A 270,857-nucleotide genomic window follows, 5' to 3' on the forward strand; every position below is an offset into this window, starting at 1 on the left:
AATAAATTATGTAATGTACATTCAGCACCAAATAGGCAGTGATAACACTGATAACTGAAGGCATACTACACATACAATGCAACACACCATTTATTTTTATATCTGGCCACTATTGGACGTCACTTCTTATTTGATACTAGCTGTACCATGTCTTTTTATTGTATATTATTTAGTTAGTCAACAAACATCTACTTAAAATTAAAAATAAAACAATGATTATTGGCACAAATAGTTTATTTTCGCAACTATCATCACCATTGTTTCAATTAGTTATGCAGTAAATATAATATTTATTTCATATTATGTTTTTACATAATAGGATAGATTTTATAATCATAATTCATAACTCAACATAAAATTTTAAAACATTTCTTTTTTTGTGATAAGTCTTTGCAATATCTCTAAGAGTTATTAACCTTTTTTGAATTATTTCAAGAAAACTAAACACTAATTGGAAATTGACAATTTTATTTAACTAAAAAGAATAGATATCACTGTAACCAAAGACAACATTCTATATGATATATATGCACAAAATTATAAATTTTCTATAATTCTGTGCATGTTATATCAATAAACATATAAATATTCTTATTTAAAAAAACGGCGTAAATGTTTGAAGGTGCCTAGAAAAAATAAAATCATAAAGCCTGACCAGTAATATATGATCACGCGCCATATTGCGAATTTTTTCATACTAAACTGAACTGTCACCCTATACATGAGAATAAAAGCGCCCCCTTGACAATGATCATATATTTCTGGTCGGGCTTTACCTACATCATGGTTTTGTGTTAAATGTACAAAATATTAAAATTAGTTTCTTCACAAGAAATAACAAAAATACTTCTTGGAAATAAATTTAGTTACATATAATTTTCCTAAGACGATGCGATTTGACGCTATTTCAAAAGTCTTATTTACAGTAATATACAAATAAATTTTCAAAGTCCACTGCGACACGTAAACTCTAAATACAATATTGGCGTTTTAAAAATTCTATAACTAGCAACATTCAGGGCAATCAACGCCCTGCCCGTGAAATGGAAAAGCAAATGCTTCTGTATAATTATTTCAATAATATTTTATTATGTTAATTTAATGGCAGATTCTAATAGATGTATTTCAATTCCTTATCGTTATTTTTTTTAATTAAAACTAACATTTGTTATGGAAAAAACGGAATGATTAATAAAAGGACAATTTCTTACTAAAATAGTAAAATAATAATTCAATTCATAATTAGATGGGTATTTGTTATTCTTATGAACTTAGAATAAATTAGAATACGTTTACACACTCAAATGTGCATTGAACTAAATCTTTAAACAATAAAATCTTAAGATATCATTTTTTGCAATACTTAAGTGTCTATATACAATATGTTTCATTTATTTTCAATCTACTTTATATTTCATGTTTTGTCTATTCCCATATCTAAGTATAGAGCATAATATTAATCATTAGAGAGAGAAATGCATAAGACTTCAAATATCACTAGATGACTCACATCCAATAGAATTTGTAAGTAATTTAATTATTACAAATAAAATTTGGTCCAACATTGTAATAATAACATTGGATTGCAGTTGTTTATCGGTTAGTAACATATGTAGGCACTATTTTCTGAAAATTATGAAAAAGTGAGACCCAGCTTAAATTTTGTAGGGTTTGTAATAGTGGTTCTAGCCATTAGTTTCACAAAAACCCAGAAATTAAAAGACAATGTCTTAGTATGTGTTAGGAATGTGATTTGTGGGTCATACATAAATATAAAAAAGTTGTCGCTCCTGTGGGCAATAGTTGAAAACAATTGTACATATAGGTAATTAGTAGTTTTATCAGACAATAAACAAGGTGTACCCCTATGTGGGTTTAATTAAAAAAATAATCTTTATAGGACCATTGTGATAGATGTAAATCTGCGTATTTTTTCTGTATGACCCTTTTATTTCTTGCAAATAGAAATATGGAGGAAGGAGCGCTTTTGGGTGGAATTTAAATTTCGAATGGAAGGTCGCGACCTTCTTATATAACTCGTTGACATGTGTAGGTATTCTGCTTGTCCTAAACTACGGTACCCAAACATGGTCGCTCACCGAGAGCCAGATAGCTAAATTCAATGATTGCCATGAAGCAATGGAGTGCAGCATTCTAGATGCCACGGGGATGCATCGCATCCGGAACACTACTCTGCGCTCCAAAATACGCATAGCTGACGTAGGAGAGAAGACTGCCAGGCTGAAGTGAGAATGGGCCAGCCACGTCTGCAGCATGCATCTGGATAGGTGAGCTAGTATAGAGGATACCGCAAAATAACCGCGGATGGGACAGACCCAAATGGAGATGGCGGGATAACATTGATGCCTTCCTCAGTAACTTGCCAGAAAAAGTACATCAACGGGAGTCGTGAAGGTCAAGGGGAAAGCCAGCAGTGAGACATTTTAATAGGCTAAGTAAAAGAAAGTTTTCTAATCTATTTGTCAAAATCATTTTGTTTATCGCCATCTTACTTTCGCTTAAATTTTTTAATATTTTTTTTATTAAAAATAAATATATGGGTAGAAAAGTCATGGTAATCAGTATCAGCATAAATTGAGAACAATAATTATGATTACATGCTTTTAAGACGCCATATAATTTCTAGGATTGGACAATTAAATTTCAAGTATATATGACCGTTAACTTTATTCATCGTGTTATTCATGGGCAAAAGATATTAACCAGAAAACTAGTCGTTATTTCTGTAGGAGTAGCGGCTATACTAATACATATTAAACAATAATGTGTGAGTGAGGATCTCTTGCAAAACTCCACGTAATAATTAACACATTATTTTAAGTACAATAACACACAAAACTAACCAAATAAGACTAAGGGCACAGTAATGGACTCAATGTGTTCTAAATATTGCTCATAGGTATTCTTATTATATTATATCAACTCTACTGAACACTTTGACCGCTTTGATTTGAATCACACAGTGTGATTCACACTGACAGTTTAAACAAGCAAACACCACAAACTTGTGAAAAGCTGGGCTAGTGATAAATAGGTCAAATTGATATAGTAATTTGTAAAGAGAAAATCTAAACTAAAATCTAGGGTGCAAGTCTAGGAAGAAAGTGTATTAATTCTTATAAACTATCTACTAAAATATAGTTGGCAGTTTTGATTTCGTTATTTCGAACTTATATTAACGTAATTGTAAGATGATATATCTAAATGGCACATTATATTTCAGTACAAGTAATAGTATACTGAACTTCCACGAAGTATCTAAATACATTATAGAGAATAAATGAAGTTGACATTTGTGTGGGCATTTTGAACGAAAACATGATATATATAATTATATTTCACAAATAAAAAACAAAAGTAGTTGAGACTAGGAAAAAGGACAATTTAAATGTTTGTACGGCTTTAACTTAAAACTAGGAACAATAAATTTTTCGTATAAGACATACCTATATAAATAACTCGTAGTTATTTAATATTATAAATCCTTTCTATTACATTTCAAGTAAGAGTTTAACCTGAAAGAACGTTTAAGACATATCTACATAACACTATTTATCTAATCAATTAAACTTTCTAACTTGAAGAGTTATTGATTAGATCATGCTTATGCCATGAAAATATAATAACGTGTATATTTATTTTATAAATGAAAATATCTACCATTCACTAGGCTATAGAATAAAGCACTTTGAATCGTCTGGTCACAGCTATAATGTAATATACTTACACTACATACACAATTATTCTTCATTAGAATTAAATTTAAACGTATATATTTCTACTAAATGCTTAAATTGATTTTCTGGACGTTAACTTCTTTACCGAGTACCCTATTTAGATTGTTTGAGGCGGATCAAAAAGTAAGAGGCAATAACGATAAAATAAGGCAGCCTCTAACTTGATAGTCATATCAAGACACTGAAATGAACACCGATTGTCTAACGCCTGCCAGATAGGTCCGCATCAAACAATTTAAAAAGGCACTAACATAACAACTTAGATCGTTCTCTTTCCGCACCCAATGCTTTCACGCAAAGTGATCCAACCAGAATGAGAATTCATCAAACATACGCCTTTCAGATGTATTTCAAAAGTTCACGTGTAGCTCCTTCATCCTGGATCTTGTTTTGGATCTAAGTTCGCCCGTCTTTCTTGCAATGCTGCTAGCAGTGCCTCTCTCACTTCTCTTTCCGAACTTCGCCATAATCTAATGAGTTCTTCTTCCGACAATTGTGAAAGCTCTGATCTTCCTCCGGTCGGAGACACTCTAGGGTATGGTGGCGCTGGAGGCACGTCTTGTTCTTCAGATACTAAAATTTCTACGCTAGCTCGCGAACGCGGTCCGTCAGAGCTTAAATACCTTTCTGATTTTTCTGATACATCTTGATACGACCTTGTAGATGATCCCTCGGCACGTCGTACCATTGGTGATGGTGTTCGCAACCGGGTATTTATATCAGGAGGAGAACTAGTCAAGCAGCTGACGTCACGACTTAGTCTTCTTCCTATATTAAGACTTGTCCGCTCATAAATTGATCCTGAATCAGACCCTAGGACCGAATCAGTGCTGAATCTCCTCACATTAAGTCCGGCCAAACTGCACCTTTTTCGTCTTCCTCGTGGAGAGCGAAGCTGTCGAGGAGATCGACCCGGTCGAGGCGAGCGAGAGGGTACTTCAGGTGAAGGGGAGAGGAACTTTGACTCCGTCAATTCTTCAGAAACTTCAGAGGTTTCTACAGCCACGTGCTCCTTTATAGAATCCAATGACTGATCACGTCCTTGTTGAACCCTGCGAATATTATGAAAAATATTAACAGAGAAATAAACTTAGTGAAGCCAATTGGGTTTTTGATGTTGAATCCTACACACCTTCGAATTTCTTGAATCATTTCAAAAAACTGCGCTTTACTCCGTCTTCTTCTACGCTGTTCGTGTTCCTTCTGAAACAAATGTGCTTCCTGATGTAATCTAGAAATAACAGATTAATCTAAAAACATAATTGAATAAATTATTACCCTTTTAACACTTTTCTGGAAAAGCGACGTAAAGTGCCCCTGCCGTATAGTGTTTACTAGTTCTCGCGCGGCGTGATGTGGCGACACAAGTTCTACACAGTTAATAAATCTGTAGAGTTTCTGTAAAGAAAAGAAAATATTTAAGATTTAGAAATGACTAAAATGACATAAGTTTTAATATTAAGACTTTATTTCAGAATTAGGATTTCTTACTAAGTTACAACATATGTAGTACGTTTTGAAAGGACAATTTTATCAGCTTTAAATATTAAGTAAGTTGATAAAATGGGATGTATAAACAATCAAATTATTAAAAAAATGAACCATTGTTGCAATAAATTGCAACAGTACTGGAGTCCAACAATAACTAATTCATTTTGTAAAGCAATTCAATACAGTACGACTTATACGACCCGTCTTTGCTCTTTACTGTAATTTTAATTCACTGTTTTGTCTATTAGAATAAACTAAAGCAATCCACGTTCCCCGTTCGCAACAGTTCTCTATAATCATGAATTCATGATATCGGAATATTAAAGGCAATGCAGACACAAAGTAATTCAAGGAGATTATGCCCCGTCTGAAGTGCTCGTTCAGTGTTAAAAGCCGCGATGAACTCGTCCGCGCGTAATCCAACCAGGCAGGCTACTGCAAACATCAAAATTCAAAAATAGTCTATACGCGTCCATGTTACTCGAATAATGCAGGAGCGATAGAGATGGATATATACTTTTTTCGAAGCTACATTTTCGCAGTAACCGTACAGATCTCACAAGCAACAAATTTTGGTTTCACATAGTACTGGCCCACGATTGTGCCCGCGTTCCCTTTGTTTCCAATCCTAGACTGAACCTTCATACAATTTGCATTGCTCGCCTATCACATGCCGTATTTACAGACACGACTGACTTCTGAGGTGTGGTTTGAATCTACGAGGGCGGTTTGAGAAATCAGTGACTTTATGTAAAACAAAAATCATTTTAACATATAAACTTTTTAATTACAATTCTGAACTCTTTGGTAGCTGGCAGTTTTTTTTAAAAGGCGGGGCAATAAAAAAGTTATTGAGGCATATGTCAAATACGATCGGAAAATTGTTGGAAAATGGAGAAAAGCGAATTTCGTGTGTTAATTAAACATTACTTTTTACGTGGAAAAACTATTAAAGAAACTGTTTAAAAAAATATTGTGGGGAATCTGCTCCATCTCATGGAATGGTACATAAGTGGTTTCCAGAATTTCGTTCTGGACGTACCACTACCAATGACGCATAAGGCTCTGGAAGGCCGATTGAAGTGACCACTGATGATGTCGTGAATAAAGTTCACGATATTGTTTTGGATGACCGTCGAGTGAAAATTCGTGAGATAGCTGAGACTGTACACATTTCATCTGAACGAGTTTTTCATATCTTGTATAATATTTTAAATATGAAAAAGCTTTCCGCAAGATGGGTGCCGCGTTTGCTGATAGCCGATCAAAAACGACTTCGTGAAACAAGTTCAATGCTTAGCCCAATTTAAGCGTAATCCTAATGAATTTTTACGTCGATTTGTGACGGTCAGTGATCGGAACTATGGGAATAAAACTTTAACAAAACTTATCAAGCGGACGTAAAAAGAGTGCTTATAGCCTTAAAAATATTCGAATATCTATGAATGTAAATATTTTGTGGGCTGTATGCACTATTTTATGTCCGCTTAAGAAGTTTTGTTGAAGTTTTACTCCCATAGTTCCGATCACTTGTGACGGTAGATAAATAAATAAATAAACATTATAGGACATTATTACACAAATTGACTAAGTCCCACAGTAAGGCTCAATAAGGCTTGTGTTGTGGGTACTTAGACAACGATATATATATATATAATATATAAATACTTAAATACATAGAAAACACCCATGACTCAGAACCAAATATTCATGGTCATCACACAAATAAATGCCTTTACCAGGATTTGAACCCGGGACCATCAGCTTCATAGGCAGGGTCACTACCCACTAGGCCAAACCGGTCGCCGGTAGATGAAACATGGATCCACCATTATACGCCAGAGACGAAAAATCAGTCAAAACAGTGGAGTTCTGCTAACGAACGGGCCCCAAAGAAAGCGAAGACCGTTAATTCGGCAGGAAAGGTAATGGCCACTATTTTTTGGGACAGCCAAGGGGTTATTTATATAGATTATTTAGAGAAAGGTAAAACAATAAATGGCCCTTATTATGCTACTTTGTTGGAAAGATTTAAGGCAGAAGTTGTGAAAAAACGGCCACATCTGGCAAAGAAGAAAATCCTTTTCCACCACGACAATGCTCCTGCACACTCGTCAGCAGTCGCAACAGCCAAATTAGTAGAATTGCGTTACGAAATACTGCCCCACCCACCTTATTCTCCAGATTTGGCCCCATGTGATTTCTTTATTCCCAAACATGAAGAAAGGGCTCGGTGGGAAAAGATTTTCATCAAATGAGGAAGTCATAGCTAAAAATGAAGCATATTTTTCAGGGTTTGACAAAAAATATTTTTTGGAGGGGTTGAAAAAACTGGAACATCGTTGGATGAAGTGTATGGAGTTGAAAGGAGATTATGTAGAGAAATAAAACTAAAAAAGGTGAAAAAGTTTTTTTTTTTGCAAAAAGTCACTGACTTATCAAACCACCCTTACTTGGTTATGCAAATTACGTACAAGTTTAATATTTGTGAATCGGTTAACAATGAGCGGGATATAGCGTGAATCAATAGGTATAAAATATAACGAATCGAATCAAACATTACAAGTACCTATAAATAAAGTAAGCACGTAGGTACGATTGTAATGAATTACCTATCTTTCTAATTAATTTGTATTTAGTATTTAAGGTTATTATTGTACTTTGTTCATAAGGTTTTTTGTGGCAATAAATATTTTCTCATTCTCATTCTCTCATTCTTTATTATGTCTTTATAACGCGTCCCTCGTGGCCACTCTAAAAGCTCTGCGGGCCAGAATCAAACTAAACTTCTTTTTTTGTAGCTTCGTTACACAATTTCGCTTATAGAGATAATAAGACTTTAAATATCTAAGATACCTACAGAACTACACGTTTAGACTTTTTAAATATTATCTAGTGCTCTTCAAGAGTAATTCCTTATGCCGCAACATAAATTAATTCAACGGAACGTAACTGAACTTCCCTCAATCGGATTAAACTGAGCGAGTCGAAATAAATCCTTTCCTCAGAGAATTCTTCCTGGCTGAAAAACCATGTTCCCAATTCTACAAATAGCGCTATTCGATTGGACTGATACCTCGACAGGGAATAATGTACAATTAAGCGTTGTCCCTTTAACGGTCAGACAAGTATCAGAAATATATACGGAAAATTGAACCCAGTTATTTTGAAATGAGGTTTAAAATCATTGTTATAGGTTGCTTTTGCTTGAAGTTTGTCCGTTAAAGGGTAGTAACTTATTATGACAAAGTAACTTTCGGACAATTATGTCACAGAATTTATCTAATACTTCATTTTATGTCAATCGTTTATTTGTAAGAATAGTCTTCAATGAAACCTTTTAATTCGATCTTTTACAATGTAACTCTTACCTGACTGAAAAACATAACATTTCGGCTCCTCCAAACAGCATCTTTTGGTTGATGTCGCAAAACAGGCAACGTGTATTTATAGAATAAGTGTTCCAGAATCAATATGAGGAAGCCAACAATCATCCCCACGAGGAGCAGGAGGAACACGCCCGCCACAGCCGCTACACCTACAAATGGATATTACTGGTTATTTAGGGCGGACAAATATTTAGTAAGCTGTTGTTTGTTTATACTAATTATATTAGAAATGTAAATAAAAGGGTTCGTATTTGAAGTCTTTCACATCCCAGATACTAAAATCAGATCCCTTTGTTTGACATAATTATTAAAAGTCAAAATGTAGTGATTGTCAGATTATCAATAGGCATAATTCTGAAACCGTCTGAATCTTATAGATAGGTTAGGTTAAGTTAGGTTTGTTTTATGGAAATCCTGAAAAGTTACGCGTTACTGAGTAAAACCAAAATATGACTAACGAAAATGCGGACAAACAATACATTATGACTTAAAACTTTATGGGAAACAATAGATACCCTATTAAAATAAAACCACTACCTAGATACTTTCTGTTTGACCCAGTGGTTGACTGGTAGAGATTGCCTCAAGGAATTACGTCCGCCTATTGTACTTTTTACTTGTATTTGTGCAATAAAGTTTAAATAAATAAATAAAAATAAATATTGTCTAATTCATTACCCTAATTGTTTAGATTTATACAACAATTACAGTTCGATTGGGCCTAACAGCGCTTAGTTATTTTAATAAGGTTTTGTTTATTATACCAACCGTTAATTAGCAGAAAATAATTATATAGTACATTACGATACAAGTGCGAAAAATTGGAACTCGTGTCGTGTTTTAATTTATCTCCACTCGTTACGAATTACCTTTTCGCACGTGTATTGTACAACGTTTTACAGTTATATTTATGACATACGCACCTATAGTGCTAGTTACCATACTAGGGCGATAAAATAGCACCATATGTACTGTAAAATAATTATTGCCTTGCTTCGTACGTTCTTACTCATGCCAATAATAGATACCTAGCGTTTAAACTTTCAATAGTATTAAGTTACCTTAACCGTTGATTTAACCAGTAGACACTATACCGTTAACACGTGCTTTATTAATATAAAATAAAAAAGGTCAGATAAATAATTAATTCGCTCTCTTTGGAAGTGCATAAAATATAACAACGGTGTCATTTTATACATACGAAATACTTGTATTCACATACACACAGAATATCAAGTGTACCTGATGTGTATAAATGTGTATAGTGTGTATATTTATAGTCAGGGATACAACGGGACTATCCTTCTGCGTAATAGACTCATTTCCGATGCCCCGCGATGTATGGCTCCCATTACACAATCCATCAGATTGCCAATTTGTAAGATGTCCAATTGAGCGATTGTTAAAATTGATTGATTGCTTAATTTGCTTGTGGATTTTTCATTGGCTTAGTTGATCTTTGCTCATTTGAGAAAACAACGACTATTGCAACTTTAGTACGTATTTGAGTTTAAAGGCTTTTTATTTTATACAGAATGTAACAAAAATAGTGGAGATACGTTTAAGGGCATATTCGGTATCGTATCCTGATTAGAACAAAGGAGAAGAAAAAATTTTTGACGCGAAAATTTTTTGCCGTTTGTATGGAGGATTAGCCGACTTGAACGACCAGCACGTATATAGAAAAAAAAAATCGCGTCAAAAAAACTTCTACTCTACTACTACTACTACTGTATTATCACCTAGGTTCCCAAAGACGTCAAAAAGATGTTCTGCCCTTCCTACTACGTAAGTCCCTACTGATGCAATCAGGCTGTAAAATTTTATAGTTGCTTTGTAAAAGTAAGATGCGGAAAATCGTACATATAAGTACAAGATAGCTAATTCAAATTGGGCGGTAAGGAAAAATCACAGATAATGAGATAGCTTTTAATCTTAGCTACCAACAGATAAAACCTTGAAAAAAAAACCGTAAAATTAATTTCGAATTACGCGGTACTTAATCGCGTATAATTCAGTTTTAAAATTACCTCCCACGTTTCGAGAACGGCATTTTACGATGGTTTTGGAGAAAGACCGGCTAAAATTAACATCAACAGCTTTTAGCTGCGCGAGTTTTTCGAACTACCCGCACTGGATCTTGTTTATCTACTTGACAGTTTTGTACAATTAACTTGCGATTAAGTCCCGTTTTCAACATTATGCATTATGTAATTAATAATGTGTGAATAAAATATATAATCTTAATCAAGCAGGTATTTGTGGTCAATATAAACTGCTAAATTTACCTGCCTTACATCAAGGTCCGTCGATTCATTTTCATAAAAAAAATATTAATTGAAAATCGTTGAATGCATTTAAAAGATGGTTTTTAAAAAGAAAGTTGCTTGAAATGAATCCCGTATTTTCGATCGCAACTGAACAACAACAAAGTATAAAGTTCTACAACTATAAACCAAAGGCACATACATATTCACAACAATTTTGTATTTGATATTTCTCATCCTTTAATTTAATAAACATACCTATCATAATTTCCAATTTAACACAATATAACTTTTCTATCTGATAACATGCCGCAAGTTGGGCAAGATACAACCACCAAACTTGTTAACAATGTCTAAACTATTTGACCAAGAAACCGTAATCGCCTTTATTAATGGGCTTGATATCGGTCCATGAGAGTTAGTTAAATACCTGTAGTACCTGTAGTATGGCTGTTCAAATGATAATAGTTATGAAGCAATAATATTTATGAACATCAACCACTCTTAATTGAAATAAAAAAACATACTAGCAACATTATAATCCATAACTTATACTCTGTATCTTTAGGTATTTAAATAAAAGTAAACAAACAATTTGTAAATGTTCGGGTAGATATAAAATTTATTGGTTAACCAACCAAATACAAAACCGCCTGGTTCTGTCATTGAACGACCTGACTTTAACCTACATTATTTGATCATGTAATGTTTTCATCTACCCTCAGCTGGCTTAAGAAGCCATTTGAGGGTAGATTTTGTTTACCTTTTTTTAAATACCTAAAGATACAGAGTATAGGTAGGGTCAAGGAGGGAACAGTGGCTCAGTTCAGTTCAGTCTTTACTTCTTATAAATAAACTGAAGAGCATACTTATGTAAATTCAAATAATACCTAAGTATGTTCTACCGTTACGTCATTTTTGATTATAGTATCTTGCCAGATGCTATTTTGCGACTATACGTCATCAATTTAAGGCGTCAAGGTTTTTTTAGTCTAGTATAAGAATATTTATCATTCAATATTGAATGGGTATAAATTAAAATAACATTTACCTCATTTCATTCCTTGATTCTAGAAGCCTAGACTCGTTTGCACGCCGCAGCGGTTTTATAAATGTGGCTCTGAAGGAAACTAATCCCCAGACCCCTTCCAGACGTAAGGATGCTTTTTATTCCCCTCGTAAATATTTGTCGCTGGGCGGAAATCGAACCCGAGACCCTTTCATTGATTGGCGAATACATTCACCTTTCATATCGAATGGATGGAAAAATGGGAAGTAATTGAGTGTTTTCTGGCTGGAATACCAATCAGAAAGGTGATCGCGTAACGCCATTTTTGTATTAACATCAATTAACTGACGTTTCTACCTCCAACTCAAATAAATTACACGTTTAACATTTATGTCTCAGGCAATTTAGCTCCGAGATGGATGCCTACATAATTACAATTTTCTTAAATTAAAATTATTAAAAAGAGAGGCTGATCGAAATTGACTTTTTGTAAGTCTTCATTTGAAAACATGATTCAAAGCAAGCAGATATTTCTAGAAATCTGGAAAAAAATAATAGAATCACTTTGCGGTAATCCATATTAATCAAAACAAACGTATTGCTGTGCTAATCCGCGAAATAGTATAATAATTAGTGCTAATCCGTTACTTACGTATTTTTTGCACGCAGTTAATGTTCGCGCTGGTGGCCTAGCGGTAAAAGCGTGCGACTTGCAAACCGGAGGTAGCGGGTTCAAACCGCGGCTCGTACCAATGACACTTAAATTATATATTACAGTACACTTAAATCGACCGGTATATAAACCGTGATTACCTTTTATATTGTTTTGATTGAGCTCCCGATAAACTACTAACTGTTATAAAACTGTTATCTACGAAATATCATTTGATATTTATCAGTTGCTTTTCGGTGAAGGAAAACATCGTGAGGAAACCGGACTAATCCCAACAAGGCCTAGTTTACCCTCTGGGTTGGAAGGTCAGATGGCAGTCGCTTTCGTAAAAACCAAACCCACGCCAAATCTTGGGATTAGTTGTCAAGCGGACCCCAGGTTCAATGAGCCGTGGAAAATTGCCGGGACAACGCGAGGAAGAAGTTAATGTTCACACTATTTGACTAACACGTTATTATGTCGCGGAATACTACACTATACTTTTCTTTTGATTACTCGTAATCTGGAAGAATATTGTCAGAAAGTGATATTTTGCGTAGCGAATATTTTGTTATGGTCATTATTAAACCGGTTACTTATTTACAACAACCTCGATGTCAAGTTACTCAAACATCATTGAATGACCTATAATCTCGTTGCACTAAATGGTTATATTATGTTACCTTAGTTATTGTATATTTATTTTACCTTTCCCTATACATCAATTGTTCTACACGTAATTATTGGTAGAAATGGCATGAATTGCGTCGGAAATGACGTCGATTTCTAAAACTGTGATGAATTCGATGCTGAAAGCTGTAAGAACAGTCTCTTTATATTTGAATATTCATCTAAGCTAACCCGGTTCAATTGGTAAGTAGCTATTATTAGCCCTAGAGTCTCAGGTAAAAACTGGAGCTCACATTTTAGAATATGGACATGTTTAAAAATATGAAAAATCGCTAGTAAAGTGGATTTATCCAAGAGTGGCATTCAAAAGAAAATTCTGCTACGTATTTATTACCGATATATTAAAGCTCGTAGGGTACCTCGCTCATGGTAATAAATAAGTAGAAATACACCGGCCTCCAGACGGATTTTCGTGACCGCAGCAAGAGCACTTCATTCGCTTATGCACTATAGCTATAGAACTGACATCCCCGCGCTCTCGCTATGCCTGAACTGCGAACATTAAGGGAAAACTGGGGGAAAAGTTCTCGGTACCGATCAAACTAGTTCCAACATGTTCGTGGTTATTGACAAGCGCTATCTTTGTCGATTTGGACTTGTTTATTGTCTGTAGATACAACATACTAAGAAAACAGATTTGTTATATAACTTTTTCTATAATTTATAATATAACTAATAAACTCATCTCATTTCATGAATAAACATTATTAATATGTATTTTATGATACCTTGTACGGTTAAAAAGTTACCTAATGCACAGGATAATCAGGGAGAATCAAGCGAGATGTTTTAATTACCCAATTATAAGTTTTAAAACTGACTACTCGGTAACCTGCAATTTAAGTAGGTCAATTAGTATTTGATTATATTATTTTATGTTTTAGTTTACAAAAATAATCCATTTTTGGAAATATCATAACGTAAATTATTGGAATATAGATACCTACTAATTCCTAATTAAATACATATATTTATAGACCTATAAAATACGTTGTGAATGTCAACTACACATTCTGTTGTATTCTGCAGTGCTTCGGTTCTGTTTTTATGTTCTGTGTTTTACGTGTCAATGGGTACAATGAATATCAGCGTCGTAACACTACTCATGTGCTACGACTCATGCTGAGTGTTATCCTTTTCTGGAACCACCAGCAGTACTGTAACTTCTAAACTACCTACATTTAAGCCTATTTTAATGTTGTTGTGTATGTGTTTCAAATAAAAGCATTATTCATTCATTCATTCATTCATTCAAAAGCAAAGCAAAATATAACAAAATAATAAGCAGTTGCTCTTTAGGTAAAACTTTCACATATAATTCTCAAGTTTCACAACATCGTAAGCTTATTATTGGAATGCGAATACTGACGTAAATACAAAGCGTTACTAAGTATAATTTAACGGCCCATTTTTCCTCTTCGTGCAATTATGTATTACTTGCGCAGAATACAAAAGGTAGCCGAAATACTAACATCACGTTCGACCCATTTCATACATTTTTATAGAGGGCACAGTGGATCGACGCCATACTCGAATTCGGACATTAACAATTTTCTGTTTCTCAACAATGTTTTTTGTAACAAGAAGGTTTGAAATCTGGGAAGAATGTTGAATCAAAATTGTAAAGACAATAAAAAAGTTACCGTCAAAAATCAGGAAATTTACATGTCCGACTCAAAGTATCGAGTCGATTCTCTGCGCAGCTTGGCAACTTATAAAATTATTTGGCAAATAATAAATATGTATAAAGGTATTCAGTTACCTACTGAATTAAGTTACTGTACAAAGCTTAATGGACAAAATCATAAAAGTCAAACTAGGCTGGACAAAATTGAGAAACAAAAATGTATAATTTAAAATCTAGAAGATACAAATGCAGCACCACTGTGGTACGTAACGTAATAGTGACCACATAGAGTGCTTACTTAAGTACTCACTTTGATGAATGTGAGAAGTTATTTTTATTCTATTTAATTATTTTTAAGGATATCTATTTCTATATATGAATCACAGGAATTTCAGTGTTGGGTAGTCATATAATTTATTGGCTAGTCATACAGGCCAATTCGAACGTACAGTACCAGTGTGTCATGTCAGTACATCAGAACATCAATATTATTATTTGAATCATGTTATTTACTTATCGTGCATCTCGCCCGCGCCAATACTTGTACAGACAAGTACGAGCGAAATGCACGATAACTGAATGACATTAGTTAGATGTCATTCTGATATCAGTGTTGTGTGTTCGAATTGGCCTATTACATGGTGATATGTCTCCCATGCATAATGTCATTTTGAGCACCTCTTTACAAAACAAACAGGAAATAAGCACATTGTGAGTGAGCGATTCTTTTTTAACGATAAATCCTATGTTTAATCTTTTAGGTCGCCTGGCGGTTCCCCTCCCCCCTCCCGCTGAGGGGTCGGATTAACGCGGGTGGCGATAAATTCTAATGAAATTTCCGCCAGAGACGAGCCAGCTGACTGCGTGGATGTAGCGAACACGCATAAAATAGTGATATACGACACCATTCCCAACTAGCCTGTGATAATTCACGAGCTCTCTCGAACAAATTGCTTACAACTAATTTACGTTAAATACTAACAGAAAAACTTATTAATTGGAAACTTACCAAGCGGTTTTGGCTGAATTCCATAGTCTTGGCTCAATTTGAAACATGGTAATCCTCCATACCACTTATCAGTTAATATATCCATATACCCATTCGTTGAATACTTGGCTATCGCCGCTGATATACTTTTCTGTAACAATTGAAATTATATCTTTATAATAAGCTCAGCCATATTTACATGAAAATAATGGTCGATGGTTCCGGGTTCAAATCCTGGTAAGGGTTTTTATTCGGGTGATGAGCACGTTGTCATGGGTATTTTTTATGTATTTAAGTATTTATAAATATATATTATGTATACATTATACACCTATATCGTTGTCTAAGTACCCACTACACAAGCCTATTGAGCTTACTGTGGGACTAAGTATTGAATAACATTATATTAATGTCTTATGATATTTATTTCAGTAATAGTAAAGTCATAACCTTTGCTTTTCTATCGACTGGGAGCGAATTGAAAATAATATTGAAAAAGTTCTCTCACGAATTGAAACAAACGCTGTACGATGCGTCGATTTATGTCGTTGAACGCGTAAACCTCAGAGGTTTATTGAACGATGTCATGATAAAATGACGTATAATCGTCTAAGCCAGCGCGACACGACACCCCGCTATCGATCATACCATTAGCAGTTCGCGTGCGTCATCTATCAATCTTTCACGATCCGAAAGTCTTTTTCACGAGTCCTTCTTGCGATTATGTGGATACTTTACATGTGTGTGATATATAGTATACACTCATATCATTGGTTTGTCTATTTATTACTCCTGTTACAGGAAACACCCGGTATATTGTATGAGATATTTAGTAAGAACTATTATTTCGACAAACAATAACTATAGATAAATATTTATTCTCGCGTATTCAGCTACTGTAAGGAGCGGCATGAATGTAATCTTATGAGTGAGTCAGACAAGAAATTTAGAATAACTTTGCATCATTAAATTATTATTAGAAATATGAAAGAGTTCTTTGTATTTGTTTATATTTACACGGTGTTTTTTTAAGTCCGTTAATTTCAAGGGTGCATTCCTAAGCTTAAATTAAGTAACTTTCTCAAAGACACCGGTATTCTAACTAATTCCATTTTAAAAATAATCAATGATTTATTTTTATCTGATAAGGCCGTTACGAGTATGTACACTTGCCTTAGGGCCTATTGACATATTGGTTAGTGTTTAGATTTACATTTTAGCCATTCAGTACTCAAATGTACTTAGCCATACACCGAAGTTAACGGAGTTAAAAAAACACCGTGTATATGGCAATCACGCCGGGTGGATTGATCCCGCCCACTTTAGCTTTCCTAGCGTTCGGAACTGATACAAATGAGATGCTTACGAGTTAAGCTCACATATAATTTCCTGTGCTTCGAGCAATAAATACGTAAATTAGGACGTAAAAGTTGAATTCGTTAACGTCTCGTGCTATTTTTAGACTTCGGCAAGACGAGCAGATATTTTATATCACCGTTCACTTTTCAGTCACCCGTAATGCCCGCAATACCTCTGTTCACTTTTTAGTCACGTGTAATGCCCGCAATACTAATATGGTGTACATCTAAGCTCGCAAAATGATAAAGCCCTTTCTTGTAACTCTACAAATAGGTACTCGTATAATAACTTTCCTCCACTACTTTATACATCTGACACAGTAACTTTCATTTTAGATCGACAGCAAACGTAAACTAACTTTTCCGCTGGTATCTTAACAAAATAGTTACCTATCTTCTTATTCCTGCCCTATGTGCCTGCCCTTCCCATGTTATATGGAGTCGGCACAACATGTTATTCTCTTCCTTTCTCTATTTTTAATCACCTCAGCACTCACTCCTTTCTTTTCATATCCTCTTTCACACAATCCATCCATCGTTTCTTGGATCTACCATCCGCTCTCCGACCATCAACATTCATCTCTAACCACAGTCTCTAACATTATTTTCCTATATGACATTCAACCCTCCTTATTACATGCCCATACCGCGCTAACCTACAACTCCTTGTCTTCTCTGCTACCGGTGCTACTTTCAAACTTCCCCTTATATACACATTCTTTATCCAATCCTTCTCTCAATTTATTTCCGCTGCGTGCACTCTTCTTTCATCCGTCACTTTCGTTGCCCAGCATTTTAGTAGTGGCACAATTAGGTTGATAAAGTAATTTAATTTGAGTTTATAATGCTTATTCAGACAACATAAGAGTGTTCGAAAACTAAGACTATATAACAAGACGGAGAACCACATTCAAAATATACCTGTAAAGGAAATCCCTTGGCCATTCCTATTGCATAAGTGTCTTCTATGAAAGCGTGGTCTCCTACCCGCTGCAGCTTGCAGCCGTGATCAGTGGCGCGGTAGTAGTCTAAAACAGGAGTATCTGCTATCAAAAGGTCCAACGTTCGATTCCTGAAATACACAAATACCATATATGAAAGTACCATCAAATTACATGATAATCATCATATAAGCACGCTAAACATTATTACGGGCCGTGAATATAAATACCGTGGCCTGCCTCATAAACACGAAGTGCGAAAATAAAACCCGAGTGAAACCTTAAAACTCGAAATGGAAAGTAAAATAAACTCCAACGCCAGGATACGACGATTACGGAAAAAATAGACCAATCCTATTAAGAATAAGGTGTTGTTTTCCGGAGCCGCGCGCAACCTACACGACTTTATAATAACGAGTGGAATGTTTGTTTCAGTACCCTTCCCGTAGAATAAAAGTTAATAGAGCTGTGGTCTGAATGGATGTTTATGGTGCTAATTGTTCAAATGCAGATGCAGGCGCTGAATCAGAAAATAAAATAAAACCTACTGAATCATATAAAGTGCCTGACTGATAAATCCACAGTACACTGAATCAGAAAGTTTTATGATTCCATATAACCACTGCTAGGTACTTATTTTTAAAATATCTATAAGCGATTTAAATATGTATGAGTATATGAGCTCAAATAAAAGCCTTTATAAAAACGAAAGATTACCCATTAGTCAGATATTCCGTAATCGTATACCAAATATTTATATCATACCTCAATCGTTGAATGCCTTCTTCAATGTTCTGAAGTGCGTAGCCTCTCATCCTTTGTGCCAATTGTGGATTGCCTCTTTGAACGTAGTACTCCGATATGGATGATTTTGCTGTACCCACTCGCAAAGAAAGCCACTAAAACAAAATGTTCACATATTTATGTTATCAAATTTAAAACATTAGTACACAATATAAGTGTGTGTTACATACGTTATTTCGTCCTTGATAGTCATCAACAGCATTGTGAAAAAATAATCCTGCTATTAGAGCGGCAATATTGGCAGTGTAACTGGCAACGAATATCACAGAAAAGCCACCCCAGACATTTATAAGGAACTTATTAGGCCAACTCTTAGGAGCTTTAAATGCTACTAAATGTCCACATAAAAGACCCCACATCACCCATAGCGCGCTAGAAAGGCTAAAGTTCTTTGACCTTTGTCGGCCCCAAGGATTTAAACCAAAAGGTGACAGCCATTCATATATAGCAACCGCGATGGCGGTCACATTTAGAGACAAAAATATGGCAATCCATAATTCAGTTGAAAATGGCAGTAGAAACGCTAATAATGGTATATCGGCCTTTTGGTTCGGAGCTGCTAAAAGTGATATGCCACTATAAAAATAAGGTTGACTGAAGTCAATCACTTCTGCGCGTGCCGCAGACACGCTGAGTGCCGCGAAAGACATGTGGGCGGATCCAGATACTAAATCTCCGACAATTCCATTCCATTTCTGGCTCTCTTCGTCTATATTATCATCATAATTTGGATCACTATATTGTTCTTTACTATTGGCTTTGAAACCATTCCGAAACTGAGCTCGATAATTAAGGTGTTCTGACATAGTAAACATGGGCTCATCATTCAAAAAGTTTGTGAACTCATGCAGTTTACTAAAGGATCTCACTAGCTTACGAGATCCATAAAGTCCATCTTCGACTAGATATAGATGAAAATCAAATTCCAATTCCTGGGCAATATTTTCTAATAAATCCATCGCTAGTCCATAGCAACAGTGAGTAGCCATTTTCGGAAGAATCGTAGGTTTCGGTGTAGGAAAGAAAAAATCTGTAGGTTGATGGTCATCATCATCTCTTTCCAAATCATTAAAAGCCAGGGTGAGGTTGTCTTTATCGGAAGTTTGTGGTCGATGGCAGGGGAGTCCTCTTAAGCATTGACCGTCTTCGTCTAGTTCTCCTTCCATTACAAATGGTGGTGCTAAGGCGGTGACGATGCGGTATATGGTGCGGGCGCCCGAAGACTGGCCATGCGCTACAAGTCGACCACCGGGCCACACTATGGTGTGGAGCCTCACCATGCGCCCATGAATATGGCCTACTTGTCTCCAAACATTACCCCCTGTGGGTCCCGGCACCAAGTTGAAAAAACTAAACGAAGACGTCAACGCCGGCTCTGGTCGCTCCGTGCCTCCGGCAAGTGCCGCTGCTGATGTAATCCGGGTTTCTCTGTGGACAAGACACAATTATTTATTTATATAGCTTAAAAGTTAAAAAAGAGAAGAGAGGGATAGGAAGAAAGAAGAGGGTACTTTTCGTGCATGAGAGGTCTGTCATCTGTCATGATGCTTGTCACGTTCTAATAAGCGTGTAAGTGCGAAAGTGATGCAGACATAACAAGTGATAAAAATGCGACCATGATACCGCCGCTGGTGTTCAGCAGTGGGATATACATATATAGATAAAAAATATTATTACCGATGGTAAAAAAATGTACGAGTTTATAAAATGTATTAATTACGCATCAGTTTACAGGAAGTCATATCTAATTTTATTTCACATTTCCCGAGAGGAAAGCTGATTGATATGCAAATAAATTTCTTGTACCTACGAATAACGATTTTCTTTTCCAAAAACATTTACCTCTTCTAATTATCTAACCAGATTTTTAAGGCTCTACGAGAATGTAACTTATGGTAATTATATTAAACTAAATTAGGATGAAACAACACGCCAAAAGTACCTACCTGCCATCAGGGAATACTCTTCCAAAGACAGATATAATATTTCTACAGTCTAGAACTTAATACGTCAAATAGGTCTAGGTAAGATATGAATCGGATATGTCAGTGTCAAAAGTTTATCCATTTTATCATATTTCATAAATTCATCAACGTGAGATTCGAATACTTATTTTAGAATTGCCAGTCCAACGCATTACGAATTCGGCGCGGAATCAGCACTTCTTTGTAATAGACGTCTTTATTTACAATTTATAAAGTAAAGTGTGTAAAGTATTAGGTACTACTAGAATTGTATAAAGTTTCAGAAAAACCTCGTAGATTTAGCCGCTTGCTAGTTAGCCGTAACTCCGGCAAACAAGTCCTAAGTTTACAACTTTGCAAATTCTATGTAACTTAGCTTTTAGTAACGCTTAGGCAAACAAGTTTTAGAGCATTCCGAATGTTTATCTGTTACCTTGTTATTCCTGCATTAGCATTATATTACAAGATATTTTATAGCTAGCTTACGCTGTGACTTTGGCCGCCTAAAGTTGGGTAAAAGTTTTCAACACTCGATGTTTATAGGTTTTAAATATTATTAAATCCTACTTAAAGAAGCTTTGAAGACGATGCGTCTCATTTTTTAATACCACGACGGTGACAAGCAAGCATACGGCCCGTCTGATGGCAAGCAGTCACCGTAGCCTATGGACGCCTGCAAGTCCATAGGTGTTACATGCGCGTTGCCGACCCTTTAAAAATCTGTACACTCCTTTTTTGAAGAACCTCATACTGTAGACCCTCGGGAAAATCTCGGCAGGTAGGTAGTTCATTCCACAACCGGAGCGTGCGCGGTAGGAAGTTCCTCTTAAACCGGACAGTGCGTGACCATTTAGGTTCTAGGGTGTGAGGATGAACACCCTGCCGACGGCGGGCAGTGAGGTGATAGAAAGTAGCCGTGGGCATCATGTCAAACAATTATTTGATTATCTTTTAATTATAAACACAAGTACAAAATAAATTATTATTAAATGTATTTGCGTATTGATATATTGTAATTAAAGCCTCTCATATTTTTGCATATGTTATTAAATCTCAGGCAATACTTGCACTAATTGCATTCCAGAAGCGAGCTTATACCTCAATATGAAATAAATTAAATAAGTAGGCGGTACTGTATTCCATACCAAGTAAGTACTTTTAAATATTTCAGATTAATTATAAGAACGTTTGTGATCATTATCAAAGCAATAATATTGGTAGGTATTCATTTCAGTAGGGAGAATTTAAATTTATTAATCTTATTTTCTGTAAATTATTATACCAGGTAAGTGCCGTTCATTGCTAGATAAGGGACCCCGTCAAGTATTTCCACAGCGAGAGGTAGTTGAATTTGCTCACATCCAAGTGTAAGTATAAAACAGGCTCGTACATATATTTAGGGTAAACCGTTGAAATTTAAAACAAAGATTCATTTAATGTTGAAGAGTTAAACTAACAAGAATTTTTTAAGAAGTGAAAATTAGGATGATAATGACTTAATGTCTTCTACGCAGACGAAGTCGTAGGCGGAGGCGACATGCAAATTTTAAAAATATGTATATCTCATACAATTATTTAGTACCTATTAAGAGGAAAGGAGACAAAGTCACGTGCCCTTTTCTCCATACAAACGTATTCCTCGTTCTCCTCTCTGAATATTAAAATTTAAGGAAATATTTTTAAGCAATTTGATGTACATATATTATATTAACTACAGCTATTAAATTATTTTAAGAGTTAGGAACTTTGAAAAAATTTGATAGAAATTCTTTTTCGTTCATTACTTTTGATATTAATCATTAATCAAAAACTCGAAAAAAGTCAAACGATGGGGCATAGATAATGTTGGGTAAAATATTTTCCATAAAGTCAATATCTAGCAAGGAAAATGGTGACTACGTTTGTATGGAAAAGCCGACGTCCACTATCGTGTTAACTAAATAATTCTTCGCAGATACCTTGCTAATATTTGTGGTATTTTCTCGACACCACAAACTTACACGAGATTTAATCTTGAAATTTTCCTGCAAAGTTACTTAGTTGTGTAATAGTTAGGCGACCGAGGGATTGAGCGCGCTCTGGGTAAATAAAGCCGCTTGTCTCATTTTCGCTTTAGATAATAACATTTTTAAAAGAAACTTAAGACAAAGGGGTTATCAAGTTACCTTAAAACCGATTTAACCCTTTGCTCTTCTATGTGTATTACAAGGATTAACATAAGTAATCTGAATTTTGGAATATTTTTACGGAAACCTTTTTCAGAATATTTATACTCTCTTACGCTTGGCTTTTAATATTCAAAGCAAACCATTGTCACAATAAAATTCGTAGAGTAAATTGGCCAGGTGTGTCACGAAATATAGCCACAGCATCGTCGGCATACTAAACATAATTCTGGGCTCCGCGGGTGTGTGAACGTGCAATATCCGAGCCTACGGTCGATCCCGCTTGCATTTAATTTCCATGTGGATGTATCAATAAGTAAAACATTATGGCGGCGCCCCATTCGATGATATACTTATTAAGTAATGAATAACAAATTTAAATAAAAGATAAATCTTATTTCTTTTTAAATATTTCTTACGTGAGTATGTATGTATATATGTCACTTTTTGCACATAAATACAAAACAAAACAAAAAAAATATTTTTATGTACAAAGGCAAACTTATCCCTAAAAGGGATCTCTTCCAGGTAACCTTTGAAAAAATGCGAAAGGATTAAACACTAACAGGTGAAAGACAAATCAATATGGACAGTATAGGTAGCAATATGAGAATTTTGGATACACATAAAAGTAGGAAGAGAACAATAAATAATAATAAAGTAAAATAAAAAGTACAAAACCAGTAGTATGAATACGCAAACTATAACATACACATAAATCTATATACACATAAATATAAAATAGTCATTAAAATGCATATATATGTATTTTTAATATTAATGCATACAAAAATTATACATAATACCTATTGTTTTAATTGTTTGTGATTTTGCGTTATAGTTTATTTTAGAATTACTTTTAGTATGCCAGCAAAACATTTGCTAAGGTTTGATTTAACCTAAACTGTCGGTCAACTAAACACACATTTAAAAATGTGACGCTTGGTAGATAAGCGTGTTAATTAAAAGTATCCTTTCCCAAGTTCCCAAAGTATCCTCAGCTATTTTAGTGACATTTCGTGCCGAAATCCGACAACCGTGATAGGCTACTTGTTATAGACAAAGTTGAGAGGAGAATATCCGCGAATTTCTAGTTTTTCCGTTTAAATTGCTTAAAAAAGAAAGAAAAGCTTAAATAAAATAGAAACACAAATAGGACAGACCTGTTTATTAAAAAAATGGCAATGAGTTAGTTATATGTAGGTACACTTAAGAATGAGAGCAATGATTAATACGCAAGTAAATTATGAAAATGAATATAAAACCTTACTAATTAGGAACGTAAAACGTGTCAATTATATTCAATCACATAACTTGTTGGTATAGTTTTCAACTTTCTCTTTATCATTATGAGTAAAAAAAAACATTTTTCTTAATACTACCTACTGCCAATCAGTGCGATGAAAATTAAAAGGGTGAAATAAACGTCAAAGGCATCTTTTCTATGATAAAACGATCAATCAGTTCAATCGTTTATTATTTCCGCCCCGTCAGGTTTGTTAAAACCTGCCAGGGTGCCGATTTTTCCACTTCGCTGACCTAGTGAATCGCTAAGTTGCACAATTCTGAAGGGTCTCCGAATGCTTGCGTCAAGTCATGTCAACGGGAGCCATCATTTTGTAGAATCAGCTTGCAGCCTGGCCGCCCGCCAACGAGCCGCCGTGCACTCCCGCCCGATTTATGATAATGCGATTGACTTGGATTTAGCCCAACACAATAATAAAACAATCCGTTGTTACAACTATAAATAAATAAAACTGAAGTAAATTTTATGCAATGTCTTGAAATTACTTAATCTCAGCTCGCGTTAAAACAACATACTTTTATTCCGTAACAGAAAATAATTATCCTTGTAATGATGCCTACGCATTGTTGTTAATTGTGTTACAAATTTATAACACATAAGTTGCACACTTGCTTTTGTTCATTGTAAAAAAATAAGCCATGTAGCACCTCCTTAACCTACAATTCCACACAGACGTGTAGACACACCTTCATCATACACACGTCTGTGAACCCCTTAATCTTCATACACTCACCATTCATCACATTCACTCTAAATCAATCACTCAATCACCTCGCGTGCGCCATATCAATAGCAACGTGGTGGAATGGTGTTCGTAAAAACGTCAAAACGTGGAACGAGGCCATTGCCGACCTACAACATGCATTTGGCAAACGGAAAGCACCTTTCCTCATATTTCGAGAGATATTTCGAGAAGAACAAAGTGACGAAAAGACAGAAATTTTTATATGTAAAACTCGTGCATTGATAGCTCAGCTGCCATATTCGTTAGAGGAAACCATTCAAATCGACATTGTCTATGGCTTGTTAAACCGGCGGATCCGGAAACGAGTCCCTCGCGAAAGCGTCACATCGTTCAACGATCTACTACGGAAAACTCGATCGGTCGAAGATTCATTGGCCGAAATGAACGAGACGAATGGAACGACGTCCGCGAATGTGCCAAACGTCAACGTCAACGCTGTCAATGGCCGATCTGTCACTCGACATGTAGGAAATAACGTTAACGACCGAAATCCCGAAAATAAGTCAACAAATACCACGTTTTCCGATAGTAAACAATTAAAACAAAAAACCTTTACGCGACAAAGTGCTACAAGCGAAAATAAAGTGCCGAACGATACGAACTCTAGTACGAAACCAAAACCAAGTCGTTTTTGTAATTATTGCAAGTTATTCGGACATAATAAAGATAATTGCAAATGGCTACTCGCGAAACGTTCTGATACGGCGGTTACTCCTACCGACAATAGTGACATTGCAAAAAGTGAAAAGTTCTCGTGTTACGGATGTGGAACCCCCGGCGTGATACGCGCCAACTGCCCGCGATGCAAGCAAGACTCCGGCGCTGCGGGGAGTGGCACGAGTGTTGCATTCTGCGCATTCTCTACGGAAGATCCATCTGCTACGACGGAGGCTACGACGCCTGTCGATATGTGCGCGCGCGAGATATACACACACACAGATACACTTACACTTACACCAAGCGACTACCTTCTACTGAGACAACAAGCTGACAGGCCACGACCTATTCTTCCCATTACCGTCTGTGGACGCGAAGGTCGTGCAGTCGTCGACACGGGCGCGAAGAGGAGTGTTGCAGGTGAAAGTCTATACAAATTAATGAAGAACTGTGGTAAGTCATTTACCCCTTCCACTTTAAATATTAAGTATGCTAAAGGTCGATCCGTAGTAGAAGAGATACTCTCCATAGACACTATTGTTGTCTTAAAAAGTAAACCTATACCTATGAGTTTTATAATCTTCCCCGACGCTACTGATAATGAAACTTTGTTAGGTATGGATTTCATATTCAGATCAGGACTGAAGACTGATTTTGATAACCATACCTGGAGCTTTAGAGGTGAACCGGACATTCAGTATGAACTGCAGTATGAAGATGAAACAGTAGCCATAGCTGCATGCAAACCTATTGAGACATCTCAGGCACTTCGTGATAATGAAGGCACTACACTCAATAGTGAACAACGGGACAAGTTGTCTTCACTCCTTGACCGTTATCGGGATACTTTCAATCTAGGGGGAGAACCAACTACTTATGCCGTCCATCATATTGAGTTGATCAATAAAAATATACAGCCAATCTCTGTGCCACCTTACAGATTACCAGAACCTAAGAAAGAAGCTCTGCGAGTGGAACTGGAGAAGATGCTGGAAGATGATATCATTGAGGAGTGCGAATCTCCATGGTCTGCTCCTGTAGTACTGGTACCAAAGAGAGACAACAGCATAAGAGTTTGCATTGACTACAGAAAGCTGAATGCGGTAACCAAGCCCGATCGATACCCACTACCAAGAGTAGATGACATTTTACATGGAACCGGCAAGTTTAAATACATATCCGCTTTGGACCTTTGTGCTGGATATTGGCAAGTACCAGTGGCAGTAGAAGATCGTGATAAAACTTCATTTGTGACTCCACTCGGGATGTACCGCTTCAAGCGGATGCCAATGGGTCTCCGAAACTCTGGATCGACATTCCAAAGACTAGTGGACAGATTTCGTTCCAACCTCCCCAAAGTGACAATACTGGCCTACCTTGATGATGTCCTGATCCTCTCAGACAGTTTTGAGAAACACCTCGAAGATATTGAGGCTGTATTTCAGAGACTCAAACTGTTCAAGCTGCGTGTGAACAGAGAAAAGAGCACATTTGCATGTGAATCGGTGAAATACCTCGGACACATTCTGTCAGCTGATGGAATACAACCTGATAGTGAGAAAACTAAGGCCGTCAACGAGATGAAGGAACCACACAATGACAAACATTTGAAGACCTTCATCCAGACTTGCTCCTGGTTTCGGAAATTCATACCAGATTTCGCCAAGATAGCAAGACCACTAACAATGTTACTAAAAAAGAACCAGAACTGGATCTGGGGAGAAGATCAAGTCAACGCGTTCAAGGAGTTGAAAAAACGTCTGGCATCTGCCCCAATCTTACGGCAGGTTGATTATACTTTGCGTTTTATTCTCAGAGTTGATGCGAGTGCATACGCCTTAGGAGCGGTCCTGCTTCAAGGAGAAGGCTACGACGAGCGACCTGTAGAATATGCGAGCAGACTACTTACGAGCGCCGAACGGAATTACACGACCACAGAACGTGAAGCTCTAGCAGCCGTGTGGGCCCTTGACAAGTTCCGTGGGTATATTGAAGGCTCAGAAGTTGTCCTCGTCACTGATCACCAACCTTTACGATGGATTTTAACCCTCAAGACGCCTACAGGGCGCCTCGCGCGATGGGCTCTGAAGATACAGGCTTACAACTTGAAAATCGAGTACCAACCCGGAAGCAAGAATGTTGTTGCTGACACCCTGAGCAGACCTGTGTGTGATGATATTACTAAAGATGCCTGTAACCTATGCACCGTCATAGTAGATATACCACACATGTCACCTACAGACCTACGGAGCGCACAAGCAGAGGACCCAGAAATCTGGAAGATTGCCAGGGACTTTGAAAACGACAACATAGAGGCTGCTACACGCTGGACTGAGAGAGGCTACTATATGTCACAGGGAGTGCTATACCACTTTAACCCTGACGTCGAGAGTGACGACCCTCAGCTAGTCATACCACAGTCCATGAGAAAGGAGATCCTAAAGGAACTACATGATGCTCCTACAGCCGGACACATGGGAGTTGAAAGAACATACCAGCGAGTAAGTAAAAGGTATTACTTCCCCGGTATGAAGAGATATATCACAGAATATGTACGAGATTGTAATGAGTGCCAGCGCTACAAACCATCCAACTTGAAGCCTGCAGGGTTACTGCAGACCCCTGTACCAGCTCAGAGATTTGAGGTTCTCGCAATGGACCTATTTGGGCCTTTACCTACTGGGGAAAAAGAAGAACGATGGATTTTCATTATAGAGGATACTGCGACTAAGTGGGTTGAGCTCTTCCCATTGACTACAGCAACAGCAGAAGCTTGCGCCAGAACCCTGGTTGAAGAAGTCTTCCTCAGATATGGATTTCCCAGGAGAGTGATATCTGACAATGGTGTGCAGTTTGTGTCCCAGGTCATGCAGAAAGTTATGCACACCTTAGGAGTTCAGCAGAATCTGATACCTCTTTACCATCCAGAAGCAAACCCAGTAGAGAGAAAGAACAGAGACCTCAAGAGTCAACTTGCCATCATAGTTGAGGGGAACCACACCAACTGGCCGAGTGCCCTACCTGCTGTACGCTTTGCCATGAATAGCGCTGTCACCCAAAGCACCGCAAAGTCGCCTGCTTACCTCGCCTTCGGGAGAGAGATGCGATCACCCATAGAGAATAAGCATGATCTACGGGCAGTTATCCAAGCTGAGAATTTTATACCCCAGATAACGCCCTACCTGTTGAGACTCAGTGACAACCTCGCCGAAGCCCAAGAACACAATCTCCAACAACAGAATCGCAGAAAGATCTATGCAGACCAAAGGCGTAGACCTCATGAAAATTTTAACATTGGAGACAAGGTCCTCTTGAAAACACACGTTTTAAGTAACCAAACAAAAGGCATAACTAGCAAATTTGCACCCCGACGTGACGGACCATACATTATATCAAAGGTGGTCAGTCCGACTACCTACTTAATAACAAACAATGGTGAAACTGTTGGTAAGTATCATGTATCAGACTTGACAACATACCATCAGAAGAGTGGTGATGAACCTGCAGAACCCGTCATGCCACAACGCAAGAGAGGTAGACCGCCCAAGCGCACACCTGTCACTCCTACTACACCTGCAGCTGGTGAGAAGAAGAGAGGAAGACCACGCAAGAAGCAACCTGTGAGTCGGCCCATGGGCGAGGACGTCCCCATGGCCCGAAGGGGGAGCCTGTAGCACCTCCTTAACCTACAATTCCACACAGACGTGTAGACACACCTTCATCATACACACGTCTGTGAACCCCTTAATCTTCATACACTCACCATTCATCACATTCACTCTAAATCAATCACTCAATCACCTCGCGTGCGCCATATCAATAGTTCGTTTCCGGCATGCGTTTGAGATGCAACGTGCGCGCGACCTCAATAGTTTTTCCAGTGAGTGTTCTTTTCCCTTACGGCTGTTTTCGCGTAAAACACAGGACCCTTATTAACCGTCCCCGGTTATAGCCATTTATAAAATTAAGTTAATTAAATTTACGAAACACTATCCGAACTGGAGGCCTAGCCAAGATGCTAATCGTTTGCACCGTAGAGTACGAAACGCTAATGTCTCGGTTGCACTGATATGGAAGAGTGAGAGAGACATTACCGTTTCGTTCGTTACAGCGCAATCGATCGATCTTGGCTATGCCCTTGGCTAAGCCATCTAGGCCCTGTGGAATTCTATGTGTTTTTTAGGGTTCCGTAGTCAATTAGGAACCCTTATAGTTTCGCCATGTCCGTCTGTCTGTCTGTCTGTCTGTCTGTCCGAGGCTTTGCTCCGTGGTCGTTAGTGCTAGAAAGCTGAAATTTGGCATGGATATATAAATCAATAAAGCCGACAAAGTCGTACAATAAAATCTAAAAATTTAATTTTTTTAGGGTACCTCCCCTACACGTAAAGTGGGGGTGAAATTTTTTTTTCGCTTCAACCCTAGAGTGTGGGGTATCGTTGGAAAGGTCTTTCAAAACTAATAGGGGTTTTTAAGAAACATTTTTTGATAAAGTGAATATATTCGGAGATAATCGCTCCGAAAGAAAAAAAATGTGTCCCCCCCCCTCTAACTTTTGAACCATAGGTCCAAAAAATATGAAAAAAATCGTGGAAGTAGAGCTTAAGAAAGACATTAAATGAAAACTATAGCGGACATGATCAGTTTAGCTGTTTTTGAGTTATCGCAAAAAGTTTCCCCTTCATAGTAAAAAGACGTACATCCACAGTTCATCCCTTGGTTGTTCAATCTACTATACTTTAAGCTCCAATTTAGCTTATTATGACGGAAGAGTATCTACGGAACCCTACTCTGAGCATGGCCCGACATGCTCTTGGCCGGTTTTTTTACTTTAAAATCTATGAGCTTTGTTTTTTTTTAATATTTCCTTATTGCGTCTGGATTTTCTAGCATTTTACTTTCATTCACATATAGGGTTAGATCTCGCTTCAGGGCAAATGTCTGCAAGCAAAAAAGTAAACAAGAGTGGCAAGTGCTCGGAACTTTTTTGCTGTTGATCTTATATTAGATTTCAATAGAGGAAAACAAAAAGATTAGTTATAAAATTAAGCGAATCTTTTAACGGTGACAGATGGTTAAGTGTAACTGACCCTGAATTTGTAAATTGTGAATCATAAAATTGTTTCGATTTTCCAAGTTTTAGTTATGAAATCTTGCAAATGATACTTCCTAAAATATATACTAAATTTGAGAATTTGGTTCTTAAATGGTTATGGGTGACCGAAGAGCTGGCAGCTTCCACGCACAACGTATCAGTATTGCGATACAACGAGGAAATGCCGCCAGCATTCTTGGTAAAATGCCTCAAGGGCCTATTTTAGATTTATGCTAGTTAGAGTACGCACGACTATATCCATTTTGTATATTTTTATTGTAAATAAAAACTTATATACCCACATTGAAAAATAGTTTTTATAATAAATATAAAATATTTAAAAAAAACATACTGTGAATACAATTTACAAAAACTATATAAACGGATTATATCGCGTATAAGAATATAAAATACATCCTGAAGTTTAAAACTCGTCACAGTGTTCGTGGTCAGCAGGAGACTGAGGAAAAATATATTCATCTCTGTCAAATTTACTATGGGCAAAACTATTACACACAATTTACAATATTTGTACATACCAAACTTTAACATAAAAAAACTTTAGGTTTTAAGGCTGGATGTAAATAAATAAATAAATATTTTGGGGACAATCTTACTCAGATCGACCTAGCCCCACTCTAAGCAAAGCTTTTACTACCTATATATATATATATATATATATATATATATATATATATATATATATATATATATATATATATATATATATAACATCCATAACTCAGGAACAAACATTCGTGACGAAACTGATGAACACACAAATTAATGCCCTTACCAGGATTCAAACCCGGGACTTCCTGCTTCGTAGACAGGGCACTACCGAAAAGGTTAGAAAGGCTTAGCCTTAAAACTAGTTCCAACAGATATAATCCATTCACACATATTTATTTCAGGATTAACTATCGCACTAATCAAAGACAATAAAATTAAGGAGTTCCTATTTTCCAATAGTAAACACACACAATCACGTTCCTCACCAATTTCTTCCTGGAAAATCCTTGAAACATAATTCTCAAAAAACAAGTCTCCGTCAAGTTTGTCCTGAATCTGAAATGCAGTTAAACTGAAAAGTTTCTCGTTTAAAAATTGTTTAGATAGCCGCGAAGTTGGTAACTAATTTAAGTGCCAGTTAGGACGGCGGGCGCCATTAGTCACACGTCCGGAACTCGCAATCACAAATCTGGCAAGTAATTTTTTACAACTTAAGTTACTGCCTTAAACATATCGGCACGACGGTGCGTACCTTTCTCGTTTATCACTGTGAAAACGTATTTGTTACATTCTGGCATGAATGCGAAAGTGCTTATATTTATCTATAGTAAGTAAGCAACAAGCAAGAAAACAAAGGGATCGTAATAATAAGCAAGTACAGCTGAGTGAGTACGAGTATGTGTAATCTGTTAAGTAATAATTTTTAATAATTGTAATGTACTGTCGCTAGCAAATATATTGGAGAGGCCAAGGTGATCACAAATACTGAAAACAACACACGTCTTTTATGTTAAGTCCATTATCCAGTCCAGTCCAGTACACGATGTTAAGTCCATGTTCAGATATTTTTGAGCGCCTTGTCAGCTCCGATATATTATCTAATGGCGACTGCACGTCAATTTCAAATTGTCTTGCTTTCAATTAATTAATTAATTGGTAATCAAACTTCCGGAAATCCAAGGAAAATGTTAAAATAATACAAATTACACACGTTACTAGTACTGAGTACGTTAATACAGTGTAATAGTGTAAGTACGTTAATACACCACACAAGTCAATACCGATATACTTTTACCAGGATGAATTTTACACAAGCTTCTTTCTGACACCTGACCTAGTCGACTAGTAATACCTATTACGAATAACCATGAAGTATTTTTTTGTACAGATCATGGGAATTCTAAGAATGTTTTTCTTGTTCTTCAATTAAATGTCTATATTCAGCTAGCTTCTGCCCGTGACTTCGTTTGCGTAGAATGACGACTTTCTTGATGATTTTGTGGTGGTAATTTTAGATATATTTGTAAAAGGCTGTTTGCTTTCATAAAAGAAAAAAAAACTATATATATGTCCTTCACCGGGAGTAAGACTAAGACATAGGTACCAAGTTTCAAGAGGTGTAGATCGTGTTATTCCCAAAGGCGCGGGCCTTGAATCGTATTGTCATGTTATTAAAGGTTAGATTTGACAAATCTGCGTGTCATCATGACATAGACACATAGAGAGACAAAGGTAATTACCGAGACCGCATTAATATTATAATACAAGACATTGGCACAAAAACAATTTCCCTAGTGTCAATTAATAATAAAATCTCAATTATAATAGAGTGAGCGTAGGTATACAAAAATAATGGCAATCGCGTTTTCATGACCAAACCAATTCAAAAGCGATGAACCAATATAACAGTACGGTATCCATCATCATGGAATATTCAGCGTTTATACACGGGAGCCGGAACACATACGCACGCCGATCACGTATTTTATTGAATAACGCTTTGAAGACCGTTCCTCTCGGTGCCACTATTAAAGGGGTCAAGAGCAACTCCCTAAATCTTTCATTCCGAGACCATGAGGGGTTTATGGAACCTTTTTTCCAATAAAATACCACTCTTAAAAACTTTACAAAAGCATTAGTGATATTTAAACTGGATGTTAATTTTGCGCCGTCATATCAAAGTAAAGCTTTATTCCTATTTGACAAAATAAATTATCTACTAATGTAATTAATTTTAAGGGAAACCGTTATAATCACGAAACCAAATTTGGTAAGACTACGATTGTGGAGTTGAGCGTCACAAATTTGAATTTGAAGCGTAAGCCCACAAAACCGGGGTAATGTTCTGTCTTCCACTTTGACTCGTTGGCAAACAGCGCTCAAAATGCGTATTGAATTTTCTCGGTGAAGGCTACACCTTTGTCGAGAAAAATGACCTTGTTTTATTGTGAAAGATACAGGAATTGACAATGAACTTTCAGACGAAGTAGATCAAACGCGCGTGCTGTTTTTAAGCGCAGTATACGGTTGAGTTGTTATTTGATAAGCAAAACAAGATACATTGATAAGTTGTTACATATTTTAAGTTAGGTAGTTTCATGAAAATTGCCCAATAAATATTTTTGTAAGCGTCCATTATATCAGTTTCATTGCAGAGAAAATAAAATATTAAATAAATAGTAAAAGTAAAATAATATAGCTAAGCAATATGATATGGGACATATCAGTACGGAAAGTTGAAGGATGTTCCTTAGCATAAAAAATAGAACAGCTGAAAATGTCTATTAACAGATAAATTTATTCCATAAGAATCTATCCATGCATGAAGATTAGCTTGAATTCAATATTTATGATTTTTTCAACACGACTTCGTATACTCGTATAGAGGGTGTAAGTCCAATATATGGGCAATAAATTAAATCAGACATAGCAGTAATTAGTTAAGAGACGCAATAATTAATTAAGAGTTTTTTTACGTTACTCTTATTTATAATAATACTAATTCAGCCTATATACGTCCCACTACTGTGCACAGGCCTCCTCTCATGTGCGAGAGGGCTTGGGCTATAGTCCCCAATGCGGATTGAAGACTTCGCATACACCTTTGAATTTATCCGCAGGTGTATGCAGGTTTCCACAAGATGTTTTCCTTTAACGAAAAGCTAGTGGTAAATGTCAAATGATATTTCGTACATAAGTTCCGAAAAACTCATAGATACGAGCCAGGATTTGAGCCCGCGACCTCCGGATTGAAAGTCGGATGTCATATCCACTCGGCCATCACCGCTTTTAATTATGACTCAATAATATTTTTTTGAAAATGTAACTAGCAGCAATGTTCTGCAAACATGGATGCCATCTCAGAATAGCCATCTAAAGCGATCCCTGCTTAGTAACAAACGATTATTTAAGATGTGCACAAACAACGCCGCGTCAACTCCTTCTATACGCGCTGCTTATGAAAGATCTTGGGCATATCATGGCAGGACAGGGTGACAAACCAAAAGGTTCTAGAAATCGCACAGCTGCCCAGCCTGACCGCGCTTCTTAAACAGAGGCGACTGCGTTGGCTGGGGCATGTGTACAGGATGGAACCTTCTCGACTGCCACGCCGTGTTCTTCTAGGTGCGGTAGCGAATGCGACAAGAGATGCTGGGAGGCCATTGCTTCGCTTTAAAGACTGCGCCAAGAGGGATATGGCAGCTTTTAAGATCGACCACCGAAACTGGGAGAAGCGAACGGAGTGGCGCAAGTGCGTTGGAGATAGTCGCAAGTTCTGCGACGAGGCCTGGTTTGCGGCACTGGCAGACAAAAGGGAAAAAAGGCACCGTAGCGAAACGTCACAATCCGTCGCGAACTTCCCTTGCCAGCTCTGTGGCAAAGTATGCCGCTCTCGCATCGGTCTTTTCAGTCACCAAAAAAGATGTTTTGTGGACATTGCACTATAGATCGTCTGAAATAGACGCTAAGGCCAGTATGTGCACAAACAATCGCATTAGTATTACACTGCGTTTAATGTTTTAAATCGAGTGTGTTATTACATTACAGGCTGAATTACTTTGTATAGATAACATTTTAATAGTAATTTTAAGCATAATTTATCTAAATATACTTCTGAAGTATATCCATTGCTAACCACCGTTAAGAGATTTGCCCGTATTAGATTAACACACGGTATGTATTTTTTAATAGGGGCCTACATTTTTGATCAATTTATATATTGTTTTGTAACAACCAGTAAGAGTTGTACGACGAATAAAAGCACATAAGAAAATATTTAGGTATACCATTAACGAGCAAAAAATTTAAATAGGAATAAAATCCTAAGCGTTACGAGGGTTTCAAGTCACGAGAGGGCAACAAACTACATTTAAAGGCTTTTATGTAAGTACGGTTGAATAATTTGTATTCTAAATCAGAGTTGAAAAGTCCGTTCTAATTAACATAAACTTACAATTTGCATAAAATTACTTTTTCCGATTTTAAAGAATAAAGGAATAGCTCTCCTAACTGATGAGTTGTTTTTGTTTTAATAAATATTCAGTACCCCTAGTGTAAATTTTATCGACATCATAACGTGACGAACGCGTTTGCGTTAAGTCTCATTTTGTATAGGATTTTGAGTTTCCAAAACGTCCCGCTTGGCACGCTCTTTCTAAATCCAATACAAAATGAGACTAAAACCAAAACGCGTACGTCACGTATCAAAATCGAATTTATTTACACTAGGCGTACAGGTATAGGTAAAAAACTTAAGTAACTCACCTGTTGTACTCGTATGTAGTTGTGACGTGTTCGAATAGACATTTGTTTTGTTTGTGTGTGTCTTTTAAACATGTATTGTCTATTCGAACACGTCACAACTACATACAACAGGTGACTTACTTAAGTTTTTTACCTATAATACATTTATTAATTTTGTAACCTTACGCCAGATAAGCTGGTTCTGATCATAGCACAAGTTCAGTAGTCGTCTAAATAGATTATGTTAATGACTTTGCTTAAGTATCGTATTTAGAGCACTTCCAGCTTAGTTAAATATCGGTTACCACAGGGTAGTCTCGAGCCACCCTCGTCACTGTCGGTGTGACACTACGCGAACACCGCAGGCCGCAACCGTAAATATACGAGTACCTAAGCGTTACTGCTACAATTCATTTCTTTCCAGTTCAAAGAGTTAAAGAATTCCGGGAATTCGAGGCTTGACGTGACGCGCAGTGATGTACGGGGGACGCGTTGAATGTATAATGAACTGTGCCTTCAGATCCTTTTTAAAACATGTTTTTTCCTTTTTCAGTAAAACTGCCTTGATTTAGTGACTACATGCATTTAACTATTGTTAAGACTGAAGATTTTGTTCTATTTAAGAACCAAACATAATATTTACTCGAGACTAAATTGTATAGGTAAATCAATAGCGGGAAATCGCTCAGAGTTTAATTCCGAGTGTGATACGAATTTTTAATACGTAGAAAAAAAATACTACTGAGACTTATTTTTTTAAATACTAACTGCAGTACGATTTATGGACAACACATAGCCTTTTTTTTTTTAACGTTGGGGAAATGCTTTTACGCATGCCACCTAGTCCTGGGGGAAACTAGGGGCGATGACGGACTAACCAGTAAAGGACTACCGTCTAAAACCACCAACGAATGCCGGCTCCGCCTTAGATTGGGTGCCGCAGGGTCGCTATCAGCATTCGACCGCGTGCGCCCCGGCGGGCGGCCTGTAGGCCGCAGACATTTTGGGAGCCAATTGGTCAGGCACCCCAGTCCTGTGGGCTTTTAACCGCAAAGACTCCCCCGGAGCCCTGCGCAGCCCACTACGGCGGAGGCAGCAAGCGCGCATAGCGCCTGGCTCTGCCCCCAGCCCGTCGTCGGCGGAGTGTATGCGCGTCAGGGTCATTCTCGCGCGCACGCTCCGCTGCCTCCTTCTGCGACATAATTTCGTCACAAAAGTTGGCCATCGCCTTCCATGCTTCCTCGCTGTCCAGCATGATATTCACTATGCTCGGCAACGAAAGGTCTACTCCTAATTTTGCCTGAAAGGTGGCCCGTTGGAGCTCCCATGTAGGGCACTCCTCGAGAGTATGACGCGCCGTGTCCACCGGTGCGCCACACTCATGGCACATGGAGGATTCCTCCCTCTGTCTGCAGTGCAGGTACTTACCAAAGCATCCATGGTCAGTAAGTATCTGCACCATGTGGAAAGTTAGCGTACCTTGCCTCCTTCCCACCCAGCGTTCCAGATGCGGCAGTACGGCGTCCACCGTCGTTAGCCCATATTTTGCAGCGTCGAGCTCTGCCCTCCATCGGCGAAGTGTTTCCACTTGGGCTGTTTCCCGGATGTTCTGAACTTCTTCTCCGTCTGGGAACTCTGCCGCCGCTCTTCTTCCAGCTTTGTAGCAGTGAACCTCCGCAAGAATATGAGCCTGAAGATCCCAGGGTGGGTCTGCAGCCAAGATCGTTGCCGCCGTAAACGATACCGTACGATATCCGCGCACAGCTCTCAAAGATATTGCCCTCTGTGGTCTGCGAAGAAGAGCCCTATTTTCGGCAGAAAGGGCATCTACCCATATGGGAGCGCCATATAGGGCCATACTCCGCAGGACACGAGAGTAAAGAAGTCTACATTTAGAAGTTGGCTCACCCACGTTAGGAAGCAGCCGGCCGAGGGCTGCAGCATAGCCTTAGCAACACATAGTTAATTTTTCTTGTGTGATTCAAAATTAAGAGACTGTATACATCTCTAATAAAATATCTAATATTTCATGGATTTTATATTTGTAATCGTATTTTGTTACGTTTATTGATTGTAAAAAAATTACATGTAAAAGTGCCCCTGTGGCCTATTTGCTGAATAAATGTTTGTTCGTTTATTTGAATTTGATTTTAGTTGACCGGAACTTTGAACTTTAGTTTTTATAGGTATTTAACGTTTCAATAATATTCGGATATAACTATACTTTATACCTATTATGTAATGAATTACTATTTAATTTTGCTTTGATATCAAAAATTAATTTTAAAGTAACAAAATTAAATAGAAAATAATAATAATCACCTGATGTATTCCTGAGATGTGGCTGTCACGTACGGTAACTTAAAATTTTGAACTAGGGTTACTTTATTATAACTAGCATAATATTTTATCATAAACTGGTTTTATTAATTGAAACACAAATATTTAAATATTTTACCTAAAATGTAATAGAAATTAAAATTTTGCGTAGGTATTATCCCATTTTCAAATAATGTTTTATACAAATTTCGTTTATTTCAGTTGAAATGTACCTAGTTTGGTAACTTCGCTTTGATTGGTGTGTCTATATAAATAAATATACATAAATCGTTATGTTAAAATGCCATCGGAGAATAAGGTATCTGCAATAAAGTAAATTACGGTCAGGTTTACAAACAAATTAAAAAACAATCTAAAAGAAATAGGGCACACAATATCTGCTACACAAGCCTATTTATTATAACAATGTTATAATTTAAATATATTCAAAAAAATTAAGTCAAAATGTATGGTTCAAGAAAAATAATTCGCCGCAAAACTCTTGGCAAAGTGTAGAATCGCGCCAGTGTGACCAGCTCCGAGATAAGGTTTTATGTAGCGTAATGCGGGCCCGATATACACCGCAAGCTCGCCTTTTAGATAGAAGGGCGTAAAAGTAATCTTGCCCCGTTGTCGGACGCGCTAGTCAATTTACTTTTACGATGATGCTCTACGCTTGTTACCATTCTATTATCGTCCTTAGTTGCAATCCAGCGCGTTCAAACTTTGACTTTTTCATGCTTAATACAATATTGCAAAATGCTGAGTACATAAACTAGATACTGACTTAGGTGTACTAGGTGCATATTGTTTTTTTTAATTATGTTAGAAGCTGTTAATTAAAGAGAACAACTTTGATATTAATATTAGAAGCAAGAAGCAGCATGTCAGCATAATGAAAATGAAAATGAAAATGAAAAATGATTTATAATATGAGCCGATTTTTATTTTTTTGTTCATTGTTTTGGATAAAATTTGGCTGGATTGAAGAGCTCCTCATTCTGGATGGAATAAATACGAAATTTGCGATAATAAATGTAAGAAATGTTTTCCTAACTCAGTGGAAGATTTCGTACGACATAAATTGCGCTTATGTTGTAAATATCATAATATATTTTTGTCCGAAGCGTTAAGGTCTCCGTTTTAACTTGGGCCAAATGCTTTCGTATGTCCGGATGTTCTCCTCTACAGGTCGCAATTCTCATCCGATTCGCGTGAAATTTAGCGACCAGATTCCATGATTAAATTGATTTTGACATTTTTGTTGATCCTGAAATTTTTCAAAATGCGGAAATTGGCGTAAAGGACTTAAGCGCTAATAACGTCTATGTCACTTAAGACCATTGTGAGTGCACTGTGATCAAGACTCAACGAAGTAAGTGTTTTTCACTTTTACATTTTCTAAGCTTATCGCGAGATCTACAGCTCACAGAGCCACTAATTATAATATAGTTTAACTTATGACATGAAATAAAGCACTAGAAGCATTAGAGATATTTATTATATTCATTTTTAAGTTACAAATTATTATCACCGTCATAGAACTATACGTTTCCTAGTAAAATGTTCGTAAATGAAATTATCACAATTTACTTAATGCAGTCTAAGAAAAACACTAACCCCCTTATTTATAAACGTGTACTAAAGTTACGCTGCCGCTGATCATCGTTTGTCCCTTTCCGACGTATTGGTAAGTGTTGTGAATTTTGGATATTTGTTAAATTAGTTCGTTTAAAATATCGGCCTCACCGCCACTGCTCAAAGCGTTCATGCACCGTTAACGCAGCCCAATTTATGACAAAAACGTAACACATAACACATGTCACTGCATAACGCTTGCGTAAAGTTTAGGGGCTGGCACACAGGCACAGTACGTCGTTTTCACGCAAAATAGGCACAATGGTTGTCGATTTGTGGAAAATGCCCAAAATAACTAACAGGCACACTACGTCCGATGTCGCTATAATACGCGCATGGCGTTGTCTCGCTCAAACTTCTGAGCGACGTACGAATCGGACGCAGTGTACCATGCCCCTTAGGTGCGGCTTTACAGCTACCATGAGTTGACACTTGACATTTACGCTAGCAACAGCGTGAACTCGATTGCAGCTCATCTTGCTCACACTGATGTATTGCTGCGCTGCTATCGAGAGGGAATGCGATCGAGTTCACGCAGTCACTAACGTTTATGTCAAATGACAACTCATGGTAGCCATGCTGTTTTTTAATCTTATTGCTTTTGATCTCCTAATCTTGACAATTAAAGTAAAGAAATCTGTGAAAATAAAACATAAAATAAAGCATAAATTTAATGCAGCTCGCTGGTTATTCATAATTTTAGGTACCTAAGTACCGCTTACGACTCATAAGTCAAATTTATATGAAAATAATTTCACAAACAACGCGGACATCGACGGAAAAGGAACAAAAAAGAAAATAAATTAAACATTTCGTTTGCAGGATGATCCGCACAATCCATTCGTTGGGATCTACAGTTACGGAGGGCAACGTTCCCTGTTACGGCAAGTATTTTAATAAGATGCCGCAATGAGGGAGATCCATCACGGCCAAGGACGGTATCACTCACTGGTGCCTCAACACTATAGGCCCTGGTTTCCTCCCAGAAGGTCATTAACTGAACACAACTTTTGAGGATAACAAAGAACATTTTCACTAAACTTTGGCTTTGTGTCAACTTTTCCAATAATTGTCACTTAAAAAGTTACAGCCGATGCCGATAAGCTTTATTCGAGTGATTTATAGCTTTCACGATAGATTGGAAATGAATTTTCCTTTTATCAAAAAGAGAACCAGGATATAACGTTACAAGCAAACTGACTTAAATAAACATATTGAATGAACATTATTCATACTTATAGGTAATCAAAGTTTAATGTCAACATGACCTCTTGGTTCCTACATACCTATTAGTTAATCGTAGACAAAAGCAAACACCCGGGTGCCTAACTACTTGGGGCCAAAGTTTACGTAACGTTTGAGGGCTCTATTTCTCAGAGCATCGCGGCAGACCCGTGGCTTACACTCAAGGCGGAAACTTTCGATAGTCGTTCAAAGTTGAGCATTGTCTGGTAAATTCAAACTAACGGTAAACTATTCTGGTGCTAGGGAAAATATTTCTTAGTAATGTTTTATTTATATCTATTTTTCTTTTGCAAGCCAAGATCAAAGTTAGAAAAACAGTATTTAAAAAAAACCATTTTTATCAAGCCGAACCTGTTTAACTGATTCAGTAATAAGTATAGGTATGTCAAATCTTAAGAAGCTAAAGTTATGTTATACCTACCCGACATTTGTAGTATAACTTACTGTTTATGGTATATAGTATGGTATGGCTGTTTGTAGTATAATTTACTATACCACTTACCTGACAAAATCAGCAGAGAAGTCGGCGGCAGCGTCACTGGGCTCCTCCCAACAGGAGGCTGCGGCATCGCTAAGGAACTGCGCTTGGGCCGACCACGCGTCGCACGCACGCAAAACGCGCCGCAACGCACCCACCGCCATGCGCACTGCCGCTCGAATGAATGAACGATCTACAACATTTATTACCTACGCTTTAACAATCATATCACTTTATACAGATTGCAAATGAACGTGCAATGTATAGGTACATTATTATAGTTTTATGTGTTCTGCTTACCAATTTTCATTGGCTGGGGATGTAAAGCTAATAGTCCAATAGGAAGACTGTCAATTATAGTAGTAATGTTGTCTTTCATTGCTTCAGATCTATCATCAATGTCGTATTCTTTGTTGAGTTTTTCTCCTCGCTTTTCAATCGATTCCCTTAATTTATACGTGGAGGTCTGCACCGTGGGATTCATTAAGAAATCACTAGTATCACTTGTGAGTGCTAACCTATGCCTTAAATGTACATCTTCTTCTGTATTTATATCTCTTTGCAATAATGTTTTCATTTCATTATATACGTTATTTTTATTTATACTATTTACATATTTGTTAAAAGATTCATTTTTCATTTTGCTATAACTATTACGTCTACCGTTATTTCTTACATGGAAGGACAGTTTATCCTTCTCGATAGAATTGTTTTCAATTTTAGAAGTTTCAACGCCTTTGCTATTTACATTATTATTTTTTACACTCTCCATACTAATATTGCGCCTACTTTCATACGATTGACTAAAACTTATATTTAATATTTTCTTGTTATTACTGTGCGCTTTTGATTTATTTTTATTCCTACTTAAATAATGAAAAAACGAATTTCTTGAACTATTATTTACTAAAAGTCGATTTTCGTCATTTGAACTTCCATTCAAAACCTCGTCAATGTATTTCGCAGGAACGTGATCGTTAATATTTTTTAACAAATTATTGTCTACTTCACCGCGTTTACTGCGTTCGAATTCCTCGCTTCTTAGTGCTTCTTCCTTATCTATTACGCTATCAAAGTCTAAATTGTCGGCATCGCTGTACTGTGTTCTATTTCCGATGTTGCGGAAGACATCGATCTCTCGGGATGCGTCAATCCATAACCAAAAAAAATGACCATCAAGCATGTTAAAACGTTTAGCCTCATCCATAACAAGCTTAGCGTAATGGATATCACATATCAGTACGACAACGCCCCGAGTCAGCCTGGATATCTTAGCGAGCCTCCTGCACAAATAAAAAGTAAGATTTAATACGTATTCGTTAACTAGATACAAATACAGACATTAAACGATTCTAGTAATGAAAAAACACATACCGAAAAATAGCATGTTGTGAAAACTTTGAAGGTAGAAAAAGCCAATTTGGATCCAATGGTTGGGAGTCTAGTATCGAGGAGAGATCTTTTCGCAGTTTTAAAGTAGAATATATGTCTTCCTCAGCAAGTACAGTAAAAGTATGCCAGTGAGTATGCAGAAGAGTAGCCCTGAAATTAAAAGCAATAATTATAAATAATGTATTTTATAGCCATGACAAACTATGTTCAATTTTAGACATTTTATTACTTGATCTGTACCTGAGTGCGTTTAAAGTTTCCCTTGCTGTAATTTCTAAACGGATTTCCATTGGGAGTATTTCCTGCAAACAAAAATAAACTATTTGTACGCGTATTATAATTATAACAACAGATATTAGTGCAATTTTAGCCGAAAATTTTGTAAAGCAACAGTTACATATTTATTTCGTACGAGGCGGTATTATTTTACGTCACTACCTAATCGCCGCTAAAGTGGATAACAAATGACTATAATTTTCCATGACACCCAACTCATGATCACCTTGCGGGCAAAAAGAAATGCGAATATTTCACGACAAATCGTCTAGAAACGTTTTACAGGACAAAAACGTGAAATAAATTGTCCCCGAATAAAACTTCGAAATGGAGAGAATTAATCCCAACTATTTGATTTGATCCAATGTTCTCTCCAATAAATGCCGTGAAAACTTGATTATGAACTCTTTGTAGGTTATTTGTATAACTGACCAGCTGATATAGGTACAGAAAAAAGCGATATTTATTGATACAGCATAGTTTGAAATGCCTTTTATATTATAGTATTTATAGTATCTCAGTTAAGTAAACTGAGATACTATAAATACTAGTCGCTTCATACTAACCTATTACATCATTATAACATAAGACAGAAATGTAAATAAATAAAAAATAAATAAGCCTTCTAGAGAATCAAAATTTTAAAGTTCTTTCTACTGCCCTAAAGGTCCGATTCTTATAATCAGGGCCCGTACATTTCATGCCGTTGACGGAAAAATGACGTCACGTTACATATAGCATGATTCCAATTAGAATTTTCGTAATAATTAATAATTTGTCAACCTCTTTAGTTAACTGATACAGATTCTTGAGCATCAGTACAGAAACGTCTAACTGACTTTCATCTTATTGTCACTGAACTAAATAATAGATTATTAGTTTATTAAATAATACATATTTTTGATTTTTAACAGTGTATTTTACGTAACAAGTATTTATTTTTCTACGCGTCAATAAATTAGTTATCTAAATTTGTTGTGTTTTAATAAAAATTCCCTGTATGTTAAATTACGTCATTTTTGCGTCAACGGCATGAAATTTACGGGCCCTGCTCATAATCAATATTCTTCAGGACAGCTATTTTTTTATCAATTGAGTTTTATTTAAATTACCACACGAATATTTATTTCACCAGCAGGACGTAATAGTATGGGGTAAGATAAAACGTGTATAATGTGTACTTATTATCAAATATTTTTTTTCTTTTTTAATCACTCATGATGTCTACTATTTTTTTTAAATCTCTATATAGTATTTTAATTAATCGTTTAGTATGATTTATTTGATAATAAGTTATTTTAGTTTGAGTGCAATAACGTTTTTTTTTAAGTTTACGTGCATTTTCAACATTTATTTACAGTTTTATAGCTTGATGAAAAAATATAAGACAACGTGACAAGGCCCGTCACGTCCCAGCATTATTTTATGGCGTTTCAGCTTTTATCGCGGTTAATGCACGGACGAAATCGTCGGTGAACCACTAACAACATGATTTCATGTGTACTATATATTGAAGTTAAATCGAAGCAGTTTAAATTATATATACCATCTTATATTTGCATCGTGAATACAAATATTGATAATGGTTTGTTTGTAGATTGAACATTTTATCCTTGGCGGCGCGTACAAATTATTTCTGTTTGCAATGTCATTATCATCATCTTCCTAGAGTGGTCTCGCTCATGGGAGCCTCGCGTGCATTCTGCAGCTGCAATATCATTAAGTATAGGTAAGATTTTAATTACAAAGATTTCGTGACCGATTTTACTCGCAATTTAATATGCCATTTTATTATAACAATTATTTTATTCATATTCAATATCTAATTTATCCAACTGCTTTCTTTATCAAATATTATATACACAGATATGTTTATAATCTTACACATGTATCTCTATTACGTGAATAAAATATATTGTTCTAAAATTAATCCGTTCTAACCATTGATGTACGTAATAGGGGTAGATGAGGTACCAGGCGCTCGATCGTGAGCCACAAAATATAGGTTCCGGGACCTATATTGAATTAGTCGTACGGGTGACGCTGAAGTGTCAACATTGTCATCAAATTCGATAAAATATTGCCAAAGAATGCCGTGTTGCGCCTTTTTCCAGTGCTTCAATAGCTCCAAGCACAAAAACAAAGCTCACGGTATCACTTTTCATTCGTAAGTACTGTTATAAAATTTGAAAACATAATTTTTCTAAATAAAATTAAAAATTTCCTTGTTATTGAGTGAGCGCGACAGCTAAATAATGCATTACCCATGTGAGTAACACGTTTATCCGAGTGTCAAGTAGGCCTGCCCACTTCATGCATTGTAGAGTCAGCAATTTTTTTTATAAATAATGCAACTTTTTAAATCATGTGCTCCTATTCCTTGAAACTATAGAATGTAACCGGTTTTTATTTTAATATACGAATAACCGGTTGTTAACCAAAAATTCAGTTTTTCTGATACTATTGTTAAAACAATATCTTGCATTAACTTGAAATCCAAATATCGGGAATGGTCCATCATAAATTACTAAATAGTACTTGTACAACAATAGGAAAACTATGGACAACATTTTTAACGAGAACTCGATTTACAATTTGAATATGCGAGTTATAGTGTAGTTTTAAGATGTATTTATGTATGTTGAAAACTGTGTAAAAATATTTAGAACAGATATTAGATCAATCAAATTTAACCTTTTATCATAAACAAAAGAAATAAATAATAATCATCTCTATTTGTCAAGTAAAATGTATGATGACTGGTCTGGCCTAGTGGGCAGTGACCCTGCCTATAAAGCCGATGGTCCCGTCCCGGGTTCAAAGTTCTAATGATGGAATCCATGAAGAATTGAGGGAACACTTAAAGTCTTATAGGTACACATATAGTGATTTTTGTGGTTTTTGTTTACAAATTAAGCATTTTCATCCAAAAACTGGCAATTAGTGTAGTGGAACTGCTGATTATAAACAGAACGAAACTCCCTAACTACGTATTTACCGTTTGAGTATTTGTTTTAATTTGTCCTCTTTGTAGAGCAACTAAGGTGATGAAAATGAAAACGATGAAAATCAGAACGAATAGGTACTTTAAATTGAACATTCTAATGTAAGGGCACGCTGCCGTCTCAAATCGAGAAAAGTGGGACATTGCTAATTTCGCCTTCGATAGGGAATGATTAAAAAAAAATATAACTTCAAAATCAGTATTAACGTTAAAAAAATGAAAACTATAATGTTTAGAGAAAAAACTTTCACTTATTTCTATTTTAAAACGAGCTGCAGCTGTAGAAATGCCTAGCGATTGAATTGTGAAAATTAAAAATGATGCTCGGTTTCGTTTTTGATACAATTTTTTTTTTTCTCCATACATTATAATTTTCCTTTTTATACCGCCCTCTCCGCATATTTTTTTTTAATTGTATAGATAAACTATCGGTTTTACATATAAAATAAATACAGTTTTACATATTTTATTTGTGTTAGCGAAAAAAAAATTGTTTTCCATAAAATAAATAAAGTGCCTATTTATTTTAATTTCGTATATATTTTATAAATATTTGTTTCCTGACGCTACCTAATAAAGACCGCAGTTGAAGGCGCTTATTCCCATGACTTACAACTTGTCCAATATAAGTGAATCTGTATACGTATCGTAACTGAATAAACAAGGTTCACACTTTTATATTGGTTATCTTGAGTCGTGCGCTCGGTGAACGATTGGAATATATAAATACCAGGAGTAACTACGAATTACCAGTGATTACATTATCTCTTGTCAAGCGTACTTGTCTTTTCCGAAAAACCATCAGAAGTGAAACCTCGAGATCCCTATCAACTAAGATCATATCGTTATACTGGTTTTCTCGAGGCGACACGTTAGTTGAACATAGTGAGTCGACCAGGGTTTCAGAAGTAAAAAACGAGGGTCAATTTCATGCTTTAAAAATATGATAGTCAATCATTTGATATTAATCTCAGTGTAACTCGCTCGCTCAGATATTTGCTTGAAGTGAGAGACGGTCTAAGATTAGGTAATATCAAATCATTGTATTTTTTAAAAATCGAAATGACTTAATATCACTTTAAGACGACAATGTAAGAAGTATGTACGTCTCGCCTACACATTTGTATAATGTTATTAGTTTTTCTCTGTTGCACCTCGAGGAATACGCAAAATATAGGGGTCTCGCTTGCGCAGCACTGTTAACTATATTTGGTTATCCCTGTTGCTCGTTGTGCACATGTACATTATAATGGTGTGTAGTATTTGCAAATGAGTGGGTGCTGGACCAGATTTTAGTTTTGTCAACTATTAACGTCACATATCTACCCCTTTTACTTACATCAATGGTTCTAACCTCAATTAAAAAAAACGAATTTAACCAGTTTTCAAGACCGAAGTGATTCCATAAGTGTTCCGTGAATAAAGTTTTGTACGGAACACTAAAAATGAGGGATGATTGAGTGGCATTTTAAGTTTTCATATACATGTAAACCACAAAATTAAAGACCAAGTGTTAACAGTTTGTTCCATTTCCTTCTTAGATTTTATTACGTTAGGTAATACTAGTAAACGCATTTATCACACTATTGTCCTGTAACTGGCAGTATTGTTTTCATTCCGCGATAATAGTGTGGTTTCTTTCTCCGACTTGTAGCAACAGTGACAGATTTATTGTAACTGAGGCAGCCTCGGGGCTCTCGCATTACTTTTATTGCTTTTATTTTTTCTGGCATCTAGTTTAACTATAACTTTTTTCACAATTACCGATTTAAGCTCTAGCAAGCTCTTTAAAATTTTATTCGTGGGCATAGTGTTTTAATTTTATGCATTTAAATTGTACTTACGGCAGGGATTCTTTATTGAATACTTTGTATTTATACAGCTTATACGATGTCATTTGTAGTCAATCAATGTAGGTAGCGATTGTCATAAATATTAATAATTTTAATTTTGGGGGTCTTTCTACGTTCAATCTTATGGCGTAAGATTAGTTCAAGCGGCTGCCGCTGGTATTAATGTGCGACATTCCATAAGATTACGTGTGTTTGTGACAACTGGCTCCACTTCTCCCTCCACTGACTTCGCCCGTGCCAATGGTCATTTCTTTTTAAAATTGTACCAATTTTGTTTTGTGTTAGAATTGGGAATGTTGATATTATTTCTACTCAGAATCACGAGCCTATTCTATTTTTACTAATAAAAAAATGTCTTCAAACTTGTTGGACCGTTTTATTACGATTTTCAAGACAACCCCAACCTATGACCGTAACAAAACCGTAAATAATGGAATGAAATTTTGGGGACAATTTTTTTTCTCGTATAGGATCAAAAGAGCTCGTGATTCTGAGTGGTAATAATATAAAAATTCTAAAATTAAAAAGCAAGTTGGGGGTAAAACTTAAAATAAAAATTCCCTAATATAATTTCACGCTGTTGTGATTACAAGTACTATCTAATAGTTGTTAGTTTAACTATACATATTATAATCAGGTATTCATTTACATTATAATGCTGATTGCTGGAAAATATACCTAATGATACTTTACAAATGTAAGATAAATAAATAAATAAAATCATTTATTGCAGACAACATTGATTCATATACATATAACGTTTATAAAAAGAATTAAAATAGTACATTACGATACAAGTGCGAAAAATAGGAAATTCGAAACGAGTGGCGATAAATTAAAACACGACCGAAGGGAGTGTTTTAAATCGACACGAGTTGCGAATTACCTATTCGCACATGTATCGTACAACGTTTTACAGTACATATGGCCCTTTAAATGTTCGACACAGTAACGTAATATGCTACTTCTCGCACTAGTGCTATAAAGTAGCCCCATATGTACTGTAATATAATATATATTAACTAAATGCTTAATTAAGTAAATTTTAACGTCTACTTTTGAATTGTTTTTAATTTTATCACATTTTAGTAAAATTTTCAATTTTATTTTATTTTAATTCTTTTTATAAATGTTATATGTAGATAAGATTATTTTCTACCTTAACTTTCCAGTGAACATAAGGGGCACTCGCAAGATGTTTCACTTAATTTAGTTAGCGAGTGTCTAGTTCATTTAAGTGCAGTGCTGCCGACTCTTTGCTTACATAAATCTAGATGCATATTATGAATCCTGTCCTTTGTGCCGTTTCATTTCAATGAACGGGTACATTTAGTTAATGCTTTTTTATATTCAGCAGCCTTATGAATAATTTAAATTTATAGTAGCTAGTTTAATAAATTTGAGTTTATGTTTTATTATTTTTTTTACCGTTATATCAAGATAAATGGATTTCTTTAAAAGGTATGACACGATCTAAACTTAGCGCGATTTAATTTCACAAAACACATATTATAGCAGCCAATAAAAACTTCCAAGATGTGGATCTTAGCCTGCATTTAGATATTTATTAATAAAATAGAACATCACTCATAAATCGTGTCCTTCACGACGACGCGTGCATTGACTCGTATTGTCATGTTATTAAAGGTTAGATTTGACAAATCTGCGCGTCATCGTGGATAACACAAACTATACTGGTGCTTACACTATCTTGTTACACTCCAAACTTGACGCTATTTAAACTCAGTGTATCCTGTTATAGAGCGAACGAACATCTTGAAAAGGCAAACGATGCGACAGTCACAGAACAAGTGAACACGGTTACTTGACCGCCCTTTTCTTGTAAAAAGCTTTAGGAAAAACCGCAAATGCTTTCAACGCAACTACAACGTACAAAAGTTAGGAGCTTGGAATGGTTGCATCGCAAAAAATAGAAGTACCTACTCGCAGCGGGCCACAACTATTATTAAGGGTAAAAATGTATTTAAATTTTTCTAGCAACAAATTGCGAAATTCTATGAAAACTATTGATTAGAATGGAAATTGCTCATTTTTTGCACACTTTTTAGAACAATAATGACCCACTTTCAGAGCATGATCATTTTGAATATTTTTCTTGGAATTGGTTAAATATTATACGAATTTTATTTGCGCAAAAATACATCGCGTGCACATTTATCATTTTATATGTATTATAACACCTGAGGTACCTATATAATTTGGTGTCGCAGCTGAGCGTCCAACACGTAGTACGTTTAAGGTGATATTCGGATGTCAACTGGGGCTGCATTGCTGTTATGATGTCGATGTTGCCGCCGCTGCATCTGTCGATTTCCTTGTAAATTAAGTGACGGAATGAACGTCATAATCGCGGCAGTAATGCGGCAACGTACGTCACTTATTTTATCAAGGAAATTGACAGATACCGCGGCGTCAAGAACGTCACTGCAACAGTCACTGATGCATATCTGCTGTTGATACCGAACGTCACTATCAATAGTCACGATATTTGAATGATATTGAAATCATACCAGTTTGCTGTCAGTCGTGCTTTCATATCGCTCTGACGAGTGGATTAGTGCGAGCGAGACACCTGCGCGAATGACAGCTAACTCAATAGCACAATATGTCAGGTGCACGTTAAATTGGCCTGTACCTGTCGTGTAAAGACGACAGTAACAAGCACGCAGACGAGGTTCCCTCTCATCACCACCGATGCCGCTGTTGACTATCACCGCAGCGTTGCCGAGCGCCGACCGCCCCGTGGCGTCATAATTTTAAGAGGATATATCAACTGGCAAATATCTCCATCGCACTGTCGGAGACGGCTCCTAATATTAGTGCGATAAGGACAACTGCAGCTCAGACGAAAAATCTCAGAAATCGAGGTTTCGTTCTCGACATTTTCTTCCTCCAAAACCTAACCAATCATAACGAAATTTTCGGAACGGAATAATAGAAATAATTCTGTGTCTGACCGTTATAATTTTTGCGTTTATTGTTGCAAAATTGGTCTGTTTACTGCTTATTTATTTGGCCGTTTTAGCGCCGTTTGAAATAACCTAGTTCTTATAAAAACCAGAGTATAAAAAAAAAAAACACAGAGATACGAATAATATTGAACTCACATAAAAAATGTATTAATCTAGGGCCAAAACCAGAGAGGAAAATGTCGAGAACGTTTGTATGGAGAAATGACCTCTTAAGTACCTACAACGCGCTCTAAACCTTCCTTACGTTGGCGATAGTATAAGAGAGATGCAGGTGTGAAGGCGAGGCTCTCAGCACCGGTACGCCGGCGCGCGCTGCCGCCGTCACGACGGCCGCCGCCGCCGCGCCGCCGCCGACCACGAGCAGCGTCGCCACGCGCCGACCTCCCAACGCGTGGCACGTACGCTCGAGCATTCGCGCACTGAACCTGGTAAAAAAAAATGGCATGTTAATCGTGAGTACATTGCAATTGAGAGAATGAGATATTTCTTACTTTTTTAATACTAATTAAATGACTTATTGTGTTATTAACATTTATTTATCCACCTTATCGAAGTATACAAAAGATAGACACCGGGAGAGGAGAAATTAGATAAACCAGTATCAAGTAAAGCTAATATAAAAAAACTGATATGTATGTAAGTGATACTCTTCAAACTGCTAAATCGATTTCTATTAAAGACAGCTAAGAACCGCAGCGAGGAAATTCGCTTTCACGTAAAAAAAACCGTATCGATATCGGTCCATCGGTTAGAGAGCTACGATGCCACAGGCGGATACTGGCGTCAAACATATTACACTCCTCTTTTTGCGTCAGGGGTAAAAAATATACATTAGGTACCTTAGAAAGTAAAGCACAGGAAAGACTAATTGTCGCCATCTTGCCTGAGGGGCGTCCGCTTCGCTACTTTTTCGTTGGAATTGTTTTATTTCATTAATTACGTTAGAAAATCCTGGTTTTGCTCACAATGTCGAAAAAATTTGAAATAAAATCCATTAGCTACTGTTGCTTTTTTATATTTTTTTTACACAACACTCAGCATTAATTTGAGGTCTAGTAAACCTACTATTATTATTAAAGTTAATGAGAGCCCGTACTTTTCGTGCCGTTGACGCAAAAATGACGTAATTTAACATACAGGGAGTTGTTTTACAATACTACAAATTTAGATAACTTACTTATTGACGGGTATCAAAATAAATACTTGTTACGAGAATAAAAGCTTGTTACACTGTTAAAAATCAAAAATATTTATTATTTTATAAATTAATAATCTTTTATTTATTTGAGTGACAATAAGATGAAAGTTAGACGCTTTTGTACTGATTGTCAAGTATATGTATAACTTACCTAAAGAGGTTGATAAATGATTAAAATTTGCATCTCATTACTTTGCCCGCCATGTGGATAAAATGCAACTTTCTCATTTCTTTTTGAACAATCAAGAGGGCCTTTACCAATTGGTGTGGTGAACAATATCTTTAAAACGATAGAACCGATAGTATGCATAATGTCAATACGCAGGGAGGAAAATGGGGACTACATTTGCATGGAGAACCGATCGTCCATTTTCCTCTTAGAAGCGCATGGAATTCGGTACCTCCATTTATAATTTTATAATATACAGAAAAATTACATGTGATCATTAGAACTGAAACTTAAGAAATCATACTTTACTCCCGTTGTGACTAACTACACCTTGTTTAAATGACTTCTAACCTTTATTTTCTATTACATACACTTAACCCCTCGAACGCCCTTGTCAAAAATTTGCTACTAAATTAATAACCTTTCAACTGTTCATTACAGTCCAAATTGTCTGGGACGTATACGGGACAAGGCGTTTGAGTTTATGCTTCACTCCCAATTCTCATTAACTCATTAATCGAGCTTTTGAAAATATTTATTTATTTAAACTTTATTGCACAAACAAAGAAAAATGTACAAATAGCGGACTTAATGCCAAAAGGCATTCTCTACCAGTCAACCATTGGGTCAAACAGAGACAGATAACAGCATACTCGTAACATCTTTAGTGAGAATTATCCTATCCCATACGAAACAGGAGAAATTTTGTATGCGTGACAGCCTCCGGGTTTCCAACAACCAACTTTCGGCCACCACGTACACAATCACCCGTATTCCAGTCGTAACGGAAAAACTTAGGTTACGTATATATATTTAAACTTATATATGTTAAGCATCATGTCAATCGCTTTCGCTTCTCTTACAAATGAATCAACAGTCTTTTCACGTCTGTACTGATACGCACATAAAAAGGGTAGTACTTGGAAACGACATGTGATTCCCCCACCTGTGCTGAACGGGGATCGAGTCAAATGTAGTGATGTGCTTTCTCCAAATAGGTTACATTGAATTTGCGATTACATCCTTAAAATAAAAAAATCACAGTATATTTTAATTTTTTTTTTCTTGTATTTAAACTGACAGTCCACGCTTTAATTATTATTTTATACAAAAACCAATTGCAAAGAACAATTAACTGCAATCATTGCTGTCAAAAAATCAAACCCAGGTCTTTGGTTTAATCTCTGCCCTGTATCCGTTCACTTATTAATAGTTCGTTTTTAAGAATTTGAAAAAATCTTAAAAACTAATTATTATATTAACTCTCATAATGTTATAAACAAACTAATGAGGCTTAAAAATAAAAACTGTGAAACGTTTTGATTCTACATATTACATGAACATTCACGGGAAAATTTTCCCAGATAAATACCAGTTATATATTGGTTATTGAGATAGTTAATGGTAACATAGATAACATATTTCCCAACAAAACTTTAACAAATTCATGAATAATTAACATACCTATGTGTGCTAAGTCGGGGAATGAACATAAAATTGATATTTATTTTTTAAGTTTAGGTATTACCCGAAGCTTGATATGAGACCTCCGCCCACCTACCTCTATCGAAACTCTTTATAGTAAGAGGGAATTTTCAATGAGCACATGTTTAAATATTAATTACTTACATTTAAAATAAATTACTTAACTTTGAACATCACTTCATTACACTAACGATGGTTAATATTTACCAAAATTTCTGCCTAGAAAATATTGCTGGGTACGGCACATCACTAGTCCCTGAGCCTCGAACTGTGATTAATAGAGCTATTTGTCCTCCGAGGTGTGTGTTTTACGCGCCGCAGCACCCGTTGTGCCGTAAGCTCGTAAGCGTCTGTGCGATTAGCCAGCTTGAATTAGGAACCAACTTGCTTTTGTTATTCTTGTTACGCACTCTTGTGAGTTTGAGGGTTTGAGTTTGGTTAACAAGACGGGTACCTGCCGAACAAGTTCTTTCTTCTTGCTTATTTGTGTCTATTTTTACAAGTAAACGTTAAATGTCAGATTTCTCGTATTTCGGGTTGGTCAAATTGGAATCTGATATTATAATTATTATGTTCCTAAATAAAATATGGAAGTCGTTAGCATCATTCTGAAATGATGCCATTTAGTGGCTCTTTCTTCTTCCTATATTTTCATAACTTTCTCTTTTCTGTGTATGTTTACAAATAAGTATTATAATTTCGTATTGTATCCTTATCTTATAAATCTGTAAGTAAAATGAGGTGACGAATTGCTCACAGCAAAGTTGTGAAATGCGTTGCCACTTCCTCTGTGACAGTGCCAATCAGTGTCGTCGCTAAAGGCGAAATTGAAAAAGTTATGGCTCTCCGACCCGATTCAAATGAAAGTTGGGTAGATGTGTGCATAGGTACTTATATATTGCAATGTTTATGTGTACATGCATATTCATGTTTATACCAATAACACAGAATGCCTACTCGATTTCCCTCAGCTGCTAAGATGTTAGTTGCCTCAAAAGAATGATTGTTTCTGTAGGCATTGCCATCATAATAATTGTATATCCTTATTGCTGTGTACTTATACTGCTAACATCTCGAAATAGAATGATAATTCCAAGAAATACTACTTAATTTCAATATTTTTGCACTGTCGTGCAATGAAAAATTATGAATTATTGCACAGCAATGTAACAAATATCGTATTATTTGACGACTTGTTCAAGTGGGTAGTGACCCTGCTTATGAAGCCGATGGTCCCGGGTTTAAATCCTGATAAGAGCATTTATTTGTGTAATGAGCATAGATATTTATTCCTGAGTCATGTGTGTTTTTTATCTATTTAAGTATTTATTAATATTTATATATTATATATATCGTTGTCTAAGTACCCACAACACAAGCCTGAATAATGGATGGAGAATGTCCTATAATATTTATTATTATTTATAGTAGTCTCTAACTACGAGAACGATATGATAGTGTACCTATAAAATTCCCACCAACATACGGTTCGTGAGTTACAGTGCTGTACAGTGCGATTCATTTAGGTAAGTACCACAGCATAGTGTGCGCCTAGCACCTTCATAAAATATGCATAAATTTGTGCTCTCACCAAGATAAATGGAACTGGAAATGTGGGAGCCAGAAGGAACGCAATTGAAATAACTCAGTGACGCGTTCCAATGGTACATAACCACAATTGGATCGCTTACATCGCTCGGATCAGAATGCGCCACAACCACTTGGCTGCTTAAGTATCGATGGTACAGCTAGATCTTTATTTTATTAGTACGAGATAGATAGTATTTCGAGGGTGGAGAAAGCATTTTTGTTACTAGGGCATTCGTTTAAAGAAAAACATTTTTTTACAATCGTATGATATCACTGATAGATAAATACAGTACCTACTTGTTGTTGACTAATAAAACAATATATCTCTCCATTTGTATACTGGAGAATCAGATGTATTCCAAATTCCAATAACTCTCATTAGCCACACCCCGTTGAATCAGAGCAACCAGAGACAACTCCACACGTAGCCTGATGGAGCGAATTTTCACCAATATACGGATTCAAGGAAAACCATTACGTGTCCTACAAAAAGAGGCACATTATACTTGTACATACAGATCGTTTGAATAAAAGTTCAAAGGCAAGGAGATATTCGAAATCAAACGGAAACCAGGAAATTCTTCGCTTAGCTAGGTTTACAAACTAGGCAATATTTACCTACATGTTAAGCATTATGTACTAAGATTATACAGTCAGCAATAGCACCTTTGCATACAAACTTCCATGCAAAGGGGGAGGGATCATTTTTCTTTGCAGCTGACTCTACGTAGGAACCTCCTTAGGCTATTCTTTATTTTTGGTATTATGTACGTAAGTATCAAAATAAGACCGAATGCGTAATATTTGAATAATAAACATTTTTAAAGATTTATAATCCAAGCTCTCTTATTCATGAGAGAAGGCATGTGGTCCAGCAGTGGGACTTATATACGCTGAATTATTATTATTTGTATGTCTTTACCTATCACAAAACAATGGTGTTCCAGACAAGTGGGAGGCGTGCGCAGAGCCGAAACCAACACGAAGAGTCCATTTTGAATTTAATGACAAGTAAAGAATATAAAGAGCAGATTACTGTTATTGTTATCTATGTTTCTGTCTTTATTTATGTATCCTAGTGGAGGAATTTTTACTTTCGTATTCGCGAGAAGAATATTGTTATTATAGAAAATTTAATGCTCTTTATAAAATGTTAATCTTAGCTTATCACTACATTCTTGATAAGAATCCAATTGTCTATGCCTACTTATAGTTTTTCCCAATGGGATTTAAAAAAATATTATGAGCAAGTGTAAATCAACCTGTTTGTGGGAACCATCTTATAACAACAAATCTAGTTATACACCGCAACTTATAAACCGCAAGTAGCACAAACCAAGCTCATACAGAATACAATCCAGTCCCGTTCCGCGCACTCAATGTCTCAGAAGTCGTTTTAAATTTAAAGCCTAAAAAGCATTTCTTCATTTTACATTGTCTAGCAATTTAAGCCAATGTCTTCCCGCGAATATCCTAAGGTATGGGACCGTTTCGAGCGAACAGTTGACGGTGGCACGATGAAATTCGTAGTTGAGGATGTATCTGAAGCTATGTGGAGCACCGCAGTCGAGTTCATGTTGGGAAATTATATTAAGGAAGATGTTTGGTGGAGCACGGCGGGTAAGTTATGAATAGTGCATTAGAGAAATTCACTGGTATAGTTACAATTTCATGACACGATGTGTGCATTTTGCCAAACATGTTATTTATTTTGATGTAACATCGCAATTTACCTACTAGTAAACTGCATTTCGCTTTGTAAAGCTAACTTAACTGCATTCGAAGTACTACATTATCTAATTACTCGGCTTTAGAATGTTCGAATCATTATATTTATTAGTTAAATACTGTATTTTGAGCTAAACATACTCTTACGCTCGGTCATAGAATAAATGCAAAATATAATTGTTATTATATTAATATATTACAAAAAAAATCAATAACAACAAAGAGTTTACAAATTGTTATATTGAAATACTTACTAAGTATTTATTTTCAGCTTTAGGAGTATGAACGGTTTAAGCCTTAGTTTAAATGTGCTTCTCACACAGGGTAACAGCACTTCCGCGCCTTGTTACAACAACTGTTGTTTTTTACTTTTATTCCGCAAATTTAAAGACCAGTTAACACTTGTAGTCATTTAACCAGCTGGAGACGCCTTGTCTATAATTTTCTGTACAAAACAGTCTGCCGATTTTGCGGGAAAGGGCACGACAAATGTATGGCTATTTGTACGCAAATAGCCGTGTTAGATAAACGTCAATCCATACAATAGGTATGACGTGAGTATGACCATTGGCCGAGGTTTTTGATAAACGGGTAAACTCTTAAAGGTGACTCCGGTTGGTTAAATGCTCTAAGCTTGTAGTTAATGAATAAGAATACTTAAGCAAGTGCTATTTACAGAAATTAGTAGTTACCTTTTTCATAAATCACCGGTATTAATTACGAGTAATAATTTACAATGTTCACGTACACAATGTGTTTATTAAAAGTTCATACATTATATTGTAGTTTACATCATAATTTTCCGAACTCCGGCCGACAAAGTAACTTTCATAACACCTTAATCGTTGTAGGTAACTTTTTGAACGTTTGCTCTGACCCCAATCAGACTTTACCTAATTAGGGCCAATCTTTTTAGGGTTCCGTAGCCAAATGGCATAAAACGGAACCCTTATAGTTTCGCCATGTCCGTCTGTCTGTCTGTCTGTCTGTCTGTCTGTCTGTCTGTCTGTCTGTCTGTCTGTCTGTCCGAGGCTTTGCTCCGTGGTCGTTAGTGCTAGAAAGCTGAAATTTGGCATGGATATATAAATCAATAAAGCCGACAAAGTCGTACAATAAAATCTAAAAAAATATTTTTTTAGGGTACCTCCCCTACACGTAAAGTGGGGGTGAAATTTTTTTTTCGCTTCAACCCTAGAGTGTGGGGTATCGTTGGAAAGGTCTTTCAAAACGAATAGGGGTTTTCAAGAAACATTTTTTGATAAAGTGAATATATTCGGAGATAATCGCTCCGAAAGAAAAAAATATGTGTCCCCCCCTCTAACTTTTGAACCATAGGTCCAAAAAATATGAAAAAAATCGTGGAAGTAGAGCTTAAAAAATACATTAAATGAAAACTATAGCGGACATGATCAGTTTAGCTGTTTTTGAGTTATCGCAAAAAGTTTTCCCTTCATAGTAATAAGACTTATTTTAATTAGGTACTGATTATGCAAATTTGCCTATTTGTTTAACTCAGGTGAAAGGTACCGTTTCATCCCTTGGTTAACAATTTACTATACTTTAAGCTCCAGTTTAGCTTATTGTGACGGAAGAGTAACTACGGAACCCTACACTGAGCGTGGCCCGACATGCTCTTGGCCGGTTTTTTTTTCTGATTAAGTACATACTTATACATACATCTACATTTGGAATTTTTTATATCACGACGGTGGCAAACAAGCAATTAAAACAATAATCGTATGTAGTTATCCTACTGTAAATGAAATATGGGTATATTTGATTTTTACAAGGGGCAAAGTTATTGTTTAACTCTTCGTGTTAATTATTATTGATACTCTAGCAAGTGAAATACTCCAAAATCGAATCTTGTGCGTTGCGTAAGTTTCAAGGCACGATGTTTAAACAAATTTTGCTACCGAGTGAAACACAACATTTTTCACCACACTAACGCGAGGAAAATACGAACTCCCAAAGTCCCATAATATACATTTACATTCCTCTTTCTTTTCAAACTGTATACATTTCACTACCATGCATAGTTCTCGTGAACAAAAAAAATAAAAATACGATAAACGCCGTAATTGAATCACAGTTAATAAAAGACTTAACATTAATTAACCGCATACTTTCAGCGGCTGCGGGAGCAACACTTTTTGCAATTAACAGAATCCCTTCTTATGGCGGCGAACATTTTCTCACGCAAGAAAATAAGTCATTAGCCTTATTCGGTGGCACAGATTACTTTACTTAGATCGATTATGTAAGACAACTCGCGCTCACGACACTCTTTGGTGCTACCTTACTATTGTAAGGGAAGCAACCGCTCATTTCAACTAAAGTTGAATTCTAGTGATAAACATAGGTTCATAGTTTCTAATTTCAGAATGAAATGGCAATCAGAAAAAAATATTACTTTTCTATAAAAGCCAATATTTTTTCTAGTAATTAGTACCTATAGAATGTAAAATCTCACTCTTTTCTCACTTTCTCCTCTCAACTACTCAAAGGCTACCTGACAGAAATCCCTTCTAATTGGAATTTACCTCTATTTTGTAGTATTGTACAAAAAAGTTTAGTAGTACCTACTATTAAAATGAGCGGTTCGGGTAATTATTTACAAACGCATATGTACAGTCAGCGAAACTATTAGCTTAGCACCCGTGCATAAAAATGTGTATGCAGGGATGCCAAGCTATTAGATTTGCTGACTGTACATAATGTGACTGCAAATATTGGTAAACGCGTAACAATATTGCTCAGTCTGTATTAGGGTAGTCTATGTTTAGTGGCGACCGCCGCCCACCGCCCAATTATCCCGAGGCTGGGGTTCGCCCTAATGTGGTGCCATTACCCTTCTGCGCGTCCTCGGATACCTTCCCAAATTATAACTTTATTGTGCACTTCCCGCGTAATCCAATGTAAATTTTAAACAGAAATTTAGGTTAAACAAACTGTGCCTAAATTACATATCCTTAATTATACTACAGCACTGATTACTTTTGATTTTTGCCTATGAATACTTATTCACCTTTAAACACTCTTGATTATTATTTAACTTTAAACACTCTTGATTTTCAATTTACAAAGTTACACCGAATGGGGTCCGTAACAGTAGCAAATATTTTAATATCTTCAGTTAGAAAGAAAAGAAAGAAAGAAAATACATTTATTTAACGCCACAACACATTACATTTGGGAAAAGAAGACATACAGAGATAAAAAACGTTGGACGCGAAAATAGGATCCCCACTCAGCATAATGCCGCGGCAATCCGTGTTACTTTCTGATGGTCCTCATGTTTTAAAATATTCGCGTTAAAGTCTAAATATCGTAGCTCGTTAGCTTAAACTCACCTTATTAAATACAGAAAGCTAACTCAATTTTAAGTAGTAGTAGTAGTAAAACACTTTATTGTACAAAAAGAAACATTAAACAGGAAAGAACACACATCATTTGTACAAAGGCGAACTTATACCTTTCAGGGATCTCTTCCAGTTAACTTTTGAGCAATTGAGGAAGACGTTCTCCACGGTTGACATCAAAATTGTACTAAACGACATAAAATAAATTATTTAATTTCCTAAAAATAGGTAAACCTACTCGTAAAGTCCTATAACCTACAATATAAAAATGGGATTTTATTATGCATCCACGGTGTTTATGTACTATATTTAATGCATTCAAATAAAATGACTGATTTTTCTAGCAAATATTTCTAATTGGATTAATAATCTGCTTTTAAAAAGTAGATATTACGAGCATTCCTGTATTTTATTCAATTAGTTTTCTGGCTTTGAAGAAATTATAACGGTCAAATTCCATTTAGGAAAATTAGTTAGGATAATAACTCCCAGAAAACAGACGTCAAATAACAAGCCCATTTCACGTCGGGACTGATTAAGATTGGAAATTTTCCAATTGATTTGTATGGGTATTAATCGAGTCGGAATTTAATGTGGGTCGTGGATGATTAATTGACTGTCCACCTTTGAATAGGTACGGCGAGGGACCCCGATGCGGTGCAGGAGTACCGTGTGCTGCTGACATCGATCATTAGGCAGAAGATGTCGCTTGCCTGCTTTCTGGCTGACGGAGATGGAACGGGGCATACTTTGGTTGGTGTGAATCTTTGCCTGCCTCAGGTCAAGGGAGAGTTTGTGGGTCATAATCCGGTGATTATTATTTTGTATTGTTTTTATATTTATTTGCACTTAAGTTGGTATTATTATTAATGTCAAGTTACGTTTTAATATTATTTATCTGCAAAGCCAGGGAAGTCTGTGACAAAAACCCCCGCTAAAAAATAAAAACGTGACGTAAAAAATAGTATTAAAACAATAGGAAGTAATTACTTATATGGTTTATTTAAATACGCTGCATAATCGTGAAAGGATATTGTTCTCTTACGATTACTTGTTTAGAAACTTTTACTTTCTTTACTGAAATCGAAGTGATAATCATAATGATTTGACGGTATAAACATGTTCAGAGGGCCCTGACCACTCTAGTATATCCGATGACAAGTTTCAAAAGATATTAACTATTTGGCTTTATTGCAATATTCATTATTAATTTTTTTATTACAGAAAAAATTAACATGTCACTTATAGTCCTAGCTTTCAACTATAGTCCAAACTTTAAGCACTTATACATAGTATTTTTATACAAAGCCTGCCTTTGGCTTTTAATGCATATCAGTAATCTGACTCAAAAGAAACCGTACTGTTTCTGACTTAAGCACATTCCAATATTGAAATCCAATTCTTAAGAGGATACGGGAGCTGAGATTTAAATATTTTAGGTGAATATATTCGCTCGCTAACGGAAGCGGCTCCTAAAACTAGTGCGGTAAGGACAACACCAGGTTAGGCGAAAAATCCTGAGTAAAAAACGATGTATCGTATTCGACTGCTTCCTCCTCCAAAACTTAACCGAATGTAATGAAATTTTGAGATCTAAATGGTAATAAAATTGTCTGTGTCGGACCGTTTTGATTTTTAGGCTAATTAATGTCAGTTTTTAATACCAAGCTTCTCTTTGCAGCCTAGTAAATTAGGCCGTTTTTGCGAATATTTGAAGTGACTATCTAGCCTTAAGAACCAAAAATATAAAAAAAAAGCAAAACAGTCCGACACAGATATTATTAATAATAATAATCTGTGTTGAAAAAAGAATTGTACTAGCTTCAAAAACCACGGAGGCAACAGTCGAGTACGTTTGTATGGAGAAATGACCACTCCTGTTGCCTCTTAATAAATGGCCTTCAATCTTCAGATAAGTACCGATTTTCAATTTGATCAGAGCAAAATGCAGAAATTCATAATGGCGGCCGATTCTTTTTTCAATGTTGACCTCAGATTTATTTAATATTTGAGGACAATCTTACACAAATTTACCTATGCTAAGCTTGGGGCCTAGGCGACGATATGCGTATTTTTTCAGATTTTCATCTTGATCAAAGCAAAAATGCGGAAATTCAAGATAGAGTTACCAAATCATTCAATTTCCGAATGTTTTATTAATGTGTCTTTCATTTCTGAACGCACCCATAAATTTCGAACCATCAATTATAATCCGACCGGACGACCGGGATGACCATCAAATATTTGACAGATAGGAACAATTGGTATGGAAAAACAATTTCGTTGTTTTTACAATTTTTCTCGCAATTCTTTCGCATTTTCTAACCGCTTAAACCTTCCCTGGACTTTCACAAATATTTCAATAACAAAATTAGCTAAAGTGGACCAGATGTTCTCGAGTTTTAGGGAACTTAACGAACAGCAATAGATTTTTATATACCGTGGGCTCAAGTAACAGATTTCAACCACGCATTCCTGACTGACTTTTGGTAAATTTCAGCAAAAAAATGAAAAACAATTGAGTATGCGTATGTCTTCTTTACACGAAACGTTATTTATTTTTTAATCATGGAAAAAAAAGAGACGTGAAGTTTATTTACAGATAAATTTTGCGAGATTCCTTTAAACTTTAATGTCTGTCAGTAGGTATGTATAAACCAAGTCACATAGTGGCAACGTCGCAGGCACTTTTCATTGAGTTATTACAGATACAAAGCACTGTCATTATCTCTAAAACATGACCGATTTCAGAGAACTTAATATAAAATTTTAGTCTCTAAGTGCGGTCAAGAATTACAGCTTTAATATTTGTCAGGTACGCAGGTTATTCGAGCCCATAATGTATATACAGGGTATAAGACTTCTCCCTCTCGTGCCTATTCTGACAACCCTGAGTCAATCGTACGCACTTGTTAGTATACATTTATTTTAATTCTGCTTTTATCAATTACTTAAGACACTGGATGCCAATACAAACATAAACGTGCCAAGTGTGCCAAGGTTTCCATGTTTCATTTGTTTTATATAGTACTGCGGCGGATTCATGGTCGCATTTTTATCATTTGTCATGTCATGCGTCACTTTCACACTTACATACTTGTTAGAACGTGATAGGCATAATGACAGGTGGTAAAAAACCGACCATCTTAGCCCTACCGCGGCGATGGGGTCGGCTCTCCTTGTCTGCCTTTTCCACTGTTCCCGATTTCAAAAATGGGCTTGTATGATGATCGGCTTAAAAGGTCTTAGCGCTGAGCTTATAAATTCTTCTGACATTATTAAGTAGGAATGGTTGTAAAGTATAGTACCGGACAATATAAATAAGGCCCAAATGCCAAACATAATTTCGATATTGTGAACATCATTTCAGCGTTTGTCAAACTTTCAATAAATATTTTATTAAAGAGAATAACAGAATAAGCCCGAGTCCGTTTCATTCCGCTGCCCCATTTCGTCTGAGCTTTACGCCGATCGCCGTTCCGCCCTAACCCTGGAACCGCTCCCGTTTATTCTTCCATTACTATTCGAGGCCGACCTAGTTTAAGCCCTTAGGGACTTAAGAACAGTATTATCTATATTACATGCTATCAGTTTATCATTAATTTAGAATCATGTAATCTTTTTCCTACCTAGTTTTAATATTTGATTTAGGATTAGGAACATTATAAAAGATTTGTTAAGGCGGGATTCCACCGGTATGCGGCACAAGCATATTCACTACAAAAATGCTTGTGCCTCACAGTGACACACACTGGTGGAATTCCGCCTTAAGACGTCACTGAAGCATTAACAAAATCGAAAAATCAATAACTTTTAAAGTTCAATATATTTATAGGTATTACTTAAGGTAGTTAGTTGAACTATCATTCGAATACTGCAAGATAAATTCTCTATTTTGAGTCAATTAAATAATATTCATACACATTGATGTAACAATTTGCCCCTTACTAGTGATTAACAACACGAGCTACATAATAATATTATTTTATTTCCTTCCACAGCCAAAAACCGAAGCCGGCCTATTATCCCTACGCATGTTCGCAGAGGCGATGAAAGTGCCTGTAATTTATGATAAATACGGAGTTGGTGAATACCTAATGGGCGCCGGCCTCTCCGTAGCCCCGGAGTACAGGAGATTGGGCATCGCCACCAAATTACTCACGGCGAGGTAAGTCTTAATCACATCGTGTTATACCGAAATCTGTTGGTGCGGAAATCTATTCATGAAACAAGCTCACGCCACAGGTATTCAATACGGTGACTATTGACAGATTATAATTATGTTAGGTTGCATTGAAAATGTTATTTCAATTGCTATACAAAAGGTAATCAAGAATCAAATGTACCTAGCTTATGGTTCGTGAAGTTTGACATTAGTACAAATTCAAACAAATTAAATAGTTATTCGATGACTCTTGATCCTATTTATAGTCTGTCAAGCCATTTCCGTCAGTAGAAAAAAGCGGAAAATTTTAAAACTGTAGGTGCGAATATTCTCCTCCCATAGAAAATTTTAATTTCGCTCCTTTTTCTACTGACAAAATTGTTTGACCGGCTATACTTTTAAAATTAACCTGTCTGAACATTAACTGAAGAACTTATTATGATTGAAGTTGGTGATTTAATTTAAATCATTCTTTACATTTAAATTGTTAATATTAATAATGACTGTTTATAAATATTACAATTATCTGACGTCGGTCAGTTGGTGACGTCGCGATTTTTGCTAAATAGGGCTTACAACATTTTGTTTGTAAGGTTCCTATTTCTGTAAAATAACCATTTAAGTCATTTTATTCCTCTTGTAGTTATACTTGTAACTTGAAAACTCCATTGTAGTAAACCAGTCTCACTTGCATTATTACTCGTATCACTGTGCAACTAAGTTAGCACATGTTTTAATTTACGGTGCACAACTTGGTGCGATCTCACATCGTAACATTTAGGTACGTAGAACTAAGTTACAATTCACATCAACATAGTGTTTAAGTACTACCTGAGTATATCTTATTAAAATTTGGTATCTGTATAACGACTACAATAAATATTCGCTAATACAAAAATTACAACCGCTACAAAGTTTCAAACAAAACAACACAATATTTTTGGAATGATATAATAAAAGTAAAATTGTAATTTATGCCTCAACAGCATATAATATTTTGTGTTCTGCAATATTCATAAACGCATTACATTACAAGCCTGAATTACCATGAATAGTTTGTCTTTATATCATTTTGACTTATGTATTTGTATAATGTATTTATTGTATACATGGACAGTACAGTGATGCATCAGGATACATAGTGTTAAATATAATTTCTTAGGAATAGTACTTGCTACCCATGGAAGGCATTACAATGCCTTATTTCTATAGGTACTTATTTATGTTATAGTTTGTCCATCTTATTCAGGAGTAAAGTAAAGTTTTATGAATAAGGGGGATACTAATCAATTGCAGATTTAATGATATTGTTGCATAGTTTTGTTATTCATTACATTATTAACTTATACAAATGCTTAATTCAATTTAACAAAATCATATTATAACGTAGGTACATTTTCTACGTACTTACTTTTTAACGTTATATATTTATTTATTAAATTTACTACAAGTAAATATATCAATTTAAAAAACACCGTAAGATATATTGATAATTAAATATTTTTCAATGCTATCCATAGAGTCCAGACCTCATTTCCACTCAGGGGGGTAAGCTGGCAACGCCAATTATTGTTCTTCATTCTCTTTATTTAGCAACCAAAACTTAAGGCACTTGGGTTCTCCTATATTAACGATTCTGTTCCAGGAACCTAACTTACTTTTTACATACAGTACCTACTTCACTTCACCTCGACTTAGCGTTGAACGTATCTCCAGTGTCTCCTAAATGTGTCCCGTAATTAGATCGGTGGGACCTGACCTCTCTGCCCATACGCAACGGAGGACTCGGTGAACTTTCCGGCCTCGGCATCCGTACTTGCGTCGGCGGCTGAAGTTGTGAAACTTGTCATTAAAATTGTGTCTTTAGGTGATGCCAAGATAAGAAGCATAATACCTTTTGCTTCCGATGCTTTCTCAGCCTGGACGGCTATTACCTCGGGTCGGGTGCACCTGTATCTGAAAAACCTTATAGGCATCATTTATGGGACGATGTAGCGGCTATCCGATAGTCTTATGCCAGCCGCTGCAGGTTCTGACAGAGCCGGTTTGATCAAGGCTTCGAGACCGGAATCCGGAGTTTATAGTTACACGACCTAATGAACTGATGCGAGTAGCCGTTGCTCTCCGCCTGGGTCGAGTTTTGCTCGGCACCACGCTTTAAACGACATCATACGAAAGGCCTGGCAAGAAAAGGGGCTTTGACCCTCGTTCCGGGTTATTCCAACGAGATCAATCCAACGCGGCAACGCAGCGAGTGTGATGGGCGCCTTGGCGTCGGGTTACTGCTGCAGTTACTTATTTAGGCGGGTTACATGTTAAGTTTATTTTTTAGTGTTGTTAATAAGTTTAGTTTATAATAAGGTGATCCGTCTGCTCGTTTGCCTCCTCTACCACATATATATATATATATATTATATATATATATATGGTTTATAATATTTAAGTATATTTTTGAACCGTAAAATTTAAGACGTTGAAGTCTGTACAATAAAATAAAACCTTTCAAATTGCTGCTCAAACTAATGTTGACATAACAAAAGGAACGCACTACAATTTAACTGCAAGGAGCTAACCAAATGATGACAGCCTTCCATTATTGTTAACTTGCTGAGTTTCCGCTTATACCTACATAGTGCAATTGGATTCAACTTGGCACCGGTACCAACTTCGCTTTCAACTATTCTCAATTACTATTGGTTTTGGCAAACCCGTTTGGATGCATAACATGTGAATTACTGAATTGCGTAAGATACCCAATATTGACGTTTACTCTTAGTTTGCGAAAAGGTAGAACAGAACTAGACCTTGCTCGCGAGCTTTTTAGAAAAAAAAATGTTTTTTTTTAATTAGTCTTAAAGTACAGTAGTAAATTGTAACTAAATGTTTACACTGAATATATATATATATATATATATTTTTTTTTTTTTTTTTTAAATATGAAACAAACGGTCATACAAAAAATATTATTACAGTTTCTTCTCTTCATCTAGACCTATAGTTTCCATTTTTGTTAAACATATCTTTATATAGAAGCACGTAAAGTACCTATCTTCTTTTAGGTTCGGCTATATTAGTACAAGACAAATTCAGTCATTCTCTAATATCTTCTTCTTCCTCGCGTTGTCCCGGCATTTTGCCACGGCTCATGCCTGGGGTCCGCTTGACAACTAATCCCAAGATTTGGCGTAGGCACTAGTTTTTACGAAAGCGACTGCCATCTGACCTTCCAACCCAGAGGGGTAAACTAGGCCTTGTTGGGATTAGTCCGGTTTCCTCACGATGTTTTCCTTCACCGAAAAGCGACTGGTAAATATCAAATGATATTTCGTACGTAAGTTCCGAAAAACTCATTGGTACGAGCCAGGGTTTGAACCCGCGACCTTCGGATTGCAAGTCGCACGCTCTTACCACTAGGCCACCAGCGCTTCTCTAATATATCCAAATTAAATCAAATTAAATCTAAAGCAGCCAAAACCAATGTAACAACTCGTAAGTCTCACAGTATGGACGGTTTATTCAATCTTCGTGGAAATCAAGTTTCAAAGAAATCGTATAAAGTAGTGTTTTTTTTACAGTGTTTTTTCAGCCTTCAGCCAAATTTTGCGAGATTTATGTAGGTTATACTGGGCAACTTACACTATAGGACAAAATCGCGTAAAAAGAAATCATCTGCTTCAGCCAATATCTATGCATGCCGCATACATTTTTAACAGTGATTTCGAGGTTGGCTCAAAGTAAACGTTGCTTAGTATATATTCATCTCACAAAACATGGCTAAGGATTGACTAAAATCTCCTTGTACGTAGAACTATTATTTTCTAATAATGATTTTTTTTCTTAGAATCGCACTATCCAAGAGCCTGGGATTTCGAGCAACTGGCGGCATCTTCACCAGTGAACACGGTCAACAAGCTGCTGAAAAAGCCAATTACGAGTGTCTTTACACATTTCCGTACAAAAAGTTTGGGAAACGCTGCAACATCATCTTTAACAGTAGCACGCAAGACTTAAAGATATATGCTATTAAAACTGAATGAAACATTACTGGGACTAAGGACAGTTATTAGGTCCTTAAGCCACCTTCATTTTATAGCAACAAGCTTGTTAAAGCCATATTTTATGTAAGCTAGTATATTGCAAAAACAACGCCTGATTTATTTAAGGCTAATAAATGATTTGATCATGTTTTTTCCAATACTACTTCGCTTTGCATCTCTTTTCGGTTTAACTAAAAATTGGTCCACAAATAAAATAACACTCAAATTAGTAATTTTAAATAGGTTTCATACAGATTTTTGGACATGACAGAATTAAAAAGAATTCGTTTTTAGGGTTCCGTAGCCAAATGGCAATAAACGGAACCCTTATAGATTCGTCATGTCCGTCTGTCTGTCCGATTATGTCACAGCCACTTTTTTCCGAAACTATAAGAGCAATACTGTTTAAACTTAGTAAATGGATGTATTCTATGAACCGCATTAAGATGTTCACACAAAAATAGAAAAAAAAAAAAATTTGGGTGTTCCCTTAGAACTGAAACTCAAAAATATTTTTTTCATCAAACCCATACGTGTGGGGTATCTATGGATAGGTCTTCAAAAATGATATTTAGGTTCCTAATATCATTTTTTTCTAAACTGAATTGTTTGCGCGAGAGACACTTCCAAAGTGAAAAAATGTGTCCCCCCCCCCTGTAACTTCTAAAATAACAGAAAGAAAAATCTAAAAAAAATATGTGATATACATTACCATGCAAACTTCCACCGAAAATTGGTTTGAACGAGATCTAGTAAGTCATAAAATAATATTTTTTTTTTTTCATTAAACCCATACGTGTGGGGTATCTACGGATAGGTCTTCAAAATGATATTGAGGTTTCTAATATCATTTTTTTCTAAACTGAATAGTTTGCGCGAGAGACACTTCCAAAGTGGTAAAATGTGTGTCCAAAGTGGTAAAATGTTGAACAAGATCTAGTACCTAATTAGATTTTTTTTTAATACGTCTTAAATGGTACGGAACCCTTCATGCGCGAGTCCGACTCGCACTTGTTGATATTTGGATACGACACACTAAATATAGAAGACCAATACTTCTGTGTTGCTGTTCTGGTGTTAAATAATGTCTCGGAAAATTTCTGATCAAAATAAGTAATTTTCACTCTTAATTGGATTCCCGTTTTAATTTCAATCTTATGTAACTACGTTATCACAACGAGAACCCATTATTAAAAACAAATATAGAAAGCTTTGTTTCAAGGAATTTTGTCAACTTACAATTTGCCCGGAAATTACTTTGCCAAATTATTTCCAGAACTCGAAATCCGGAATTAATTTATAACGTGAAGGTGAGAACAGACAAAGATAATTAAGGTTTAATTGCGTTTTCAATCTCAATAAATTTTCACTTATAATAAGTGCATTCAATAATGAATAATGAATCTGGATTTCCAAATAATTTCATGTAGGTATTATCACTCTATATTAAAACAGACAAATCTGTGATTACTCCTTCCTATAATGGCTATAACTTTACGCTAATGTAGATCTGACATTAAGTATAGCGAGTAAAATGGGTCCCTAGATTTTTTATGGACTATGCTTCTTAGTACACGGTCGTATCCAAAATATATTTCTCCAGTTAACAGTTGGTAATGAAAAAAAGAAGCCGCTATAATTCAAGATAAAATGAATGCCTACGTAGGTGATTATGTAAATTTCGAGACAAAAATATATGGAGCTCAACGAGGGGGGGGTTAGGGTCGGCAACGCGCATGTAACTCCTCTGGAGTTGCAGGCGTACATAGGCTAAAGAGACTGCTTACCATCAGGCAGGCCGTATGCTTGCCACCGACGTGGTATAAAAATATATATAGACATGAACCTTGTCATTGACATAGAATAGTTAGAAGTAGGTATTCATACATTTTAGACCATCTTAATATATTGTACTTAGTAAAAATTGTGCCAGTAGTTGACATAAATAAGTAAGTGAAGAAGATTCACAATTGTTAATCTGAATCGTATTACACATGTTTTTTTTCTGACGTTTAAATGTAAAATTATTAAGTAATAAGTCTAATTTACAAGAATGCTATTTAATATCTGTATTATTTTAGATATAAAATATTATGTGCAATACTAAATTATAATACGTACAAATTGAAACACACATGTGCATTTTATTCAATAATCTACGTAATAATAGCTGGCTCCGATTGCCCGCAAAACCTGCAATTAAATAAAAACCCAACAGAAACAAATAACGATGAATTTTGCCATAATACATAACACTCACTAAAATAACTATGGCTCTCAGACGAAGAACCTACTGACAGGTAGGAAGATGTGTGCGGTCATTATATATATTTATTCATATATGTATATAAATATTTATTTAAATATCGTCTAAAGTACGTAATAATATATATATAATTACTTTAGTCATAGTTTTTAATTACTCTTTTAGGTGAGGAAGAGATCCCTCTTAGGGATAAGTTCGCCTTTATACTATCCAATTATTTTCTATCTGATGTAATCAATATTTATTTTGCTCGTACAATAAAGTATTTACTTACTTACTTACACATTAATAAACCTACTTGTTAAACCAAGTCAGTTTTTACAAACAGCGTTTCATAAATAACTAAAATAAAATTATCCTCGTGATATTAATTTTGAAATGTAGAAATCAGTTTTTTCACAATAATTAAAATTTCAAATTATAATCAGTTTTGTAGCAATTTTTGGGTTCTGAGGTATTTCCTCCCGCAAAAGCTCTACATGGGTGTAGTAGGGCCACCCCACACAAGCGTCTTTTGAGCATCGGCATCTAGTCAGCGTTATGGAAAATGGCATCGCTGCGTCAACGTTGCGTCGAGTAGCAGCCATTGAGTTGACTAGACGCCGCCGCTCGGGAGACGTTAGTGTGGGGTGGCTCTAATATTCAAGTCGTACTATAAACTTATAAGTATGTCTATCTATGAATTACTTAAGTACGACAAAAACAATACAATTTACATGGTTAATTTTCGTAACACAATGGAAACATTTAACTTAAAACTAATCACAGGTCCTTAACTACGCTTAACTGCGTAAACTGTTTTCAATTCACCCCAATAACCTATTTTCAATAGCATTTATAGTGTGATATGACCCTGTTTGCTTCAATTTTATAGTTCCGAATCACCTCTTAATCAATAGTGTTTATACATAGTGGATGTCGGGTGGTTGTGAAAATAATCCATATTTCCATCATAACAGATTCGGAGTTAATTAACATTTGAAAGGAATTCGATACTACCCGAATACTTCTCGAATACACCAAAAGGTTCTGTACCCCTAGTGTAAATTTATTCTATGGCGTAACGTGACGTACGCGTTTGCGTTAAGTCTCATTTTGTATGGGATTCTGAGTTTCCAAAACGACGCGCTTGGCGCGCTGTTTCTAAATCCCATTCAAAATAAGACTTAACGCAAACGCGTACGTCACGTTTCGCTATCGAATAAATTTACACTAGGGGTTCTGATACCCCTAGAGTTCCAAACGTCTTTTACCTTACCATAATAGAGGTTTAATGTTATTTTACCACCGGTCCTGTAGAAACCTTCAATGAACTAAATTAGCATTCGGTGTTGTTCGATAACATATGAAACAATGTAATGCGAATGAGTTTAATGGCCGCAACCACGACTGTCATTAGCACTGCTAATACAGTTAATGGTGTATTTACGCAACTCATTTCACTTTGAATTGCGTGGCAAAATTTATATGTCATGTTTTCATTATCGAATCAATATGGATTATAGGAAAATGATAAAGCTAATTGTTCTGTAAATTTACTAAATGTTGGTACAGTGACTGATGGTTGACTGAATATTAAAAACTACTATTAATTCAGATAGTACTTTCTTTGGCCAGTACAGTTCTACTGCTGCTGTCTACGGTGATGATGCCGTTTGACCTTTTACTTACAAGAAATTACTATGTGAATAGATCCCCTATTCTAAAATGTAGATCATTGATCCTACTATAACATTTATCGAAACAAAACAAGCATGGGCTATAAAAGCAGCAAAAGTTTTACATATTATATTAAATAAAACAGTACCTGCACAGTAACAAGGATAACATGTTCGAACTACATAAGTATACAAAACCATATACAGCATGTTAACTCCCTGTGGGGTTCGTCAGCATGTTTGGAACATTGCTGCTCGGGAAAAGTGCTGGGTACTGTCGTAGGCACTTTTTGTATAGAACTGTAGTATAGAAAAGTTTCTACAAAATGAGAAAATAGTACTACAGGAAGAGAAAGTTTTTGTTGCATATTGAGATTTATAGATCCCCAGTGGAAACAAGTATATGACCGGCCTTTCGGATATTACACATACATGACACCTTTATTGAAAATACTACGTGTAGATTATAGAAAATCAGGTAGTCAGAAACGTTGAAGACAATCATGATGATAAATATTAAAATAAAAAAATTTTTTGGTACAAACTTTTATCGCTTACTGAACTTTTCATGCCACACGCAACTAATACTCATCGAGACAATTCTAAAAACCCCAAACACAATTAGGTTGCGTTGTTTATCACAGTGTTCCCATGGTCAAAGGCCACCTCCTGTCTCAATTATCAGATCAGCTCAATGGTACCATAATATAACATGGTATAAATAAATTTTAATTTAACACGAAGCTGTTTTTTTTTGCACAATCCGCAAACTCATTTAATTTGTAGAAATTAATAATACATACTCGTATTATTATTATGATACTTTTCTATTATTTTATTTAAAAAATGATTATAATTATTCTTAAGATGATTTTCTATTCAAATTTACATCTATAAAAAAATCTAAAACATAATATTATAAATTAATTTCAACTTAAACCCTCTCATTTTATGGTAAAACGAAAAGCTTCAACCTGAGATTATAAAGTCCAACCTTCCGACGGCAAACAAAAAGACACCCTTTTAACGTAAAAACAAAAGCGCAGCGTGGAAGGGGGCACTTTATTAATGGTCAAGACATACATAAGTTTACAATGGATAACTGTACGGTAGCTTCTCGACAATGCGTTGGCGCCAGCGTCATTAGAAGACCAACGGCGTAGCGTTATTAAAGCGGAACCAAAGGCATTAGCTTAAGAGCATCTACTTATATCATGCGATTATCTTAGAGATGAAAGGAATTTTAAACAAAGTTGTTGAAGAGTTTCAGAATTAAATATTTGTTTTTATGATATCTCGACATGACTTGAAAAATTCAAGAATAAAAAACTGCTTATACATGTTTACCATTTCGCGATAGGTAATTCCTAAGATGCTTGAATATTAAAATTGATACTGAATATATATTCAGTAAATATAATTCCTCACAAGAATATTGGAAAAAGCTCATAGCGTATTTACTTTTTATTCGGGACAGGAAGTTATTTCAATGTTTGTTACTCGTTCACGAAGAAATTTGACAAGGACAAGGGGGTAAAAGTTAAATTACGAAAGTACAGTGTGAACTCCATATAACGTCACTCCATATAACGATTCGCTCCCTATAACGTCGACATTTTCTGGCTATATTTGCTTTCTCTCTATATAACGCTGTACACATTAACCTTGGCTTGTGCTGTAGGTAGGCACATGTGTGTGTAACTGAACTGTTATTATATTTGATCTTTGATATATTTAATTTTTTATAAGTGAGAACCTGTAATTGGCTCTGGCTATATAATAAAATCTAAAATAAAATAAGTAAGTTATGAAATTTATTAATAATTTATCTGGAGTACATTCTTTGCAATTTTTGTATAAATTAAATAACACATTAAAGTAGTGGAAGAACCTTCCTTTCATTATACACCTAACTGTATGGGTGTGTCTTATTCTTTGAGCACTGTGCGCTGCCCACATATATGAAATAGTAACACGAGTTCAAAATCCGTATTAAAACGTATGTATGCTTCAAACGATAAATTATGGAGTCGTTAAATAATGTCAACGTACTTAAGTATAAGGAGAAATTGTGAACCTGCTATAGTAGTATAATTCTATAGAATTATTCATTGTTGATCAAGATAACATATTGGCTTCTAATGCAGGGGCTAAGAAGATCGAATCTGTTTTTTGGCGCCATTCTTCCAGCTTAACTAAAGTAGCAAATTTCCGGTAAATTGTAGTTTGACAAAATATTTTGAAAGTTTTAATTGCCTGGTCGATTTGTGAGAGCCATGGATGCTCTAAAAATACAATGAATAAATTCCGCAGCTATGAATTGAAAGACAATTAAGAAATCAATATCTTTAGGCCAATAATATGTTTTTGTTTAACATAAATATTAGAACTAATACAGAACTAACCTCATAACTACGTACTTAGGCAAACCTGTGTCGTGTACTCGTTTATGAGAATGATTGAAAAATGTACTTTTCCAAACTTTTTGCTGTACTATAATGAGTATCATCTTTTATTTAAACACAATACGCATTACGGTAAACGTTACAAATGAAAATTCTGATCCCCGGCGCATAAAATCTTTTTAAAAGTGTCATAAACAAAAGTGTTTTACGGAATCACCCCCACCGGCTAACAAAAGCACTTAAAGGGATTGACATCAATTCGAACAAGGTTTCTTTCTGGGCGCTATCTCGGCCAGATATGAAATTGATATCTTATGGTTTTTTTGGCTATAGTGCACATGTTACAAAGAATATTGTTTTCAATGCAAGTAATAAATCAAAGATTTGTCATCACTCCAGACTTTACAAAAATTAAAGTTTGCAAATGCAAGCAATGTTGTAAAATATGACAAATCCACAAATAAATTGTAAATTTTTATCATTTGAAGCTGAAGAAAAGTAATCTCATCTTTCATTGTCTCTTGAGATCCTTTTGTCATGTCTGAAATCATTTTACATCTACTTACCTATACTTTAGACACTAAAAACGCCCTCCTACTCTCGCCGCAAGCGAGACAAATACATAGAATTGATTAAGAAAGAAAAATTGATGAATAAGCTTTCCGAGCTTTGCTCGGGAAACATATAAATACTCAGAATGCGCGATTTTCCAAAGATAAGACCTAGCTAGATCGATTCATCGCCACCGAAAACCCCCATATAGCAAGTTTCATCAAAATAGTTACAGCCGTTTCCGAGATCTCCGAAATATATATATATATACTCGTTTAAAGGTATAGGATAAATAATAATAGAAGAATAAAGAAGAAGATTGATATATGAGCATTCAAAAATATATAAATCCCCAAGTTTGCAGACACCTCGCCCCGCATCAAACTACGAAACTACGCCTCATCGCGCAGAACACGTTCCGATCGAAATAGAAACAACTTCAACAATATCTATAAAGTACCAAACAAACGTGTATTGCTTGTTTGGCTTGTTTGCAGCCGAAACTTGAAAAGGTACTCAGGCGATAGCTGTCGGTATCAATATTCTTATTGTGGGATCAGTGCGGTAGATAGATATGTGATTTTTACTTTTTGAGGAAATCGAAGGATTTGCATTTTCAATACGTGTCGGCAAGTGCCGTTTGCAAATACAGAGCCAAAGGCTTGAAACGCTCTATATAAGTCGGAAGAACCAGATTGGTAACTTGGTGTATTTTATTATCATCAGACACCAAGCTAATTATAGTAAGACTATCAGTACATTACTACAGAGGCCGGGACATAAGAGATTGTCGGAGAAGTAGTTACAGCAGGATAGCACCGCCGAAGTATATATAGGAGTATAAAGCCGAAGTATTTTCTCCAACTTGATGTTTCGCAGTCTATTATGATGCACGCAAAAACAATATTTTCACGCATAAGGAAGTAATCATTAATATGTATGACAAATTAGTACATTACGATACAAGTGCGAAAAATAGGAAATTCGAAACGAGTGGCGATAAATTAAAACACGACCGAAGGGAGTGTTTTAAATCGACACGAGTTGCGAATTACCTATTCGCACATGTATCGTACAACGTTTTACAGTACATATGGCCCTTTAAATGTTCGACACAGTAACGTAATATGCTACTTCTCGCACTAGTGCTATAAAGTAGCCCCATATGTACTGTAAAATAGGTAACGCTACGTTTTGTTTGTACGCTGAAGTAAACCCTTCCATGACATGTTTTAGACACGATACAGTTGGGAATTTTTTTCTCCAAGCAAAAAATTTATCATAGTGTCGGTTATCCATATCCATCTTAGGTCAATATCAATTTTCTAACGGACGGCACCTATCTCGAACGAGGGCTGAGTGCTCTCCCCCGATGCGACCCATAAGTTGGCTCTCTATAACTGCTAAATTAGTTTAAGACAAGATTTTACGTACCATACTCGTAAAACGTCGTCGTCACGTTTTAGTTAATGTTGGCAAGTATCATAACTTTAATTTGAAAGGCTTGCAATTATTATGTATTATTATTTTAGTGTAGTAAATTTCATATACGATACTTAAAAACAATTATGAAATCGGGCTGTAATGCAAATTTTTCGATTTTATAACAGACAATCTGCCATACTATAGCTAAACACCATAGCTTATAGGTACATGCGCCATCAGATACATCGGAGCGGCCAATGTGTTCACAAATATCTGAGCAAAGCCTCATGCACAAGACGTTAAAGGGCATACACATATTTCGCCAAGATGTAAAAAAATAACGTGTCGTGTGCAAAAAACATAAAAAATATTTTTGCCGAATTTGACCAAAATCATACCTATAACATGTTTTGCCCCTTATGACCTCAGGAATGCGTATCTGTCGGGTTTAACCAGCCCACGGTGTATATGTATATTCTCATCCCTTGACATACAGGGTAACATCTATTTAGATATTTAAGAAGCGGGTACTAGGGTTGATTTGCGACAAAAAAGTTTCTATAAACCTGGGTAGTTAAAGGCCATATATTATTGAAATAGGACACAGGATAAAACAATTTTTTTTTTCACAGCAAACAAATTTTAAACATTCCAGTGCTAAATACCAAAATTTTCAAATTTTAGTCTTCATTCTTTAATCCTAGCAATAAAGATAACGAACGCGCTATCAATTATTAACTTACGTAATTTAATTTCCTCGTAAATAGAGTAGATATCTAGCCGCTAGTAGTAGGTAGGCAGGTAGCTAACCAGAAATTGTTTATGGACTTTAAGTAATGCCATGCGTAGATTATTTCTATAAACTTCGTTGGTACATACAGATCAGTGAAATTTAAACTTGATATTGGAATACAATTACGCAATACGCTACAGAGGTACCAGCACAATAATCTTGCAAACCCTTTAGCTTATTGTGTTGAGGCTTGGGGTGTATACGAATTTCCTCAAAAGCCTTTGGCGTCTCTCACAAAGGCCAAATTAATGCCAATCTATATTCACGGGATCAGGATCCTTCTGTGACAGCCTATATAAATGAAACTAACAGCGTATCCTAATTTCAATAGCAGGACATTATTTAGATCTGGATTGGATATGGATCTGATCTAATTCATAAACTGTTATTAAAATTAGAATACGCCTGTATGGCTGTCAGTTAGACGGTAGATCTTAGCTTCATATATACAGGATGTTTATTTAGTCACCTGCAATAATTTACGGGGTTAATATGCAGGTCACAGTGAGTAACTTTTACTATGGGACCAACCCCGAAATCACGAAAAAAAAGAATTTACTCTGTCATAGAAAATGTCAAAGTCAGACAGCCAAAATGTATGGAACAGCCAAAATTTTTTTCGCAATTTCGGGGTTGGTCCAATAGTAAAAGTTGTTCAGTAAGTCCCCCCGCCCCGTAAATTATTGCAGGTGACTAAATAAACAACCTGTACGAGGGTCATTTCTCAAACCAATAATCATTCCCTCTTCATAATATCTCTGCTTTGCCTTAAGGTTCACTAATAAGGAATGCTTTTAAGCATTAAGGCCCCCTTTTGTGTGGTAAGGTTTTTTGTGCAATAAAGATTAAATAAATAAATTATTTCTTCCTGTCATTGTGACATTTCTGTTTGTTGGAAAGAGATAAATTTTTACGGAGGCTTGGTAGAGTTTTCTAATTTTTATGAATAAGGGGGTAGGAGTTTAGTCATAATTATGTGATGCCTCTGGTGTTGCAGGCGTCCATGGGCTGTGGTGACTGCTTACCATCAGGCGGGCCGTATGCTTGTTTGCCACCGACGTGGTATTAAAAAAAATTGTGTACCCACACAACGCATTGCCAAACGACAATAAATAAAAATACTTTTTTTTTATATGCTCAGTATGCCTAGCACAGGACGGGTGTGGCAGGATCTCGCCCGCGCGAGACAGACTATGCTACCCATCCTTTTCTCACTGTGTTCTCACCACGGTTGCATAAAAGACTATTACTCGTAGCTTTTCATATCTTCATAATTAGTTTAAGTTATTTTGTATTTTTTTAGCTATTTTTACATAAATTGTAAATTTTGTCGTGTGGCAATACAGATTTATTTATTTATATTTACGTCTTGATATGTCTTATTTATGAAGGAAATCACGCGTACTCCTTAATGCGCCGCTATCTACGAAAACACAACTTAAATAACTCACCTTTCATCTTCGGGCAACTCGATGTATAGCGGCAGCAGGGTGATATTGCGGAGATGCAGCGGATAGTCGCCGGCGAGGTAGGTCTGCGAGATCTCCGCGAGGCTCTTGTTAAAGGCGCGCACGACGGCGGCGGCCGAGGGCGGCGCGGCGATGCCCACGTAGAAAGCGGCGCGCGCGTCCGCCTGCAGCACGCGCAACTCGCCCGACGCCAGCGCGCATGCGCACAACGCCGCCCACACGGCCCAAGCGCCCGCGCGCATCGCGCCCCCCGCCGCCCGTCTCACCGCCGCGCGCGCCCGGACCGCCGCCCGCGCGCCGCCATGCCCGCCGCCCCACCAACACCATCCACCCTCACACAACTAGTCCCGTATTCAATTGTTCCAACATTTAACACTATCAGCCGATTTCGAGGCCGATTTTAATTTTTTTACTTATAACCACTTTATTCTGGTTTCACTTGAATGGACGGCATTTGATGTTCCGCACAGACACAATTACTTCTGCGAATTTTGGCTGTTGCTCTCAGCAGTTGATATCTGTAACAAGGAATACAAATAGGTACTTTGTTTACAACCAACTGTGAAAATGGCTTCGTAATAAAAATATTACATACAAAATAACCTTTGGTAACCTCTTGTTTTGTAATCTTATATGTATTTGAATTTCTAAGCCGATCCGAGATTAAAAATAGCAATTATATATGGTTAGGTTATGCGTCCAAACCATTTGAACCTTAAATAATGTTACTTAATAAAAAACACACCATTCTGTCATTCGGCCAAAGAATAACAACATTAAATACAACATCTATGGAATCATATTATAATCATTGACCGGTCAAATGAATCACGTTTTTTGTTATTCTTTTTAAAATTGAATGGAATCCAAAACTGAAAGCCAAAAAATATCAGCGACTTGATAGGATTTTGGCAAATGACTAGACGGAAATTAGTTACAGTAGAAATTTCTAGTGACTACCTAAGTACATTGTAACGAAGGATATCTACTTAAGTAGGTTTTGACCAAATTCGTATGACGGATGGAATATACCCTTGTCATAACTCAGACACCCATCGGAGCTAATTGAAAATGACTTGTGTATCCAAGCCATCCGCCTCGATTTTGACAGTTAATTCATTTCAAGCGTCACCTTTATCTGAATGATACCTTTTTAATTTTTTTCTTGTTTCATCTTTAACTTTCTACCTACCTACTTGGCATTGTTCATTCACATCCGTGATGGTATCCTGGAACCTTTATCAAATAAATTGCTTTTTTAATACAGATAGACGTTCGCAGGATAGGAATCACATTTTCGTGGCTAACTAATATCGGTAACCATGGGATTCTATGAAATATTATAGTGGATTGTTAATCAAGGGCTGAAATGATGCCTTTCACCCAAGTTGAACACTCTATATTTCATTTCGAATACGAGGATAGTAAAATACATGTGTTTTGTTATAAACATGGACCAAGTATTATTTTTTATTTCTTGGGGGTACTTTCAAATAACCATTTAGGCAAAAGTTTCGATATTTAATGAAAGGGAAGTTAAATGTCAGAATGCAAAATTATATAATAAATCCACTTAAACCTAATTTCAATTGCTAATTCTAAAAACATGAAAAAATAACGTATCACTTTCGGCTCACTTTTTAGAACAACAATGACCCTCTTTCAGAACATGAAATATGAAAAATTTATATGAATGTGACTGGTAAATTATTAATTTGTAGTTTCGATTGTGTTCTGAAATACGATTAATTATTAATTTCCTTGTATGTTAATAGAATTCAACTTTAATCGAAAGCAGTTAAATAACCGTAGAAAGTCAGTCCTTACTTGCATCAATATAATTCCAATAGCGCTTGAAAGCAGCAACTTTCGTGTTCGTGCTGAGCGCAGCTAACAGCTAACTTTCCCGTCAGTTGCAACATAACCACTACTATTTCCTTTTCAATTCAATAGCTTCTCGTAATTCACAAGCTGCTTTATCCTTCGCCGCAGGGATTTTACGATTAGCGATTCTTTGTCAAAAATCATAAATCGCTAATTCTACTTTATCTCTACTACAATTTTGCCAAGCGTGTTCCTACATATAACATGGGATTTGTCATTTTTACTCTTGTTTATACCGTATCGTATGTCAAAGCGATTTTACAGAAGCAAATAAATACTGCACTTGTCTCCAACGGGCTATAAAAAAGAAACTGGGGGTCTTAACAAGTATTTGTCCCTACCTTGTTAACATTTTATGAAATTAACCCGAACTTAAAAATTTGTAATTTACTTGCTAACAACGTAACAAGTTTTGCCGCTAGCAGGACGCCACACTGCAAAACCTCATTTTTATGGACAACAGGCACCGGGAGAGAAAACTTCGTCTAAATTCCTTGGAAACAAAAACGTTAAACGTACTCAGGTATCTGCAATTTGTTGGGTTTAGCTACTTGGATTTAATTCAGTGTTTTTAATAAAGCCTCACATGTTTTGGGCACGACGAAGCATAAAAAAGAAAAAAACCGGCCAAGAGCATGTCGGGCCACGCTCAGTGTAGGGTTCCGTAGTTACTCTTCCGTCACAATAAGCTAAACTGGAGCTTAAAGTATAGTAAATTGTTAACCAAGGGATGAAACGGTACCTTTCACTCGAGTTAAACAAATAGGCAAATTTGCATAATCAGTACCTAATTAAAGTAAGTCTTTTTACCATGAAGGGAAAACTTATTGCGATAACTCAAAAACAGCTAAACTGATCATGTCCGCTATAGTTTTCATTTAATGTCTTTCTTAAGCTCTACTTCCACGATTTTTTTCATATTTTTTGGACCTATGGTTCAAAAGTTAGAGGGGGGGGACACATTTTTTTTTTCTTTCGGAGCGATTATCTCCGAATATATTCACTTTAGCAAAAAATGTTTCTTGAAAACCCCTATTAGTTTTGAAAGACCTTTCCAACGATACCCCACACTCTAGGGTTGAAGCGAAAAAAAAATTCACCCCCACTTTACGTGTAGGGGAGGTACCCTAAAAAAAATTAAATTCTTAGATTTTATTGTACGACTTTGTCGGCTTTATTGATTTATATAACCATGCCAAATTTCAGCTTTCTAGCACTAACGACCACGGAGCAAAGCCTCGGACAGACAGACAGACAGACAGACAGACAGACAGACAGACAGACAGACAGACAGACAGACAGACGGACATGGCGAAACTATAAGGGTTCCGTTTTATGCCATTTGGCTACGGAACCCTAAAAAAGGAAGCAAATATGATAAATTTTGCATTAAACGATATTTATTCTTACGATAACTTTTGTTTTTCTTGGCCGGGCTTTTGAATACGACCTTGTTCTACGAAAACAAAGAGATTTTATTTTAACTATGTCAAATCAGGACACATCGAAGCCATGCATGCTGTTGACAAAAAAAAAACTCAAATTATATTCAGTTTATATTTGGTTTGGTATTTTTAATAATTTAATTGTACGACGAGGCCAGGGTCGTTGAAAGTTTTTTTTTTTAATAAAACATATTTTTTAAATTATTAAAGTAAGAACATTAAAAACTTGATGCTGATTGAACTTACACTTTAATATTCATTTGGTAGGTTTTAAACAGTACCTAAAATCAATATCTAGGTACTTATACAGATTATATACCTACACAGAATTTCACCATCAGTTAGGTATTAAGCTTTATTATAAGTATTAGAACAAATTAAATTATTTTCAGAAAATATTTTAATTTGTTTTTATTTCAAGTAGTTTATATTTTAAGCTCTTAGAAAAAAAATTGTTTCATGTCTACAGTAATGTTCTCGTACATAATTATCTTATATAACAAGAGCTGAGCAAATTCACCCGGTTCATTACATAAACAGCGATTTCCTCTCATGCTTCCGCGTATTATGCGTTATGAGTACTAGTTAGGAATACAAATACTGCTGAGTATAGTCGCTGTCAGCGCTAATGACGTATCTGTACCCGACTAACCCTTAACAATAAAGTGCTACCATATCCATCTATATTATGTAGCTTTGGATTCCCCTTAACTACTCGTATCTTGTATTGTGCAGAAGACAAAGTTAAAGGTAGATAGACTATACGTATAACAGTCAGTAGATTGTGATATGTTAGAACGGTGTTCTTCTGACATATCAGAAGTGATGGTGCAACACCTAACATTACCCACGGCCCGATTCGAAGAATGAGATACGATAACGATAAGTTCTGGTTTAGATAAGTTCTCATTTAGATATCGTTTTTATGTCGTATTGAATTGACAGAAGCAGCTCGATTTGGGTAACCAATGTCACTTTGACGTTAGAAATATAGTAGATAGATCTTATTGTGATCACAGCGGAATCGAAATAAACGTCAATTTTGACTTGTCGTTTAGTTATCGATCTTATAAAGATCTTTCCAAGATCTTAAACGTGTCTTTATCATTCTTCGAATCGGGCCGCCAGCCAGTGTTGCGTAGACCTAAATGTAGGTAAACGCCGAATACAAACTAATGTTCTTTAAATTTTCGATCTTTACTCAAAAGGCTTGGGTAATTACTAGTTATACCAGGGTAAACTAGAGTCTCATTAAACTTCTAACATTACCCATAACATATATATATACTCAATTACTGGATCGTCAGATGGTGAATGCTTTACATTACGTTTATTTCAAGCTCGTGTGGCTCATAAAATGTTACTTATGCACAATAAAACTTAAAAGCTATAAGCTATGTTAGTAACAATAAACATCTTAACTAAAATCACAATAATTCACCGTTACTGGGCTTGTGAAGCTCACAACAGTGCATAATGTACAGACAGTCAATCCTATCCGCAATCCAATTGTCATAAGTCTCAAAGTGTCTAATTTTATTATCTCTTCAACGTCAAAAACGGACTTTGGTGCATATATATGTTTATAAAAGTGTTTATTTTATAAATGAACAACAATGAACTAAAATCTTAACAACCACATCATGAACTTATACGTATATTATACTGAACTTATAGAGGTTATATTTTCTGGAGGGTCTTTATTTTATAAAATACAGCGACGCCTTTATACCGGTGAGTTACGGTAAACGGTTTTAGTCGACACCTACAATGTACTACAAAAGCACTCTGTTTCATCGTCTGAAGTTAGACGTGGATAAAGAAACGTAAAGTATACATATATTACCAGTACGACATTCCTTTTTTTACCAGACTGCATTAGAAGGGTAATGTTTTTCGAGCGTATGTATGTATTTACCCGACTGTGTTAGAAGGAGACTGATATTTTTCGAGCGCATGTATGTAAGTATGTCCATTTCTTTGGCGCCCCAGCCCAAACGGTAGGTGGTTTTTAGGGTTCCGTACCCAAAGGGTAAAACGGAACTCTATTACTAAGGCTCCGCTGTCCGTCCGTCCGACCATCTGTCCATCTGTCACCAGGCTGTATCTTATGAACCGTGATAGTTAGACAGTTGACATTTTCACAGATGATGTATTTCTGTTGTCGCTATAACAACAAATACTAAGAAGTACGGAACCCTCGGTGGGCGAGTCCAACTCGCACTTGTCCGGTTTTAATAATAATAATAAAATTCTTTATTGTGCACTACTAAAGAAAAGGTCATATTACAAACAAAGACAGAACTTAAATTAATAGGTAACAACAGGCGGACTTATCGCTATGAAGCGATTTTATTGACTGAAGCGTCGTTGAATTCATCAGAATTGTGGTAGTGACATAGGCTATATAAATTTTGAAAATGGCGCCTGCAAATGAATTAAAGCGGGGGGGGGGGGGGGGGGGCGGGGGGGCTATGCTATCTTACCAATCTTGCCATAGCAATATGGGTATCAAATGAAACCTACTTAGTGAAAAGGCCATTTCAAAAATATACGTAGCTACAGTTTTTTGTTTTAACAACATCTATAAGTAATTTAAATTTCTTTTTATTCTGACACATGATTGGCCGCTAAGTATTTTAAATAGTAGGAACGATACAAACGTTTTACATATATGTAGGTATAATCAACATTCTTAAGATGGAAATATATAAAAAAGTTTTCTTGAAAAAGTGACGCCAATTTTAACAAGCATCAAACACATCCTTATTTATATGTTAACAATGGTGTGTTACGATATATACTTCGTGTCATCCACGACGACGCGCAGATTTGTCAAATCAAACCTTTAATAACATGATATTACGAGTCAAGGCACGCGTCCTCGTGAAAGACACGATCTATATTTGACCACTGCATACTCGAGCCCCCAGGCCTTAGCCGGTCGGATGGTAGGCCCGACGGTTTGACGCTGGTGCCTTGGCAGAAAGGAAAGTGCATGCTTTGGGACGCTACATGAGTCAGCACTTTTGCTGCATTGCACATTGGCCGCACTGTGCACTGTAAGGGCAGCAGGGGCAGCTGCTGAAGTGGCAGCGCTGAAAACGAGCGGGGTTGGACGGCTATGTGTGTGTGCCTCTAGCGGTTGAAACGGCTGGCTCTTGGTGCTTAGGGGCTAGAGAGTTCATCAAGGACGTTGGGAACCGTTTACGAAATAGAGGCCTTGATCCCCACTCCGGGACATTCTTGGTGCAGAGGTTATCCATCGCCATCCAACGTGGTAATGCGGCGAGCGTTTTGGGCACCTTTGCGCCTGGGTGGGATTTTTGACTGACGGCTTTATTTTGGATTAGTGTTTTAATTATTTGTTTTATACATTTTTTTGTATTATAATAATTATGTGACTTTAATAATTTATTTCAATGTATTGTTTGACCACTATCTATTTGTTGCTGACTGTACTATGTAGGTGGGTCACGGATGAATCCCAGACGCACTCTTGTTTTATTGGCTATCAGGGTTCCAGCACCCGGTTATTTTAACGATCTGCCGGAAACGGTAAAGCACTGTCGGTTTATTTGCATGCATATCAGATCACGTTAATGGCGCTTCTGTCCTATTTTACATTATATAAAGGAAGTTTCTAAGGCAATTTAATTTGATGAGTTGTCGTTGTAGTTTATTGAGTGTGATTGTCGTTGAAAAGTATAAATTGGAATTGCGAGGACAAAATGATGCTTATTTTTTGTTATTTACTCATTTTAGGGTGAATTCTATAATATAATATGGCTTGTGCGCTCAAATATTATAGAGTCAGTTCAAGCTAAGTTGGTAGCGATTTCGATATCCCAGCCTGGACAAGTGTTTAGTAAACGTCATCATTTAACTGCACAAAATACATCTGCACTGTCTAGGATGTCAAAATCGCTGCCAACTTATCTTGGTCTGAATAATATATCAGTAAAATAGGAAAACTTGTTCGTAGTTTGTTTATGATGTACAACGCCAGTGAATTGAATTGCAAGTTAGACATTAATTATTTAAAATAACGAAGCTTGCCTTTATCCGCAGCCTCTTGGTACCTACGGATGCAGTGTTGCTTTTTGAACCAGTAATATACTGAGATTAGCTTTCACTTTATCCTTTTGTTTTTTGAATGTATGCTTCTGATCTGTTTCTTAACTTAGTTATTATTATTCCATTCTATTTTGCCAGACGTAATATAAAAAGAAAAATAACGTAAAAGGGACAATTATATTTAACTAAGCACTCAATTTCCCAGTCTCTAGGGTAGCAAAAATGCGAACTGATATAAAGTAAATTGTTGGCTTTAGTGAGAATTTCAGTAGTTCATCGTTCAGCCGGGCCGTCCCAGGAGAGCTAGCTAAAAGCGCGACGGCCTACGGCGAATGACAAGCTGCTAAAATGTCTTCCATTATATTTGCCGTTACGAAGTGAGTTGTGGGGAATTGTTTTAGTTTATATCGTAGGGACTGGGAATGATTGAGTGTAATTAAACAGGAATAACCCTTGTCCGACAAATTTTAGGCAGATTCCTTTGGCTTCTTCATAATAACTATTATCGCCATTGTTCCTGACGTTAAGTTGAAAGCCAGTGCAGACTACTCTACTACTATTTGATTTACTACATATCTTGAAATACATATTATATTATTTATAACAAGGGACATAATATATAGGGACTCCTATATACATTTTCAGACATAGCACCAAAATTTGCGGAAGTCTCATTTAAGGGGTACAGGGAAAAAAGTTCCAAATTTAAGATTTATTTTATTGTTAGGTACTAATACTAGCTTACTGTGTAGCTATCTGCTGCGGAAACTCACTTCAACGCACTGGGGCGCTACTGCACACACCCTTCGCACTACTGGCCTGGCACTTTGCTATTCAGCTGGCGAATACGCGTGCCCGGTGTGGCACCGGTCCACCCACGCAGGACAAGTTACCTCGGCACTAAACGACACCTGCCGCATAATCACCGGATGTCTTAAACCAACGCCGCTTAATAAGCTATACCCCCTGGCAGGAATTGCACCCCCGGAAACCCGCAGAGAAGTGGCGTGTATTGTAGCGTTGAAAAATTTAAGCAGGAACAAGACCCAAGGCATCCTCTCCACGGTCACAAGCTACCACCATCTCGTCTAAAGAGCCGTAGGAGCTTTATGCGGTGTACTGCAGCTATCCAGATCCCGCCGTCCCAGAACCGACTTGCCCAATGGGAGAGTACCCGCGCCCCTCCTGACGACTACGTCCGCCCCGCTGAAACGCTTCCGGCTGGGCATAAGCAGCCGTGGCCGACCTGGAAAGCCTTAAACAGATTGCGTTCCCAGGTCGGTCGCAGCAAGGAGAACATGCTGAAGTGGGGCGCCCTAGGCGGCTCAGACACCCAATGCCCATGTGGGATGACTCCCCAAACAATGAAACACATGCTGTCCTGCCCAGCGTGCCCGCATGCCTGCTCTGAGCAGGACCTCCGTGATGCAACGGACAGGGCGATAAATGTCGCTACCTTTTGGTCCCGCACAGTTTGAAAGTCCGAAACCATCGACACGAGAAGAAGAAGAAGACTAGCTTACATAGCAAATTTCAGCTTTCTAGGAATTCAGAAAGTACCCTAAGAGTTTTGATGATAATCAGTGAGTGAGTCAGTGACGAAATCGGTTTTATTAGATGTCAATGAAATCTAAAGTATAAGATCTATGTAATTGAAACGTTCTATGCTTAATAATTCTACTATTGACCCGAGAACTTTGTTTATCAGATATAATCCAAACCCAAGTTACGAGGTTTCAGAAAAACGACGAAGCGCTTCGAGAAAAGGTAGGTAGTGCCCTTACGCTTCACTTGGCTAGGGCACTGCCGTGCCCCAGATGAAACACATGTAGTACAGAAATGTCTCCATTGACAGCAGACAGATCATCTTCATAACCGTTTCATAATAATAAATTAAAATCTGCATCAAGGTAACGGTCTTAAAAATTGACAGTGACATCGCCCATATCCTGCAGTCATATTCCGAATGTAACATTTACTGTCGAAACTTACTCCTTTAGCCCAGAGCATTCACCATGACATTTAACCGAGATGCAATTCAAGTTAACATATTCAAGAAATCAAATTACCTTGTGATGTGTAAGTAATATGATTCCTGTTCGGTTACCACTAGTTTGAGACTAGTCGCGGTAAGGCTTCTTATGGCAATATTTAATGTAAGTTTCGAAGACCAGGTATGTTTATAACCAAGTAAATTACTCAAAATGTTCGAGCGTTGGGAAAGTTCTACCACAACTCTCTGAAACACATTTTCTCGTAATTAATCTTACGTTGTGTAACATTATTTTCCACTTAGTTTCTTTAAGTTATAAAAATGTCTGTACATGACATCTCTTTTATGTATTAAAAGGAAAACCTTTTATGAAAACTCAATTTAGAATTTTTCTAATATCCAATTAATTCGATCAAATCTGTGCGCAGTGCGTGCCATTTTTCTTTCTAGGATCATTTGTACTACAAATAATACTTTTTAACACTGTTAACCTTAATAGTCCCATAGAATGTTGAAAAAAGACCAAAGTTAGTCAATAATATTTATTGATAGGTACTAAAAAGATGAAGATGATTTTGAAAAAATGTGTGTCCCGCCGAGTTTCTTGCCGGTCCATATTGGGATACCCTCAATTGAGGAGAGATTTAAATCTTCTCGGGTCAGAAGTGTAGTTAGAGACAGTGTAGCTTTATTTGATGTTTATGAGCGCATTTTAATATGCCTACTTGAATAATAAACAATCTTTATCTTTATTTTATCTTAATAATGGTAGGTAAAATAAGCTTTCCAAAACTAAACAATTAAGTCTACAGATAGCATGAGTATATGTACCATCAACCGAAAAACCGCAACAATTCATAATTTCTCCATGCAATATCGCAGTTCACTGTACATTTCGTGCACTATTAAATTAAACGCTAACATAATTTAACAGCCTTTAATACACTGTTACATCCTCAAGATTATTTCTTAATGCCAAAAGAGCACTTTCTCATTTTAAATTATCAATTTTCGTTCAGCACATAATTCTCCAAAGTTCCAATATGCGCAAACAGTACCGCAGCAATCATTATCATTAATCTTTCACAAGCATTTACAAACAGGAAAAGTTCCGTCTCAATTTTTTTATAGAATATTTTGTAAGTCGCGTAGTAACTAATTTTACTGGGGTAAAAGTGGACAGTTAATTAAATGTAATTTCTAATTTGAGAGTCTCTGACAAGGTATTCTCTTCTAAATGAAAGGACAGACTTTATTAACTAAAACGGTACTTAATCGTGTTTACTTGAAAAACCGTTTATACCGTTTAACGTTTACGATACCGTTTATCACAATTATTAGTAATATAAACCTTTTTTTTTTACTTAATATTATACCTTATAAAACAAAGTCACCCGCCGCGTCTGTCTGTATGTTAACGATAACAATAAACTTAAAAACTACTGAACGGATATTCTTGCGGTTTTCACATGTCAATAGATTCCTGGGGAAGGTTTATGTGTATATTATTTGTTAAGATTTACCCGTGCGAAGCCGGGTCGGATCGCTAGTACACACAACATGACAGGAAAATTAATTTCATACACATCTTGAAGTTGATCTCGATATTGTATTCTAGTAAATGAAAAAGTCTGGTAAAAGTAGTTTTGCTTCTAAATGAAAACTGTAACCGTTTCTTATACACCTATTCCAAACAAAATGTTTAATGGTTAGTCTCTCTCTAAACGCTAAACTCTAAACACTTTATGTAATATCCAGTATCCCGGGTTAGTATCCAAAAATGTCGTAGTTCGTGTAGTAATCTCATTTTATTTTACGAAGAGAGATTATATAAATCGAGGTTAGGTTAGGTTTACCATAAAAGATCCACTTAAAGTATAATGTTTATCCGGCCGGTCATTATCCCTAATTAATCACACACTCGGACTGACCGCACCCCGATCGTTAGATAACAATGAGATACTTAAGCTTTGGTGATGCGCTCGTGGCCTTGTGCCACCATATTGTTGTATAGGTACGGTCACGTCTGAAAATATCGATACGGACAAAGTGCCAAAAATATGTATACAATACCCTAATATATGGGCCATAAGGTCGTGTATATATATTTTTGGGACTTCGATCGTGTCGATGTTTTCAGACGTGACTCTACCTAATTTGTAAATGGGTCCTCAAAAACTGCTTACATAATTTTTATGGAATACGCGATAGGACGAATAATATAAAATACATTTTTTACTTAGAAAAAAAAAATGTGTAGTTATGTAGACATGCGTGTATATTATGAAAACCATTTTTGTCCTCGTGCGTATTACCTATCTCGTAAAATAATTATTTAAGCTACTACTTTTTTTTTGTCTTTGGATTAAAAAAGCAATCGGTACGTTGAATTTTCTTGCCCCAAAAACAGCATCAAAATTAAATAGCTTTTGGTACTTGAAAGTACAAGTACAACGCACGGTAGGTGCGAGTGGGAGTTTTTTCATGAGCCCTATAAAATAACGAAACTTTTTGGGAATAAGGGTTGGGGGGAAGCAATGGTATTTTTGAATACAAAATAAAATATGAACATATTTTCCTTAATATTTTTGTAATTGACCTAGTCACTAGACTTAAAAAATTCGCACGCTCTTCATATTGGGCATTTTCTATAGTTAATAATAAAAATTATACTTTCAATGTGTCCGGGTTAGCGTTGTTAATAACTATTCCAAATTTCAAATCGATAGCTTAAGTGGTTGTCGAGATATTTAGCGATGTGACAGACAGACAGACGGCCGGACGTAGTCGCGCCATAAGGATTTCTTTTTGTACCTTTTTGGTACGGAACCCTAAAAAGGCAAATAAAATTAAAATATATACATCTCGAAATGAACGTCCTCCTCCTTCATGAGGCAAGAAAAGGTATTTTAAAATAAGTCCATATTAGTTAAACTGTACGAGAAGCTCATTTCGAGAACGGACAGATAACCAAGAATTCGTCCAAATCGCTATCAAAGCAATTATTTTCAGTTAATTAAATTCTTAGCAGACAGCTTTACTTAATCCGGCTTCACTTGAGTCTACAAAAATGCAAAAAATCTACCGACGCCATGAAAACGAAAAACAGCGTTATAGTAAGGGTTAGAGCACTACCATTTTTTTATTTTTCATTTCTCATGCCACTCGTGCTCTAAGAGTGTGTCATTGCTGATCTAAAAAGTGTGCAGAAATTAATAATTTTCTGCTCTATAGCGTTTTATTATGATAAACAATTTTAATTTGGTTTTGAAAGGATCACGTCCTTGATCCCAATATTATCCTGTCAGATAGTTAAGGCGGTTCGCTTTCCATACAAAAAACAATTGCCTTTTATTAAGTCATTACCATTACACACTATTACTACATAAATATGTGCGCATTTATCTACTTTCGAATATTCGTTTGCGCTAAATTGATTGAACTTCGTTTCATACAGAAATCACGCAAAAAACGTTATTTATAGAAAACGAACCACCTTAAAGGATCAGCACTATTGTCTGTTATTTTATTGATCACGACGATATGAAGCCGACGGTTCTGGGTTCAAATCCCGTTAAGGACATTTATTTGTGTGCTGTGATCGCAATCAGATATATTGGAGCGGCCGAAGTGCTCAAAAATATCTGAACAAGCACTTTAACGCCTTAACAATAGAGGCGTGTTCACATATTGGTATATTGGTGAGTGCCTTGCCGCTCGGATATATCTGATGGCGACTATACACTTTCAATTCTGATTATTATCTCCCCAATTATAAGCATATATTGTTCAAGCTTAGTCCTAAAACTATAAACAATTGAATAAATAAAAATATTACACAATAAATTAATATTATAGGAAATTATAACACAAATTCCTTTTTTATTTATTTCTATTTACTCGTTTATTTGTAATTAATATGATTTTGTTTATATGTTTTGACATGTTTTTTCCATGTCCTGGCGTTTGGCCTCTGCTATGAGCCGGACATGTGTTTGAAAATAAATAAATAATAAAAAATTAATAAACCCCACAGTAAGCTCAAGATCACTTGTGTTGTGGATACTCAAACAAGGAATGTCGGCGGCCGATCGCAAAAAAACAGGCAGATCGTAAAACTCCTATTAGGCATATCGCGAAACGTGGAAATCTTTGTCTAGTTCCCTGAGTCGACGGAGCCCGCTACGCGGGTCTCTTATTTCTGAACAGTTTACCTTGCGGGCATCTGAAGTAACCTAACGAACCCATCCTACCTATAGTACAGTCGCCAACAGATATATCGGCGCGGCCAAGGTGCTCACAAATATCTGAACCCGCCTGTAATGTCAAGGCGTTAGAATGCGTGTTCAGATATTTTTGAGCACCTCCACCGCTCCGATATATTTGATGGTGACTGTACCTACCTATCTATTGGTTTAATGTGACTACCGTCATAACATTACAATCTGCCTGATCTTACGATCGGCCGCCGACATATATAAATGTTTAAAAATACATAGAACACACCCAAGACTCAGAAACAATCACAGCACACAAATAAATGTCCTTAACGGGATTTGAACCCAGAACCGTCGGCTTCATATCGTCGTGATCAATAAAATAACAGACAATAGTGCTGATCCTTTAAGGTGGTTCGTTTTCTATAAATAACGTTTTTTGCGTGATTTCTGTATGAAACGAAGTTCAATCAATTTAGCGCAAACGAATATTCGAAAGTAGATAAATGCGCACATATTTATGTAGTAATAGTGTGTAATGGTAATGACTTAATAAAAGGCAATTGTTTTTTGTATGGAAAGCGAACCGCCTTAACTATCTGACAGGATAATATTGGATAAGCTTAATTGGCTTTACGTCACTGCGAACCATTCTCTTTTATTTACCAGCCAGTGTTACAGTGCGAGCCAGATAAATACTTTCTACACATGTGTACTGTGTAGTAGACGGTAGTGTAGTGGGATGTATTTATTGAGATAATGATAGAATACACTCTTTACTTAAACGACGACTTCATATGATTTTGTGATATATTTTTGAGTTGAATAAGAATATAAGGACTACTTCTTAGGTAGGTAGATGTACAGTCACATCTGAAAATATCGATACGAAAAATGTGCCAACAATTGACATACATGACTTTATTGCCTATATATTATGGTAGTGTATACACATTTTTGGCACATTTTTCGTATCGATATTTTTAGACGTGACTGTACATTTAATAATAATCTTCTTTAAATAGTTGAAATTATATACCAATGGTATTATAATATAACAAACTTAAGTAAAACGACGCATTCATAATCGTTCTTGTAACAATTCAGAAAGTATATCTACTATATTCGGATTTTGACAGTATTGTCCCCAAAGTTTCAACCCACGACATGGCGTTCCAAACATGCAGTGCCTAATAATACCGATGCACGTTTATTAGAAAACACAATTCTCCCAATGAGGACGCCACTGGACTGTCGAACAGCCCTAAACTGTAAATCTGACAGAAGCCAGTTACTGTCTATAGGGAAATATATTCAGGTAGCTACCTCCTTGTTAATATCTGCTGAGCCCACTGGCCTTGTTAAGAACAGTGGGCCTTGTTAGCACCACTTAGGACGTTCTTGAACACTTCAATTAGTAGTAAATCTTTGTCGATATTTTAACTAGAGCATCGCCTTCGAGAAATTGTCAGAAAATTGTATTAGTTAGTTATAAAATAAACCAATTAGCGTTTGAAACGTGGTTTTAATGATGCAATTAAAAATACCTATTCACGTTGCCATTCGTGAGGATAAAATGAATAAAATATTTATGCGCTATTCATTGAAAACTGCCGACGGCTACTTTTTATAATGTTTTTAGCTTAGTTGTTGACGAGTGATGAGTGAACATAGTGCTCATTTAATATTTCACGTCACTTAATGCACTCATTTATGAACTGAATTTTAATATTATTTTTATTACTACATATAAACAAATAAATACCTGACAGCATTAATTTAGTTGAATACATATAATGATATTTATAATCTTAAATTTTCGTTGGCAATAGGTTAGGGAATGCATCTAAATTCTTGCATTGATTTCAGCCTGATAAAGTATTTGCTCATACCGATGTCCGAGTAATACTCACGTGAGGATAAATAAGTTCAATTGTGCAGTAATTATTAAAATTGATGAAACCAATATAAAAGTTGCGTCATGAAAAGGAACCTTTCTTTGTATTCAATACTAACCCAGAAAATTTGGTTATATATTGAATCGTAAAACTAGTTTATCGAAAGTTTTATCGCCACTAAAGCCAGACATCTTCATAGTTATCGCAGATCGCAGGTGGCTTTTACGAAGCAACGTCGATGCAGCACAATGGTGTCTCCGCTTGACAAGTCACAATGCCCGCGCATCCTCGATGCACGCTGTGTTGAGCACGAACCTCACGTGAGACAATGACTAGTCTAGAATGATGTTGCGGGGAGAAATAATGCTAAGAGAAAGGGGAAAACTTTATTCTTTTCTTTTAAAGTAAGTATTCAACCCTTTGTCAGATGTTATATTTTAGAGTCGTTGAAATTTCAACTTTCTATAAATTAAATTAATTTCAAATAGACATTCTCGCTGCGTGAGGTTGCCAGACGAATGTTTCATACTATAATAAAACTTGTATATATATGTTGTTCGTTTGGACGTTATGGTGTACATTTTATTACCTATATTCCTTAATTAAATTATTTATGTGTATGTTTTCGAACACTGCCAACACTACTTTATAATCGGCTTTAAAACATGAAAAGGCTCTACAACGATGTATTGTGTGTGAACATTTCTAAAACGTTAGTTGTTGATTTCGTCAAAACATTCAGAGAAAATGACAGCACAAAATGTGAACAAGAGCTAAACCGGTGCGGCATCCCATCTCCGGCAAGAGCAGTGAAGTGCGCTACACGGCGGATTAAACTGTTACATCGGTTGAAACGTCGCATCGAGTGCTCGCCGATCTGTGCAACGTTTAGCCCTATTCAACCTCCAATTATATCGTACAATGTTATATAGTATGTACTTCAACTAAAAGATTGTAGGTTTTAGTAATGTTTCAAATTAAACCGTTTATTAAGTTACGTTGAAACATATACCTATATATTAATTTTAACTTTTTTGATAGTAATAAAAAATATTTATCAACTTCAGAAATTTTACTCTTACACTTTCCTAAGCTCTCGTAGCGAAAATTATGCTTACGTTGACCTAACATTTTACGTGCGTACGCGTAGTCTCGTAGTAATGGAAAGGGTTTAGTGATGTAATCGATTCTACGCACGAGCTACGGCGTAGAATCTTTTCAAACTGTCGTAGCTTCAACTTCTCACAAAGATAACAAGCTACGACGTGTACAAACGAACTATCTTTTGATTGGAATAATAACAAGCATTGGATATACAGCAGTCGCAAATGTCAACAATAACAGCTTAACTTGAGTGCTTCATTGTCTCCTACTTTCATGTGATAAGATCTTAGATGCGGCCTATCTTTAAACATGACGTTAACATTATATAAAATAAATGCAATATAGCCCTAAATAAACCGTCTAACAACGGCGAAATACACAATGTTATAGTATGAATTATTTGAGATGATTTTTTCGCCTCAAACCCTAAATAGCTTACATAAATTTAAACCATATGATGTAGAAAGCTATAATTGTCCTTTAATCGGACCTTATCCCACTCACTGATGAGAAATTAGGTAGGCACCGCAATGCACAAAAGAAACAACCTTTTGTTTAACAGTTTAGAAATTGAGGCGAAGTCATCGGCTCAAAATATTTTCAACTATACCAAACTAATAATAAATTACTGTACCAATTACAGTTGATTCAGATTGTTAATAAAGTTGACAAAATCGTATGTTGTCAGCCTCTATCTTTTGTAAAGCCATTTTTTTCTGTACTATTCTTCTTTTTCTATTGAGGTGTGTGAAGTGCATTTGTCTATTTTCATGTTTCATTTTGCGACTTTTGCAATATCTTATGTTGCTCAATTATCTAACTCAATCGAGATGTCTATTCAAGACTGTATAAAAGCGAAGATGGCGTTCCAATGTACATATATTATAATAGATATATGCGTTTCTATTGAGAACAGGGCCAAGATCTACTGTACAACTGGACTTAACAAGAACACTTCAGAATCACAAGCGACATATATACATCGGAAACATAACGTACTCATATAGACAATGGACAGTCAATACAGATTGACGTCACTAACGGACCGATCTAGAAATGCTACTGTTACGAGTGTTCTAATATTGCCTACGCCACTTATATACGAAACCGCGGCAAACGATGTAACGGAATGGGTCAACTGGTTCAGAATGGAACCCACAAAACGATGTACATTTAACCGCTGTCACGGTAATCTGCCGAATTATCACTAAACTACAGTGATAATTCAACAAGGACTTTGAATATGTATGTTTAGTGCGGAAGTTCAATATTACCGAATACTCTTACTATTAATTTATATTAAATGATAGTTATCATGGAACCAGCTAAATCCATACAAAATAATTGGGCCTGCAATATTTGTTAAATATTGGATTCAGCGGGGTTCTCAGTTTTATCCTAACAGATTTTTCTCGGGAACTTGATATAATTATATCATGACTAGTTATAACTTATATGTTTTATAGTATGTGATAATTATAGCAGTGTGTATAAGGCGAAATGTAAATATACCCTATGAACATTATATCAAGAACAACATTATTCAGGTCGGATTAGTTAATATAAAGGTATGCCATATGTATATTACATTATTCCAAGTAACGGTTGAAAGTATAATATATGAAAAGTAATTATATAAAATGTAATGCACCCAGTTTATGTATAGGTATACTTAACTACTTATTATAAACTTTGCAATGTAACAAAATACCCTCCCAGCTAGATTGATAGTTTTCCTCCAGTCATGCGTGGATTTTTATGTCAAGCGTTTTTTTTTTAAAGGTTTTGTCTAAATCATCAAACCCTTTTTGAACATCGATTTGTTAAATACTGTAATGAAGGTAAGCCGCATTTCATACAATGCCCCTAGTGGCGGTCAGACGATCCTCAATTGATTAGAAATATTCGACATCCATTCGTTTCAGGTGTTGGGCACCGGGATATAAGTTCCATTGTTTTGCAAGCCGCAGAAACCTCCAAACGAAAATATAAGAGGGTTTTTCCATGAAAGTTGTTTAAGGGGAGAAAACAATATATGCCATCTTGCAGACGATATATTGTATCTTGATGGCCGATACCGAGGCTATTAAATTGAAATTAGGGTGCTAAATTCAATATCGATTGGCCGAAGACAGGCAAACCGCTACAAGCTGAGCAATATTGGAACAAAATATCATGTTCCAAACATTTTTCCAATTAAGTGAATGGACAATAAATCACAAAAGGGCACACGCGAAACCTTTGTTCCCATTGAACAATAAACCTGTCCAGTCCTTTCAAATTTGGAAATTCGCAGAGCGTATCCGCGGTGGCAGCAGTGGCGTTTCACTTGAACGATTGAGCAAGGTTGACTGCGCTGGGGCTGTCGAGATACTTCGAGCTTGATTTGTTGGTTTTCTAACAATAATAATCTCATAGCGTAGCGCCACGATGACTATAGCTACTACATTATTAAAGTCACATTGATATTTAGTTACCAAGGTGCCTGGCCAAGGTGACAATCATTTGCGTTAAACATAACGAAACGCTTTGTGTATCTCTATCACTCTTCCATATTAGTGTGACAGTGACAATTGTGTTTTCTTCGTTACGAAGCGTAAACGATTGGCATGTTGGCGCAGCCAGTTTTCTTTTAACTTGTGGTCTTTACGAATGATTTTCGTTAGTCAGCGAGTAGATCCCTGTGTTCGCCAAATCAGTTTTTACTACCACTTTTATGGCACCACCATTGCATCTGGCTAATACATTGCAAATTTAATACAAACGGACCTTCACCAGCTAAAGCTCATTATAACAATAACACAGGTATGATCCTATTTGAATTTAAAATTTCTTCAACCTTTACTTCAGAACTATGTTAAAAGTTAAACTGTCAGTCCGAAGTTATTCAGCGAGCGCAGAGTGTAAGTTAAATGAAAACTTTATTCGTTTCCAGTCCAGATAAATTCAATCTCTACATTTGCAAAATAAACTCATAGAACAGACCCAACAAATTAGTTATTATCAGGTTAATATTTTGGAAAGGGATTTAACTTTATGTTGAAAATGATAAGAGAAAAAGTTTGGATGGATTTTCCGTTAAGAAAATAAACATAACACTTCAATTTAATTTTCTGGGTTTAGGCATCGTTGATATATTATGAATGAGCGCAGCAGAAGTATTTTTACCAAAAAAGCTTTAACAATTGCACTTTTGATTATCAAATCCAAAAAAAAAAATACAATTTACATCAATACTCGTACAGTACGACAAAACTTGAGCTGTTTTTTTTTGTGGAATATTATTATGGGCGATTCAATAAACTCATTTATACTCGATACCGATACACTGCAAATGTTAGTGTAAACTCCACATTTATGTATGTATGTATGTATGTATGTATAAACTCTTTATTGTACAAAAGACAAAATATAAATATGGCACAGATAAGATGGCAGTACAAAGGCGAACTTATCCCTTTAAGGGATTTCTTCCAGTTAACCTTTGAGTAGATGAGAGTTGATGAAGAATGGTAGACAAATATAGCACTGAGTACAATAGACTAGAGGAAAGTCGATAAAAATATTAAAGAGGGCGAAAAAAAATAAAAAAAATCTAAAATCTAAAAATGTATCTGACCTCTCTCTGCCTTTCGCTATGGTCGTCAGCATTAGGAGAAGGTATGTAAGCTTTGATCAAATGTTTAGACAATTACTGTCTGGTATTTTGCGTCCCATGGCAATACATTGCATAAAATAAGAAAAATATTTTTGCTGTTTTCAGAATAAGCCTATTTATGGTAAAAAAAAAACCAGAATCCAATCAGAAACTTTACTCTCAACTCTCTCAAATACATATAGGAATGCACATTTTTACGCACACATACACAAACATCAAAAAGGCTACGAATTTCAATGTAGTTCATTTTGTCAACAGTTGGTTGTCCCTTTTTGTCAAATGGCATATTTACAAATGCGAGGAGAAAGAAGAGATACTAGTTGACTGCGCCGTCAAAGAGAACGGACAAAGTTGGGGCCTTGGGCGCTGCACTGTTCATGATTGTAGAAAAAAAAATTTTTTGAATTGTTAAGTATGTTAAATCATCCATTGTAATGTGCATTATCTTTCATTAAACATGTTGAAAACATAAAAGAGCACTCAACTTTAAACTTTAAACTCGCTAACGGCCTGATTCGAACTTTAAGATACGACAAATATTAGGTCTAGATACGATATGGATCGGATATGTCAGTGTCAAAAGTGACGTTTTTGTTTGAAGAACGATATCAGTGAAATATCAAAAATACTTGTCACTGATATTTAATATGTTCACTTTATTATTTATACTGATAACTGTTGGGAGATGGCACAGGATCGAGACAATTGGCTCGACCTACTCATGTCGGAGGCCAAGACTAATTTTGGATCTCTGCGCCATTAAGCCCACTTACATCATCCCACTTACCCGGGATTAACCGGTTAAACCATCAACCCAGTGTCAAATTGTACAGGTAACCGTAGTAACTCCAGGTTTAACTGGTTAACCCCGGGTTAGTAAGATGGTGCAAGTGGCCTTAAGTAGTAGTAGTAGTATTATTTATTTACCTTTTAATGGTAAACATGCATGTGTGTAATGAACAAGGAGTGTTAGTTTTATAAACACTCAATGGACCTCTTGTCTCTGTTAATGCGATCCTCACAATTATAAAGACGCTCGCACGGCTATAGACTGGCCTGTAACGGCGACCATTAGACGCTCTCTAATGGAACGACATCCGAAACTGCGCACTCCGTAAAGTGACGCGTTTCCGACTCTCAGGTTTACTAAAATACTTATGTGGAAAGATGTTTATCTATAATGGATGCTGCCTTTGCCTGGAAACTATATAATTCTGACGACCAGTCTGGTCAAGTGGGTCAGTGACCATGCCTATGAAGCCGATGTTTCTGAGTTCTAATCCCAATAAGGCCATTTATTTGTGTGATGAGCACAGATATTTGTTCCTGAGTCATGGATGTTTTCTATGTATTTAAGGATTTTATATTATATATATCGTCGTCTGAATACCCATAGCACAAGCTTTCTTGAGCTTACTGTGGGATTTAGTCAAACTGTGTAAGAATGTCCTAAGCCCTTGCAAAGATACCATAAGATTAAACTTGTAAAGCGCGGAACCGGTCATTGATAATTATTTACTCGCTCGAGACGATTAGGGGTATTATGGGATCAAATTTGGGATAACTGGTAGTAAACTTTATCTAAGTTCTACTTGTGTAATTTAGTTATGCTAGTTGATAACTTTGACTAACGACAACACGATTATGAAATTATTAGTTCGCTCGATGAAGTTTTAGCTGGAACACCCTCGATTAAGGTCTCGTCAATTCTCATTAGATTTTAAAGTAAATATATAAGGTGTGGTGTTATTACTATATGTAATCGAGCGAGTTTAAGGCCTGTACCGAAAAAATAAACTGTAAATTTCAAGTCGGTGTAATTTTGTTACTAAGCAAGATTACTACGGCTTTCTTACCGCAATAAAAAGTCTTATTATTATATTATATATTCCAATATAAATAATTCTGGTTTTACGCTGTTCGACTTTAAACTAGCAAATAGAAGAGATCACTGAAAATTGGTCTTTTCCAAATGGCAAGAAAATTTGCAACATCCTACATGCCTAATTTCGAAACACTTAAAATTACCTCGAAGTTTCGTATATTTCATAATAAATAACTAATTTAGTATGTTGTCTCTTGAACAGAGGCTTCGAAGCGATAGATCTCTAGGAACAAGTGACCCTGTGCCCATCACAAAGATTGCTAATAGAATTTGCGATAACGAAGCGTACCTGTCATAAATTATAACTCATAATTATCTTAAAACTGGGGTAGATATGCGGCTTAAGAGCAACGAACTACAATAAAAGTCAGTTCAGTTATTCTTACGAAGGCTTGGATAGCTAAAGTTACAGAAAATGTGTGTTACTTAATCCTAGGCCAAGTCGAAAATCATACAATTTCCTTCGTACGAAAATCGCATTTGGCGGTTGACATAGAATAGACTAAGATCTCCAAACGTCCTGCGGTGCCGTTCTCTCAACTATTATTGGGCTCAAATCAAAAGTGTATTAAAATAGAAGAATAAAACAGCCAAAAAACATTAACAATTCCACCAGGTAATGGGCTGATGCAGGCAAATATGAAAAACGGGTCCGTAAAAAGCTGCCACTGACTGCGCTAGGAAGAAGCTGCCTATTACTCCTTCAGTACAAATAATAAATAAATAAATAAAAACTGACAGTTAAAAGTCGCTTTTTATTGTAGTTATTCTAAAAACCTTAGTTTGCTCTCAATTTTCATTGTAGTTATCTTAAAAACATTGTTTGTTCTCAATCGCATTATTTTTTTCATTTGATTTTTACAGTTTTTTTTTTCGGTACACCCTAAGGGATGTAACAAAGTAAGCTTTGTACTATTACACAGTTAAAATGTGTTCTTCCATTTTCACAGCTCTTGTTATAAATAGCTCTTCTTTAATTTAAGAGCAGGGCTCATGTCGGTGCAGCTTGATGAAGTTGTCTCCACTTTGGTCGAACCAAAGCCAGCCCTTTAGTGCCCTGATACGACACGGCCACTACATGTTCCTTTACTTGGCTCGTATAACTTGTCTTCCCCTCCCTCTCCTTCCATTTGTTTTCCCTTCTATGATGTTTTTGATGAAGTGGTCGTGTCGTAAGAGGTGGCCGAACATTTTTCCTCTTCTATTTTTAACAATGCTCATTAATCTTCTATTTTCCTTCACTCTATCAAATTTTAAATATTAACATTATTTTTTCTAAAGTTGAAATTTATTGAGTTATGTGTTAACTAACTTTTTCGTACATTATTACTACACTGTTTTCTGTTTTTTTTTTTTATCCAACTCATTCTAAATACTTACAAATAAAGATGTTGAATTGGTTCTGAAATTGGCGTGGTCAAAGATAACGCTTATAATACAGCGTTGAAAAATGATGACACTTTACAAATTGATGTTTTCATCGGTGGCGGACGACAATGAAATTTATTAGACTCAAAATGAAATTACAGTATATTTTCATCATGACGGACACAGAACAATTACTTACGGAAGAGGTTTCCCCAATTCATCATCGTGATGGGGTAATTAGTGGTCCAGCCACTAATTCAGATTAATCAGTCTTCAATGGGCTCCGTATTTTTTATTCATTCGGTAATTTACTCGTGACTTCGCAGAAGCATTGATTACGTAAGGCAAAAAACAGATGTAAAATAGAAATACGATTTTTTTTACTTTTTTGTAAAGGTAAAAGTGATGTTGGCATAAAGTGGGGAATATTTATGATTGTTACGCGTACCTAACTTTATTCTACTTTATCATTAACAATTTCGACGCCAACGACGGATATATCCGAACCGCAGATTCAACGCCAACGACGCAACGACGGATTAATCCGTCACAGGGGCCTACCGCGAAAATTGAAATTCGCAAATTGCGATGATCTTTCTCGTTTACTCTCACTATGACGTCATTAGAGTGACAAAGAAAAATGCCCGCAATTGACGAACTTCGATTTTCGCGGCTATCCTAGACCACATAACAACGACCTACGTGCATATGCATAAAGTTTAATTTTAGTTTTAACACTTCGGTCACGTGGCGTTCGAGTGAAACATTGTAGGAGAGGCCGGAAAACCGGTCAAAGATGGACGAGTGAGTTTGATAATACGAGTCCTTTTTTAGCGTTTCTGGCCGAGGTTTTTCTTTTCACGTCTACTGCGATGAAATGAGATAACATTTGCATAACTATAAGTACTTTAATAGAAATTAATATTTATATTGGCGTGAGGACAATTGTTAAAAGATAGCGATGTATTTTTGCCAGGAACATTTATATTTTTTTCACTAGAAGAACTCATTTTTATAGCGTAGATACGTGTTTCTTGTATTTTTTAGTCAAACACAATGTACACTATCCAATTCAGTAAGTATTTTCCGATCCCGCATTTTTTTTACTTTTTTTGTCACTTTTAACAGACGTTTTTCTGTTATTTGCTTCAAACCGACTCTAAACTGGACGTAGTTAAAGGAAAAGGATCCAATCCACAAAAATACCAAAACATGAGTTAAGTATACCAGGCAGGCCTTTAATGTGTATATTTTCATTCAGCAAAAAAGCACTGAGCTCACATAGCGTTTTCATATTTTAATCGACATCGGATACCATCCCCCATGTATGAAAGATTAAAAATGATATTCACCAATAAGTATTCAATACTCTTGGTACCTTGTTGTAAAATTATGTTAGTGACAGGACTGGTTTATATAAATTTCAACAAGAAAAATCCAAACTGCTTGGAATCTTTTTGAGAAAATGCAATGAATACTTTTCGTCCTAAATATATATCAACAAAACTGATCCAACCCATTTGGATCGTTTTTGAGAAACTAATTTGACGATGTGTAAATACTTTAGCTAAACAACAAAAACGATTCAGCAAACTTGGATCACATTTGTGGAATTCTTGTTATTCCAGCATTGGTGTGTCAGTAAACAACAAAAACGATTCATGTTAAATATATTAACTTTAGGCTGACTTTTTAAATTTAAACAACTTTATACTTAACCTAAAAGGCAGTTTTACTGCTATGATAGGCTAATTTTGAATTTTTTGCTATATATGTCGACTTGGATCCGTAATTCATAAACAAATTAAATAGATGAGGAAAAATAACAGAAATCATTCAAACTGTTTGAATCATTTTTGCAGGTTTAAATTAACTTGTTCTTATATTCAGCGTCAAACATCAAAGTCGATTAAAGTTACTTGGATCTTTTTTGATAATTTACTCCAGGTATAGTTTCATAGTGGCAAATTAATCAACGGAAAAGATCCAGTTTACATAAATACGTTATAGGGATTTTTTTATTTAAAATGGCAATATAATGCTAAATTTTAATAACGATCCATGTTAATTATATTGTTCATAAAAAAAATGCTTTTAGTATTAATTTCGTTTATACGTTGCTGGTATTAATAATGTTATAGTAATTATAATTTTGAAACTTTACCTATCATTTTTGTAACTAAAAAAACTGATTTTGCTATTGCGTCATGCTGTACATTGTCGCGAAAGACAGGTCTGTGGATTTGTAACGACAAAAATGGTGAGTAAAAGCTATTTTGGTTGAATCCATCAAAACTTCTTCCGATAAGATAAGATAAATTATTAAAGTTCTGTTCTAATAATATGTGTATGTTATTATTTAGCTGAGAATAGCAATCCTAAATTTTTTGCAAGGAAGGCATGCTATGACAAGAATGAAAAAAATGACGAAAATAGGCATAAAAGTAAGTGGTATGGTTATAGTTATATTTCTTTTAATCTACAATTACTTCGGTATTAACTATTAAATATTCATTTTCCATTGGTTTTACAAAAGATTAATAATATATGTGATGAATTTGGTATGTCATGGGAAATATTGTTCAAAAATGGTATTTTGATTTATGTCCTAAAATTTTTTTTATGTAAACGATTAGTGATGCGTTTCAGCGGGACTGGCGGGGCCTTGCTCAGCACAGGGAGGATTGGAAAGCTAGAGGGGAGGCCTTTGCCCAGCAGTGGGACACACAAATAGGCTAATAAAAAAAATAAAAAAACGATTAGTGATTATAAGAGGCTTTTATTATCGTTAAACAGAAGTGATCTCAATTTTGTTAATACTCAATACTTTGATAAGCTATTACATTGTTTTTTTAATAAAGTTTTTTATCTTTTCTTGGTGATTTTCTCGTTTTTTTTCCAATTTATTGGGATGGATCCTTATTGCCTATTTAAAATGAAAAAGGTTACATGGAAAAAGTATTTTCTCAAAATGGATCCAACCCCACATTTAGTTAAATATCTCAAGAAATACGACATTAAACTAAATCGTTTATGTACAGAATCTTAAAACACGTCAAAACTCATGTTTCATCCAAATAAGTATTATGGGAAAAGTGAATCAGTAATGAGGAATACCATTTCTAACTTTAAACCTCCATAACTTTTGCTCATCTCGCTGTGGATTGAATCCTTTTCCTTTAACTACGTCCAACTTAGAAGCGTTTTTGCTAAAAAAACACAAACAGCTACAAAAGTAAAAACGCCTTAAGCGTGAATTGAATGGTTGGCTTATAGGACTCGCATCCAGGCCATAATTGTAAAAAAAAAAATTAAATAGTTTTGACACTTTTTTTTAACAAGTAATTGGTCCTACAAATAACCTAATTTTATTTTTGAAAGAAAAAGTTACGCCAAAAGAATACCTTTTACCATCACCAAGATGATGATAACAATGATGACCAATGACAGATTATAATAACAATGAAACATTGTAGTAGTGGTGGTTCAGGTGCTTCAGCTATTGCCTACTTTCGAGCTTGAACCCGCAACCTTCGGATTGAAACTTTCTTTCTTCAATAATGTCAACACTATTTCTAAAAATATATTTAAGTATTTGAGATATTTACATCAAGAAGAGTAGTTATGTCACAAGATATTGTTTCTTACTTTTATTTACACTCCAAAAGTGGCCCACTATTAAACGCCATCGGCCATCAAATTACATTGCTTTGCAACCAAATTTCAACTGCCTAGTAGTTTCAACCAATCGACAGATATACGCACTTTTGAGTAACAGAACCCTAAAAATAAGTTAATCTACGGGTGCACTGGAGCAAAGAGGAAAATTACCGCAGTAAACCCAAAAACAGATTTGCGTTTTGCTCCGATAAAGAAAATAAACGAAAAATACTTTTAACTTGTCATAGATTTAATGGGCCTGCTTAAATTACGATGAGATTAACCAATGTAAATGTTGAAAATTGTCGGCGGTTGTTGGATAAATCAGGTCGTTATGGTTCAGTGGCAACGCTCCCTCGGGTCCCGGCCACTAACTTATGGGCCTACTTTGGCTTAATAATTAAATTTTCAATGCATACCTATTATCTCTTTTGATTTTGAAACCTTTAACATTGGTTTATATGTAAATATGTGAATATATTGTAATATATGCACCTCAAAGTAAAATATTTGAAAAGAAAAAACAAACAGACATATAGTTAAAAAGCGTTGTTTCCCGGAGAAACTTTAGTTTAGTGGGAAGTTAAACTTTGCCTGGGAAGTAGGTCCTTTAAAACATACGCAAACGAAACGTTAGGTATCGATGCAAAATAAAATCGAATAATATATAAAACTCAAATATAAATAATTCAGGTTTTAATTTAATGGAGGTTGATTTGGCGTCGAAGTACAGACAGCATCAATAGTAGTGGATGGAACAACGCGCAAAAAGTATCTGACATCCGGGATATTTTTTTCTGAATATTGATAAATACCTAAAATTTACATTCAATGTATATCTTTCACAGTTTTAATTATTCTACATATAAAGACAACACACTATTACAAAATGGTAAATACTCTTGACGCGTTAGTTAGTTAGTTAGTTAGTGCTTCTGGGCATTTTCCGCAAATCGACAACCATTGTGCCTATTTTGCGTGAAATCGAGGTAGCGCTACTCTAACCACCCCAGCTCCTCCATGAAGCCTAGCAAGGCTTTCATGTTGCTAACTGCCTCCTTTAGTGTGCATCTCTTGATGCGTTGTGTGATCTGCTACTTTTGATGCGGACTGTACAGTAGAGTTCAAAAGTGCATGGACAAGTTATGAATGAAATCATTCTTAAATTTTCCATGCAAATTTGAACCTTATGGTACATGTGCGACGTACGAGTAAGTTATCTTTTATAAGTACATAATATATATTTTACCATTATAGCATTTCCGTTTAATGGCTTTGAGATTTGTTATCGCATTTATTAAATTGGCGGTCTTACACCTACGGACTGTTAGTGGCATAGGTTAATAAGTGGCATAGGTGCTGGCTGTGCTCTGCAATACGTTGACTCGTAGGTTTGCGCGATGTACCGAAAAGGTGAGGCTACGATTTTAAAGCATATTGCCAGTCCTTCTATACGTGCAGCCTATGCATCAGCCATACACGCGAGCATACAGGACTCTGCGGGTACAGTACAACAATGCGTACAGGGTGGTGTTCGGGCTGCCGCGACATTGTAGCGCCTCGGGTATGTTCGCGGACGGACGGATCGACGATCATGAGGAAGCGATGTAGCTCGCTGTTGAGGCGGTGGCGCGCCAGCTCGAATACCATCCCGTACACGTTGGCCGACCGGTGGGACTCACCGTGGCTGGAGCACTGAGTGCAGCTACATGTCCCATTATGTAAGAATTTGTATAAAGGTCATTTTATACGAACCCTAGATTTAAATATTAGTATGTTACTAAAACGATATGGACCTAGTCCGAAATAAATGATTTTTGATTTGATTTGATTAGATTAATAGAAATTAGGAAAAACCAGTTTAGGCCATTCTAGCCGAGGTAAAACAACAATAAAATTGTGAACCTAAATACTATGGACGGATTATTGAGCGTAGTCTATAGATTAGAACGCCAGATACAAAAAGTTAGGTATTTCAAAAATAGATTCAGTCAACAGCATTAAGCTGAACACTTGAGTGAGCCGACCGAGTGATTATGGAAATCAACGCCCGGGATTAGCCGGTCCGCTGAATACTGATGATAATTCCATGAAAATATTATTATATGGCGCTCTAATTCCCGCTTCATTGTAAAGAATATCGCCGCAATAAAGGCACGCGACTGTTTCTCTTCGCCAAGTGCTGTTAAGTACTTCGCGACACCTGCGCTTCGTTATATTTTTAAATTTTGCGAATAAGTCTAGCCTAGCTGTTCTGTTTTTTTTTTTATGGAAGTTGCTGTTGCCCAGCGAATTCAGGTCCGGTTTTATATTCAAGCAGTCTTTTCGCTATCATTTCTACTTATTTTACTCCAAAATGCGTGATGACCATTTAGTAGTGAAATTGCCTGGATGATGATGAAATAAATGTTCATCTCGGCCTTATATTATTTTAACGGGTCTAAATCAAAAATAAAGTGGAAATTTAGGTAGTCTTAAAACTATTGATACTTATTCGCTGTGATTATTTAAGCAACATTTCATATTCAAATTATCAAAAAATTTAATTATCTTATTATGTAACTTCATGACTGCAATAAATAAATGATAAATGATAAATGATGATAAAGTACATCAAACGGACATCTTTTTCACTGTTTTATAAGAACAAGATCTCGTGAATTTACTTACAATATCCTTCTTCAAAGAAAGCTACGTCAGCTTGAAATGGGAGCTGTCTTGTCCTTATTACTCAAGAAGGTCCTATGATATTCAAATATTGTTAACAGTGAAGTCTATCCAGTACGGAAAGCCGCCTGTAGAAATTATAAATAGCCTCGAGATATTAAATAAGGAAGACGTGAGATGGATTCTTGGAAAACGCTTATTGGTGAAATGAGGCAACTTAAAATATTGTGATTTCTTAAGGTTCAGCTCAAGTTTAGCAAGTATATAACTACTTCAAAAACTGTTATTTTTGGTTGAAGAATGTCATTAGTAGTTGGGCTACGAGTATCGCTTCCGAATATATTTCTGCATCTGCGTTCCTTGCATCAAACTAGGCCTTCCATGGACTATCACTAAGTATGAAATTATACAGGTATGTATAGGTAAGTATATATAATTAGGGATTGTATATTCTATAACTATCGTAATCAATGACATAATGAAATTAGATTATACTGAACTGTACAAACATCTCCCAATACATCTAGATCGAATTGAGATACTTACCGACATTTTATGAATATAAACTTCTGTAACAAATCACAAGCTGACGATAGAAAATCCAAATATGAAACTGTATTTAATGTAGATAGGCAAAAAGTAGAGAATAACTTAGCATAAAACAAGAAAGTGTATCTCTTAGAAACAGGATAGCTAAGTAGACTGCCGATGCCACTGGCGTCCTATTTCAAACGTCTGGACTTTTGGAGAATAAATTCTAAATACGTACTTAAACTTATATATTCTTGTCTGTTCAACTATGAACTATCTGTGATTTATTTTAAGTTGTTTTAATCTCCCTACAGTATAATATTTGGGACATGCTATAAGTCTGGAACGTTGTGTATATCTATCTCTAACCTTCAAATTAATTTAGTCATTATAGATTTGAGACATCTGTATATATAGGTACATTACTCTTTAGAATATCTGGTAATATTACGAATGCGAAAGTAACTCTGTCTGTCTATTTATCTGTCTGCCACTCTGTTGCCTCTTCGCACTTAAACCGCTGAACCGTTTTGATGCAACATGGTATGGAGAAAGTTTAAGACCCAAGAAAAGACAAAGGATATTTTTTGTTAATCATCATCATCGTCCTACGCAGACGGTGTCGCGGGCAGAAGCTAGTAGACATAAACATTTGAATTAGACATGTTTATTTATGAACTTTACAATAGTAGATTGTTAACCAAGGGATGAAATGGTGCCTTTCGTGTTAAACATTCTACTTTTCATTTCGAATACGAGGAAATTAAATACATGTGCATTGAAATAAACACGGCTAACTATAAACTTCAGTAGTATTTCTTGAGGGTACTTTCAATTAACAATTTAGATAAATATATCGTTATTTATTTTATGGGATGAGGAGTTCATTATCATGAAAATCATATTTATTTTTTAAGAAATCTATGCACATTTTATACAGTTATGCATAAGGGTCCAATAAGTAACTACTAGAATACACCGTGTTTTTTTGATTTCCTTTAATTTCAAGGGTGGATTCCTGAGCTTAAATTAAGTAACTTTCTCTAAGACACCGGTATCCTAATTAACTCCATTTCGGAGATAATCAATAATTAGAAAATTCATTTTATTATGAAATTACAAAAAGTTACATTTCTAAATAAATACAACATGACATATTAAAATTAAATACCTAGAAATAAAATAACATTTAATCTACAAACTAAAAAACTAAATCTAAAATAATCCCCCCTGGATCGTACCTGGCTCGAAGGTCCCCATTATTCCCGCTGCGTTTCCTCGCTGAACCGCAATGCAGACCTGCTGAACCAGATACGACCCAGAGCGAGGATTGCAGCCACTCTCTCGCAAGCGACGCCCTAACTCCCTGAAAAAGGAGCGAGCCTCTGAACCCCAAGGCCCCGCTGTCGTGCTTAGACTTTGCTGCCGAATGAAAATTGTACAACAAAACTATTTAAAACCAAAATTTTAGTTCCTTATCGTAATAAAAAAAAGAACTGCACACTATTTAGAACAACAACGACCCACTTTCAGAGCATGAGAAGTGGAAAAGTTATTGTTGAGTGTTAGTATATTGAACTAACTCAATAGACCACCGTTGTTGTACGTATTATATTAATCAATAACTACTAGACACTACACAAGCTTTCACTTATTAATTTACTTGATAGGTCTTGTTTGTTCTATCTTGTTTGTTTACTTTGGTTTCAGATCCCTGTATTAACCACTGAATAACTTGATTTCCGGACTTTGTGAATAAGGGAGAGGCTGAACAGTAGTTGTATAAAAGCAATATGAATAGTTTTATAGGTTCTCTACAGAAAAAAACATACATAATGCGTCTTATTAGGAACGAAGTTCCTTATCGGACGATTGGCGGATGGGGGCTAGGCGAATAAAAGTCATGGCCCTGTTTTGTTTAAATTATTTCTCGAGAAAAATTAGCCTATAGTGGCGCAGTTGGCAAACAGCCGCTAAGAAACTGGTGGTAACAGCGACGATCCGGGTTCCATTCCAACCCAACGTGTATGTAGATATTACTTTTTATATTTTTTCACACTTGAACTTCACATTTTTGATTGACTAAGTGAGTGCGAAGCTCGATCTAAGCGCATTAGTTTCAGCTTGTACAAAAATGTTTTCATATGTTTGGTTTTTCTCCCTGGCTGTAAGTCGCATTTCTGAACTGATTTGTGAAATTTTATAAGCAGATTCGATAATTATTATTTTGTCGATGAAGTTTGTTTTTGTATTTATTAATCATTAATATAATACGTTTATCAATAATAATATACTTCGTTCCAACCGTGTTTCACGACACTCACGCATTTGTTTACTCATTATGTATAATTTCTTGGCTATAATATAGGGGTAAATATGAAATAGGAAATGAATGTAAGGTTGATTTTAATATAAACAACTGGGGGCGTAGTCAACATGTCAATCGATTATCAATAAACGCCAAACGAAAAGTAAAAATATATTGGAATAACAGTACCCCTAGTGTAAATAAATTCGATTTCGAAACGTGACGTACGCGTTTGCGTTTAGTCTCATTTTGTATTGGATTTAGAAAGAGCGCGCCAAGCGGGACGTTTTGGAAACTCAAAATCCTATACAAAATGAGACTTAACGCAAACGCGTTCGTCACGTTATGATGTCGATCAAATTTACACTGGGGTACTGATGCTACGAACTTGAACCTGAATATTTGAATAATTTATTTAACTTTCAATTGGCGTTTTCTATTAATGACTTTCATCTTAGCTATGCTTCTAAAACCTCAGAAATCTAAGGAGTAGCTCGATTTTGGTTACTGTTTAACGCAAAACTGTTTAAACACAAACTCGTCACAAAAAAGAAACGCAATGTTTTAGTATTATTTTATACGATAATCTAAGTATCATTTTAACAAGGTACGCTTTCAAATTCGTAATGAAAACACGCCTAAACCATCTAAATTATGTAGGCACTTTTTCTGATTGCCCACCAGCATTTGCTCAAGAAGGCCTAAGCTGTAAATCGAGTCTAAAAAGAATATATGTGTCGTTGTGGCTTCTATTCAGTTAGGACCGTTTAGCCTAAAAGCGTATTGAGCCCGGAGACCCGTCATGCATATTCAAGGGAGAGTCTGAGCCAAGTGGCTCTATGTTACTCTGGCCACTAAACTTCCATTTTGTCTGACGATAATTTTCCACTAATATGTGCCCATTTATGTAAGCCAAGTACTTTTTTATCCTTTTTAACTTGCCTACATACCTTTATATCAGCACATGAAAGATTTTACAGTTAAATAGGTTGATAACTTATTTACAATAACAATATACATAATGGATAGATACAGAGGATTACTATAATTAGCTTAAATCACAAATAGACCCCTGAGAAGTATGCTCGCGACATTTCCTCGTTGTATCGCAATACTGATACGTTGTGCAAGGAAGCCGCGAGCTCTTTGCTCACTAGTTACGTCAACCAGACGCTTAGTTGATAACTATATTTGACATATCTGCTTGTTATATAGCTATTAAATTGAATTATTTTACCAAAAGTAATTTTATTATTATTTATTTAATCTTTATTGCACAATACATGAAGGTACAAATGGCGGACTTAATGCCTTAAGGCATTCTCTACCAGTCAACCAATACTATTTACTAATTTATACTTATATTATATAAAAATATTTTAGCCAATTTTAAAACAAAATGATGCTATTTTGTTTAATATAAAACCAAACTTATTCACAATTTTAACAGATGTCCATCCATTTTAATAAAGAAAAAAATATTTGAATTCAATTTAAACAAAACCCGCAATATAAAATATCATGATTTAATGCAAAAGTTCAGCATATAAACGTGTATAGACATTGAAAACAGACGCTACATAGAAAAGATTGGGCCCATAATTCAATAGTTCATCGCAGAAACGCAATAAAAGGCATATTTCCCTTACGTGCCGCGCACATAAATTTCCACATGGAAACGAAAAACAAGTTTCCTTTTCGAATTAAGGACGGTTCTTTAGTACAAAAATACACGAGAAGATAATTAACGAATCATTTGCGCCATTGGTTATTGTAATGACATTATAAAAAAAACTAGTTTGGATTAATCCAAATTTTTAATTTAATTCCGGTCCATCATAGTTCAGTAAAACAAAAACAGATATGTATAATATTTATATGATATGTGATGAATGCGCTTAAGCGATTAAAAAACAGCTTACTCGCACCGGGTTTTAATAGTTTTCCCATTGCATCGCCGCTGTGATTTATAGTTAAATAATACTTTTAACGCGAAAAAACGTTTTATTTTTACGCTACAAAGTATATTGTATCATTCAATGCCCAATTTGAGAAATAAGTTTTAGTTTGAAATTCTAAAGTGGCACAGGGCGCCGATTTTTTAATTTCGAATGCTCGATTTCGTGTAATTCCCTTTAATTTATCTCAACTACTAGGCATTTAAATTCTACTAATACAATTGAAAAAAATTCCCAATTTCTGTTGCTCGTATTTCAAAAATATCAATTCGCCGTTTTCCACAGATTTTCGAGTGACAAATTCGAGCGCTCGAAATTCAAAAATCAGACCCCAGGACTATTTTTAACTGACTTCTAAAAAAGGAGGAGGTTGTCAATTCGACAGTTCAAATTTTTATCAATAACGTCAATATCTAGAGAGGAAAATGAGGACTTCGTTTGTATGAAAAGGAGATTTCGCACGGGTCCTCCAATTTCGTCTTAAAGATATGACTTGCCACCGAATTTAAACATATTTTTTAACTTATTATAAACTAAATACTCATTAAATGCAAGACTCATAGAACTACTAACTTTGCAACCATTTGAACAGAAAAAAGTAAAACAAAAATCATTAAAAAAGACACAATAAAAAAATTAGCTTTAGTTATGACACTGCCATAATTTGTCATTGCAAATTTCATGCAGAGTTAGCTTGGTCCGACTCCAACTATGTTGGACAAGTTTGTTTGTGAAAGACAACATTTGTTGATAAAGTTTTGGAATACTACCAACACCTTGCTAATTGATTTTAATCACAGTCAGAGTGCTAGTCCAGCCAAGTCACTAGTTAGCGGAAACAAACGAGTTGGGACTCGAGCCAGGTATAATATTATACACGTAACTATAGTACACACCTTTATTCCAAATGGTTGTATCATCCCGTAAATGTCTCTACAGTTACGCCTGTCCGTATCTGCGGAGTATTGGAGGTCAGTCGGACATCCAAACAGTGATATTAGTGCGAGCGTGAATCAAATAGGTGTTGTACAAATCTAGCTATGCTTGGAATGTTTGGAAAGTTACACTCAGAATACGATTATATGTACTAAAGTACTAATACACGGTCTGAAAGGCTATTTTTTGTAATGTGTAATAAAATCGAATGTAAACTGTTGTCAGACATCCTATCATTACACTAATTCTACGGATTCCACTCACGTGTTTTTAATCACTCGCGCAACATGTTTCGGAGAGCCTTGGTCTCCTTTCTCCAGTCCTTACAACGCGAATCACGGCCGTCGTGAACGCTGCTCGCACTGTTAGTGCTTGAGAAAGGAGAACTAGGCTCTCCGAAACATGTCGCACGACTGACTAAAAACACGTGAGTGGAATTCGTAGAATTAGCTTAATGTATAATAAAAGTTAAATTATACTTTGAGAATATTCCCCCATCTGGAATTCTGGACAATAAACGTGACATCCGACCTCGTTACGAGTATGCCAAGCAAATCCTAGTTATATAGCACTTAGAACTCTAAAGCTAAAACAATACAGACGGTTCTTGGAGTCCAAATACGCATTTTATACAGTTTGCTACGTTGAAGCACTGATAAAAATGTCCATAGATTAGTATTCAGGCGTAATGAAACGGATACTGGACCCGCAGCCCTTTTGGCTAGCTCAGTTTATTACAATGACTTACTTTCGAAACCTCATATCCTCGTTCGTTATTTCGAAAAGTGAACTTTATTGTATGCCGATCAAGGGATCTGATCCAATCATACAATGGAATAAAAGGAGGTTGAGGGGAACAATTGCTATTGTAAGCTTCGCTGTCTCACACCAAAGTATATTCGCTAGAGATAAGTTATTCTTTGCGGAAACAAACGATTTCTTATCCATAAGGAATACTGGGAAAACTCATGTGGCGGAAGGGAGAAAATACTACATAAACGTATATAGAATTCAGTTAATAAGTAGGCTAGCACGATGTCACACAAACAACCAGGTTGGTGGATACAGGGACAGTATATTGTATTATGAACGCTTAGGACGCCAGAGGTGATTTATCAAATTCTATTAATACGCAATAGATCAATGCTCCCGAGGATGCAATGTCTTGATTGTTGAAGAGATATGCCTTTTTTTCTATGACCAGCGCATACTTGGGAGATCTCATCTAGTACTTAACCTTATCAGGAATAGAGTAACAGGCCAATTTGAACGTCCACTGACATAAAAAATGTATATCTACGTGATGTAATTTAGTTATCGTGCGTCTCGCTCGCACCAATACGTGTACGGACAAGTCCGAGCGAAATGAACGCGCGAATGATAACCAACTTACATCATTTAGATATGTTTGACGTCTACGTAATAAGATAGATAAGTATTCATTACAAGCTGTCTGTAGTTAATAGTTATTTGGAAGTAGGGCTGATGAGATGATGAACCCTATTTTGCCTAATAAAGATGACATTCGGATTTCAACTACAGCGGATTTCAGCTATCAAATAAATTGTCCGAAACACAGAATAAGTAATAGTACAGTCAAGTGTAAAAATATGGGTGTACACATCTTAATCAAAAATATGTCCCATAGCATCTTATTCCAGTGTAATAAGAGCGTAGTATCATATTTATGAGACGGTTTATTCGATACATATTTTTGCACTTGACTGTACTACCGTGCAGAAAAGAAATTTCTTACAAAACCGAAGTTTGACAGCGATTCAGGGACGAATCATGCTATCACTTTCTAATGTATCGCACTATCCCTTCCGGCTATATAGGGTTGTCAAAATTTAAGTATTTATCTTATCTGTGGTTCTGCACGCAAATGGACGTCAAGTTGTACCAACCCTAATAATTACTCGGAGCAATGCTGAGCTGAACGGAGCCGAGAATGCCCGAAAGGATCAGTTTCGCCCCCCTGCAGAAACAGCGGCGCCATCAACGCAGTCGTAGTAATGCATGTCACCTTAAATTCTAAAGGGTATCATCTTAATTATTCTTAAACAGGTAGTGAAATGTCTACGAGATCTAATTGTGTTCAAACTCGTATAGCATTTCAGGAAAATTATATTTTAACTATCAGCAACACACTTCATTGGTTGTCTGGAAGAGATCGCTTTTTAGCGATAAGACCGCCTGTTGTCTGCCTATATATTTAATCAATTGTTTATTTTTTGTAACTTTTTACTAAGGTGTGACAATAAAGAGTATACTATTCTATTCATTGAAGATTGATAAGCGTTATCTCATTGCAATAAGATCTACGAGATGGTCAGTTATGTGACGACGTAGGAACAATGTAGCTAGTCTCATAAGGGATATCAAGTTGGGTATGTGTAATCACAGGGCTTAGGAGTTAACCGTAGTCATGTAGGGGCACGGTTAACTTGAAGCCCTGTGATTAAACTTACACAAGAATATATTTATATTTATAACGGTACGAAACGAAACTACGCTATAAATATTTCGGATTTAAAGTGTAACGCAGAAAGTGGAATTCGGTTATGATAAATCGTAGCGCTTTTTAGATTACCCTATATGTTTGTCAAAAATCCAGTTAGCACAATCTTGAGTCCTTTCTCTAGTAACTTCATCAATCCGAAATCCGATTTCTTGACTTTCACTAGATAAAAAGTCGTCAGCCCATAGCTCATCCAGTCTCATAGGAAAAATCCTACGAACAAACTGTGAGGCTACGGGCTTGGCTGATGCCAAAAATGCTTGGCCAGTTGCTGGCCCCGGTCAAAATTTTCCCGAACACCCGAAATCTCAAAGGAGCTGGGACGACATTGCATGTAAATTTACCGTATCTTCTTTACTAAATGAATCCGACACCGAGAGACGAGCCAGACTCTTAGCTGCAGGAACACGGGAAGCTGGATACTGGCTCCATGCGCACCCCTCCCCAAATTTAGGCACTTTCTAAATCCCGACACACTTCGTATTGCAGTTTGCCTTCGTCTCGGGGTCCCGGTCTGCGCCCGCTGACCTGCCATCGCTGCCCCTGCGGAAGTGAAGTTGACCAACTAGGGCACCACGGACTTTCCTGCCAACGAAGCGCTGGCCATTTTTAAGACATGCTGCCCTTAATGACATCATCTGCTGGTCTCTAGCTTCAGTTAATGTGCCGGCTCTTTTAGAGCCGACCGGCATATCCAGAACTGACGGCAAGAGACCGGACGCGATGTCCCATTCCGTGGAGTATGGGATGTAGGAAAATACAGGGGTATCGGCGCCGAGTACAATTTGGTTCCAATCGGTGTCGAGACCCTTGGTCCGTGGGGCCCTGGCGCTCTGAGTCTCTTCAAAGATCTGTCTAAGAGACTCAGAGACGCCACAGGAGATCAAAGAGCTGGCAGCTTCCTCGCTCAACACATCAGTCTAACGATCCAACGAGGAAATGCTGCCAGCGTTTTCGGGACTATGCCGCAGGGGCCATTTTTAGATTTATTTTAGATTGATTTTAGTTTTATTTTATATTTAACTTAGTCATATTTTAGTTTTCGTTTACATTATTAATAGTAATAATTACTTTTGATATTACTTTTCACGAAAGATTAAAACTGTGAACTACATAAAAACAATCACAAACATAGGTTAAAAACGCATTTTATAAATTTATAACCATTTCTGCACATAAGCTGAAAAAGTGTGAAAATAACTTCTAAAAATGCGAATTTTTATTTTAGTCGATCATCGATTTTTTTGTTACTACTTACAAAAAAATTCATAAACATGATATCCGAGACGCCGTGTACGCACAGCTATCCCCATTCCCCGCTCATGCTTACGCTCATTGAGAGTGAGAAAAGAACCTGAACCCACGGGGCATTAAGACGTCCAATTAATTACAATAGCAATAAAAGTAGAGTAAATATCCAGTTATATTAAGCCCAATAACATGACTGATTCTCAATTATTAATCCAATTAATAGCGCTATTCGAAATGCCGCAACACAATAATAATTACCAAAGACAATAATGGCTTCATCATGGTTGTTATTCCCACACTTTAGTAGGCGAGCGTTCGCTTTCGACAAACATTTAGTAGACTAAAGATAGCCCAGGAAATTGGTACTTAACGATTACTTGAGCATCGAAACCTGTCTACTTAGTTTGCTATGCTATCCCTATTTCTTCTATCCTATCTTGCCATCCTCCGTCTAACAGCTGTTTATTGGTGAAGGTCAAAAATTATAGCCACAGCAGTTTTAACTGCTTTAGAAATGATTAACCATTTTCTGGGGCTGCTCTACATCTAAAAGTGTGTACTCTAGATTCGTAGCGACTATGCGTTATTGAAGATTGCACTTACACTGGAGTATCTGATGCGATGGCTCGCTTGCGGTCAAAAAGAGATGAAAATACTCCTGCACATTATTCAGGGTCCGTAGTGAAAGTAACGCAACTGTCACTGTCGTACTAATATGGAAGAGTGATAGAGAGAGATGACTAATAATAAATAAATAAAAATTGTTTACTTCGGACCAGAATCCATAGAAATTGGTTAGTAATTTAGCTTCTTAAAAAAATCTATGTTAGTCTTATGAACTATATATCTACAGGAAACTTAACCTAGTAGGTATTGGGAGCGATAAATAGTCTTACCCTATTTGTCCCTCCCAATATCACATCACATCAACCCAGTATTTTGTGAGCGGGCAGTCGAGGCAATCGACCAACGTCCTTAGCATGCTGTTGCTGCTTCCGTGCACTCTCCCAGGCAGTGAGGCAATTTTTTTTCGCCTTATGGCAAAGAAGTCGTCGGTTCTAGCCTCGGCGAACATGCCTGATGCGCTGCAGTGTTTAGGCCGCCTCAACAGCATTCTAAGGACGTTGTTGTATTGCACACGCAGTGTATTGTAAGCCTTCTGTGTAAATCTCACCCACAGGCTGCACGTGTAAAACGTCTGGCAATAAGCCTTAAAAAGTGTCAGTTTTACTTCCTCGTTACAGCGTACGAGCCTGCGGGCGAGCATATTACCTCGTACTGCCAAAGCTCTCCTCTCTTTCCACATCCATGTCATCACTGAGCTCCCTCGTAATTATATGCCCCAAATATTTAAATTTATCACCTATTTTGAGAGCCACTCCCCCCAGCATGATCTCAGGCAGGGTCTTAGTGTTACACTTACAAACCTTAAAGATAACGACCTCGCTTTTGCTCGCTTTGTAACTAAGACCATGCTGTTGCGCGTAGCTCTCACACAGTCTAACAAGATGTTTGACAGCACTGATTGACGGTCCCAGCACGACCATGTCGTCCGCGTAACTTATATTGTAGAAACACGTTTCGCCTATGAGACATCCGACATGCTCCTTGCTAAGACACTCAATTAGTTCGTTAACATAGAGGTTAAACAGGATTGGGGATGATAATCCCCCCTTTCTAACTCCACACTGCAGTCTATACTCGTCCGAGTCAACCCCCGCCCATCTCACCCTATTGACCTGGTTGTTGTACCAATGTTTTAGCAGCGCAATGTACTCTCTGGGTAGACTGGTCCTTTCCAGCTTGCTCCATAGCTTATCATAAACAACCAGGTCAAAAGCTTTGGACAGATCCAGAAAGCATGCGTATATCGGGGTGTCTCTGTCCAAGTAGTACTTGACAGCCTGCTTAAGGCACAAAATTGCACTCTCTGTCGACTAAGCTACGGATCGTCAACGATCGCCATGTTGGCTAAGCAGTAAGCACCCAGAGCCGGCACACCGCATAGTGGAATCGTAATGAGTCACGTATGCTGCGACTACTGTTCTGATTTTAAAGGGGTGGTTTAGCAACGAGCTGCAAAATAATTGCTGAAAATAGAGCTAATTTTTCATTAGAGATGCATGAGTTAGCTTGAACGGTGAGTGAGGTCAAAATTAAGCTACGAGATAGTAAACTGATGAATGGCATTGGCAGAGCATGTGAGGTAAGAGTGCGTTCGTTATTCGACATCTAGATTTTTACCAGACTGACTCTGTTTTACTTTACTTCAACTGTTTGAATACGTAGTTATTGATATTTCTATACCGCACCCACTCATGCGACTTTGCAGCCGTTGTAGTGCGAATTAACACGTTTGTCGGCCCGATTAGAACTTTAAAATTTGTTAAATATTAGGTCTAGATACGATATGGATCGGATATGTCAGTCGTTTCTTCAAACAAAAACGTGACTTTTAACCTAATATTTAACGTAACTAAAGTTCGAATCGGGCCGTTTGTCATTACATTCATTTTTTTCTTAATAGCAACTGTAAATAGACTAGAAAAAAAAATAGCAATTAATAATCTTAATTTCACTAATATTTAAATCATAGTCTATAATTAACCTAACAAAAGAACGGTAACTTAATTAACGTGCTGGAATAATAATTATCAAAGACAATAACGGTAGAGGAGGTCGGTCGACAGAATGGCAATGAGAGTCACGTATGTCGCAACTGGCTCTGATTTTAAAAGGGCGGTTTTACGACTACCCGCAGTCTTAGATCAAAACCAAGTAAGTCTTATTATTTCATGATTAAGCAAACTTGCTTTTCGGGTTGCGAGTTCGTGGTGAATTGTTAAAGGTCCGGGGAGTGGTAGCAAAATCATTGAGGTATAGTACTAGAGTCGGCATCTACAACAAAATGATTCCACACCTCATTGAAGTGCCGGCACTTCATTGCGTTCAGTACGTCTCCGATTACTGGCGAGATGCCACGAAAATTTAAAAAATAACAAAAATTTAAAATGCCTTTATGCGTTATGATAATGTATTCTAATAAAATAATATCTTTTAGTATTTGTTGTTATAGCAGCAACAGAAATACATCTGTGAAAATTTCAACTGTCTAACTATCACGGTTCATGAGATACAGCCTGATGATAGACGGACGGACGGACAGCGAAGTCTCAGTAATAGGGTCCCGTTTGACCCTCAGGGTACGGAACCCTTAAAATGATATATTAATTGTTATCTTGCAATTTTTTGAAGTGTTTTTATTATATTTAAAGAATATAATGTTATAAGCGCGATTTGATTAAAATTGCTACGAGTTCTAGAATTAAACACAAAAGGTTTAAAGATTATTTTTATAAATTTTAATATCGGCAGTGTCACAAAAGGAACAAAAATCATTACACTTTAATAAAAATAAATAATTTTTTATTTTTTCTTTACAGTACGTATTTAGGCAGAAAATGAACAGTTGCCATAACAGTTTCGCCTCTGAATAGCTATTATTCTTAAGCTTAATAGTGACAGACGTCAAACGCCGAAAATGGCGGATACAAGTTGTTCTCGATAGCGTGTCTAGTACGTAGTACGTTTACGTCAATGAGCAAAATGTTTATTGTTGTACAATGCAAAGGTAAGTTATAGAAATGTTGTGAAATAATGTAAGTAAAAATAGTTAATGTTAGATGTTGAATCGAATGTACCCAGTCACGGTGGTCGCAAAAAGTAAACTGAAAGTAATAAGTTCATTGTAAATTGTTAGGACACTGCGTCTTATACTAACTAGACGCATGCGCCGCACAAGGCTTAAAACGCGTGTTAGGTGCATTGCACCGAATTTTTACGAGAACATTATCTTCAAATATTGCTAAACACTAATGTTTAAGGAAATTTAAATTCTCAAGAAAATGCTTTATAGTAAAATTTACCACTCCGGTTAATATTGTGTTTATTTTTATGTAGTTTCTATCTGTCTTTACGCACAAAGCGGTTGAAACCTTTACTCGGGTTCCATTTCCCTAAGAGGCATATCATCATTTATCAACTGCTGACATATTGACAACCCCGAATCTAACCAAGAAAATTTAATTAATCATTCCTGTTTTTGTGTGATATGGAAGAGGCAAGGAAATCGATACGGCCGAGAGAAAGATGGCATTTGAGATAGGAGGATAACACCCAAACGTTATCTAAATCGAACAGGGATCCAGTAGCTAAAATTAGAATGAAGTGACAAATATGATGAACATTAAAACCACTTAGTATTTTTTTTAGGACAATAGAGAGGAATAGAAGAGAGAAAATAAGCCTTTTAAATATTAATCCCCTGCTGAAACTCTATGCAAATTCATAATATAGAATCATACGAGCCATATGGACAAGTACAAGGTTTTAACATAAATCAGCGGCTAGTGTTATTTACACAGAACCCGACGAAAAGGAATGAAACCCGAACACTTGGACCCTTAATCTCGATTTATGGCAGGGAAGTTTGAATGTACAAATACAACTGTTTGTAAAGCTATTATTGGCTCTCGGGTCTGATTCCTTGTTAAGATTAGAAGTGGATTGTTTGCCAAAGGTAGGGACGTAGACGATGCTTACTGCGAAGGCGTGATCAGCCTATTTATAGTCATTTTGAAAGCTTTTCGGAGTGGTTTACTTTAAGAAAGCGGTTGAAATTGATAATGTGAATGATCTCACGCAACGTCAAAGGTCTCAATTTAATATCTTATTATTAAATATTAGTAGCGTCTTATTCATGAACGTCTAACCAGTTCCTTGAAAATGACATGGTTTAACAAATTATTTTTCATGATTTACTGACATCAGATTGATGAAGGTTTCGGGTGTTCGCTGGATGTGATTGGCAAGGGATCAATCATATTTACGGAGATAGATATGATATATATATATATTTTCAGTGAAGTCTAGTTTTGACTAAACCATAGACATAACACATAAGCCACCACCACCACCAGCACCACCAAGTACTGCACCGATAGCAAAATGCCTGTCTTTGTCTGCCCATCGATCAGTGTGCTTGTCAAGCTGCTGAAGATATGTGAAGAGTATGCTAGGGCACATTGACTAAGATACAACACCAGCAAGAGTGAGCTTTTTGTTTTAAAAGCAGGAAGTAAGTCACTAGACATGTTACTAGACGTTTTTATTCTTTATTATATTCCAGTCATGCTCATTATCAGAGAGCGAAACTTTGATGCCAATGACAGACGTATGACGTCAAGCTAAATACAGAGTGTTGTTATCTAGATTATAGATACTTAATCAAATACATAACAACTTATTAGTCTCTTTAGTTTACTGATATTGAAACTTAAGCTGAGAGTTTTTATACGTACGCCACGTGTAAAAACATAACTAACTGTCTTTGTCATGTTAAAAACAAGATTGTTGGAAATGACAACCAATTTCTGTTTACTTATTTTTTTATTAGTAAAGTATAACCGTAATATTATTATTTGTATTAGTTTATGCAGCCGTATTTGCAGAAATCTCCTTTTCTGATTGTAAAAAATTAAAAAATGTACTGCTCTTGCTGTGACCAAAATTTAACAGCAAAATCAAGCAATATAGAGAAACATTTGAAAACAACAAAGCATATTGAACGAGAAGGAGAGAAAATTACACAATATGATTTTAACTTAGATTTAACAAATTTTATGATAGTTTCGAATTCGAATTTTATGATAGTTTGAATAACACATTTTTCCCTAGTCAAGAAAGTTTGAACTAAAATTAATGTTGAATACCTAATTAGTGAAAACTGGTTTTCGCCAAGGCACTTTACGAAAACTAGTTTTGACTGTAAAATCTTAGTTAAAACTAGGTTACACTAAGGCACTGCGAAAACTAGTTTTAACTAGTGAAAACGCGTTTTCACTGAGGCGATAAGAAGACTAGTTTTAAATAGAGAAAACGCATTTTCAATTAAATCTGGTTTTTACGATAACACATAATTATAATTACAGTATACTCAAAAATATCTTCATAGATAACGAATAACTCCCGAAGAAAGAATAAATCGGATGCATAATCATGATGCAATTTCGCTGCTAAAGCAGCTCTTCTATAGAGAAACTTCAGCACTGCATGCATAATCAAAGTTAAACAGGTATAGTCTACTGAACAAATTTAACTTAAAAATAGTGAAAGGTCCACCTTATTCTCATAGTTTTACGAACGAAGTTGCAAGTTTCTACAAGATTATTGCACTGGAATTCTTAAGGTTTTGAAGGGAATTGAAATACGATCTTTACAGCGGTAGGATCGTGGCTAATGATTGCGCTTGTCAAAGCTGCAAGCATTCGTCATTTTAATTATATGAAAATAAATGCATTTTTTTCACAATACTTTGCGAGTCTGAATTAGTATTTTCAACAATGAAAGAAAATTCTTTAGCAAATTTTTCATAATAAATCTTTACTATAATATTGTTTTGAAGCGTCTATTATAGTAACAGCAACTAACAAAAAAATAATATAGGTACCTATTTATATTCAGGAAGTATTTAATTTTGTTCAGTTTGTAATTTCTGCAATACGAAATATCCGCAATACAATACAATTTACCTCATAAATTCTAGTCTATTTTACCTGCCAAATAGAGTTGAAACTCAATTTGTAAGAGGAAGGATGTGTACAGAATCCCCACGGACCATACCACCGCTAGTGTTGTTAATCTTCAATGTTCGCTGAGGTGTTGTAAATTTTTGTGGATAAAAAAGTATGGTGAAATTATAAGAAAAGAGTCTTACAAATTAAATATCATATATGCTTTTATATTATAATTTAATTTAATTGATCTTGCTTACCTAATGCTATAGTCGTGGTGATGTTTTATAATACTGTCAGAGTTTCCGAAATTACACTTTATTGACACGTTCAATCCTCGTATGTCTACCAAACCCCTATAGTGTCAGCTAACCACCACGTGGGCCTTTTTGGCCGTACAATTAGCTTCATGCATAATTTTGTTGATGGCAATCGAATTTACCTCCCAGATTCAAATATTCCTAATAAACTTGATGTCTATTGTACCCCTAAAACTTACAAATTGCCAAAAGTAAATGTGGCTCAGGGCTGCGCCAAATTGTTTGTAAAAATTAATCGTAAATAATAAGCTTTTCGCTATTTACGCTGTAAAAAAAACGCGTTTAAGTGATATAGTTGGTTTACTTTTTTTTTCTCCTTTTAACACTAGGAATATGTTAAATGAGTTAAATGTTAATATACATAACGGCAATAAAAAATATATTATAATTAGAATTTTGCGTTTTTAACTCGAATATTAGGGTTTGCACGACGAATCTGAAATGTATGGGAAGATCCGCGGATCCGGATCTAGATCCGGATAATTTCATTCATTTCGGATCCGGATTGCAAACCCTATCGAATATCTTCATAAAAATGTGAAACAAAATTGCGGATTTCACATTCGTAGATTACTTTCGTGTTGTTGAAAGTAATTATTAAAAAAAAATACAAAAGTCTGCTGTTAATAAGTTGACTGAAATCAATCCACTATAAGTAATTAAAGAAATAAAATTTTAAAAGCATTCCGTACGAGAACCTACTACCTGAAGTCAAAGTACCTTAATGGCTTTACGTATAGATACGACCATCCATTTCAGCGAAGCAACGGCTGGAATGCTCTTATAAACTTCCAAGAAATAATTATTCTCACTATAAGATATGCTACCTAGCCCGTTTGCAGGAGCTTTTGAGGAATTTTCGTGAGGAACGATATTTACTGCATATTAAATAAAAACGTACAAAAAAACTGGTCTAGTAACATTAAGCAAATAAATAAGTAAATAAAGTAAGTACATATTCTTTATTGCTCGAATAACAGTACATTTTACATGTAAGATTACAATGAAAATTTAGAATAAAATTATAACTAGGAAACAATAGGTAATCTCTTCCAACCAACCTTTGGGTAGCGGGAAAAGAAAAACTCATAATCAAAAATCAACAGGTAGTTCAAGGAGTTACAAACAGAGAACAAATACCACACAGCATATATGTACACTAATACTTATAATCAAATAGGTACATATAAATTAAAACCTAAATATAAACCTCATATAGAGATTTTCGAGGCGCTCAAGTTTATTCAAATAGTCCCCCGTAACGTCTTTATAGGTAGCAGGTGTCGGCATAATCTAAAATATGTAGGGATAAAAAATAAAAGTATCTGCCTACATATAAATAAGGAATCAAATAGGTACAAAATAAAAAATAAATCGTACTCCTATTTAGCAATATCCATATTTGCATATTGTCCTTTTTCTATAGACAATTTTCGAGATTTAGTATCTATTTCAAGACGTTGAAACAAAATAAAAAGAAACTGCCTGTGTTAGTCTGGGAATAGTTGATTAGAGAAACAAAAACGTTTCACCCCGCAAGACCCAATGGAGTTTAAAGCGAAGCGCGCTAATCAAGCGTGTGGCTTATGCTCAAAGGATTGTTAACCAAGGGCAGGTTTGTTTTTGTTGTTTTATTAAAGTTTATAAATTGGCAACTATGTATGTTTGTGTACTATGTACAGCTAAATTATATATTCAACACACTTGCTCAAAACGGCGTTTATATTGTACCGATTTTTGGCTCATAATCCTAGATATTAAACTCGCGTGCTTTTTCAGTATATTATAACCCTCGTGCTTCTCATTATATTATCCGAGTGAGTTAATTATTAGGTAACTGATTGCTAATAAAATGTATGGAAACGGAGCCTTCTTAAATTGGTCGAATAGATTTTACATCGTGGACTGGCGGGCGCCGGCGCCGGCAGCGGGGCGAGGGGCGGCAGGCAGTATGACAGATGCAAAACTGCATACTAACCGATTTAACAATTAAAATTTGGTTAATATGAAAGTTTCTTTTTTCCTCGTAAATGTGTTGAAAAACGTCCGATGAAACGCGTGTGCTATGGCATTACACACGTCGGCTTTCTTATTGCACTATATCGCCTCGTGTGTAATAACCAACTTAGCACTCTTGTATCACAATGTACTATTACGCGCACCTTAGAATGAACCCGATTTGATTTATTTTATTTATCTATTTAAGTATGTCTTTAATAAATACTTATTTATTTTATTTATCCTGTCATGCATAGGCGGAGGAGTCAAAAAAAGGAACATTGCTATGGGTAACTGGTATACAATAAATTGTGTCAAACTATTTCCCATATATACTTTAAATTTCCGGTCTACTATCCTCTAAAATGTGTAGCTACATAGTTGAACCTAGTAACTTTTCAGAAAGTTATATATCCAGTAAACGTTGGCAAATGGTTTTATTACAAAAACTTGGTTTCACTCATTAAAACTAATTTAGAGTAACAAAGTTCAAACTATTGTAAAACTCACTGCAGTACTAGTTTAGTAAGCGCTAAGGTTTTTGCAATTTTCCAACAATTGGCACATTTTCTATCTATTCCTCTCGAGTGCAGCATGGTAACTGGGTGGTATGTATATCAAAGACAGCAATTTCTTGTTATCAAACGGCTGTCGGAATGAGATTTCTTTAATTAGAAATCTCACTTTTGACAGCTGACAAAACACATCCATAACCGTTTCAGCAGGGAATTACATATATATCTACGCATATAACGGAATTAAATTCACGTTATGTACATACGAGAAAGATGAGGATTAGAGTTGTAATCGTGACAGACTTAGGTAATGATTGGAATTGAATTGAAAGGAATTTCAAATCAGATAATACCTACCAAAACATATGATATTTATATCTAAATAATCTAAACGACCATGTAATTTCTGTGACAAGAAATATACAATAGGGTTCACCACACATGGTGCTATATTTATATTATACTTAACAACACAAAAGTAAGGAGTTCAGAATGTGTATTTTATTTTCATTTATTGTAACATGCAGTCACGAATTCCAGTTAAATTGTATTATGTATCTGCTGTGCACGTACCTTAAATTATAGATATTAGGAAAAATAATTTAAAAAGATTCAAACAATGATCAAATGGCTTGGAGGCAGAATCATGAATTTAAATGAGGGAATCTAAATTCAGTGATTGTTCTCGTTTCCGCGTTTGAAATGTAAAACTGAACGTTGGGCTATTGGCTTCTGCTTATTTGCTCGTTTACATCTGCTCGAAACGAGTGTCGCGTGCTATCGAAGTACTGTTTGTTCAAATCGAAAAATGTTAACGGAAAGAAAGTATAAAATTAAAAGCTACTTACTGGTTTTATTATTAAATTGATCCTGCAATTTGAACTGATTTTCAGTAAAGGAAAAGATCGTGAGGAAACCGGACTACTCTCAAAATAAGGCCTAATTTTCCTCTCCGAGTTGGGGGGTCAGATAGCAGCCGCTTTTGTGAAAACTAATTTTTTTTTTTGTGCGTGGGTTGCTGAACATTTAGAACAAAGCTAAGAGGATGATGGAACTGTAATTTCAATCACAAACATAAAGCTTATCATAATTTTGAGTCTCAATCAGTTTGATTGTTACTTAGATACTAAAAGCGTATTTATTTTTTATTTTTAAGACTGGATTTGTAGTTTGGATATTATAATGTTTAAATAATTGCTGATTTTGACTACCTAGTCTTTCTTATCTGTAAGGAAGGACAAAATGAATATCGTAATATGCGATGCCTGCGGTAAGTTATACATTCATACTTACTAAACATCAACGCTTTTGCTCGTGTATCGTGTAACAGGCAAGCATTCGTATAACGTTATATATTTTTATAAGCCAATAACAGCAAGGGAAATTATTCCGGGGAACAAAAGAGCGCGTTATGTGAACCTGACTTTTATTCCACAGATGCGTGCAACCACATCCAACATTATATCTTCCTATCTCGTAAAACTAAGAACGTGTGAGAGAGAAACAATGACAATAACGATACTGCAACGTCTCTCTACAGGATTATGTTATATGGTCGACCTTTTTCCCAATTTTAATATTCAGCGTTAATCTATTGGGTATCACAGTCGTTGTATTTATGCATACACGCCTTATATACACAATTTTTATCACGGACTACATCTCAAAATGTAAATCTAAATGTAACAATAGTTACTTATAACAGTAGCAGGATACGCAATTTATGTTAAGCCCTTTTTATATGTTTGTATGTCGTTTTTTTTTTTCGCTCTTAATTATTATAATAATAAAAACATCGAAAAAATAAGCAATCAATTGTGTAAAAATATTTTCCATAATGTCAATATCCAGGAAGGAAAATGGAGACTACGTTTGTATGGATAAGCAGTCGTCCACTATCATACAGGTTAACTCAGGACAAAATTCACTTTGAATTCATCATACATGATGGGACCTCAATCAATGCCGTAAGCCAATTTTTCGTTTGAGATATCGTAAGTAAAGTGAGCAGGGTGAGCGCGCCTGGAATATGTCAAGTTTGGTTACACGTACAGACCGTCATTCTTTTTCTTTGAATTCACTCAGTACCGTCGCTTTAGATAAAAATACCGTAGAAATAGTTAAATTAATTGTTGTTTTCCTCTTCTGACTATCGCCTTATTCAATACACAAAACTCGGGATCTAAGATTTAGGTAGTGGTATTTCGGACGCCATTATTATCTGCCTTTCCAGCCCAGCTGAGTAACTAGGCCTCGTTGGGACAAGTTTGTTTGACCGTAAATCAGACGGTAAGTATCAAACGATCCATTTATAGACCTGAGAAACTCACTAACACGACCGCAGTTGAACTAATTATATCCGTATTGAAAGTTACGAGCTCAAACCATACCGTACACACACTTAATATAACAATAATTATTTAACTAGAAATTTATAATTATAAATAATTGGTAGGACCAATATTGTTTGTGTATACTTTACCTAACGGTAAGTACACAGTGGTAGTTTTTTGCGAGTTTACAGTAATAAAAGTATGTACTACCTACTAAGTCGGAAATCCGGAGGTAGCGAGTTCAATCAAACCCCGGCTCGTACCAATGAGTTTTTCGGCACTTACCTATGTACGAAATGTCATTCGATTAGAATTACCAGTCGCTTTTTCGGTGAAGGAAAGTATCGTGAAAAACCAGAGTAATCCCAATAAGGCTTTGTTTTCCCTCGTTAAATCTAGTGCCTATGCCAATTCTTACGATCAGTTGTCAAAGCAGACCTTTAGACTGCCATGAGCCGTGGCAAAAGGCAGACAATGCTAGGAAGATGATGACACGAGCATTAAGTACATTTACTATTTTTTTTTTATTCATAACAACATTTTGTAATCCTAATCTTCGTTGCAAGTAAATGATAAAACCTAAAAATATTTGATTTATCAGATAAATATAAAAATATAAAAATATAAAAGATTGAAAGACGTCTATGGCAGACTTATCGTTTCAGAGGGTTTCCGCTTCGTCTTTGCATTAGAATGCCATGGTAATGTTAATGGGGAACTTCCCGGGGTAGAGCTGTATGTACTGCTAACTCGTTCAAAAAGGGCTCACTTTACTAATGAAGTATTGACGATGGAAATAAACAACCTGTCAGAATAATCCCAAACCTTTTATATACAATTCCTATAAACATTTCAATAGCGCGATGTAGAAATTTCCGCTCCGGGTACACCGCCATCTCGCGTGATATTTGGTAAACGTGTTCTATATAAAAGTACTCTACAGAAGTACGGACGAGAACAAGAGCTTTTAAGAATGTTCGCATGTTTAAACTTTTCAACCAATTTATCCCGAATGAATATAATATGATATAGGTAACTATAACATAATAATTATATTATAATTTGTAATAAGTGAAAACCATTTTTTTTTAAATAGGTACTTATAACAGAATTTCATTAGCTGTCTCCTTTTTTTTTAGAAAAATATTTTATCATGCCCATGACCAAAACTTAAATATAATACAAAGCCTTAGAAGGATTATTTCCGGGTATTATACACAGGAACGTGAGTATAGTTAATGAGAGCCGCCGCTCCGGGCTGGGGCTAAAGAATGTTCGCGACCTAAAAACTCTTTCAGCCACATTCAAGTATCGACGCTCGAACTTATCTTCATTAATCAAACAACTTCGCCCAAGGCCCTCCCGCAAACATATACAGCGATTGTGCGGGAAGCCTTGCAAGTTTTATAGTTCGTGATTAGTGAAGACAACTATCATTAGCTTAATACGAGTAAATAAAATGTTTACGTATTTGATATCTACCTACTTTGTTTTATTTACTGAAACCTTAACGCAAGTTTAAAGAAAACACAACTTTAAAATATATCATTCTCTAAGAAGTCATTTTAAAATGCAGCAAGAGTTTAAGAATAAAAGTAACACATTTACTTAATCTGACTTATATTCTCGTTTTCACATTTATTTTCTTTTCTTTACGCCTTGGTAAGTATCGACAGCTGCGTAAAGATTAAAATCATTCAAAAAACTAAATAAAGATAAAATTCTGGTCAAATGATGGTAATAAAAGCAATCAAACTAAAATGTGGTAGGATAAAATACTGTCTTATGGCAGGTTTTGTAGCATCTGTGAATTATGGAGTAAGTACAGTAATTCATTTTTATTGGGAGCTCATAAATGCTACCCTAAGGCTAAAGATAGCATTTTTTGTGAAAAAGTAGTAATAATATAACCATTTTAGATAAAATTTAAGAATAAACATTTCAATAAGCGGACATTATGCTACTTACGCAAAATAGGTTGATAATTGTTTAAGTAAATTAATATGGCTATTTCATTTGATGTTAACAGAATATGGTAATATTTTTTTTATAAACTAAAAGGGATGAAATAATATTCATTGAATTTCGATAGGTACGTAGCAAGCTATGCCATATACGAATTAACAAATAGAAATAGTATTATCACAGATCAGATATACATATATAATACGTATATATATATATATATATATATATATATATATATATATACACCGTGTTTTTTTGAATTCCGTTAATTTCAAGGGTGCATTCCTGAGCTTAAAATAATTAACCTTCTCAAAGAGACCGGTATTCTAATTAACTCCATTTCGGAGATAATCAATAATTTATTTTTATCTTATAAGGCCCTTACAAGCGTATGCACTTGCCTTAGGGCCTGTTTACATATTGATTAGTGTTTAGCACGAGTGTGTACATTTGCTATTAAACGTAAATACTATCTCGGAAGATTGTTGTTCGAAATGACATTGATATGTCACAGTTCTCATTTGTTTGGTTTAATTAAATGTAATGCCCGTGTTACAACAACGCTATATGCAACATTTAATTACTTTTTATAAATATCAAAAAACTAAAAATATTAAAAAAAAAAAATATGAACTATGCCATTTACTTTCCTTAAACGTACTTACCCATACCGCGGAGTTAACGGAATTCAATAAAACCACGGTTTATATTTACTTTATACTATTATTAATAACATCTACCTATAAGTCTTGTCCCCTATGGGCGTCACTTCTTATTATACCAGACTCAACTCCTATTTTTTACATATATCATGTAGGTAATTTTGCCCCGGTTTGAATTCAACTTCGAAAACTAAAGCCTTGGTCACAATTTTTGAAGTGAAAACTTCTTTAGCGGCGCTGTGTACTTTTTGTGATGAGGAAAAAATGTTAAACTCGCGTCAGGTGTCACGTGACCGTCAGATTGAAAATTCGTAAGACGGACACGTGACATCATGGTGACGTGCAAATTGAATGTCATCGAAGCCTGGTTACTTTTGAAAAATCGTATCTCATTCAAGTGTGACTTTTTATTTTGTTCATAAACAAAGTGCTATCATAACGGTTAAAGAGGTTTAATATTTGTTAATTATGTAGTATTGTATCTTTTGGTTGTTGGGTGTCCATGATTGTAGATACTCAAATTTTTCCTCACCAAAAAATTAAATAACAGAAAAGAAGCGTGATTGTTTTACTTGGCGGTGAACGATTCATACTGCCGGCACTCCCGGAGTGCAACCGTTGTTTTTATTTTAGTAACGTCCTATAGACCACCCGGCCACAGTGATAGTGGTCAGAACCCCTAGTGAAAATTTATATCGATAGCGTGACGTGACGTACGGCGTTTGCGTTAAGTCTCATATTGTATGGGATTTAGAAACAGCGCGCCAAGCGGGAGGTTTTGGAAACTCAAAATCCCCTACAAAATCGAATAATTTACACTAGGGGTACAGGAGTGTCAGGACGTTAGCCGCGTAAACTGAATACTGAGGCCGGAATCGACCTGTTCGATCGCCGGAAAGCTTTTATCACATTTTCTGTAGTATATGACATATATTTATAATTTATATATATGTGTAACTTAAAAACAGTTTTTTTATAATAAAAATATTTAATAAGCCTTTTATATACTCTTTAAGACTACATACCTACTTACCTATATACCCACATTCTATAAAGAAACCTAATGACGAAATTATACTCACAAATAATCACCACTCTGTTACTTGAATCTTAAAACAACCATTCACCATTCCATACCTGAAAATAATAAGAAAAGTATAATATTTAGTAATAATAAATTATGTACCTAGAGCTCTGCAATTTTTACAGCAGGGTTTATATGTAAGTTTCGCAATAAATTGTATGTTTCAGTACACATGTAAATAAAAGAAACGAATCTCCCTCCTACAAAAAGCTTCCTGTACTAAAGTATCATATATGTACATATTATAAACCTACGTATTTTTGCTTTCGTAAAATGAGTTCACGTACTCTTTTGTACGACTTTAAGAGGAAAGGAGACGGCCGCTTCTCCAAACAAATGTAGAGAGGAAAATGAGAACTACGTTTGTATGAAAAGGCGATTTCGGTTCTTCCACTTTCGTCTGAATATTAAAGCGTCGCATATCGAAATATTATAAGTAGGTATTAGTTACATAAAGACACAATAAAATGAAAGATAGGTAAATTTGTATTGTAATTTATATCGTAAAAATAAACCATTGTAACAACCCCAGGCACAATTAGTTTGCGTTGTTTTAACACAGAGTTCCCATGGCCACCTCCTGTCTCCATCGTCAGATCAACTCCATGTCATCATAATATTGTATTGCCATCCGATTTACACATGTATACGAATTTTAAGGTCAATCAAATTCAGCTTCCAAGATTTGATCCACACTAACAAAATTACGTACTAACTGGAAAAGATAAATAAAAGCATGTAAAAAAACATATTAAATTATATACATTAAATTCAAAATCAAATACGTAACAAAAATATTTAGCTGCTTCTTAAACATACAATATATTATTAAGTCTCCGCGCGAATGAAAATATTTGTTAAGTGAAAGTAGGTAGCGCATACTTTTTATTATTACATTATTCCATTATGTACCTACGAAGTAAGCACACCTAAGCTATGTAGTATATATGTTACTAAGTACGAAAAATATATCTACAATAAACGACGTTCCATCATCTCTCCACTATTGATTTTATCGCGGCCAAACTTCGGTTTTATGCTGCCTGAACTTTTCTTAAAAAGACATTATGTCGTTAATCTAAATCTATAAGAAGGTATATATATGAGTGCGCACATTATATAGACATGGCAGCTCTTGCTGAGTCATGAAAGCTAAGGAACATTAATTTTAGAAGCCACATTACGTCGGAGGGCATAATATTTACGCAAGCTTTGCCTTAATATTGGTTTGAACTTAGGCCTAGTTAATTCGAATAAAACATATATTTGCACCAGGTTAAAGAAATATATAATATAGCGTATTAATAGTAACGTGAATATATCGATTGCTCTGAGTGTACAACACATGCCCCTAGGTAGACGACCTATCTGGCCTAGTAGGTTGTGACCCTGCTGCCTATTTGTTTCATATGATTCAATCCTGGTAAGGGCATTTATTTGTGTGATAAGCATGAATATTTGGTCCTGAGTCATGGATGTTTCCATATGTATTTAAGTATTTATAAATATATTATATTATTATATATCGCTGTCTAAGTACCCACAACACAAGCCTTTTTGAGTTTATTGTAAGACTTAGTCAATTTTTGTAATAATGTCCTATGTTTTATTTGACTACGTGAATTTAATTCTTTATCGTGCTTATTTTTATCAGATTTTAGTTTTATGACTTAAAATGTTTAGTCATCATTTACTAAAAGGCAATAAACAGTCTGCATTCAAAATAAAATAAAGACCACCATATTTACAGTCGATAAATTTTATCACTCCCATTTGAGAATATAATTGGCGTTACTAAACCAGACCGGAGCGTAAAACATTTCAACATACCAGTTTAATAAGGGTCATCAGTTTTATTTTTCCACGAGTCCTGCATATAATGGCATCTTAAACTTAATTTCGTAACTACGTACGTAACAAGCGTACTGCAAAATCAAAATAATAAATAGCTCTCGGTAAAAATGCCAAGAACAATAAAGCAACTTATCTTTACGATTACAACATCCTTTAAAGATTTATATTTCATCGTAAAAAATTGATAATGCGTTACATTTCTAGCGCATTTCTTGCAGGTACTAGTAAAGTATAAAAAGTATGAATAGATACTGATTGCCAGCGTACCGTGTGAGCGTTTAGAGTGACAAAAGGTTCCGAGAGGTTCATATTAGCATACGCAGTGGCTCCATAAAAGCTTGATCCTGTGTCGTGGCAAGTGCATATTGCTTTTCTGGGATCCCTGATTAAAGCATGAATGGGCAATGAATTGCAACCCTGGTGCTTACGAGCGGTTTCTTTTTCACATCTTGATAGGTTTAAACGTGTCAAAAATCAGATACCGAGGTAATCTTAAAAGTACTTACCTATCGCGGTTAGTTAATAGTGGCAGTTAGGATAGAAAACAATAATATAGAATACGAGTATAAATCATTTATTCGTGAGTACAAACACAAAAGAGAAAATTATACAAAACAGAAAACATACGAAGGAGAAAGCGCTGCAAAATGGTCTCAGCTCAGCATGATGCTGGTGACTTCCAGCGCTGATCTTCCGATGAGACAATCCCGACAAGTAACAAAATATAAGAGAAAACATACAACAGAAAGAATAGTAATAAATTAACATATGGTGATCTAAAGATTAGATAAATGTATACAAAATAATGCGACATAAAGAAAAGAGAAGACACATATATATATATATATATACAAGTATCAAAAATAGTTACATATTGACCAAAATAAAATGTTATTAGGACATTTTTACAAAAAATTATATTAATATTATAATTAAACAAGAATTATTCATATAAGTTTAAAATAAGAAGAAAATCCATTACATTCTTTATCATGGCATGGTATCTACAATCTATATTTGTGCAAAGTTATGGTAGATACGAGTATACCTTATATGCCTACCGTTGTATCCTTTGTACTAACACAATATTTTTGCTCACTGCGTATTTCACGTCCTATTTTAACGAGACGTACGGCGTTGGCTGACGAGTAAATAGATACCTACAGGAAATTACACAAACCTCACCTTCTAGGGTACTCTACAGATATTTGTCTTATTACAACCGAATGTGGTACAGAACTGAAAATGTATCTTTAATGTCGACTGAATAAATAGGTAAAAATACTCCAACACTCATTAAGGACATTGATATACTATGTTTATGCATACAAATGGTTTGTTTTCCAAAAGGGAAACATTCATATGTTAATGTTCATATTCAGACGTCCTTAATGGCATAAGCATATATTCGGAAACGTGGCTCAAACATGAATTATTTGCAATATAATATACTGAATAACGACCAAAAATAGTGCAAAAGTATCGATTTCAATAATATAAATATAATTTATTCACACCACAAAAATACACTTAGAAATATGCCATCATCATCTACAAAATTGCTGATCATTGGACCGCTTGACTGCTTTTCAATGTTAAAATAATCAGATCATCCTCTTTTGATGGCCCTCCTAGTCATGCTTCTGTATAAAAAGTGTTTATATTGACTGGAGTGTTCATAATTAAGTTTTGAGTTTCGGAGGTTTACTAGCTTGGAGTTTTAGGGTGAAAGAGTTCAGGAATTTATTTCATCCGTTCAATTTCCTCATACAATTAACCATACAATAAGTATATTTCTATTCCTATAATATAACCTAATTGACAAACCTCATAAACAACAAAAGCCTTGCATGCATAATAAACAACCGACAAAAATAAAAGCGTATATACTATTTATATTAAGAATTGTCTGTTTCAAAGCAATAAACCTACATGTAGGTATTCGAAAATGCTTAATAAAAAACGTAGAGTAGGTTAATCAATAAAAGACGAAAAGAGAGAAAAGGAATCCCAATTTACCGTAAATCACAAAACGGAAAATCTCATTTTCACGTAACATGCGGACTAAAATCACCCTTAGAAAGAAATTGCCCACAATATATCATCAGTAGCTACACTTACGATTCAAGGCCCTTATACGCAGTAAGGGATCAAACCTCAATTATCTAAGATAAATATCAATATCTACAGTATAAGTTGTCGGTTATTCCTAAACTGTTCGAAAAAATTATTTACGACACTCTGTTTTACGCAGTCCGACCGCAATTGGTAAATCAGCAACATGGGTTTATCAATAGGCGTTCCACTGAGTCCAATTTATGTCAGTTGATTGATTATGCGATGAATGCAATGGATAAGGGCTATCAGGTAGATGTTATTTATACCGACTACTCCAAAGCATTCGATAAAATTTCACATTCTCTGCTCATTCATAAATTACAAACTTTTGGAATTCACGGGAATCTTTTAAGATGGCTTACTTCATACCTGCGTGACAGAATGCAAGCAGTTGCTATAAAGGGATACACTTCTAGTTTTGTTCCCGTATCTTCAGGCGTACCTCAGGGATCCCATTTGGGTCCATTATTATTCAACATTTACATTAATGACGTCGTTGATTGTTTCAAATTTTCTGACTTATTATTATATGCCGACGATACTAAAATATACACCATTATTAAATCAAGTGACGATTGTATGAAACTTCAAGCTGATCTTGATAGACTGAGTTGTTATTGTTCTATGAATGAACTGTACTTGAATGTCGAAAAATGTTGTGCCATTACATTTACAAGAAAACGCAATAAGATAGAGTATAATTATTCATTAAACAACAAAAATTTAAGGATTGTGTCTGAAGTGAAGGACCTAGGGTTAAATCTTGATAGCGAACTACAATTTATTTCACATATTGACAAAATTTCAGCAAAAGCATACAGAATGTTGGGATTCATTTTCCGACAAAGCAGGGATTTTACAAACCCTAAGACTCTGCAACTTCTCTTTAACGCATTTGTTAGGTCCAACTTAGAATACGCTACTACAGTCTGGAATCCTCATTTCAATGTTCACATTAACACAATTGAAAAAATTCAGAACAAATTTATCAGAACAATGAAATATAAATTTAAATCTTTTTGCCCTGACAATTTCTCTCTTCAAACCCGTAGAGAAATTCGAGATCAGATATTTTTGTTCAAAATCATACATGGCCTTATTGATTCTCCCAATCTTTTGTCTAAAATTTCAATTAGATGTCCTGATCGGCGAACTCGCTCCACAAGCCTATTTGCAATTAACTTTGGTCGTACTACATATGCAAGAAATAAGTTCTTAGCTAGAGCGTGTAGAACTTATAATGAAAAATTTTCTGATATTGATATATTCCATTTATCATTACAGCAGTTTGTTTCTGCAATAAAATGTACAGCTAATAATAATATTGTTTAGTTAGTATATTTCAGCATACTTGCCAATTTGTTAATATTGTTTTCAACAGTTAGTGTTATTTGAGTTTTGCATGTTTTAATATTAATGTTAATTTCTGAGCAACATAATTGTTATTATTCATTAGTGGAAACTGTTTGGCTTATGAATGTGTAATCTGATTAACTATATGTGTTGTTCTTGCCTGTTTGTTTCCCAAAGGTTTAAATAAATAAATAAATAAATAAAGTTAAAACCAAATAAATCGACTTACGGTAGGTGTTAAGAAGCCTATTCGAACGAGTACAAGGTACGTGATACTTCATTTAAAAAGTGAATATGTTGTCAATATCTGGATCATAATATATAAGTATATTAATTACTAAACGAATATTTTTTTCGGATGTAAAACTTCTAAATTATATTTTTATTATGACCAATGCTTTTATGGTTTTATGGTTTCATCTCAAAAATACATTTTTATAATTTCAAAATGTATCTTTGCAAAGCTGAGTTTGTATATTGTTTATACGACACAGCGATATTGAAAGCCATGGAAATCCGTACCCGGACGCAATAACTGGTTGAAACCCCAACGGGCAAAAACGTCGGTCAACTTTTTATCAACTATCAGCTATGCTAAACCGTGTCACAAAAAGCTTTGGGGGGCTTTTAGTCTTTATGCAAATAAAAACAGCAAGCAATTTTTCTGGATCAAATTGTGCACACACGTTTTATTTATTTTCACCTGCTCGAGGGTTTGTAATCAAATTTTATACGTTTTTTGTGTATATGTTAAATTTAGTCCACATCCCTTTGAACTATGGTTTGAACTATGTAAATAATAGAAACAGGCGTTACTATGCGTTTACGGAAATCTATATAACTAAAACAAACATATTGCTTAGCTAAGCCGCGATTAAATAATAACGTGTTACTCAATCCCTTATACACTTGCGTATTTTTTGCATGAATTTAATTCCATCCTCCCACCGTGAAACTAAATACGCAAATAAATATACGAGTAACAAATCGTTGCCATACTTACTCAAACTCGTATCTGATGTACTCTTATCCAATATATAAATACGAGGTTGAGTAAGTTGGTAAGTATAGCGACGAAACAGTACAAAACTCGACACATGTTTCGTCATTCTAGATATTAGGCATTAATGGTGCTGGAGATCGGTTTTCCGAACATAAATTGTATGAGAAAAATACGCAAGTAGTTAACACCTAGGCACACCTTCTATGTATTAACGATAAAACTCTACAGGAGGAGGGTATTGTGTAACTTCTGTCAGTGCGTAAGTAATAAAAATCATAGGAACATCCCTTATATTATTTTGTTACATACCTAAATCCGATTTAGCCTGTGCCGAAATTCCGCAAATAAAACCACAGGGAAGGGCGAGTAATAAATACAAAAATTAGGGCATGCTGTTAGCGCCGGTCCATAGTTTAACGACAGTGGTTTTATGTCGCCATTCTGTCCTCCGTGCCTAATATAAGTATACCTATTCGTTTATAGACAGAGCGTTAGTGGAAACATACTAGGTACTCCCCATTTTCGTTAGCGCGATATTTGGGTGATATACCGGGTGTTTCCTGTAACAGGAGCAATAAATTAAACTGTAGACTGTACTCCTCAAACTCACCAACATTTGTTCAGCAACTTTTAAAAATAACTTGTGTTTTGATTTTTATTACACTTTAAAGTTTATTCTAAGATGCAATGTATTGCGAATTTTGTTATGTTTAAAGCGTGACAAGCAACGTCAAACACACTGATGTCAGCGTACATTGAAAATAATATTAAATTTGTATGAAAAAGATAAAATCTAAAGATTTCGCAATTTTTAATAGTTGTTAATCAAAAGTTATGTCGTTTGAGGAGTACAATATATGGTTTAATTATTTGCTCGTGTTACAGGAAACACCCGGTATATTACTTTGGTCCAAAAAAAAATTAAGCCTTTATTCTAAATTGCCAGTCATGCCCTTTATGATTAACTGCGTAGGTAATTTTTAAATTTATATTGCCCTAGCAAAGGAAGAGATTGTTAGACAAATATTATTTTTATAATAGTTTGATAGCCGTAATCATTTTAAACAAGGGCTGCTTAAATATCAAAGTTCCTTTATAAGATTTATATACCATATCATTCATGGCCAGTGTCCATACTTTATCTTAATCCTAAATAAATAAAATGTATAGGTTTTCCAACATGAAAATTGCTTCTAAAAAAAGTCATATCTGCAATCTCTTATCTTTAGAATCTTTGCAGATACATTAACTATTTTGTGTCTTCTGTAAAATATTACCGTTTACCGATTACCACTACATACTTTTAAGTTTCTCATTTGTGACGTTTTCTTTTATTGAGGTGTGCAATATAAAGCATTGTTGTAACGTTATTACCAAAAACCAAAAATAAATATATTTGTGTAATTTTAAGTGAATTGTCAAATTCTTAGTGAAAATAAAGAATCTTAACCCTAAAAATCAATTAAATGCGAATCTACATTATACTACTATGCAACGTAGATTATATTGTGAAAACTTACTCGCATACGAAGCTGATGGTCCCGGGTTCAAATCCTGGTAAGGGCATTTATTCGTGTGATGAGCATGAATATTTGTTCCTGAGTCATGGGTGTTTTTTATGTATTTAAGTATTTATAAATATTTATATATTATATATATCGTTGTCTAAGTACCCTCAACACAAGCCTTATTGAGCTTACTGTGGGACTTAGTCAATTTGTGTAATAAATGTCCTATTATATTTATATCGTATGACTAACAAAAACTAACGTCGATACCCGCATATCGAGAATGCGGTGCCAGTCATTTATTTACCTATAGGAAAACTGACACTGCTATTAGGGAACAGAGACGCCGCAACAAATTGTTTCCTCGCCAGAATGTTTTATGTTAAGGATACAGGCACCAACGTAGCCTAATTTAAATGAACACAGTTGTTTCTGGTAATTTCTCCTTAAGTAATATTGAGTAAATATAAGTGCTAATTTGGAATTTCCGGGATTTTTTATATAAACGAGTAAATATTATGAAAAGTATTATATAAGCAACCAAAGACTGGATACAAAGACATTTTTTTGAGGCATAAGAACTTATAGATAAACCTAGAAAAATACAATAGAAGTAATAATAAATGTCATAATTTTTTATACCTATTTAAGAATATAAGAAGATTTTACATGTTATTAGGTGGAAAATAAATTCGCAAGTGAAATAAAAGATAAATATGTTTAATTTGGAAATAATATCACCGAACTTGTTGATTTCTAGTTTTTCAAAGTAGACGGGTTTATTTTATAAACACATACTTTTGATTGTAATGATCACTTTACAATCAAAGTGTGTATGTAATTTACTGTACCTAACTACTAAACTGTAAACGGGCTTGCCTGATAAACTAGCTTCGAAACCATAGTTGGTTAAGCTCTGACGAAGCTTTATTTATTAACAACACCTCATCGCACCACTACATTCCTGCATCCTTGCTCGCTCACGAGTTTAATCTCTAGCTGCTATAATTTACTCAGTGCCACACTTTATATTAATAGCTGTCACGTATGTTATGAGATCAGGCAGCATGTTAGAGCCTACCCTGGTGAATTGGGTCGTCAAGATAAAAGGTAGATTTTATCGTAGTATACATTTGGCTTTCCGTTAAAAAGGAAAATATACTTGTTACACTTTTTTTATTATAGTACGTCGGTGGCAAACAAGCATACGGCCCGCATGATGGTAAACAGTTTTCGTAGCCTATGTACGCCTGCAACTCCAGAGGAGTTATATGCGCGTTGACGACCCTAACACGCGGAGTGTTAGGGTCGTCAACGCTACCCTCGTTGAGCTCTGGCAACCTTACTCACCGGCAGGAACACAACACTGTAAGTAGGGTCTAGTGTTATTTGGCTGCGGTTTTCTGTAAGGTGGACATGCTTCCCCAGTTGGGCTCTGATGTAGATCTGGAATGACATCCACTGTACTGTGCCCTAACACACAAAGAGAGATGATATTCATAGTGCTCGTACCTCTCTTTTGTACGTAGTTTAAAGACATAGCCGGTCTAGCAACAGTCCAGAGTACTAGCAACAAAAACTAAATTATGAATACGCAGGTATTGAACCTTCTTGTAAATATACATCTCTAAGTCGTCGACATCATCAGCCTTCACACGTCTCACATACGAAAGGCGTTGTGAAAGGATCTTATAATCACCGACCGCGATTAAATTTTCAGCTGAATATTAACGGTACACTAGTGGTATTACGGTACCCTCAAAACCCTTAAAGAAGCTGTCTTATTTTAACAGTGTATGTGCCGGAGAGTGGTATTATCGACTATCTTACAATCTTATGAACTTGTATGATAAACGCATTCGTCTAAACACTTTACTTTGTATGGAGCCCTTATTAAACATAATATAGTAGTGTCGAGAGAGAAATTGTATTTCACGCATTAGGTTATTGGTCAGATTAATATTTCACATATCATGTCATGTCATGCCATTACCTAAAACAGTGTCTGTCTGCCTATGTCAACCCATCTTGGCAAATAGCCATCATAGACTGCTACGTCTAAATAAATAATAACTATTTGCTCACTTATCAGCCAGGCTAGCTCATGATTGGCACGACAGTATATCGCGGCGAGATAGACTACCTATCTCTCTTTAACTAACATACTTAGAAAAATACGGGTAGTCTATCTCGCCGCTAGATACTGTCGCGCCAATCATATGCTAGGCCTTATGTTATGATATCCTTATTACTCCTACAAGTAACATGAATCTATCGAAATCACACACTTAAATTTGTATAACGCCTTGGTTTTACTTACGGCCCGATTCGGAAAGATGTGTCAAAAATTTCCTAAAGATACGATATGGATTAGATATGTCAGTGTCAAAAGTGACGTTTTTCAAACAAAAATGATACTTTGACACTGACATATCCAATCCATATCGTATATTTAGGAATTTTTTGACATATCTTAATGTTCGAACCGGGTCGTTAGTTCACGTTCAAAACTTTTTAAGCATTGTAACGTTATGTTAATAGTTTAACTATCAAATAATATTAAATTAGTGCATCACATAACAACAGCTCTCGTCATATCGCCACTTCATTTTGCTGCTATAACACGTGCGTGCTCAATCTTTCGCAGCGATATTTTACTTAGTGCCACGCTATATAAATAGCTGCCTTCACACATATGTGATCAGATACACTGCGTAAGAGCCTACGACAAATTGTGTTATAATGAAGACAGAGTGCTCCCAGCCTTCGTAGCACGTGAATAATGAATCAACAGTCTTATCTAATCGCCACAGAGCCTAAATTTGTCTAGAGACAATCGTGAACATATACATTGTTCAAGGGAACGTGATTGAACGTCGTAATTGGAGACAATATTTTGTTGTGCGTTTAACTCAAGTACTATTAAGTTCTTCGTCGTGATTACATCAATTTGCAATAATGGTTGTCAAAATTGATTGCTCGAGTTAAAAACGTAGTTCTTGAAATTAGCTAAATATAAAATGAAATATTTATTGAGAAACTCCAAAAGCATCTAAATAGAATAGGCATGTACGCCGCATGCAGGTATTTTTTTAAATATTTACGTAAAATAATTTATATATGTGTTGTATTGTCTATTGTGAGCACATTGATTTCAGCAATTAATATGGAATGAAATAGTGCATACCTATTATACAAACCCTCAAATATTTACATACATAATCTTTAAATATTTGTTCAAACCTAAGATTAACGAGTTTTCGAAAAAAAAATACACATACGACGGGAAAAACCATGAAAAGTTTTTCGTATACACATTATGATCGCAAAAACCGGCGACACTCACGGTTTAAAAGATCTATTCACTCCGGGGGCCGGCGCTCCATGACAGACGAATAAAAACGGGACTCCATTGTTAGAATACACCAAAACTTGTGCTTTCATCTTGTTCTTGTTTCAAACGTTACTTTTTTATACTGACAGTAGCTTTCAATTACGCTTTAATGTTCAAAAGGGTACGGTTAAATTTATGCTTTTGATGTGATTCTATAATAATATTTCTATACGTGAAATCCAAAAGGAATAAGCAAAGAATATTGTCGGACATATTTTTCTTTCAACCATAAAATTAATATATTTTTCTACAGACAGCAGCTGACTTTAATGTAACGAGGGTATAAAATCAAAATTGTAATTATGAATACGAGTTTCAACTAAAATATTATAAATCCCTATTTTTTTAGAAACGGAGAGGATAATAACTGAGAACTTCACTAAGAGCATCGGATAAGCCGAGGGCATTTTAAATAATGAAATACGAGATAAAGTCGTCGACGTGCAAACGGGGGCTACTCGCACATGCAAAGGCATAATTTCACAGGAAAATAAAGCTACGTCATTTGTAGGGAGATGCGTCGGTCGTTACCGTGCTGTGCGTGCAGAAGACGAGCAATTTTTTACATGACGGCCTACACAAGTCGTCGACAAGTCTATTTATCCGTGCCATAATCTTGGTAACGTAAGAGGTACGCGAAACATGGAATAAAATTGCTTATCTTTCTTCCTTGAATAAAATCCAGGGAGGCATTATGTGCGCGGAAGTAAACATTATTTAAAAAGAAACCTCGTAAAACCTTATTTAAATAAATTCAAGTATTAATGCCCTTTCCTTACAAGAAATTGTTTGATACCTAATACACGAATGCTCCATAATAGAGACGTTGGATTTTATGTTGAGAAAGAAAGATTTTACTACCTACTATCATGATACCTACTTACCTACATAAACTATTTGAGGAAAAAATCACTCAATTTTAAAGAAAAAATAACAATAAATTTTGTTTTGAGCAAAAAATACTTATTATATTTTTTCCCATAATTATTACAATGTTCCATGCTAACTACCATTAATAACCGTTTTATGACATTTATTTCAACTAGTGTCATAAAAGTGAATTGTTATTTCAACCAGCTAGCTAGAATGTATACGCATAGAGCATTCATCAAAATAAATCACCGCTGTAGAAATGGGCACCCGCGTCATTTCTAGCAGGCATCCTGTTTGCTGCGATCCCTCGGGAGCTCGTTGTTTTGGCCAACGAAATTTAGTTAAAACGAACAGTTCAGTATCGACTTATTCTTTTTATTTCGTCATTCCATTACTCAATTCAATTTATTACCAAAATACAGAAATATATATATACAAATAGTATCTTCCAGTACATTTCTCGATGCAAAGGGATTTAAGCAAAATTAATAAATGGATATGTGCAAACGGGGTTAAATAATCATGACGTAATCAGCTCTATCTTTTTGATAAAAAAAATAATAGAAATAGTTAATTTTATTGGCTGTTTCCAACTAAGTTATATAATAATAATGATATTTGCCGTTCCAACGAAGAGGAAGCTTAAATTATCAGTTAGTAGTATAACGCTTTATTGCACAAAACAAGGACATAGCACGGAGGAAATACAAGAAATGTGTCCAAAGGCAACTGCCTTTGGACACATTTCTTGTGTTTCTGGTTGCCGTCAAACTAGTCAACCCTTTGGCCAAAAATACGATTTTAAACAAATGCGTTCATGTAGCCAAATGTATAAGAGTTGTGTTATTACCTAGTTCTGCTTCCAGTGATATTGAAAATGTATGTATGTATGTATATATTTAATTGTTTTCCAGGACATACTAAACATTATCTTAAAACTTTCTCTATCTCGATGGTACAGAAATCTAACGACATGTTTGAATCAGGCCTGTCGTTTAAAAGCAATAAAAACCAATCGGTTACAAGATTTGTTTGCCTCGAAGACGTCCATTTAATTAATTATGACCCAAACCAGTTTTTAACCTCGCCGCGACTTCATACGCGTATAAGTCGTCATAAACTAACAACTTAATTTTCATTTCCCCTGGGGTTGAAATTAAAAAAATATATATATTGAGGCTGGGTATTGTCTGTTAGTATCTTTTTTTATGGAGGATAGGCAGGCGTTTGACCACGATCACACATCATAACTCTTTACTCATATTAGGATAACCAAATTTAATTTATTTGTTTCTATTGCCTAAGCTGCCTAAAAATAAATTATATTTTATTTAATTAAGTAAAACAAATTTAAATAAATTTATTATGCGCCCTAAATATAAAGAGAAAATTATTCTAACAACATTTGTAACGGTAACTAGGTTGGTTTAACATACCTACTTTATCATAAATTAAATTTAGATTATAAATAATGTCGACAAAGAAGGATATTGATAAAAAGCGCAGAATAATGTTCAAACCATGTTAAACCGACACGGTAAACAGCAAAATTTCCCGGAACAGTTAAGAGCTCCAGTGGGAATACCAAAGTGCGTTGGCAATATGATATTCTGAGACTCGGCGCCGGGACGAGATTGACTAAAAAGTTTGCTGAAAGTGAATATGACCTACTTTCTGTATTGTGTCCTATTAAATGTGCTCAATGCAAAGGGTTAATCTCAAGTAACGCCCTCGTTGAAGTCACACCAAACTGAATACCTTTTGTATCATATTTCGTATGTTTCATATGTTGTTTTTTTCCGGTGATGTACTTAAATAATATGTAATCATATTTTAAAATATTTGTATAGGTAACGTGTAAATGCGTGTATTTATATAGGTTGTGATCTCGGTTCCTGCTGCTTTTGTATGATTGTATGAGTTGTCATAATTTTTCGGTAACGGGATCATAATATATATGTACCTACCTAGCTGCCTGCCTTAGCAGGTATGATAGATTGATGAATGATAGACTGGTTTTATGGTAGTTAAGGTCAATATGTTGCTATTTTATGAGTATATTAAAGGTATAACCAGGAGAGTTGAGGGGAATGATTACACACAGGGCTACACAGAGAACTAATCGCAAAAACAGAAGTGAATTAATAAATGAGTGAATGTGACTTAAGCGCACGATATAAAGCCAAAAAAACCGGCCAAGTGCGAGTCGGACTCGCGCACCGAGGGTTCCGTACAAACATGTAGGTATATAATTATTATGTGATGTAACTAAATATTGAGGGTTTTCGTAATTTTCCCTTTATCTGTGCTATAAAACGTTGCTTCGTACCAAATTTCAAGATTCTGAATTCACGGTGTAGGTATTCCCTTGCGAGTGTCGAAAATTTGCGGAAATTGCGGCATAAACAGCTGTATCTTTTGATATCATTGGCTTAGAAGTTTGATATTTTCACAGCTTTAAGGGACAGTAGATCTAAGTATTTGATATAAATTCCAGCTTGATAGCTCCACGCGTTCCTGAGAAAAAGGGTCTTGACAGACAGGCAGACGGATGGACAACAAAGTGATCCTTTTGGACCCGGGTACGTCCTTAAACTACCTCCAAAAGAGAGTTAAACATTGTGAATGTCATCTTGCTTTGTGTGGTAGGGCACAGCGCAGCGGATTTCATTCCAGATCTAGAGTAGAGCCCAACTGGGGAAGTACCTCCACCTTACAGAAAACCGCAGCCAAAAAACACTAGACCCAGTAGGGTACCACAACACTATGAGTACATAGTGTTGTGTTCCTGCCGGTGAGTAAGGTTGCCAGAGCCCAACGAGGGGCGGAGGGGGGTTTAGGTCGGCAACGCGCATGTAACTCCTCTGGAGTTGCAGGCGTACATAGGCTTCGGAGACTGCTTACCATCAGGCGGGCCGTATGCTTGTTTGCCACCGACGTAGTATAACATAAAAATAATAATAATAAGGGTTCCGTTTTTTCCTTTCGAGGTACGGAACCCTAAAAAAAAAGAAGATAATTTTTAGCAAATCTTACAGTTGGCGGTTTAACTTGATATCGGTACGAAAAATGCATAGGTACATATTTCATAATCTCGCTGTTATTGATATTACATGGTTTGTTGTCGAGTGCGTAAATCAACTCTCGTGCCCATACCTATATTATTTATGCCTATAATAATGACTGTCGTCTCGCGTATCGAGACCGAATAGAAATATCTATCGATTTAACTTTATCCTAGAATGCGTTCTACACGTATCAATGCCAAGTTGGTGGCTTTTGTTAAAAGTTGAAAGCCTCCAGGAGCATAGGATAAGGCGAAAAATATGCGGGTCAAGAACCGCTCGGAAACGTTTTTCACTATTCTTCTTTTGTACGCAGAGCGTCGACGTAAAAAATGCGAATTCTCTCTTGTACCAATCAACCCTCTAAATTGAGTTCTTATTCCTTTCTCCATTTTTTATTGTAGTAACACTGCATTTTCGTGAGTATTTTTTCGTAAGGGTTGGGTTAAATAAATGGACGTTGTGTTTGGCTTCCGAAACCCTCAAGTTATTTTAGCTGTTGACATTTTAATCATACAGATACAAAGTTTACTTTTATATGATAAATAAAATTTCATAAAACAAAAGTAAATTATACCGTTAATTTTGTCTTCGCTACTATCGGGAATATATTAATAATATGCATTCATTAAAATACGTAAAATCAATATGAGATCATGACGTTTTACTTTTTATTCAACACTAAAATTTTACAGTTTTTTAACCATGCTTCAATCCTTTAAATTATGTTTTAAATGCTCTATGAAATATTCGCTAGGCATAATAATTAACCGAACTACATATAAACGACAACCGCAAATCTGTTCGGCTTTATTAATTAATATTGACTTTGCGATTACTGACACACCAACTAATTACATAACATAGGTGTTAATTATATCTATAAAAAGCGCTTTATTTATTTTACAGTAGGCCAGGGCCATGCCCTCCTTTACTGCACTATAAAGAAATAAATATTATAGGACACTATTACACAAATTGACTAAGTCCCACAGTAAGCTCAATAAGGCTTGTGTTGAGGGTACTTAGACAACGATATATATAAATATTTAAATACATAGAAAACACCCATGACTCAGGAAAAAATATCCGTGCTTATCACACTAATAAGCCCTTACCAGGATTTGAACCTGGGACCATCAGCTTCATAGGCAGAGTCACTACCCACTAGGCCAAACCGGTCGTCAATTAGCTAGTGTGATAATTAGCACTTTACGTAACTGCCTATGTTGAAAATTTTAAGGACCATATATATGTACTGTAAAATGTTGTACTCGTACGATCATCAAACTGGTGTTTCACGAGGGTAATAAGCTTAATTAAAGATAACAAAGATTAGACCTATAAGAAAGACTATTGATCATTATTGGGAACAGGGGGTAATATCAGGATCCCTAGTTAGTCTTAGGGGTGGGACTGAAAAGGTTAGGGACCACTGGGATAGGCGATTCGCAACTCGTGTCGATTTAAAACACTCCCTTCGGTCGTGTTTTAATTTATCCCAACTTGTTGCGAATTTCCTATTGTGACACAATCTGTATAATAAATGGTAAAAGTAAAGCAGATGACGGCGTCCCAAGACTTCGTAAATATTTTGACAAATATTCCCCCGGAGTTCCTACTCCAAGTTTATCCGTCCAGAGCCAAGCAAAGTTGACTTATTTCCATGGAATAACACGTCTGTTATTCTGAAAAATTCACCCCCATTGACTCGTTAGTGACAGGTTATATGAAAAAAAAACGTTTCCATTTTGTTGTTAGCGAATTGAATTTGTATGCTAAATGAACGCTTCAATTTTCGATTGATTTAAAGAGTGAGTTCGAAAAAATAATTTTAGTACAATAGATAATTATTTTCCCTACTAATGGGAAATAATTATCTACTAAACTTAACAATACGGTTAACAATAAATAATTACAATGTTCCAGGACTAAAAATAAATTTAAAACACGTTTCCTTTTTTTGCATTATGAGAAATTATATACAAATTTTGCACGGTATTTGAATGTTACTTGAACTGTGAGAAGAAATAAAATGAATGAATGAGAAGAAGAAATGGCAATCCAAATTAAAAATTACATTTAAAGACATTTTTTTATGCGACAGCGTTTATTATCTCACGTTACGTCACAAGTGTTGTATTTCGCACGGATATCTGCTGTGCGGGTCAAGTGCGATGTGACCTAAAATGGGGGAAAACAAACAAACGTAATGAGTGCCTGTACGCTATAGAGACGTGATTTACGTTATGGCAACCATGATAAGCATTTGTTTTATTTTGTTATTTGCTCCATATATATATGTATAATAATGTAATTTAGTTAATTTTATGTCATCATATTTTTTAGGTAGTAGAATATAGGTATTAGACGTAGTGATGTATTGTAGGTATATACAATACAACACTACGTCATTTTGTTACAAGCTTTTATCATTGACTGTACTTTTCTTTCAACAGGGAACTATTATAAACTCATCCAGACAATTCTAAAAAACCCACACACAATAACTTAAGGTTGCGTTGTTTGATCAGTTGTGTCCATCATCAGATCCGCTAAATGTTACCATAATATTACATTGTCATCCAACTTACATATGACGTAGTGATTATATTCTGTTTGAACGTACATACATACCAACATTGCAAATTACATAAAGGCTTGGTATAAGTACGAGTACCTTTTTGAAATAATAGTTTTTTTCCATAATGAGGGCTTTGATTGATTCATTATTTATTGGTAAAATCTTTGTTTTACAGATCTCGATTACATTAAATATTCATATTTACATTACACATTAAAATACTGATTATATTTACAAATTACAACATGTACATTTACAATAAAAATCTTACACTATATATATTTAGTTTAATAAAAATATCATGTTTAGTTGGTCAAGTGACCAACTAAAATCATGCCAATAAAAATAATCAATGGGACATTCAAAAAGGGGTATGAAAAAAAATGCACACTTATGAATAAAACAAAGACCAAAAAAGCAATTAAAAGGCGTGTTTTAGTGAAAATAAAGAACTGGCGACAGTTGTGGCGCGCGTTGTCCCGTTGAGCTTCATATTTTAATTAAGTTTTTCGCTCACCTCAAATTTGCTCTCGAAATTCCACGACGTGAAATAACAGTAGTAACCATCCCAAACAGCAATATTTAATATTATATGTTGACGATATTGCGTGCAATTTATTAAGTAATAAAACCTAGATTTTATTTATTTAAACACGGGTCTAACGCAGTATAATATATTTATCGAAAATGGTTACCTACATGAACCATCCGTTTGGAAAAGAAAGAAAAGAAAATATTTATTGCTTACATCATTGCAGGTCGGTTTGTAAACATGCAAAGCATAATAAATAATTAACACATTATTATTGTGTACCTATATCATACTTATTCAATAATAAATAATTTAGATATTATATTTAATACAAATATTTTAAGAATATGGTAACATATACTATGTACACTTGTACATAAGTATCGTTTTGTTTATCTCACAATAAAAAAAAGTAAGTTTCGCTCTCTGATGGGTAGTTATAACCTTTGTTTATTCATCAAGATCAGTTATTACTTCCGTATCGATATTGAACACAGTTTTCGCACGAAATAGAAAACAATTTCAAACTTATTTATTATTCAACTTCAAAATTGTTTTCCCCTGCCAAAATACCGTCGTCGAAGTAATTCGACCTTAGCCCGCCTGTCGGACTTATTTTCTGTATTTGTTTTCTATTGCACAAGAAAGCAATCTTTTATATATATATATATATAACTAAAGCAGTTACAAATCTCACTGAAATTTAATTGAAGAGCATTTTTAATGACAGTCGTATTTACTGTTATTAATTTACGCGAACCTCATCTATCAAATTTGTTTTCATCACACGTCTTGCTCATAAAGGGTGGTATTTCATGAATTGTGTATAATACGGAAAGTAGTGTTAAAATTGTAAACCCGAGTCATAAACGCCCTTTGCAATGCGCGCATCGTGTTTCTATTGACTCTCATTAACATTATTTTTCACTACAATGGGACTTAATCGCGTCAAATTAAGTTTTAGTAAGTGTGCAAAACGTTCAAATTGATAAACAAGACCAAGTGTAACTCGAAAAACTCACGCTTCTCCGAGACCACGGGGACAACGCCGTCCTCGAAACGTCGGAGGTAAATTTTAAAACATAATTATATGCGATTAAGTCCGTTGTAGTGAAAAATAAAAAAATCGTGAGAGTTTAAATCAGTGTCTCGTCAAAAAAAATCCCATATCTCCCTTACCCCATAACTTTAAACGTTATTGTATGTCTGTCTGTTACCTCTTCACGCTTAAACCGCGGCGCGGAACCGATTAAGATGAAATTTTGTATGGAGATATTTTGAGACCCGAGGAGGGGCATAGGATATTTTTTTATAAATTATCATTATCATCATCATTTCACGCTGACGAAGTCACGGGCAGAAGCTAGTAAAAGAATAAAGTATGAACTGGGCAACCATCAGCACAAACAAAAACAGTAGACTAAGAACTTGAATAGGTATCAGAAAAAAGACATGTTTCAATAATTAACGTGCCTTAACGTGTATGCAGGTATTGTATTGTATTGTAGTTCGGGCGATTTTCCGCAACTCGACGACTGGCGCCTATTTTGCGTGACAAGGGGGGGTGGAGGGTTGGCTACTCTTGCCAGCCCAACTCCTCGAGGAATCCTATCAAACCTTTGATGTTGAGTAGGACCTCAGGGAGGTCTCTCGGGGATCCGAGATGTTTTGCCCTGTATGGGGCCACTCCGCTGCATTCCAGCACCACGTGAGAGGCTGTTTCTTCTGTCTCCATGCATCCTCGGCATAAGGGACTGTCTGTGACACCTGTTATGAAAAGATGTTTGTTAAATAGTCCATGACCTGTTATGACACTGGTTACCATACTCAGTCGGACCTTCCCTAGTTGAAGGAGCGCCCTTGTGAGCTTTCCGTTGATGCCAGGCATGGCTTCTTTTGCCTGTCTGCATCCAGTCTGATTCAGCCAGTGTTCTGTGTGTAGTTTCCCTGTACGTGCCAGCAGCATTGAGCGTACCTTGCTAAACGGTATCGGAAGAATCGGTTCCGGACCAATCGCCCCCGCACCCGATCCTTGCCTGGCAAGCTCGTCCGCAGCATCGTTACCCCGGTATCCACTGTGTCCCTTGATCCATTGTAAAATGATCTTATTATTATTATGACATACCTCCATTAGTCGTTCGTGGCATTCGTGTATAAGTTTGGATGTAATTATATGGCTATTTAGAGCCATTAAGACTGCTCTACTGTCGGAGAGTATGCGGATGGAGGATCCTACTACCTTCCTTGCAATGATGGCAGCCGCCGCGTTTAAGATGCCCATGCAGTCAGCTTGGAATACCGAGTTATGGGCTCCTAGCGGTGTGGTGATTGACATGTTCAGGTCTTCTGAGAAGGTTCCGGAGCCCGACCCGCTGTCTGTTTTGGACCCATCAGTGAAGATTCTCAGCTCCCGGAGATTGAGTCCTTCGTGGTTGTCGTCCTCATATAACTGTATTTTGTACCTTTTGTCAAAGATAGCTTGTTTATGAATCCGATCCGTGCCCGACCTAAGCACTGGAAATTCGTCATATACCTTTTCCAGGCATGTTGTGTGGAGAGCTCCTATGCTGTTAGACCATATATTAAGGGTTCGCAACCTTACCGCTGAGAGACTGGCCTCTTGCTGTAGGTGTAGGTGCAGCGGTGGAAGGTTTAACATGACCTCCATGGCTGCAGTTGGAGTGGACCTCGTGCAGCCAGTGGTGGCCGCGCATGCGAGCCTTTGGAGTCTTTGTAGCTTGTCTCGTACGTTGCCTATGTTTGTTCTTGGCCACCAAACCAGGGCACCGTAACAGAGTAGGGGGCGGATTATCGTCTTATAGAGCCAAAGGGTGATTTTCGGGTTCAGTCCCCACCTCTTACCAATCATCCTTCTGCACTGCCAAAAGACAACTCCCGCCTTGACTATACGTTTGTTGATGTGATTGTTCCAATTGAGTTTACTGTCGAGAGTTAGTCCTAAGTACTTATCTTCATCGGTCAGCTGCAGCTCGGTTTGGAAAAGTGTTGGTCTGGTAAAGTTGTATGCAGGTTAATGTAAAGGTAAATATGCGAAACAAAAGAAGTTATGGAAGTTATATTCATGAGTGGGAAATCCGTAATGAATTCGAGCTTACAATGAGAAATTATTATAGCGTAAATAATTGCATCGTTACCTATCAGTCGTCGATCGCTTAGCCAATTTTCAGCTAATAACGCAGGGGTTTGGAGAAAAACTCGAACTTTACTACTTAAATTAACAATTGATTAAAATCCCATTTTGACATCACTCGAAGTGCAATTTCTCTTAATACATCGGTGCGTGTGTAATGGGCTGCGGGTGATGTCAAAATTAGTTCAATTTAAATCAATTTGTAAATGTTCGAATGCTGCTCCAGGATGAGAGCCCTCTTATTAAACGAAATAACCCTTTTGAGAGGGTCATTTAAATGGTGTCGATTTACAGTTATTTGAAACATAGTGTTGTTTTAGGATTTCTCCCTAATTGCTCATTTTAGCACACACTCCCAGAATTCTAAAGGTCATATACATATGAAGCACGAAAACCGATATGAGTATTGAATATTACTTCAGCTTCACTTCACTACATTTACATTAATCAACCACGTTATACGTCGTATAACGTATAACAATGCATTTAATAAATGAAACAAAAAAGTACGAGTAGGTATCACAAGTCAATTTCGATAAATTTCATTGCTTTCAATTAAAATTGTATTACCATCTATTAGACAAACCTTCACTACGAGGCCGATTATTAAGGTTTACGTTTTGTTTTGACACGAGCTCGGCGGTCGCTCACCGAGATTGGTGCTAGCGAAATGCAATCAGAGACGTGAGGTCTTATCTAAACAAGATGAAAAGCTTAACCCTTTACCAGGCTGACAGTTCAAAAATGACAATAGAATGTCAGTCTTACTCATCGAAAATAGAACACATGTGGGAAATATATATCCCTTAGCCTGGTAAAGGGTTAACAAAATGTTAAATCATAATCTATCTCTATATCAGCCAAAAAACTGACTGACTAGTAAAAAGAACTCACTGATGACAAAAAAAAATGCTACGTGAAAAATATAATGATTTAATGCTTCGTTTTCAGTCGCCGTTCGTCGTCGTCGTCGAAGTTCGTGTCGGTTCCACCCAGATGACGTGGAACGTGACTGGACTGTCTTGCCCACACAATATTTACACGACGCCATGTTTCAACAAAAACTTGTCTCCTTTCATTTTTTTGCGTATTTTTTTTGATTAACGATACAAGCAATAAAAGTATGGTTCTAAAGAATAGCCCAATCAAATTCGCTTTTTTCGTAGAGTTCATTCCCAGTTAGTTGGCAATCGTTTTAATATGTAAATCGATTTAGTCATAAATGCGTGTAATCCGAGTTTGCGAAATCCCAAAGAATGATACATATACTTTTGCTCTTTTTCAGATTTTTCGTTTAGATCGAAAATGGTACACCGTACGTCCAACGGAAAATTGGTTCTAATCTTGATAAAAATTGATATCTGAGGACTGAGGATCCGAACGGTACCGTAATAGGAATCGTAGTCATGCAAAGTTGTAAAAAAGGCCGCCATTTTTTATTTCTATATTTTTGGTGTGGTGTGGTTTGATCATGTTAAAAATCCGAAAACGCCTAACCTTGCTGGTAGTACCATTGATATTGATGGTGGGTTCCTTCTACATCAAGTGGTCCAAGGAAAAATTTATCTCCTAAGGCTTCCAAAATTTGTACACATCTCCTCCTCCCAAATATACTTGTACACGTTTGTGTACAAGTATATTTGGGATATCAAAAAAAGGAAAAATCTCAGTATAGTATATTTATACTATACTGAGATGTTTCCTTTTTTTTATTTGACTGATTATTATTTCAAATGCTTACCATGACAAACATTTTTTTTTCGTCTTAATCACTCAACTATCCTAGTATCCTACGCATAAGCTTTGTTAGTTTAACTTGTTAACTCTATTGCGGCTTTAATACAACTAAATATAAATTGTTATTTAATTACAAATTATTGAAAGCTTGCAAATGGAGTTAAATATGAAATGCTTTTATATTTCTCGGAACAATAACTTTATATCAAACGCAGAGTTTAAACAAGAGTGAGAAAGAACAAACTAAAGTAATAATATAATAATATTAAAACCGGGCAAGTGCGAATCGGACTCGCGCACGAAGGGTTCCGTACCATTATTTATAAATACGACAAAAAAATTATGTTTGTTGTATGGGAGCCCCCCTTAAATATTTATTTTATTCTGTTTTAGTTTTAGTATTTTTTGTTATAGCGGCAACAGAAATACATCATCTGTGAAAATTTCAGCTGTCTAGCTATAACGGTTCATGAGATACAGCCTGGTGACAGACGGACGGACAGCGAAATCTCAGTAATAGGGTCCCGTTTGACCCTTTGGGTACGGAACCCTAATTATATTATATTTGCAAACGCTCCACATGCCATTTACAAACTATCCGCCTAGTTTTTGGGAAATGGAAACTGTTTTAATTGAATCCTGTATAAATACATAAAATTACCCGCCGAACCCAGCCCATTTAATGGTAACGCTTCAAAAAGTTATGCAAATCGCCCCAATGCGTCCAATCGAAACAGAACTTAAAATAAAGCTACGCTCAATCGAATTGGACGCTTCTCGTATTAGATTCGCATAATCTATAAAAATCGTACGTACGAAATAATCAGATCCCTTCAACGATACACATAATAAATATAAAACACTCAGACGGTCCCACGATCAGATTCTTAAAATATATCGCATAAAAAAGCGTAGGCACACGCGCGTCTTGCCTGCATTTCCTTAAACGACAGACGGCGTATCACGGATATTTATGCATTGGAATACTTTCACTTGTAATCGGTACTTATTTTATTCTTCCCAGTTTCTTCTTCGACTAGCCCTATCGATTCTATCGAACCTCGATTCCCTTCTGATTTATGGTATCCTCCAACAGGCGGGCTGAAATTATCGGGTCTCGGTGAAAATACAACGCAAACTTCTGATTCCGATTCCAATCTTCTTTGAAATATTGATGAAACGAAGCTTATTATTAAGACAGTAAGAAAAGAGGTCATTTCCACAGTCCAGTTGGGATTTAGGTCTCACTACTAGTAACGTAAATGAACGTCGCGCAAACATTACAAATTATCTGCATCCATCATCCATAAAGCCGTGAGCCGTGAATAAGGTCTCAACGACATTATAGAACCGCTTTCGTATCATATTAGGCTTCATCAGAACAATACCTTTATTTAATTAGCATTAGCGTGACAATAAAATAAACACGTAAAACAAATTCTGCGACCTTGTTAAGCCCCGATATTGAGTCATTTAAATTTACGGACTATTAACGGGGTTTGTTGAGTAAATTTTGTTTAGTATTATTTGAAACATGAAATTAATAACGTTGCTTATATTACGGGATGATTTTAAGAGGCAGCTAAAATTCAATGTTTAGGCTTAGCCTGTAATTTGCATATTATTGTCGACAGTGTCCGTGCAGAGACGGGTTTACTGTATCATAAATAATCCATGATAGCATAATTCTGAGGGCTGTTTGTTTCGCGAGCCAACATAATGCCACACAAACCTAACGCGTAATTAAACATATGACTTCATCATGAAATTATCACGTCCTTTGATACTGCTTATTTGTGAAACAAGATGGCTAATAGCACTTTTATTCATATTTTATGATTTAATTATATTATAATAATATATATATATATATTGCACAGAATAACCTTTATTTCGGAAAAAAAGGACAAGCGATTGATAAAAACAGAAACATTACGTACTAAAAACTGACATGCATAAAAGATTAAGCGTCCGAGAAATGAATACATGAAACGTGCCAAATCTAAAATACCTACCTAATAGGCCAATTCGAGTTTTAGTTCGTTGATCTGTTTCGGATATGATACTGATCTGTCAATCTCGAATTGGCCTATAATAGAAAAGTGCTAAATTTGAGAATGGCAACTTAGTTTTAGCTTCAACTACTACTGTAGAGCGCGCTCAGCGCCCGTAGCATTACTACGAAATTTCGTAGTAAGTACTTACCAAAGTTCTCCGAGTTTGAGCTATCGGTATTGTACGAAACTATTTAAGCGGTAGTGCATGCTATACCTACTAAAAATAGAGGGTTAGTTCAGATTTATCTTTAATCAAAATTTTCGTTAACAGAACAAATTTGGAATAGTTTTGGTGGCCTTACACTGATATTAATTTAATACCAAATGTATTTAATATATAATATAATAATATAATTCAGCCTATATACGTCCCACTGCTGGGCACAGGCCTCCTCTCATGTGCGAGAGGGCTCGGGCTATAGTAAATGTATTTAATATTTTAAAATCCGAATGCGCTTATAAGCCAATTATGTAAGTACAGAGTGTATGCAAATTCATAGTTACGAGTACATATGTAATAATATTGATATGGCTTAACTAGCGAGTCGGCAGACCCTATTTAATTATTCATCAAGCAGCGAACGAAATCCTCACGCTAATCCTTGTTTGTACATATTGGTCGCGTTCCACGGAGTGACGAGTGCTATTTCACAGCGTCCATCATATAAACAGTAGCAAAAAGTATACCATTTGGCTGGGTAGAAAGAAAAAGAGTCATTTCAGTCTTGGCTGCATAGTATTAATATGTATCATGTTAGTTAAAATAAATACTAAAAATTTGCTCCACTAGAAAATCTCAACGCAACTACTGTCAACCATCACCAACTGGAAATAAGTGGCCAGCCTATACGCCATATTGCATTATAATGCGATATAAAAGTTTCATTTGCTCTAATTTCCTAATATACAGCTATTAATCACATGTAGAATGACGTTTCACGGTAGCCTATTTTTACAAATAGAATATTTAAATTGAATTTTCAAAATCGATATACATACGAGGGGTGGCTGAAAAGTAATCTACCTAGACTATGTATAAAGACGTCAAGGTGTATTCGTCAAGGTGTATGTAGCAATTTCAACATACTTTGTTTCATTGCGGCTTTCTTGTTCGGAATTGAAATTGTTTATGATTTTATTTTTATTTTAGTGAGAGTTTATGTTTTTATTTTAGTATATAAAAAAAGTTGAAAGCATGTTTGATTAACCGATCATTAATTTTGTGGCAAACTTTATTTCGTATAATTTTAACTACTTTTATAGGTTTCAAGCTGGAGGCTTATTCGGATTTTGCTAACATTTTCTGACACTACTAATACTGTTTACAGATGTTAGATCATATCTATAACAAATCCAGATTAAATTAATAATCTAAGAATAAGTTTCTTGTTTTGAATATTCCTACTATGTCAGAGCTTTGTTTTAAAACAAATCTGACAGCTTCGGATGGATAACCCAGATTTACGAAAAACGGAAATAAATCTTTGTCTGTGTAGAAAATTTGTTGCGCCAATCGTCGACTGGATTTGTCGCTGTCTTACAGCTTAGAGCAACGGGACTTCGTCATTAGTCTTATTAAGAATTTATGTAAATCAGTTTCGGCAGTTTTTGACATGTTGTCATGGTATTTAACTAAGCGAGGTTCACATCAGTAGTATTCCAACATTACAGCCAGCTATTTAGTTTACATTAGAAAGTTTGGTATATATTTCAGGGGATATCTAATTATTTGATCAGATTCATCCTTAGCCTTTGTGTTTCACATTTTTATCATTTCTAATCGCAAACAAAAACAACAATTCAATACAAACAACACAATATAATATATGATGATGATGAATATTTTGTAGATACTTAATCAGACACAAAGTACGACTGTCAAATATACAACGTTAATTGTATTTGTCGTCATCTACTTACTTATTATATTCAACATTTGAATAAAAGAGACGTATGATTTTTATGGAAAAAGGGAGGTTCTGTATTTGGGTTGTGGCTATTTTTTTTATGTATGTTCACCCGTGGTCCGATTTGAGTGGTTTTTTTGTTTGAAAGGAGTTCTTTCCAAGTTGGTCCCATTTTATGTTGGTTCTGATCTGATGATGTAATTCATGAGGAATTGAGGGAACTCCTCATTTCTTAAACCTCTAAATTTAATCAATTGTTTATTTTTCTCGTATATTTTTACTGAGGTGTGCTCGTAAAGAGTATTCTATCTATCTATCTATCTTAAAGGCAAGTGTATGGGTGGCACGTATTTGGGTGTTTATTGGGTGTATATCTTAAGCAAACCGAGCATTTTCTCTCAAAAACCATGAAGATGAAGTGGATCTAATGATGATTTTTTTAAATGTAGTACGTCCACCGATTACTCCGACAGCTGTGGTCCGATTTGATTAATTTTTTTTTTTTTTTGAAAGGAGTTACTATTCTTAAACAACTCATGCATTTCCTCTTGAACACTACCAATTTGACGTAGTGCAACTGTAGTCTTACCACGAGTTTGACTCTACATATTAGGTGACGTGTTAGTAACCCACGTTCTATACATCTCGCTTGCACTAATAGGATGCCAGTCCTGATTATTTATTAAAGTTAACGAATTTAGTGTAATCATTAGCTCTTAACAATGCCTTCAAACTAAAAATGGAAAAATAAATCTTTCTACAAAAAAAGTAAACTGACTTAAAAAACGGTTACAATAAAATATTATCCTTTTTAAGCACATACTTCAACCATATCAGTTGGTAACGCATATACCTAAAACAGGATAAAATTATATTTTATCCTTTTTGCAGTCGGTTTACTTTTTTGTAAAAAGTTTTTATTAATTCAAATGGTCGTTCACCGCCGCATTTATACTAGAAGAGAGTAGAGAGATCAAAATATCCCCTTCTACATGGCCCTGACCCCAATATCAAACTTGAATGACTGAGATCCACAACAGAATCAATGCCTTCTTTATATAATAGATACGGGGTAAACCGATTGAGCCCAAAATCCATTTATATACAGCAAGTTCCATTGAGCCAATTACTTGAACTTTTTGGCCTTTATAAGTAATTGGTTTGTCACTAGGGATATTTCGTTCAATTCACTTCCGCTTTCAATTTTGTCGTTCAAATCCTCTTAAATGTGTCTTTCTCATATACATTTTACCTTTAATATTAAAATAAAAATAATAATAACAAATGACCTATTAACATTTGACGCTAAAGTGTATTGAGATTGAAATAATTCCCTATAGAAGTAAATTCGAAATTTCAAAATAGCTCTAAGATACGTTATAAGGAATTGTGTACGGAAACTACAATACTTACTAAATTACTTTTTTTGGTTCGATTATATATATTGATATAATAAACAATTAAGTAACACAAGAAAAAAGTAAGAAAAAAGTCCGTTTGTATGCAATTTTACTAAGCCAGTTATTTGCAATAATTGTCTCAATGTGAATATTACTAGTATCTATCATTTATTTCCTATGACGAATAAATAACAGATGAGTAAAGTGTCCCACTATATAATTCAGAGACCAGTTTTATAGTAAATCATTTTATCTATCTGTAAGTCACAGCAAGTCGTCCACTCGTCACTTGTGAAGCCGTTCAGTCACTAAAAGCTTTGATACAAGTGGATAAACGTTAAATTTCGAAGAGACCTCTGTTTGAATGTGTATCCATTTTTAGGGTTCCGTACCCAAAGGGTACCTTATTACTAAGACTCCGCTGTCCATCCGTCTGTCCGACTGTCACCAGGCTGTGTCTCATGAACCGTAATAGTTAGACAGTTGAAATTTTCACAGATGATGTATTTCTGTTGCCGCTATAACAACAAATACTAATACATAGTATAAAATAAAATTTAAGGGTCTCCCGTACGACAAATGTGATTTTTATAGATATATTTTCCTGAGACTCGCACTTAGCCGGTTTTTAATATTTTATTTGTCTGAGTACAACGTTAATAAGAGAAAGCCATATTTCATCTTAACATGTTCGCGAGTTCAGGTAGAAATTATTTAACGGCGTTACTAATCTGCGGTTCAGCGCCCACGCTAATATGAAGGCCTGTCGCAGCGTGAGGCTCAACTTTATTGAGCTAAAAGTTGCCTGCTTTAGTGCTTAACTTATTAGTGGAATGCTTTAGTCTGGTTTGAAGTGGTAGGATGAATGCTGGTAGACTTTATTGCTCGAGCACTGAACCAGATAACTATTGCCCTAGTTTTCCTCAAAATGTATAATATATGACTCTACTACTATTAGTTCATTTCTATTTAATATTATTTAACTTTTTTACCCTGCTACTAGCTGCTGCTTCAAATTGAAACCTTCAAGAAAAGAGCGTACTCCCATCTTAAAGGCCGGCAACGCACTTACAACCCCTCTGGTGTTGCAGGTGTTCATGGGCGGCGGCAATCGCTTACCATCAGGTGATCCGTCTGCTCGTTTGCCTGCTCTACCATAAAAAAAAATCATTTAATTTTTTTTTAATGATTCATATACACCGTGTTTTTTTGATTTCCGTTAATTTCAAGGGTGCATACCCCCATTATAAGGGTGGGTAAATACTTATTATTTTTTTACAATTATACAGGTCAAACAAAATAAATAATAAGTCAAATAAAAGCAAATGTAGAAATATACTGGCACTGGCATTGTGGCTTTAATATACGTAAATGGCTGAACATGCAAAGCAAATTTCGATGGTATTTTTAATTTAAAAGAGTGCGTGGCTTGGATGGTGTAGGGTCGCCGTAATAATGGAGAGCTCTTAGAGTTTTCAAATTGGCACGTGCATTAAAAGAGTACAAACTTTTTAAAAGTAAGTAAGCCTGGTTAAATTTGGTCCGGACCGCTAAGTCAGAGTCATTAACAATATGGCACGGACTTGGTTAACTTTAGATTAGCTGATATCCTTTTAACTATATAGTTGCTTAAATTTCGGCACAAGTAACACGGACAATGTATGTGTGCGACAATTTGGGATAAACTCATTTAGTTAGTGCATAAATATTATAAAATTTAAAAACCTACATACAGCCCCAGGACGATTCCAATTGGAGATTTGGCAAGCAGATTTTTTTATACTACATCGGTGGCAAATAATACGGTCCGCCTAATGGTAAGCAGTCTCCGTTGCCTGAAACTCCTGTTACATGCGCGTTGCTGACCCTAACACTCCGCACCCTCGTTGAGCTCTGGTAACCTTACTCACCTGCAGGAACACAACACTATGAGACCCTGATTGTATAGAAGACTAACGGCCCGATTCGAATTTGAAGATACGTCAAATATTAGGTCTAGATACGATATGGATGTCAGTGTCAAAATTGACGTTTCTTCAAACAAAAATTTTACTATCCATATCGTATCTAGACCTAATATTTGACCTATCTTAAAGTTTTAAAGTTCGAATCGGGCCGCATATCCACAATTATGCCGCTTTAATATATCTATATGCTAGGTAACAAATAAAGCTTCTTTATGTAACTAACATTAATATAATAATTATATTTTCCTTTAATATCGATAAAATTGTATTTTCTTTCTTCCGAAGTAAACAAGGCAAAGTTTATTTCGCAGCGTAGAGTTCCCAGTAAGAAATCTAAATGAAACAAAAGATAAACAACGTGAATAAAACAAAAGAAAATTAAACGAGAAAGCTACTTAGGCTTCAAGTAAGTTACTAGGTCAACTACCTTTCAACTAGGAATTACCAGGGGAAATAAATGGAACAAACCTAACGATTTATCCTGCCTCTTGATCCGTGTTGACACACCTAACAACTTCGCTATAGTCCCTGCTTAATGGATTGTCGCTATGAAAAATGGTCGTAACTTACCCAGGACATCCTGTCATGGATTTGTTGTTGGGATTGTGCTCACGAGTGGAAATGAACGCAACATTTCATTTCGAATGAATACTAAAAAGTTCACCTCATTATGTTATTTTAAATGATAACTACCTCGTGTGGTATTTTAAATAGTGTTGTTATTTTTTTATTATAAGCATGTTTAAAAATACGTCCATATTAAGTTCAAAAGTTTAACTAAACTACAAAACTTAAAAACCAAAATTTAAAAATAAATAATACTAAACTTAAAATTAAGTAGATATAGAAAATAACAAAGGAAAAATAAAAATATACTTACCTACAAAATAATTAATGAACCCAATCACAAGCAGAACAACCCGTATAAAATACGTCCGAAATAATCCAGAATATGATGTATTTTTGTTTTTAGGGTTCCGTAGCCAAATGGCAAAAAACGGAACCCTTATAGATTCGTCATGTCCGTCTGTCTGTCCGATTATTGTTGATTGTGATGATTTTATTACATCTCTTTCACAGGTCTTTCTTCGATTGATGGTAGTTTGGCAATCTTTAGTACCTATTGTGTTTCTAAGTTATCTAAATATTATTATGAAATTTGATTTAAAAGTATATTATTTTATTTTCCTTTATTTATTTGTTTTCTTAGATCAGGAAGTTTTTACAATAATTATATATAAAAAAATACTAAAACAATAGAAAATGCTTACAAACATATTATAATAAATTATAAGTAACCTAAGTTCTTGTTCTGCAACTCATTTACGTTAACATTATTTTTCCTATACATTCGTTTAATATAATTTTTTCATATTTTCCCACTTGTTATACAGTCAGCATCGATAGTAGCGTATGAAAGAACGCGCCAAAAGTATCTGATATTCCGGATAACTTTTCCAAATATAGATAAATCTCTCAAATTTACGTTATTATGTATAGTCTATCATGTATAGTCTTAATTGTTCTACATATACAACTATCACTTTTTGTTAAGCTGTTACAGAATGGTAGATACTTTTGAAACTTCGTTTAATCCGCTACTTTTGCGTTTAATATGCTGACTGTACAAGTAAAAAATTTACCCAGAAGTCCATTTGACTCGCAAGAAAATCAATGCAGGTTACCTTGTTTCTCGACCAAATACTGTTTCCAAAATGACGAGTGCTTGTAAATTAAACTAATTAACTTCTTGATTAATGAGCTAGCAAATGTTGAAAGTTTACAAACAATCACCCCGAGCTGTAAGAAACAGTCGTGAAAACGACAACAGCAATCTCGTTACGGCATTGTCCAAATGGGATTTATGCAGATTACTGTAGATACTTCGTAAAAAAATTGCTAAATACCTTTACTAAAATATACACAATATTTTTTACTTTTACCCCTTACTTATATTAGGTATTTTTGCTTTCTGCTTTAGCTAGGATGGTTATTTTTAATATCTTAAATTATCATTGTTACTTGTCTGCAGATAGCATAACTTTCCGCAATACGCGCGACGTCGTACATATAATTTAAATTTATTTTGCTTTAGGTTCCCATTTTTTGATAGGAAAATAGGTACTTTAAGTAAAGTTATTTTTATGAACGATCATACCTTAGATTCGATTGTTGGATAAGTAAACACCATTTTGGTCTCCATTTAAAGTAGTAATTAAATATTTAAAAGTCAAGTCTTGCCTTCGAACCCCTATGTTAAATAGAGTACTGAAACCCGCCGCAAGAATTTCACAGGCGCCGCAAAATCTCTTCGAATAAATTTCGTGGTCGTCCAATCAAGTGTGGCTTACAGCTGCGAGTTGAATGCAGCGACCGAACCCGAATACTGACTTTTGCATTTCACGCATGACTAGCCACCAATCTCTCTCAGTTATCACGTTCGAATGATTCGACACTTTGCATCTAAACGCAAGATTTTATTGTGACGAGAAAATCAAACAAACTCTCAAGTCATCTTATTACCACGTGCAGTCATGCACCCATCACGTGAGTTTGACAATCGCGATTGATGGTATGGGGCGTTTAGCAAATTTGCTAGCAATCTTTGGTTATTCTCAGACGGTATCATATACGATCACGGATTTACGACACGTAATTTTACCTAGAGAGACCTATTCGGACTTAAGTGTCTCAATTTCATTTCATAGCGAAGATTAGAGAGAATAGATTTGAAATTACTCGCATTGAATCTTTATTGAGAGTTTTAAGGTTGGGAATGTTGGGATAGGCTTCCAGATACGGAACACTTAAGACTCTTATTATATGGTATACTTAGCCAAATCAGGATACGAGATAGTACCTATTATTTGTATGTAGTAATATTATTAAGTTTTAATAATCTAGGCGGCATCCAACCGATCGTTAGCAGTTTTATTGAATCTAATGTATATATTGAGCTTTAAGAAACAATTATGTAAATGAATATTCGGATCACGGTTTTAGTCCAAATGTTACACTAATAGTTGACTAGAATTAAAATGACCAGTTTATTGCTATTAGGACGGTCAAATGGCCAAAATTAGGTTCTTGCTAGAGATAAACGTTGGCCTAAAATCTCTTGGCATCCAGTCCTAATTAGTTTAAGGACGTTTTCCCCGACTTACGTGTCGCAAACGAGATAATTAGAGCTTTGCATCGTCGGATAATATTCACGCTAAGATGAGGCCAAAATGTACGAACTTAATATAAAACTTTAGTGTTATTTTTAAGCCATATAAGCCTTAGGTCAGCCGAGCTGGCAGACATTGAATAAAATTGTTTTCTGCTATGCATCCAATAACAGATTATACTCAACTGAGAAGAGAAGAAGATATCACTAATGTTATATTAAACTTAGATTGTTGTTAAAAATGTAATTTATTAATATTAAAAAGGCTTCTTCTTCTTATTCGTGTAAAGGGATCAAACTTTTTAAATTAAATTTTTGGTGATTAAAAAGGCGATGTGGTAAGTTAAAGTTGCATTGACAGTTGACACGGTTAATTTTATGAAAATCTATCACGTGAATCAGAAAATTAAAATTTAAACAACTTACCTACTTCTCGGGTGCCGGCTACCTAACGTCATGCCGCTCTCAACGGCATCCTGAGGAGAGCACTCGTTAGCGCCAACGTTCCTGCGGCTCTGGAGCCCCACCCAGATCGCAAGTGATGATGGTAAGCGCCCTGACGGGATGTCGCTAACCCCCTGGCGTATGGACCGTGCACTAGTGTGGGACGCCACCTACGCGGACACGTTTCTCACCTACCGACACACAGGCCGGGGCGGCGGCTAACGTCCGAGAACGCTCCAAAACCAGTAAATATACTTAGTTGTGTTCGTAGCCTTTGGCGTGGAGACACTAGGTCTGAGGGGTAGGGGGGCACGGAGGCTCCATAAGGCACTCAGCAAACGTTTGAGGGAGTCACAGGTGACCCTCGCGCGAGCGGCATTCTCGCGCAAAGATTGTCAATCCAGTGGGAGTGCCGCCTGCTTGATGGGCACTTTGCCTAGGGTGCAAAATTTAGAAAGTTCTTTTAGGTAGGTCTTTTTAAGTTAATTTTATTGGTTTTATTTTTAGTATTATTATTTAATTAAGTTTGAAATCGGCAGTGGTGGCCGAGTGGATATGGCGTCAGACTTTCAATCCAGAGGTCGCGGGTTCAAATCCTGGCTCGTACCAATGAGTTTTTCGGAACTTATGTACGAAATGTCATTTGATATTTACCACTAGCTTTTCGGTGAAGGAAAACATCGTGAGGAAACCTGCATACATCTGCGAAGAAATTCAAAGGTGTATGTGAAGTCCCCAATCCGCATTGGGCTAGCGTGGGGACTATAGCCCGAGCCCTCTCGCACATGAGAGGAGGCCTGTACCCAGCAGTGGGACGTATATAGGCTGAATTATTATTATATAAGTTTGAAATATCTCTGCAAATAAGAAAATCTAGTAATAAACTCACAAACATTCCTAAGTTTGGTGCTGAGCTAATTATTCTTTTAAATGGGTAAGTTCCCAAGTTTAATTTGGGTAACAAATCAAGCTGATCGCGAATGAAGTTTAGACACTGACCGCGGTTGAGGTCGCGGGACTGCAAGTTCGAGCCCGCACTCGGGGAACTCTCGGCAGCAATCAATTCTTGGAATCAAGAGACATGAGATACGGAATGTAGTGAAAAAACATGCCAGTTAGACTTACTATAACAATGAAATACAATTTCTATTTAGTATGCCTTAATGCACAATGCAAATTGAGCAAATAAGAGTACCTAGTGTATTGTATTGTACAAGGTAGTATAAATCGCGGCCAGTCAACGTCAATCGTTTTGCGAAAGATTGCAAAAGTGAACCCCAAGCGTAGCGAGTGGTTTGAAAAGTGGAATCTTGAGCGTTGCGAGGGTTTCAAGGCACGAGGGTTAAACTAATTTTGACATAGAGTGAAATACTTTTTTTTTTTCACTACACCAACGCGAGGAAAGTTCTCACTATAAAATATCAAACAAAAACAAACCAAAAAAATCTAAATAAATATAATTAAATATTTATCACCCAAAAACATCATTTAAAAGTTAATTCAACCAGACAACATAAGGAAACTACCTATTCAAAATTACTTTGCCACACATATGGATAAAATGCAACATTAGCCTTTACCAGCAGGTGTGGTGAAAATAAATATTACATAGATCGACCTAGTTCCAAATGAGCTCAATAAGGCTTGTGTTGTAGGTACTAGTTATACGACGATATATTTAATATAAAGTTATATATAAATACTAACATACATAGAAAACATCTATAAGTTCGGAACAAACATAGGTGATATACACACAAATAAATGCAATCACCAGGATTCGAACGCGGGACCTCCTGCTTCGCAGGTAGGGTCACTATCGACTAGGCAAATAGTCCTTTATTGGACTAAAACTCTTTACGCCTCAAAAATAATAATCTTTGTATGATGACTTTGATAATTCATGCATTTCTCGAAACCGTTCTCCAAAATCCTTCTCAGATAATCATATAGAATACCAACATAATTCAGATATTAACTATTGAAAGTGTTGTTACATTAAGAGTGTTATTTCGGCTTTGGTTCTCGGATTGATGATTAATACTTCTTAAGGACTGGGGCTCGGTTTCTTTAATCTTCCCTAATGAAAATGCGATAGATCGAACTTTTAAGAGCATTAGCGTTGTCAACACTTTAAACTTAGACCCTGCGCGGTGCTGCGAACATCGAAAATATAAATTTCATTATCTGCCTCTCCATTGTTCTTGCGTATTCGAGTAAAAGAGAAGCAGATCATTTTAGCATGATTCCTGAAAACACACACACATAAACATACTTTCAATTGATAAACATCAGAAGAAATTTTGCTTCATATTTCTCACGCATCTCATCAAGTCTGGTTATTATATTGTATTCAGAGATAAACCCGTGATTAACTAACAACAAAGCACTAACAACAGAACAGTGCGGGCTAGTGGGCGGTAATCAGTTAACGCATGAAATTAAGCCAATAATATAGCCTCCCAAATAAGTAAAGACCCAATAATATGTTACACAACAAAGGCCGCAAAAATACCTGACACGATCTTATTTGTAGAGCCATAAGAGCATGTCGCATATTTTTGTGGCCTTCGAAGAGTAAGATATTATTGCAGGTGACTGTACCTGCACCAACAATCAAGAAAGGCATTTAAACCTTTGGGAACTTTGTTTTATAAGGTTTAGCGCGCCTTATAAAACAAAGTTCCCACCGCGTTTGTTTGTGTGTTTGTATTTTCGCGATAAACTCGAATAAATCGCGATAAATTCTCATCCTGGAAATTCGGATTCGTATTCGCGAATCGCAAATGTGAAGAATGCGATATTGGGGACATCCCTGGTTTAGATGTATAATTTGTCAACCCGTGGCGGGGCGGGTTGGTAGTAATTTATAATGTAGCATCGCTAGCATATTGCCACAGGCCAGCTTCAGAAATGGACTCTTAGTGTTATAGGATTTTTAAGAAAGTTAATTTTAACCGACCGCCTGTTGTTACCTGCGGTGGCAGCATGGTTTCATTTTTATCACCTGTCCTTATGCCCGTCGTAGAACGTGACAGGCATGGTGACAAAAGACAAAGAGCCGATCATCTTAGCCCTACAGGTAAGGAAAATAGTTTCCTTTCAAATTTATTTGTAGTTTTACATGTATGTAAAATGTCTAATTGTTGGTGCAATAAAGAATATTTACTTTTTTACGTTAATTTATGCAACTTATATTAAATCTAATGTATATAGTTTACTTATTAAGCTTGGTTTGTACACATGGTGTAATGTTTTTTAAAGAAAATTCTACCATTACTATAATAAAATTCCAGTTCCCTCATATAATACGAAAGTACCGGCCTAAATATATTTTCATAATTTAGTAAGTTGTATTAGTACGCTTGATTATTAATAAATATGTCTACCGATAATAAACAAGTTTCCTCCCATTACTCTGACAAAGCTAAGTACGATTAGCTTTAATCCTTGAAAATCCTCTTCTATCTAATGTTCATTCTTCCTTTTCATTATGTTCCCAGAAACGTTATAGTTTGTTTTACAAAATAGACTGGTCTCTGAAATAATTATCTGCTAATTGGACTGTTTTGTAGTTTCTTCCTAATCTTTATCAGTTTCTTGTAATAAGTGTTCTAACGCAAATTACTGATAAAGGATAACGCTCTTCTATGATTATAACTTCAAATTATATGAACAGTCGATAACAACACGTTAAGTATATTTATTACACTCAACTGGATACATTTGTTCCAATTTTAATTTGTTCACATTTTTTGTAGTTTCGCTTATCCAGGCATGTGGGTCACCTAAAAATATTTAATAAAATTGTACCTACAAATCGAATCACTCATAAACCATTGTTGATCCAGACCCCTTACTTAGCTTCGCAGACAGATTGCCTGTTCCATCACTGCCTCGTCGCCGACGTAACGTGAAATGACGTGCAAACATATTATAAAAACTTGGCGGCGCGCTAAGCGTCAGGCGCTTTTAATTTATACCTAAGACAATGTCATAACATCACAAAAGTGTTCTTAACTTTGCTAAAGTGCGCATAGCCTCTGGATGTTACATACTTATTGAATAACAGCTCTGCTTTTTTGATTAAAAATATGATGAGATTTTGCTGTCATCGCAAACTTCATAATTTGATCATCAGCCTGCCAATATTTGAATATTAGAACGACATTGACATAGATATTTTGCGGCTTTGTTTAAACATTTTGGCTTGTCTGATTTGTAGGTATATAACAGTTTCATTTGCATTACGGAAATAAGACCAGGAGCCCAACAAAGTATGATATCTTTATCAGTACCCCATTTATGGGTCTGTATAAATAGAGACCCATCTTCGGGGCGCGGGACTGCGCTGGGACCAATAACTGCAAAAGGTTTCTCGTATTGGAAGCTTTAGGAATTTGAAAACGCTTTAGTCTTACAAATAATATTTGAATTTAAAAAAGTGGACCTTAATGCTACAAGGCATTCTCTGCTTTTCTTGTCTCGGGTTAAAATTAATTAAGGTTCGGGAAATGTTTACGACATCATAAGAAGTTTCAAAAATAATCATTTTTTACTTGAATAAACAAATAAGTATTAAGCTATCCTCCACCCGCGACTTCCTCCTCCTGGACGTGTTGAAACACTTTCAACCCCATTTACACCTACGATTTACTTATAGGCTCTGTATGGTCTGTCGGGATCTAAAACATACTATTTTATATTATATTGACTACTTAGCATATTTTTCTTTACAAATCCAATATATATATCACTGCAATTAAATCCCTTTAAAATTAATAAACTTGACAAAAGCCCAGTTCCCATGCAGTAAAGCCGCAGAATGCCTTCGGGACGCAGTTACTCCGGAATGTTCCGTGGAATGAGATGGAAATACAATTTGCTCCCTACAATGCATAACTGCCATCGACAGCTCTTGATGTTATGTACTTTATTATTCGTATTGAGACTCTTACGAATTTAGTGAATAGGAGACAACTTACAAATAAATTGTATCGTGTATTATCCTATCGTTATTTAGCTCAACCTATATCTATAAAACAGTGTCAGAACTGCATTAAATTTTATAAAAAATGTGTAATGTACCCACTTAGTAGCAAACACCTAAATACTAACTACCTAGATAACCGAGTTCTTTATAGACCTATCAGAAACTCACTATTAATATTCCAACTAGACGAGCCATTACAGGGCAGAATTAAAATACTTACAGATAACTACTTACTTTTAATTATAGTCCGGTCATGTAGATTGCAACATAATTTAACTTAAGCCTACGACTGAAAGCATATTTTTGAACGAATCGTAGCAAAATATAAATATGTCATATTTTATTATTTCAAAGTAGGCAACAATTTCTCTCGTTTACACAACGTCGGTCTAGGTCATCATCCGCAAGGCTGACCGCGATTTTCCATCATAAAGGGGTAATAACGCAGCGCCTAGCGTTAACTAGCTTATCCTCACCGATCTAGTAAATGTCGACGTGATTCTCGCGTTGCAAAATTTCATTCTTAATGAAATATGTGCCAACGCTTTAGAGCAGAGCTCAGATTAAACCTGCTAATGTCTCAATTTAAAAAACAAGCTTTAAAAATGTGTTTCATTCGGAGCCTTTTAAACTGACGCTTTTCAGTTATTCACGGTTCGTACATTTGAAAACGATATGGAATTACCTGAAAATGTGGTACAAAAATAAAAATACGAAAACTGTGGTTACAGTAGTTAGTTAGGGGTTAATTTATATTTACTGATGTAGAAGATCAGCCTTAACTAATCCTCGTATTGGCGGGAATTTTAAAAAGCTTGTTTATTTAGTATTCTGGAGTTATAAACATGGGAGCATTTTATTCTTGTTTCTAAGAAATAGAATAAAACAATTTCTAACCCAAATATGACAATATGGAAACACAGATTTGCTTACTAAAACATTTTTAAAATTGCTTCAATTTCTGAATATATGTTTTGACATCAACAATCTTCATAAATATATTGGTCATGTATAGATATTAGCTAGGTCCCTAGTATTATAAATAAATATGTTGAACGGTCGTCCAGTAATATTTTTAAATTTCAAAGTATCAAATCGAATATTACAAGATGCGATGCAGCGAAGACTTTAATTGAGGTTAAGTTGCTTGTGCTGATACCGCACTCTGTGTAGGCATTCAGTGGACCAGAAAAAGGGACAAAATTGGGAACGCGATCCAGTGTTTTCTTTTCTACTTTTTAAACGGCACAATACTTTACACTTACAACGTGTTAAAATGTGGCTACGTTACGCTTTCGGGGATTTTATAGACTTCGTTCTAGTAGGAAATTAATGAATTTTGACAACTGCATTATCAGTTTGTTATTTTCTAAGATAAGTCCTTAATGTATTACAGTTACGCAAGAAGGTAAAATGGCGCTTTTTCAACTTAATTCTTTGGCATTTTTTTTTTCGCACTATGTAATATGCTAATATGAAATATGAGTATATAATCATGGTCATCTGCGTATCAGATAATTTGCGTTTCTGGCAGTATGCGTCGGATTCGCTCAGATGTGGAAATGTCTTAAATACAGGCAAATAATAAAGGTTACAGATAATCGTAATACAAGCGATAAGTCAGACATAAATACAAAAAAAAAATCATTGGGCTCGATAATTAATGTAATTAGCAATTACTAAAAATATTAATTATGCCTTAGTTACATTTGTTAGGTATATTTGACAAGATTAGCTAAAATCATCGATAACACAAAATTTACTTAGAAAAAGAATTGCTTGTTACGATGAAATAGAAAAATAATCAAAACTGTTGTTTAAGCTATATTTTATTCTAATCAAGTAATGGCCTTGAAAAATATAGAAACATCAAATTTGTTGATATAGCTAATAAGTAAGGAATATTTGTCAAATGGAAATATTACATAGCTAAAGCTATAGCCGCTAGACTAGATCATAAGTATCATGACCTACACAGCAACAATAAATGCATAAGAATATGTAGAAATAACTAAGTATTATACATATAATTCTACTAATTTAATGAAAATAGTTTTTGTAATTTTTTTCCGTTGATATGGAAGGCTTAACGAGTAGTCAGTCGGCTCACCCACGCATCAATCATTTAGTGAAGTCAGACATGCCCGTGGAAATAGTTCAGTGGAAAAATACAAACAATGTAGAATGCAATCATTTCATTATGTTGCACATTTTTTTTAGACCAACAAATTTCTGAACGCTTTGTAAAACATACATGTTCAGTTGTGTTTTTTTTTTCTTCTTATGGTGACTATGAACGGAAGGTTCAATTTGACAATACGTTACATGGTTCAGGAACAAAACGATATCACGTGGAAACCAAATATAATAACTATAATGGCTCGTAAGTTTTGTAAGTTAAGTACCCACCCACCGTATTTTAAGTACCGTGAGTCCAACAATATTTGCTCTAAAATATAAATAAAATTAAACAGGATACATTTTTCCGTTAATAAATCATGGACTTAACAGATAAAAGATAACGGCTTCCACGCACAACGTATCAGCATTGCGATACAACGAGGAAATGCCGCCAGCATCCTTGGTACAATGCCTATTTTAAGCTAGTTATAGCCTTTGTATATTGCAATTATGCATATCGTTATTCTAGTTAAAATTTTATTTATCACAGATAAAATTAAAGTTATTTGTTTAGTTTAGTATAAATATAAAGTTCTTTGCTTTATATTTGTTTGTGTATATACACAAAAATTGGAAATATTTCGAATTCAAAAGAAAAAGTGTCTTAAATCTTGGTTGGATTATTGCTTACAAACCGTTTACACAAACCAGACCCATTACGCACTTAAAACTTATTTGGTAAGCAGCGCCCTGTACCCTCCAGGGCAAAGTTGGACGGTTTCATCGTACACTGCTGGTTTGTTACAAAACAGTAAAATCAATCCACCTCACCAGCTCATAAAAAAGGCTCTCTTCAAAACTGATAAGAAAGTTTATTTTTATCCACATGTATGGCAAAGTAATTAGATGCAAATTGTGAGTTGTTAAATATTTAATAATGTTCATTTTTGATTTGATTTTTTTTGATGTTTTATAATTTGTATAATTGTGTGTTTCACTCGGTGACAAAAATTGTTTCACCCTCTTACATCGAAAACTCGATACGCTCGTGGTTCAATTTTGGAATTATTCACTTGCTCGGGTATCAATATACCACGACACGAGCACGGGCACGAGCGGAGCGGAAAATCAACAATGTTGCCCCCTTGTAAAACAAATAACTATTTATCATACACATTGTGATCACTGTAAAGAAATTTCATGAACATTAAATAGAAACCGAGTGACCGATATTAGTGTCAAGAAAACCCTGAAATGACGTTGCAACATTTCGACAAAGTAGCAACCAGGGACTGTGTTTAATCTAAAAGCCGATGCCACTGTAATGTTTTGTAGCTGGTTTTGAAAGTACCACCCTAGGGAGCGCCCGAGCTCTGCCACCATGCAATCCCAAAAGTCATATTCAACTATGAAACCATGAAAGACATACGACTCTTTTACTAATGAGTTACTATTGTAAATAGGTTATTTAGTTCATAATTTCTCATTTGTTCCACGCTTCACTAGCCTTCACTTTCACTTTAAAATACAAAAATAATTGAAATATGAAATGAGAATAGATTTTGTATCTATATTATATTTGGCTTTTAGCTTTTTGCAAATCAATTGCAAAACTGTAATATGTATCATGCACTTTGGTAAATTGATCAGTGTCGCAGCCATAATGAAATATTTATTTATTAATTCATTTAAACTTTATTACACAACTTTACAAAAAGAGTACAAATGGCGCACTTAACGCCTTGAGGAATTTTCTACCAGTCAACCATTGGGCTAAACAGAAATATGTATTGATATAAATAGATGTTATAAATATGAATTAATTAATGTTTACATTAGCCCATCACACATTTTTCATGTTATATTTCATTATTATTTGCCATAAAGTAGCTATAGGTATTGTAGTCGTTTAACTGTACTGCTATTTCTTTAAAGTAAAAATAAGAGACAATTTCTCTTAGAATAGAGAACAAACCAAACTTACTCGTGAAAAACTTGATGAAGAATCTACCAAACACAAATATTACAAGGCTGAAGAGAAGAACACTTCAAGATCTTAATACAAATAAATAAATAGTAGTTTATGTGACTGCTACATAATGAAAAGCATTAAAATACGAGTGTGGGTTTATGAAACGACTGAAATGAGTTTCATAAAAGGATCACAAGAGTATCTTAATATCCCATTATATACAGTTACATACACTGCTTTATCTATATCCTTGCTTTTAGAAAAGGTACAGAAAGCTTTTCTCCGCTTCTTGTATTAAAAAGCATACGGGTATTACCCCTTTTTATACCCTACCAAATTTTTACTGGGTATGCTAGGCTTCAACTCCCTTGAGATAAGGCGTAATGTTAACCTTATGTCTGCTACATCTCGAATATTAAGAGGGGAGTCTGACTGCTTGGACTTGATGGCAAAGGCGACTACCTTTTTTGTTCCCGACAACTACTTACGTGGTCGTAACCATCGCCTCCTAGCGAATGGAACCTTTCACACGTTAGCATACCAGTATTCTCCAATCGTCCGCTCCCGGACACTCCTCAACCATTTTTTATTTTTTGTACCTGACTGCGACTTGTTTGCTGACAAAAATCATAAACTTTTTAAAGATTTTTTACGTTATTGTGAATCAGCTTTTTAATTATTGTTATATTTATCATATAATTTTATTACCTAGCTTATAGCTCTAATACTACTTAATTTTACAGCGCATTGGCGCCCCTTAGCTGTAATGCTGTAAAATTGTATTTCAATAAATAAATAAATATCATAAGCTTCAACAAAATAAATTAGTTTCATACTTAAAAACTAACTAAAAGATAAACAAATCATCAAATGGCAGTAAATGAAATATTATATTAATAAAACGTCATCTCGACTGATACTAAAAACGAAGTCAAATCAATTTCCTTTGTTTCTCTTCATCTCTAGAGATGTTCTAAATTTGAATGTAATTAAAATATCGGCGCTATCGATAACGTAAAGTAAAATTTACGATTCAACTACAGATGAGAGTTTGTTAATATAGGCCATTAGTTTATCGTGTTTGAACATATCATAGGGAAGTTATGATATGGAAATAGATCAAGATTTTTATGAAATGGTAATTGGATTTTTTTTATAAAGAATACAGGCACGCACCTGCAGCAAAATACCAAAAACAGACAGCTTGCAGAATTGAAATAGAAATTAAAAAAAATCGTTACAGTGCTACGTGAAAAAGATTACAGAGGAGTAAAAAGCTGAGGTATATCAATGTGAATACGCTTTTGAATTACGATACTATTCGCCAAAAGGGCATCTCGCTCGCACCAACACATGAGTAAGAACAAGAGGATCTGCGGTTGATATCTACATACCTAAGATCAAAATGTAATGTTCGATTGCCGCTCCAAGAGGGTATAAGCTCGTAAAGATACTGAGACGGGACCCAATTGGACTTTGCTTGAGTAATCGCTCCGCTCAATTATCCCGACCTGATGTAATTTCACTTTAGGAGCTTAGCTAATTGGAAATAATTGAATACAGATACAAGTAGGTATCGAGTTCTGGCTTGAATGTGCTAGAATTTAAATCTCTTCACGTGTTTTCCTACCTATTCAATTGATTTCCTTCCACATATTTACTTACCTTGAACTTAAAATCAAGGTTTGAAACCGGTTTTTTTTAAATTCGATTATTTCGGATTTACTAATCGATTGTTTCGGGTTATTTTGAGAATTCGTTCATTTTAAGATATTTTTTACCGAAAAGGGAGAAAAATGGCGCTATTGTTTAAAAAATTATTTGATTGTTCTAATCCGGTTAATATATTGAAAATAAGAAACTTATCATAATTCATAACACTTTTCAAAAAAACCTTTCAACAGAAATGGTTTTTAACAACGAAACCAAAATAACCAGATTTTACGTCTAAAACATGTAAGTGCTTTGAACATTGTTCTATTTCAATGTAATCGATATTATAATCGAGCCTTACGAAATATACTTGTATTGAAAAGAATTGCCCAGAAATCTTCTGCAAATCACAATCAAATTAACCTTCAGCACAGAGAAAAACTATATTATATATCTACAAACTAGTCGTTGTATCATTATCCTTTTTAAACTTTACCGTTACAAAGTGTTAAAGTATGCAATTTGCTTTCAACTTGCATATTGTGAAATGAAATCCTTTCTCGGCTGCTTCATCACAGTACAGAAATTGTATGACAAGCTTGTGAATGACCTATTTAGACTACAGTTCCTAACAGGTATATCATTAACATCGATGTCACAGAATAGTCCGTTACCGTCAATGACGACATCAAATTATGTCGTAATAATAATTAGTTTGATATCGGTAATAATAATAATATTAATTTGCAGCTACCAAAGGGCTTATGTATGATTTTTGGTTCGTGTCCAACTCCGATATAACGATTAGCGTCACATTCAAGTGATGCAGTAGCTTCCAAGTCATGTGCCAAATTCGACTCTTTGTAGGTTAGCGACAATTCTGTAATCGATTTCATATACACAAATTGAAAATTATATTTTAGAATTCCATTTGACATAAGAAAAAGCTAGAGATCAGGTAGTAAGTAGTCAACAATAAATCACGTTACATTTAGGCATTTAGTATTATGTAGATTAGATTATATTATATTAAATTTTATATCTACAGATTAAATGATTAGTAATTTTTTTTTCGTAGATGTACGAGTATGCAGGTTTCCTCACGATGTTCCCCTTCACCAAATATCAAATGACGTTTCGTACATCAATTCCTAAAAACTCATTGGTACGAGCCGGGATTTGAACCCGCGACCTCCGGATTGAAGATCGGACGTCATATCCACTCAGCCACCACCGTTCAAAGGTGTATGTGAAGTCCCCATCCGCATTGGGCTAGCGTGGGGACTATAGCCCAAGCCCTGTCGTGCATGAGAGGAGGCCTGTGCTCAGCAGTGGAACGTATATGTGTAGGCTGAATTACTATTGTTATTTATTAAGTATTTTTTGTATTTATTTATTATAAATGATCGACTTAGGTACCGAAAACTACAGATATTCGGCTACAATATGGTCTTTGCAAGATTCCCTACCCAATTTCAACAATTTCTATCAGTAGTTCTACTTCATAATAATTTCGTCTCAGTGTATATGATTAAAGTTGACCTTATCCGTGTCCACACCTCAAACCTAACATGTTAAAACTGTCAACAAGTTTCGGTGTGAATGTCGATATTCATGATCGGCTTACGGCGCCGCTGCCAAACACGCGTTAGCTTAAGCATTATTGACCAAAATTTGCTGTTGTAGAAACAAATTTGCTATCTGATATTGGCCAAATAATTTTAGTTATTTTTAAAGTGAAAACTTCTTAAGCGGCGCTGTGCACTTTTTGTGATGGGGAAAAAATGTTAAACTCGCGTCAGGATCACGTGACCGTCAGATTGAAAATTCGTAAGACGGACACGTGACATTATGGTGACGTGCAAATTGAATGTCATCGAAGCCTGGTTGCTTTTGAAATATCGTATCTCATTCAAGTGTGACATTTTATTTTCTTCATAATCAAAGTGCTGTCATAACGGTTAAAGAGGTTTAATCTTTGTTAATTGTGTTGTATTGTATCTTTGTGTTGTTGGGTGTCCATGATTGTAAATACTCAAATTTTTCCTTGACTTAGAAGTTAAATAACAGAAAAGAAGCGTGATTGTTTTACTTAATATGATGATGGACGATTCATTAACATTTACTGATTGTGTAGGCTGTAGTCCTGCTCACGTCTCATGATTGTTATATATTAACATTAAAATTCGCATTTCAAAATATCTTCCACACTTAAATTTATTTAGGTACAATAGAGAATTATCTCTTTTTATAAAACTGCTACTCAATTTCTCCAAAATATCAAAAATGCACAACGTTAATATTCAAGTTTTCACTTCTGCCGGCACTCCCGGAGTGCAATCCGATTTTTTTTACATGTATGTTATAACCTATACTTTGTATCTTTAGGTATGTAAAGAAAAGTAAACAAACATTTTTTTTACACTTTCGGGTAGTTATAACATTTATTGGTTAACCAACCAAATTTAATACAAAACCCTCAATTGGTTTAAGGAGCCATTTGAGGGTAGATTTTGTCTACTTTTATTTAAATACCTAAAGATACAGAGTATAGATAGAAAAGGTTTTTTTTAATTTTTCAGTATTTTCCTCTCAAAGCGTTATCATACAAATTATAACTCGTTCTAACCTGTATAACTGCAAGGTGAGGAAGCTAACTAGGTATTATAAATACAGGTCTTACTATCAAAACTCCTTTTCCAATTTTGTCTTAAATCAAAATAAATTTTGCTGAGCTCTGAGTCTGTTTGTTGGATTTCCAGTAATTCATAAATAGGCATGCATTGACAAGTGAAGTAAAGTGAATTAGCTACGAATGGGAGCTGGTACGTAAAGCAATTAAATTGCAAGTCTATCACCATGGTATTTCGTTTGCACGAGTAGGTAAGTCAATTTTCTGAAATTCGATTTGCCTGTATTTTCTATTAACATTCAAAGCGGTTAAATTTTCTCCTTAAACTGAAAATAGTATGCCTGACATAAAATTCATGTGATTAGAGGAAACAATATTAAGAAAAATAAATACGTTATACATTTTAAATAAATAGTACATTACGATACAAGTGCGAAAAATATGAAATTCGAACCGAGTGGCAATAAATTAAAACACTACTGAAGGGAGTATTTTAAATCGGCCCGAGTTGCGAGTTAGCTATTCACACATGAATCGTACAATACAACGTTTTACAGCACATATGGCCCTTTCAATATTCGACATAGTTATGCAATGTGCTAATTATCGCACTATAGTGCGGTAAAGTAGCATCATAAGTACTGTAAATATTTTAACATTAGGGCAGTGTATTTATTAAATATCTATTTATTTTTCTTTTCTATCTGTTTCCAATCAGAATGCTGCTATTATATTTGAAGGAATTCATTAATAGCTTGGCTAAATGAAAGTTTATACATGACCTAAATATATATGGTTTTTAGGAAAGTTATATGTAACCTTAAAACGATTCAATAAATTGCAGAAATGTATTTACACACTAATTTTTCCAATTCCAATATCATTCCATACAGTATGCGGCCTCTGAATGTAAACTATTCAGCAACATCGGCAGCATAAGCTCACTCCATTCATAAAACGCTCCAATACCACAAAAAATCCAAGAGAATGATCCCACCATTCGAAAACGTACGATAAATCCTCAAAAGCAAAACTAACTCTACTCGGCTCCCAATAGATACCAGCAGATTTATTGCCTCCGGGTACAGACATGCGCATGAAAAAATGCCAATTTGCCATGCCTAGTAAGAGAAATGTGGGATTCCAGACCGTGTTAAGAAGAAAATAATCTAACCTCCACTTTTATAGTTGTTGTAATTTTATAAGTGTGGAATTATTCGTCAACGTCTGTCAGATCTAAAATGCTTTCGATAATCGAAATCGAATTTCGAAATCGTCGTATGTTTTTTTGTCATTTTGACATTTCTGTCTGTTAAAGTAAATTCCGTAATGCAATTTAATCTCTCTAATAAAACTTCTCAAGCCTCTATTAAATAGGGTACTTTCCTAATAGTCAAATCAGTTTCTTTTTACGAACTCTCAAAAACGATTAACCACTATGAAACTCAAATCAAAACTGAACTCTAACGTTATGGTTAAGTCACCTACTTTTTTAGTTATATCTGATTTATTAAATAGAAATTGTGTCCAAACAATCTGCACTATTCGTTTTTCAAAAAAAAATATTGTGCTTTATTTTGTCCATGGTGTAAAATAATTTATTTTAAACACATGAAACTTCCATATTCTCTTTCTAACAGAAATATCAAAATGACAGATAGGAAATAACGATTACCAACAATATTTTAGGTCTGAAAGTATTTACTGTGACAAAGTGTAAGTAAGATTACCCTTAAACCAGCGAATCTATAACCGGCACAACCAAAACTAAAAAATAAATGAAATTAGTAACATGTGTCCCGGTTTAACTGAATAAGATATCTCGCCAGCCGGAGTGAGAGCGTCGTTGTGATTCACATTTAACCCTTTTAAGGGCAGACGAGTATCAGAAATGACGAAAAATTTAACCCTGTCATTTTGAAATGAAGTTTAAAATTATTGTTTGTTGTTCCGTTGCATCCAGATTATTAAAATATGCTTTTTTTATATCTCAGTGAATCTATCGCTTTTTATTGGTGATATTGTGTTTATTTTGATTATCATTTAGTTACAATGGCTTAATTTGTAATGGACGTATTTATATATAGCAGATGACTTATTATATAAAAGGTTTGGATAGAGACAATAAATTCAATATATCCCAATATTAGTTATACATTATATATTATGTTTTCAATATTCTCTTTGACATACAGGAAAACCTTATCTGCCGCTTATAAAACATCGCTTGTTGTTAAAATTATAATAAAAATGACGGTAATCCGAAACCTTCACTAGAGCAGAAATAACTCGAAATTTATTGGACGATTCAAAAAATCATTCTTATTATTGTTATGAACAAGGAGACCCTTGGTATTTACGTATTTTTTGTTTCAATTTCTAAAGCAAAATCTGATATTCAACAACGCCGATAGTGCTCACTGAAACTCCACCTGAGTTCGACAATTTTATTACCTATTTCCTTTCTTGAATGAAACTATAGGTAAGGTTAAATAAAAATAGTGCACATTACTGCAATGAAAACTATTTTTTTTAAACAGTGTGATTAGATTAGGGAAAATTATGACAGTTGGTTTTGCGGACAATCTATGGCATATAGGCGCGCGCGCGTTGATGTTTTTTAACCGTAGTCACAGTTCAAATTTCAACGGAATTTTAATAGACTGTTTCTAATAAACATTTTTTGATTAGGCTTTAAAGTATTCTTTAATAAACTAGGACATGAAACAGTTAATTAAGACAGCGGGAGGTCACAAATCCGATCTCGGCGCATCCAGTTACGCAATCACCAAATTCAGTGCAACTCGTTCTATCTCTTACTCACCATACTTACGAGCGCTAATTTTCAAAATTTCCAAATCTGCTATTAACAATAAACAGCTCCTGTAAACAAAAAGCGAGACAAAACTTACCTGAACTTTTACATCCGAACTAATTACCGGTACCAACGTAATAATGTCACTCAAATTAATTGTCCTTTTCACACCAAGTCCGTCGTAAACACGCACTTGAAACTGTGAAAGTTTATTATTCGGCCTCGACGCGGCGTATGCGAAAGTTAGCCAGGGCGGGCGAGCGAGTGGAGGGGTTGCGCGCCGCCCGTGAAATGGCGGGCGAGGGTGTCGCCGGAGCGCGGGGGCTCGCGGGAAGCGAGGGTGGAGGGCGCGATACGTCGTACTTGTACTTGGTAATCTTGGTCTAACGCATGCGTTGTCCGCCTTCTACGCCCGGAGAGAGATGACGTCACGCGCGATCCGCCACACTGCCGCCCGATCTCGATCCTCGGCGCGACCCAGACACTTGATTCACACGGTCCATGGAGCGGTCTACCCGAATTGTTACGTTTTGAGCCGTAAGACAGACGCTTTTATTCAGCAGTCGTATTCTAATTCTGATATAAATTTCGCATCGAATATCACGTGAAAGTCATAGCATGTTGTAATATTTATTTAAATATAAGGAATAAGTCAACTTAAAGCGCACAAATTGTTAGTTCGAGCGGTTTCAAAATCCAGTGTTTATTCCATCGTATGTTCACCAACGAAAACATGTTTACCTAACACCACGAGACGAGCCTCAGTAAACATCTCAACTTGTATATCTAGAAAATACACTTTTCTTTACACTTCGCTGTCTCGTGGCCGCAGCGATTTAAAAATACGACCTCCGTTTACGTTTATTACAGTTATACTCATATTTATCATGTGGCTCTTTTATGGGATACTAAGCCTTTATAGCTCTGCCAACCCGAAAGCACTTCAGCTGATAGAAGGTGAAAACTGGGACGAATTAAGACTTCAAGATGAAATTACGGTGCTTAATTTAAAAAGTAATCTCTCTTTGTGTATAGAAATAATTAAAACTATAAATTATATCATTGTTTATGCCATAATCAGGTCTTTAGTTTTCCATGATTTTACTAATATTTTGCGTAACTCAAATAAAAACCGGCCGAGTTCGTGTCAGACCACGCATAATGGAGGGTTACGTACGGGTTTCGTAAAGCCATACTAACTTTGCGGCATTAACGCCGTTTTAATACGAAGAAGCTCAATCGGTCATATTGATGAGATTCGCCTATTCTCTAAACTAACTTCTCAACTATTTATTTATCTTGAAATTTTAAATAATATTTATTTGAGATTCTCACAATTAGCGCTTTCATTTGATATAATTATAACACAATATAGTTTGCCAAACAATTTTTTTTTCTGTACCCCACTAAAGTGACCCCTATGTATAAATTCATTTATTTACATTACATGTCCATCTTCAAATTATATAACGGGTTACGTTAAATAACGGGTTAGCACTGATTGACTAGCACGCTATGTTTTCTCGGATTAGCAAATTAATATTTTTGTTTTGATTTATATTTTATTAATTTTATTAAAACAGATAGACCAGCTATAAATGTTAACAAACTACGAGTAGGTATTTCATACACTTTGCTATACCAAAATAATCAAACAGTTTCAAAGCTACAGTCCCTGCTGGCGAACAAAAACATTGAGGGAAAAGAAAGAGCTTGTACGTAATGGAAACTATATAGCCAAGGGTCAATGGGCGGAATGTACACCTCCAAACTTCCATAAAAAAGGCACTATTTTGTAGAAACACAACAGCTGTTAAGCCCTTCTGTGCATAGATCTCATTGCCACCACAGACAGAAGATTGCGCTCCTTTATGGAATTACAAGTTAAGATGACCGCCCGCGCCGGTAACGGTAGACCGTTGTACAAAATTCCGCTTTTCACACTTCTCGGATCTCATCTCATTTTGTAATTTTGTAAAACTTCGTATAAAACACGATTTTAAATAAATGTGATGCTTTATTACCGTGATTTAACGTTAAAGTTAACTTTATATACTGTAATTAAATTTTTTTAGAGTAGCATTTTAAGTGATGAGTAACGATTAGAAAAAAAGTACGAGGAAAAAAGAGGGGCTCCTGAATACTATTGTCTACATACATAATGATATAATCAAAACCAATTTTCAACAAGACGTTAATATCCTTATCTGGTCTCTAAAATATCTAATTGATTTATTTAAATATTAAAAATAGATGCTAAGTGAAGATTTTAGCTTTTGGGACTGACGTATAATAAAATAGTTATTTATTCTATTGTATATCTATGACATAACAATAAGTTAATTATGTCTTAGTATTAACTTGCTGAATGTAAGCTGACCCCAGTCGAGAATTATCTCATATTTGCGAATTATTATATTTAAAAATATTTTTAATTCTTATTACGTACCATGTTATGCACAGTATGCCAAACGAAAAATTAAAGCAATTATACATTTTGGACATATCCCTTTAAATTCTCAGATAAAATCAATTTCAAACCAAATTATCGTCTGATTATCCAGCAAAACTCAAGAGTAAAATAGTACGAACTACGTAAATCTTAACCATTATTAATAAATCATACTTATCATAAATGTAGGCAATATCGAACCTCAGTAGAGTGAATAAAAACATTAAAAGAATATACGGAATTGTGAACAGGAAGGCAGCAATACCATTACAGGCAATGTACTTACAAGCGTGTTATTTTATGCTATTCTGCAGTCAAGTGAATTCTTTCTTTACAGCTGGCTATTTGCTCGCTAGAATTGCGGTTGCTGTAAAACCGGTTTTCAGTTTAAATGGTCAGTCAGACAGAAAGCACTTCTGCCGTCTTTACTAACTGGCTCTACAGTTTCTACAATGCAATCGGTGCACTTTTTATATTTTTAACAGATACTCTTAGAAGTTGTAATGACTTAGAGAGGTAAAATTGTATCAATAATAAGTCTACAACTTATAGTGCAGTTATCGCCAAAGTAATCATTCACTAGCAGTAGAATCAGTGTGGCTACCACCAGTTCGGCACTGACATAAACGATATCGAGAATGCACTTTATATGCATCTCGCTCGTACTCGCATATAAGTGCGAGCGTGATGTATAGAAAGTAAAATATGTTCTCGATAGCGTATATGTCAGTTCTGACACTGTCAGTGAGTCATGGTACGGGTACGTATGTTATTTAATAATACCTATCGAAATTGCAGGTTCCACACATTGAAACAAAATTAAACTTTAAACGACCTTATAAAACTTTACGAACCTCAATTAGTTTATGTTTTATTCCTTTCTTACAAGTCATAAATCAAAATGACACATTTAAACAAAGAATTAATACGTAATTGAGCGTTTATGAAAGACGATTTTTTTTTTAAATAGTAACGTAAAAGCGGATTCGTAATCGAATCATATTTCACATACGAAAACAATAATAAATTACTTTTCCATTTTCATAAAGTTCTCGATGACTGGACTATACGAACCATCCAGTAAATACAAAACAGGCATTCACAATGTTTGTCCACGCTCCAACGCGAGCCATGTCCAAACACTATTAATTTACCCGACTCTATCAACTCCTCTCCTGTCCTGCCAATATCTCGATTACTGCATTATTACTCGGCTACCAAGCACTGGATGAATATAATCGGAATCGATTTCGACACTTGTCGAAGTTGTGAATGAATACTACTGAATGAATGAATATGGAATTCATTCTCTGTTAAGAGTATTAGATAGAATAGTTAGATTCTTATGTATAGAAAAATCACAACATTGTGGTTTTCCAATGTGTCGTGATTAGCGCTATGTCCCCATTTATTTTAGTTTAGTCCATAGGAGTGGTCCAAATCTTACATTATTTATGATTTATTATCCAAAACGTATTGGTGTAATGCCATTAAAGATATTTTTAATATATTTTCTTACAATTCTTGATCTGAATATAATAAGTACCTATAAACTTCAAAGTAAGAAATATTAATAGCTACAACGAAAATAAGTACATTGCTAATATCGTGGCTTCTTTCGTAAATACATATTATAAAACTCAGAGATTGTAAAATCTTCAAACAAAATGAAATGGAAATTTTATTTACTTTTGTTTTAAAATTTCTTTGTTCTTCCTGGTTCCTGTTTTTAATGCCGGACACAAATTGACGTTATTACTTTCTGATTTTATGGAGCTTATCTAGGCAAATAAAGGCGATTTGTATTTACAGATTATAGTAGTTACTTTAAGGTTCTTTCTTAAAACATAACCATAACATCCATAACGTATATTAGGCATATCATATTCGTAGGTATTAACTCCAGAACCATATTGCCTAACCTGGAAAGTTGTACACCCGTTTAGAGCCCCAAGGTAAGACTTATTCTGAATTACTATCAGTACTCTAACTTTTGGATTTAAAATTGTACTTATCTTATAATACTCTTTGGATATCCCAAAGATTATTATTATTTAAACTTTATTGCACAATAAACATAAGTACAAATGACGGACTTAATGCCTTAAGGCATTCTCTACCAGTCAACCATAGGGCAAAACAGAAATTCTCGAATGTGGGTGCAGTGAGAAATGACAACTATAAGAAATTTAGAAAAACGATTTACAATTTTGGACATTAATAACATTATTTACAATAAATATATATGAAATATAATATCAATATACATACATATTATAAAAACTATGCATATGCGCGGAGGAGGACTAACTCATAGGTGCTTGTGAAGCATACGCTTGAAAACAAACTTGCTTGGGGCTTGTCTGATTGTCAGAGGAAGTGCAAAAATTATTTCTTTACCATAACCAAAATAAAAATTAATTAATTTTGGGCATATTTGTGAATAAGTATAATATACATACTTCGTGTCATTCACGATGACGCGCAGATTTCTCAAAACTAACCTTTTGTAACATGACATTACGAATAACGGCACGCGTCGTCGCGAATGACACGATCTATACAGCCCTAACAGCCCTTCGCCGGCAACTGGTTCCTACTTTTACAAAGCTGGCTTCGAAATGTGATTATATTTACCCCTGCAAACACAGCGACGGGGGAACCCAAGTTAACAAAAACCGTGAAAACGCGTTTTGCCATATCTTATTTACAGTAATAAAAGCACGCTTCCAAACCCAGGAATTCAATAAGCACAGTTGATCGATCACGGTTCTTCGGAGAACTCGCTGAAAGAGTTTCGATATTCTGAATTCTGACTGCATAATGTATCGCGAATGTTTACAAGTTTGCCCAGTACACCAATCAACGGGAGCCGGTCCGACAAAGCCTCTAATGGCTGATAATGGGAGGGGTGAATAACATTTTTGAAAATATTGTATTACCATCTGAAAAAAGCAAACGACAATCAGGGCCAGTTCGAACGTACACTGATATCAGAATGATGATCTCTGATGTCCTGATATAACTGATATCAGGTTCGAGCGCCATCTTAATAGTTAGCCTCGCGATTAATTCCTTTGTTTTTGCTCATTAATATCGATAGCTTATTATACAGTAAGCTAGTGTGATAGTGTGCAGTAAACGGAGAATTAATCTAGAATCGTGTTTAACCACCACTTTGGAGTCAACGGCCGGTAGTCCACGTGCTACTTGTAAAGTCCAGCTATCGCTTTACAAGCTAATAAAATCACCGTACACTGTCTTATACTAAGCGTATAATTTAGTCGTATTTAAAACTTCTAATACCTTGATACTGGCGAAATCCCATTGGCCTGAAGCCATAATTTTAAAATAATAAATGAAAACTATTTAACGCCTTAAGGCATTCTCTACCAGTCAATAGTTAGTTAGTTTGGTGCAGGATTGTAAAGAGTTTATATGAAAATAGACACAAGTCGAGACTATAATGATACTATACTTACGCAAATATATAGTTTTCAGATAAGAGAAACTCTTGTAACAGCCGAAATGTAAAGGAATCAAATAAGAAAAGTACATCGATCTACTTAGAACGTAAATGACCGGTCGAAACAATTACAACAGATCGTTCTAAGTCAATCCTGTCATATTCAATTTAACCACCAATTTTCATATCTAAATACTTTACACACAGGCTATCATCATTGGCACGCTAAGTTTTTAGGCCAAATGCTATGTCAAATATGACGCTCCTGCCTCCGCAGAGGTTAGTGTTATAAAAATGTATTGAACCAGTTATTTGAATCCTCAAATATCTCCTTAGCAATGATTTTAAAAAAATGTACATAGTGGTAAATAAGTTTAATTAGGTATATCATTTTTGCTCTATTATCAATGCAATGAATAGGTATTATCATACTAGTTAACATTAATACAAAAAGAAAGTTGCAAATAACCGCTATGTAATTAAAATATATTACGTAAGGATAAATCGTATTTTCGTAATAATACGTAGGTATCTTGCAGAGTTGGTTATAATTACAAAGATATGAATAACTATTTATTTTGAAACCTTACAACATTCATAATTTTGTTTAAGGAGGAGTTTGATCTTATGAGCCTAATAGTAAGTATTAATAATTACCTTGGGAGCCATCTATACTTGCCTTCTCAAACTATGTTTAAGAGAGGCGGTGCTAGTGATATGTAGACGCGTAGAATCTTTCGCTGACTGCAGAGATGGCGCTGTAAGTAAAGGTGAATAAAAGCTTAACGATATAGGAAGTATTGAGACATTTGAGGCCTCTATAAGGGTGTAGAAATTGTACAAGCGTATACAAAATGTACAATTTCAGAAATCAATCACCATAATAATGTAATATAAGGATGTAATAGTAGATAAGTCAAGTCAATTACGCACAATTAACTAAGAACATTTTCATATATGAACATAAATAAATAAATATAGCTGAATAAAATCCTATAAATTTCATTTTGCATAAATAAGGCTTTAATAGAATACTTTTTTTTATGTTAATAGTAACAAAATACTAAATTTAAAAAACTTTGTAAGCGCTTCGGGTCATTGTGAAATACCTACTTGGAAAATTATGATTTTTTTATATCTTTATTGGATTTTCAGTAGGTATATTTTCTTATACCCAACTGGCGTGAAGTTGCGCAGGATAGGACAGAGTGGCGCTCTCTTGTTTCAGAGGCCAAGATCCTGTTTGGGTCACTGAACCAGTGAAGTAAGTATATTTTCTAAAGCCCGACTGATCGAATGATCATTGTCAAGAGGGCGCTGTTATTCTCATGTAACTCAGTTTAATATCAAAAATTTGGTTCCAACGAAATTCCACAATATGGTGCGTGATCATATATTACTGGTCAGGCTATACTATTGAATTATGTTAAGGCAAAAGTCGCTATGAAGACTCGAAATTTGCCACGACATGAGCCCAATTTAGTATACATAGACAATATTTTAGGTCCTGATATTCAGCTACAGAATGGTCGTTACAGGAGGTAGGTCTTTGTAGTTCAGACCTGGACCAGAACCGACTAAATATTTTATTGGGCATAGATACTAGAAATATTTAAGTTTAAAAAAGACGATTTCCTGCAGTAATAACGTCATAAATGTGTTAAATAATGTGTATTTATTATGACGTTATTACTGCAGGAAATCGTCTTACACTTAGTATTTTGAGTATTTTGTCACTGTTATTATATAATAAAAATCGGCCGACTCTTATACATTATAATGCAAGTATTATACCCCTATTATTTGGAATGATTGATTGACAGGCCAATGCACAAGAAAACGTACGAGAACGGTAGATGGCAGCACTTGCTTTGGCGTGAAATGTCAATTTTATGTTTCCGATTCCGGCCACAGGATGGCAGATCCTTAAACGCGCATGGTCCCTATTGCTCCTATTGGCGCAAGCGAGACGCACGATAACTAAATGACATCATTCAAATAACATTTAGTGATAGTCATTTAGTTATTGTACATTCGAATTGGCCTCTCAGACACGGCATATTATGAAATAGAATTTCATCTTACCCTCGACAATACACTTAAGTACCTACTTACTTTTTGACGATAACAAGCTTCTTGGCATTTTCAGTACAATGTTTAATCATAATCTATTAAAATTTTATTATTCAAGTATTCCAAGAACTGTGTTTAATAAACTGGAATATTATGAACCTTATGATTCTTACGTTAGGTATACTAGTCATGACAAAAGTAAACAATTATAATTTTTATTATAATTAAATGATTTGTAAACTAAAATAACAGTGTTAGTACTTATTTCCAACATGACAACTTGTCTTAATGAAAACTGTCAACAAACGGTACATAAAATATAAAGTTACTCTATGCAATCATGAAAAGGTTTTGCTGTCATGATAGATTGGGTTGGGATTATGACCTTGTTGGACATGTTGTACGGTAGGCGGCATAGGTTGTTAAAAAAAATGGTGTACTTAGAATAACTGGATTAAAATTAATAAATTGTCTTTCTCCAAATCTCTATACGCAATAGGAATAACCTCTCTGACCTGTGAAAGTCAGCCAGGGCAATTGCAACTATGGGGAAAATGCAACTATTCTAAAAATACAAGAACTGAATCTAGAGCTAGAGCCACTTGTAGTCAAGTCACACTTTTGGGATAATAAAGAGTTCATTCATGGTATAATACAAATGGCTATAGCTCTCTTCTTGTCTTTTTAGAGTACGAGTAATTGCATTTGCCCCATAGTTACAATTGCCCTAGATGATTTTATTTCCAATATTTTCACTAAATACGCAATCGAAGGCGCGTCATTTTCTCTTGTTACCGCTGTAATATGACCCCAAGATTCGTATAACAAACTAAGCGTTATCGGAGACCGTACTTATGCTGGTTCACATAAACTTTCCTCCTGTGCCTTCTGTGAGGTACTGGAATAATACGTCAGTAATGTCTGACCATGACGCGTGCCTACATATGAACGAGGATTTGTATTAATAAAATTAATACCATTATGGCAATCAAATTGGGTGTTTATTGACACCCAGTAAAACCCAGTGATTACTTAGTGGCTTAAAAATCATGGACCTACTAAGAAAATATAAAAGTTCAGTTTTTTGGAAATAAACATTTAGTTAAGACCTTTTAGACTAGCTTTAATAATCAGAGTAAAACGTAATGTCTTGTGACCTTCGTTAATACATTTAATATCCTCTCGTTATGTTGGTTCGTAAGTAATCTTGTGTTCCAACTCGGGTTACGGCCAGACCGCAATCTCGCACCCAATTCAATTAGGCAAGGCTTTATTGTTTAGCGTATTCCTTTATTACAAATATTGTACATCCATATTACCGACTTGGAGTGTTATCACTATAATCGTTGCCATAGATAAATAAGTAAGCTTAGAGTTACTTACTCCATACATCAGTTTCCTTACTTAATAAATAATAAGTTGTAGTATGGTAAAACGTATCATTAATAAGGTTTAAATGCGCTTCAAACTTATTATAAATGATTTTTTATCTTTGTATGAAATACACACTCTAAGCTAATTTTAATTATAGGATTTAATTCGATCTGGATTAGATGTGGATCGGTTCTCTCAGTGTCAAAAGTGACATTGCTTAAACCAAGAACGTCATTATTGACACTGACAGATCCGATTCACATCTAATTTTGATCGAATTCATATCCTACAAATAAAATTAGAATATCTACGCCTGTTATACGCCATACCAGATAATCATCCAATAGGTTTGACTTGATGCGTTTTTTTGTAATAAGGTTAGGTTAGGTAAGAGAAACTATAGGGCAAGAGAAACACTTACATATAGAGAAAACAAACAGAGATACTTAAAGATATTAAAAACTAAATTAAATGATTAATGCCTTAATCAAATAACTTAAGAATGCTTACGTAGAATGACTTTCCCCATATGGTTTATCGTGCCCCAAGAAAAATAAATTATAGTTTTTTAAAGAAAGATGTAAAAAAATATGACAGCATATATTCGTTTGAATACATAAATTACTATATTTGGCAATGCTAAATAACTATACCTTTTTAGGGTTTCGTAGTCAATTGAATATTTTCGGAAATAAACCAACTCTTACTTGTGACGGACTGGTAACTACGGAACCCTACACTGACCATATTGTGAAGTTACGATCTCGTTTAAAGATCTCGAAACTTGAAGACCGCACCTTTTAATCATCCTATTATATATTTGTTCGGCAATTTTACTAGAGTGGTACCTATTTAAAAGTATATCTAGAAAATCAACTGTCATTTTAATGTATTCGCATAATTTAATACTTCAGAATGTCAGATTTATACAGTTTTTTTTTATAAGTTTAATGATTTTGACTTTTTGATATTTTTTTCTATATTTTAAACTACTGTGATTTTTCATAAGGGCATTCTAGATATCAGAGTTATTAATGGATATTGTCAAATTTTGAAACGTTTATATATTTCGGTCACATGATTTATTTTTATCGCCCCGTCATTCAAAAGTTTGGAAATTAAAATCAGTGTTTAGTAGTGTAGAGTCACTACTAATTTAAAAAGTGATTTGTTTTTATTTATTTATATCTCTTTATAGAAATATATAGGTACTCACCATGATGTATTCATAACATAGATAAAAATATTAATCAACTACTTCAAGATATGCCCAACGGTGTGTTTTATAAGTCTATTTTTTTATCCCGTAGACTAAAATGACATTTCATCTGTTGCTGGTTTTTTACGTCTTATAAATAGTGATGTGCTACAACCGGTACTAACCGAAAATAAGCTATTGGGAGTTACTTATATAGGCATGTAACACAATTTTGAGGCATTTAGAAAGTTTGTATCCAGGTCTTAACACAATATTTCTAATATTTAAAAGCGATTTTATTGTAAGATTAACAGTCACCTCGAAGCTCATAATGCAATTTTTAAATGTTTGAGTGGATTAGTAGTGAGTAGATTTTATTTATTATTTACTTCCTATCATGTAGTGAGTAGATTTCATTAATTGTTTATTTTGGGTTTAAAATTAATTTAATATTAATCGGTTATTCACAAACCGAAATCAAAGATCAGCACTATTAGTTTTAAGCTAGTCACATTATTTCTGCGTTTGACATTTGTGGTTGTCATTTTAGTCTAGGTACGGAATAAAAGAACAGACTATACAATATATATGAACAAAACTTTAAGAATATCATTTATTTCGGATGGCGTACAATGATAGGTATTTCATAAAATTATAAACTAAAACCTAACAATTAAATAAAAACAAAGGTCACTTTACAAAAAAAAAACTGCATGTGATTAAAGGCAGCAGTATTCATGCAATCTTCTTCGAGTCTATTAGCAAAGGAATGCGTGACCTCTGGCGGGGGCGTGGCGAATGACAGACAACTTGTTAGGTTCTTGAATATCACCGACTCTCTAATAGGTACTATAATTCATACTACATTGTAACTATTATGAGTGAAAAATATAATAACTGAGGCCAATAGACAATAGTTTATAGAAAAATCCAACCAAAACATAAAAAAAAACACGGGATTTTTCGTACATATATGTCTGAAACAGTCTAATTGAGACGATGAGAGCGACACGGGAATGGTACTTATTATACTTTTCCTACTCCTCTACTGTTATCTGTTATTTATGCATTCATTAACACGAATATAAGAACATACATAAAAGGTTTCAAGAAAAGTCTATATTGTCTATTCCTCATAAAAGCTCTTGTGCTTTTATAAGCTATAATGTTACTGCGATTAATGGCTACCAACCTAACAAAACCAAAACGAATACAGTTTTAAACTAAGTGCATTGATGCCAACTTACAAAATATTCATTTGGTTGCATAGTAAAAATAATTACTTCATAAGTCAGAAACACGCATGTGACACCCGTAATATAGCAACACCTATAGACTACGAAGACCGCTTAGCGTTGCTTGTTAGTCTCCGTAGGCTACGGTGGCCAAAATTGAGAAAAAACTGTCCAAAAAATTAATTTAGCAAGTACCAGGGCCTCATGAGTTACGAGGAGGTGTCGCCGACCGGCCGGCCGCGGCCCGGGGCGGGCCGGGCGCGTAACAAGGTATGCTCGCGCGTCTTGGCTATATACTTTTGCTGTAATTTGTTTACCTAAATTAAGATTTATTTTTGTTGACTCGTAGGAAAAATATTGTATGCAACGTTGTATAAGTAGGTCAAAAAATTCTCGTGGCGTATTCCTTTACAATGTTCGCCTACGCCTTCGGCTCCGGCTCACATTGTAACTCACGCCACTCGCCTTTTTTGACCCTTCTTATACAACTGTTGCATAATAGTATTTTAAGCGGTCTTCGTAGTCTATGGGTGTTGCTATATTACGGGTGTCACATGCGTGTTTCTGACTTATGAAGTAATTATTTTTACTATGCAACCAAATGAATATTTTGTAAGTTGGCATCAATGCACTTAGTTTAAAACTGTATTCGTTTTGGTTTTGTTAGGTTGGTAGCCATTAATCGCAGTAACATTATAGCTTATAAAAGCACAAGAGCTTTTATGAGGAATAGACAATATAGACTTTTCTTGAAATCTTTTATGTATGTTCTTATATTCGTGTTAATGAATGCATAAATGACAGATAACAGTACAGGAGTAGGAAAAATACTATAACCGATTTTTCAGTGGACCGTCCCAAATGTAATTTAATGTTGGTACAGTCAAGGTATTAAATATCGACACGGACAAAGTGCCAAAAATATGTATACACGACCTTACTGCCAATACATTAAAGTAGTGTTTACATATTTTTGGCACTTTGTCCGTGTCGATATTTAATACCTTGACTGTACCTCAATCTTAGAAATACGAGTACCTACCGTGAATGCTACCGCGTTTAGTTTATCATCACAACTTTCATGCTGTAGTTACATTTAATTAGTAATTTAATTACGTACTCTATGTAACGATATCATGAGGAATGTTTACAGCAAAGAAATAAAAAAATGCAATAAAGATTAAAAATTAGAATCATACGTACCTATGATTATTAATATAATAATTAGACATTGAACTATCTATAGTTCAGTCGAGTTCATATATATGTATACATTTTTTCACCTTTTTGTAATGGAGTAAGGTAAAGAAATGTAAACATATTTATGAACTCTACTGTTCCTATCATCCATGATGAGGCACAGATTTGTCAAATTTAACCTTTGATAACATGACATTACGACTCAACACACGTCTTCGTGAATGATACGATCTATATCTTCCCGATACATTTTCATTTTTCGATTGGCTACGAGCTACGACCTCTGATCCTTTACTTCTTTTGCAACAGCAATATTCATCATCAAAATACATTTTGTTGAAAAAAGCTGTTTTTTTTAAGAATACACTAAAGCAAGACTAACATTAAATTTAATTCTTGAAAGAAAACGTGTGCTAGGGAAAAAGGGAACAATAAATTTCATTGTGTTAGGTAATATTATATTAAGCAAAGCGCTGGGCCAAGCAAAACTTAATATCTAAACATTCGTAAAAGATCAATAGGTTGTAAAATTCTCTTTCAAAATAGTTGAGAAACAATATTTTTAATTGTTCATCTATGATTCAAATAATAGTTAACATAAGTATCATTATAAATACCTAACATCTGATATGTGTTGACATTTCATAATTCCGTTCACAAAATTAACGACCCTAATTAAGTCTCATAACTTACATGGGAAATGCGTTGAACACAAAGCACCATGTGTTCCAAAGTAAGTAGCTTAACTTATAATATTCAATTACTTAAACTAATATGTCTAATATATTGCTTTCAATGGCTAATGCACAAGCAAATACATAGATTAATGTTTTGACTTTCTTAAAGCCTTCGTGATATGGCACTGAACACTCATGGAATAAGTGATTGGATCTTTTATATTGTTGTCACTGACAATTGAACCGAAGCTAATTATATTACAACGCTTGAGCAAGGTTTCGGCAGATGCCGCTTACAATAGACTAATTAGCATTCTGTAATGAAAATCACGACTTTTTCTTACATTAGATTCAATTACACGTAAAGCGGTGATAAGGTCAGTCCAAGTTGCTATTTTTATTGAGTATTTCCGTGTCAAGCTTTTTTTTATATAACTTAAAAATAAATCTAAAACAACTTCAGTCTAATTATTTATAGTATTAGGTACATTTTACTTAAGCGACATCTATTTAACACGTTAATTAACTTTAAAAAAATTAACGCATTGATGCCTCGCGAACGACCTTACAAGCGAACGCAAACCAATGAATTTTCATCATTCGTCATTTACTCATTAGAAAACAGACCTAGTTACCGCTTCAGGTAATCTCTGAGATTATAAGTGCAAATTATATTAATTTAGGTCAGTTGCGTACCAACTGTTAAGTCATAGGCGCGTTTTTCATCTACTTACATCTCTTTTCGCAAGTAAATATTGTAATTCTTATCCAAATCGACATGTATAAAAAGCCAATTGAAAATGGCTGTTACATCTTCCACTTTAAGTCTATGCGTCATTATAAACTAGGTCAGACTAGACATTTTTAATGTATAACGAGCATAGTTAAGTACAATTATATGTCAGCATTCTACAGCCTCTGGGCTCTTAGGGTCTCCCCAAACCAGTCGACGCGGAGTCGGCTTTCGCCGAGTGTTTTACACCACACTATTCGCATTTAGCCGATCGACCGTCTCCGCGGTTGGACACCTGCGTTTAGCCGTCTCATCCTCCTTGCGGCCGTAGAGACGCCCGATCGCCTGCGACTTGCTATCGCAACAGTTGTAAAGCGACGGTCGGCTCTCCCGTGCTCCGTCCTGCCGTCGAGACGTCAGACAGCACACGTACAGCCGTTGAGTCCGACGAACAGATGTAGGACAGCGGGTGATCGGCAATCGTAAATCTCATTTTTGGAGACTGGTCGTTAGTAACAACCTGAGTTTGAAATTGAACAGACCTGTAAGATTATTTTCCTTGGTAATTGTTACATATTATATAAGAACCTGTGATGATGGATATTTTAAGTAGACGGGCATGGAAAAAAAGGCTTACCAGCATTTTTATCGTAGCCTACTTGTTGGAAGAGAAAAGCACCTACACCAGAAAAAGCGGAGGCGACCGTGGGTTGATTCTTTGTGGCAATATAGATTAAGTGAAGGTGAATTTAATTTACGATATCCTCGTTTGAAACTCAATCCAAAAATGTTTTACGATTATTATGGCCGTCATCGGCTCTGTTCGGCCGTCGTCAGCTATGTTCGGCCGTCGAAGACGCTGATCGGCTTCCGCCAGCTCTGACCGGTCCTTATCGTAGGTACTCGGCCGTGATCGGAGCCGTTCTACTCTTTCCGGCACCGTACGGCTGTATAAGGAGATTTATGAATGCGAACGTGTGCGGTAGGCTGCAAACAGCGTCGTACGAATGCGAACAGCTTTACGGCAAAACGCCGTTTTCCCGTCGAAAGACGTCGTTTCGCGTGGGCCGAGCCGATTTACGACTTATTCGCTCTTATTGCGTTGACATAAAGCTTTTTCCGTACGCGATTTGCCGAAACGGCGTCGACTAGTTTGGGGAGACCCTTAGTTGTTAATTAACTTAATGTAACACGTTGACATTCAACCTGCAAACTACACCGTCGCCACGATTTGATCTGTGAACTATGGTAAGTGATAGGTGAAATAAATCGATCCATATAACCTAATCGATACATATTGACTGATTCGACTGGGTATGCGTGCGAGGCCGCGAGACACACGATTGTGGACTCGCTACTCTATCACTTGATATTTGATAGACAATCACACTGATGCAAACCCTTGAGTTGAGGTTGCGACATGAATTCCTTAAGTCAAATTAGCCTTTAGGCATAAATGGTAACACTAATGTACACGGCTCAAACTTATAAGTAAAAAAACTGGCGTGTCTTAACCATTTTAAGGTAATTACCTCGATATTTATATCGTTATCCATATTATCTCTTTTAGGTAAGCATTGTATGTGGCTGAGTATCCGTATTAGACATTAGAATGTTCTTAACAATGCTGATTACAAAATCTATTTTCTGTTATAAAAAAGATAAGGAAAATATTACAGTCATATTTTTCCTTTGATTTAAAAGTTTTGTTGATATAATTATTATCAAATCTGAAGTTTGAATGGTAGTTAATCATTGAGACTTGATTGCATTATTTTTATTGTGCATAGTTTAAGTGTAAGTTCTTGTAATGGTTCGGTGCCGGTGTTAGCCATGCCCTGCATCCGCGCATGGAGGAAATAAGGCAATACTCACCTAAAATATCAATCAACCGTGACCAATAATTTTGCATAGCAATAATTTTCTTTAATCTTGCACAAATAGTTATTCTAGTGTATACCGTAGAAACGTAAGCGAAGCTGCGTGATGTATGTTTTTCTCTTTCGCGTGTACGCGAATCGGTAGAGCCGGCATTACGGCGGGAGGTCTCATAACCTGCCTAGAGCCAGAAGTCTCGCAAGTAAAAGTAACTTTTAACAATACCTTGGCAGCGCCAGCTGGTTGCGTGCGTCAGTTTTGCTATTCGCCGCCGCGCGGAGCGACGTATCGCTCTTTGCATTTTTTACGAATTATCGTGTTTTATAAAACTTTTTGTTCGTTGTTTAATCGACGCGCATTGTGCTTATATATTTTCGTGCTTTTCCCGAAAGTTGTTGATTGAATTTTACCAGTCGATTAAAAAGTTGTGTTGTACCGGCAATATTGGATGTTGTTTGGACTTAAATGTAAGTATTTAGCATAATAATTAGACGACTGTAATTAAAAATACGAAATTTCTTTAATATCTAATATGTAACAAACATAACGTAAGAAGTGCCCTTTTCCTGTATTGTTTGTTCAAAGTACTGATAAGAAATTTACTTCAAATTTTTAATAAATATGACAACCTATGTAAACCAGAGTTTTATGTTGCAGCTACTTTTCACAAACTATCCTTATCTTTGATTTAATTCGATAACCTTTTTAGCATAGTTAATTATTTAACTACATAGGTAGCTTTTTATAGTAAATAAGTACACAATATTAAGTAACAGGGAATATATATTTCTTCGTGAATGGACTCAGAAGAATTTTCTGTATTTATATTTACCCTGAAGTTTCTGAAAGAGATTTATCTCACCTAAACGCCAAGTTAGCCCATGGTCTTCTAAGTCCAGTTGTTTATCAGGCTTTCGTCGTAAGTACCCCTGTTACCACTATTACCCCATGTATATTTATAGGCTGTGATGAAAGTCGCCGGTGGCAGACAACATTCGCAAAACATTTTATCGCGACTAGTTCCTAGTATAACTAGACCCCAGGATTCATAGCAACAATGTACAAATTAGGGGTCGGACTTAGAAATGGGCGGGAATAAGATTTATGAATAAGAGTTCTGGTCGGTCACCCGGCTACTCGGTGAACGAGTGATTAAAACTCGCAATCGGATACTGAACTGGTTTGTGCTTTGTGGACACGTGTTGTCTTGCGGACTTTATGTAGGCTGTTCTAGTTGACAGAATTTAATGCAAATAATGTCATGCTTGGATTTATCAAAGACGGTAAATGCAGTTACTGGTTTATCTTGAGCTAAAACTTAAATTCAAATTAGATGAATCATTAAGAATTGACGTTAAGCAATCATGCGGACTGAAGTATCTTAAAACATGTCCTCTCCCGTGTAAGAGAAGGGAGGTTGCCCGGAATACCTACCTAATAGCCTGATTAGATTAACTTAAAGCGTCAACTGACTGCTAGGATATCCAAGTCATACAGTTTTCGTATTCGATATGTATAAATGGCTTAGTTATAAGCCTAACTAACTTGTGGCACCAGTAACATATTAAGTAATTATAACGATGATATTTTGACGAAAAGCCTTTAACAGCTTTGTATGTTTGCCTTCGCCAAATTATGTGATCATTGAAAACCACCTTAAGGAATTTAAGCAACACTTTATAACCCGTTTCATCGCCCATTTCTATCTAGGTGATCTTCTTCGAAATCAATTTAAATATCTTAATCATGTATTCTAATTTGACACCATCTTTAATGGTGGCAGCTTAAGTTTGATAGAGATCATAATGTTAAGCAATTAAAACTGCTAGAGAATAAAATTGGAAAACTAATGTTATGGTCTTCACTTCGAAATCTTGTCTTGCAGTTTCTTAGTAAGTTATGTTAGAAATAGAAGCACATCAATGTATGTTTTTATAAAAGAATATTAATCAAAGTATTCCCGCCTACTCTACATTTATAAGTACAATTATTATAACTGTACAATACAACTCTTTAGATATGATGATTTATGATGTTTAATCATTTATACCATTCAATCAACATGCTTAGCGTGCCTCTGGGACTAATAGAAGATCGAAAGTAGCTCCTATAGCCCCATCGCATATTTTACTCACGAAATACGAATAAGTATTTTATTCAACATTCGGCTTTCCCTATCTGATTTCCAATGCATTTGACACATCGCTTCGCGAAGTTTGTTGACGAAGCCTACTTGCAGAACAGAATCTAGTTTATATTAGATGACTAGTTTTCACTTACATAAGAGCTAACACAACATTTTTAAGGAAAATAAAGAAAACATTTGCTAATATTTGTTTTTTTTTGTGTATTTTGGAATCAGAAATGAAATTTTTAAAAATGTTCACGGATAGGTGGGAAGAGGGGGCTATGCTGAGTAGTGGGCGATAGAAGGGTAAAATGATGATGTTGAGGTGGGAAGTAATTAGATAATAACCTTTTTTTTTCACGCATTCACTGCCAGGGGGCGTGGCCTAAGAACAAACTTATATGACGATGAACGCATATATGCGTCGGTGGCAGTGAATGCGTTAATTAGCCTGATGATAGTGACCCCTACTAGACTAGGTCCTGAGTTAGATTGCAGATATTTTTATTTATTTGTAGATGATAAAGAATATTGCTAATTAAATACTAGCTTTAGCCCGCGGCTTCGCCCGCGTAAAGTAAAAAAAAGGTTCTGCGTTTGACCCGTATATATGTTTGTCCGCGATTATTAGATTTAGAATCATGTTGTAAAAAATGCATGAAGTATTCCACAACTTTATACTTGTTAAAGTACTTCCTTATGAACAAGATTTTTAGCCATGTCTGAATGTGGTAGCAATAGAACCAATTTTTTGGTGAACTTACACGGAAGCACGCCACATAGAACTGGGAGAAACAGTCCTGTCGTAGTATCTATTAGGATAACGCGGGTCTCGTTCCATGCCTCAAAAGCTAAAAAAGAACCCTTATAGGATCACGTGTGGCTGTCTGTCAATCTATCTGTTACAACCGATTTGCTCATAAACTACTGGACCGATTGAATTGCAATTTGGCAAAAATACTTAAATACGTAAATTGTAGACTAATTCAATGCCATTTTCGTAAATAACGTCCCATATAACCATAAAACGACACCCATATTGATATATAGTCATTTCAACCCCATCGCACAGGGGATTTGTATTTCACGTCCACCTCGTTAGGTTTTACAATCGGTGTTACTTTTGTAATCAGCGACCCGATAAACCATAGAAATAATACCCATGTTCATTTTTAGACTTAGTCACCATATTTCCCCCTTTTAGGGGTTGAATTCTCAAAAAACCTGAAACACGTGTTTACTCATTATCGTTAGGAATACTCTCGTAAAGTTTCGAATAAAATAGTCTAACTAATCTTGTTTCCCCATATAAAGTTTGGACCCCCATTTCACCCCTTTAGGGGGTTAATTTTGAATAATCCTTTCTTAGAGTACCCCTAGACCTTGTAAAGAACCTACGTGCCAAATTTGGGATCTCTAGAACCAGCGGTTTAGGCTGTGCGTTGATATGTGAGTCAGTCAGTCAGTTTCTTCTTTTATATATTTAGATAAAATGTTAATCAATTTTAACATTTCTAAGTTTTTAGATATACTCTAAATTTATCTTTTATCATCAATTCATCAGATATTCGTTTTAGTACAACATAGTTTCCATGAGTTACTCTTTAACGAAAACAGTGCTTATATGAAAAACATATCCTATTGCATGTCACGTCACTAATATTTTTTAAATACCTACCATAAACAGGGCTAGAATAAAACAAAGGCATTTTAAATTCAAAAAGCTCAACACACTGCTCACAGGGCGTCATGGACTGACTTACCGAATTGAATTGCAACACCTAATAATGTATGTACATTGTACATGACTATACAATTAATAAATAAAATGAAAATGCTCTTAAGCGGGTATCTTAACCCTGCAAACTCAAATGAAAACCTCTAAAAACAATCTGATGACATGTTACAATTTTGCACAAGGAAAAGTTAACTTTTTGATATCAGTTTTTGATCCAAAATTCAAGTATGTTTTTGGGGATTGAAAACGATTAAGAGCGGTATTAAATTTGATCACTGATCAGCTGTTCATTATGTGCCCATACTAAATTAATTAAGCATGTGTCAGACCAGCGCTGGCAGCATGGGTCCATTTTTATCACTTGTCACTATGCTCGTCACTTTCGCGCTTATATAGTTATTAGACCGTGACAGGCATGGTGACAAATGTTTTAGTAAGTTAAGTTTTAACTAAGTTTGTCAAGACAAATTGTGGAAACAAAAACATAAACAAATAAAATTTTATTCTAATATAGGCTTTTCGTTAAAACAAAAATATAGTTTTCCATTATTCAAGCACAGTCAGCAGCAGAAGTAGTTAAGCGGGAAAGGTGTTCAAAATGAGCTGAACACAACTTTATCGTTAAAAGAGCGAAGTTAGCATGTGTGCATCTTGAACACTTGGCCCGCTTACCTATGTTGCCGACTATACATATGTATATATTTTTGGCACTTTGTCCGTGTCGATATTTAATACCTTGACTGTACCTACATTAAATATCCTCGTACGATTCAATGTGCATTGAACCTAATATGTATATATTTTTAATACCATGTCGGTGGCAAACAAGCATACGGCCCGCCTGAAATATTTCATAAACCAAATTAAGTAGCATTTCCTTTGCTTCATTGCTTGCTCAACTCAAACAAATTGATTTCATCCCAATTTACTATAGATCAAGATTCAAATGAAAAATAGAGAAAACAATGGTATAGTGGACCTTACGAAGATAGAAAATATATTAATACAAATACATTCTACCATTATACATATTCATGAGTAATGACGAACCACTAGACCAGTAACTGATCTGCGCTTTAGACCCCTGAGGCAAAATAAATAATGCATCAATCATAAATGAAAATATTCATAACAATGGATTGTAATGATAATAATTAGTCAGACCATTATCTGTAGTCCATTAGAATTGTATAAGCCCGTGGAAAATATATCAATAACCTATTTGCTCTTATTCTGCATAATGTGGCGCCGCCCTGGTGGGCAAAGAAACACATTATGTAGTTATCGACAGTTGACAGCTGACAAATAGTATGAAAATGTCGTCCCATTAAAATGCACATATAATCTAATACACGCTGTGCGTTGTCGGCGCTTGTATGTCTCTCGCCACGCATTAGCACATACGGCCTGATTCGAACCATGATATACGATAACGATAAGTTCTGGTTTAGATAAGTTCTCAATTAAATATCATTTGTATATCGTATAATTGACAGAAGCAGCTCGATTCGGGCAACCAATGTCACTTTGACGTTAGAAATATCGTACATAGATCTTATTGGGATCACAGCGGAATCGAAATAAACGTCAATTTTGACATGTCGTTTAGTTATCGATCTTTTAAAGATCTTTCCAAGCTCTTAAACGTGTCTTAATCATTCTTCGAATCGGGCCGTTCGCCAATATTTTTATGTTCAAAGCATAAACGGAACGCGAAGAACATAGAAATAAAAAGACGTGTCGCATTTTCCACAAGTTTTGCTAAAATACAATACAATCCATTAGCTGTAACGAATCGATCGATTCGCATTTTTGACTTCCCGGAATCGAGTGAGGGCTTCAAATTGAGTGAGCAATGCCACGTAGAATAAGAATTCTAATCCTCCACAATGTAACCTCAGTATTCGTAAACTTTATTGCACACATATAATAGTTAGTCGGTCCGATTCGAACTTAAAATACATCAAATAAAAACTTTTAACACTGACATATCCAATCCATATCGTATCTTTAGGATTTTTTTTAGTGTAATCTTAAAGTTCGAATCGGGCTGATAGTTTCTGTTAGTATGTAACATTGTAACATAATAATGTAGTCGTGCTTGCAGCTTTTAACTAAATTACTAAATTGTGCAATAATAACTCTATTAGATTGTCGAAAAACAAATAGTCTTTGTATTTTTTGTTTTCGTTTTTTTTATCATAATTGCTTCGATTACCTACTGTTCGTGCATCCAGTAAAACGTAACTAATTACATGAGCTTCAAGTGTACAATGTTACACATGTTTCGCTTTTTGTGATAATGTAAGTGTGAAAATACAACAGGTATATAACCGTGGAAATCGAAGTTTTTAAATTTCGAGTAACTAATTAACTATCTCTGTCACTCTAATTACACTTTAACTAGATTAAAAGAGAAAGAGGGCCAATAAAATGAACTCCGGTGTTCGCGATAGACCACCAGACATAATCCACGTTATCCTATTCGGAACAATTAAAAACAGAATAGTAGGTATATATTACGGAGATTCCATTACAAAGTGTACTGTTTTCATTTTAAGCGTATAACTGATTAAATACCACTTTTACTCTGATTAATGAGGTTGACTTTATATTTGATAATAAATCTCCTACACGATTTAGAAGAGACTCTTCGCTGTTATGTTAAGGTTGAAAATTCAAGTGTCTTACCTCTACATCGACTGCATGATGATTTACATGCAAGCCGCATCACACAACATTTCAATTTTAAACTCGATGCAGCATTCCTTGTTGTTTGTATTTGTATTTGCTAAAGCGTTCTTTAGCGGTGGAATAATCTCGTCATTGTAAGTGATATCAATTCACCAGTATTGTAAACACTATTGAAACGGGTGAGTTAACATGCATATTAGTTTTAGGCAGTTCTCAATATTTCTGAACAGTTGCATATGCCATCTTCACTGACGTGCTGCAAGTTTGATTGAGTTCTACCCACACACACCATAGCGCCATGCTCGGCATCAAACTTCAAGACCGAGTGAGGAATGTCGAGATCCGACGTCGCACCAAGGTGCAAGACGTCGGACACGTCATTACCAAATTAAAATGGAGCTGGGCGGGACATGTTGCCAGGCAGAGTGATGGCAGGTGGGCCAAAATGCTAACGGAATGGTGGCCGCTTTCAGACGAAAGGAGTGCCTGGCGTCCGTTGGCTCGTTGGGTGGACGACATTCGGAAGACTGCGGGTCACTTCTGGATGAGATTGGCTCGGGACCGGGATAAGTGGCGTACTAGAAGAGAGGCCTATGCTCAGCAGTGGGCAATAAAAGGCTGATATGATGATGATGATGATGATGACACCATAGCAATCTACCTTCTTTCTAAAATATTAATAGTTGATACTAAACTCTCCAAAACAAATATGTCTGTTATATTTAGGTATTTAAAAGAATGTAAACAAACCACAATTTGGTATTTTATTGGGAAGGAAAATTCTTCAAGTCAATTAATTTAACTCGATGTGCCAAAACATACAGAAGTTTTACTACGATATATTACTTAATCAACGTATCAATGAAGCTGCTATAATCGTGCTATTTTGTTAATAAGAACATATCAGGATGATTCTTTCTTTTTATTCTTTTCTTTTCTTTTCTTTTATTCTTTTTATAGGACATTATTACACAAATTGACTAAGTCCCACAGTAAGCTCAATAAGGCTTGTGTTGAGGGTACTTAGACAACGATATATATAATATATAAATATTTATAAATACTTAAATACATAGAAAACACCCATGACTCAGGAACAAATACCCATGCTCATCACACGAATAAATGCCCTTACCAGGATTTGAACCCGGGACTATCAGCTTCGTAGGCAGGGTCACTACCCACTAGGCCAAACCGGTCGTCAAAATTGATGTTTCAACCATGAAAAGGTAGCTAGTTTTAGCAATGACCCTTAATGTTTTTAGTGTTCGCTCATTCAAAAAATAAAATAAAAATTTCTCTTATACATAAACGCAGCTAACTAGCTATAATTCAAATTGATGACCATTAAAAATAATCTGCTACTAAAATATTGATTTATAAAATTAAAACTCGAGCGCGACCTTCGACAGGTGGCGCAACTAACATGCTCACGCGCACCGGCCAACACTTTCCAACGACCCCAGACGAGAAAGCCTAAAGATACCTACTCTTTCAAAATATCCGAAGTACACTCAGCAACCTTGATTATTGATTTCAAGAGCCAAATCGATTAGCCGAATAAAGGAATTCCTAAGTCATAATCGTGGAAAATAACTTTTTTAGGTAAAGTGGTACGTGCCAGTGAGTTTGCTAACAGTGGAGTAATTCTAGTGAAGCGTAACCGGACTTGAAACTAAAAGGATCTACAGCCAGCAATCAATACCTAATGTACTTCCTAAGAATATCACTGTTGATAGATATTAGAACTGGTTGGTAATTATTACACATATAATTATTATATGTATTTTTCATTACACAAAACAAAATAATGTATAATAAAATTCTGTAATGCAATTGGCTAATTCTTCCTCCTTCCCTTAGTCCCGGTTTTATCTGGGGTCGAGCCTCCTAGTACGGCGGCGCCAGGACGCTCTATCCTGCGTTGTCATAGGGGTTAGGTTCTGGGCTTTCATCTCCCTCTTGATATTCGATTACCATGTGAAGGGAAGTCTTCCTCTTCCCAGGGATGTTGTGGCGCTATAAAGGATGGATTGAACTGAGAAACTATCATCAAAAGGTGGAATTAATGATATGATTCCATGATTCCGATTTAGATTTTCTTCGTAAGATTTTGGGGGTAAATAATTGCAACGGCCCAGGCCCAGCATACAAGATAAAAAGTCCTTGCAATGCCATAACGTCATTCTTTATTGGAAATATATAGCAAGTTATCCATTCTGAATATCAAAGAACGCGGATTCCTTGCAAGCGGTGTATTCCTCATTTATTCCCGCGGGTGCCAGTGTAACGTGATCTAGTCATCCGTATCTGTAACATATATTAAAGAATTATACTTCTACTGTTTGGCCTAAAATTCAGACTCGTTCGCACTTATAATAAGCGATCGGAATGACAGCAATATGCAAAACTGAATTGAACGAATCACCCGACCGCATTCCGGACGAGTTCGTTTACTAAATATTCTTTTTTCCTCCTGTGTACCATTCGGTACAGTTAGATACCATTGACACGTTATTTTCCGTATGACTTCGTAATTCAAGTGTTTCAACAATCGTTTAGCATGCAGCCGGCATTTAGGTATCATCCGGCAGTTGGCATTTGGGTTTATACGATGACTTTGACTCGCGTCGGCCTTCGGTTGCTTTAATCATACGCTCTCTCGTCAGAAAACGCAGGTTGCGGCTTGGGTAAATTATGAAGGAATGCTGTATAGAAACTAAAATTGATACTATAGATAAATTTTCTTTTAAATTGATTATTAATCTTATTAGGTAGACAGTTTTTACCCACTTATGATAAATACGTTTTGTTTTTGTTTTTGCTAGTATATGGGCAGCATTCCCAGACATTTACTTTTTTTTTACAAAAAAAGACTTAAATTTTTAAGTGTTACTATAACTTTTGTAACGATATTTCTGTACGATTTATATATAATCTTAATTTAAGTGTACAGTAGCGGAAAAAAATCTATCATATCGTGATTTTTCTGTAAAATATTTCAAATTAGATGAAACCAAGAACTGAATTTGTTGATAACTAATCAAAAAAGGTTATATTGATTTATTTAATTCTCAACCAATTATACGCTAACAGGCCGGTACATATTTCGAAATTCAATTTGAATTCATTTTTCTGGAATTTAGCGTCCGTCACTAGTAGTATTTAAGTCGATAAAAAACGGAATATCAGTTCCGTCATGGGGAGACCTTATGGAAATAAAAACTTAACAGTAGCTATACAAGAAGCAATTATAAATGGCTATAGAAATGGCTTCACACAATCGATGCTGGCAAAGCAATTTCAAGTTCATCAGTCTACTATATCGAAGGTTTTGAAACGGGAAAAAGCTCACGGAGGTGTCAAAAGGCCCAACAGACCTGGTCACCTACGCTGCACATAAAGTTTGGTAGACCGCAACATTTTGCAAATAGCAAGACACAATCCACAACTCACGGCGAGCGACATTATGCGGGAAATATCGTGTGGAAATTCAGTTTCAGTGTCCGTATGTACTGTAAGAAATCGCCTGATGGATGGTGGACTTCGTGCTCGTCGTCCTGCAAAGAAACCACTGATTTCCAAGAAAAATCGAGCAGCTAGAAAAAAATATGCGAAAGAACATGTTTCTTGGACTACGCAAATGTGGGAAAAGGTAATCTGGAGCGATGAATCCAAGTTTTTACTGTACGGAACAGAGATGTACCTACGTACGACGTCCCGACAATGCTCGCTATGACCCCAAGTATCAGCTTCCTACAGTCAAACACGGCGGCGGCTCCCTTATGGTATGGGGCTGTTTCAGTGCAAGTGGAGTTGGTCCTTTACATCGAATAAGCGGCATTATGACGAAGGAAGTTTATGAAGGAATATTACAAGATGTGTTTCTTCCCTGGGCACGCCAAAATTTCGGCAGAGCGTTTATGTTTCAATAAGATAATGATCCGAAACATTCGTCTAATCTTGTTAAACAATGGTTCAAAAAACGTAGAGTGAGGGTTTTGGAATGGCCCAGCCAAAGTCCGGACTTGAATCCTATAGAAAACCTATGGAAGAAGCTAGGTCGTCGTGTGAGTGCAAGAAATGCAAAAAATGTCAACGAAAGATTTGAACAATTAAAGGAAGAGTGGGAACGCATTCCAAGTTCTTTTCTAGCGAAGTTGATTGCATCACTGCCCCGAAGCTACCAAGCTGTTCTTGATACAAAGGGTTTCAGTACCAAGTACTAATCTAATATTTTGATTTTCAGTGCAGAATCTGTAATTTTTGTTGTTTTCTTTATTAATAAACCACTTTTACCTATATTACGAGTATTAGTTATTTTATGCACTTTTTAATAAACTCGTACAAAACGAGTTTCTTATAAGGTGTCATTCAAATGTAGTATATGATTTTTTTCTCCATCTAAAGGAATTTCGCATGATAATCGTTTAGGCAGCCTTAGTCGTTCTCATAAAAAAATACTTAAAAAAAACAACACACATACGATAGATTATTTTCCGCTACTGTATATGTACATCTAAACTGTTTTTCCTTCCTAACTTATTTAAGCTATCAACAACAAATACTCATCTTGGCCACCAACTCACCCTACAACTTTTGCCTACCAGAGTTTTAGGGAGCTAAGCTAAATCGGAAAGATGGCACAGCAAATCGTCTCTTTTTAGTTTATGTTAAAAGTGGGCTCGAATTATTTAATACCGAGTAATCGCATTTGACCGGAGACGTTAAATCCGTTAAATCGTAGAATTGCAGGTATTACGATGCCACATTGTACATGTGACTGTCCTTGACCATTGGCATCGATACTTAGAAATGTCATGCGCCCGGCGGTCCGTCATCTTCACGGCATTTCCAGCAAATGCCATGGCTGAACGAAAGCTCAGAAGTATGTGTGTATTGGCCTAGATCGGAGGAGTCATTTACTCTCGTCTCACTTACAATAGTTGATACAAACATGTTTTTTTCATAAAGTGCAAATAATCTGCAATAAAATACTAGTTTTCAATTAATACTATTAATTACGAAAGTAGTTACGTTGTCATTTGCAATAAATAATTCTTGTTGACGTGTCGTTACGTTCTAGTTTGTAGTAAAACTGATAAATACTGTATCTTCTGGTCATGAGTATTCCCTTATAGGCTAAAATTTTCAATCAGCCTTCTTGCAGATTTAACGATTCAGCCTGTTTTCTAGCGACTAAGATCGTTACATAACTATTGAAACGTCAGGACGACGTTACGCTATATCCTTTTGTAGTTAAAATTATTTAAAATATGGTAATGGTTATTCTAAATGGATTCAGCCACATACTGTTGTTGTTAGACTTAGTTCATTGTTAGAAAAAAATGCATAGAGAAATTTGCGCGTTAACAGGAAGATGTTAAGATGTCACAAAACCAGCAGCTTCGATACTCTCGAGTCACAAAACAAATCTAATGCCCATTCCAAAAGACTGTAATGTACTAGGATAATTATGAGGCCTCATTGAACTATTTCGCCGAAGGTCACCGGGTCAGTCTTCCGTGCGAAGCGATGCGCTCTCGCTGACGCAAGCTAGCGCTGAGGCAACTGCAGTTACGTGGCGTATGTACGTGCGCTCCGCGACCTATTTTACAACTACCCACTTAACATCCAGACATGTATATCGAAAAAATTTAGGTATTGTAGAGGCCAAAAGCAAGTAAGCAGAGTAGGTAGCAATCTTTCGGTTACCACATCACCACTCTACAGATGCAAATACAAAACACCCTAATTGACTACCAATCAATCTTTAGCATAAAAAGATATTCTAAATATACTTAAATAAAACAAACGATTTTAATGAAGATATTGAAGACAACGCTGAACGCGAAATACAAACTGAACCTTTAAAGGTTGGAACTTGAAATATCAATTATAGGTATTTGTATAATCCAAATTCTCTAGCGCAAAATTAAGGAAACGATTCTTTGAAATTCGACCCTTCAGTGAAAAAGAGTTGAAAACGGAAGTCGCGGGCGGAGACTATTTTTTTTATACCACGACAGTGGCAAACAAGCATACGGCCCGCCTGATGGTAAGCAGTCACCGCAGCCTATGGACGCCTGCAATCTGTATACCTGTATGGATAATTGCCTATAAATACCTATATGTAAATATGATGATATGACCAATCCAATTCAAAATTTGAAACTTACGTTCTCCAAAACATGCTGCGCGGATGACTTTAGTTTAAGTACTGATCTAATGATATTCTAACAAAATTAAATTTATGCTGTCCACTGACTTCTTTGCCTATTTCATGTTGAAGTCTAGACGTGTAGTCATTATGATTCTTGCAAAGCATAATGAAGCTGCGGTTTGTGTTAAAATAATAGTTTCTAAGAAACTCATGGAAGAAATAATCCAGGAAGCTTGCTCGACATTCAAACAAACAAGTGGTTGGCATTGTAGTTTTGCTTCCTTTCGGATAGAATACTTATATTTAAAATTATATGCGATTATTAAAAAAATTGAAATCCTTATTTTCGTTGATCAAAATCGAAAAATACAGTTTTCCATACTAGACATGATGACTATGATGATGTTTTTAACATTTAATCAGTATTTTTATTCCAAATTATTATGCATTATTGGATCCAATATTACGGTTGTATTGTTTCCAAAAACGTTCATCGTTTTGCATGGAAAATGTTCTCGCTCGAGGATTTTTCCCATAGTAAACGGAGAACGCTCTCGAGAATGGTCAACTCTAATCCTAGCCTAAAAATGTTCTGACTTAAATAGTTTTATTTTAAATCGACGTCAACTTCCTCCTCTCTCACGAAACTACAATGAAATAATAAACTAATTCATAATTCTGTCTTAGTTTCATTTTAGTTTGTTAAGTCAACAATAGAGTGACTAGCATCGTTAACACAGTTTGTAGTAAATAGAATACAATTTCCTAGTTCCCGGCACACATTGCAATGAAATGTAAATCAAAGCTCATAAGTAGGTAGCATGATTACGACAGAAACAAATCAAGCGGTACTTTCCTTTGCATTAGCTGTATTCAGATTTTATAATCCGTTATGGGTTTGATGTTAAAATGCAGTATCAGGGGTGTGTAATGTTTAATATAATTACAATTAAAATAATATACATTTGTTATAATGCCATTTGATACATCATTACATGTTATAGTGTAATTTTTATTGTAGGTTGCTTTTGTTATAATTATATTTAATCTAAATCATATTGGATATGTTTCCTATCTTTATATAATTAGTATAAATACACATTTTGTAATAGCTTTTGTTCTATTATATTTTTATGTAACGTAATACTTTATACAATCTTTTTTTTTATTTGGGGCCACAGTTCTAACCTAGTAACCTAGCCTAACCTATTATTTGATAGATTTTAGTTCCTGTGGGATCGCAGTTTTAACGTAACCTAACCCACTTTTCTAGAAGCCTTTCTATTGAATCCTACATATGGCTGTAGCAAACATGTTTTAGAGTATGTAACATTTATGTTAGTATAAATTAGAAGTAGTCTAAATATACCATATAACCATTATACTAATTTGGGTCATGTATTAGGTAATATAGGTATGCCTTTTATTCGATTATTCTAAATAACGGTATATCAAACTATGTTATATGAAAATAATTATAAAAAGAGTCTATACCAGAAGCGGAGAAGCTGGTCCCATATCATGCACAGCAAGATGGCAAGCTGTACAACTGTTCACATGACATAATATACAAAGACATATATGAGCCGCTCTATAACATGGCACATCTGAAGGCGCTGCCCATCGGCTGGCTCATTGAGTGCATTGAGAAATACCAGCTCTGCGAACCTTGGTGAAGGTTGGGCATAAGAATCACTGTGTATTAGTTCGTTATATTCTGTTAAAAATCACAACACTCACGACTATGTTATTTTTTCGTCCATTAAGTATGAATTCATTAATATTAATAAATATTCTTAATAATTAATTTTAAACACACCTTAACACCTTATGTTACTGTATTTTTGCAAATAAATAAATGATTGATTGATTGATAAAAAAATGTAGTGCATCCGCAGTATAGGTAATACCTACAAATACTCTTTATTACATGTCTGAATCTAAGAAGATAATAGAGGGAATGCTTCACTTTACACAGAAACTACGCGCTACGCTTGTATCGCTAAAAAGCAACCTCTTTCAGACAAGCTTTATTGATATGATACTATCGCTTTGACGCTTGATGCGTGCGAAATGTACTGCGTGTCAGCAATTTGTATCATGACAAGAACAAATCAAGTTGAGAATTTAAAGTTAGAATCAGCATCCATGACTATTTTATAGGCTACGAATGACTGAGGCACAGACCCAGTAGGAACAGTGCCAGACTCGTGAGCGAGTGAGGCAACCCAACACACTAGTTATCAATCACTTGGCAAGTAGGTACGTATTGTGAAGGTTTGAAGACTTGTAGACTTATATATGCTAGCTTAATATTAGATTGGTCATGCCACGTCAGCTGATTATAACATATTTATACGGAAAGGAAGTTAGAGTGGATTCAATAGCTAGTTATTACACTTGTATTACAATACAATTCTTCATAAATAATATTACCTATGTTGATAGATATTTTTAAAGCTGACATTTCGAATGCTACGAAAGCTTGAAAGTGTAAAAATTGTCGACTTTTTCCTTTAAATAAATAAATTAATAAATATATAGAACATTCTTACACGAACCACCTAAGTCCTACAGTAAGCTCATGTATTGTGGGTACTCAGACAAAGATATATTTAATATAAATACTTAAATACATAGAAAATACCCATGATTCTGGAACAAATAGTGATAATCACACAAACAAATGCCCGTACTCACTTCGACGGCGGGGTCACCATCACCTATCATTACCTACCCATTAGGCCAGACCGGTTTTCAAACTATATAACTACATATATCATCTATTGTAAGAGTAATTTTCATGTATTAAATAAATTAATTAAGTGAAATTAAATAACTACAGCAGCTATTATTCCTATTAAATCTTCAATAAAAATTAAATTAATGGGGGACAGGATTAATCAAACTTGGTTAAGTGAATAATGAGTCCACAAACCTTACGTTTTATATATTATTACAAATTTCATACATCGAAATTCTATTCAAATATGTCACACGCACTGACAAGAGACGCACGTGCAATTTTTTTATCTACTGAATATCTACAGAGTGTATTTTTATAACCGCAGAGTTAAACGTCTAGTTCTATAGCTGGGTGTTAGTGCTACAAAACAATTTTGAAAGATTTTTTAATTTAGTCTTTACAACCAGAGCATAATTAATTTTTGATGTTTTTTCGAGCGGCATTGTTTTTCGTACATCACGGTCACTTGTGACAGTTGTGACGTTGCGACATTAAATACGAATGCGACGTTTTGAGTTAAAACAACGTAAGTAGACATTGCTTGCTGAATTTTATATATGGACACATAAAAGTCGTCAATTTTTTTATAAAACCTACCTATGAAAGTGTGTTCAGTTAAGCTTAAGCTTTGATTATTCGGTCGTATCAAAAATACACGCTGTATACCTGAATTAGGAACGTCCATTTTGAATGTAATAAAAAGCGATAATTGTAATTACGTCTACAAGGCTTACTGCAATTAATATTTTGAGCGAACTCAAATATTTTATTGATACAAGGTAGAAATTTCCGACGCCCGAAATCATTCCTTTGAACAATTTTATTCATTTTTGTACAAGACCAATGAAGTATTAAATTATAATCGCAATCGATCAACCTCATTTCCACTACCGATTTCGTTTTAACATTAACAAACCCGATTTATTTTCATTCGAAACCAGTGATGCACGCCAAAAATCAAATAAAATAGAAAATAAGATGTTATGTTTAACGCAGCGCGGTTTGCAAATAAAGCAAAACTTTTACTGACAACTGACAACGAAAACTGAACCTCATGTCAATGACATCTAGATATGTTATTGCAGTGTGAGGTGCATGAAGATTGCGGAGTCACTGTTTGAGTATTTACATGGGAGAGGTCGTTGAACCGTCTCATCTGTCGTCGCGACTCACGAGAGGTAGTGATTGCTTATCGTTAGTTATTAATACAGCAATAAGTAATGCGACCCTGTTTTGTTTGTTATTGTTAAGTAATAAATAAATCCATCTATTTATAAATTGAATTGAATTAGAAGGTTCCTGATAAGGCTAATGATTGGCGGTTTCCGTTGCAGCAATTCTGCCCAGTTTAGTCTGAAAGGAAATATCCATAATTTTAACAAAAGAAAAGATTAAACTTGTATCTAGTTACATCTACTGAAACTCACTCCGATTACCGCCGGTCATACTCGCATTTCACAAATTAGCCCTGACTATGAAAATAAATAAATAAATATTTATCTTAATAAATACTGGCTTCACATCAGCAAACCCTTACCACTTGGCTTGGTTTACATTTAAATACTATTATTTATAGATAGGCTTTAAAAAATACACAAATATTTTTCAACTCTTAAGCCATTTATTGGATGTGCTAGAAAAATGTTTATTGTTAATTTAATTGAAGAAACTAAATTGAAATATGAAGGCAAAGAAAAACCTTAATTCTAGGATTTTAAAATTAGTTGAATATTTACGTTTTTATGTATCTTTATTGGGAATTAAATACAAGCTAAACAAAGCTACTTACTTTAATTTCTTTAGGCTATTTATTTATGTTGATAACGGAAAAACATCATTCTGCTGAATAGCACATGCGTATATGCGTATATGCTGAATATTGTAGTAGATGGAGTAGATATATATGCTTATCTACTCTACTAAACCCGATTTCCTCATATTGCGGTAAAGAGAAAAGCAAATAATATCATACAATTACTAGCAATAGCCACGGGCAATCTTTTTCTTAAATAGGTTAAACTAGCAAACTGCTACTTATTGCTGTGTAATACTGCTGCAATCCTTGAAGATTACTATAGGTCGATAATTGCAAAGGAATCCGAAGAGGGTAAAGAAACTATTAAAATATAAGAAGCGATTGTTTTCAAACAATAGGTTAGGTAAAATTGTTTTAGCGTTGAACTTTACATCCAAAGTGCAGCCAACATTATTTAGGTACCTATGAACAGTCGCCATCAGATAAAACAGTGCTTAAAAATACCTGAACCGTATAATCATTCTACACGCCTTAACATTGAAATGACAAAACGATGAAATGTTTGAAGATTTTTGAGTACCGCAGCGATATATCTGAGGGCCTACCGCGAACCACGTTCGACGTGTTGCCTCTTTGTCGCACTTGTAAATTCGTACGTAAGTGTGACAGGTAACGTAAATTCGTGCGTAAGTGTAACGTGGTTCGCGGTAGGCCCTCTGATAGCAACTGTACATCGTTTTGTTTTTTTTTTTTTACATTTTATTAACAACGTTACAATCGAACATAATAATTTAATAATAATAATAATAATTTAGCCTATATACGTCCCACTGCTGGGCACAGGCCTCCTCTCATGTGCGTGAGGGCTAGGGCTATAGTCCCCACGCTAGCCCAATGCGGATTGGGGACTTCACATACACCTTTGAATTTCTTCGCAGATGCATGCAGGTTTCCTCACGATGTTTTCCTTCACCGAAAAGCTAGTGGTAAATATCAAATGATATTTCGTACATAAGTTCCGAAAAACACACACACATAATAATTATTTATTTAAATTAAGGTAAGGTGGGGTAAAACTATCACTGGGACAAGACAAACACTTGTATGGAATCCTCATACTGTTTGTCTTGCCCCAAGCAAAATAAACTATGTCCGTCTTACCCCACCTTACCTTACTATATATTAAACTTAGTACGAGGGTTTGAAGTCTACATAGATATTGATCGACATGCTCCGTTGGATTTGCAATCCTTGGTAAACTTACTTGATAAATTTAAATTGAATGAAAATTGATTTACTTTTCGTTTGTTTTAGAAGGTTAAAAGACTATTTAGAATTATTATATGTACATACTTAGAATTCTATTCTAGTTTAGGTAAGTACCTAGAAGCGTTGTTTAGCATAATACATAATTTTAACTGAATTATTTAAACACTATAAACAGAGCACAGAGCACATAACTGATTATTAGTAGTCTGTAACTATCTCCGCCTTATAAAAAGTCAGTAAAAGATGTCAACTATTTACTTACTGGTCCTGCACGGCTACCGTGAGTTGACATTTGAAATTTCCGCTAGCGACTGCGTGAACTCGATCGCATTCGCTCTCGATCACACCAATCGACGATCAGTGCGAGCGAGATAGATCGAGTTCACGCAATCGCTAGCGTCAACGTCAAGTGTCTCTTGGTAGCCGTACTCAATATGTCCTTTGATGTGCAAAGGAATTAATCCCGCCTTAAGAGTCCTTATTCCTACAGACGAGCGTATTTTGTAAAATGCTTCCTTTTTCATTCAAGATTACGACGTAACTATTAGTATTTATTCAAAAACTGATAACGTACTTAAATAATCGTTTCCTAAACTAGGGGCTCCAACAGTTCAAATTTTCATTTTCTCTTTTAAACCTTTTTTTTAATGAGGCTTTTTGGGAGTCTTTTCCAAATTTTGCAGTGAGATGTGGCGTTTCGGTTCTCAATTTTGCTATAAACAAGAATCATTTGGTACATGAATGACTACAATTTGATTCAACATATCTCGTACGAGGGGCTGGAATGATTAACAATCGAAGATTCATTTGAAAAAACTGATAAAATACCTTCCGAGTTTTCTTCATTTTTTTGTCGAAAACACGGTTTTATTATATTTTATTTCCGCAAATTGTACGCATATTTTGCTTTAAAAATAATATTATAGCAAACTGTAACTTTATGTTAACCTATTAAAAAAAAATCGTAACTATGGGACCTACATTGCCGTAAATTTATATTTTTTTAAAACAAGTATAAATCACGCAGCAGCGACGCCCCGCTCTCAGTCCGCGCGGAGCGCGCTTAGAGGACGGACCTGTGCTCGATTGTCAGGCATTCGTTGCGATCGTAATCAGCTACGGAGTTCCGAGAAGTGCTATATACTGCGATTAGAAAATCTTAATAAAAGTTCATTTTTTACAGTATGCCTAACAGACTCGCTTATTGATGGATTTTCAGTGTTACTTTTTTTTTAATACTAAGTCGGTGGCAAACAAGCGTACGGCCCGCATATGTACGCCTGCAACTCCAGAGGAGTTACATGCGCGTTGCCGACCCTAACCCCCTCCCGCCCCTCGTTGAGCTCTGGCAACCTTACTCACCGGCAGGAACACAACACTATGAGTAAGGTCTAGTGTTATTTGGCTGCGATTTTCTGAAAAACGCATTTTCACTTGAAATTACGTTAGGGTTTGCATTATTATTTTTGACCCGGATGAAGTCCAAGTTCTCATGATGGAGTCAGGAGTTGGTCACCAGAACTCCTAATCTACTAATTATAATCCAATCGTGTTTGGGCTCAAAAGATTTGCCCTGACGAACACCATCGATCTAGATGAGGTCCAGGGTCTCATGATGGAGTCAGGAGTTGGTCACTAGAACTCCTAATCTACTCATTATAATTCCATCGTGTTTGGGCTCAACAGAGTTGCCCTGATGAGCACCTTCAATCTAGATGAGGTCCAGGGTCTCATGATGGAGTCAGGAGCTGGTCACCAGAACTCCTAATCTACTCATCATAACTCCATCGTGTTTGGGTTCAATAGAGTTGCCCTGACGAGCACCATCAATCTAAATGAGGTCCAGGGTCTCATGATGGAGTCAGGAGCTGGTCACCAGAACTCCTAATCTACTCATCATAACTCCATCGTGTTTGGGCTCAATAGATTTGCCCTGATGAACACCATCGATCTAGATAAAGTCCAGGGTCTCATGATGGAGTCAGGAGTTGGTCACTAGAACTCCTAATCTAATCATTATAATTCCAACGTGTTTGGGCTCAAAAGATTTGCCCTGATGAGCACCATCGATCTAGATGAGGTCCAGGGTCTCATGATGGAGTCAGGAGTTGGTCACCAGAACTCCTACTCTACTCATCATAACTCCATCGTGTTTGGGCTCAATAGAGTTGCCCTGACGAGCACCTTCAATCTAGATGAGGTCCAGGGTCTTATGATGGAGTCAGGAGCTGGTCACCAGAACTCCTAATCTACTCATCATAACTCCATCGTGTTTGGGTTCAATAGAGTTGCCCTGACGAGCACCATCAATCTAGATGAGGTCCAGAGTCTCATGATGGAGTCAGGAGCTGGTCACCAGAACTCCTAATCTACTCATCATAACTCCATCGTGTTTGGGCTCAATAGATTTGCCCTGATGAACACCATCGATCTAGATGAGGCCCAGGGTCTCATGATGGAGTCAGGAGTTGGTCACCAGAACTCCTAAACTACTCATCATAACCTCATCGTGTTCGGGCTCAATAGATTTGCCCTGACGAGCATCATCAATCTAGATAAAGTCCAGGGTCTCATGATGGAGTCAGGAGTTGGTCACTAGAACTCCTAATCTAATCATTATAATTCCAACGTGTTTGGGCTCAAAAGATTTGCCCTGATGAGCACCATCGATCTAGATGAGGTCCAGGGTCTCATGATGAAGTCAGGAGTTGGTCACCAGAACTCCTAATCTACTCATCATAACTCCATCGTGTTTGGGCTCAATAGATTTGCCCTGATGAACACCATCGATCTAGATGAGGTCCAGGGTCTCATGATGGAGTCAGGAGTTGGTCACCAGAACTCCTAATCTACTCATCATAACTCCATCGTGTATGGGCTCAATAGAGTTGCCCTGACGAGCACCATCAATCTAGATCAGGTCCAGGGTCTCATGATGGACTCAGGAGTTGATCACCAGAACTCCTAGTCTATTCATCATAACTCCATCGTGTTTGGGCTCAAAAGATTTGCCCTGACGAGTACCATCGATCTAGATTAAGTCGAGGGTCTCATGATGGACTCAGTAGTTGGTCACCAGAATTCCTAATCCATTCATCATAATGGTAATTTGATGGTGCTTGTCGGAGTAAATCTATTGAGCCCAAACACGATGGAGTTATGATAAATAGATTACGAGTTCTGGTGACCAACTCCTGACTCCATCATGAGACCCTGGACTTCATCTAGATCGATGGTACTCGTCAGGGCAAATCTTTTGAGCCCAAACACGATGGAATTATAATGAGTAGATTAGGAGTTCTAGTGACCAACTCCTGACTCCATCATGAGACCCTGAACATCATCTAGATTAATGGTGCTCGTGAGGGGAAATCTATTGAGCCCAAACACGATGGAGTTATGATGAGTAGATTAGGAATTATGGTGACCAACTCCTGACTCCATCATGAGACCCTGGACTTCATCTAGATCGATGGTACTCGTCAGGGCAAATCTTTTGAGCCCAAACACGATGGAATTATAATGAGTAGATTAGGAGTTCTGGGGAGTTCTGGTGACCAACTCCTGACTCCGTCATGAGACCCTGGACCTCATCTAGATCGATGGTGTTCGTCAGGGCAAATCTTTTGAGCCCAAGCACGATGGAATTATAATGAGTAGATTAGGAGTTCTGGTGACCAACTCCTGACTCCATCATAAGAACCTGGATGGACTTCATTCGGGTCAAAAATAATAATACAAACCCTAACGTGATTTCAAATAACACTGAAACTCTATAGCACTAATGTGCGCAAACGATTGGCATCTTGACTACGCAGCATGGGTGCGTAGCCACCATGCCAATCGATACGACAACGAAACACTATCTGTCTCTCTCTCGTACTAATATGCACAAACGATTGGCATCTTGGCTGGGCAGCATGGGTGCGTAGCCAACATGCCAAACGTTTACGATACGACAAGGAAACACTATCTGTCTCTCTATCGCACTAATATGCGCAATCGATTGGCTTCTTGGCTAGGTATCATGGGTGCGTAGCCAACATGCCAATCGTTTACGATACGACAACGAAACACTACTCTCTCTCTATCGCACTAATATACGCAAACGATTGGTATTTTGGCTAGGCACTAAGCAAGTGTGTGGCCAACATGCCAATCGTTTACGATACGACAACGAAACACTATCTGTCTCTCTATCGCACTAATATACTTTATTTATACCTGCAGTCATTTAGTAACTTCTTCATTTTCCATTGGTGTGAAAGAGACAGAATAAAGAGCAAGGGTTATAGTACACTCTGTAGTCTGTACACTTAGTAGTAGTGTACATAAAAAAAAAACTACTGTGCATATACAATAAAATAAAGAGTGCCCATATGATATCATATGACACTAAAATTAATGTTGCTTGAAATTATATTGAAAACTATCAAGATTATTCTAGTCTGCATTGAAACGCGCGTCGCGTTGCCGGCGCTCGCGTACCGAGCGCCAACGCCATCTATCGAGCGTTATTTCGTGAAATCGGAGAACGCTCCAAGGATTAAGGGCTCTTAACACATTTTATGTCCAATCTATTTTTTTTCTTTTTTCCTAGCAGCGAGGAACGTCATTACGTCATTAGCTAAGATCTATCTTAGCATATTATTAATTTCAGCACAATAACGAAAGTTACGAAATTTCAACTCAATCAGATTAATCAGACACCGGGATTATCTAAAAAAAAAGTGGTCAATTTAAATCAATTAAATATAATATTTGTGTTGGTAGTGAGGTATTAAGTTGAACCAATTAAATATATACATATTAAATCATATACGTATACATAGCAGCTGCTATATATATAGCAGTTCTTACTGTTTTTTTTTTAATTTATTTAGAACACAAACAGTCACATATACAAATGGATTTGAAGTACATTGTATAGTACTTAACATACTTAAGAATCATAGACCTCGAGGTTCTTTATTAAGTACATAATGTTAACATACATACTAACAGCCAATCATGAGCCATACTTAAATTCTATTTACTAGTCTTCAGAGGAACTTATTTGTCATTTCTACAGTTGCGATGTGTCCTATATATGTATATACCTAATTTTAATAATAAATTGCAATCAAAAAGTATATTTATCAAAATTTTGATTTTATGTCAACTGCGAACGATGAAGACGGTGGTTCTATTTCTATTCGAGTCTCATGGTCTCGGGCCTTACGTACCTTTTTAATGTTGACTTGTATGCCTAAGCTTTTCAATGTACCTATCAAGTTTACATCCTTGCAACACTATGCATAACTCTCAGATGACTTCATATTATCGTACGTAACGGCACATGCATTCGAAATCAACACAAATTCGATCTCCATATCAATTTAATAGCGACAATTATTGTTCACACAAGCATGTCGGTAAAGTTATTCAACTTGATGCAATTTATCTGTATCCAATTGTAACGTGACCGACCGCTTCCGTTAGGAAAAAAGGTTGTGTCCAGCGACAAACCATATTTAAAACAGTCGTGACTGGTTCCAGTGAAATCTCCATCAGACACAGCAATTGAACTTCTTTTAATCGACAATGCTACTAGAACTGTAGGTATTGTTAAGTGTCATTTAAGTACCTACATATCCGTATCATGTATAAGTATAGCTATTTATAGGTCTACACTTATATTTAACTAGCTTTGTCAAGGTTTTGTACTGGTTTAAATAGTTTATACTAACTAAGGAATAAGTAGGTCACCGTTATAGTACGTACGAGTTATGGCTGTATATTGTACCGATAACAAATTCAAAAACTATGAACAACTTCTTAAAGTAATTTTTAATACTCGCCCACCAACATCCAACGACATGACGGATATTGAATTAGACAGTTTATTTTTTCAACAAGGTGATTCCCTTAAGACGTTTTACCCTTTTCATGTGTAAATCTCTGGTAAGTAAATATAGTTGTGGTTCTACCATAACATCATTCAAAGTTACGAACAAAAGCGTTAAGCTACTATGTACCTAAAGCATTATGAGAGAAAGATAAAATTTCTATGTTGCTCTAGTATTGTGAAAACTCGTTATTAAAAGGGTTAGTGTTATAAAGAACAATAACTGTGACGTACCTTGCGAAGTTGCGAACACTCTGTGCGACGACGGTTTACGGAATGCGGTGTTTTGAAAGTAGCACGTGCAAGGTCAAAGGTGCAACTAGCATAGCTGTCTCAGGCCGCATATCCGCGTCTAATGCATTTACTGCCTGTACAACTCAATTTGACACATCTTATGTCTTAACTAACTTAGTAGCCCGGTCACAGTCACCGATTGTGAAGAAAATTTTAGTAAAAGTATGATCAAGACGCTTCGAATTCTTTTTTGTTTTGCATATAATTAAAACTTCGTGTACTACAGAGATGTTACGACATTAAGGTGGACAAGATCAAATACGGACTATTTAATTAAACACAGCGTACCTAAGATGATCGAGTAAGATAACAATGCGTCTATCAATTTTATTGATCGGTCAAATCATGTCGCCTGCATCTTAATTGAAGTGTTGCCATGATGGAATTTTTTAGTTTATCTAGTCGGCCATCTCTGAATGTGGGCATTTGGTAGGCATGTACAATCGTGGTCCACAAATGTCACTCGTCGTTGTAATAGAGCTAATGTAGAAAGTTAAAGATCGGACGAGTGTAGATGGTCGGTGGATCGTGACCGACCTGATGACTACAACTTGTCACCTGGACGTTCGCACAATTCGGACCTCGAACGTAATTGAGACGCAATCATCAAGTCGTGACGTCGCTTATTGACACTTGAGACAAACTATGAAAAATGTGTAAATGTTATTTACTTATAGAAGTAACGTGCTATTTATGTGTAAATATAAGCTGATCTATCATGTTTATTATTTGACTTAATTTTTAGGTAGGTTAATTCATGTGAGAATTCATACGAGAAGGATAATTCTTTTGAACTATTTTTACTGTTGTTGTAAAGTTTAGGAGTTAGCATGATAATGATTATAAGCTTCTTTAGGTAATATATGTTATTGAAATACCAACTTCTATTTTGGAACATTACATGACCTTAAAAATAATCCGCTAATTCACCTGCCTTTATTAATGAAAGTTGTATTTTGAAATGGTTTCAATGAGAAGTAATTAAGATTGACCAAATGTAGAAAACGACAATTTATTGATGATCGAAAATACAAGTAAAACCTGCCGATTGAGCATCACACATGAAATACAGGATGTATGTAATAAAAATCAGCATTGAGATTATGACTTTATCGAGGTAAATAAATGGTGTCAGTTACATTTGTTATCATTGTTTATGCAATTCTTTGCTGCCACTGAGTAAAGAAAAAAAAGGTTGGTACATTATTAACAGACCTTTTAACCTTGTTTCTGCTTAGTTCCGTTTTTTTTTTCAATAGCCTATAATTATAGTGTCCCACTGCTGGGCACAGGCCTCCCCTAGACTTCTAATCTTTCCGATTGAGTGCAGTATCCGTCAAGTTGCTGATAAATGCGTCCAAATCTTCCCGCCATCTCCTCCTTTATTTTTAAATTTAATAAATATATATGCAATATTTTATACCTAAAAACTGTTTTTGTAAAACGTATATATCAAAAATCTTTTTTCACCACTTATATTCAATTTTTTATTTTTACTGTTACTATCAAACCTACGTATCTCAGTTTTATCTAGATCATCTAATAGTACTTACTTGGTTTGGTTTCATGTCACATTTTTGTCTGGGTACAGTCAGCGTCAAATACTTTGTAGCAGTCAAAGTGGCCAAATAGTTCGGTACACCATACTAAATATATGTGTACCGAACTATTTGGCCACTTTGGTTGCTACAAAGTATTTGACGCTGACTGTACAAGGTTTAACAAAAAAAAAATTGATGCGTGAAAAATAATTGTTTCTACCTCGGAAAGGTAAAACACGACATTTAAAAATTTTTGGCGATTGTATGCAGGGTTCTGAAAACACCAAAAATTTTTTTTACAAATATAAAGTACCTACTTTATAGTCTACGATGAATTCAAATCTCCATTTCCTATTACCACAACATGTTGCAAATTTTAACACCCAAAAAAATCACATTTCACCCACAAATGCTATTAAGTTCACCGCTGATTCAAGCCGTATACCTATTTGCACTTCGCAACACCCATCTTTGCACAACGTGTCAAATCTACAAATCAGTGTGTGCATTAGAGAAAAGTTGACCGCTGACGTGTGTTAAGCCACTTGAGCCACCTTCAGCATACACAGTCGTGTTAACTGATTTTTATATTTTTCGTATGATTTTTTATGATAAGCTACGATAATATTCAATTCTATGGTATAATTTTCAATCCAAAGCAGTTACTTATGTATGATATGTAATGAAACATGACGGCTAGTTATTAAGATCTAGTATAGAAATAACAAGTTTTTTTGTTATGCTGATCAAACGTTGATGTTTTCTACGGGATAGTGAATTTAATTTTCCCTGAACAATGACGAAAGTTGTTCAGTTATTCATATTCACCTCGCAGAGTATTGCTAAGTATTAAAAACACCTTGTATAATGTATACATTGAAAGTATACCTGTCTCTAAATAATATATTTTAGGGCTCCGTAGTCAACTTATAGTTTCGCCATATCCATCTATCTGTCTGTCTGACTGTCCGTGGCTTTGCTTCGTGATCGTTAGTGCTAGAAAGCTGAAATTTGGCATTGGCATATCCATCAATTACACCGGCAAAATCGTAAAATAAAAACTAGAACTTTTTTTACTTTTTTACACGAAAAGTGGGGATGTTCTTTATCGCTTCAACCTTATAGTATGGGGTGTCGTTGGATAGGTCTTTCAAAACGAATATGGATTTTTGGAAACCATTTTTTTTGGTTAACATAATATTTTCGGACATAATCGCACTGTAAAAAGAAAAAACTTGTTTCCCCATTTTCTAACTTTTAAACTATGGGTTCAAAAATTTAAAAATATAGTGAAAGTAAATCTTAGTAAATACTTTCTAGTAAAATCTTAGGAAACTATAGCGAACCTGATCGATTAAGCCGTTTCCGAGTTTTTGCAAAAAATCTATTTTGACTTACTACTTATGGAACCCTACACTAAGTATGGCCCGAGATATGCTATATGATATTTTTATTAACAAAGGAGTGCATTCTTTTTGCAGATTGATTACCCATACCGGTTTATTTCGTTGGCACATCATATATCTGACACCGCTTTACAAATTTTTGATTAGCCTCAGCGTTTTTGTGAAAATATGAAATAAGCTCAAACCTTATTTTTTTGCATATATTTTACGTCGGTACTAATGTACTTCTTTAGATAACGGCTACTTAAATAAGCAATATTTAAGGCTTATAATATGAAGCGTCGATCTAAAAGAGCTCTTCTTCATTAGGTAAGAAGAGGGCCGTCGAAATGCCAGCAGAATTCCCACGGTCATTGTGTATTGTATGTCTAGTTCACTAAATAATTAAACAAGTTATTTATAAACCAAGACACACACGCACTGAGGTTGTTTTGACATTCTCCGGAATTGATTTACATTATGTTGTCTATGAATATGTAGGTATGTCGGGATAACTGGCACGTTGGTATGTTGATGATGTTACGTTGGTAGCTAATTGAAGTAAAACAATGGATTAAATATGAACATAATATATATTAATAGTAGGCCCAGTTCTCATTTGTTAGGTCTTAAGTAGTGGTATCTGAAAGAATGCCAAGTTGAGGACTACATAGATTGTTGCCACACAATGCTTTGTGAGCCGTAACTTGGCAGTTTTCTTGAATATTTTACAGAAAAGATTCTCGTTATGTTACCTGTAGTTACGAAATCAAATTATTTAGCTGAGCTAGCTCTCAAGTCTTGTTCCGTATCTCACTTTTCTTATGTACATTCTCACGATAAAGGCTTTATCTGATGTTTAGACACGACATTAAGGAATACAAGATATGTTTTTTTAATGATATATTTATATATGTATGCATTTTTATTGTTATATTTCTATTTATGTATATTTGTGGCAATGTGTATTCAAAACACTTTTGCTTTTGTTTGTCATTCATCGTTACTTCTATCCTACTCATTTCCTCAAAGTTTAACTGGAAGAGATCGCATACATAAGTTCGCCTTTGTTGTATTTAATTTACTCTGTAACTCTGGTTCTCGTATTTTTATTTTTATGTACAATAAAGTATATATATATATATATACGTACATATATGGAAAGCCATAAGGTGATTTTTTAATGTTAACTGCAGTTGAAGTGCTGTTACGAGATTACTGCAGCGGCGTTGTATCTTTCATTTTCCTTGGTACCTACAACGCGTGACATTCGCCGCTGCATTACTGCCTGGATTATGACGTTTAATCTGTCACTCATTTGAACGAAGTTGACATATACAGCGGTGGCTTCAACGCCTCTAAGGACGGACTTTAGCTTCCAAGATTACGTTTTATAAAAGCTTGTAAAAACTCAAGAATCAGAAAAACACATGTACAAAGAAACAACTTGATATACATAATAAATAGTTTGTATTCAAAATACTATGGACGCCTTATAAAGAAATGTGTCGGAGAACTTTCCCGAGAATATTCTTGGGAGTAATGAGAAATTTGCTCTATTAAGTTTAAAATATTGATTCGAGACCAGGTTGCTTCACTAATATCAATAAAATACACATACAAATTTAATTTGAGCAAAAAGGAACATTATCCCAATAAATAAGTATGTTTTCTTCAATAAACGGACAAAGAAAATACCGAGTAACTCCTCGAGAAAGTTCTCGCGAGAACATTCCCAAGAATATGCTCGAAAATTTCCCAAAAGTGACGAGAAAGTTGCCTTTAGAGTAATTTGTTGGTTTCCAAATTGTTTTAAACATGTTTTAAACACTTATAGAAAGATACACAAAAAATCATGAATTCATGCATATATTTTGTACTGTCTCGGAAATTTCCGTGTTGGAGGTCGGAGAACATTCCCGAGCACTTTCTCGCAATGTTCTCTCATTCGGGCATGTTCTCGAGAACGGCACATCTCTAGTAAAAACAAAAGAAGGTTGCTTTACAGGCCTAGGTGTGTAAGGCGTATGAAATTCCTTTAAGTACTTATCATCTTCACTCATCGCACCGGATACGTAGTATTTCCGGACCTAATTTGAAATATGTCAACATTTCATTGCAATATTGAGAAAACTACAATTACATTTTGTGTTATTCACAAATTTTGATGAAAGTCACTAAAGTAATTGATGGATAAATGGGGTGAAAGCATTTTAATCTCCGATATTTTATTTAGAACTAGGTTTGGAGTATTACGCATCAATATTTACTTTTGTAATGCGGAACACAGAGTAGATACGTTGAATCTGGTTTCTTCAAGGTAATAAGACAATAGCTATCAAATGCTTAAATATCATAATTTCATGACCCGGCATTCGCTTCACTAATGGAATAAACATCAAAATCGTTTTAGTGTTCAACGTGGATTAGATAATTGATTTCTTTTGTTCTGCACTTCTTATAAGAATATTAAACTTATTTGAAATAAGTTTTTAAATGTCATGTCACTCTATAATTCAATTTACGCAGTTCTGCATACCTGTGTAAAGGTTAGGGAATCCCTAACCTTTGTAGGATTAGTTATTGATAAGATAAATGGGTAAGTATATCCACTATCATAAAATGAGGAAGTATAATAGGAAATCCACTAAGGTTTTTGAATAAAAGGTATTAGCGGCAAGAGCGTGCGACTTGCAATCTGGAGGTCGCGGGTTCAAACCCCGGCTCGTACCAATGAGTTTTTCGGAACTTATGTACGAAATATCATTTGATATTTACCAGTCGCTTTTCGGTGAAGGAAAACATCGTGAGGACTAATCCCAACAAGGCCTAGTTTACCCTCTGGGTTGGAAGGTCAGATGGCAGTCGCTTCCGCAATAACTAGTGTCTACGCCAAATCTTGGGATTAGTTGTCAAGCGGACCCCAGGCTCCCATGAGCCGTGGCAAAATGCCGGGACAACGTGAGGAAAAAGAAGAGATCAAAAACTGAACACCTCGAATGCCGGTTTAGCGATAACACTCAGTCTACCACTGTTCTCTACTTTGATCAAAAGCCGGTACCTAAAGTATCCCAATTCAAATATCTTGGCTTGATTGTATCCGAGACTGGCAAAATCGAGACGGACGTGGCCTATAGAGTAAGATGCCAATCCGCACAAAAGGAAAGGTCTACAAAACTGCTGTCAGACCAGCATTGTTGTATTTAGCCGACTGCTGGCCAATGCAGAAGACAGACGTACAAAAGCTCACACGACAGAAATGAAGATGCTTCGATGGTCGGGAGGGGTTACTAGGCTTGATAAGGTCAGAAATTAACACATACGTGGAACCTTCAAGGTAGCCCCTATCCCCAAAAAGCTGGAGGAATGTCGTCTGCGGTGGTACGGAGATGTCATGCGCAGAGATGACGAGTATGTGGTTAAGAAAGCACTATACCTGCCGGGAAAAGAAAGAGGTAGAGGCCAGCCCCCAACGACGTGGTGGACCAGTATGACCAGCCTGTTAAAGAAGGAGAGAATTCCTGATCCGACAAACCTAGACAGAATGTCATGGCGCAGACAAATTAGGAGAGCCGACCCCACCTAAAGTGGGAATGAGCAAAGAAAAAGAAGAAGAAGAAATAGAAATAAGAGCATAAATAAAACAAATCCGGGGCTACTTTTTGAGCAATTCGTATTCGTAACAGGTCGCGGAGTGATGCTGGAATTATTTTTCATCAAAGAAAACGAAATGAAAACTCGTCCGTAATTGCTAATATCCTATTTAATACTAAACTCATAGTTGCCGGCCTCGAGCTAACAAGAGAACGGAAGAATCAGAGGTTTTACGAATATATACTACTTAAAAACCCATTAACTATTTAGTCTGTTTCGCTTATTATCTTAATTAACCACAACAACCGAAAGCAATGCAATGCCAATGTCAAGTGACGTCACAGTCATAATCATAATCGCTATGGTGAAATTAAATTACAAAATAACGTTATTTCATTATCTATGAGGTATTTAGTGTTAATTGACATTGGGTTTACTTATTATTCCGTTAATCCGGTATGTAAAGTTCAAGTGGCCAGTTTTTGCATAATTTCAAATCAGGTACAAGTACCAATTGTTGACCAAAGAATATTCCGAAATATGCTTCTGAAACACAGGAACACATTACACAGTAGCTGCTACCTGATTAGATAAAACAATTGACTTGATTATGATTTATTACCTAATGTACCTTGACCTCGATATCCGTTATATTTACGCGTAATCGGACATCGGTTCTTTGAATATAGTGCCTAGCCTAAAGCGAAGTGCTCAGAAGTTATTATGAAGAATAAAAAGTTACTTCTAGACGGAACCACAACATTTACACAAACAAAATTATTGAGAAAATTTCAAATAAATATATGAATTATTAGCTTTTAACTTAAAATGGTCAGCATTGAAAATAATATTAGATATAACTTTTTACAAGTAGGTATTTCGTTTTCTTTGTAATTTTTTTTTTTAATTTGTTAAGCTGTAGGAACTTGTATGTGTAAATTAATATGGGCAAAAACTTTTTATAATTTATTGTATTTCTATAAGTGAGAACCTGTAATTGGCTCTGTAATTCTATTGGAAGTTCTAGATATATATAGCGCTGTTGGTTTTCCATATACTAAAATAAAATAAAATAAAAGGTATAGCAGGGTAATTTGGGTATCTTGTTTATACAATTAAGGTCGTTTTCTAAAAAAAAATGAATTATCCCTGGAAAAAAGAGGTTAATAATCTAGTAAAAGCAAATTTTTTTTTTTTCGCTAAGGGCAGTTTGGCCATGCTTACCCGGCTATACCCTTTACAAAGAAAACTAACTACCTACTTATTATTGAAACTTATTTTTTTATATTCGTGCCAAGACAAATTTCTGAGTAAAAACAGACTCATATGAGTCGATTGTAACTTTATTGCACAAATCGCCTCCATTTCACTACACTAGCAATAGAAATGTACAAACAATACAATAGCTACTTATTGTCTAACGCAATTAGGTATGTCGAATTTGATGATTACTTAATTGTGTACACGACGTTGCGAACACCTCATTTAACTCGACACATTATTGCATGTCTTGGCTTGCTAGGGTTTATCTGACCCGCTGTGCTAAAATTAAGTTTGCAATCCAAACTATTTGAACTAGATTAAATTCTAATCAAATGAACAATGAGATTGTTGTCAGAAGACAAATGCTATTATCGTCATTTTATTCAATAAAATTAACAATAGGCACGCTGGCACGTAGCGTTAGAACACGATTGTCTATTGACATATTAGCTACAGTGAGATTATTTCTTATGAGCTCGGTTAGGGAACAATTATTGCATTGTGATTGGTTATTATTTTGGCAGGCGAGGCTACGCGTGCGTCGCGCGACCCCGCGTGTGCCTTGAAACGTGGTTTTTGCGTACAATAGCCTGGTCACCCAGAAAACGGCAAGCTTTCGTTTAGCTAACGGGTCCGATAATTAGATCAAGAGGATATTAATAAAGCATCTGTCATATGACAAACTATAGATAAGAGGCGTCCAAACTTTCCTTTCACTGTCATGAGGACTGAACTGAATAACTTATAGCCGTTGAAGATTTTGATCTGCAATAGGTCTCATGGCCGCAATTATCTCTTCTCAATTTTTATCTGTCAGTGTCTCGCAAGATTTCTAAAATGATGTCATGAAATCGTGTCATTCACGAAGACGCGTGCCTTGGCTCGTATTGTCATGTTATTAATGGTTAAATTTGACAAATCTGCGATTACCTTTTCAATATTTCAGTAATGCCTATTGAAAGGATGAACTGTAATTTCATAAAAATTTTAATATTATTTCAGTTTTTTTTAAACAGGAGCAGCCTATAAATTCCTTCATATTTTAAATGAACAAATTTTCTTCAGTAAATAGACTTGAGGTTCTGAAGTACCTATAACTTAACCTCGGTTTCCTTTAACAACCACATCGTATATTCACAAGTCTTATCGCTCTCAAAGATTGACCAAGTAACTCGATATACATTTCAATGTTAAATAACAAATTATCTTAAATGCGTCTCATGATCAGTGCTAGGGCAAATAGTGAGGTATTTACATCATCGAAGTCGCGCGGCCGCAACCGGTCCGGTAACATTTGACGAGTCGTATCCTTTGCACACCTTAATTAATACTAAGAAATTATGACATTTTCGCGAAACTTAAGAAATTTAACAACTTTAGCAACTATTGACAAGCCCTTGCAAAACAATGATATGCACCTAATTAATGCTTGTAGATATAATTATTTAAGATAATTACTAAGACATCGAAGAGTACTCCACCGCTGCATTTTTATAGAGTACAGGTATTCATAGGTATTATGTATTGTATAAGGAATACATTTATTAATAACAATATACATAATGGATATATACAGATGATTACTATAACTAGCTTATATCTAAAATAGGCCCTTGGTACATTATCCGAAAGACAAAAATGCTTTAGCTTTTCAAATAAATATTCAGACAGATGTTTTTACAAAGAACCTGTAGTTGATTTTTTCTTATTTATTTATTAAGAAACAAACAATCTTATACAAAAGAATAAGTGTATAATGTTTTAAGTTTAGACCTATAGTTTCCTAAATTTTGTTATAGATTTTTACAATGAAGAACGGCGAGTAACTATTTAATAAATTACACTAAGATCAATAAGTGATGTTTATCCTTACATAATAGCAATCTATAGATATACTAATATAAGATAAATGAGTTTTGAAAAAGATTTCTATCGGTGAATTTGTTCGCAAACTACGCAAAAACAAAAATCCATCTGCAATTCAATGAAATTTCGTATATATATTCCGTTAAAACAAATGACACAATAATACAATCAGAAGATGCTCATGATAGGCGGTGATAGAGCTCGTTAATTTAACAGATTGACATTTATTGGCACGGCTAAGTGTAATGCACATGACCTATTACGCAAACGCAACATTTCAAAAAGGATTGCATATTTATTGATGATATTACAACGATATTTGGAATTAAATGATCTAAGATGGCTCTGTCCCCTCATTATTCTGTAATGTTACCTGTCAATAGATTGTGATGTTTGAAAGAGCTGTTTTGTAAAAGTAATCCCATAACGCCAATCTCTATTCTAATCTTGACAGAGATAAGCTGGTGCCCGTCTGACCTCTATTAAAAACAGATTCATTTTGCCGTCTATACACTGGCTTACTTTGAATGTGGGTTTTAAGCGCATAATTTGACCAACTGTTATTCTCTGATGGAGTTTTTTTTGGCTTCTGTTAAGTGCTTATTGATTTAGTAATTTAATCTGAAAGTATCATTTTATGTTTAAGCGAACAGACTTAGACACTCAATCTGTTTTTTTACACACAACAACATTAATTATTCCATTAACATTTAGAGGGTTTGACAATAAATACTAATTCATTTCTTTATTATTACTATGGGTAACTACCTACTGATTGGACTGAAGTCACTTTAAGATTGAGTCGACCGTCCAGTGGTGCCCTAATTAGGTATATTATCAGCATATTAATGTTGTTTTCCTACTAATTTCCCAATTTTTGATCTATGTAATATAGTTTTGGCTTGAGTTCTAAATTGTGTATAATATAAAATATAACCCTGTTTGACTAAATTTAGAGTAAGTAAAAAAAAAATAGTTCAATTGGGTAATATATTCTACGCCTAATGTTTTTGAAATCAGACCAATCCAATGTTATATAATCCTTTTATTGTCAACTAAAACATTAATTCGTTAAATAAAACGTGATTAATGGCTATCCATAAGTCACCCGGCTCGAATTTCAATTCGATTAATATTAGAGTCTAATTTAGATAAACTGGTTGACTACGATCCGCAACCAATCGTTTATATAAGGACGAAATCGAACTTTTCTACGCTTATTTTATGCGCGATCTTTCGTTAAGAGTCATCATCATCAATGTCATTATTAGCACAATTATGTCACTAAGTCAATAAAATTCGCGAATGCTAACAGCTTACGCATAGTTAAATGTTTTCGCTGTGACACGAAAACAGTACCCCTAGTGTAAATTTATTCGATAGCGCAACGTGCCGTACGCGTTTGCGTTTTGTCTCATTTTGTATGGGATTTTGAGTTCCCAAAACGTCCCGCTTGGCGCGCTCTTTCTAAATCCCATACAAAAAAAATGAGAACGCAACCGCGTACGTCACGCTTCGCTATCGAATAAATTTACACTAGGGGCTCTGAAAAGGTCTAAAACCAAGACCCTTTCTGTTTTCGTGTCACAGCTTAAATATGCTTTGTGTGAATCTAAAAATATGTGTTTTAGGTACTGTTGCGACTGCAACTTAATATTATATAAAAATCAATGCAGTAGCTAAACGCAGCCGTCGGGCTCGGCTATTATTCGGAGGCTTTTTAAAAGCACCAATAGGAGCGCTCCACATAATCTGTATCGCGGCCAATTGGAAGCATTTAAATCTAAACCTTTTTGTACTGATCAAGTCAAATATTGCAAATCACTCTTGCATCATCCTCCATACTTTCAACACCTACTTTCTACATTGAACCGTTTTGGCAAGAACCCTTGTAAACCAGTACCTTTGGGAAGATTATACTTCACTTCATTATAAATCGAAGTTTTATTTAAGTCGTCGAGGCCCTGACCTGCACGGCGGCTACAGGTACCTTATCTATTGCTTAGAATGAGTGATTTATGTGCAACATAATAAGTTTATTACGCGATATCTCTGCTCCGGCATTAGTAAACGGGTTTCAATTAAGATTATACTTCACTTCATTATAAATCGAAGTTTTATTTAAGTCGTCGAGGCCCTGACCTGCACGGCGGCTACAGGTACCTTATCTATTGCTTAGAATGAGTGATTTATGTGCAACATAATAAGTTTATTACGCGATATCTCTGCTCCGGCATTAGTAAACGGGTTTCAATTAAGATTATACTTCACTTCATTATAAATCGAAGTTTTATTTAAGTCGTCGAGGCCCTGACCTGCACGGCGGCTACAGGTACCTTATCCATTGCTTAGAATGAGTGATTTATGTGCAACATAATAAGTTTATTACGCGATATCTCTGCTCCGGCATTAGTAAACGGGTTTCAATTAAGATTATACTTCACTTCATTATAAATCGAAGTTTTATTTAAGTCGTCGAGGCCCTGACCTGCACGGCGGCTACAGGTACCTTATCTATTGCTTAGAATGAGTGATTTATGTGCAACATAATAAGTTTATTACGCGATATCTCTGCTCCGGCATTAGTAAACGGGTTTCAATTAAGATTATACTTCACTTCATTATAAATCGAAGTTTTATTTAAGTCGTCGAGGCCCTGACCTGCACGGCGGCTACAGGTACCTTATCTATTGCTTAGAATGAGTGATTTATGTGCAACATAATAAGTTTATTACGCGATATCTCTGCTCCGGCATTAGTAAACGGGTTTCAATTAAGATTATACTTCACTTCATTATAAATCGAAGTTTTATTTAAGTCGTCGAGGCCCTGACCTGCACGGCGGCTACAGGTACCTTATCTATTGCTTAGAATGAGTGATTTATGTGCAACATAATAAGTTTATTACGCGATATCTCTGCTCCGGCATTAGTAAACGGGTTTCAATTAAGATTATACTTCACTTCATTATAAATCGAAGTTTTATTTAAGTCGTCGAGGCCCTGACCTGCACGGCGGCTACAGGTACCTTATCCATTGCTTAGAATGAGTGATTTATGTGCAACATAATAAGTTTATTACGCGATATCTCTGCTCCGGCATTAGTAAACGGGTTTCAATTAAGATGTTATTTAAGTAATAAAGTTGTTCGAAAGTCCATCGAAGATGTATTCGGATTTGACAATTCAGTAAAGTTTTGATATTGTTATGATGCGACCTTCACATGACTCGTTGTGCATCTAACGCGCACCAATAGGTCAAACTCGAATCGCAGCAAATTGCGCGCGCACCAACAAGCGTTAACGAAAGTAATCATAAAATATCTAAAACGTAAGCGATTTTACAGTACATATGGTGCTACTTTACCGCACTAGTGCCAAAAATAAGCATATTACGTTACTGTGTCGAACATTTAAAAGGCCATATATACTGTAAAACGTTGTAAGATACATGTGCGAATAGGTAATTCGCAACTCGTGTCGATTTAATCTCCCTTCGGTCGTGTTTTAATTTATAGCCACTCGTTTCGAATTTCCTATTTTTCGCACTTGTATCGTAATGTACTATTAGAATAACTATGGTGGTAGTTGTGGTTCATAAAGTTCCATGTCAGCTTCAGTACTCATTATTTTAAGTAATTATTACCGACAACAATTACAACTGACTTCGTCTGCGTAGAATTAATATTTCCTTGTACAATTTCCAAAGCAAATTCCACCCCTTGAGTCATGATTTTCGGGTTAAAAACTACCCTACGACTTGTCCCAGGACTCAAAGTATCTCCATACCATATTTCGCCTGAATTTCAATATCACAGACAGTTACTGATAAAAATATTTCTATTTCAGGACATGGGCGGATAAGTTCTACGGGAGTCGCGCTCGGTGCTATGAGGTAGCGCCCGGCGACCATGCGGGCGGTCTTATGCGCGCTCTAGCCACGCAGCCTTACCAGCGCATACTAGAGAAATTGAGGTCAGTTCGACAAAGGGTCGAAAATTAACATTAAATAAATCACTTGACAATTTGCAGCAAGAGGCAGACAAGCTTTGCTCTCGCGATGGTGATATGGGGTAGGCCACGGTGATCATTCCGCCACAATATCATGACCTTGATCGAGGTCAGTTGTATGGCAGAGTCTAAGATTCTCAGCCCTGCATTGGTCGGTCAAACCTTAGATTAATTGCCTTTTGATTAACTGCTGATAGTGGTTAATGAAACTGCGCTTAAGAGTGCCAGTATTTTATATACAGCCTATTAAATTACTGACAATTGATATCTGACACTGACAGTCAAAGCATATTTCCGGGTCGATAAATATTTACTTTAAATCTTTGGTCGATAACAACGGTACCAGGCATCAATATGTTTTTTTTTAACTAGCATTGTACGAAGTATGGTCATTGCCAGGTGATAATTTTCACCGTGGTAAAACACAAACAAATTACATTTGGATATATTGGCTGGCCCATATCAAAACTTAGTAAGTTCTTCAGACCAAATTTTACAGGAGAGCGTAAAAACATAAAATGTGTCAGCCCCAAAAAAAAAAAAACAACAAAAGTTGTACATGAATGGGTCGATAACTAACCATTGTATGTATAAACATAAATATTATATAATTTATTATATTATATACACGTTTTATGCCCCTTACTAACATTGAAAATGTAAGCACCGATGTTAGTGTCCTACAATCATATTCCCACTCCAATACCTAATACCTCTTTTTAATGTATGCAGCAATAACCCACTCCACAACACATTTACTGGAAAAAGCTGAGTAGTTTATAAAGTTCCATGGCACGGGGAGACAATTTGTATTTATTTATTTATTTTATGTTTAGATTTATAAAGACGAAATAATATTCTAATATTCATGTAATTGCATTAATAAGCAAGTGTAAGTGCTAAAACACGCAAAACTAAAAAAAAAGCATTGGAATGCGTTCTTAAAGCCTGGTAGGAAATGCCGTGTTTGCCTTTAATATTGTCAAACCAGTGCGAGTTGCGATGCAACATTGTAAACAAAATCACACTTCTTTTTAGCCTAAACAAACGTTGCGAAAATCTTGCCTCAGACGAGGTGGTTTAATGAGCGTCACGACATGTTACATCGGGTATGTCGACTCGTTTTTCCCATTAACAAATTAACTAAACCGTACTTGATCATAGATTTGTAGGTTATATTGTATTAATTAGTTAAGAACACGTTTGGCTAGTTGCATTACCTGTCCACATTGTTATTTTCCGAATTTTGAGTAGTTTATTTGAAATGACATTTTGTTCCAATTTGCCCGAGATTTCGTGTCAGTCCAAAGATGTAAAGGCACATGTCGAAAAATAAATACAACCATCAAGAAAATATAAGGTTGGAGCACACCAAAAAACTGGACTAGCGCCGCCTCAACCCGAACCCGACCCGTTCAGTATTCTTTGTAGGAAAGTTCATACTGTAACCACGGCTTTGATAAGTCGCGGTAACCGCCCACGGTTGTCACCACACCTTGCGTCTCGCCGTCGACGCGGGGATGGCGCGCTTACTGCAGTTACTGCCCTTGGTTTCCCCTTAAGCACCGCTGTCACACAAGCGCTGTAAGCAGGCAAGCAAATGAGTTAGGGCGGCGCTGGTCTGGCGCCGAGCTGTTTGGTGTGCTCCAATCTCAAATATCATGACACTGTGAGAAATTAAACGACGCCTTGAAAATATTATTAGGTATAATTTCTCAAAAAATAAACAGTTTCATGGAATAAATTGAGAATAACTCAAGCCACACAAATAGATAGGGGTAAGGAGGCCAATTCAAACTTACATTCCCGAGTCAAAAAATATCAAATCGTTCGCCTGTGCGTCTCACTTTCGCCACAACGAACCAGAACGAGCCAAATGCACACGCTAATGGTAGCAAAAAGTTTAGTGTAAGTTACATTTTAAAGTAGTATAATATTTACGACCACCGGTTTGACGACCGGTTTGGCCTGGTGGGTAGTGACCCTGCCTATGAAGCTGATGGTCCTAGGGTCGAATCCCGGTAAGGGCATTTATTTGTGTGATGAGCACACTTATTTGTTCCTGAGTCATGGATGATTTCTATGTATGTATTTAAGTAAGTATTCGTATATGATATATATATCGTTGTCTCTGAGTACCCTCAACATAAGCTTTCTTGAGCTTATCGTGGGGGTTAATCAATTTATGTAAATTTAAATAGATACCTATAGTATTTCTAAGACGTACTAATATCTAAATTTCCTACAAAATACACGATGCTTTTCTCCAGTAGTGTCCGAAAACCGTACCAAATCCAATTAGCACCCAACACTAGTTCCCGTTGTAGCTCTCTAGAATTTCGCTCAGTGACGGAACCTAACCGTGCTCCCAATATTGAGAGAAACTCTACACCAGTGTGCCAAGGCCACCGAGCAAATTGATATTACATCGAGCAAGAGCCCCTAGTCGCCCGTCACGTTGTTCCAGTAGTCACCAATTATCGACTATTATAAAGACGACCTCCTTGCACTTGCAAGTTTATCTGATAAAGGTGTGACCTTTCAAATGTGTGACATGGGCTCGGTGGATTTTTTTACAAATCAATGCCGGCTCGAATTGTTATTCACGATTTGAATTATTATTAGCTGACACGATTTGACTATTTGTAGAAATTACAGTCCTTCTTTTCAATAATGGCGTAGTCTCAGTTGATAAGGCTTATGAATAAAACCTAGGGACCTATGCATATTTAGGGACCTGAAATCAATTAACTTAACTGCCAACTGTGATAGTGTCTCATCTTTAACTCTACCCACCCTTAAACGCAGTATCTTGATATAAATGATAATTATATCGGATAGAGCGTTTAAGAATTGCTTGTTTAATAAGAACCAATTAAAATATACTAAAACTAGACATAGGGTTTAATGCTATAAGACGATTCTGATTTTTATTTAAATTTAGTCAACTAAATACCAGAGCATAATAGTTTTTTTTTTGTTGAGCGGCTATATATTTCGTAAATCATAGTCACTTATGACAGTTATGACGTCGCGCCGTTAAATACGACGTTTTGAGTTAAAACAAAGTAGTAGAGTCAGACCAAGATAAGTTGGCAGCGATTTTGGCTGCCCAGACAGTGAAAGTGTTATTTCAAACTTCAACTTCGTTTATTACACTTGCACATCCTGGGCTATCAAAATCGCTGCCAACTTATCTTGGTCTGACTCTACTACTTTGTTTTAACTCAAAACGTCGTATTTAACGACGCGACGTCACAACTGTCATAAGTGACTATGATTTACGAAATATATTGCCGCTCAAAAAAAACTATTATGCTCTGGTATTTAGTTGACTAATACATTGCTTGATGAATTATTTTATATGGAAAAATAAAAGCCGTCTGTTATGTATAAAACCTATGAAATTGTGTTCGTTAAAGCCTAAATTAACTACCCTTAGGACATGCCGTCGTTTCAAAAATTCACGCTGTATAAGGCAAGTTCTAAATGCCATACAAGTACTTACTATGATTCTTGTAATGGTGATATGTAATCAGCATAATTAACCAATTATTTAAGAGCAAACTAGGTAAATTATATAAAATCTGGTCAGACGTGAGGGTCAAAAAAAAGCCAATACCTATATACTTGTCTGTTACGAAAAATTGTATAAAATCTGGTCAAACGTGAGGGTCAAATAAAAGCCATTTACCTATATAGGTACTTTGTCTGTTACGAAAAATTGTTCTATGGCATAAAAGTACGCCGTAACTGCTAACGATATCGCAAGATATCTTATTGTGTGTATGCCTAATAAATACCCTGCAGTGTTTGTTTTATACAAACACTGATTAGCAAGTTTGTAGTGACAACACCCAGTTTGTTTTACGGTAAATCTTCCAATTATAGCACAAGTCTCGCAAATAAAACCCTAACTAACGTGTAGTTGGTCATCAAGGTGTGAAATATTTCTGACCGTAAATTCTTTGTAAAACAAAAATCAAGGCTATCCGTGGGTCAGAAAGTGAGCAAGTCATTAAGTACATGGTCCATAAGATGTTTAGAAGTACTTTGTAAAAGTAGGTAGTTTCACTACACATATCTGATATATCATGTACTTACTTTGCCTCGCGAGAAAGAGAATTATGTGGCATGAAAACACGATAAAAAAACTTAACACGCACCGAAGTAATTTTATCACATTTACATGACATTATAATTTATGGCGATGGATAATATTTTGATCGGGATTTACCACTACCACGTTAGCACTATCCGAAATGAAATAGAAAACTGACAGAAGTTTCTAGCTTCACTTCTTTCCTGTCAGTATTTGGATAAGAACATTAAGAACCAAAGACGATGATGACTCATAGGACAACAATAACACAGACTCATAACTCAACATAAGACTCATAAGACAACAGTAACACAGACTCATAACTCAACATAAGACAACAGTAACACAGTAACTCATAACTCATCACTGTAAAAGGTAAAAAAAGGACGCTTAGTACGAGAAATTTCGTACTTTGACCTGCCTGTTCCTCTCTAACGCACACGCATAACTATATTGCTGACCCGCTCTCACGGTGTCGTTGACCACCGGTATGAATAGGGTATAGAATAGGGTATAGCCAACATGCAACGCAAGTGTCACTGATGCAATAATATGAAAGAGTGATAGAGAGAGAGACACAAAGCGTTTCGTTATCCTAGCGCAAAAAATTGCCATTTGGCTAGGGATCCAACAATATTATTAAGCGCGTGCGATAGACATAAAGTCAGACAAGCTAAGTTGGCCACGATTTTCATAGCCCAGTCTGTGAAAGTGTTAAGTACACGTCATAATTTCATAGATGTTGACGTTTAAAATAACACCCATACTATCTGGGCTATCGAAATCGTGGCAGCGAATTTATCTTCGTCTGACTCTAGGAACAAGCGGTTTAATGTACGAAATGCTTCGTGCTAAGCGTCCTTCCTTTATGTTAGAAAAATGTTATATGTACTTACTTAACACATTATACTCGCTTCCTGTCTGACGACCGGACCCCTGTAAAAACTTCCAGCTTATCAGTGTTGGTTGGCTGGTATTGCTTCTATAACTATAATTCTATTTATAAAACGCAACGGTCGTTGCAATACTTGGATTTATTTGTCAAATAATTGCATGTCGGTTTCCAATGACCCCGCCCACTTAGTTAGCTTGACCCAAAAACTTAGCACGAATGAACGCCTTAAGTAAACCTACTTAGTGTGCGGATTTCGCACTTAAGGAGCATAAGCAGTCATTTTCGAAAGTTCATAATTTGTCGGTCATTATCGTATAGAATATTCAGCGTAAAAAAAAATAAGTTTATATTTTGTTTCGAGTAATACTGTAACTGATACTACGTATCACGCTGACACCTGTGGACCCGTTGACAATACATTTCTCCTTTCCAAAGGCTCCAATTATAAAAAGAGCATTGAGCGTTGTTATTAATTTACTTTCATGATCGCAATGAGGGATGGCAGTAATATTTTAGTTGAAATATATAATTTTAGTTGCAGGTAATAACATTCACACAATTATGGGAGATAAATTCTAAAATGTAATTTTCAAAAATATTACGTCGGCTTTCAATACTGGCGACGTTTTTCAGAGTCCTAGAGCCTGCATTTTATTTTGCAGCCTTATAAAACCCAATTGGTTTTTATAAAGGCACGCCTGATTCTGAATATAGCATATTACATTATATTCTACCTATTCATAATGTTCAGCTTTGACCGTACAATGGCGCCCAATAGTAGGGTTGCGAGTTGCACCGCACTAACCAGGCCAGTGACTGCGCGTGCAATGACTCGACTTGAATTAATTGCCAACATGACGGACGGCATTACACTCTATTACACTGGACTCTTATCACGGTAAGGCGCAGAATACACGAAACATTGCAGCGACAAGCTCCACTAGACTTATATTGACCGGGATATGGAACATGATTACCTTTTGTAATGATTCCAAACTCCCGATATTTCGACGCCAGTTACATGCATCTTGCTCGCAGGTAATTGAAGATAGCGGGTGGGTGTCAAAGTTGTGTAGAGCGCGCTCGGTCTACCCTCATTCGTGCGCATCGGCTGCGTTCGATTTTAACGTTACCACTGGTCACGTTCTCAATATCGGGAGCTCGAAAACAATTCAAAACGTAATCACGGTCCATATCCCGGTCAATATAAGTCTAGCGACAAGCTCGTCGCTCGAACTTTGTAAAACTGATCTAATTTTAAGTGTCGTGAGTAACACAAATAACACTAAGCTAAAACAACAACTAACATTAAGCTAATTTTACGGTTTACCTAACGTATTTTCAGTCACTCGCGCGACATGTTTTGGAGAGCCCGGTCTTCATTTTCAAGCACTAACAGTGCATGAGCAGTAGTCACGATAGCCGCGTGCCGCGTGTACGTGACGCGAGTGACTAAAAAATGTGATTAAAACCGTAAAATTAGTTTAATGCTTATATGAATGTGTAAGTGATGATTCACATGCCATGCTGTCCTTGAACCTCTTTCTTAACTTAGCACTTTTCTGTCGCATCCTTAAAAGAGCTCAGGGAAAAAGCTACTTAAGGTTCGAAACCAAACTCAACTTTCAAAAATGCATAAACGTTTGAGTACCGGTACTCTTTCACAGCACGGTTTTTGGTGCTCACACATTTTTTGAATGTCATACGCTAATACGTGAAACAACGATTGATCGCGCATAGGGTTTGCAATCCGGATACGAAATGTATGAAATTATCCGGATCTAGATCCGGATCCGCGGACGGCGGATCTTCCCATACATTTCAGATTCGTCGTGCAAACCCTAATCGTGTAACGTCGCGGAGAGCCGGGCTTCGTGTGTTCTCCACCTAAGTAACGCACTAATATTAGAAGGCACGGCTCGTTGACTTGCGAATTAGTGGTGGGAAAAAAACAAGTGCGAGTAAAAATTTCATTTACTGATCAGCGAGAGTATTTTACCTAATAGTTTTGATTATGCGTGTTTGTTTGATAATGTAGATGTTTTAAAAATATAGTGATCAAAGACAGTATTTAGTTGTTATTGTATACAACATTCGTTTTAAAAACTGTATCTCAAATTGTCACCTCATTGAAGAAAGTCTCAGAGCATTTAACCAACCGGAGTCGCTTTTAAGTCGCCCTCTGTCGAAAACCTCGGCCAATGGTCATACTTATTGTACGTAGTGATGTTTATCTGTACGTTACGTACAAATAGCCATACATTTGACGTGCCCTACCCCGAAAAAATCGGCAGACTGTTTTGTACAGAAAATTACAGACTAGGCGTCTCCGGTTGGTTAAATGCTCTAAGAAGAAAGTTTTAAATTTTACGTAATAATGAAGAATATGTCTCCTAAAAAGAACCAAGGCTACGAAGCTATATGATTTAATTTACATTTAGATCTGCAATATCTTACTGGCCCCATGATATTCGTTAAGCAACATAATAACTATTTGCTTGTAAAATGAGCCTTATGATGTGCATAATAAACGAGCCTTATGATGTGCACTTAAAAATGTTGACAAAACGAATCAACAGAGGCTAGTAAATAATAAAGACTGCTAATCTGCATACAAATTCGTCAACCGCATTGTGACTGTATATGGCGCCATTTATAGTTCAGGTTTAGAAAAAGCATCGAAACGCCCCATTAACATTAACACTAAGTACCTCTTACATTCCATTAAAGTGTCAAAAGGGTCTCTACGTGTTGGCTTCGGCTCCGCGCACGCCTCCCAAAGGTCTGGAACACCATTGTTCCGTGATGGGAAAGACATACTTTAGTTAGTATCGATATTTTATCGATATTTATAATTCTTAGAGATATATAAAGTTTCTTAATATTGAATTACAAAAAATAAAACTAAAATGACAATGTTAAAAAAAAACAAACAGATACAAAAAAAACCTAAAATTATTTAGAGATTATATAGTTTATCAAATTATACTTTGAGATGTATAGGGTCTCCGAGAGTCAAAATTAACATTAACATTCGGTTATTTTCTTATTTTTGCGACGTAGTAATGATAGGTAATTGATATATACAGGTTTATAATTGATATAAAAAGTTGATAAGGTTAGACGGTGGATTTACCGGACACTTATTTCGTTACAAATAGCCAGGTAACAATACAAACTGATGATAATATAAACAACTTAAGATCGCTCATACGTCCTGCGTAAACCCAGGAAATTAGAAAGATACATAAGTTATGGCGTGCAGCGCGAAACTTTCGACGGAAGATATAGCCTTTGCACGGGTTTTTACCTTCTATCTTAATTACTCTGAAAATATAATTCTGTTCAAAATTTTGCTCACCAGATGCCATGACTCTATCACAATATTTTTTTTAACTAAAATTACAACTGAAAATTAGACATATATTATACACATATAAATTACAACTGAAACTTAGGCATATATTCGTGTTACAACTGAAAATTAGACATATATTCGTGTTTTTTGTTTCTATCAAGCCAACTTTAACCTTTTAAGATTTTGATTGAAGTCTGGCCTTGCAAATATAATCTAATTTCTTGGCAATTTCCCTTGATCAAAACGTGTAAGCATACAACTACAATGTTGCGTTAGCCCCCTCTTAAAAAAGTAGGTACTCAAACTAACTCGCGCACTCGTAAAATCGTGTCGTAACGCTTAGTATAGGTAACGTCAAGATTTTTTATTTGTTTTCGATTTGTAAGAAGATTGATTTTCTTTTCTTTACTCATCTCTGTCATCAGTGACCCGTGACATGTCGCGCACTTTGTTGCGTGGACGAACACCCACAACAAATAATCGATTATAACTCTTGGAATACCAACTCGTTATATTTAATTGGATAACGTTAACTAATAGGTTTATGTAACAAGATGAATATCTAAAAAGGTTTTTAAAATTATGATCGGCAATACCGGTATCGGAAGTTTTAGCGCAGAATAGTTTACTAAATTATTATTATTATTGCAAAAAGTTTAGTACATGCTTGCTAAATAATAAAAACATAAGGTATAGTATTGTTTTGTAGACTTGTGCATCATTGCATAGAATGAATGAGTGCATTGATTTCATTTATAATTTAGTGAAAGTAGTGTATAATTGATCAAGCGTTAGCGAAGATCTCAGTTTCAGCTTGGGCAAAAATGCATTCGTATGTCCGGATGCTCTCCTCATGATGCAGGTCGCATTTCTCAACCGATTTTCGTGAAATTTTGTGAGTAGGTTTGGTAGTTAGATAGTTTGTCTGTAGTTTCGTTACGTGTAAAATTATGTAAATTTGCATAAAGGAAGTACATTCTTCATGAACAGTCCGTTACTTAGACGGCTTGGTGAGCTCGGACAGCCCGGCTGGCCTGACGCGGGCTCGGAGACTCAACGGACTCAACGATAGTGCTAACGCATAGAGGTACAATAATATAGGATGACCCGGACGCCCCGGACCTGGAACGGTCCGGCGACGGTGGCGCTCCGGTTAGCCAGTGTGTCGGTTCACTCTGGCCCACCCCGGCCTGGCCCTGGCCCGTTTTAGCGTGAGTCATCCTTAAGACCATTGTGAATTCACTGTGATAATGATTCAACGAAGTAAGTATTTTTATATTTACATTTTGTTAGCATATGAAGCGTATCGCGAGGTCTACAGCTTAAAGATCTACTAGTCTTATTTTATGCGACATAATATTATGTAAATTGTATAAGACAAAATAATTTTTAAATCAGATCAATAAAATTGGAAACTCATTTGAATATGGAAGTATTGTATTAATGTAGTTTCAAATAATTAATAGAAAATGTCATACCCATGTGTCGAAAGAACAACATCATAAGGCGCCCAATGATAACACCGTGGCATCGGCATTAATTGCTAATACTTAGTGATACTCATTAATCAAAGTTGCGCACGAGTTGATTTAGCAAATTCGTGATGGTCACATTAAGATAAGTATTGCAATGTGGGGTCACGGAGTTGGCCTCTTAAAATGTTCATGTTCTGAACGTTATTTGTAAGCAATCATCCATTGATTACTACCTTTAAGTGTAAGACAATATGAACCAATATCGATTGCGTGGCTCAATTTAGAAACCCTTCGCTTTCTCGAGCTAATAATATTAGCACAAGGGGTTAAAAAACATTTCCCCCTTGTAAAGCAAATAACTATTATGAATTATAACGAAGATGTCGCAATCCATGAAGTTTTTCGGGTTCATGGCTACGTCGTAAATTATACGAAAAGTACCTACAGTAAACGCCCCTATTGATGAAACTGACACGAGTAATAGGACGGTATAGACAAGTCATGTAAAACAAGTATTCACCATCATTGTTTAAACGCTTGCAACATTTTGCTATGAACAAGAGCCAAAGAGCTGCTTAAGTTTAATTTTTCATTGATATTTGTTAGTTGGTGTCGGTGAAATATCAAAAAGTTGCCCAAATTATTTCCAACGGAACAGAACCGCCGTTCTAAATCATTATTAACACATGTTCTACTAGGACAAACGAATAAAAAAAATCAGACAAGTGCGAGTCGGACTCGCCCACCGAGTGTTCCGTACTTTTTAGTATTTGTTATTATAGCGGCAACATAAATACATCACCTGTGAAAATTTCAACTGTCTATCAGTTCATGAGGTACAGCCTTGTGACAGACGGACAACCGGACGGACAGCCGAGTCTTACGAGTAGTAATAGGGTCCCGTTTTACCCTTTGGGTACGGAACCCTAAAAACCAGGTTTTGTCGCATTACCTATAAGTAATACTACACTTTAATTACACTGAGAGATATTTATTACACTGAGTATGTAGCGAAGCCCATTTTTTGCCACCAGACATTCACTTTGTACGTGTACTTAAAATGTTTTTGTACGATATGAACCAGTACTGAATCTAGTAAAGTATGTTAGTGGCATTTATGTTTTTTATTCCACTTTGTTTCGACCTTCAAATATTTGAAATGTTTTACATACCTACCTTCTCTACTTAAAGTTTTAAGTTGCTATTGGAGAATGGAGATGCAATTGTATGTAATGGTTACCGGGTTTTATGGCACAACATTATTGTAGAAGCAGTGTTCTGGCTTTAAATAAAAACAGAATATAAGTACGTAGTCTTGCCATGAATTCTGTCCCAATTTTTTCATAATTTTAAATTTAATAATGGAATGTTTGATGTACTTTTGTATTATGGTTATGCTTACGTAGATATTTAGCTGTTAGAAAAGTACATTAGATCCTGGTATCGTTTCCCTGAAGATGGAGTGGGGCATCAAAAAGAATCGTGTCGCAGTGATAGCGTTAAACAAGTGTAACAAGCAAGTGAATGACATTTTCAAACTGCTGAAACCTTGGAATATAACGAAGAAATGTATCTATCGTACTATCAAGCGATACAACGACATGGGTTTAGTCGACAACCGACCCAGGAGCGATCGACAACGTCAAACAAGGACACCGGCAGTGATTAAAGCGGTTGTTGAGCGAATTCGGAGAAATCCACTACGGAAGCAGAAAATCATGGCTAGAGAAATGAAAACTCCACCTAGAACTATGGTGTGTATTATAAAACAAGACTTTAATTTTGGGACTTATCGTCGGAGCACAGGACAGCGATTGACAGCGGCCCTACGGAAAATAAGAGCGACGAGAGCTAAAGTGTTGTGGCAGCGGCATGCAAAGGGCGGATATCGTAATATTCTGTTCACAAATGAAAAAATCATTACCGTGGAGCAAAAATTCAGCCGCCAAAATGATAAAATGTATGCTAACAGTTCCCAAGAAGCTTCTTAAAAAGTTTCAAGGGTAGAAAGAGGCCACCATCCTGTATATGTCATGGTTTGGTGGGGAGTATCCTATGAAGGCGTCACAGAATTTCATTTTTGTGAACAAGGAGTAAAAATACGTCCTACAAACTGTCAAAACGACATTTTGAAGAGAGTTGTTAAGCCGCTAAATTATACATTATTTGCCGGTAAGCACTGGGTATTTCTACAAGACTGCCCCTGCATATAAAGCTAAGACAACACAACGGTGGTTAGCGACGCATTTACCCGAGTTTATTGCGGCTGAAGCTGAAGATTGGCCCTTATGAAGCCCCGATCTCAACCCCTTATTATGGTCTGTGGAATATTTTGGAGGAGAAAGCCTGCTCTAAACCTCGTCATAATGTTAGTCTCTCAAGTTAGATTTAGTGCGGGCAGCGGCTTCAATCAATATCCATCGATACCGTCCGTGCCAGAAAAGTGTTAAATGTGTTAACCTCCTTAAAGTAACAGGTGGACATTTTGAATAAATATTTTATTTTATAGAATCTGTATAATATAATTAATTAAAGATAACCCTGATTTATTTATAAGCCTTCTTTTATTTTCAAAATAAATGTCATTTCATGTAGGACAGAATTTATGGCAAGACTACGTAGATAGGTAAACGTTGCCAAAATTTCCAACGATGTACCGATGTACGACAAAGACTGGCATCGTGATCTGTCTAAGGCTGCCTTTCCACTAAGGAGATGAGCGGTGATGAGAATATACATGCAGGAATCAACCAAAAGCATTTTTTTATGTAATAGTCGGCAAACGAGCCGCCTGATGGGAAGCAGGCATCGCCGTCCATGGACATAAGGAACATCGGAGGAGCCACTTATGCGTTGCCAACCTTTGAAAATCCTAAATACCTGCTTCTTGAAGAACCCCATATCATAGCGCAATGGAAACACCTCAGCAGGTAGCTCATTCCACAACTTGCACGTTCTGGGCAAAAATAAGCGAGATGCCCGCTTGTTCTTGGTTTGTCACATGTCGACGAAATGAAGATTGGTTGTAACTTGTAACTGCGGGGAGCGGAGAAGAGATCTGTTCTCCTCATCGTTCATCTCCGCTTTAGTGAAAACGCAGCCTAAACATCGACCACTCTCCTAATATCGGTAAATTTTATAATCATTCAGAAAAACAATGGCAGTTCTTAGAACAGGTACCATATACATTTAAAAGTTGGAAAACGCATGTGAAACCTTCGGATTTAAAATCGTAAGTAAATTTCTAAAACGTTGTTCCTGTCATCAGATGGGCCATACCTTTATCATAAGTAAGTAGGTCTAATCAACTAATGTAGGTTTTTTAGTCATCAAATAATTCGTGCTTTCCGCATCCTTTTCGCTCAAAACAATACAGACTAGTCAATATGCACTGTTACACTTGAAACAAAAGCATTACCCGGACTTCACGCACACATGGTTACGCGCAAGGTGTGAAGCCAATGATTGACAGCTGGCAAGAGTTGGCGCCGCGGCCTTGGGTGCGCGATTGTACTGCTACCGGAACCTGTGCTACCGGCCTTACTTGTACTAATCGAACTTTTGTACTTATGTGCACACGTGGCTGGGTTTTTATGCTCGTGTAAATGAGATTAAATATTTAAAGGCGGTCTATTTTTAGCTGGTAAAAAGGAAGTTTTTCAATTTGAATGTATCGAGTATTTTAAATTGTTACCCATTATTTTATAATCCGCTTTTTATTATGTATTATTTTGAAGTATGCTACCATTGCTACCTTTGACTAAGTTAGTTATAGCAAAACAATTTGTTTTTATTTGTCCATTATGTAGCCAGAAGGTATTATATTTGTATTGGAACTAACAATTGGAAGTAATTTTTTTAATGCACCTGATGTTAAGTGAAGATGCGGTCTACGGTGGAGCACGCTTACCTATGAGATACATATTTACTCTAGCCTTGAAAATATCCAAATTGTACTCATGTGGAAACACAGACTCAGGCAGGATATTCCACTCCTTGGCAGTTCGCATATGGAATGTTGAAGCAAAATGCTTCGTGCGTATTTATGGAATACCTACCATGAAGCGATTCCGAAATGCCGATTGTCTGGAAGTCCGATGGTGAAATGGGGACCGAGGACTAAGGTTGTGCAGTTCCACGGCGCACTCTCCGAAATGTATCCTATAAAAAATCGTTAGGCTGGCAACCTTCAGATCAGACCGTCAGATCCTAATCATTACCTAATGATTCTCTTGGCCCTCCTCTCTACCGACTCGAGCGTATTTTGCTGAACTATGTCACAGATGTGAACATAATCGTGTGTGTGTATTATAATCGATTTAACTTTTTACTAGGTTCATTACTCCCGGTACGTATTTATCTACATGTCTACACTGCCTACTAAGTACAAGCTCGTAAGCATCGCGTGTTACACTTAATGCGTTAATGCACGTTAGTTGTAAGGTATGCGATTACAACTTTATTTACATCGAAGTGAATTTACTAATGCATATACGAGCAATCAACACTAACTGCAGTGAACATATACTAGATTATTATTTAACATTTTGTATACGCATACACTATAATTGTTGTATTAAATTAAAATATTCATTGGTAATATTATTGAAGTTTTAATTGAGTTTGTTCAACTCAATTTATCGGTTATACAGGTGGATTTTTGAAGTGAAAACTTCTTTAGCGGCGCTGTGCACTTTTCGTAATGGGGAAAAAATGTTAAACTCGCGTCAGGCGTCAGGTGTCACGTGACCGTCAGATTGAAAATTAGTAAGACGGACACGTGACAACATGGTGACGTGTAAATTGAATGTCATCGAAGCCTGTTTACTTTTGAAAAATCGTATCTCATTCAAGTGTGACATTTTATTTTCTTCATAATCAAAGTGCTTTCATAACGGTTGAAGAGGTTTAATCTTTGTTAATTGTGTTGTATTATATCTTTGTGTTGTTGGGTGTCCAATGATTGTAGATACTCCAATTTTTCCTTGCCAAAAAGTTAAATAACAGAAAAGAAGCGTGATTGTTTTACTTAATATGATGGTGGACGATTCATTAACATTTACTGATTGTGTAGGCTGTAGTCCTGCTCACGTCTCATGAATTACTTTGTATATGTTGTATATTAACACTAAAATTCGCATTTCAAAATATCTTCCACACTCAAATTGATTAACGTAGGTATAATAGAGAATTATCTCTTTTCATAAAACTGCTACTCAATTTCTCCAAAATATCAAAAATGCACAATGTTAATATTTAAGTTTTCACTTCTGCCGGCATTCCTGGAGTGCAACCCGTTGTTTTTTTTTTTAATGAGTCATTGAGGGCATCTACCAAATCCTGTGCTACGCAAAAATGGTCTTAGAAAACCTTCACTAACTTTTGACAGCCCAGACAGTGCGAGTGTTATTTTAAACGTCAAACTTCTATGAAATTATGACGTTTACTTAACACTTGCACAGGCTGGGCTATCAAAATCGCTGCCAATTATCTTGGTCTGACTCTAGTTGCTGCCTGCAGTAACCTTTTTAAAAAATCCATCCTGTGTATTAATTAGGACCTACGGGTAATGATAATGATAATCCAATAATACCGGAAATATTATAATGCGATGGATAAGCCTAATTTACATGCATAACAACATATTGTTCGAAATGTTAATCAATTTTAAAAACGCGCTTATGTAGTTTGGACAAGTTAGTTGAGGATTCCGTTTCGTACAGTCGAATCCATAAATATATGAGCAAATCCAAGGCTTCAAAACTAAATGAGCATAGAAAGGTACATAATATGCATTGGAACACATTAACCAGTCAAAAATATTTACACTAATCACCTCTCATATTAATCTAAGCAAGTCTCACAATAATATGTAAGCAACTGAAAACTGATATATGTCTGTAGGTACTAATATTTTTCAAAATTATTTAACCAAGTGAAAGTACACAAATACCTACGCAAAAGTTTTTTCAAATATTTATAAGCATGTAGTGGCACAAATATATCTGTACTAACGTTTTCCAATTTTATGTGAAGACGTGGAAGTTCACCAAGTGAAATCGTATAGAAAATGTAAGTTTGAATTGGCGTCTTCGTCTAAGAGGCATGGCACACAGCGTTCGATTCGTACGTCGCTTCGCGCGTTCGTCGCGAAGTTTGAGCGAGACAACGCTATGCGCGTATTATAGTAATATAACATCCCGCTCGCACGTCGGAGCGACGTGCGAATCGGACGCAGTATGCCATGCCCGTAGCTCTCTTCAGAAATTGCTACGTCCATTGTTGCAGCGGAGTCGTCATTGCACGTAGTGCCCTGCGGACATACCTGTCAATTAGTTATTTGGCAATCCACATCAGCCTAATCTTAGAACGAAAGAAATCTATTCAAAAATAAGGATAAACAAGAATGAAGATATACCAAATATATGTTTCCCGCGTTAAAAAAAATGAAAGAAAATAAACTTAATTTAAATAAAAATCGGCCAAGAGCATGACGGGCCATGCTCAATGTAGCCTACGCTGAGCATGGCCCGACATGCTGACGGAAGGGTAACTACGGAACCCTAAGGGCAATTGGACAAAAACACACAAACAACAACAAAAGGCAAAACAATAGGCTATCTTTAACGGGGGTTATAAATAAGTATCATGTACAATTGTACATAACAAACAAAAGTGAGTGCCCTCCCAGCGCTTTGTAGTTACGTCTTTTTACTTTTACTAAGAAAGGGAAGACTTTTTTTGTGATAACTCAAAAACGGTTCCAGTTCGCTTTAATTTTCATTGAATATTAAGTATATTAGATTCAATAGTTCCCCATAGTTCAAAAGTTAGCTGGGAGAACACATTTTTTTCCGAAGCGATTATTTTCTTAAATATAACCTTTCAAAATTTGTTATTGAAGACCTGTATTCGTTTGGAAAGATCTATCCAACGACACCCCAGACTATAGGGTAGAAGAAAAAAAAAAAAAAAAAAAAAATCGTCCGCACTTTACGAGTAGCTGAGGTACCCTAAAAAAAATTTCCCCTAGTTTTTTGTACCACTTTGTTGGAATGATTGATTTATAATACCCATTCCTGACTTCAGCTTTCTGGCACTAATGAAAACGGAGCAAAGCCTCGGACGGACAGATGACTACGGAACCCTAATAACCCCTAAATCCTCACGTATGTGCCACAACGTACTCTGTGGTCTATTTATTACCTTCCAAACGGACCGTTATCCTAGATATAAGTACATTGAACAATAGATACGTGTTTGAAGACGTGGTTCAATGTTTCTAGGTTACTCTGTCACGGTGTGTAATACTAAAACACCATAATAAATACATTAAATATCATTTTCTTTTTACTCATAATATAATGATTTTCCGGAAACTCGATAACTCGATGGGTTGACGACATTCGATAGATCGCAGGTAGGGCTTCCAGATGCCGAACTTCTCACAATACCGGTATTAATATCGAATCTGTCTTCAACAATATAGGGATCCCAGGATCCCAATCGCTTGAATTTTACTAAAAAGGGGAATTAAAAAGGCTCACTGTAATATAAACTACTAAATTTTACTTAGGTTGTCAATTTTCAAAAAAATTATGACTTCACCAGTCAAATTTTTGGTTCAACTGAAACAACCAGTCAACTTTTTCAAATGTGGGATTCCTGAAATACCGGGATCCCATCTTTTGTAACGCATTTTTCAATACCGGTATTTTTAAATGCAATACAAGGATCCCGCTATTTTCAAAAACAAGGGAAACGTGCAGTATAAACCCCTTTTTATCCGTTAAAATGGTTATATTGCGGGATTACTTATTGGTTACGCGAGCACGGACACTCTTAAATCTCGAGCAAGCTCGAGATCTTTAACAAGTATTTGTAATCGGAGATTGCAATTTATATTTATACTGGTTAACCTGAGCGTTCGATTCGCACGCGGCCGGCCGGCAAGCACTTCGAATCACACTTGATTAGACTAGCCCATTGTCGACCCGAGTTGAGTACTCGTAACGAATAGGCGAAGCGGTAACGTGCTGATATTTATATCATTTACGAGTTTATTTCAGAACATCACGATGTAGAAAACGATAAAATACATGCATACGAATATAGATAGAATTTAGTTTGGGTAGACTTACTTCTTATACAATTTTATTATATGTACCTATTTAACACTGTCTAATACTGTTATGTAGCCCTAGTGAATAAGGGTACAACTGGTACAAGTCTCGGGTAGTGCAGGTGTGAAAGGGTGTAAGTTCTACGTAACATTTCTGCCCTTTTATACCTAAGCTGCGTGAGACGTGTACCTTTTTCACTAGATCTACATTATATGGGCCGCTTTTGTCGTTAAAACCAGTTATTGGTTTTATAAAACCAGTTAATGGTGACTTAATATCGAACTTAGGTTATTATTTACCTTAGTTCCTACCTATTTAGGTGTGCCTAAATTGTTTGTTACTAATTTTTAAACATCACAAGTCAAGTGTTGATTGCCGGTATTTATTACTCCAATTATCTTCAGTGGCTCGTTACATTATGAGTATTGCATTCTTATCGGTAGCGCAAAAACGCTAAAAATACTCACTCAGTCATAACAACTCAATATAGGCATAAAAAATGTGTTTTTTGCGAGATACAGAAGTGCCGTTACGAAGAAAGTAAAAGTTTCCTTGCATAAGTTCTAGTGTTTATTGGCAGGTGCTGATTTATTGATCTATTTCCAGACACAGTACAGCAGTTGTGGCTTCCTAGTTACTTTGTACTTACATACCAATCAAAGGGCTTGCCTTTACCCGTAATTCTCTTACAACTTTGCTTAGTTCAGCCAAGCAAGTTCGTAAGTAATTTAGACGGTGGAAACTAAAACAAATTAACTGGTGACCGAAGAGCTGGCGGCTTCCTCGCACAACGTATCAGTATTGCGATACAACGAGGAAATGCCGCCAGCATCCTTGGTACAATGCCTCAAGGGCCTCTTTTAGATATAAGCTAGTTATAGTATTCATCTGTATATATCCATTATGTATATTGTTATTGTCAATAAATAGTTTTCATTTTCAAAAAAAAAAAAAAAAAAAAAACAAATTGAATAATTTAACTAAATTACTGCGATAATATATTTTATAAGAGATGTATGGGCACTGTCAATGTCATCTCGCTTTGTGTGGTAGAGCACAGCACAGCGGATGTTATTCCAGATCTAGAGCAGAGCCCAACTGGGGAAGTACCTCCACCTTACAGAAAACTGCAGCCAAATAACACTGGACCCTACTGATAGTGTTGTGATCCTGCCGGTAAGTAAGGTTGCCAGAGCTCAACGAGTTAGGGTCGGCAACTCGCATGTAACTTCTCTGGAGTTGCAGGCGTACATAGGCTACGGAGGCTGCTTACCATCAGGCGGGCCGTATGCTTGTTTGCCACCGACGTAGTATTAAAAAAATGTATATGTATGAAATTAAGGCGCGTTAAAATTGGTAATTTAGTAGAATTTGCCCTAGTAACAACTTTAGTGATAAGGAGACAACTGAATTCATCATCTTAGTTTCCTTAAAAATGTAACTGACATACATACCTACCGTGTTATTCCTAGCAACTTAGTTAAACAATCATTACATAGTGTACCAACGGTGACATTTCAATTGGTAGTATTTTATAAAATTAGCCATATTTTGAATGTTAATATATACCTCCTTCAATATTGTCAATGCTAATTTATTGCTCTTCAACACATACGAAGTTCTACATACTCCGTTACACAAATTAATGCTAACTATGAATATGTAATCAGATTGACTGACCGCAGAATTAGAATATCTAATCGACAGGATGTTACACAAAACTGGTCGAAAGCCGAATGGCAATTTATTAATGACGGGAATTAAAGATCAACTGGTCACGAGCGAAACCTGTCCGCAAATATGATGCATTGACATGTCACACGACTCACAATAGCTACTAATATTGGGTGTCGTAAGTGAAACAACAGAAAGAGACTAGACACAATATTCATGATTCATTATCAGACGCTATAAAAGAAGCACTCATCTGCATTTAATAACGTACCACTGTTTCACTCTTTATTTTACTAGCATTTTCTGGTATCACACTGCTGGGCAAAGATCTTTCCCCTTGTTCTCCATGACGCCCGATTTAGTGTCTCTTCCGGCCAGTTTTTGAGGAAGGTGTATATACTTCATATATTTTTCTTTATTTACACATCAGTTTACATGATAACGTCGTAAAATTAACGTCTGATTTTTATCCACGCTTTATTGATTAATTTCCACCGAAGAACAACTCCTCTAGTAAGTGGCCTTTTTTAGAGCCCTCATAGTTGTATGTTTTCGTGTGTGTCCATCTCCAGACTGCACTGCATCATGAGATGAGCTCCGGATTAAAATATTTTATTGTCATTGAAATTGCGAAACTATAGGTACCAATTTCCAACTTCATCAAACAAGAGTTCAGTTTTAACTTACAAGATTTAAAGTGAATAAAAATAGAAACGAACACTACATTGAGTTGAACTAAGTAAAAGCGTCTAAAAATGGTTTTCCGTCGCGTGAGAAACTATAGTTATTTTACCTACTACCAAGGCTCTGAATCGTTTAAACATTTTATAGCAGCCCACAAATTAACTATTTAATGTGTCACATTACCGTGTTTCAAAACTACAGTTAGCATTTACTAACAACAGATAAAATTTACCACGCGCATAACGCATACTTGACCCACAATCCACACTCAACCCATATATTAGTCCTCACAACCGTCACACAATGTCTTCTCAACAAAGGCATCCAGCGCCAAGTGAATACAAATTTTGATACAGTTTTACGTAATTGACATAGTATGTAAACTGGCGAGTAAAAGCGGGTTGCGTAACAGCAAGCCGAGTCAGAAGCCGCTGCCGATGCCGGTACAGTATATCCTGTTTTTTATTCTTTACCGTTATGGTTTCTTTTGTGGTCATGCAATTCTATGCAGAATTTATAGTAGCAACTGTAAGTGCATTAAGAAAGACGAAAGGCCTGTTCATAATAATTAGCATCCCTAATACATGCCGAGTATGCAAAGTAAGTTAAAAACGGCCAAAACTGATGCATATGCATGCAATGTTCGTTAAGGACTTGTTCGCGCTAGTAGCGACTAAAAAAACTACGTACATCGGTAGACGAGCAAAACGAGTTTTAGACTTTGTTTCAATATTGGTTGTATACACGATGCACAGTCTGCATCAAAAGTAGCGTATAGAACATTGATCCTGTCACAGCCTACAGTTCACGAGCACACTCCAATTTTTTTTTTATCCCTTTTTGTAAAGGCATTAGAGAATGGTCGATACTTTTGACGCGTAGTCTCATCCGCTACTATTGATGTTACTGACGCCTTTGGAATATTTTATATTTATTGATTTAACACAGTGCAAGCTTACAGTACTACACCAATGCGAATACATTGTCATTTGACAGATTACATTGCGCACATGAGATACTATGTAAATTGAACCCGGAAGCGTCCTCATAATAATATATGTCACATCGAGCGTTGTGTTTGTAGAATTCCGCCACTAAGCGCTTCGAAAATTACATGCTTAAGTATCGCAAATGTGGGCAATTGAGAGTTCTTCAAACTCCCGATATAATCATGCCATTGCATTCCATAATTTTCCAGCAAAGTAACGTTCTTAAAAGTAGTATTTTGAGAATAGTAAATATTAAAATATAGTAATGTGTTTACTGTTTTCCAAATATAAGTACATGTTCGGAAGACTCCAAGGTAATTCGAAGTATAATGAGCATTTTACCATTTAGGTTTATTAAACGCGTTAAGTGGAAGTGGCCGTAATCGCGACCCCCACTTAGTATCCAATGCTTAGTTTGGAGGTCGTTAGGCCATTGACGTGATAATGCTGTCGATATGACTGCTATTTTTTGCTAACTTTTTAATCAGTTATTGGATTATTAAAATATATTTTTGCTTTGTTAAAAATTCACTTCTATTTTTCGCTGAAATGGAATTTTGGAATAGGATAGAGTAGGTACGAGTTTGGATTTCTTTTAGTTGTAAACAAACGTTCACATCGCTTTCGATGACCGCTTATCATTATGCGGGTCATACGCTTGTTCGCGCATAATTTTATACTATTGCACATTCCAATATGTTTATAGTGTATTTTTGAAATACATAGGATATTTATCGGGGACTAAGAGCTTCGATGAAAATCTTCGATAAATTGTGCATGTGATGCCAACCAGTCGACGGTTGTCTCATACAGTCAAGTGTAAAAATATGGGTGTACACATCTTACTCAAAAATATGTCCCATAGCATCTTATTCCAGTGTAATAAGAGCGTAGTACTATGTTTATAAGACGATTATTTCGATACATATTTTTGCACTTGACTGTACAAGTAATTTGGGAGTTCGTTAATCATATGTATGTCAAAATGTCAGAAGCAGATTCACGATTTTACTTTAAATGAGATTCAAATGTTTCTAATAAACCTGGTATTTAGCGTGCCCCAGGAACTTCCAAATTGCGAAAATAAATGTGGCGCGTGCACCGTGTTTACACATACAAATAATCCAAAAATGTATGGAAAAATCATGAAATTCGTTATTTACGCAGAAAAAATGTATTAAAGAATAGATATAATCGCCATACATTTTTTTTTCGTTATATAATAAGGAATATAATAGAAAATTTAAAAAAAAATTATGATTTTACGTTTTCAAACTCTTATATCTTTACTGTAATATTGCAAAAAATTGTGGATTTCGACCTTAAAACCTTCAAGAAAAGAGCCTACTCCCATCTTACAAGCGAACAACGCACTTACAGCCCCTCTGGTATTACGGGTATCCATGGGCGGCGTTAATCGCTTAGCATCAGGTAATCCGTCTGCTCGTTTGCCTCCTACAACATTAAAAAAAAAAACATTTTTAAAGTGTTGTTGAACCTGTTTATTAAACAAACATTAAAAAATATTTTTCATGCATATAACCCATTCATTGAGTTTAAGTAAATGTCAGATACAATAACAACATACAAGCACTAGCCTTACCACGAGCTTGTCACTGTCATGGCACTGACGTATTCGCTAGCGTGTGCGTAACTTACTTTCTGGGCATTTCGCCCGTACTGGCATATTAGCACGAGCAAGATATATAGAAAGTATATTACGCACACGCTAGCGAATATGTCAGTGCCATGACAGTGACAAGCTCGTGGTAGCCATATATACTCATAGATAGCATTGTCAACAGTGGTATAGATCGTATACACGACGACGCGTGCCTTGACTCGTGTTGTCATGTTAATAAAGGTTAGATTTGACAAATCTGCGCGTCATCGTGGATGACATGAACTATGACAGACAATTTGTTTACCTGATTGAAAATACATAAAGTCCACCGAAAAGAGTCTTGCTTTTTATTTAGGTACCTACTATTTCAGATTTAAGAACGAACATCAAAACGTAGAAAACCGATAAAATAATCATTTTTTTTTAACTCGCAACAACACATAATATACTCATTTCTCAACAACGTACGCTGCGAATCACATCAGCATCGTAATAACCAAATAAGCCCACACAAATTATTGTAATCACCAATCTGTACTATAGCTGGCCTTGAGTTAGAAGACAAGTGGCCTTGGTGCAACAATGATATGCAGTTGATGCATAAGTCAGTGGGACGGCACCTTGCGTATGCGCGTGTTGGGTGAATCATTGATTTGTTATCCGATAGTTTAAGAAAATGTATATTTTGTATGTCAATCTTGCTATTGTATTCTTGGTGTAAGTATTCATGCATGCGCATAGTTAATATACCTACCAATACCTACCTACTTTTACACAGACTGAATTTAAATAAACTTCTCAAATTTAATCGTAACTATCGAACTAGCGCCCTGACTGCAGGCTGATACGCAAGTTTAATCTACAATGCAGTGATCGCAGGGTAGGCAATATTTTTCCTATACACTCAGCGAGCTTTGCATTCTGTAATAAATTCCAACTTCAATTTTATCAAACCTTCAAAGTATTGTCTTATGAACTCGCTAATTAATACACGTGCGAGGTAATGGTAACATAGTAGGTAATTACACATTAGTGGACTTTGGATAATTTATAACTTTGGAAAGTTATAATAGAAGGAAAAATAGAGGGAAAACGGGGAAGGGGAAGAAGGAGGATGAACTGGCTCGACAACATCAAAAAGGTGGCCGCCGACGCCCGCTAGGGCATGGCAGCAGAAGAAGAAGATGGACTTATTTGGATCCAATGTTATAAAGGTTTTTTTTTTCTATTGCGCAATTGAGTCAATTACATTTCTAAGTGTCTTCTTTATTACTCACAATCGCGGGTTCATAATTTCGAAAGGGGTGGGGGGTCTCTAAACAGCAAGATGGACCAACGATCTGGTTAGGATTGCATGGAAACTTTGAGAGTAACGCATAATGAATTGTACTAGAGTTACATCGAGTTTTCTCTATACGTCAGTGGCAAACAAGCATACGACCCGCCTGATGGCAAGCTGTCACTAACCTAACCTAACCTATGCTTGCAACTCCAGGGATATACTTGCCGCGTGTTGCCGATCTTTTTAAAAACTGTGCACTCCTTTTTTGAATAACTTCATTCTAATTCATAGAATTTTACTTTTTGATTACAAGATAAAAACTAAATATACGGCCGTGAGAAGTGAAATTATTATTTGGCATAGATCTGAGTAATTCCACCTCACGCTATAACGCATGCGTGTGCGACCTTACGTATGGTGGGTGCATTGTGGGAGTGTTCATGGGTATTTTCGTCAAAATTAGTAAAAAGTAAACTCAGTCAAGGGTATGTTATAACTAAAATTAATCACTTAGAATTTAATCAAAATTGAATACCCATTTTACTACGAACTTGCACTTTGGATTCGCTTTACGAAAGACTAGACATAATAAACACGTTTTTCACGTCAAAAAGTTAGTCATCCTGAATTAGTGTAGGCTGTAAAGTATACCTATTATATAAATAAAATACGAGTAGATGTTTTAGAACTGCGTATTTGTATTTTTACCTACATCACTCAATAATATATGTGCCAAGCTTAACTCTCAAGTTTTTACCCATACTGTCAAGGCCTACTTCATCGTAGGAAGTACAGTGAACTCTAAAATAACTTTAACAGTGTTACGAATTAATAGCGTTATTTGCTATTTGATCATCAAAAGCCCATTCTTTAGCTGATTACGCAACAGCTCTCGCAGCTGCTGAGAACATTATCAATATAGGTAATCTGAAATCGTAGGCGACGACAATTAGCGGTATTGTCATTCTGCACTGCTATTCTCTCTGCTGACTAGCGCGCAGAATACCCGCAACAATACGCATAACAAATTCAAAAGCTATAGAGATCACACTTATTTAATTGCGTGAACCGTTACGCTTGGTAATCGATGGGGATTAACACGCTTGCAGACGACATACAAAAAGTTGTACTTATTGTTGTAAAGAAATTGTTACCGATGTACTTTCTCTATTGTCGACGCAAGAGTTGTCACTGAAACTCCGCCCCTACTCTACATTATACAGTTTGACGAACACGGTGTAAAGTGTTGAGCTCCAACTCCATGGTACAGCTTCTAAATGACAATAGAAGATACGCCATTCCGAAACATTAAATATGTACTAGAATTAGTATTACCAATCTGTTTACCATAATGTATGCAAGATACTTTCGTCGCGACAAGCAATAAAATGAATCCCATTATTGTTGGTTAAACAAGTAACTGTTTTTTTTTGTGACACACTTTTATTGCTGACTGCAATTCTTCTTATTTGCATGTCTATCGAGTACTCCTTGAGACTTTTCTTATGAACCTAAACTCGATATGTTTGTGTTTTTCTATCGAGAAGTTCCGTAATTCCGTATGCTATACCTTCCGACTGCATTATTAGATCAGCTCCATGTCAACATATAATATCATTGTTATCGGAATTACGGATGTGCTCCTAATTTAAACTGAATAGGGCACCGGGAAGTAGTGCAAATTTTAGCTACAAGATTAGAAGCACACAAATATACAAAGAGAATACGTAGTGTAGCTAAATAAAAATGTGTAAGTAAATATATTCAGTTTGGTGCTAACTTACAAGGCACTGATTGAAAATAATACCCGTCATTCTATTATTCTAATACGTTTATAATAGGAAAAACTTCAAAATTCAATATATACAGTCAGCATCAATAGCAGCGGATGAAACAACGCGCGAAAAGTATCTGACATACCAGCTAACTTTTCCAAATATAAATAAATTTCTAAAATTCACGTTTAAAAGTATATCTTTTACAGTCTTAGTTGTTCTATATTAAAGCCATCACAATACAATCAAAGATGTCTGAATCGACTTCCTGAATGTGAGGGATTATTAGTGAGAATTATAACTGAAATATAATAAAAGGCCTAAAAAGTGATGTACATATCTGCAGCATTATTTAATCTGTGCTTTAGGTATGGGTTACGTCTAGTTCTATGGTATTAGACAATACCGTGAAATGTATCATTATCCGTTCAGAATGAGTCCGTAATTTTGCAGTTCATCATTGTTTAGCCGTCAAACCGAATTGACAGACATGAGGCGCATTATACTGTCTTAGATACCCATAGTTATACTTTAGAAATTGTAACAGTGCAGCTACTTCCTGCTCGCATAATCTTTTACTATTTAACAAGCAATATTTGTAAATAGATTTTTGATAATGCCCCCAGAAAGGCAATGCTTCGATATATATACTTAGCTAGAAGTTTTCAAGTTATTCGGAGGAACGTCCGCTTCCTACGTTTAAAGAGAATAAAATTATAAAACAGTGGTTTTTAACAATGTTATTATAGCAATTCAGAATTTTTCTGTACGAAAAAGTGCAAGCTACAATATTTGAAGCACGATAATCAATTAATAATTACTTGAGTCACAGTCAAACAAAACACAAGAAAAGTCACCAAAGCCAACTTAAAAGGATTCGGTCACACTGTATTCCCAAAATGAATAAATAAATCCCTTGATTATAGAACCGGCCGCTATTCTTTTGTCAGCAGCTAGACATAGTCTGCCTCCTTTGGAGAAAGAAGAGCATATATAGATGTTTTATATTTATTTAAAATTATTAAAAATCCCAGTTTTTGCCCAGAACGTGCAAGTTGAGGAGAGAGCTTCCTTCTGACATGTTTCCCTTGCGCTATGACATGGGGTTCTTCAAGAAGCAGGTATTTAGGGTTCTCAAGGGTTGGCAACGCATAAGTGGCTCTTCCGATGTTGCTTATGTCCATGGGCGGCGATGACTGCTTCCCATCAGGCGGCTCGCCTGCTCGTTTGCTGCCTATTACATAAAAAAAACATAGAGATTCTAACTTACTATTAGAAAGCGTTTCCTTCAAAATTTCTCTGTTCACTTACGTTCTATACCTACATTTTCTATTTCCTCCTGTGGCATCACAGTATGCTAAAAAATATTTCTTTAAGCGCACTTGTAATTTGTACAATGAATCTCTTAACGATATAGATATTTTTGTTCATATTGTCCGTTAAATAACAAAGTTCGGCAAATTTCTGTTTTCTAGAAATTGATAAATTAGTTCCAGTCATATTTTGCATTTTTTGTATGTTTTGTTACTTTACTTGTGTATAGTACATAACTAAACGGGTAATTTATGATTTCGTTATTTACATTTCTTTGTATTAGTTTTCTTCGTAACGTAGAGCGCACGTTACGAAGAAAACTAATACAAAGAAATGTAGGCTTTTTTAGTTAATTTATGTGACACACATTTGTAAAACGCTGCTTGTCTTCTAAATAAGTAAATAAATAATATTATGGAACAAACTAAATGAAGACCTTGTAGACCACCTCCCTGTGCAATTAAACAATTTACAAGTCCTATTGCATTAATTTCTTCTGGATATGAAATGGCCCTGATGATTAAAACATGATAAAATAACCGCTTCTTGTGAAACCCGAGCCTTGAGAGCCCTGTTATTAAAAGACAACCTAATACTGGTGGACTCATATTACCTATCTCGCCGTGTTATTAATAATAGGTAATAAAGTAATAGGAATCAAGTTACTTCACGCCCCGTAATATAATTTACATACTACAATTTACTTCATTTTGTTGCATTTAAAAAGAGCGTTGTACTTTCACTATCTGGAACCAATAACATAAACTTGAAACAGCGGTTGTTTAATGATACAGACACATAGTTTGACATGAACTGCTAGTAAATCTGTTCTGACAAAAAATATAATACTTATAAAATATCGATATCGGTGCATCTCGCTCGCACTAATACAATTGGTGCGACAGACACACCAATATTGATACGTTGGTATTATATGTTCAAAATCTTAATATGCTTCAGTGGAAGCGCATACTCGGAAGGTAAATAAATGGTAAACAAAAAGAAGTAAAAGGTCATGGGAACCACATCCGAACACTTCGGTAGAATGACAAAATGACTTATAATTGCTACGTTCAATTACAAACTTTAGACGTGAGACTACATTCAGAGTTATAAACGTGTGTTGCCCACTCCATACATCAGTTTTCTTACCACAACGCTTATTATTTTTGTAGTCGGCATCTAGTGTCAAGTAGCGAATTTATCAGTACCGCTACTTGACGCTCGCCACTGACGAAAAGTGTATTGCTGAACAATTTTACAAAAGGAGTTGAAAATAATATTATTAGCTGAAAATTGTTGAGCATTAGACTTTTCGTTCGTCGCGACATCGACGGCTAGATGTCGACTACGAAAATAATAAACATGTTGATAAGAAAACTGATGCATGGAGTGAGCACTCTTCTTCTTCAACCTAGCGTTTTCCCGGCCTAGTGCCAGGGTCCGCTTTCCTACTTAATCTTCTCCACTTTGCCCGATCTTCGGCATCCTCAGATGTGAGATTGCTCTCCACCATGTCCACCACGACCTCCAGCCAGCGCTTCTTAGGCCTACCGCGGCCGCGTGATCTAGCACTAGTGAGCACTCTATGCTTACTTATTTCTCTATGGTGTTACATAAAGTACCAAACTACCGCATCTGGATCGTAATATTACGTAGAGAGTTGAGACAATTTCTAAGATTAGTTTAGTAAATTCAACGTTACGCCGCATTAAAACAACATCTGGCGATAGTCGTGGCTCGGATTAATGTATTTTACAAAATTACAAAGCAACGCCGAAATGGGCTGCGAAATTTCACTTTACAACAAACGCAATTTATGTGCATCAAAACATCTATTATCTAATAACTAAATAAGTACGTTTCAAGTAAGATGAATCATCTTTAGCAGATGACATTTCGTACCTTGAATTTCATATTTAAGGCGCGAGTATATGATTGCATCGTCCGAGCTGATGTGAGACCTCTCGTACGAAACCAATAACCTGCTATAAAACCAGCCAACTATAGTCCAATACCGGGGGCCGATTATTGAATTTTGAGCGCTCAATTTCCTGTTATAGAATTGAAAAAGAGTGATCAATACCACTAGATTCCCAGTTTTTATTGCTCGTATTTCAAAAATATCAATTCGCCGTTTTCCACATATTTTCGAGTGAGAAAACCGAGCGCTTAAAATAAAAAAAACGGGCCCCTGGTCCAAAGTCCAAACCTAACTCAAATAATATTTGTAAAGCTGCAACTTTTATATGACCGATACAGTTCTTACAGCCGTATTCGAACAATGTTTTTAAGATATCACAGCGATACGATATCGATCTGTCAGTGTCAAAAGTGTCATTTCTTCAAACAAAAACGTCACTTTTGACATGTGTCGGTATTGTATCTCTGTGACTGTCCTTATAAGATAGCATTGTTCGAATACGGCTGTTAGGCAAAATATTTTCATAATTGGAAGAACAAACTAGGTTTATTATTATAATTGCATAAAATCGTTATGTCCAATAAATTAAAATTATAATTTAAACCAATATGTAGGTAAGTTAAATGAATTATCATGTCATCAGATACATTGTTATTTTGGAACTAAATTAATTAATAATTGATAATTATTTTTGTCAAAGACTAAGAATTCCATAACAGTATAAAAGGCCGCCTTAATATTAAGCCATTTTAGGGTTCCGTAGCCAAATGGCAAAAAACGGAACCCTTATAGATTCGTCATGTCCGTCTGTCTGTCCGATTCTGTCACAGCCACTTTTTTCCGAAACTATAAGAGCTGTACTGTTCAAACTTAGTAAGTGGATGTATTCTATGAACCGCATTAAGATTTTAACACAAAAATAGAAAAAAAAAACAATAAATTTTGGGGAGTTCCCCGTACTTAGAACTGAAACTCAAAAAATCTTTTTTCATCAAACCCACACGTATTGTGGGGTATCTATGGATAGGTCTTCAAAAATGATATTTAGGTTTCTAATATAATTTTTTTCTAAACTGAATATTTTGCGCGAGAGACACTTCCTAAGTGGTAAAATGTGTGTCCAAAGTGGTAAAATGTTGAACGAGATCTAGTAAGTAGTTTTTTTTAATACGTCATAAATGGTACGGAACCCTTCATGGGCGAGTCCGACTCGCACTTGGCCGCTTTTTTTTATTGTTATTAAACATATTGCTATTATCTGATATTTTAATGTCATTAGTCAGGGCATTGTAGATCCTAGGGCCTAAGACATACATTGTCTTTGAAGACTTGCTTAGTCTGTGGCTGCTATCAGTCGTTCCTTGCTTCCTAAACGGGTGCGAGTAAGTTTATTAGTAGCAAAAGTGTGTTTGTGTGTATGTACGTGTTAAGCTATGTTGTATATGAATTGTGAGGGTAATGAGAGTATTTTCATGTGTGCGAATAGGTGTTTGGCTGACGTACGTGACGTGGCTGATATTCCTAGTACGTAACAAGGATGGCGGACTCTCTGTATTCGGGTTTACAGATATATATAGTGTCATTCACAATGACGCGAGCCTTAACTCGTATTGTCACGTTATTAAAGGTTACATTTGACAAATCGGCGCGTCATCGTGGATGACACGAACTATAAAACATATATAAATTAATTGCTTTACTGCTAACTGGACATGCTACAAATCTAGTTTTAGTACACAAGGTTGTCAAGCAAATCTCATATTCGATTTAATGTCTCTATTGGCGTAGGTTCCCACAAACCAGAAACTGTATGTACTGTAGGCACATATTTAGATATCTTGAGGTCAAATGTCTGCATAGGTAACGCGGTCCTCTGCTAAATATTATGTAACGTTAGCAAACGCATGGGAACTTTTCTGTCGAAATTGCTACCATCTAAATGCCAACTGCGATATGTAACTGAGACAAGTAAAACATAAAGAATGTTAATTTGTATACATTATCACAAAAATAGGTCAGCATTATTGACACTAAAAAACTGTTAATGATCTCAGGCATGAATTAACGCCAAAGTCACGCAACGCCATCTAGTGTGTTATTTGTGACTGTTAAAGAAGATGTCGCACTCGTGATATATTTTTTATACTACGTCGATGGCAAACAAGCATACGGCCTGCCTGATGGTAAACAGTCTCCGTAGCCTATGGATGCCTGCAACTCCAGGGTTGTTACGTTGCCGACCCT

At 35.7% G+C, this 270,857-nt stretch overlaps 3 protein-coding genes and 1 long non-coding RNA gene across 5 annotated transcripts in view; 3 read left to right on the plus strand and 1 right to left on the minus strand.

Moving 5' to 3' along the window:
* Window positions 1-216: 216 nt before the first annotated feature.
* On the minus strand, window positions 217-185,260 carry LOC133519996 (uncharacterized). Of its 2 annotated transcripts, none has more exons than XM_061854228.1 (15): window positions 184,872-185,260; window positions 79,642-80,177; window positions 51,602-51,782; window positions 43,472-43,533; window positions 43,214-43,381; window positions 42,140-43,122; window positions 41,864-42,032; window positions 19,145-20,402; window positions 18,936-19,069; window positions 18,151-18,301; window positions 15,893-16,022; window positions 8,621-8,787; window positions 5,037-5,156; window positions 4,891-4,958; window positions 217-4,810 (listed from the first exon to the last, which is right to left on the minus strand). In XM_061854228.1, the coding sequence occupies exons 2-15, from the start codon at window positions 79,899-79,901 to the stop codon at window positions 4,132-4,134; spliced, it is 4,530 nt and encodes a 1,509-aa protein (XP_061710212.1). In that variant the 5' UTR covers window positions 79,902-80,177; window positions 184,872-185,260; the 3' UTR covers window positions 217-4,131. The 2 variants fall into 2 exon arrangements, with proteins under 2 accessions (XP_061710212.1, XP_061710211.1); XM_061854227.1 differs by having other exon boundaries at window positions 4,891-4,961.
* On the plus strand, window positions 54,531-56,788 carry LOC133519995 (uncharacterized). The gene is made up of 3 exons (XR_009799690.1): window positions 54,531-54,551; window positions 55,638-55,735; window positions 56,747-56,788. It is a non-coding gene; the product is annotated as an uncharacterized LOC133519995 (long non-coding RNA).
* LOC133519994 (uncharacterized) lies at window positions 57,162-69,251 on the plus strand. The gene is made up of 4 exons (XM_061854225.1): window positions 57,162-57,419; window positions 61,524-61,699; window positions 64,891-65,057; window positions 68,896-69,251. The coding sequence occupies exons 1-4, from the start codon at window positions 57,254-57,256 to the stop codon at window positions 69,089-69,091; spliced, it is 705 nt and encodes a 234-aa protein (XP_061710209.1). The 5' UTR covers window positions 57,162-57,253; the 3' UTR covers window positions 69,092-69,251.
* A 16,086-nt stretch (window positions 185,261-201,346) lies between the features above and the next one.
* LOC133519999 (mucin-2-like) overlaps window positions 201,347-270,857 on the plus strand; it is a 127,245-nt gene continuing 57,734 nt past the window's right edge. Inside the window, exons 1-2 of the mRNA XM_061854231.1 lie at window positions 201,347-201,527; window positions 239,233-239,358. The gene's annotated coding sequence lies outside the window, so the exon portion shown is untranslated. The remainder of the gene's footprint in view (window positions 201,528-239,232; window positions 239,359-270,857) is intronic.

Source organism: Cydia pomonella, chromosome 7 (assembly GCF_033807575.1).
Source record: "Cydia pomonella isolate Wapato2018A chromosome 7, ilCydPomo1, whole genome shotgun sequence".
NCBI classification, from domain to species: domain Eukaryota; kingdom Metazoa; phylum Arthropoda; class Insecta; order Lepidoptera; family Tortricidae; genus Cydia; species Cydia pomonella.

Coding starts and splice junctions, on each gene's coding strand:
- LOC133519994 (XM_061854225.1), top strand. CDS start 57,254: ATGTCTTCCCGCGAATATCCTAAGGTATGGGACCGTTTCGAGCGAACA. Junction 57,420..61,523: donor TGTTTGGTGGAGCACGGCGG/GTAAGTTATGAA, acceptor ACCTTTGAATAG/GTACGGCGAGGGACCCCGAT. Junction 61,700..64,890: donor AGTTTGTGGGTCATAATCCG/GTGATTATTATT, acceptor TTCCTTCCACAG/CCAAAAACCGAAGCCGGCCT.
- LOC133519996 (XM_061854227.1), bottom strand. CDS start 79,901: ATGCGCGCGGGCGCTTGGGCCGTGTGGGCGGCGTTGTGCGCATGCGCG. Junction 43,382..43,471: donor GAAACTTTAAACGCACTCAG/GTACAGATCAAG, acceptor TTTTAATTTCAG/GGCTACTCTTCTGCATACTC. Junction 43,123..43,213: donor TCACAACATGCTATTTTTCG/GTATGTGTTTTT, acceptor TTATTTGTGCAG/GAGGCTCGCTAAGATATCCA.